This window comes from Bombina bombina, chromosome 1 (assembly GCF_027579735.1).
Source record: "Bombina bombina isolate aBomBom1 chromosome 1, aBomBom1.pri, whole genome shotgun sequence".
NCBI classification, from domain to species: Eukaryota; Metazoa; Chordata; class Amphibia; order Anura; family Bombinatoridae; genus Bombina; species Bombina bombina.
Window position 1 is genome coordinate 872,567,982 of NC_069499.1, and position 288,358 is coordinate 872,856,339.

At 39.2% G+C, this 288,358-nt stretch overlaps 1 protein-coding gene across 1 annotated transcript; it reads right to left on the reverse strand.

Annotated features, from left to right (window-relative positions):
- Positions 1–62,910: 62,910 nt before the first annotated feature.
- Positions 62,911–188,118, reverse strand: LOC128661450 (chymotrypsin A-like). Its single transcript, XM_053715704.1, has 5 exons — positions 188,114–188,118; positions 181,875–181,953; positions 180,947–181,127; positions 63,292–63,425; positions 62,911–63,075 (listed from the first exon to the last, which is right to left on the reverse strand). Exons 1-5 carry the CDS (start codon positions 188,116–188,118, stop codon positions 62,911–62,913), a joined length of 564 nt encoding a protein of 187 aa, XP_053571679.1.
- Between the last annotated feature and the right edge of the window lie 100,240 nt (positions 188,119–288,358).

Sequence of the window (288,358 nt, forward strand, 5' to 3'; positions counted from 1 at the left end):
CAATTCCTCTTCTCCATTGCTATCCCCTTGAACCCCCTTAGCATGTAAGCCTAAGAGCCCAATTGTTTGCAGATCACCTTCATAAGACCTGACTACAACAGTGCAACTCTCGGCAGGGCCCTCTATCCATTTGATCCCTATAAATGTTACCTTGTATTCCACCTATGTTTATAGTGCTGCGGAATCTGTTGGCGCTCTACAAATAACTGATAATAATAATAACTTCCCTGTCAAACACCTTGACATATACCTACTTGAGCAGTGTTAGCACTAAATAGCACTAACATTTTTGTGCTCCACTAGGACAATATCTCTATTTGTTAGATTTCAGTCTATTTGGTGGTGTTGCACCTGCAGGTAATGAATGTTACAGATTCTCTTCTTCAGGGGTCTAGTTTGCATTGCTGCTGCAAACTGTGTAAACTGGTTGTAAATATCTCCATTAATGACTATGGAGAGGTTTTATGTTACCACAAGTTTACAACAGCAACATGGAAATTAGGCCATAGTTAGCTAGGGTCAGTGAGGCAATAAATGTTTTTTTAACAGATCATAGCTTGCAATTTCTTTGTTAAAATGTTCCTTTAATTCTTCATAAAATGATAAAGTATGTATAGTGAAGCAACTTAATGGTGCACCTTCATTAGCAATTTTGTCTGATTTTCATATTATTTTAGTTTGTAGTTTTCTTTTACTGCAGAGACACTGCAGTGCATTGCATGGGATTCAGAATTCTGATATTACTCGTTCTACACAGTGATTGTTTGGTCAGTGCAGAAGCTCATTTATATATGTCCACAATTGGCTACAGCAAATAATTTAAAATAAACAACACTGATAAAGCTTTTCAATTATGTGTTTCTGGGCTTATAACTATAATATGTTAACAAAAAGACAATATGAAATGCTTCTCAAATATTTATTTTATAATTAGAACTTTTGGAACAATGTGATTTATTTTGCTAGCTATACAAATAACTTTAGCATTCCTTTAAATCTGTACATTTTGGGGCATATTTATCAAGCTCCAAGAAAAATTAAATATATTACAACGGATTATCATGGACTCTCACCAAAGCAGGGAGTCACATAGGGATTCCTAAGTAATCAAAAATAAAAATGAAAAGTATAAAGTATAAACAAGCCAAAAAGTGTAAATCAAAAATGAAATTCAAAATTAATAAAAAATTAATAAAAAATTACAAATAGAAAATATATGCTTAGAATCAAAAAAACAGGCCAAAACTTATAACTATAAAATATAGTGCAAAAATTAAAACAGAAAAATTGCATTGCTGATAATGGACTCATGGACTCTCATATATGTAACAGTGGGATATCATGGACTCTCATAGAAGCGCATTTGGTTTAAGAGCTAGAATTAGACTGAGGTCTGGGTCCCTAGTAATCAGGGGCTGATCTGAAACTTAGGTTGATGGCTATAGACTTGCAGCTGATCGCGTCCCTGGTAACAAGGGGCGGATCAGTAGCAAGAGGAATGACGAATTGGAATTTAGTACAAGTTGAGTTTCTGTAATCCAATGTTTGATTGGATGTTGAATAATAGACGATGTTATGATCTTTTGCATTTATTTACACTATTGATAATTACAAAGGATGTTTATTGTCACTAGAGGGCATGACTACTAGCATTAGGGTCCAAGGGGAATGTGTTTTTAATCCTTTTTTTTCAATAACGCTATAACAGTCACATGCACAAATTGGATTATGTTTTTTAATTGGTCACTTAATGGGTGTGTGTAATTATTCAGCCTGATTGGCTGATCCTGAGGGGAGTGTATTTGGGTGCCTATTTAAGGCAGCTTTTGTTCAGTGTTCACTTGTCAGAGGAAGGGACTGTTGTTGTCCCGAAACGTCACAAACTACATTAAATTTCTGGTCACTTTTTGATGAAAATCCAGTGAGTGCTTCTTTTTTTGCTTTTCTATATATATATATATATATATATATATATATATATATATATAGCACAAAACATGAAGCACTCCAGAGGTCTTTCATATGAGTCACCTTTAATTAGTGAACGTTTTCGGGCAATAAACTGCCCGTCCTCAAACTTACAAGGTTTGAGCTTGCAGTAGCAATTAGTGCTTATAAAAAGGCTCTTTTTCACTACCGCTGGTATTACGAGTCTTGAAGGTTTAGCTGCACCGCACACTTTTTGGCTGTAATGCAAATTAACTTACGCAATTTGCGTAAAGTCCTTTTTCAATGGGACTTCCATAGCGCCAGTATTACAAGTCTGCCTGGGAGGCCAAAGAGTGAGCGGTACAGCCTATACCGCCAAGATCCATACCGTAAACTGAAAATCAGTAGTTATGGGTTTTACGCTACAAATCTTTAACATAAAACTCATAACTAAAGTGCTAAAAGTACACTAACACCCATAATCTACCCATTAACCCCTAAACTGAGGCCCTCCTGCATCACAAACACTAAAATGAAATTATTAACCCCTAATCTGCCATTCGAACATCGCCGCCACTATAATAAACATATTAACCCCTAAACCACTGCACTCCCGCCTCCCAAACACTAGTTACATATTATTAATCCCTAATCTGCTGTCCCTAACATCGCCACCACCTACCTACACTTGTTAACGCCTAATCTGCCGCCCCCAACGTCTCCACCACTATACTAAATGTATTAATTATCCCCTAAACCTAAGTCTAACCCTAACCCTAACAGCCCCTAACAAATATAATTAAAATAAATCTAAATAAAACCTACTATTAATAACTAAATAATTCCTATTTAAAACTAAATACTTACCTATAAAATAAACCCTAAGCTAGCTACAATATAACTAATAGTTACATTGTATCTAGCTTAGGTTTTATTTTTATTTCACAGGCAAGTTTGTATTTATTTTAATTAGGTAGAAAAGTTACTAAATAGTTATTAACTATTTACTAACTACCTAGCTAAAATAAATTCAAATTTACCTGTAAAATAAAACCTAACCTGTCTTAGACTAACACCTAACCTTACACTACAATTAAATAAATTACATAAGGGGGCGGAGCCGGCCGTTGACCAACATGGCCGCTGAAACTTAGTGCTCCGTGGTTGCAAAGCTTAATGATTATAACCATGAGTGATTCTAGCATGATTCCAGCCCTTGGATAATACTAACCGACACCAGAAAGCCTAAGCTTTACACTGATGGACGTGGGTCCTAAGAAAACCATCATCTGACCAAGATATCCACAACAAAGATGCTAGAAAGCAACAACTCCACATGGCCGCCTTTCTCCTACTTAGCCGGAGTTACAACTTACTCATTAGGTTGCACATATGGCGGAGTGTAACAGTTAGCTCTCGCAAGAGATGACAGTTGTCTGAGATATTGACGGTGAGACCCTACACATAGTTGCTGTGATCTTGGGCCCTATATAATTGAGTTGCTATACACAGGACCTCCTGCCACACCATAAAATATGGAGGATTTTTACCTTCAACTACAGGTGTCACTGGATCGAATGGGAGAATCAATGCAGCGTAACTTTGAGGATCTAATGCTGACCTGCAGAACTGAAGTTAAAGGAGATACCATTTTGAAAGGGTTAGAGTCTGCTAACACGGAATCTACAGCGGCTACAGACACAGCCAACTTTGCGGCTACTACATGGGAGATTATTGAGGAATCCCTACTCCACGAGGAAGGAATGCTCCTAACAGATCGCCATGTGCTAACAATGGAGTCCACTGCTACGGACATTAGCTCAGCATCATTCTACCTTGGAGTGAGTAGACACCAGACACTGCTGAGAGATGCGGACCGATCCTGCAAGCTAACGGGGACTTCCACTTCTAATACCTTTGCAGGGAAACCTAGACTGAGCGTCTCCTTCAAAACCCTGGCTCATCTCTCCTCTAATGTTGCGGTAGTTCCGATCCGGGTGAAGCCGCGCTATCAGCGCCATTATCCTTTCCGTGGCCCCTGTTTTGCTGGCTGGAGGTTTATTGCCATCCGATCTGGAATTGGGTAATGTTTCTACTGTTGTTGACTGCACATGCACGCATACATATGAAGTCTGCATGTATATGGATCCCTTCTGGCAGACATATACTGATGAAGACCCCTGGGTTTGATGCAAGATCATATGTATATACAGTCTATTAACTGGTTTACAGCTCCAGGGACAGATATTTGCATGGAACAGCTCTCTCTATACATAACAAATTGTAGTCACGATTACTGTTGTAATATAGCGTGATATATATTAGACTTTGATGTTTTGGTTGAAATGTTATTGTGTTTATGACAGCTCCTTTTCAGTCTACCACATATTTAGGCCCTGACAGGATATAATACTAGCATTCATGTAGGAATTTCTGAAGCTGCTTTTTATGGGAGAGGGAGTTGGTTGGTTCATAGATCCCTATTATAATTAGACTGTTAGAGCGCAGAACTGACATCTATAAACTAGCAGATACTGTAGTTTTTAGTTCATGCAACCTGCTACCAGATGAGGGAGGAACATCACAAAGTTAATTTCTTTATCAGGCATGTCATCTCATTCACTGTGGTTACTTTTGTAGGTTATCTCTATTTAGACCTACTACTTGGTGTAATGCTATCCTGTTTTATGGTAATTTTATGTATCAGAGCACTGCATCGCTACTAGAATACTGTGTACAGTCAACTTCTTCCTCATACCTATATATGTGCTACTATTAGTTAGACCATAATGATGTGTTTTAGCTAGCTCATTATTATATACAATTTATGTACTTGATATTCTTGGTTCACATAACGGTTTATAGGGTCATGTTATACCTATGAGAAGTATATAACTTTATTGTGAGGTGGGTCTATTGGGGGTATCAATATTCGAGAAGCAGTTTCTAAATGTTAATTGGTTAGATGACAGAGCCTTATACTTTTATTATTATAGTTGTCTTACTCTCCCTAATAACCAGTGTATATGAGCCAGAATATAAATAGCTGCCCTAGAATAGTGAGACCTTAATATGCTATGTACCTCACAGTATACCTTAGTGTATTGTGGTATTACCTCCCACACGCAGCAACCATAGTAGTAGCAGAAGGCTTATTCTCCAAATGACTCCTACTTCCATACTAACTATAACGATACTAACCCTAACACTTCCCGAGCTCTTTCACCAAGGAATGACCACATTATATTTACAGTCAAGATATCTCTCCCTGTGCTGGTCCATAGGGGGTATTGATGTTACTTGTGAAGCAGGTTGGTATGATTGTCCTCCCTGAATACACCCATAGCGATTCTGCACCTCTTCTCTCAAAACAGTCAGCTCCAGATACGTGGGGCCTCATTTGGTATAACGCTTATTCACTGTTTCTATGCCCAAGAATAATAGTTATATGCTATTGGCCAATAGCTGCTTTTGACAGTAACATAATTTAGCCCTGCACGTAGTATAGAGCATCATGAATCTTCTCTGATTTTTACATTTGTATCCTGGCCCAGAATTCAACATAAACATAGCACAAATGGAGGCTGACTCCATTGGTAGTGTACTAGACGGCTCAGAAATTCCATTGTATTCATCAATTTGACATTTTAAACTGGCTCCGCCCTCCATTCCCCCCCCCCCCTATTATACTTTGAGCGGCTCTTGCCCGCTGCACCCCCCCCCCCATAAAACTTTAAGGCTAACTCCCCCCCGGCCCTAATTTTATCGGTATAGACTTCCCAATTTACTATGTATATGGCACAAAGGGGACCATTTAATTTATGCTATACTTATGACAGCCTATTATAAAACTTGAGAAAAGTTTGAATTGTCTTGCAACCATTTAGATTCATTTGTTTTGAGACCATTGATTTTGTACTGGTTATCACATCTATTAGCCCTGTATTGCCGAAGATGTTGCATGTGTTTGATGTTTCTGTTATTTGTGAAATTTCTCAAATAAAAAAAATATTTAAAAAAAAAATAAAATAAATTACATAAATTAAATACAATTACCTAAATTACAAAAACAAACAAACACTAAATTACACACATAAAAAAATCAGATATTTAAACTAATTACACCTAACCCAATAGCCCTATCAAAATAAAAAAAGCCCCCAAAATAAAAAAAAACCCTAACCTAAACTAAACTACCAATAGCCCTTAAAAGGGCCTTTGCGGGGCATTGCCCCAAAGAAATCAGCTCTTTTACCTGTAAAGAAAAATACAAACACCCCCCGAACAGTAAAACCTACCACCCACACAACAACCCCCCAAATAAAATCCTAACTAAAAAAAGCTAAGCTCCCCATTGCCCTGAAAGGGCATTTGGATGGGCATTGCCCTTAAAAGGGGATTTAGCTCTTTTTCAAGTGCCCAAACCCTAATCTAAAAATAAAATCTACCCAATAAACCCTTAAAAAAACCTAACACTAACCCCCGAAGATCCACTTACAGTTTTGAAGACCGGACATCCATTCTCAACGAAGCCGGGAGAAGTCTTCCTCCAAGCCGGCAGAAGTGGTCCTCCAGACGGGCAGAAGTCTTCATCCAGACGGCATCTTCTATCTTCATCCATTCGGCGCAGAGCGGCTCCATCTTCAAGACATCCGGCATGGAGCATCCTCTTCTGTTGAAGTCTTCTTGCAGAATGAAGGTTCCTTTAAATGACGTCATCCAAGATGGCATCCCTTGAATTCCGATTGGCTGATAGAATTCTAGCAGCCAATCGGAATTAAAGGTGAAAAAATCCTATTGGCTGATGCAATCAGCCAATAGGATTGAGATTGCATTCTATTGGCTGTTCCAATCAGCCAACAGAATGCAAGCTCAATCCTATCAATACCCTTTTCAGGGCAATAGGGAGCTTAGGTTTTTTTAGTTAGGATTTTATTTGGGGGGTTGGTTGTGTGGGTGGTGGGTTTTACTGTTGGGAGGGTGTTTGTATTTTTTTTTCAAGGTAAAAGAGCTGATTTCTTTGGGGCAATGCCCCACAAAAGGTCCTTTTAATGGCTATTGGTAGTTTAGTTAGCTAGGGTTTTTCTATTTTGGGGGGGCTTTTTTTTATTTTGATAGGGCTATTAGATTAGGTGTAATTAGTTTGAATATCTGATAAATTTTATTTTTTGTGTAATTTAGTGTTGTTTTTTTTGTAATTTAGGTATTTGTATTTAATTTATGTAATTTATTTAATTGTAGTGTAAGGTTAGGTGTTAGTGTAAGACAGGTTAGGTTTTAGTTTACAGGTAAATTTGTATTTATTTTAGCTAGGTAGTTAGTAAATAGTTTATAACTATTTAGTAACTATTCTACCTAGTTAAAATAAATACAAACTTGCCTGTGAAATAAAAATAAAACCTAAGCTAGCTACAATATAACTATTAGTTATATTGTAGCTATCTTAGGGTTTATTTTATAGGTAAGTATTTAGTTTTAAATAGGAATTATTTAGTTATTAATAGTAGGTTTTATTTAGATTTATTTTAATTATATTTAAGTTAGGGGGTGTTAGGGTTAGGGTTAAACTTAGGTTTAGGAGTTGATAACTTTAGTATAGTGGCGGCGACGTTGGCTGCGGCAAATTAGGGGTTAATAAATGTAGGTAGGTGGTGGCGATGTTAGGGGCGGCATATTAGGGGTTAATAATATTTAACTAAAGTTTGTGATTCGGGAGTGCGGTGGTTTAGGGGTTAATATGTTTATTATAGTGGTGGCGATGTCCGGAGCGGCAGATTAGGGGTTAATAACATTATGTAGGTGTCGGCGATGTTGGGGGCTGTAGAATAGGGGTTAATAACATTATGTCGGTGTCGGGGATGGCAGATTAGGGGTTAATAACTGTAATGTAGGTGTCGGCGATGTCGGGAGATTAGGGGTGTTTAGACTCGGGGTTCATGTTAGGGTGATAGGTGTAAACATAAATTTTGTTCCCCCATAGGAATCAATGGGGCTGCGTTACAGAGATTTACGTTGTTTTTTTGCAGGTGTTAGGCTTTTTTCAGCCATCTCTCCCCATTGATGTCTATGGGGAAATCGTGCACGAGCACGTAAAACCAGCTCACCGCTGCTTTAAGCAGCGCTAGTATTAGAGTGTGGTATGGATCTCAATTTTGCTCTATGCTCACTTCTTGCCTGTTAACGCCAGGTTTAGGAAAACCTGTAATACCAGCGCTGTAGGGAAGTGAGAGGTGACAATAACGTGCAAGTTAGTACCGCACCCCTCATAACGCAAAACTCGTAATCTAGCCGAAAGATAGCAGCATCTTTATGTTTTAATAAAATTACTACACTAGGCAGTATTTTGGGGCTAAACTTGATGGGAGTGGGGTGTTAGAAAAAAAAGGCACTGAAAAGTGCCTTTACATTGCAGTCAATGGGAACTGTGTGTTCCCGGTATAAGCTTATATACATACCTCCTTCGCTGCGTGATGTTCTCATGCAGTCTCGGACAGCATCAATGCTTCCCAGGAATGCGAACGCAAAAACTAGTAATACCAGCGCGCATTAGCGTGCGCTGGTATTACACAGTGAAGTGCTAATATTGCATTCATGAAAGAGATATCTAGCGCTCCACTTGTAATCTGGCCCTGAATATAGAGTAACAAGCATTCTCTTAAATTTGTGAAAATGGAATAAAATGTCTTTAAAATAATATTTTCAAAGTTTGAAATCGTGACGAGCTGCTGAATTGATAATACATTGATAATTGGTTCCTTTCAAAAAGCCTTAGGCCTAGATTTGGAGTTCGGCGGTAGCCGTCAAAACCAGCGTTAGAGGCTCCTAACGCTGGTTTTGGGCGCCCGCTGGTATTTGGAGTCAGTGATTAAAGGGTCTAACGCTCACTTTTCAGCCGCGACTTTTCCATACCGCAGATCCCCCTACGCCATTTGCGTAGCCTATCTTTTCAATGGGATCTTTCTAACGCTGGTATTTAGAGTCGTTTCTGAAGTGAGCGTTAGAGCTCTAACGACAAGATTCCAGCCGCCTGAAAATAGCAGGAGTTAAGAGCTTTCTGGCTAACGCCGGTTCATAAAGCTCTTAACTACTGTACCCTAAAGTACACTAACACCCATAAACTACCTATGTACCCCTAAACCGAGCTCCCCCCACATCGCCGCCACTCGATTAAAATTTTTAACCCCTAATCTGCCGACCGCCACCTACGTTATACTTATGTACCCCTAATCTGCTACCCCTAACACCGCCGACCCCTGTATTATATTTATTAACCCCTAACCTGCCCCCACAACATCGCCGCCAGCTACTTAAAATAATTAACCCCTAATCTTCCGACCGCAAAGCGCCGCCACCTACGTTATCCCTATGTACCCCTAATCTGCTACCCCTAACACCGCCGACCCCTATATTATATTTATTAACCCCTAATCTGCCCCCCACAACGTCGCCGACACCTGCCTACACTTATTAACTCCTAATCTGCCGAGCGGACCTGAGCGCTACTATAATAAAGTTATTAACCCCTAATCCGCCTCACTAACCCTATCATAAATAGTATTAACCCCTAATCTGCCCTCCCTAACATCGCCGACACCTACCTTCAATTATTAACCCCTAATCTTCCGATCGGAGCTCACCGCTATTCTAATAAATGTATTAACCCCTAAAGCTAAGTCTAACCCTAACACTAACACCCCCCTAAGTTAAATATAATTTACATCTAACGAAATTAATTAACTCTTATTAAATAACTTATTCCTATTTAAAGCTAAATACTTACCTGTAAAATAAACCCTAATATAGCTACAATATAAATTATAATTATATTATAGCTATTTTAGGATTAATATTTATTTTACAGGCAACTTTGTAATTATTTTAACCAGGTACAATAGCTATTAAATAGTTAAGAACTATTTAATAGTTACCTAGTTAAAATAATAACAAATTTACCTGTAAAATAAATCCTAACCTAAGATATAATTAAACCTAACACTACCCTATCAATAAAATAATTAAATAAACTACCTACAATTACCTACAATTAACCTAACACTACACTATCAATAAATTAATTAAACACAATTCCTACAAATAAATACAATTAAATAAACTAGCTAAAGTACAAAAAATAAAAAAGAACTAAGTTACAGAAAATAAAAAAATATTTACAAACATAAGAAAAATATTACAACAATTTTAAACTAATTACACCTACTCTAAGCCCCCTAATAAAATAACAAAGCCCCCCAAAATAAAAAATTCCCTACCCTATTCTAAATTAAAAAAGTTACAAGCTCTTTTACCTTACCAGCCCTGAACAGGGCCCTTTGCGGGGCATGCCCCAAGAATTTCAGCTCTTTTGCCTGTAAAAAAAAACATACAATACCCCCCCCCCAACATTACAACCCACCACCCACATACCCCTAATCTAACCCAAACCCCCCTTAAATAAACCTAACACTAATCCCCTGAAGATCTTCCTACCTTGTCTTCACCATCCAGGTATCACCGATCCGTCCTGGCTCCAAGATCTTCATCCAACCCAAGCGGGGGTTGGCGATCCATAATCCGGTGCTGAAGAGGTCCAGAAGAGGCTCCAAAGTCTTCCTCCTATCCGGCAAGAAGAGGACATCCGGACCGGCAAACATCTTCTCCAAGCGGCATCTTCGATCTTCTTCCATCCGGAGCGAAGTGGCAGGATCCTGAAGACCTCCAGCGCGGACCATCCATCCGGACCGACGACTGAACGACGAATGACGGTTCCTTTAAATGACGTCATCCAAGATGGCGTCCCTCGAATTCCGATTGGCTGATAGGATTCTATCAGCCAATCGGAATTAAGGTAGGAATTTTCTGATTGGCTGATGGAATCAGCCAATCAGAATCAAGTTCAATCCTATTGGCTGATCCAATCAGCCAATCAGATTGAGCTTGCATTCTATTGGCTGTTCCGATCAGCCAATAGAATGCGAGCTCAATCTGATTGGCTGATTGGATCGGCCAATCGGATTGAACTAGATTCTGATTGGCTGATTCCATCAGCCAATCAGAAAATTCCTACCTTAATTCCGATTGGCTGATAGAATCCTATCAGCCAATCGGAATTCGAGGGACGCCATCTTGGATGACGTCATTTAAAGGAACCGTCATTCGTCGTTCAGTCGTCGGTCCGGATGGATGTTCCGCGCTGGAGGTCTTCAGGATCCTGCCACTTCGCTCCGGATGGAAGAAGATCGAAGATGCCGCTTGGAGAAGATGTTTGCCGGTCCGGATGTCCTCTTCTTGCCGGATAGGAGGAAGACTTTGGAGCCTCTTCTGGACCTCTTCAGCACCGGATTATGGATCGCCAACCCCCGCTTGGGTTGGATGAAGATCTTGGAGCCAGGACGGATCGGTGATACCTGGATGGTGAAGACAAGGTAGGAAGATCTTCAGGGGATTAGTGTTAGGTTTATTTAAGGGGGGTTTGGGTTAGATTAGGGGTATGTGGGTGGTGGGTTGTAATGTTGGGGGGGGGGGTATTGTATGTTTTTTTTTACAGGCAAAAGAGCTGAAATTCTTGGGGCATGCCCCGCAAAGGGCCCTGTTCAGGGCTGGTAAGGTAAAAGAGCTTGTAACTTTTTTAATTTAGAATAGGGTAGGGAATTTTTTATTTTGGGGGGCTTTGTTATTTTATTAGGGGGCTTAGAGTAGGTGTAATTAGTTTAAAATTGTTGTAATATTTTTCTTATGTTTGTAAATATTTTTTTATTTTCTGTAACTTAGTTCTTTTTTATTTTTTGTACTTTAGCTAGTTTATTTAATTGTATTTATTTGTAGGAATTGTGTTTAATTAATTTATTGATAGTGTAGTGTTAGGTTAATTGTAGGTAATTGTAGGTAGTTTATTTAATTATTTTATTGATAGGGTAGTGTTAGGTTTAATTATATCTTAGGTTAGGATTTATTTTACAGGTAAATTTGTTATTATTTTAACTAGGTAACTATTAAATAGTTCTTAACTATTTAATAGCTATTGTACCTGGTTAAAATAATTACAAAGTTGCCTGTAAAATAAATATTAATCCTAAAATAGCTATAATATAATTATAATTTATATTGTAGCTATATTAGGGTTTATTTTACAGGTAAGTATTTAGCTTTAAATAGGAATAAGTTATTTAATAAGAGTTAATTAATTTCGTTAGATGTAAATTATATTTAACTTAGGGGGGTGTTAGTGTTAGGGTTAGACTTAGCTTTAGGGGTTAATACATTTATTAGAATAGCGGTGAGCTCCGATCAGAAGATTAGGGGTTAATAATTGAAGGTAGGTGTCGGCGATGTTAGGGAGGGCAGATTAGGGGTTAATACTATTTATGATAGGGTTAGTGAGGCGGATTAGGGGTTAATAACTTTATTATAGTAGCGCTCAGGTCCGCTTGGCAGATTAGGAGTTAATAAGTGTAGGCAGGTGTTGGCGACGTTGTGGGGGGCAGATTAGGGGTTAATAAATATAATATAGGGGTCGGCGGTGTTAGGGGTAGCAGATTAGGGGTACATAGGGATAATGTAGGTAGCGGCGGTTTACGGAGCGGCAGATTAGGGGTTAAAAAAATATGCAGGGGTCAGCGATAGCGGGGGCGGCAGATTAGGGGTTAATAAGTGTAAGGTTAGGGGTGTTTAGACTCGGGGTACATGTTAGAGTGTTAGGTGCAGACGTAGGAAGTGTTTCCCCATAGGAAACAATGGGGCTGCGTTAGGAGCTGAACGCTGCTTTTTTGCAGGTGTTAGGTTTTTTTTCAGCTCAAACAGCCCCATTGTTTCCTATGGGGGAATCGTGCACGAGCACGTTTTTGAGGCCGGCCGCGTCCGTAAGCAACTCTGGTATCGAGAGTTGCATTTGCGGTAAAAATGCTCTACGCTCCTTTTTTGGAGCCTAACGCAGCATTTGTTTGAACTCTCGATACCAGAGTTAAATTTATGGTGCGGCCAGAAAAAAGCCCGCGGAGCGTTAACAGCCCTTTTACCGCCGAACTCCAAATCTAGGCCATAGAGACTACAGCTTATTTAATGACCTGAACTGCAAAATGTACTCTATACCTTCCAAGCATATAATTCAACTGGAATGGATGAAAACTCTAATGCAGCTAATTTTTCTTTCCTTTTCCAAAGTCTTCTAGATATACGGCTAGATCACGAGTTTGGCGTTAGCCTTAAAAAGCAGCGTTGAGAAGTCCCAACGCTTCTTTTTAACGCTGCTGGTATTATGAGTTCTGCAGGTACAGGTGTACCGCTCACTTTTATTCCACGACTCGAGGATACCGCAAATCCCCTTATGTCAATTGCGTATCCTATCTTTTTAATGGGATTTGCCTAACACTGGTATTACGAGTCTTGGAAGAAGTGAGTGGTACAGCCTCTACCTCCAAGACTCCTACCGCATTTAAAAGTCAGTAAAGCTCTTAACTAAAGTTCTACAAAGTGCACTAACACCCATAAACTACCTATTAACCCCTAAACCGAGGCCCCCCCCCCACATCGCAAACACCATAATAAATTATTTTAACCCCTGGGGGGCGGAGCCAGCACTGAATGAGGATGGCCGCACATTAGGTGAGCTCCGGTGCATTAGCCCACAAAAGTGCTTTAAAGCCACCACAGACTTTATATCATGCCATGAAAACTCAGTCCGGATGTGATAACTAAGGGACCGAGTAAGGAAACTCTAGTGGCGTGCTACACATCTCACTGGACAAGCTAGCCTACTTAGTGCAGTCTAAACGGCACATCCAGACACAGGCAAATGGTCGATCTACACAAAGATTCAAATGATCCAGAATACATAAGGACTCTGAGTAAGTGCTAGTCTGGAGGGGAAGCAGATCGCTGTATAGGGAATACAGGCCATGACACTGATCGAGTCGCATACAGATTAGTTGCGGTCGCCATTTTGAGAAGACACACGCACTTGTTTTAAGGGGCCTCAATGAAGGAGAATTCTCACAGATGCGACTAGAAATGAGACCGGAACATGAAAGGAACAAGCTAAGTACATAATAAAACATAAAGGGGCAATCTTACATGAGTACAAGAAAACTGCTCATGGCCACACTCAGTTATTTAGCGGATTTTCAATGTGGCGTGTCAATCTGTCAGTAGAATTTTCAGTACCATCAAGCACAAATATAAAGTGGAAACAAATAACAAAACATGGGAAAGCAGGCATGCTGAAGGTTGACATACATCTATAGATGGACATTTACAAAGCTGGTGGATGCTCTGAGGCCTATCTAACTTTACTATACCTATGCAAACTAACGCCTAGATTTAGAGTTTGGTGTTAGCCGTCAAAACCAGCGTTAGGGGCTCCTAACGCTGGTTTTGGTCTACCGCTGGTATTTAGAGTCAGTCACGAAAGGGTCTAACGCTCACTTTGCAGCCGCGACTTTTCCATACCGCAGATCCCCCTACGCCAATTGCGTATCCTATCTTTCAATAGGATCTTCCTAACGCCGGTATTTAGAGTCTTGGCTGAAGTGAGCGTTAGAAATCTAACGACAAAACTCCAGCCGCAGCAAAAAGCCAGGAGTTAAGAGCTTTCTGGGCTTAAGCCGGTTCATAAAGCTCTTAACTACTGTGCTCTAAAGTACACTAACACCCATAAACTACCTATGTACCCCTAAACCGAGGTCCCCCCACACCGCCGCCACTCTAATAAAAAATTTTAACCCCTAATCTGCCGACCGCACACCGCCGCAACCTACATTATCCCTATGTACCCCTAATCTGCTGCCCCTAACACCGCCGACCCCTAAATTATATTTATTAACCCCTAATCTGCCCCCCCCACCGTCGCCGCTCCCTACCTACAATTATTAACCCCTAATCTGCCGACTGGACCTCACCGCTACTATAATAAAGTTATTAACCCCTAATCCGCCTCACTCCCGCCTCAATAACCCTATAATAAATAGTATTAACCCCTAATCTGCCCTCCCTAACATCACCAACACCTAACTTCAAGTATTAACCCCTAATCTGCCAACCGGACCTCACCGCTACTCTAATAAATTTATTAACCCCTAAAGCTAAGTCTAACCCTAACACTAACACCCCCTTAAATTAAATATAATTTAAATCTAACGAAATAAAATAAATCTTATTAAATAAATTATTCCTATTTAAAGCTAAATACTTACCTGTAAAATAAACCCTAATATAGCTACAATATAAATTATAATTATATTGTAGCTATTTTAGGATTAATATTTATTTTACAGGCAACTTTGTATTTATTTTAACCAGGTACAATAGCTATTAAATAGTTAAGAACTATTTAATAGCTACCTAGTTAAAATAATTACCAAATTACCTGTAAAATAAATCCTAACCTAAGTTACAATTAAACCTAACACTACACTATCAATAAATTAATTAAGTATTTAGCTTTAAATAGGAATAATTTATTTAATAAGAAATAATTTATTTCGTTAGATAAAAATTATATTTAATTTAGGGAGGTGTTAGGGTTAGGGTTAGACTTAGCTTTAGGGGTTAATACATTTATTAGAGTAGCTGTGAGGTCCGGTCGGCAGATTAGGGGTTAATAATTGTAGGTAGGTGGCGGCGACATCAGGGGCGGCAGATTAGGGGTTAATAAATATAATATAGGGGTTGGCGGTGTTAGGGGCAGCAGATTAGGGGTACATAGGGATAACGTAGGTGGCGGCGGTGTACGGAGCGGCAGATTAGGGGTTAAAAATAATATGCAGGGGTCATTGATAGCGGGGGCAGCAGATTAGGGGTTAATAAGTGTAAGGTTAGGGGTGTTTAGACTCTGGGTACATGTTAGGGTGTTAGGTGGAGACTTAGGAAGTGTTTCCCCATAGGAAACAATGGGGCTGCGTTAGGAGCTGAACACTGTTTTTTTGCAGGTGTTAGTTTTTTTCCAGCTCAAACGGCCCCATTGTTTCCTATGGGGAAACCGTGCACGAGCACATTTTTGAAGCTGGCCGCGTCCGTAAGCACAGCTGGTATTGAGAGTTGCAGTGGCGGTAAATTATGCTCTACGCTCCCTTTTTGGAGCCTAATGCAGCCCTTCTGTGAACTCTCAATACCAGCGGTATTTAAAAGGTGCGGGGGAAAAAAAGCCAGCGTTAGCTACGCGGGTCATTACCGACAAAACTCTAAATCTAGCCATAAGTGACTATTGTTAAACCACACTAATTAGGCCTATAACGCAATATTAAGCCTAAAGAGAGGATAATCTAGCCCTGGTTTTAAGTGGGCAAGCGATAATCACTGACACTTTAAGGTATAAATATCCAGATATCAGTATAGGCACAGTTCCTCATATAAAACCTGGAACACCATTTCCTTCTTTTTCTTTTTTTCTTTTTCCTTTTTCTTTGAAATAAAGGCAAGGCAGCCAGAAGTGAGCAGAATTTGTACACACAGAATATCACAGCTCAGAATCGCCTGCTGCATCTGAGAAATTACAGGCAAAATGTCCCCTAGAAAAAATACACTAAAAGGGAAACAGAGTAAAGGAAGTGGGCAGGCAAATCCTTCTATGGATAACTACTTTAAAGTGAATGTAAATTATATGCTTTCTAATGAACATTATTAATTCTCAATATACTTGCAATGTAAACCGCAATATTTACTTTGGAAAATAAGCATCTTGTGATATTATAATTTAATTTATAACTTATCTAAATCTTGAACGCCAACTCCTCCCATCCTTGACTTCCGGTATTGCTTATAGAGCAGTCCCTCCTGCTCTCTTACGTAGGCTTGAAGCGCGCTCCCGAGGAGACAACAATTTGCGCATGCGTTTTGAAACAGCTGACCCCGCCACCACCTAATAAAGTTATTAACCCCTAAACCGCCGCTCCCGGGCCCCGCCGCCATCTACCTTAGCTACCCCGCTGCAATCTACCTTAGCTACCCCGCCGCCATCTACCCCGCCGCCATCTACCCCATCTACCCCGCCGCCATCTATCTTAGCTACCCCGCCGCCATCTACCTTAGCTACCCCGCCGCCATCTACCCCGCCGCCATCTACCCCATCTACCCCGCCGCCATCTACCCCATCTACCCCGCCACCATCTACCTTAGCTACCCCGCCGCCATCTACCATAGCTACCCCGCCGCCATCTACTTTAGCTACCCCGCCGCCATCTACCCCATCTACCCCGCTGCCATCTACCTTAGCTACCCCGCCGCCATCTACCCCGCCGCCATCTACCTTAGCTACCCCGCCGCCATCTACCCCATCTACCCTGCCGCCATCTACCCCATCTACCCTGCCGCCATCTACCCCATCTACCCCGCCGCCATCTACCTTAGCTACCCCACCGCCATCTACCCCATCTACCCCGCTGCCATCTACCCCATCTACCCTGCCGCCATCTACCCCATCTACCCTGCCGCCATCTACCCCATCTACCCCGCCGCCATCTACCTTAGCTACCCCGCCGCCATCTACCTTAGCTACCCCGCCGCCATCTACCTTAGCTACCCCACCGCTATCTACCTTAGCTACCCCGCCGCCATCTACCCCATCTACCCCGCCGCCATCTACCCCATCTACCCCGCCACCATCTACCTTAGCTACCCCGCCGCCATCTACCATAGCTACCCCGCCGCCATCTACTTTAGCTACCCCGCCGCCATCTACCCCATCTACCCCGCTGCCATCTACCTTAGCTACCCCGCCGCCATCTACCATAGCTACCCCGCCGCCATCTACTTTAGCTACCCCGCCGCCATCTACCCCATCTACCCCGCTGCCATCTACCTTAGCTACCCCGCCGCCATCTACCCCGCCGCCATCTACCTTAGCTACCCCGCCGCCATCTACCCCATCTACCCTGCCGCCATCTACCCCATCTACCCTGCCGCCATCTACCCCATCTACCCCGCCGCCATCTACCTTAGCTACCCCGCCGCCATCTACTTTAGCTACCCCGCCGCCATCTACCTTAGCTACCCCACCGCCATCTACCCCATCTACCCCGCTGCCATCTACCCCATCTACCCTGCCGCCATCTACCCCATCTACCCTGCCGCCATCTACCCCATCTACCCCGCCGCCATCTACCTTAGCTACCCCGCCGCCATCTACCTTAGCTACCCCGCCGCTATCTACCTTAGCTACCCCACCGCTATCTACCTTAGCTACCCCGCCGCCATCTACCCCATCTACCCCGCCGCCATCTACCTTAGCTAACCCGCTGCCATCTACCCCATCTACCCCGCCGCCATCTACCTTAGCTACCCTGCCGCCATCTACCTTAGCTACCCCGCCGCCATCTACCTTAGCTACCCCGCCGCCATCTACCTTAGCTACCCCGCCGCCATCTACCCCATCTACCCCGCCGCCATGTACCCCATCTACCCCGCCGCCATCTACCCTGCCGCCATCTACCTTAGCTACCCCGCCGCCATCTACCCCATCTACCCCGCCGCCATCTACCTTAGCTACCCCGCCGCCATCTACCTTACCTACCCCGCCGTCATCTACCCCATCTACCCTGCCGCCATCTACCCCAGCTACCCCGCTGCCATCTACCTTAGCTACCCCGCTGCCATCTACCCCATCTACCCCGCAGCCATCTACCTTAGCTACCCCGCCGCCATCTACCCCATTTACCCCGCCGCCATCTACCCTATCTACCCGCCGCCATCTACCCCATCTACCCCGCCGCCATCTACCTTAGCTACCCCATCGCAATCTACCTTAGCTACCCCACCACCATCTACCCCATCTACCCCGCCGCCATCTACCCCATCTACCCTGCCGCCATCTACCTTAGCTACCCCGCTGCCATCTACCTTAGCTACCCCGCCGCCATCTACCTTAGCTACCCCGCCGCCATCTACCTTAGCTACCCCACCACCATCTACCCCATCTACCCCGCCGCCATCTACCCCATCTACCCTGCCGCCATCTACCTTAGCTACCCCGCTGCCATCTACCTTAGCTACCCCGCCGCCATCTACCTTAGCTACCCCGCCGCCATCTACCTTAGCTACCCCGCCGCCATCTACCCCATCTACCCCGCCGCCATCTACCTTAGCTACCCCGCCGCCATCTACCCCATCTACCCCGCAGCCATCTACCTTAGCTACCCCGCCGCCATCTACCCCATTTACCCCGCCGCCATCTACCCTATCTACCCGCCGCCATCTACCCCATCTACCCCGCCGCCATCTACCTTAGCTACCCCATCGCAATCTACCTTAGCTACCCCACCACCATCTACCCCATCTACCCCGCCACCATCTACCCCATCTACCCTGCCGCCATCTACCTTAGCTACCCCGCTGCCATCTACCTTAGCTACCCCGCCGCCATCTACCTTAGCTACCCCGCCGCCATCTACCTTAGCTACCCTGCCGCCATCTACCCCATCTACCCAGCCGCCATCTACCCCATCTACCACGCCGCCATCTACCTTACCTACCCCCTAAAGTGAGCTCCTACCCCGCCGCCATCTATTTTAAAAATATTAACCCCTAATCTAATCCCCCTACACCGCCGCCAGCTATATTAACTATATTAACCCTAATTATATTAGGGTTAATATAGTTAATATCGTTATTATATTATATATATATTTAGTATAATAACCCTATCTAACTCTAACATCCCTAACTAAATTCTTATTAAAATAAATCTAATTAATATTAATATTATTAATTAAAATATTCCTATTTAAATCTAAATACTTACCTATAAAATAAACCCCATCTACCCCGCCGCCATCTACCTTAGCTACCCCGCCGCCATCTACCCCATCTACCCCGCCGCCATGTACCCCATCTACCCCGCCGCCATCTACCCTGCCGCCATCTACCTTAGCTACCCCGCCGCCATCTACCCCATCTACCCCGCTGCCATCTACCTTAGCTACCCCGCCGCCATCTACCTTACCTACCCCGCCGTCATCTACCCCATCTACCCTGCCGCCATCTACCCCAGCTACCCCGCCGCCATCTACCTTAGCTACCCCGCTGCCATCTACCCCATCTACCCCGCAGCCATCTACCTTAGCTACCCCGCCGCCATCTACCCCATCTACCCCGCCGCCATCTACCTTAGCTACCCCGCCGCCATCTACCCCATCTACCCCGCCGCCATCTACCTTAGCTACCCCGCCGCAATCTACCCCATCTACCCCGTCGCCATCTACCCCATCTACCCCGCCGCCATCTACCTTAGCTACCCCACCGCCATCTACCCCATCTACCCCGCTGCCATCTACCCCATCTACCCTGCTGCCATCTACCCCATCTACCCCGCCGCCATCTACCTTAGCTACCCCGCCGCCATCTACCTTAGCTACCCCGCCGCCATCTACCTTAGCTACCCCGCCGCCATCTACCCCATTTACCCCGCCGCCATCTACCCTATCTACCCGCCGCCATCTACCCCATCTACCCCGCCGCCATCTACCTTAGCTACCCCATCGCAATCTACCTTAGCTACCCCACCACCATCTACCCCATCTACCCCGCCACCATCTACCCCATCTACCCTGCCGCCATCTACCTTAGCTACCCCGCTGCCATCTACCTTAGCTACCCCGCCGCCATCTACCTTAGCTACCCCGCCGCCATCTACCTTAGCTACCCTGCCGCCATCTACCCCATCTACCCTGCCGCCATCTACCTTACCTACCCCGCCGCCATCTACCTTAGCTACCACGCCGCCATCTACCTTACCTACCCCCTAAAGTGAGCTCCTACCCCGCCGCCATCTATTTTAAAAATATTAACCCCTAATCTAATCCCCCTACACCGCCGCCAGCTATATTAACTATATTAACCCTAATTATATTAGGGTTAATATAGTTAATATCGTTATTATATTATATATATATTTAGTATAATAACCCTATCTAACTCTAACATCCCTAACTAAATTCTTATTAAAATAAATCTAATTAATATTAATATTATTAATTAAAATATTCCTATTTAAATCTAAATACTTACCTATAAAATAAACCCTAAGATAGCTACAATGTAATTAATAATTACATTGTAGCGATTTTAGGGTTTATATTTATTTTACAGCCAACTTTGTATTTATTTTAACTAGGTACAATAGCTATTAAATAGTTAATAACTATTTAATAGCTACCTAGTTAAAATAATTACCAATTTACCTGTAAAATAAATCCTAACCTAAGTTACAAATACACCTACACTATCAATAAATTAAATAAACTACAAATTTCTAAACTAAAATACAATAAAATAATCTAAACTAAATTACAAAAAAAAAACCCACTTAATTACAAAAAATAAAAAAAAATTACAAAATTTTTAAGCTAATTACACCTATTCTAAGCCCCCTAATAAAATAATAAAGCCCCCCAAAATAAAAAAATTTCCCTGCCCTATTCTAAATTTAAAAAGTTTTGATTGGACATCGCCTGGATCGGATGAAGAGTTCTGCCCGGCTGGGTGAATACAAGGTAGGGAGATCTTCAGGGGGGTAGTGTTAGGTTTTTTTAAGGTGGGTTTGGGTGGGTTTAGAATAGGGGTATGTGGGTGGTGGGTTGTAATGTTGGGGGGTTGTATTGTGTTTATCTTTACAGGCAAAAGAGCAGTTTTCTTTGGGGCATGCCCCGCAAAAGGCCCTTTTAAGGGCTGGTAAGGTAAAAGAGCTTTGAACTTTTTTAATTTAGAATAGGGCAGGGAAATTTTTTTATTTTCGGGGGCTTTATTATTTTATTAGGGGGCTTAAAATAGGTGTAATTAGCTTAAAAATCTTGTAATATTTTTTTTATTTTTTGTAATTTAGTGTTTGTTTTTGTAATTTAGTTTAGTTTTTTTTATTGTATTTTAGTTTAGATATTTGTAGTTTATTTAATTTATTGATAGTGTAGGTGTATTTGTAACTTAGGTTAGGATTTATTTTACAGGTAAATTGGTAATTATTTTAACTAGGTAGATATTAAATAGTAAATAACTATTTAATAGCTATTGTACCTAGTTAAAATAAATACAAAGTTGCCTGTAAAATAAATATAAACCCTAAAATCGCTACAATGTAATTATTAATTACATTGTAGCTATCTTAGGGTTTATTTTATAGGTAAGTATTTAGATTTAAATAGGAATATTATAATTAATAATAATATTAATTAGATTTATTTTAATAAGAATTTAGTTAGGGATGTTAGAGTTAGATAGGGTTATTATACTTAATATATATATAATATAATAACTATATTAACTATATTAACCCTAATATAATTAGGGTTAATATAGTTAATATAGCTGGCGGCAGTGTAGGGGGATTAGATTAGGGGTTAATGTGTTTAATATAGGGGGCGGCGGTGTAGGGGGATTAAATTAGGGGTTAATATTTTTAAAATAGATGGCGGCGGGGTAGCTAAGGTAGATGGCGGCGGGGTAGCTAAGGTAGATGGCGGCGGGGTAGATGGGGTAGATGGCGGCGGGGTAGGTAAGGTAGATGGCGGCGGGGTATCTAAGGTAGATGGCAGCGGGGTAGCTAAGGTAGATGGCGGCGGGGTAGATGGGGTAGATGGCGGGGTAGGTAAGGTAGATGGCGGCGGGGTAGGTAAGGTAGATGGCGGCGGGGTAGCTAAGGTAGATGGCGGCGGGGTAGATGGGGTAGATGGCGGGGTAGCTAAGGTAGATGGCGGCGGGGTAGCTAAGGTAGATGGCGACGGGGTAGCTAAGGTAGATGGCGGCGGGGTAGATGGGGTAGATGGCGGCGGGGTAGCTAAGGTAGATGGCGGCGGGGTAGATGGGGTAGATGGCGGCGGGGTAGCTAAGGTAGATGGCAGCGGGGTAGATAGGGTAGATGGCTGTGGGGTAGATGGGGTAGATGGCGGCGGGGTAGCTAAGGTAGATGGCGGCGAGGTAGCTAAGGTAGATTGCGGCGGGGTAGCTAAGGTAGATGGCGGCGGGGTAGATGGCGGCGGGGTAGATGGGGTAGATGGCGGCGGAGTAGGTAAGGTAGATGGCGGCGGGGTAGATGGGGTAGATGGCGGCGGGGTAGATGGGGTAGATGGCAGAAGGGTAGCTAAGGTAGATGGCGGCGGGGTAGGGGCTCACAATAGTGGGTAGTTTAATGTAGATGGCGGCGGGTTAGGAGCTCACATTAGGGGGTATGTAATATAGCTGGCGACGGTGTAGGGGGATCACATTAGGGGGTTATACTTTTATTGTAGGTGGCGGCGGGGTCCGGGAGCGGCGGTTTAGGGGTTAAACACTTTATTAGGGATTGCGGCGGGGATTGCGGACCGCGGTTGACAGGTAGATAGACATTGCGCATGCGTTAGGTGTTAGGAATTGTTTGCGCATGCGCTACATCTGAACGAGCATGGATTGTCAATGACGATTTGTTAGGGAACGCATGCGCAGTTTGTTCGCGTTATGTGTGCAAAAAGGGGCTGGACGCCACGGGGTATGAGCTATAATTCGTTAAAGGCAATGTCAATCAAATTAGATACGAGGGACAAGATGGCGGGCGGAGGAAGAAAGTAAGCGAAGTAGGGTTATAAATCCTTCGATTATGGTTTTAGTCTTAAATTATAAAAAAATTATGACTTAAACTAACGTTTATTTTAGGTAATTAACAAGATGAGGAAGAGTGGTGAACGTGACTTGACATTCACTTTAAAGCATCCGCGCCACAGACACCAAAAGAAACTCTCACGTCTCCACATAGGTCACATATTTCATCTGACCCCTCAGATTCAGGATCTGAAGAAGAAGAAAATATGCTATCTGTGCCACAGTCTGTGCTGTCCTCTATACCCTCAAAGCAAGATTTTTCTTCATTGATCTCTCAAGTGAAACAATGTATAAAAGACGAAATTTCTGACTTGAAAAGAGATATTAAGGAGATCGGCAACAGAGTTAACACTTTAGAGGTTAATTTTCAAGAACATGACGCATGTTTAACAAAAGTACATAGCCAGATGGAACATCAAGACCAAACTATCAAGCAGCTAGAGGACAAAATTGAGGACCTAGAGAACAGGTCTAGAAGACAGAACATTAGGATACGCGGTATCCCAGAAGAAATAGATGCCTCAGTATTAATTGAATATCTACAAGCTTTATTTTCACAGCTCAGAGACCCGACCGACAACTCAATAATAGGTATAGACAGAGCACACCGGGCCCTCAGGCCTCCAGAACCTGCACCCCCCAGAGATGTGATCACAAGAATAACCAACTGCCAGCTGAAAGAACAGATCATGAAAGCGGAGAGAGAACAACGTCCTCTTCAGAAGGATGGTAATACCCTTCAGTTTTTTGCAGATTTATCGGCCAGAACTCTAGCCAGAACTCTCCATTGACAAAACATCTACAGGCTAGAAACATCAATTACAGATGGGGACACCCATTCCAGCTGATAATTATCTGGAAGAATAGAAAGGTGAGCTGCTCTTCAATTGAGGAGATTGAGGACTGCTGCAGAAAATTGGAGATCCCTCCACCGACAATGGACTCCGACACAAGACAAGGTAATGCCTCTGTAGGGGACTCTCAAGCTTCTCCCTTACCACAGCGTAAAGAGTGGCAAGCAGTCTGTAATAAAAGATTGAAAACCCCTTCATCATCATCAGATGCCAGGGCCCAAGTGGGCTGAGTATGAACATTATTCTGTATCCTTTACTTGTTCTAGGTTACCAAAAATGTATAATATAAATCAAAAAGTGGCAAAGTCATTGTAACTACATTTGTAAGTCAAAAGAAGTTATGGAAATGTTTTGCACTGTGTGGGCTGAATGATTTCAAGAAGGGATCGTTTAGTCATTTCCCTCTGTAGGTATAAGGAAAAAGTTTTTAAAATGTTTGTTGTTAATGTTTTTAGATTTTGCTTAGGACTTAACTTGCGGAGATGTTTCTTCAAGCAGTTGGATAGTGCTGTTCGTTGATACAGAAGATGAGCGATAAAGGTAATAAAATGACAGATACCAGTATTCCTTTTGCAACACAAAATGTGAAAGGTTTTAATGCTCCAACCAAAAGATCATTGGCTCTTAGAGACATAGTGCAGAAAGGGGGGGGGGGGGGTGGAGATAGTTGGCCTGCAAGAAACCCACTTCAAAAGAGGGTCCATTCCCATATATATCCATAATTGTTTCTCTCAACACTTTCATAGTGCACATAGCAAAAAAAAGATAAATGGTGTTAGCATTTTAATACGTAATTCAACCCCATTTAAATTAATTGCTCAGAATAAAGACACAGAGGGCAGATTTTTAGCTATCAGCGGCATGTTATACAATAAATTGGTAACCATAGTGAATATATATGCCCCAAACCATAAACAAGCATTATTTTTCAAGTCTATAGTACCTCTACTTCAGGATATCCAAAAAGGTCAATTAATAGTTTTGGGAGACTTCAATTTACCGCTTATCCCTAAACTGGATAGCTCAAATCCAAACATACAAATTGCAAAGCCTACACTTAAATCAGTAGGGAATTTTTTAAGAATTTTTGGCCTACACGACCCATGGAGAATTGCAAACCCAGAACAGAGAGACTATACATTCTTTTCTAATCCGAATAAAACATACTCAAGAATAGACTTTATTTATTAGACCACTTAACTTTAGCAAATGCAACATCATCAAACATTACTCACACAGCTTGGTCAGATCACTCCATGGTGAGATGTTCCATAGATTGGCCCTCAGCCCCATTAAGGGAGTTTACCTGGAGACTGGATGAAATGTTACTATTAGATCTGATAGTGTGTAAAACCTTAGAAAGGTAAATTGGGGATTACTTCACGCAAAACGCCGGGGGGGGAGGCACACAAGAGCTACATAAGGGGCACATTGATCAAACTTCGGGCCAACAAGATTAAACAGCAGAGAGAAGAGTACAAACACATAACATAAGAGATAGAGTACTTGGACTACCTACATAAACTACACCCACAAGATGTAAAAGTTTTACAACAATTAAAATTCTATAGATCCAAAATGAAATCCCATCTACATATAAAAGCACAGTCAACAGCATATAAACTCAAGCAGAGATTTTATTATGAAGTTAACAAACCGGGACGCCAACTAGCCCGATCGCTTAAATCTAGACAAGCAAAAACATATATTCATTCAATTAACACCCACAAAGGGGAGAGAGTGGAAGACACTAAACACATAGCAGAGACCTTAAAAATTATTATCACACATTATACAATCTTTTCCCTAACAGATCGGTTTTGGATCATAAAACCAAGTGTATGAAATATCTAGACAAATTTCGGGCCCCAGAAATCTCGGAGACAGACAGTGAAATGCTTCAAGCCCAGATAACCCACAAAGAGATCATAGAGGCTATTCGGTCATTAAAGCCTGAAAAGGCTCCGGGACTGGACGGATTTTCTGGCTCATACTACAAATTATTCTCACATCTATTGACTCCCCATATGCTAGAAACTTTCAACCAGATAGATAGTGTAGGTACACTGCTGGACACTATGTTGCAAGTATTCATTACAGTTCTCCCTAAACCGGGTAAGAAACCTGACACTCCAGCAAATTTCCGTCCCATATCATTATTGAATATAGATTTGAAGGCATTTGCCAAAGTACTAGCATCCAGACTTAACAGACTACTACCGAACTTGATTTCCCCGGACCAAGTGGGTTTTGTACCGCGGAGAGAGGCGAAGGACAATACGGTTAAATTATTAAATATTTTAGAGTATATAAACAACAACAAAATCCCCTCAATAATGCTTTCAACAGACACTGAGAAAGCGTTCGATAGGCTAGATTGGACCTTTCTCGAGACTACACTCAACAAATTTAAATTCCCTCTCCCATTTATAAACAGAATTATGGCCCTATATTCATTTCCCACTGCTCAAAGTAGAATAAATGGTACACTTTCAGAACAATTTGAAATACGTAACAGCACACGCCAGGGTTGCTGCTCTCCCCACTCTTGTTTATTCTATCCCTGGAAGTGTTGGCGTGTAAAATAAGATCACACAATAACATAAAGGGTATAAATATCAAACACAAAGAATACAAATTATCCATGTTCGCGGACGATGTCCTATTGTCTCTAGCAAGTCCTCTGGAGTCTCTCTCCGCGGTACAAACAGAATTACTAGAATATGGAGGGGTATCAAACTTCTCAGTAAACGCCAATAAATCAGAACTATTACCCTTACATTTACCTATCAATGTTATGAATCAAATCCAGAATCATTGCCCCTTTGCGATACAACAGAAATCCATAAAAATTGTGGAGCACAATAAATTGTTGAGCGCAATAACCAATCAGGCCTCATCATGGTTGGCTAAGAATATATCCTGGATAGGGAGAATAAATACAGTTAAGATGGTACTATTACCAAAGATCTTATACATCTTACAGACACTACCACTCCCAAACACTCAAATATACATTCAGAAATTCCGCAGCTAGGGGGGTTATGTTGGTTACCTAAATTATTGACCAAACCACAAACTAACTTCAGTACCACAATTATAAACACCATCGGGGACTGGAAGGTCATTCGAGATAGGTATAGAATCATCTCCAGTACCTACTCCCCGCTGACTCCAATATTGGAAAATCCCAAATTTAAGGAGGGACAGGGACATAGCCCAGGCCATGATATCAGCTTAAAAGGTTACGTTCCGGTCACATCAATGACCAAACTGGGGAAAATAATCCCAAGAGTTGAATTACTGGAAATAGGAAATGGGTATTTTAATAACTGGTTATGGTACCATCAAGTGAGCGATTACATATGCACGCACAGAGAAAGGACCAGCTTGCTGAGGAAAATTTCAACTTTTGAACAGATGTGCATTTCCAATATATTACAAAAAAAGACTATATCCATCACGTACAAACTATTACTTGAGGCCACAGCCCCTAAACCCCATAGATATCTAAAAGGATGGGAGGGAGAACTCCTGGGGCCACAAGAACCTAAAACCTGGAGTGAGATTTTTCGTAGCCTAGCACACTCTGCTCACACAACATATGCATTAGAAACCAATTATAAAATATTGTTTCGTTGGTACCTCACACCAAATAGACTGAAATATTTATTCCCCTCGGCGAACAAGAGGTGTTGGAGATGTAGACAGGCAGTAGGCAACATGGGCCACATCTGGTGGTCTTGTGAGATAATCAAACCCTATTGGATGAAAATAATTAAAGAAATAAATATAGTTCTATCCTGCAACATCCTACAAAACCCTTTAGTATGCTTATTCAATATGTTAAAAGATGTCAAATGCATCATTAAAAGAAATATGGGGCATATCATGCTGAATGTAGCCAAACAACTCTTAGCCTCCGCATGGAGATCAGACAAAATCCCCACAATAGGGAAATGGAAGGAGAAAGTAAAAGAGGCATTGATGCTAGAGAGATATACCTATTTTAAGACAAATAGGCTGACAATGTATAATGACATGTTATTCTATTGGGAATCATATGCTAGATTATAACTTAACTTAATTTAATTTAATTCAAGTATATATTAGAGGAGTGGAAAGCCATAAAGGTATCTGAAATCGCAGTAGACTGTATGATCTGAATACATAAGCGCAATCTCATATCATAAATATTATAAGGCTTGGGAAATCAATCTCTGCAAGATGTAATTTTTGTTAATGTTTAGTTAGTTTTATATGTTATGTGTTATCAAAAGCGAATGTTTATGTTATATCAAAAATTGCATTGTATGAAGTATCCATAGGAAAAGAACTACAAACCATTGTAATATGAAGCCAAAAAGAGATGGACTAGATCTGGAGTTACAATTTCATGTTGATTGTGAATGCATTTTAGCTAATGTTAAAGGAACAAGTCTAAATTGTTAATAACAGAACAATCAGTTGGAATCAATTGTATGTACTTCTTAAAAATGCAATAAAGAAATAAAATATATATATAAAAAAATATATATTTTAACCCCTAATCTGCCGACCAGACATCTCCGCCACCTACATTATACCTATGAACCCCTAATCTGCTGCCCCTAACATCGCCGACACCTACATTATATTTATTAACAGTAAGAGTGATGTGTACAGTGCCAAAGGCTAAGGGATAAGAGGTTAAAGTACAAAAACACTCGGGGGTTTAGAGTACTATAAGCTGAGTAGATGGACATTGTCAGCAGTAGATACAAGTGTTTAAAATTATCAACAGTAAATTTATTACAGAAATATACTAAAAATACAATTAACAAACAATATAAAAAGTACAAGAAGACAGAGGGGCGCCTCATGTGTGGTATAATCAGATAGTATGATACAAAACAAACAGAATGGAACCAAATGAGTACTCACATACTATTGAAGCACACCTATGTGCTGGTAGAGACAAGCTGCAATTTCAGATAGGTGTGACAGCTCACCCTCCAGGCAAAACTGTGTAGCTGGTGAGAGATTAAAAAACACAAAAAGAAAGCACTACATGTGCAGACCATTAAAGGTATAACCGACAATATCTCTTAGATGATACAGATGGGTACTCACATACTCCTGTAGCACACTTATGTGCTGGTAGAGGCTGGCTCTAACTTTAAGACAGGTGTAGCAGCTCACCCTAGATGTAGATTCTTGGTTGTGCAGGGGTGTAGGTCCCAGTAAGCAATCAGCAAAGGCAGAAGGTAGGAAAAGAACTCCACTCAAAGTGCATTTAAAATAAAATGTAGCTATTTATTAAAAACAAAGATAAAAAACAACACAGCAGTTGTTTATGATGAGTGGATAAAAGGGTTTACAGTGGCACCCCTCAAATGCAACGCGTTTCTCGGTTAGAACCGTTTCATCAGGCATATAATGAAACAGTTCTAACCGAGAAACGCGTTGCCTTTGAGGGGTGCCACTGTAAACCCTTTTATCCACTCATCATAAACAACTGCTGTGTTGTTTTTTTATCTTTGTTTTTAATAAATAGCTACATTTTATTTTAAATGCACTTTGAGTGGAGTTCTTTTCCTACCTTCTGCCTTTGCTGATTGCTTACTGGGACCTACACCCCTGCACAACCAAGAATCTACATCTAGGGTGAGCTGCTACACCTGTCTTAAAGTTACAGCCTGCCTCTACCAGCACATAAGTGTGCTACAGGAGTATGTGAGTACCCATCTGTATCATCTAAGAGATATTGCCGGTTATACCTTTAATGGTCTGCACATGTAGTGCTTTCTTTTTGTGTTTTTAATCTCTCACCAGCTACACAGTTTTACCTGGAGGGTGAGCTGTCACACCTATCTGAAATTGCAGCTTGTCTCTACCAGCACATAGGTGTCCTTCAATAGTATATGAGTACTCATTTGGCTCCATTCTGTTTGTTTTGTATCATACCATCTGATTATACCACACATGAGGCGCCCCTCTGTCTTCTTGTACTTTTTCATCTATACCCGGACCAGTCGGTGAGGAGGAGGCAGCCAACATATGAACATTATATATCCCATTTTCTCCGGTCATCCGGTCATACATTTCAAAGAAAGACTTTGATCTTTGTGTTATCCTTTTTTCAAGGATTCAAAGGTTTTTTATTTCACATCTATATTTTTTATTTTTATTTTGTTTGGTCCTTGTGATATTTGAATTGCTCTGTATTATCTACGCATAGTGATTTATTTTTGCACTGATTTACCCCTGCACCTTTAGCGCCCCCTCTATTTGGTTGTTATAACAAACAATATAAAAATTAGATTCATGGATCCATGATGTAACAAAGACTAAAATAGTTAAAATTGATTAAAAAAAATATCTGATAATACTTGATAGGTATGCAGTAATGTCAATGCTTGCAGGGACTGATTAAAATAATATTTGTCCAGAGGTGTACACAATAAGTTAATGAAATGATGAGTGAAAAAAAAATTTTGTGAGAAGAAATATAATGGATGTGATGGAAAAAACGTAAAAAAAACGTAATGAAAAACGTATTTAAGATATGCAGGTGGCACAAACAGTGCAAAAAATTAAAGAATGAAAAAATTAATAAAATTAAAAGACAAAAAATGATGATGGTGATAGGAGGTGACACAATCAATTTGAAATAAACCAAGATGAAAAAATAAAAGAATAAAAATTATTTGAAACGTTAGTGAAAAATAGTGATGTTCAGCAAATGTTAATGATGATCATAAAAAGAACAAAAAAATTTTTTGTAATCCAGATAAGTAAAGTCAATTGTAACAATGAAAACCTTTGATGTTGATGGTGATGATCCCTAGGTGAATCCCTGATCTGCGGTCAGCTGCTGATTTCAATGTCCTAAAGCGTCCCTGTAAAGAAAATTTAAACATAGTGTAGTATGTCCACAGAAAAGTAATATCTTTGGAGTAATCCTTACCAGTGGGTCAACGCGTTTCGGCCCTATGACACAGGCCTTTATCAAGACTGGTAAGCTGATCTTAATGCTGCCTTTAAATAACCTTATTTTAATGGGCGTATCTGTAATTTTAATCAAAACTGGAAGTATAATACCAGAGGTGGTGGCAATTGTGAACTTACTTACTGATGTCATAAATAGAAAATATCGTTTAATATCCATATTGTAACTTAGTTGGTATTATTTTTTATGCACTCCAACACCTTAGACTAGCGAATAGTAGTGTTCGATAAAGAATTTTCGTTAATGTAAGATTTTGTCATATGGCTTGCTCATCAGCCAATCAGGGGATAGTGATTATCTGCTTTCATGGTTTGTTTATACCATGTGACTGAGGCGACCAATGGACGGCTTACTTTTATGCTAATATCTTGCAAACATGAGTTGCTATACCAATCGTGGTTTGTTTGCTCCATATGCTTGTAGTTGCCAATGAATGGCTATCTCTGCTGGATTTCTTCTTATGACAGTAATTAGTGCATGTTCGAGTGCATACAAAATGCATATAATCATAAAAATGAACATATATAATGATAGAAAACTGAATCATATTTTCCTGAGTGACAGGAATCTCTTAAATACATAAATTACTTTTGTATATAAGGGAATTGCTGTAGAGGAGATATTGTTTAGATGGAGGTGTAAGGAAAGGCAAATGCTCAGTATATATATTGAATTCTAATTAGTACCCACATGTTAGTTAAAAATACTTGTAAACCCATATATATGTATATACACACAATAGAGGAGCAGTATAATATTATGTGGGTGGAGCAGTGGTAAAAATGATAGTGCAATTTCAAGTAGCTAGATTAATGGTGGCGACTTCAAATAAGAGTGGATTTGGTAATACCTAAAAGGAATAGGCATTGACAAGGAGGAGAATGGTGTAATGCAATCTAATGTGATAAGATGATAAGGTACCTCTGAAATGATACTTAAGCTATACTGATTAAAAATAGATATGGGATGTGGCTGCTGTGCTTCGTAACCTAATTTAGATGACTAAATGCATATTTCGATATAGAAAATTGTTTTGTTTGATAACAAGGATCCTACTCCAATAGGATAACTACAGTCTTAATGACTGACAAGAAGGATGGAGTGGCACAAGAGTGCCAGTGGATTTGTGGGGGTCCTACTGCAATAGGCTAAGGCTAACTTTAGTTAGAGTGGCCATGTGGATATACGCCTGGTAGGTTAGAGTAGGATCGAGGTTTACACACAACTATTTATACAATGTGTCTGACTGATTGCTGGGTATATTAGCCCAAAAAAGAAAAGAAGAGAGCATGAAGCTGGGTATATCTGGTACATATCTAAGAGTGGATATAATAACCCAAGCCATGGACATAAATGTAACCTATACGTGTATACGATAAACTGCTAGAGTAAGTTGCTTTTATAGAAGGTGCCTGGTAATAATGGTGTAGCTCACAGTGACATTAATCTAAGAATCTTGGTCTTTATAAGAGACCAATAGGTAACCAAAAAATCATAGAGGGAGTCAATAAAATGCAATTCAATACAATACAATAAAAGTCACGACTAATAGTCTGTCCTAGACCTCAGATGTAGACCCATCCAGGATGAATAAGGGGTGCTAAACTTAGTCTGATGGGGGACCAAGGGGTTAAAGATGTATCTCTTAGTAACACAATGGATTACAAAGACCTGGTTTGTATATAGATGATATGAGAATATAATAAGCCAAAAAATCCCTATATGTCATCAATGGGGACAATGTGGGGGTTAAACATAAGAGGGAGAGTGGGAGTATCTCAGGAGGTTAGATTGAGAATTTTGGAGGTAACCTGAATCTGTCAACAGAACTAGGGAAAAAATTCATAAATCTAGGAGGTGGGAAAGGTCCTCTTTGTTATTTAAACCTTTCGGATGCAAACAATCTAGTAAAAAAATCCATTTGGACTCTGTTTTAAGAAGTCTTTTTTCAAAATCACCACCTCTCCAGTTTTTTGTAACTTTTTGTATGCCAATGAATTTCATATCTTGTATATTGCCTTTATGTTTGGTGGTGAAATATTTATATAATATTGTGTCCATATTCAGCTTTTCAATCAACAGTATATGTTCTCTTAGCCTATCTTTGAGGCTTCTTGATGTTTGGCCAATATATTGAAGACCACATGAACATTCTATAAGGTAGATGATTCATTTATCTTGGCATCTTATTAGATCGTTAATGACAAATTCTTCCCCAGTCTGGTGTGATTGAAATTTCTTAGTCTTGATACCTCTTTTGCATGCTTTGAAGGTGGGACATGGATAGAAGCCCTTAATTAGTTTCCCATGTACATCATGTATTCCTTGTTTTTTCTTCCGTTGCAAACTTGGTGCCAATCTGTTTTTCAGATTTCCTGTTTTCCTGTAGACGAATTTAGGTTGGTTAGGGAGTTTATCTCCTATAATGTCATCGTCTTTCAACAGGGACCAATGTTTTTTGAAAAAATTTTCAATGATATGCCGATTACTGCTGTACTCCGTAATCATGGGAATATTTAGTGTTTCTTCTGTTTCTGGTTTCTTTCAATCTTTATATTTGGTTAGCTCTTTTCTCTCCACCTGTTGTACTTCCTCCATTTTGATATCCAGATGTTCCTCTTTATAGCCCCTTTCCACAAATTTTTCTTTTAGTCAATACTCACATAGTTGCGTATGGACGCATTTTCTAAGATTTTTGACAATACTGGGAGCAATGATATTGGGCGATAGTTAGTAACCAAGGTTAACTCACCACTTTTATGGATAGGCACTACTCTTGCAGTCTTCCAAAGTTTGGGTATGTAACCAGACACCAAGGATTAATTAATTAGGGTTGTGACAGGTTTAGCAATTGCCGGCGCACTGAGCTTCAACAGCATTGCTGGGATTTGATCAGGTCCAGACTGGTTTTTCATTTTTAGATTATTAAGGTGTTTCTTAATGACATTGATGGGTACAGGTCTAAAATTGAACTTCTCTATTTTGGGTCTTTGCAGATTTAGCGGGGCCAGATCCACATTTGTAGTTTCAGGATGCGTGTCATTTATTAGTTTGTCAATAAGGGTGGTGGAGCATCTGACAAAATAATTGTTAAAGGCATTTGCTACTTCTAAAGGAAGTTGCAGGGTTTGGTTATAGGGTTGGGAGTGGATTGGGAGAGTGTGTAAGTTATTTATGACTTTCCAAAACTTTCTAGGGTTTGATATGTTATTGTTCAGATTTTCACAGAAATATTGGGCCTTGGCCAATTATGTTTGTTTAGTGCATATATTTCGCCATTGTCTATATATACAGTGATCGTTCATAGAGCCAGTATGCTTGTACTTTGACCATAAAGAATCCCGAAACTGGTACATGTGAATGAGGTCAGCTGTGATCCAATTCATATGTGCTCCTTTTACTCTCACCTTACGCAGCGGGGCATGCAAATTCCAAACTTGTAGGAGTTCGGACTGAAAGAATTCAACTGCAGAGTCTAAATATGAAGGATTCAAACAAATAAAAATCCCCATAAAGCTTTGTTGAGGTGCATTGGTATTCCTTTTGTAGGTTACAAGTTTGTAACGTTAAATAACTGTAAATCCCAAGGTAACAAAGGTTAAATCCCCCTCATTGGAAGATGACTTGCCATTAGGAATACGTCGTAATAAATTCTCCAAGTTATCCATTTGATAGAAACTGGTTAATTGGTGTATGATTCATGATTAGATGAGTTATAGTTGTCCAGTTAGTGTGGTAATTCTTGCTTGGAGAAATACCCTCATAAAAATGTGTGTCGTAGGAGTACATTTATTACTTTCCTTAACAATGAGGAAAAAAACAAAAAACATGTGAAGTTTGCACATTCCTCATTCCTGATTCTGCTTTAATGCAGAGACGCTGATAACAATTTGCAATCCAAGGTCTATTTAAAGTTAAAAAGCTTGTAAAAAAATAAAAAATAAAAAGGTTGATAATAAATTGTAATCCACAGGTTTCTCTTCATGAAAATAAAGGATTATTAATGTTTCTAACCAATAAGTTTATACTGGTTACATTTAAAAAAAAATACATTCATAATAAAAATAATAAATCTTTACTTCTACAGATGTTATTAGCATATAAATTATAGCTTAGCAAGATATATAATATAGCATATATGAATTATAGCATAACATGATAATAAGCTTGCCGTTTCTTTTCTGGTATTACATTCAAAAGAAAACAGGTTGACAAATAACTGCTCATTTTCTTTACTTAGATTTCCTCCTAGGAAGAAAGGACAGAATTCTAAATAAAATGATAAACAATACTATGACTATTCATACAATAAGTACTGGTTTTATATATCCAAATATTCCCAGTATGTCTCCAAAGATCCCATTCCCCAATGTTGCTAAACCTTGTCCAATCTTTGAAATAACGTTACCCAATGTTGGCATTATTGGACTCAATGACTTACCTAAAGTTCTAATCCAGGTAGGAAAGTTCCCTTCATGCAAGTCAATTCTTAAGAGGTCTGCATGTACCCTTATAACCAAGTCCTCAATTGCTTCATGGGAGGAGCCTAGTCTCACTTGCATGTTATGTAAATTATCACAGAATGCTGACATGTATGGTATTTGCAATGTAATATGGGGTACCTGCATTGTTAAATGGGACCTAGCATGTATATTTTTTATCACAGGTGGTGTTAAAATTGTATTATAACACTCCACAGATTGATTTACTGTTACCATTGTTGTTTGCAACATAGGGATATTACAATCATTTTGACTAGTAATCACAACATATTATCCATTATGAATTGGTTCTCTGCAAGTGTATGGTGGTTTTACAGATGTAACTTTAACAGTACAATCAGAGTCTTGTTTATCAACACCACATGGTTTTTGTTTGTAGACATTTTCACATACTAAGTATCCTAGATCAATAGTTTTCTGTTTCAATATATTTCTAGCTATCACAATGCTGTGAAACATATTGATATGGTTGTTGAATCTGTAACAATGCCATATGATCAGGAGAATCAATTAAATGTCCAAAATGTACAACCTCCCAATTTGTTGTATATACATTTCCTGGTATTATTAATTTGTAGTAAATAAATATTTCACATTGGCAATCTTCAGGGTTTTTCGTTATTCTACGTTTCAATTATCTTATATTATAAATCATTGAAATATGCAGCATGATTTCTGTTTGTTTCACTGTTAGATCTAATTGTGTAGACATTTCTGTAACATTTAACAATGTTATATCTAAGTGTCCCTCTTGCAGAGTTATCCTCATAGCTGTTAAATAATTAAGTATTGTTACCGCTTTAATTTCTTCATTTACCATTGTAAAATCTGACATTGCTGCAGTCAGCATAGTTATCATATGATATTTTAAAATCATTAACCCTCTCTTTAATTCTTCATCATTGATATCTGATATTTCACTGACAATTAACACTTCATCACTTAACAAATGCCCTGTCGATATCTGAACTTCAGCATTAAACATGAACTGCCTTTGATTTGTTTTTACTTCTGTATTACAACAATCTGGAATTATATTTTCTATTGTAATATATGTTAAATTATCAAATGTATTATTTGTTCCCCAAACAGCTTCATCATAAGTCATATCTGCCACATTTTGTTTAAAACATTTAGCATATTTACATGGTATGTCATCAACTGATATATTTACTTCCATTTGTAGTTTCATACTTTCAATTACTACATTTATTGGATATCTTATACTATCTGAGACATTTCTGAAACAGGGAATATATTACATAATTTTTGTTAATAATGTGATGTTTTGTCATGCACCAAAACCCTGGCATGCCTGCATAATGTAGGAATCCCTTATCAATGGCTGTAGGTTGAAAACGAAAATATTTCCCTGAATTCTTAAGGTAGAAACAATAGGATGTACATCGATAGTCCGTTTCCAAGTTACAAATGCCTTCTTTAATTAGATCTTCAACTGTTATATTACAAAGATTGTTATTTTCTTTGTATGAGTAACTGTAATATGTTGTATTCAAGAAAGCTGCATATCTTGGCCTTGTACATGTATCCCATTCTTTTAGATTCAAAAACATTTCATCTTTTCTTTTATCATTCCATTCTGTAGGTAATGCTTGTTCTCGCATTCTTCCTGTCTGTTGATCCACTACTTTAAGCTGAAGCTTTTCAAATAGTTGCAGATATCCTTCACCTGTATGTAACTCTGGTGTCCACCAATTTGAATAAAGTGTGTTAGTACAAAACACTGCTCCATTATATGATTCTACTCCTCCAGGAATCCTGTATTCCTCTTCTTCCACATTTTCCCAGAATGCAATGCAAGGATGTGTGTGATTTTCAGGAAAGAAGCCTTTTTGAGGCTATTCTTTATATTTGACTTTGTCAATTGTAATCCCAGGACGTGGACATTGGTCTGCTTTTATTTCTTTTGCATGCCATCTCCTTTTTCCTTGAAAGTCCACATAATAGTAATGTCCAAATGTTGAAAAACACATTTTTTCTCTATATGTCTTTTGCTTCCAGTAGTCTTGTAAAGGCAAATCATATTCCATAGTTTTTGCTTGTATCATTTCCATTTGCCCATGTATGTGATCTTTTACCAATTTCCTTCCCTTATGAGTTGTGATCTTTGCTTTCTATGATATTACTGTTGAATCTATCAATACCACTTGAGATATTCCTAATACTCTTTGTCTTTATATTATAGGTTTTGGAAATGGTTTTCAATAAATTCCTAGCGGTAGCCCATTCATCTTTATTTCCACTGGTTGCAGATTGTAATGTTCAGCTCTTTTTAGTCTTGATATCGTTGGTACAGCATCCTCTCGAGCTCTAGTTTGATTCCATGCCAAAACAGCTCCAGGTCTCTTTGCAAGATTATTCCACTGTAGACGAAAAACTACCATGCATGTTAAAAACAAAATAAGAAGTATAAAAAGTATTAGTACTGTATATTCCAATATTTTAAGGTTTTTATAATTGAACACGTTCTTTAACATTTTAAGTCCTTGTTGTTGTATCAGTGTTCATGCTGATAACATACGGTTAGATTACGAGTTTTGCGGTGAGCTGAAAAAGCAGGGTTAACAGGTCCTTAAGCTGCTTTTTAACTAACGCTGGTATTACGAGTCTTGCAGGTTTAGGGGCACCGCACACTCTTTTGGTCTTACCGCAAACCGACTTACGTAAACTTTGTAAACCATTTTTTCTATGGGACTTCCATAGCGCTGGTATTATGAGTCTGTCCTGGGAGGCCAAAAAGTGAGCGGTACACCCTCTACCTCCAAGATTCCAAATGCATTCTAAAGTCAGTAGTTATGAGTTTTACACTTCAATGCCGTAGCATAAAACTCATAACTAAAGTGCTCAAAAGTACACTAACACCCATAAACTACCTATTAACCCCCAAACCGAGGCCCTCCCGCATCGAAAACACTATAATACAATTTTTAACCCCTAATCTGCCGCTCCGGACATTGCTATAATAAAAATATTATTCCCTAAACCGCCGCACTCCCGCCTCGCAAACACTAGTTAAATAATATTAACCCCTAATCTGCCGCCGCTAACATTGCCGCAACCTACATTATATTTATTAACCCCTAATCTGCCACCCCAACGTCGCTGTTACTATTCTAAATGTATTAACCCTTTAAACCTAAGTCTAACCCTAACCCTAACACCCCCTAACTTAAATATAATTTAAATAAATCTAAAAAAATATCACTATCATTAACTAAATTATTCCTATTTAAAACTAAATACTTACCTATAAAATAAACCCTAAGCTAGCTACAATATAACTAATAGTTACATTGTATCTAACTTAGGGTTTATTTTTATTTTACAGGCAAATTTGTATTTATTTTAACTAGTTAGAATAGTTACTAAATATTTATTAACTATTTAATAACTACCTAGCTAAAATAAATACAAATTTACCTGTAAAATAAAACCTAACCTAAGTTACCCTTAGGTAAATACAATTAAATAAATTAAATTAGCTAAATCACAAAAAAAACAAACACTAAATTACAGAAAATAAAAAACAAATTTCAGATCTTTAAACTAATTACACCTAATCTAATAGCCCTATTAAAATAAAAAAGCCCCCCAAACTAAAAAAAAACCTAAACTAAACTATCAATAGCCCTTAAAATGGCTTTTTGCAGGGCATATCCCCAAAGAAATCAGCTCTTTTACCTGTAACAAAAAATACAAACAGCGCCCCCAACAGTAAAACCCACCACCCACACAACCAACCCCTCAAATAAAATGCTAGCTAAAAATACCTAAGCTCCCCATTGCCCTGAAAAAGGCATTTGGATGGGCATTGCCCTTAAAAGGGCATTTAGCTCTATTGCAGGCCCAAAGCCCTAACCTAAAAAATAAACCCACCCAATACACCCTTAAAAAAATCCTAACACTAACCCCCGAAGATTCACTTACCGGGAGAAGTCTTCATCCAAGCGGCAAGATGTCCTCAATGAAGCCAGCAGAAGTGGTCCTCCAAACGGGCAGAAGTGGTCCTCCAGACGGGCATAAGTCTTCATCCAGACGGCATCTTCTATCTTCATCCTTCCGGCGCGGATCGGCTCCATCTTCAAGACATCTGACGCGGAGCATCCTCTTCTACCGACGGACTAACGACGAATGAAGGTACCTTTAAATGACGTCATCCAGAATGGCATCCCTTAGATTCCGATTGGCTGATAGAATTCTATTAGCCAATCAGAATTAAGGTAAAAAAATTCCTATCGGCTGATTGGATCAGCCAATAGGATTGAACTTCAATCCTATTGGCTGATCCAATCAGCTAATAGGATTGAGCTCGCATTCTATTTGTTGTTCCAATCAGCCAATGGAATGCAAGCTCAATCCTATTGGCTGATCCAGTGAACCAATAGGATTTTTTCTACCTTAATTCTGATTGGCTGATAGAATGCTATCAGCCAAACAGAATCTAAGGGATGCCATCTTGGATGACGTCATTTAAAGGTACCTTCATTTGTCGTTAGTCCGTCGGAAGAAGAGGATGCTCCGCGTCGGATGTCTTGAAGATGGACCCGCTAAAGATAGAAGATGCCGTCTGGATGAAGACTTCTGCCCATCTGGAGGACCACTTCTGACCGTCTAGAGGGCCACTTCTTCCAGCTTCGTTGAGGGCATCTTGCCGCTTGGATGAAGACTTCTCCCAGTAAGTGAATCTTCGGGGGTTAGTGTTAGGATTTTTTTAAGCGTGTTTTGGATGGGTTTATTTTTTAGGTTAGGGTTTTGGGCCTGCAATAGTGCTAAATGCCCTTTTAAGGGCAATGCCCATCCCAATGCCCTTTTCAGGGCAATTGGGAGCTTAGATTTTTTTAGATAGTATTTTATTTTTGGGTTGGTTGTGTGGGTGGTGGGTTTTACTGTTGGGGGGGTTGTTTGTATTTTTTTCAGGTAAAAGAGCTGATTTCTTTGGGGCAATGCCCTGCAAAAGGCCCTTTTAAGGGCTATTGATAGTTTAGTTTAGGCTAGGGTTTTTTTTTTATTTTGGGGGGGCTTTATTTTTTTTAAATAAAGTTTTTTATTGAGGTGATCAGAACATACATCAAGTGATCAGACTTTAACATTCTAGACATATTGCTTTCAGTACAAGCTAAGAAGTTACAACTCTATTAACATCTAAATTGATGACAAATATATCATATTGGTATACATGCAAAAAGAAGAATACAGATATCCATAAAGTACTGTGCAGATAATTATTTAACTTTAGATATGATGAAAAGTAGTCAAGGAAAATGTTAAGTCTGTATGATAAGGACCTAATTTTCTATATTATAAATTGGATTATGGTAACTACTGCTCAGGTGTTGTATGGACTAAATGGAAAACAACGTATGTAAATTAAAAGTAACTCAAAGCATTGATTTAAGACTAATCAATTATATAATTGCAAAAAATCAAGTGTATATATGGTGAGCATAGTTAGTGAGAAGATAAATGGGATAAGGGGATCCAGCGGGCAAGAGCCGCTCGAAAAAGGGTGGGGAGGTGTTTTAAGAGTATAATCCGGTCGGCCAAGAGTATATAAATGGGAGTAGGGGATGCAACTAGGAGTTGGTACTGGAGGAACATATTTGAATAAAAATGTACCAAGTAAAGATAGATGGGCTAAGGAGAGGCTGCTATAAGGGGCCCTTTGGGATCTGAGATGAAGGCTATATGGCGTAAAAAGATGTCTAATGAGGCCTATAATATTAGGTGAGCCGTGTAAGGGAGGGTAAGGGAGAGATGAATTGAAATATATGGCATAGGTAAAAGGAGAGTGCCTTAAAAAAGAGCATAGATTTCTTGAATCCTATGACAGCATTACAACAGAAACTATTGCTAGGATGAGATCAGTGTCAGGAGTTATGTCCTCTTCGGGGCATTCACCGTTATCTCTATTCTGGGGATCTTTATATACCCTTATGTAAATGCTGGTCTAGGTTTTTTTTGTTTTTTTTGTTTTAGGATCTTAGGAGGGAAGAGAATAAAACAACTATGTTGGGAAAGGGTCTGATCCGGTATATATTAAGTCAGGGGCTAACCATAGTGTTGCATAAAGAATCATCCTGCAGTGACTGTACTTAAAAGTGGGAACTATATTGTAAGACCAAATTTAGACAGTGAAGATAATATGAATGATAATGATTATGACCTAAGTTTAGAGTTCCATAGTAACAGTATCTCCAGAAGAATGAAGATGTATGTAAAGTAACATATATACAATAGGGTCTTATGTTTCAGGAAAAGACATTACTTTGAATAACATTGAGGTAACTAGAGATCTATCGCAATACAAGAGAGAGCAAAGACATCCTGATCTGCAACACAATACATATCTCAAATGGTCTGTTAAGTGGGTAGGCATTTATCCTAAATTACATAATACCGCAAAATCTCCTATTTATACAAGATTGTAGGTGCTAGAGTTACCACAAAGTTTAAAATATAACTTGACTATATATAGAACAGAGACCAACATTTTAAACCGTAAAGATTTCCAGATGTACATGCCTACCCTTCACATACCCCTGCCTGTGTGGTCAACAATAAGAGGAATATTACCCAATCCCAGTATGTTTGGTAAAGAATCCATAGCAAGCAGAGCAAAAAGAGTAGTTGCGACCATGGTATTGCTGTTGTGGCTTTGTCTACCACGAAGCTGCCGCATTACTAAGGGCATGAGCACCCGGCATCATACTTGATCTGAGCCTAGAAGTCTCTAAACCGGGTTTGGATGTGAGGGTGGCTCTTAGAATACAGGAACGGTCCGATCTATGACCTAAGCAGCCGGCCGCATCCGCCCGGGTCACAAACAGTCCCTCCTCTGTTGCTATTATGGTCTCAGTTGAAATGGCGGTATAGCAAAGGAACCCTGGTATCTGCATGTCTTTATCGGGTCCCTGAGGTTTCTTTTGCGTATCCCGAGTCAGCAGCGATCCATCTTTAACCGGCTTAGCCATGTGGGAAAAGGGCTGTGAGTAGCTGTGTGGGTTGACACTGTCTGCGTTAGCCACCATCTTGCGATCTGCAGAATCTCTCTCCTTCAGTTCCCTGTACTCCTCTTCAGTGAAATCCAGCGAACTTGCTATGTTTAGCGCTGGAACATGGGTCTTAACTTTTTCAAAGGGGTTAACCATCGCTGCCCTCAGAGTCCCGGACAGGGGAATAAACTGTTCCTCCATCTTGTGAGTGAGCTGTTTCAGAAGCATCGCTATCTCTGACGTCATATTTGCCCGAAATAGCTGGTTCTCAGATGTCAGAGTTGTCTATGAGAAAGGAGTGTGTTCAAAACTGTTTAGTGTGTTATACTCAGTCGACTGTAGAGCTCATATCGGTCTGACTTTTAACCGGGGGGGGGGGGGGGTAGAAATGTTAAAATATAGGCTGCCACCTGCAGTTTCAGTTGATTTGAAGCTTCTAGGATCTGTAGGCTCCGGAACTGCTATTCAATATATACCTCCAGTTATACTGTTAGATCAACTGTTTGCTTATGTTTAGCCTTCATTTAGATCAGAATACAGTCGGAGCTACTGGAAACCATGACTGATCATTGCGACGGCTTAGCCACGCCCCCAAGCTTTTTTTATTTTAATAGGGCTATTAGATTAGGTGTAATTAGTTTAAAGATCTGTAATTTGTTTTTTATTTTCTGTAATTTAGTGTTTTTTTGTGATTTAGTTAATTTAATTTATTTAATTGTATTTAATTTAGGGAATTTATTTAATTGTACTGTAAGGTTAGGTGTTATTGTAACTTAGGTTAGGTTTTATTTTACAGGTCAATTTGTATTTATTTTAGCTAGGTAGCTATTAAATAGTTAATAACTATTTAGTAACTATTCTACCTAGTTAAAATAAATACAAACTTGCCTTTAAAATAAAAATAATCCCTAAGCTAGATACAATGTAACTATTAGTTACATTGTAGCTACCTTAGGGTTTATTTTATAGGTAAGTATTTAGTTTTAAATAGGAATAATTTAGTTAATGATAGTAATATTTATTTAGATTTATTTAAATTATATTTATGTTAGGGGGTGTTAGGGTTAGACTTAGATTTAGGGGTTAATACATTTAATATAGTGGTGGTGACGTTGGGGGCGGCAGATTAGGGGTTAATAAATGTAGGTAGGTTGCGGCGACATTGGGGGAGGGAGATTAGGGAAATATAATGTAGGTGTTGGCGATGTTGGGGGCAGCAGATTAGGGATTCATAAGTATAATGTAGGTGGCGGCGATGTCGGGGTGGCAGATTAGGGGTTAATAAGTTTAAGATTAGGGGTGTTTAGACTCAGGGTTCATGTTAGGGCGTTAGGTGTAAACATAAAATGTGTTTCCTCATAGGAATCAATGGGGCTGCGTTACTGAGTTTTACGCTGCTTTTTGGCAGGTGTTAGTCTTTTTCTCAGCCAGCTCTCCCCATTGATGTCTATGGGGAAATCGTGCATGAGCACGTACGAACAGCTCACCGCTGACTTAAGCAGTGCTGGTATTGGAGTGTATTGTGGAGCAAAATTTTGCTCTACGCTCCCTTCTTGCCTTTTAACGCCGGGTTTGTAAAAACCTGTAATACCAGCGCTGCAGGTAAGTGAGCGGTGAGAAAAAACTGCTCATTAGCACCCCACAGCTCCTAACGCAAAACTCGTAAGCTACCCGATAGTACTTATGATAGGTAAAACAGGATTAGATCTTGTAACTGTTGTTGGTGTATCAAATGAATCTACTTCATTTATTTAATCACCTTCTTCAACATCATAATAAAATGGTGTTATAGTCTCTGGGTTTGAAGAAAATGGCATCATTTGAAATTGATTAGTAATTTGGTTTGCTTCATTCAGAGTCACCAACTGAGAGTAAGTCAGAGGGTTTGCCATCTTCTAACTCAAATTTAGAAGCAGGTTTTAAGTTATCAATGCTGACAATTCTGTATTTGCCTTGTTTGTCTTCTATAACCAAAGTCCTTGAGTTAATGACACTTTTTTACCTTTGTAGGAGGTTTCCACCTTGCCGTAAAGGTTTCGCTGATTGAACTCTTTCCTGTACAAACTGACCAACCTGTGGTGTCCAAGCTGTTAAAAGGTTAGGTGTAAAAGCAGGCCGTGCAAAACATCAAGTATTTCTTGTAAAATAGATAATTGCTCTAATCTCCCTGGTGCAGAAAGGTACTCAGTAATAAACATTGTATTCATAGGTATACCATATAACAATTCATAAGGTGTTTTCCCAGAAATAACAGAAGGTATATTGTTTAAACCTACTTGTACATAAGTTAACAAAGGATACCACTGTTTTGGGGCGGTTAGTTAGTAACTTGGTTAACAATCGTTTTACCTCAGCATTTTTCCTTTCTACAACCCCACTACTTTGGGGATGATAAGGTACACTGATTTCCCATTTTATATCAAAAGATTTAGCCCACTCTTGTGCTTGAGTAGATGTAAAAGCTGATCCAGCATTTGAGTTTAGGGCTTTAGATTTACCAATACTTACTAAGGAATTGAGACTATCAAGCGTGGTACTAGCCGTGGCACTTTTAACAGGGTATAACCATGTGAACCTTGTACAAGCATCAACACATACTAAAACATTTTTTTACCCAGGTGAAGGAGGTAAAGGCCCTATATGATCTAAATAAATCAGATCAAATGGCTTATTAGGAATTTCTTTAACAATGTATGGTTGTTTCTGGTGATTTGGATTATTAACAAGGAGACATGCTTTACAATTCCCTATAACTCTTATGACCGTTTTCTTCATATTAGGCCACCAATATTTTGACCTTAAGGTTAATAAGACTTTATCTCGCCCAAAACGAGGATGTTCAATACGATAATGTGCCATTTCTGTTATGTTCCATCTGTCTATGACAGGGGGAATAATCAATCCTTTGGCCTAGATTTAGAGTTTGGCGTTAGCCGTGAAAACCAGCGTTAGAGGCTCCTAACGCTGGTTTTAGGCTACCGCCGGTATTTGGAGTCACTCAAAATAGGGTCTAACGCTCACTTTCCAGCCGCGACTTTTCCATACCGCAGATCCCCTTACGTAAATTGCGTATCCTATCTTTTCAATGGGATTTTTCTAACTCCGGTATTTAGAGTCGTTTCTGAAGTGAGCGTTAGACATCTAACGACAAAACTCCAGCCGCAGGAAAAAAGTCAGTAGTTAAGAGCTTTCTGGGCTAACGCCGGTTTCTAAAGCTCTTAACTACTGTACTCTAAAGTACACTAACACCCATAAACTACCTATGTACCCCTAAACCGAGGTCCCCCCACATCGCCGACACTCTAAAAAAATTTTTTAACCCCTAATCTGCCGACCGCCACCTACGTTATCCTTATGTACCCCTAATCTGCTGCCCCTAACACTGCCGACCCCTGTATTATATTTATTAACCCCTAATCTGCCCCGCTCAACGTCGCCTCCACCTGCCTCCACTTATTAACCCCTAATCTGCCGACCGCAAAGCGCCGCCACCTACGTTATCCTTATGTACCCCTAATCTGCTGCCCCTAACACCGCCGACCCCTATATTATATTTATTAACCCCTAATCTGCCCCCACAACGTCGCCTCCACCTGCCTACACTTATTAACCCCTAATCTGCCGACCGGACCTGAGCGCTACTATAATAAAGTTATTAACCCCTAATCCGCCTCACTAACCCTATCATAAATAGTATTAACCCCTAATCTGCCCTCCCTAACATCGCCGACACCTAACTTCAATTATTAACCCCTAATCTGCCGACCGAATCTCGCCGCTATTCTAATAAATGTATTAACCCCTAAAGCTAAGTCTAACCCTAATACTAACACCCCCCTAAGTTAAATATAATTTAAATCTAACAAAATTAATTAACTCTTATTAAATAAATTATTCCAATTTAAAGCTAAATACTTACCTGTAAAATAAATCCTAATATAGCTACAATATAAATTATAATTATATTATAGCTATTTTAGGATTTATATTTATTTTACAGGTAACTTTGTATTTATTTTAACCAGGTACAATAGCTATTAAATAGTTAAGAACTATTTAATAGCTAAAATAGTTAAAATAATTACAAATTTACCTGTAAAAGAAATCCTAACCTAAGTTACAAATAAACCTAACACTACACTATCAATAAATTAATTAAATAAACTACCTACAATTACCTACAATTAACCTAACACTACACTATCAATAAATTAATTAAATACAATTGCTACAAAGAAATACAATTAAATAAACTAGCTAAAGTACAAAAAATAAAAAAGAACTAAGTTACAAAAAATAAAAAAATATTTACAAACATAAGAAAAATATTACAACAATTTTAAACTAATTACACCTACTCTAAGCCCCCTAATAAAATAACAAAGCCCCCCAAAATAAAAAAATGCCCTACCCTATTCTAAATTACTAAAGTTCAAAGCTCTTTTACCTTACCAGCCCTGAACAGGGCCCTTTGCGGGGCATGCCCCAAGAAATTCAGCTCTTTTGCCTGTAAAAAAAAACATACAATACCCCCCCCCAACATTACAACCCACCACCCACATACCCCTAATCTAACCCAAACCCCCCTTAAATAAACCTAACACTAAGCCCCTGAAGATCATCCTACCTTGTCTTCACCATACCAGGTTCACCGATCGGTCCAGAAGAGCTCCTCCGATGTCCTGATCCAAGCCCAAGCGGGGGGCTGAAGAGGTCCATGATCCGGCTGAAGTCTTCATCCAAGCGGGCCAGAAGAGGTCTTCCATCCGATTGAAGTCTTCATCCAAGCGGCATCCATCCGGAGCGAAGCGGCAGCATCCTGAAGACCTCCACCGCGGAACATCCATCCTGGCCGACGACTGAACGACGAATGACGGTTCCTTTAAATGACGTCATCCAAGATGGCGTCCCTCGAATTCCGATTGGCTGATAGGATTCTATCAGCCAATCGGAATTAAGGTAGGAATATTCTGATTGGCTGATGGAATCAGCCAATCAGAATCAAGTTCAATCCGATTGGCTGATCCGATCAGCCAATCAGATTGAGCTCGCATTCTATTGGCTGTTCCGATCAGCCAATAGAATGCAAGCTCAATCTGATTGGCTGATTGGATCAGCCAATCGGATTGAACTTGATTCTGATTGGCTGATTCCATCAGCCAATCAGAATATTCCTACCTTAATTCCGATTGGCTGATAGAATCCTATCAGCCAATCGGAATTCGAGGGACGCCATCTTGGATGACGTCATTTAAAGGAACCGTCATTCGTCGTTCAGTCGTCGGCCAGGATGGATGTTCCGCGGTGGAGGTCTTCAGGATGCTGCCGCTTCGCTCCGGATGGATGCCGCTTGGATGAAAACTTCAATCGGATGGAAGACCTCTTCTGGCCCGCTTGGATGAAGACTTCAGCCGGATCATGGACCTCTTCAGCCCCCCGCTTGGGCTTGGATCAGGACATCGGAGGAGCTCTTCTGGACCGATCGGTGAACCTGGTATGGTGAAGACAATGTAGGATGATCTTCAGGGGCTTAGTGTTAGGTTTATTTAAGGGGGGGGTTTGGGTTAGATTAGGGGTATGTGGGTGGTGGGTTGTAATGTTGGGGGGGTATTGTATGTTTTTTTTTTACAGGCAAAAGAGCTGAATTTCTTGGGGCATGCCCCGCAAAGGGCCCTGTTCAGGGCTGGTAAGGTAAAAGAGCTTTGAACTTTAGTAATTTAGAATAGGGTAGGGCATTTTTTTATTTTGGGGGGCTTTGTTATTTTATTAGGGGGCTTAGAGTAGGTGTAATTAGTTTAAAATTGTTGTAATATTTTTCTTATGTTTGTAAATATTTTTTTATTTTTTGTAACTTAGTTCTTTTTTATTTTTTGTACTTTAGCTAGTTTATTTAATTGTATTTCTTTGTAGCAATTGTATTTAATTAATTTATTGATAGTGTAGTGTTAGGTTAATTGTAGGTAATTGTAGGTAGTTTATTTAATTAATTTATTGATAGTGTAGTGTTAGGTTTATTTGTAACTTAGGTTAGGATTTCTTTTACAGGTAAATTTGTAATTATTTTAACTATTTTAGCTATTAAATAGTTCTTAACTATTTAATAGCTATTGTACCTGGTTAAAATAAATACAAAGTTACCTGTAAAATAAATATAAATCCTAAAATAGCTATAATATAATTATAATTTATATTGTAGCTATATTAGGATTTATTTTACAGGTAAGTATTTAGCTTTAAATTGGAATAATTTATTTAATAAGAGTTAATTAATTTCGTTAGATTTAAATTATATTTAATTTAGGGGGGTGTTAGTATTAGGGTTAGACTTAGCTTTAGGGGTTAATACATTTATTAGAATAGCGGCGAGATTCGGTCGGCAGATTAGGGGTTAATAATTGAAGTTAGGTGTCGGCGATGTTAGGGAGGGCAGATTAGGGGTTAATACTATTTATGATAGGGTTAGTGAGGCGGATTAGGGGTTAATAACTTTATTATAGTAGCGCTCAGGTCCGGTCGGCAGATTAGGGGTTAATAAGTGTAGGCAGGTGGAGGCGACGTTGTGGGGGCAGATTAGGGGTTAATAAATATAATATAGGGGTCGGCGGTGTTAGGGGCAGCAGATTAGGGGTACATAGGGATAATGTAAGTAGCGGCGGTTTACGGAGCGGAAGATTAGGGGTTAATAATAATATGCAGGGGTCAGCGATAGCGGGGGCGGCAGATTAGGGGTTAATAAGTGTAAGGTTAGGGGTGTTTAGACTCGGGGTACATGTTAGAGTGTTAAGTGCAGATGTAGGAAGGGTTACCGCATAGCAAACAATGGGGCTGCGTTAGGAGCTGAACGCGGCTTTTTTGCAGGTGTTTGGTTTTTTTTCAGCTCAAACAGCCCCCTTGTTTCCTATGGGGGAATCGTGCATGAGCACGTTTTTGAGGCTGGCCGCGTCCATAAGCAACTCTGGTATCGAGAGTTGAAGCTGCGTTAAAAATGCTCTACGCTCCTTTTTTGGAGCCTAACGCAGCCTTTATGTGGACTCTCGATACCAGAGTTATTTTTATGGTGCGGCCAGAAAAAAGCCGGCGTTAGTTTTTCGGGTCGTTACCGACAAAACTCCAAATCTAGGCCTAAGTCTCCAATCTTAACCATACAATGTTTGTCTTTAAATTTATAAATATATTTTTTAGGATAACCAGGTGGATTAGGTCTGGTTTTATCCAAGCAAGCATTTAACTTTGTGTCAAGATTACTGGTTGCTGTCATTCGAGTTTTTAGTTTATATTGTTGTTTATTGAATTTTCAAAGAAACAAGAAAAACAGACATATAATATTACAGGACATAGCAAAGAATGACAATAAAGCTGGACTGAACTCGCAGGTTCCACATCATAATTGGCACTTTTTCTTTCATGTATAAAGTTACTACAAAATGTCCAATTGGAAATTATAAAAAGTCTCTCAGTATCAAGAGTTTGTCTCCCCATCGGTCTTGCATGTATTATTCTTTGCTACCAGCGTAGAATGATTAAAATTAAAATTAACAGTCCTGCAGTAGAGGTATATATTATATAGAAAAGTAAAAAAGAAAAAAAACATAAAATACACACCAAGTCCTCGGTTATATTTGTATATACTGTTTTTCTTAAATCCCCACAAAACCAAATAAAACAAACAAACAAAAAAAACAATAAGGCAGATGGGGAGGGTTAGAGAGCTGTTTTGGGAGGGATCAGGGAGGTTGGGGGCTAAGGGGGGATGCTACACCACAGCATATGTAAATATGCTAAAAAAATATATTTTTTAAAAACCTTTTATTTTAGTACTGGCAGACTTTCTGCCAGTACTTAAGATGGCGGGGACAATTGTGGGGTGGGGGAGGGAAGGGAGCTGTTTGTGGTTAGGGATCAGGGGGTCTGATGTGTCAGGTGGGAGGCTGATCTCTACACTAAAGCTAAAATTAACCCTGCAAGCTCCCTACAAACTACCTAATTAACCCCTTCACTGCTAGCCATAATACACGTGTGATGCGCAGCAGCATTTAGCGGCCTTCTAATTACCAGAGAGCAACGCCAAAGTCATATATGTCTGCTATTTCTGAACAAAGGGGATCCCAGAGAAGCATTTACAACCATTTGTGCCATAATTGCACAAGCTGTTTGTAAATAATTTCAGTGAGAAATCTAAAATTGTGAAAAAATTTAAGTTTTTTAAAATTTGATCGCATTTGGCGGTGAAATGGTGGCATGAAATATACCAAAATGGGCCTAGATCAATACTTTGGGTTGTCTACTACACTACACTTAAGCTAAAATTAACTCTACAAGCTGCCTACATGCTCCCTAATTAACCCCTTCACTGCTGGGCATAAAACACGTGTGGTGCGCAGTGTCATTTAGCAGCCTTCTAATTACCAAAAAGCAATGCCAAAACCATACAAGTCTGCTATAATGGCATGTCTGGCACACAGTGTTGGGGCAAGGGTCCATCTGACCACTGATACCTGGTCTGCAAAGTATGATCAGGGCAGGTATATCACCTACACTGCGCACTGTGAAGCGAGTGTAACCCTTACACTACCTGATCGATACCTGATGTTTTAAAGCACGTTATTCCAAACAATTTAGGAATGTTAGGTGATTTATGCCCTTTATGGATGCATCAACTATGTAATTTTCTATGGGAGTTTTGCCATAGATCCTCCTCCGGCATGCCACAGTCCAGGTGTTAGTCCTCTTGAAACAACGTTTCCATCACTATTGTGGCCAGAAAGGGTCCCTGTGGGTTTTAAAATTCGCCTGCCTATTGAAGTCTATGGCGGTTCGCCCGGTTCGCCCGTTCGTGAACTTTTGCGGAAGTTCGCGTTCGCCGTTCGGAACCCAAATTTTTAGGTTTGCGACATCACTAACCATCTGGTTTGGGAACAAGGTAGACTGCTGAGTTCATTTGACTGTACTGTTCTTTTAGTACTCCTTGTTTAAGTAAATCATCAATGACTTTCTGTATATAGGGAATGGCTACACCATTGATTTTATACTGTGCCTGTTTCTTAGAAACTATTGTGCCTGTAGCAATATGATGACTGATTCCTTTACGATGTCCAACCTGATTTTCCCACTTCTGAAATATTTTATCATTTTTCTTTAAGCAAACATCTAAGTTTCTAACATCAGATACTGCAGTATTATCTAATTGCACTTTCATGAATGCTTCTACATCAACTCTAGAAGTTAAAGGAAGTTCATCTTCCTGCTGTAATGAAATACAATGTGCTACATCCTTATACGCTATAAGAGAATCAAGTTTAGGATGCTGAACTAATTCCAAGTGCACTCTTTTACCATTTATTTTTACTTGTGCATTATATGAGGGATACATACCTTCACCCTCTAAAGTCTGTATAGTTATATTGCCTAATACATCTTCTTTTAAGATATTTGATTGTACTAAAGATATTTCTGCTTGTGTATCTAAATACCCCTCATAAGTCTCTCCCCCATATTCTACTGTTAATTTTACTTCATTCATCTTTAGTCTCTTCTGGGATGTCTGGTAGTGATTTCTTTATTTTCCCTACTTTTTTAGTAGTTGCTGGGGTAACAGAAATTTCACCCCTTTCAACAGATCGAGTTTCACACTCCTGATATCTATCCTGGCCCCCCTGTACTTTTTCCTCTATATCTTACACTACCATTTACCATTTTATAAATGGTCTCAATGTCCTGCAAGGAAATTCCTCAGAAGGCAAATCTGACGATTTGCTTTGAATTGTTTTAAACCGATTCTCATTGGTGTAAGATGGAGGTGCTTGGGAGTAAGGTGGTGGAGGGTTAAATTTAGTTTGCTTTTGTGGATATTGTTCTCTTGCATTCTGTTTGACAAACTGAGCTCTGTTTTTCCTTTGCTGGAAAATCTTTTCTCCTTTCCTTTCCTTTTCTCTGTTTTTTTTGAAGCTCCTAGTGCATCTCTGGTCAGGTCCTTACCTACAAGTGTATAAGTATGTCTTAATATATCAGGCATTTGTTTAGGTCTCTCTGCTATAGGTACAGAGCTTATTTTTCTCTCTATATCTAAAATTAAGCCTTGTCCTTTAACATTTGGTTTTAAACAACCCCATACCATGTCATGATTATTCTTTGTAAATCTCAGCCCTAACAAATATGCTGCTACAATGCCACTATTTTATTCACCATTCCTAGAGTATCAGCGACTGAAGCTAAAGTAACCTTACCATGTGCCTTTTCATATAATGCACAAATAAATCACTGAATTCCAGTCCTTTGCCTCATATATAGAAACACATAATCCAGGGGGTAATATAGCATTAACCAATGCTCTTTTTTTGTGTAGGATAATGAGTTGGAAAAACTCCATCTAATGCATGAACTCTGTCTTTTAACCACATAGATATTCCTGCAGCATTAGCTAAAGAAGCCTGCTGTATTCCTGACACTTGAGACATTTCACTATTTAAAACCTGAGCTTAAATATGACTTAAAAATTGTATCACACTAAAAAGGGTTTTCCCTCTCAGCTTGCTAGTCTGCTACAACTAGTGGTAATTCATTTTCACTGGACTGTGAGATCTAGGAGTACCCCACATCTCAATTCTGGCTAAAGGGACATGTATTTGTATTCCTGTAGCAGGAGGTCTGCCTAAAATCTCTACTATACCATCATAAGAAGCATTTGTAATCCTATGTGTTGCAGGATCAAAATCTGCATCTATGGTGCAATATGTAGGTTGTTGCAAATCTACTCCAGCAGCATTAATAAAGTTTAAATGAATTAAACCATACCTGGCCCCTAGACCCCAAGGACCATTCTGTATCTCCAAAGCAATAGCCTCACCATTTCTAATGTCTCTACCATTCTGCATTTTAAACACATCATTGAGTTTTAAAAGATTCTGCAAATCCTGATTAGCCATGATATTTTAGTACCTTCTCTTATGTATAAGAGGACCTAGGTAAAATCATAATAAAACTTGTAAAACAAATATTATCTCTCAAAAACACCCAGGGATGCCAATTGTAGTGGTTCACACCTAATTCACTCATAGGCCTCTATTTATGAAAGGTCTTGCGAACCTGATCCGACAGTGCGGATCAGGTCCGCAAGACCTCGCTGAATGCGGAGAGCAATACGATCTCCATATTCAGCATTGCACCAATCATGGTCCTCAATCAGGGAGGTGTCAATTAACCCAATCGTACTCGATGGGGTTGATTTACGGCGATGTCTGTCCGCCTGCTCAGAGCAGGCAGACAGGGTTATGGAGCAGCGGTCTTTGTGACCGCTGCTTCATAACTGCTGTTTCTGGCGAGTCTGAAGACTCGCCAGAAACACGGGCCGTCAAGCTCCTTTCGGAGCTTGATAGATAGGCCCCATAAGGTCTTAAAGCACAGTTATATTGAAATATGATTTTCAAGCACTGACCCTTAATATTATACCAATGAAATAGGTCTCATTTCTTACAAAGAAAGTTTCTGAGTACAATATAATAAGAAATGGTATTGAGAGAGAAATATTGTTTTAAAATACATTTTTATTATGCAGGAAAATAAGCTTACAGAAGTAATAAAAATGTTAATTCATTTAAATCCATCTTGTCACCCTTTCTAGCATAAACATTTTGTACTTAGCCTTGAAAATTTGTTATACAAGTTTTAACATACACACTTAAATTATTGCAGTGAGCATCCATTTTAGACTCTACTAATTCAAGGTTGAATAAATCTCCATTTTATAATCATATAACATCTTTTGTTAGTTAGTTTGTTTGTTAATATTTTAATACCACTGAACAGTTATAAATCTTATATATTGCAGAAGAACTTTATTTAAACATATATTTGAATATTGCAGGGTAAGCATATGAAAATGTATATCCTTAAGGTTTAAACCATCTATTCCGTCCTTCTTACTGTCTAATACCTTATCTAGTAAATAAGACACGACACCACTTGTTTGGGAGAAAGAACCGGTCACGGTTCACGTTTATTATATAAACGCTTTAACTTGTGCCTAAGAGTCATTCAAATTACCCTTAGGCACTTGATCAACCTATCAACGAAACTTGGCAACAAGTTCGTAATCCTCAACGTTGGCGGCATCTCACCCTAACCTAGCCCCTACTAGCAGATGGTCAAGGCCCCTTTCGATACCTGCAGCGTGACACCCGGCTGTCACGCCCCATGGCACTCAGAGAGAGCTGTGATGTTCAGAGGTCTTCGGTCCAATTGCGAGGGAGAGGACCCCCAGGCCGGCGCCTGGCAGGCATAACCCCTCCCTTTTCCCAGGACCGTCACTCTTCTCTCCTTGTGCCCGCTCCCCAGGGCATTGACCACCCGCCTGCTGAGGCATATCCAACCAGCCCAGTAAGGCACCCCCTGCCAGCCGAATCGTACAACTCAACTTCAGGGGTGGCTAGCTACATTAAAGGCTCGGTCTTACTGAAGGCTAGCTCAATTAAACCCACCCCTGCCGAGCCAACTCACCCTAACAGCCGCATCGTAGCCGCCAATCTCCTCTTCCAGGGACGGGTGGGCGGGGAAACCTTCCCCTTGAAGTCTGGAAACCGAAAGAGGCTGATCTCACTGTTGCAGGACCCTATAAAGGTAAGAAAACAGACACCTCCTTCCCACTTGCAACATTGTAACAACACCATTTAGCATTACTCCAGACTTCAAGTTGGTAAACCCTTAATTTTGTTACAGGCCCACTAGAGGGCCCTCCACTACCATAAGGTTTAAACCATCTATTCCGTCCTTCTTACTGTCTAATACCTTATCTAGTAAATAAGACACGACACCACTTGTTTGGGAGAAAGAACCGGTCACGGTTCACGTTTATTAAATAAACGCTTTAACTTGTGCCTAAGAGTCATTCAAATTACCCTTAGGCACTTGATCAACCTATCAACGAAACTTGGCAACAAGTTCGTAATCCTCAACGTTGGCGGCATCTCACCCTAACCTAGCCCCTACTAGCAGATGGTCAAGGCCCCTTTCGATACCTGCAGCGTGACACCCGGCTGTCACGCCCCATGGCACTCAGAGAGAGCTGTGATGTTCAGAGGTCTTCGGTCCAATTGCGAGGGAGAGGACCCCCAGGCCGGCGCCTGGCAGGCATAACCCCTCCCTTTTCCCAGGACCGTCACTCTTCTCTCCTTGTGCCCGCTCCCCAGGGCATTGACCACCCGCCACAAGAGCCAGGCGAACTCTTGCCGCCAAACCAACCAACAGGAACCCAGTAATAAACCACAATTTAACTAGCATAACCATAACAACATAACGATTTCAACAGATTGCAGATACAACAATTTCAACCCATACCTTAATGAATAATCCCCAACAAGGCTCCCCTGATGTCCCTTAGGAACATATCCAACCCTACGTCCGTAAGGTGGACTCCATCAGGCCTAAATAGGTCCCTTTTGTCGGCCGTTATGCTTTCGTGCCTGACCACGAAACCCCCAATGCCCGTGACCGCTCTTCCCATCTCCCTATTCACCTTTTTGCGCACATTATATGCAGCCCTCTGTGTGACAATGTGCCGCCAGTGCAGTCGAGCAACTACATTTGACCACCCCAAAGTCACACCCTGCAACCAAGTGTGCATCCATTGCACATCCGCTGTCATTCTTCTGATCAAATCCAGCGCGGGCATTGCCCCCAAGTCATTTCCCCAAAGGTGCAGCACTAAAACATTAGGCCGCCCCCACCTTTTGTGTGCCTCCTGTAAAAGTGCAGGCAAATCAGCCCACGACAGTCCCCTGCGCCCTAACCACCGAAAGCTTGCCTTGGACGTTGGGAATCCAAGTTGCTGTCCTTCCGGCGATCGCAACGCCCTGAGATGAGCCCAGTGGATGTATGAATGGCCTACCATCCATACACGAACCGGAGGTGCTTTCACATTCACAACACCTGATAAAACAGAGGACACCACCATGAAAAAACCGCCCTTGCACAACCTGGGTCCCCCCAACAAAAAACCCCCCTTTTGGAAGTATGGAACCCCCACATGTCTGTGCTCTAGCAATGTCCTTTATCTGGTCTAATATAAGTCTTGTACTGGGAAGACTTCCATCTACCCAAGCGCTTAATCTCCGCCACCGTAACTCCCTTTTGCGCTGCGCTGGTCGCCGGGCCTATTCTAAACGAGTGCGGGGCGATCCTGCACGGATCCAACCCGGCCTCCTTTGCCGTCTTCGCCAATACCTGGCGGAATTGAAAAACCGAGAGGGCCAAACCGTCCTCATGTATCAGGAGCAGTTGCCCTCCCGCCGGCCTCACCTTAAGGTATTGCTCCACGCATGCCACCGGGCAGCAATCCTCAAACTCTTGACGTTCAAGGGGCAGCCATGCCCCCACCCCCTCCTGGTCCGTCTTGGACCTGGGTACGAACAACAGGAGCCCCTCGTCCGTCAAACGGACATGCTCCAACTGCACTCCTCCTCGACCTTTATCCTTTGCAGACGCCACAAGCTCCCCCACCCTGAGGGCTCCCGCAAACGCCAATGCAAATGCCGTTCGGAAAAGAAGCTGCTCGTATTTGGATGTGCAAACCTTTGCAACACCCTTCGCTAACGCCTTCAATCTCTCCCGTGTAATGGGCTCCCTCCGATCTTTCTGACGGGGGGCCAACCTGCCCCACCCCTTCAACACCTTCCTTACTAGGAAGGTTCCGGAATGGTCCTCAAAGCCAAGCGCCTTGTTAAAGAAGGCCAGTGCCGATAACCTACTACTCGCGCCGGCCTTACTGACCCCTTCTTTCCGCAGTAAAGCCAACCATTCCAACACCAGCACCCTAGTAGCCCTTTGTACCTGTACACCTCCACGTTGACAGAACGCCTCCCAGCAGTCCCAGTGACTCTTATATGCTGACCATGTCCTTGGCGCCAAGGATGCCTTCACCAAGGCTAGGATGCTCATCCAACCTTCACCAGCTGCCAAAGAGAAGATGGGCATGTTAACCCCTCCTCCGCCGCCATGGGTGCCGCTGCCCTAAACTGCTCCCATTTAAATCGAGAGAGAGCATCTGCAATAATGTTCTGCACTCCCGGGACGTGTTTGGCGGTAAAATGTATATTGAACTGCAGGCATCGCAACACCAGGTGACGCAAGCAACACACAACCGCTGGCGATGACGCGGACAGCCTGTTAATGGCGTACACCACACTCATGTTGTCCATCCAGAACACCACCGATTTATTAGCCAGTCTATCCCCCCAAATCTCCACAGCAACCACTATCGGGAATAGTTCCAACAGCGTCAAGTTTTTGGTGAAACCTGCATCTATCCAGCCCCTCGGCCATGGAGCCGCGCTCCATTCTCCGTCCAGGTACGCTCCGTACCCGAAACCCCCCGCTGCATCCGTGTACAAGTTTATTGCCTTGTTGGGTACTTTCCTACCCCTCCATAGGCACACACCGTTAAAATTCATTAGGAATTTTTCCCATATCTCCAGGTCCTCCCTCACATCCGCCGTAATGCTCGTCCATTTTGCTAGACCGGTAGGGCCCTTCAAAAGTCCCTCCAATCGACGGTTAAAAGCTCTTCCCATCGGGATGACCCTACCCGCAAAATTCAGAAGGCCCAGCAGCGACTGCACCTCTTTTATCGTAACCTTGCTCGCCCCTCTAATCCTTCGGACCGCCCCAAGCATCCGGACAACCTTGTCCATGGGCAGCCTACATTCCGCCTGTACTGTATCTATTTCGATACCTAGAAATGTGAGACATGTACACGGCCCCTGCGTTTTGTCGTCCGCGAGCGGCACTCCAAAACGCGACATCATATCCTGCATAACTTCCATGAGCTGTTCACACTCCGTGGAACCGGATCTCCCTACCAACAAGAAATCGTCCAAGTAGTGGGCCACCGCTCCCCCACTTGACGCCTTGTACACTACCCAATGCAGGAAAGAACTAAAACACTCAAACAGGGAACAGGACAATGAGCAGCCCATCGGCAAACACCTGTCCACATAATATTCCCCTTCGAACTTCATGCCCATTAGTCTGAATGCCGAAGGGTGCAGTGGCAGCAGGCGGAAAGCCGACTAAATGTCTAGCTTCGCCAACAATGCCCCCGGACCGCATGCCCTGACCACGTCCAGCGCACGATCGAACGATTGATAGTGCACCGAACTCAACTCTGGGTCAATAGCGTCGTTGACTGACGCCCCTTTTGGGAAAGAAAGGTGATGTATCAACCTGAACTTCCCTTCCTCTTTCTTGGGTACCACACCCAATGGGGAGATCACCAGATCCGCCATCGGGCAGGTGGAGAATGGCCCCGACACCCTGCCCAGCGCCACCTCCTTTGCCAACTTTTCCCTAACTACGTGCGGGAATTCATAGGCCGTTTTCAAGTTCCTGTGCACTGAAGAACCCGCAACCCGACCCATGACCGGTATCCGGAAACCCCATTCCAACCCCGACCTCAGCAGCTCAGCTGCCCCTGTGTCGGGGTAGTTCGCCAGCCATATCAGCATGGCCCGCAACCTAAGCGGAGTTGGTGCCCTTGACTGCAACTCCCGACTTAGGCGTAATTCTGGGCTGTCCCTGGTCCTTTCGTTTTCCACAATCGGCGCCTGGGTGAGGCCCTGCACAGAACTTGCAGATGTGACGAAAGGAGCAGCTGCTCCCCCTGTCACACTGCTTATCCTGGTATTTCCAGCACTCCCTCCCTTTCCTGCCCAGCCGTGCCCCTAGGCGCGGCGGGGCTTGACGTGACGCCACTGGGGAGGGAGAACTGCCCTCCAATCCTAATTTGGACCACAAGTGCATATCCTGTGTTCCAAAATGCAGCAGAGGGTTACCTACCATCTTTCTCCTAAAGGCCATGTCGTATTCACGCCATGCGCCTTCCTTGACTCTCGTACGGATATCCTCTATGGTATCCTGGTACTTAAACAGGTTATGCCCCTGCAACGGCCACCTGTCGACATAGCACGCAGCCAGTACACGGAAGCATTTAAGCCATTCCTCGTACGTCTCCGGCCTACGCACTTTCTTTGGGCCCGAGCCATCCACCGCCCTTTCTTTGGCTCTAAATGCATCCAGAGAGAGCTCGAATACATTAACGTATTTTCCCTCTTGAATCTTTTTAACGACCTTCGCTTTCAAATGGCCATATAGCGAGTGTACCAAACACGGGTAAGTGTCACCCTGTGCAGCCACTTTGCGTGGCACTGGTCCCACTGGCGTAACAGCGCCCCCTAAAGCTTGCGTTCCCTGCAGCTCAAGTGTCTGGGACGTAGCGCCCGCCTTGTCCTTAGCTCTAGCAGACGCCATCTTCTTTATCCACCTAAACATCCTGCGCTGACCCTTCCCCACTAAACCAAGATCCTCCCCGCTATCTGATCCTGACCCACTTGTGGAAGACCCCGTGTCAGTGTGTATGATGTCTGGTGCGTGGCACTCACCCTCGCCTGGTATCCCTGCTGCAGAAGGGGTCGCTGGACTCGCAGCACTCTGGATGCCACTAGTCCCTGCTACTGCCAGGGCGCTGCTCAAGCTCGCTGCCATCTCTGCTGTGCTTGACGGAACCTGTTGAGACAAAACAACTTGGGGGGTACTCCGGTCTGTGAGAGGGGCAACAGTTGAAACACCCTCTCTCCCCTGCCCCTGTCTCCCCCCAGCTGACATACCCAGAACATTAGCCACAGCATCCCTGATAATCACCTCCTGCGCCGCCCCCTCCCGGGCGTGACCACTAAACCCAGGCAGGGGCCTTGCAGCATCCCTCGCATGCAACGCTGCCTCAACAGCTCTCCTGATCATATCCTCATCCACACCACCATGAGACTGGCCCCCTCTATGCATCTGCGCCCTCTCATACTGCGTATCATTTGTCGCCTCACTCGGTCTCACAAATCCCCCAGCCCTAAACTGAGAAACTCCCTCATAGGCATGCGTTATCCCCGCATGTCCCCACCCCATGTGTGGTTCATATCTCCGTCCAGTCTCCAATCTACCATATGACCCCTCAGGCCCTTCGGCCTCTGATACTGCATCCGCACCTGCATACCTCAGGTTCATACCACCCCTCATGCAAGCTTGTCCCAATGTGGCCCCTCTACCTGTACTCCGTACCGTTGCACCCCTCTCATTCACCACAACCATGGGCCTCTGCCCGTCACTGCCTCTATCCGTAGCCACGGCCTGTTCACTCGTGCTAGGCCGCACTGTAGGCCTCCCAACTGAACACACCGCTCCGCCTGACACACCAGATGGGCCCCTCTGAGGACCGCGGTCAACCGCCATGCGCGCATGCGCGCCATCAACATGCATAACCACGTGGGACCCAGCTGCGCCACACGCTCTCCTACCAGCACCCGGACCCACAGCCATACCCGTGCCAGGTAAGTGGGCCCCGCTGCTCCCTGCCTGTCCTCCTGATACCCCGCTCGCTACCCGGAGTCCCCCCAAGTTACCTTCGGGGCTCCGGTCACGCGAGGCACTCCTCTCTCTGCCGCGTCCTCCCTCCAAATGGCGACCGCGATCCCCCTCCTCCTCAGAACTCTCGGAGGAGATCTCGCGGGAACCGCCACTCGGAGGGCCAGACTCCGCTGCGCACTCTGCCATGTGGCTGTGCTGTGGGCCTGCTCCCGCACCACCGCCAGCCCCAGCGACAGCCACGCCAAGGCCCTGGTCCCCATGGGGCAACCCCCCGACAAAGGACTGGGCCAAGGCCAAAACCGCCGCTAAGGCCGCCGGCGGCAAGGCCGCAAACTGCCCGGCCAGGCTGGCCCCAGCATCCGCTGGGGCAACCGGACCAGACAAGTTCCCCTGGCCACACTCTGTTCCCCCCATAACACCCCCCACCGCTGACACAACCCCGCTTGCCTGCGGGCCTTGATTGGGGGCTACCCTATTTACCCCACTGGTCTGGGCCTTCCCTCCGGCACCTGTAGACCGTGAGCTACCCCCTGCCTTGCCCTTTCCCTTATTAAAACTCCTAGCAGGTGGGGATTTTTGGGGGGTGGGGGGTACCACATCTTCTGACTCCGGCTCCTGTCTGTGCCTTGCAGGTCCTTTCTTTCTTGCAGCCATCTCCACCACCTCCCTGTAACGCTTGGGAGGCACAGATTTTCTCCTGGATCTCTCCATGTTTCACTTCAAGAACCTTCAGACAACTTCAGAAACCTTCTCCTTGAAGTCTGGAAACCGAAAGAGGCTGATCTCACTGTTGCAGGACCCTATAAAGGTAAGAAAACAGACACCTCCTTCCCACTTGCAACATTGTAACAACACCATTTAGCATTACTCCAGACTTCAAGTTGGTAAACCCTTAATTTTGTTACAGGCCCACTAGAGGGCCCTCCACTACCATTATCTACAGCATTTAACATATCCTTTATATATAGGAACTGTATATGAAAGATTTAAAAGATATCTTTCATTTATAGTAAATTATAAGTGTCTTTCTGAAAGAATTTCTTACTGTTTGTATAGTTTTTAATCAAACAATTGATAGCAATTCTAATATGCAAACTAGCACAGTCTAAAACATTTACATAGCAGTTTTTATGCAGACAAGCATACTATGAACAAACTTTATTGCAAAGTTATGCACAGTTTAGATAATGCAACAGACAATGCAAGTCCGTCTGCTGCAAAGTTACCGGACAAGTATATTAAATAAAGTATTTTTTTCCCAAAGTTGTGTTTAGCTTAATTTAGTTAACTCCACACCCATGAACACTGATCTCAGGGCATAGACAAGAAGAAGATTAGGGAAACACAGTACTAGGCCAGCCAACATAGCACAATAAAAGCCCTTAAAAGTTGCAAAGCTTACTGGGAAGAAATATGACTTCCTAGTAGGTAGAGGCACTGTGCTGGTGCTACATATTCCATGTTGTAAAGCAGGCTTTCTACCTTCCACACAGCATTTGCTACTTTATAGTTTGCTGAGAGATAAAGATCTTTCTCCAGGCCCAGCCCTGAAAGGAGACAAGTGAATAAAAAACAATATGCAGTGCTTAAAATACATTGAAGAAGCAGACTACACATAGTTGTAGATGATTCCTATTATTGATAACTTATAGGTACTGATATTGACAAAATTAATAATAATTATTCATAATTTGATCCAACAAGGATCTTAGAACTGAGACACGAGTGTAGACTGCTGGAGATGAGGGAGAGCAGGTAGAATTTCCCCAGGACACAATACCAACCAAGATCCAAGCTCCATTCCTCTGGCACACAAGAGGTCCACCAGTGTCACCCTAAAGGAGGTGCAAGAAAAAAGAGGTTTGTTAGAGTTCTATAGACTCAACCCCTGAAAGATAATGGTTTACCCCCTAAAAATATATATTTTGCACCAAATGAGAGGTTGCTAATTAGAGAACTGTCCTAACTTAGAGGTACTGATAAACAATTTACAAAAAATATATTTCCCTCAGTACAAAAGTGATTCTCACCAGAAAAATGTAAAATCCTACAATGCAGGGGGAGGCACCCGAGGCTCCGGCGCAAATCATGGTTCTAAGGATCTGGCTTCCCCAGTATCTCTTGCATTCAGCATTGGTAAGAAGAGGCAGAGACGCCTGCTGCAGTTTGCTTGAAGTAGTTCCTGCTAAAAGAAAATAATTACACTTTAACAGCTAGAATAGTCTGTGAATATATATATTTTATATATGGTACTTCATTTTGCTATATATATATGTATATTAGACGTGCGTTTCGGGCAAATTTTGTTTTCAGCCAAAATGCCGATTCGGAGATTCGAATGCATCCGAATTTCCGAATCGGAAAATCACAAAAAAATCCGAAAATGAATAAATCAGTTTTCCGAATTTTCCGATCCATTATTCATATTCAGAATTTTTCATTCTTCTAATCTAGACCGCAGTTCCCTGACATTGCCGAAACTAACTAAATCACTAAATAAAGCAATTAACCCCTAAACCGCAGTTCCCCGACATCGCCAAAGCTAACTAAACCTATTAACCCATAAACTGCAGTTCCCAAACATCCCTGACACAAACTAAACCTATTAACCCCTAAACCGCTGTTCCCAAACATCACCAACACGAACTAAACCTATTAACCGCTAAACCGCAGTTCCCCGACATCGCTGACACAAACTGAACCTATTAACCCCTAACCCGCAGTTCCCCAACATCGCCGACACTAACTAAACCTATTAACCCCTAAACTGCAGTTCCCAAACATCGCTGACACTAATTAAACCTATTAACCCCTAAACCGCAGTTCCCAAACATTGTTGACACTAACTAAACCTATTAACCCGAAACCACAGTTCCCCAACATCGCCGACACTAACTAAACCTATTAACCCCTAAACTGCAGTTCCCAAACATCGCCGACACTAACTAAAGCTATTAGCCCCTAAACCGCAGTTCCCAAACATCGCCAACACTAACTAAACCTATTTACCCCTAAATCGCAGTTCCCAAACATTGCTAACACTAACTAAACTTATTAACCCGAAACTGCAGTTCCCAAACATCGCCGACACTAACTAAACCTATTAACCCCTAAACCGCAGTTCCCAAACATTGCTGACACTAACTAAACTTATTAACCCGAAACCGCAGTTACCCAACATCGCCGACACTAACTAAACCTATTAACCCCTAAACTGCAGTTACCAAACATCGCCAACACTAACTAAAGCTATTAGCCCCTAAACCGCAGTTCCCAAACATCGCAGACACTAACTAAACCTATTTACCCCTAAACCGCAGTTCCCAAACACCGCCGACGCTAACTAAACCTATTAACCCCTAAACTGCCCTACACCCACATCGCCAACACTAACTAACACTATTAACCCCTAAACCGCAGCTCCCAAACATCTCCGACACTAACTAAACCTATTAACCCCTAAACCGCAGTCTCCAAACATCGCTGACACTAACTAAACCTATGAACCCCTAAACCGCCCTACATCCACATCGCAAACACTAACTAAAACTATTAACCCCTAAACCGCAGTTCCCAAATATCGCCGACACTAACTAAACCTATTAACCCCTAAACCGCAGTTCCCAAACATCGCTGACACTAACTAAACCTATTAACCCGAAACCGCTGTACACCCACATAGCCAACACTAACTAAACCTATTAACCACTAAAACGCCAGCCCCCACATTGCAACAACCTAAATTAAACTATATTAACCCCTAAACCTAACACCCCCTAACTTTAACATAATTAAAATAGACCTAAATTAAAGTTACAATTATTAACTAAATACCTATTTAAAAATAAATACAAACTTACCTGTGAAATAAAAATAAAACCTAAGCTTGCTACAATATAACTATTTACTAACTACCTAGGTAAAATAAATACAAACTTACCTGTGAAATAAAAATAAAACCTAACATTACAAAAATAAAAAACCTAACATTACAAAAAAAATTAAAACTACAATTGCAAAAAATAATAAACACTAAAATTTACAAAAATAAAAAAAACTATCATTACAAAAAATAACAAGCAAACACCGAGATTACCAGTTTTGCGTTAGAGTCTGTGCGGTGCTAACAAGCAGTTTTCACTCACCGCTCACTTACAGACAGCGCTGGTATTACGGGTTTTTACAACCCAGACAAGAAGTGAGCATTGAGCAAAATTTTGCTCCTTACCGCACTCCAATACCAGCGCTGCTTACGTTAGCGGTGAGCTGGTGTAACGTGCTCATGCACGATTTCCCCATAGAAATCAATGGGGAGAGCCGGCTGAAAAAAAGTCTAACACCTGCCAAAAAGCAGCGTAAAGCTCCTTAACGCAGCCCTATTGATTCCTATGGGGAAATACATTTTATGTCTACACCTAACACCCTAACATGAACCCTGAGTTTAAACACCCCTAATCTTACACTTATTAACCCCTAATCTGCCGCCCCTGACATCGCTGCAACCTACATTATATTATTAACCCCTAATCTGCCGCTCCGGACACCGCCGCCACCTACATTATACTTATGAACCCCTAATCTGCTGTCCCCAACATCGCCGACACCTACATGATATTTATTAACCCCTAATCTGCCGCCCCCAATATCTCCGCCACCTACCTACATTTATTAACTCCTAATCTGCTGCCCAAAACGTTGCCGCCACTATAATAAACATATTAACCCCTAAACAGCCGCACTCTCGCCTCACAAACATTAGTTAAATATTATTAACCCCTAATCTGCCTGCCCTAACATCGACGCCACCTACCTACATTTATTAAACCCTAATCTGCCGCCCCCTATGTCGCTGTCACTATAATAAACATATTAACCCCTAAACCTAAGTCTAACCCTAACCCTAACCCCCCTAACTTAAATATAATTTAAATAAATCTAAATAAAATTACTATAATTAACTAAATTATTCCTATTTAAAACTAAATACTTACCTATAAAATAAAACGGCTAGATTTAGAGTTTTGTCGGTAACGACCCAAAAATCTAATGCCGGCTTTTTTCTGGCCGCACCATAAAAATAACTCTGGTATTGAGAGTCCACATAAAGGCTATAGATAATGGTGTGTGTGAGGGTATGTGAATGAGTGTGTGTGTGTGAGTGAGGGGTGTGTGTGAGGGTGTGTGAATGAGTGTGTGTGTGTGAGTGAGGGGTGTGTGTGAGGGTGTGTGAATGAGGGGTGTGTGTGTGTGAATGAGGGGTGTGTGTGTGTGAGTAAGGGGTGTGTGAGTTAGGGGTGTGTGTGTGTGTGTGAGGGTGTGTGAATGAGGGGTATGTGTGTGTGTGTGTGTGAATGAGGGGTGTGTGTGTGTGAATGAGGGGTGTGTGTGTGTGAGTAAGGGGTGTGTGAGTTAGGGGTGTGTGTGTGTGTGAGGGTTGGGTAAGGGGTTTGTGTGTCTGTCCCTGACTGTCTGTGCGCCTGTCTATTTCTTCAGATGCAGCTTCCTGTAGCTGTTTGTGACTTGATCGCTATTCGCTACAGTGCAGTCATAGTTGTTGTTATACAGAACACACTGCGGCTGTCTCAGCTCTTAATATGGTGGTTTCATGCAGATTGTTTCTGTGAACACTATATGTGAGCACTAGATGGAAAATACTTATAACAGTATACTGCCCTGTTCGAGTCTGGATCGTGGGAGCCGGTTAGATTTACAGAGAGGCCTGTTCGATTCCAGTTCGTGGGAGCCGGTCAGAGCAACCGAGTGGCCTTGAGAGCACGGGGAAAGTTTACTGGGCGACTATAATAGCTCGTATGTTAGTAAGTATATTACTTTGGAGTGCAGGCTGGTATTGACTATACTGATTGTGCACTATGGTGGTGCCTTCTTTTTTTTCCTATTTCTTCAGATGTCTTTAAGCTGAGGCAGGAGGCTCTTTAGGTAAGAGAATGTTTTTTTTTAATCATTAATAGGTTTATAACTATATACAAACGGGTAGATTATGAATCTTGCGTTAGAGGCTATGCGTTGCTAACTTGCAGTTTTTTCTCACCGCTCACTTACCTGCAGCGCTGGTATTACAGGTTTTTACAAACCCGGTGTTAATAGGCAAGAAGTTAGTGTAGAGCAAAATTGTGCTCTATACCGCACTGTACATGCTCGTGCACAATTTCCCCATAGACATCAATGGGGAGAGCTGGCTGAGAAAAAGTCTAACACCTGCAAAAAAGCAGCGTAAAGCTCAGTAACGCAGCCCCATTGATTCCTATGGGGAAACTAAAATTATGTTTACACCCAACACCCTAACATGAACCCCGAGTCTAAACACCCCTAACCTTACACTTATTAACCCCTAATCTGCCGCCCCCAACATCGCCGATACCTGCATTATACTTATTAACCCCTAATCTCTTGCTCCGGACATCGCCGCCACCTACATTATACTTATTAACCCCTAATCTGCTGCCCCCAACATCGCCGACACCTACATTATATTTATTAACCCCTAATCTGCTGCCCACAACATCGCAGACACCAACATAATGGTATTAATCCCTAATCTCCCTCCCCCAATGTCTCCGCAACCTACCTACATTTATTAACCCCTAATCTGCCATCCCCAACGTCGCCTCCACTATTCTAAATTTATTAACCCCTAAACCTAAAACTAACACCCCCTAACTTTAATATAATTTAAATAGATCTAAATACAAATTACTATCATTACCTAAATTATTCCTATTTTAAACTAAATACTTACCTGTAAAATAAACCCTAAGATAGCTACAATATAACTAATAGTTACATTGTATCTAGCTTAGGGTTTATTTTTACTTTACAGGCAAGTTTGTATTTATTTTAACTAGGTAGAATAGTTACTAAATAGTTATTAACTATTTAATAACTACCTAGCTAAAATAAATACAAACTTACCTGTAACAAAAAACCTAACTTGAGTTACAATAACACCTTACACTACACTACAATTAAAGAATTCTATCAGCCAATTGAAATCTAAGGTACGCCATCTTGGATGACATCACTTAAAGGTACATTCATTCCGAAGATTGAAGAGGATGATTGAAGAGGATGCTCCCCGGCGGATGTCTTGAAGATGGAGCCGCTCCACGTCGGAAGGATGAAGATAGAAGATGCCGTCTGGATGAAGACTTCTGCCCGTCTGGAAGACCACTTCTGCCCTTCTGGAGGACCACAATCTTCGGGGTTAGTGTTAGTGTATTGGGTGGGTTTATTTTTTAGGTTAAGGCTTTGGGCAGCAATAGAGCTAAATGCCCTTTTAAGGGCAATGCCCATCCAAATGCCCTTTTCAGGGCAATGGGGAGCTTAGTTTTTTTTAGTTAGGCTTTTATTTGGGGGGTTGGTTGTGTGGGTGGTGGGTTTTACTGTTGGGGGGGTGTTTGTATTTTTTTTTACAGGTAAAAGAGCTGATTACTTTGGGGCAATGCCCCGCAAAAGGCCCTTTAAGGGCTATTGGTAATTAGTTTAGGCTAGGGTTTTTTTTTATTTTGGGTGGGCTTTTTTATTTTGATAGGGCTATTAGATTAGGTGTAATTAGTTTAAAGATCTTGTATTTTTTTTTTCTGTAATTTAGTGTTTGTTTTTTTTGTGGTAATTTAGCTAATTTTATTTAATTTATTTAATTGTATTTAATTTAGGTAATTTATTTAATTGTAGTGCAGTGTTAGGTGTTATTGTAACTTAGGTTAGGTTTTATTTTACAGGTCAATTTGTATTTATTTTAGCTAGGTAGTTAGTAAATAGTTAATAACTATTTAGTAACTATTCTACCAAGTTAAAATAAATACAAACTTGCCTGTAAAATAAAATTAAACCCTAAGCTAGCTACAATGTAACTATTAGTTATATTGTAGCTAGCTTAGGGTTTATTTTATATGTAAGTATTTAGTTTTAAATAGGAATAATTTAGGTAATGATAGTACTTTGTATTTTGATTTATTTAAATTATATTTAAGTTAGGGGGTGTTAGGGTTAGACTTAGGTTTAGGGGTTAATAAATTTAGAATAGTGGCGGCGACGTTGGGGACGGCAGATTAGGGGTTAATAAATATAGGTAGGTGGCGGCAATGTCCGAAGTGGCAGATTAGGGGTTAAAAATTGTATTATAGTGTTTATGTTGCGGGAGGGCCTCGGTTTAGGGGTTAATAGGTAGTTTATGGGTGTTAGTGTACTTTTTAGCACTTTAGTTATGAGTTTTATGCTACAGCGTTGTAGTGTAAAACTCATAACTACTGACTTTAAAATGCGTTAGGAATCTTGTCGGTAGAGGCTGTACCGCTCACTTTTTGGCCCCCCAGGACAAACTCGTAATATCAGCGCTATGGAAGTCCCATAGAAAAAAGACTTTATAAAATTTACGTAAGTAGTTTTGCGGTAAGGCCAAAAAAGTGTGCGGTACACCTATACCTGCAAGACTCGTAATAGCAGCGGGCGTAAAAAAGCAGCGTTAGGACCTGTTAACGCTGCTTTTTTACCTTAACGCACAACTCGTAATCTAGCCGAAAGTGTTTTATTCTTAAAACAAATGTGTAATAAGTCTAGAATACAAAAGATAGAGGGCGCCACATAGTGCAAATCAGACTAATAGAACACAAGGTAAAGGAACAGGTGAAATCTTACTCACGTATTGGAAAGCACAATTGTGCGGTGCAGGCAGGCCGGAACCAATGAGTCGCCTGGCAGACTCCTATGCACACCTGGAACCGAAGGTATCCTCGTCCCACCAAAGGGAGTCCAGAGATACTTATGGTTACCACAGGAAATATTAGGCCACAGTCAGTGGTAGAGATCAGCACTCATACAGACACAGTGGCAAGGAGGTTAAATCCAAAAGGAAGGTGCAGCAGCGAGATAGCAAATGATAAAAATTTATTAAAAGGTTAAAACAATAGCAACGCGTTTCTCAGTGTCACAGCACGGTTTAATCTGGCTATCAGATATCAAATATATTTACTGTTCACGCTTGGCGACTCTTATAGATACCGGCTAGGCATTTTTGTTTTGCCTGTTGTGTATCTTGTTATATCTTCAAATGTGTAATAAAAGTGTATAACTGCGTATTAGACGTCTTCGTATGACACAGTGAAAATTTGGAGTTGAAAAAGTGGAACCACTAAGAAATTTCATGGGACCACTAGCTCTTGGGCAAATTTTCAACCCCTGTACATATATATATAAACTCACTGGCCACTTTATTAGGTACACCTGTTTGCTTGGTAACACAAATTGCTAATCAGGAAATCACATGGCAGCAACACAATGCATTTAGGCATCTAGAAGTGGTGAAGATGACTTGCTGAATCTCAAACCGAGCATTAGGATGGGGATTTAAGTAACTATGAAAATGGCATGGTTGTTGCTGCCAGACAGGCTGGTCTGAGTATTTAAAAAACTGCTGATCTACTTGGATTTAAATGCACAACCATCTCTATGATTTACAGAGAATGGTCCGAAAAAGAGAAAATATCCAGTGAGTGGCAGTTGTGTGGATCAAAATGCCTTGTTGATGTCAGAGGTCAAAGGAGAATGGGCAGACTGGTTCAAGATTATAGAAAGGCCACAGTAACTCAAATAACCACTCGTTACAACTAAGGTATGCAGAATATCATCTCTGAATGCACAACACGTCGAACCTTGAAGCAGATGGACTACAGCAGCAGAAGACCACACCAAGTGCCACTCCTGTCAGCTAAGAACAGGAAACTGAGGCTACAATTCACACAGGCTCACCAAAATTGGACAATAGAAGATTGGAAAAATGTTGCCTGGTCTGATGAGTATCTATTTCAGCTGCGACTTTCAGATGGTAGGGTCAGAATTTGGCGTAAACAACATGAAAGCATGGATCCATTCTGCCTTGTATCAATGGTTCATGCTGGTGGTGGTGTTGTAATGGTATGGGTGATATTTTCTTGGCAACTTTGGGCCCCTTAGTACCAATTGAGCATTGTTTGAACGCCACAGCCTACCTAAATATTGTTGCTGACCGTGTATATCCCTTTATGACTACAGTGTACCATCTTCTGATGGCTACTTCCAGCAGGACAATGAACCATGTCACAAAGCTCAAATCATCTCAAACTGGTTTCTTGAACATGACAATGAGTTCACTGTACTCCATAGTCACCAGATCTCAATCCAATAGAGCACCTTTGGGATGTTGTGGAACGGGAGAGTCGCATTATTTAAAATTAAAATCTTCTATATTTTAATTGGGGGTTTTATAGCTTGAAAATTCCATAAAGTGAATTTACATGATTACCACAATATTTTTTTACCCCCCCTTGCTGGCGAGAAGATAAACATACACTGAATAGGATGATTTATTTAGGCAAGGTAGTCTGCTGCGCTAAAAATGATTGACTCACACAGCACACATATAATGAACTGTACAATACCTGTTATTACACATTTACTGCAACACATAGACAGAGAACTTTTGCAAGTAGCCAGTCTCTGTAGATATTAAAGAAGAGCAGGGGTGCCATCACATACTTGGCAACGTGCACAAAAACTATTGTCGACAATTTTTAGTCTACAGGTGAAACTCTAAAAATTAGAATATCATTCAAAAGTTCATTTATTTCACTAATGCAACCTAAAAGGTGAAACTAATATATGAGATAGACTCATTACACGCAAAGCAAGATAGTTCAAGCCGTGATTTGTCATAATTGGGATGATTATGGCTTACAGCTCATGAAAACCCCAAATCCACAATCTCAGAAAAATAGAATATTGTGAAAAGGTGCAATATTCTAGGCTCAGTGTCCCACTCTAATCAGCTAATTAAGCCATAACACCTTCAAAGGGTTGCTGAGCCTTTAAATGGTCTCTCAGTCTGGTTCAGTAGGAATCACAATCATGGGAAAGACTGCTGACCTGACAGTTGTGCAGAAAACCATCAGTGACACCCTCCATAAGGAGAGAAATCCTCAAAAGTTAATTGCAAAAGAAGTTAGATGTTACCAAAGTGCAGTATCAAAGCACATTAATAGAAAGTTATGTGGAAGGCAAACGTGTGGAAGAAAAAGGTGCACAAGCAGAAGGGATGATCGCAGCCTGGAGAGGATTTTCAGGAAAAGGCCATTCAAAAGTGTTGGGGACTTTCACAAGGAGTGGACTGAAGCTGGAGTCAGTGCATCAAGAGCCACCACACACAGATGGATCCTGGACATGGGCTTCAAATGTCCTATTCCTCTTGTCAAGCCACTCCTGAACAACAAACAACGTCATAATCGTCTTACCTGGGCTAAAGAAAAACAGACCTTGTCTGTTGCTCAGTGGTTCAAAGTCCTCTTTTCTGATGAGAGCAAATTTTGCATCTCATTTGGAAACCAAGGACCCAGAGTATGGAGGAAGAATGGAGAGGCACACACTGCAAGATGCTTGAAGTCCAGTGTGAAGTTTCCACAGTCTGTGTTAATTTGGGGAGCCATGTCATCTGCTGGTGTTGGTCCTCTGTGCTTCATTAAGTCCAGGGTCAACACAGGTGTCTACCAGGAGATTTTGGAGCACTTCATGCTTCCTTCCGCAGACGAGCTCTATTGGGATGCTGACTTCATTTTCCAGCAGGACTTGGCACCTGCCCACACTGCCAAAAGCACCAAAACCTGGTTCAATGACCGTGGGATTACTGTGCTTGATTGGCCAGCAAACTCGCCTGACCTGAACCCCATAGAGAATTTATGGGGCATTGCCAAGAGAAAGATGAGAAACATGAGACCGAACAATGCAGAAGAGCTGAAGGCTGCTATTGAAGCATCCTGGTCTTCCATAACACCTCAGCAGTGCCACAGGCTGATAGCTTCCATGCCACACCGCATTGAGGCAGTAATTGCTGCAAAAGGGGCCCAAACCATGTACTGAGTACATACAGTATGCATGCTTATACTTTTCAGAGGTCCGATATTGTTCTATGTACAATCCTTGTTTTATTGATTGCATGTAATATTCTAATTTTCTGAGATTGTGGATTTGGGGTTTTCATGCTGTAAGCCATAATCATTACAATTATGACAAATCACGGCTTGAACTATCTTGCTTTGCATGAAATGAGTCTATCTCATATATTAGTTTCACCTTTTAGGTTGCATTAGTGAAATAAATGAACTTTTGCACGATATTCTAATTTTTCGAGTTTCACCTGTAATCGATCGATCACATACCGAGCGCACCTGACACCTTACGCGCATGTATTTTTCATGCCGTGCACATTTTTTACTTCAACAAACTAACATAGAACTGACGTCGCCAGTTGGTATCACATATGCAGCACAAGGACTTACACATGCAGAATGGAGATATTTTATACCATTTTCATCTCGCCACACATAAGCAGGCGAAGCAACCCTTGCACATAGTAATAAAGCACTGTAACTCTCTGAAAGCCTTAACAAACACCTAATGCATGCGCAATATCAACCCCTAAACCTCCATCCCCCCACATTACAATTACTAATAAAAGTTATTAACCCCTAAACCGTCATCCCCCACAACGCAAAGTACCTAACAAAACTATTAACACCTAAACCGCCAACCCCCACAACACAAACAGCTAATAAAACTATTAACACCTAAACCGCCAATACCTCACAACACAAACACCTAATGAAACTAATAACACCTAAACCACCAAACCCCACACAACGCAAAGTATCTAATTAAACTATTAACCCCTAAAACAACATCCCCCCCACAATGCAAAGTATTAAACTAATAACTAAGCCCTTTAACCCAACACCCCCTAACTTAACCCCAATTAAAATACACTTAAAAAATTTAAAATATACTAACTACCTTAAAAATTTTTTTACAAAAATAAAAAAAACCTAAATTACAAAAAACCCTAACATTACATAAAATAAAAAAAACTAAGATTACTAAAAATAGAAATCCCTAACAGTACAGAAAATAAAAAAAATCTACCCTTACAAAAAAGGGCATTTTGTATGGACCCATTCAAAATAAAAAAAAGCCCTAATCTAAAAAAATAAATACATTTTTTTTTTTAAAAATCGGTACTTACCATTGATGAAGGGCGGCAAAGAATCAAAGTCAAATTAGCCAATCAGCCGGCTAGAGACCACATGAAGAGGACCTCTATGTCCCCTGGATGAATATAAGGATCGACCGCTTAGATGACCTCCACGCCTCCGCCACCAGGATGAAGATAGAAGATGGACCGTGATTGATTAGGATTTTTCTCTGCCTGGATGAAGATGTTTCGTTTTTTTTTAGATTAGAGTTTTGTTTTTTTAATGGGCTGAAAAAGAGCTGAATTCCATTTTAAGGACAATGTCCATACAAATGCCCATTTCGGGGCAATGGGTAGATTAGTTTTTTTTTTAGTTAGTTTCATTCTATTTTGGGGTGTGGGGTTTGTATTGTTAGGGGGTAAGTTGTTTATTTTTTTGGCAAAAGAGCTGTTAACCTTAGGGCAATGCTCTACAAAAGGCCATTTAAGGGCTATTAATAGTTCATTTATAGATTAGGGGGATTTTATTTTGGGGTGGGTTTTTGTGTATTTTTTAATTTTTTAAGGTAGTTAGTATATTTTTAATTTTATTTAAGTGTATTGTAATTGGGGTTAAGTTAGGTTAGGGGACTTAGTTATTGGTTTAATACTTTGTGTTGTGGGGGATGGCAGTTTAGGGGTTAATAGGTTTATTAGGTATTTTGCATTGTGGGGGATGGCGGTTTAGGGGATAATTAGTTTATTAGGTAGTTTGCATTGTGGGGGTGGTGGTTTAGGGGTTAATTGGTTTATTAGGTAGTTTGCGTTTTGAGGGGATGCAGATTAGGGGTTAATTAGTTTATTAGGTAGTTTGCGTTGTGGGGGGATGGTGGATTAGGGGTTAATTGGCTTATTAGGTAGTTTGCATTGTGGGGGATGGGGGATTAGAGGTTAATACATTTTATTAGTGATTGCATTTTGGGGGCATGGTGGTTTAAGGGTTAATAACTTTTATTAGTGATTTTTTTGCCAGTTTAGATTTTTATGTGTGAATTCTATATTTTATAAATGTTTTAGTTACACATGCAAAATGATATACCAGCGTAAGTTACTGGCGACGCCAGAAATGTGTAGTTGCGTACATTTCTGAATCTCGCCAGTCTCTCTGACTTACGGCAGTTTATAATATGGCAGCACATGTTATGTGATTCACCCAATGTGTGAGGTGAATTTACAGTGACGTGGGTTTCAGCAGTTACACTGAAAATAATGCCACATATGTAATATCGCCCCAGGTTCTAACTATGGTTTGTGCTGTTCGGTCACCTGTCCTGCTTTCAGAGCCGCTGCTTGCTGAGAGTAAAGTAATGTGCTCAGTACAGGGGAAGTCAGTACAGGCAGGGCCGGCCTTAGGGCAAGGTAAGTGAGGCGGCTTCCTTGGGCCCTGCGGTTAGGGGGGCCCTGTCGCGCCAGTTGAAACAAAATTGTTTTTTTATTACATTTTTTTTTTTTGCTTTTGCCATTATTTTTTTTTGCCGCCATTTTAAATTTTGTCGTAACTTTTACCCCAGGAAAATTTCAGGAGTGAGGAGTGGCCGAGTGGATGCACAGGTGACAGGCACAGCACTTACACATCATGATACAATATGAATAATTGGAGGATATACACTATTATTCTGTTCTCCAATCATTCAGCTCTTGCAAGGCTAAGAAGGTGGTGACTGGTGGTGAGAGGGGAGGAGGCGGAGCACCAGGAGGCGGGATCAGTGAGAGGACGGTTACTCAGTCCAGTCAGTGAGGTGCACAGAGAGATTGGGCAACTGTGGGAGTTGCAGCAGCATTCAGAGACAGAGAGAGTGGGAGTGTGTGGGACCGACCGAGGAGCAGACAGGAGTAGTCAGGGGCTGGCTGCCTGCCTGGGCCTGGGCGGTTTCTGTTGCAGACTGCAGACAGTTGATATATATTGGTAAGCACTAAGCAGAGGAGCGAGCTAAGGCAGAGTCAGATCAGATGATATATAAGATTAGAAGAACTACTACTCAGTCTCTCTCTATAAACTTTTCCCATTTCCCCTACTAAAGCACACGGCCTCGTCTGTACATAAAAATTACAATACCGGCTCTGACGTCTCTGACCTGCCAGATAATGATTGCCAATTAAAAGGTTTTGATTTTCAAATTGAAATGCAACCAATGAATGCATAATAAAAATTATAATGTATATATTACAAATCGATAGGTATTAAAAATAATGCTAGCTTAGTTAATCATGTACTGTCCATTTTTAATACCTAAAATATTTCTTACTTTTTTTTAAATTTATTTTCCTTTTTTTTTAATTTTACTTTTATTATTATTATTATTATTATTATTTTGGTGTTTATGGGGGTACTTTCAAATCAAATAAAACTCTGAGGAACCAAAATTTTAAACTACCTAGGCTGTTAACTCAAAATATAATTAATTCAAAATATTCAATATTTATAAAATATTTGTTTGTGGGGCGTGGTTAGGAATCGGCCATGATCGGTCGCAATTTCTGAAGCTTCCTGAGCAATCCTAACAATCTGCCAGCTACTTTGAAAAATATCTCTCATCCCATCTCATACTTTTGATATTTAGCTACTTTACATTTTATTGATCTGAGATATACAGAGATTACTTTATTTGAACTCCTGGGACCTGAACTAGTCTGTTGTGAACCTAGGCCGCGGCCTTCTTTTGAGCTCACAACACCCTGCTGGTCAACCGGATCAAGCTGCTGTTACTATCTCTCAACCTTTTTATCCAGTTCGCTTACATACTTCTGCGACATGGAGATCTGCGCAGACTTATTGATCAGCTGGAACGTAAGATGCACGATGGATATAACAGCCTACTAATAACATTGAAAGCACCATTTATGGAGGAAGATAATAATGAACCTACTGCAATAGAGGAGAAAGACCTACAAATGCACCACCCTAGTTCTCAGCTGAATCGGAGAGCCCACTCCACCAAGACTGTCCCTGTGTGCGGTACAGGAGATCTATGTGAGAAATGTCTACCCTTAGTATCTAGTCCAGTCGAGGAGGAAGCAGACGATCCTCTGGAGCAGAATACCAGAGAAACACTAAAGCTAGAGGTGACTACATTCTCAGTCAATACCCGGAGAGCGCACACAAAGATCAGGGAAGTGCGGAGCATAGAGCAGTAGATCGGGTGTTGTGTCAAAACTGGTGATCTATCAAAATCGGGAATCGGAAATTCCCGGAACTCCGCCCACACATCTCTTGTAAGCAAACACTAGCCTAACCTCCACCCAGCTACCTCCCACTGTTGGTACAAGCCCACATAACATTTACTATAATAGCATTTGTGACAGCTAGTCATGTACCGAGGCAGGGTATTTATTATCAGTGTATTTATTATTTACTCTATAAAGTGTAGGCATATGGCAGCGTTTATTAGTGAATATTTAAATTGCATATGGGTAATATGTCTACACTATATAGAGTAAATAATAAATGCACTGATAATAAATACCCTGCCTCGGTACATGACAAGCTGTCACAAATACTATGTTGTCAATAACACTGATAATAAATACCCTGCCTCGGTACATGACAAGCTGTCACAAATACTATGTTGTCAATAACATAGTAAATGTGACGGCTCATCAGTACCAACAGTGGGTGGTAGCTGGGTGGAATTTGAGAGAAGTGGGATTTATTCTGTGCGGAGGAGCTTAGGCGTAGTGTTTGCTTACTGGAGATGTGTGGGCGGAGTCCCGGGAATTGCCGATTCCCAATTTATATAGTCACCAGATTCGACACAACACTGGTCGAAGGTGGATTCCTATATCGGGACCTCGATTAATACGGAGCCCCGAATAGCTACTTCCCATCACAGATGCCTTCAGCCTACCAGAGATGGATACACAACTACAGCCCTCAGAACACTGTGGAGCGCAAGGCAGGTCCCAAACTATTACCTACTCAGACTGGTTAGAACCTCATGCAGAACAGGAATAGGCTAAAATGCCTGTTAACGGTCGGGCAGTTCTCGATCTCAGTGACATGTTGCAAGAAGGTTATATAGTACATGACTATGGGACAATGCCTGACAGTAGGTTATTTTCAGAAAATGTCCTGCAAAAACTTTACCGCAGAAATGTAACCGTTCATAAGGACTAGAATAACTGACAATGAAGATGTATGGCTGAGTGCCTTATTTTATTTTGTGCCAAGTTGATATATTTTTTCCTATATAGCTAATTTTCCCTTTTGGTTTGCGAGTCAGTAATCTGTAAATGTTAATATATGTGACCTACAATACCATACTTGCATTTAGGCTGAACATTCTAGTACACTGTATACATTGCAGAGGTCTGGGAGCATGTTGTTTGGTGCTCTTAAAGGTAAATTGAAATGTACATCTTCTCTCTGAGGTATACTATGGCTGATCACAAACTATATTGTTATCCTGCCTCCTAGCAATCATTTGATCTATAATTAGATTGTTTCTCATATACATGAACTAGTTCCCTGGCCTCTACTTATAACAAGCAATACTCTATAGCTAACATGTCAGATCCAATACACATATCTCTCCTCTGCTCACTACAGGTCATACTTAACAATGCTACCTTGTATACTTGAGGTGTATGTCTTTTCTAAGCAGTTATTACTGATATTTAGATTCTGAACTAAGCTGTTGTAATAGCCACTGTTTTATTTTGCAGACATATTTCCTCCTTCTCCTTCAGCCGGCGAGGGAGGGCGAGGACATTAAGTAGCAACCCTTGGCAACATTAATTAGCTCATTCACCTGATGTTATAATAGCTAACACTGAGAAGGTAGACATAAATCCCCTTAAAGGGACATGAAACCCAAACATTTTCTTTTATTATTTAGGTAGAACATACAATTTTAAACAACTTTCCAATGTACTTCTATTATTTAATTTGCTTCCTTTTCTTGTAATCCTTTGTTGAAAAGTTTATCTAGTATAAGCTCAGGAGCAGCAAAAAATATAGGTTGGTTCTAACTGCTGATTGGTGGCTGCATATATATACTGATTGTCATTGGCTCACCCATGTGTTCAGTTAGAAACCAGTAGTGCATTGCTGCTCCTTCAACAAATGATACCAAGACAATGAAGCAAATTTGATCATAGAAGTAAACTGGAAAGTTGTTTAAAATTGTATGTTCTACCTAAATCATGAAAGAATATTTTTGGGTTTCATGACCCTTTTAACTTTGTCTGTTCACAATGCCCTATAGAATTTGCCATATGTATGCTTAAAACCTCTAAAAAACGGGAATATCATTCTAAATCATATTACTGGTAAGTTGGAGGGTATAGTAGGCCCTGCGACAGTAAGAGACATTAATCACAGGTACATATACTAAAAGAGGCCATAATCCACCCATACTATAACTAAATATGTTAACATGCTTTCATAGTCTATATACTGTTATGACTATATTGTACTGTTATCCACAGATGTCTGCTATGCTTATAATAATGGGTATATTCTACCCTATAGAATTTAAGCATACATGCTACTTTGCTAACTGGCTTATTGTTTTCTTTTTTTATATATTTTTTTTCCTTTAACGTCCTGTAACCCCCCCATACTTTACATAGTATTATAGTTTGTGAGATGCTACACCTCTACAGCTCCATATTTCACACAGCCTATTCCACATTTGAAATATTCTTTGCTAACCCTTTGGACTGTTTATTGTGACCTGTCCGGCCACATATAACTTAATGTGTAAGAGCACCCATGATATTGCTCTTGAACCCCCAAAACACATAAGAAATAGCCCGACCCCCCTTCACATTATTGTAGCGGTGTTTACCCGCTGAATCACCTCCCTCATTGTTTGTCAGCATATTGACTCAAGTCGTCACTTAGCTAGCAGTAAATCTTGATACCTTGATGCTTTTTTCTTTTTTTTTCTTTTTTTAATAACCATGATATAGTCAGCATTTCCACAATACCTCATACTAGAAATGTTCTTATCAAGATAGCAGAATTATAAGGGTCATGCTTGTAGCTACAAAGCTTTGTATCATCCCTGTATCACTTGGTCCAGAAGTGGCCATTATAATAACTACCTTCACTTTCTAGAATATAAACTTAAAGATAGGTTTCCAAACTTATGTTAAACATCATGACTCATAATAACTCTGTACTATTTCTCATTATCTGGTTGTAACACTGTTTTGAATATTACTCTTGACTACTCATGTATGTTAAATGTATACTTATAGATTGATCTCAAACCTCAATAAAAAATTTGTTTGGATGTTTTATTATTTTTCTCTGTACATTGAAAATATAAAGTCAGAGTGCTCTAAAGGTGTATGTATCACATTTGCTGTCTATTTGGCTATTAAGGGGTTAATATTTTTTTCTTAATTTAATTGAAAGAAAAAAAAATCTACAGTTAGTTTTGCCAGCCAGTGGAGAAACGTTTGATCCAATGAATGAATTGTAATGTAATCTCTTGTTGAATATAACTCTTATTGAAAGGGAGCTGTTACCTGCTTGGTGACTTGATTAACAGAGTCTGAGATTAAAGGGACAGTACACTGTAAAACATTTTTTATATTAATGTATTTTCAATGACTTGTTACACCAGCTGCTGAGTATAAAATGTATGAGAAATTGCATTTTCAGTTTTATTTGTGTATATGAAGTAGCTGGTTTTCTTTTGTGCTTTTAAGCCACAGTCTATTACAATGGGTTGAGCTTGGAGGTAATATCAGATCTCATTATGTTATGATAATTATCACTTTGTGTACACACACTTGCTTCCTTATCTTATATTTGTCTGGAAAACTGAAGCTCAATACATAGAGAGAACAATGGAAAATTATAATTTTTTACTTAACTATCCTGCACCCCTGTAAGCTACCTCTGTACCTTTCACTACCTAGGTCCATCTACTGATATTTTCACATAAAGGTGTGTTCATTTCATTCACAACTTGCTTGTTTTTTGAAGTTAGTTCCTTTACCTAGCTGCATTATTGAGACAAGCCATAAGGATTGCCTTACTCTTACTAAGAGCTCCAGGATTCTCTACTTGTGTCCTGTGGAATACAACAACCTAATCTTTGTCTACTAAAACCTTCACTTCTCAGGAAAAGACTGTTTCTAAACTCAAACGCTGACTTTTAACAACGCAGCTATTCAGCTGCATTCAAGCCGCTCATTTAAAGTGTGCTTTTGGCACAACTGCCTCTGACACCAACAACCTCTTATTTGAACTGAACACAGGAAAGCGCAAGTATACATTTGTATCTCAAGACTAAGATATTGAAGCTTTGTTACTTAGCATAATTTGTTACCTTTATTTGCATAACATCAGAGACTGACCTCACCCTGCAGCTTTGCTCACGACTGCACAGCTACTTTGCATTGTCTCCGCCTACCTGTCAGCACTTCCATAGTCTGTGTCTCTGCTGTTCAATTTCCAAATCTTAAACTTCATATAACTTAACTCCTGTATATCATAGGACTCTACAACTTCAGTATTGCAAGATTCACCATATGTAAATTCTTATGTTATAACACACTTACCTTATTGTTTATCTGATGAAGTGTAACAACCATTTACACCAGTACATCATAGAAGTGTGTTTAATATTGCTACACATCTGAATAGCACTAATTTACTATTCCATATAAAACCTAGGAATCATATTATCTTGCTATATGAGTCCTGATTCACTCACTAATCTATGTGAGTTGAAGTACATAAATAGCTACATTCCACAACTTATATGATTATTCTGGAACTCTAGAGGAAAACCTAACAACCCCACTGTGATTTTTTTAATTTCTTCTGCTGGCTGTGTTTACTTAGGCTCAGTGGAGGCTCCTCCATAGAAACACATCTGCACGTTAACCCCAAAGAAAAAAGAAAAAAGGAAAGAAAATACATTTTTAGGCTGAATAAATATAATTTCTCCAATAGCCCCCTATTGGAAAAATTATATTTATTCAGCCAAAATTTTTTCCAGTCTAGACTGTCCAGTTTCATTAGAAAAAAATCATTTTATATACCTCTATACCTCTCTACCGCAAGTGCGGTAGAGAGGTATAGCCTGCCATAGCCCTTTGCATATTTTTTCTATGTGCCTGCTGCACTGCCCATAACAGAGCCTATACCTTTCTTAATCGCACAATTTTCAATGTCCGAGTTGGGCCATTTCTATGGGCGAGCAGCAGGGGGAGCACTTTTTTTAAAGTTTCCTTCTTTTCTTTGCTGGCTGCGATGATCGATTGCACAAGCCAGGTACAGGAAGTAAGTTACAGGAGTGCTGCAGGATTGTGGCTGTGTGGGAGAGACATGAAGAAGACACATAGAGCTGTAGGGTGTACCGTGTGACTGAGTATGGAGGACACTAAGCTGTGATGGTGAACTGCATGCAGCAGCAATGGTAAGGAGGAGTTGAATCCGTATTTGCAAGCATACACATGGTGATGAATATTAATTGGAGCTTCCGCAGAATAATGATCATGTATTGTGTGTGTCGCCATATACAAGCATGCACATTTTTTTTAATGGGAAATGCATTACAAAAAATGTATGTAGTCTATGTGTATGTGTGTGTAGTGTTTATGTACGTAGTCTGTGTGTATAGTGTGTATGTATAGTGTGTATGTATTTATGTTTGTGTAATGTGTATGTCAATGCAGTGTGTCTGTGTATGTCTAAAATGCGTATCTATCATATATACATAGTTTCACATTTAAGGGGTGGGTCTTTGTTTCAAGGGGCAGAGTCTAGTGCCCCACCATCATCAAAATTCACCAGCCACCACTGCTTAGGCTATTCAATAGCTGAGACTCCACTATCAAATTTTCAGTATAGGTTGGGATTAGTGATGTCGCAAACCTAAAATTTTGTGTTCGCGAACAGCGAACGCGAACTTCCACGAAAGTTTGTGAACAGGCGAACCAGGCGAACAGCCATTGACTTCAATAGGCAGGTGAATTTTAAAACCCACAGGGACTCTTTCTGGCCACAAAAGTGATGGAAAAGTTGTTTCAAGGGGACTAACACCTGGACTGTGGCATGCCGGAGGGGGATCCATGGCAAAACTCCCATGGAAAATTACATAGTTGATGCAGAGTCTGTGTTTAATCCATAAAGGGCATAAATCACCTAACATTCCTAAATTGTTTGGAATAACGTGCTTTAAAACATCAGGTATGATGTTGTATCATTTAGGTAGTGTAAGGGTTATGCCCGCTTCACAGTGACAGACCAAACTCCCCATTTAACGCACCGCAAACAACAGCAAACAGTCCATTTGCACAACCGCAAACTCCCCATTTGCACAAGGTTGGATACCAAGCTAGCCATGTCCCGTTCCTTGTCCTCACTGATGTCACTGCGCGTGCAATCACTTCCTGGGGTAACAGAAAATGCTTCACCCACAAGATGCTCCTATTATATTACTGCACTGAGGATGCTGCCTGTATTTGTGTGTCCTGCTCCCTGGCCGGAGAGCACAGGGGACACCAGGTCGAGCTGCTGAATGAAGCTTCTGAGAAGAAGAAAAAGAAACTGAGAAATGTTCTGCAGAAACTGACCACAAAGAGAGAGGAGACTGAGAAAAGAGTCCAGAGTCTGCAGAAGCACAGGAGAGGGGTGCAAGAGAAAGCAGCTGGTGTAACAGAGAGACTCACTGCCCTGATTAGGGACATCAGGAAACAGCTGGAAGACCTAGAGAAGCGAGTCCTGAGTGAGATCACCCGGCAGCAGGAGCAGGTTTTACTCACAATCTCTGATCTGATCCAGCAGCTGGGAAAAAGAGAACGACGAGCTAACCAGGAAGATTTGTCACATTGAGGAGCTGTGCAACATGACTGACCCATTAACTGTCCTACAAGAACAGGAATCACACAGAGATGAGATGCTTGGTCGGTCCTCCTACTTCCAAGTTCCAATTTGGGGCACTGCGCGTGCAATCTAATGTGCCACCAGATAGGAGTGGTGTGTTAACTAGTACTATTCTTATCAGTTTAATCCCTGTTACGTGCCCTATCAGGGGACGTGTATATGGCATCGATTTTAGGAACCCGGAGATGATTTTAGGAACCGGGAGATGGAAAAAGATGTTTGGTCAGTCCGGCCACGAGATAGATAGATACATAGATTAGATAAATAGATCAATAGATGCAATAGATACATTTGATGATAGATACGATAGATAGATTTGATAGATACATAGATAGATTTGATAGATAATTTCCCAGACAGAGAATTACAAGACGGGCAGTCTGCGACCCATGGTAAGGTTCCCAGAGGCAGTTGCGGCACCCGAGGCACCAGATATGAGTGGTGGCACTGAGCGAGTAGGCACAGTATATGCTGTGGGCCTGACACACAGGCTGGCAGTGGCAGGCAGGCAACTGCTATTAGATTACACTAGCAGACTGATGTAAAAGTTTTTTTTTTTAAAGTTACACTACTGTTACACCAGATATGACTGGTGGTGGCACTGAGCAAGTAGGCACAGTATATGCTGTGAGCCTGACACACAGGCTGGCAGTGGCAGGCTGGCCTGGCAACTGAAATTAGATTACACTAGCAGACTGATGTAAAAGTTTTTTTTAAAATTTACACTAATGTTACACCAGATATGAGTGGTGGCACTGAGCGAGTAGGCACAATATATGCTGTGAGCCTGACACACAGGCTGGCAGTGGCAGGCAGGCAACTGCTATTAGATTACACTAGCAGACTGATGTAAAAGTTTTTTTTAAAAAATTTACACTACTGTTACACCAGATATGACTGGTGGTGGCACTGAGCAAGTAGGCACAGTATATGCTGTGAGCCTGACACACAGGCTGGCAGTGGCAGGCTGGCCTGGCAACTGAAATTAGATTACACTAGCAGACTGATGTAAAAGTTTTTTTTTTTAAATTTACACTAATGTTACACCAGATATGAGTAGTGGCACTGAGCGAGTAGGCACAGTATATGCTGTGAGCCTGACACACAGGATGGCAGTGGCAGGCAGGCAACTGCTATTAGATTACACTAGCAGACTGATGTAAAAGTTTTTTTTTAAAATTTACACTACTGTTACACCAGATATGACTGGTGGTGGCACTGAGCAAGTAGGCACAGTATATGCTGTGAGCCTGACACACAGGCTGGCAGTGGCAGGCTGGCCTGGCAACTGAAATTAGATTACACTAGCAGACTGATGTAAAAGTTTTTTTTTTAAAATTTACACTAATGTTACACCAGATATGAGTAGTGGCACTGAGCGAGTAGGCACAGTATATGCTGTGAGCCTGACACACAGGATGGCAGTGGCAGGCAGGCAACTGCTATTAGATTACACTAGCAGACTGATGTAAAAATTTTTTTTTTTTTTTTAAATTTACACTACTGTTTTTGTCCACTAGCCAACTATACTTTTAGATATTGTCCATTAGAAAACTATACTTTAATTGTACGTCCAGTAGCCAAATATACTTTTATTGTTCACTAATAATTGGTTAGTAAGTAAGTGAACAGATACAAAGTGTCCTGTAAATTTGTTGACATGGAAATGCTTGAAATAACAAATCACCTTTATTTTTATTTAAAAATAGGAGTTGTCAACCATAACGCCGTATTTTCTAAACCTGGATTGGTTTGGCAGAGACAAGTTTTGTCGTGGTCCAGTGACAGACCATTTGAAAAGGAGTCACATCCGTTGGCAGTGCAATTGGTGAGTCAGAAATGTCATATAATTTTTTTATATAAATATATATATATATATATATATATATATATATATATATATATATATATATATATATATATATATATATATATATAATTTGTAGTAGAAAGTGAAGGGCACTTAAGAATCACATCAAAGACAGAGTCGACGTTTCGGCCCTATTAAGAGCCTTCCTCAAGACATAGAAAATCTGTAGAACAAGAAAAAAGGAAATATATGTACAAACACAAAATTATGCGATCAAGTGTGAAAACAAACACCCACCACCAGGATAAACAGGATACACTTTAACTCATGACTACCAAAAGGCCATGATACACAGTAATAACACAGTAATCCACTAAACACAATCTATTATCAAGAAACAACCTGCGGAGCAGCCATATAGGTATTGCATAGTCATGTCAAACTGCATACCTCACTTCATACAGCTAAGGGCAATAGAATAATATCCTACTAAAACCCTAGCATACTCACAATGCTAAAGCAAACCTGCTTAAAGTCTTTCTGGGGTACTATATAAATATAAATAACAATCAAAAATAGATATTAACCGGTAAGCAATATCTAACCATGCACACATATGTATGGTCCATCTCCAAACACAAACCATAAACAATATAAAGCATGGAATCATTAAGATTAGCTGTTACAAAACAGCCTCACTTTACACATAGTGCATACAAATCATCAAACCCACTAAAAAAATACTAATGTACTGAATGTACTTATGTACTATACAGTGCATCATCATAAAGTTAATAGCTCATGTGTTTAATGAATAGGCAAATAAGCTCTAGTAGGTTCACGGCCACAAAGGAAAATCCACTAGTGAAATATCGCTAGGAAACTGTGATGCCCAGAGATCTAATAAAAACTTACCACAGTGTTAAAAATATATAGAGCAAGCCGCTATTCAGGTGAAAAGATATGATGCGTTCAATACAAGTGTTACTCAAGACATAATGCATGTAGAAAAAATACAGCTACCGTGGAATCATATGTTACCAAAGCACTAATATGTAAACAAACCAAGGAGTAATCTCAGCACTAGTTATACCAACTAAGAACAAAAGAAAAAGGGGCCAGTCGGTAATGTATGTCAAGACACAAAACCATAATTGCATACGTCAAACTAAGCCCTCTAATACATAGAACAAACAATGAGGACGCTCCGTGTAACGGAAAGCTAACCGTAAATACAGATCATACTAACAACAGTGATGGAAGATAGAAAAACCGCCAACTTTACCTCATATCGGCACGTAGCCGTGCTCCACAATCATGATAATGTGTTAATACACCTGAAGCACCTGTACGGCTTATATTCATAAGAGGAGCAATTCAATTGGTCCAAACAAGGGGGCGTTTGGCTACGTAGCTAAATCAACTAATCGGTGAGTGTCATAGACCTGAAAGCAGCTGTTGTCTAAAACAACGATATATACACATAGACAAGACGGAGCAGAACTGTCAATAAACCCCACATGATGCCAAACAACAACCACCCGATACAAACTAATATACCTTAACGACAAACCAATGTTTCAAGCGTTTAGCAAAGCTACAATCTAACGTAACTGTAAACAAACCAGGAGGAGCAATACAATAGGTCCAAACCAGGGGGCGTGTGGTTGCGTAGCTAAATCAACTAATCCATCAGTGTCATAGACCCGAAAACAGCTGTTGCCTAAAACAGCGTTATATACACATGGACAGGGTGGAGAAGAACTGTCAATAAACCCCACATAATGCCAAACAACAACCACCTGATACAAACTACTATACCATAACAACAACCCAATGTTTCTAGAGTTTAGCAGGGCTACAATATAACGTAACTGTAAACACAAAAGGATTGAAACTCAAGCGTAGCCAGGTTTTCAAGTTAGTCAAGGAAGTGGCAGACAACCAAAGTACAACATATATCACAATTATTTAGATCAGACAACCGCTCCATACCCGAGGTACTCCAGATTACTAATCCACACTATAAAATTGGAAGGAACCTAAGGCAATATTTTAGGAACCAACAGTAGAATATAAGTGCAAGCCACCCACTTAGTATGACACAAACATATGCCCTCAATGTGTTCACGAAGGGACGATATTAAGAGAGCCCACAGTATTAAATCAACTATAAATAACACTCAGTGGCAAACATCACACTGAGAAGTATACAGGGGAAGCCCCACTCACAGACATTATTATAAACAAGCTAAGCCCAATAGTGTGTGGGTGCTACATAATGTTTAGTCAGCAAATACATGGAATATGCTACAGTAGTTAAATGCAAAATCATACAGATAAACATATAGCCAAACAAAGTATATAGGTATATCACATTATGCAGCTTCAATGGTAGATAGAATACTAGCTGGATATTAGTAAAATAATGCATAGTCCAAGTGGACATTAAGCCCATGGGGACTAAGTGTATTGAGCCTGTAGATCCATCTGCTTTCACAACACAAAAGTTCCTTATGCCTGTCACCACCCCTCCTTGGTGGGACCACCATGTCGATTAGCATAGCTCTTAGGTAGGATATGGGGTGATTAGACTCCAGGAAGTGGCGAGCAACAGGTTGATCAGACTGCCCTTCTTTAAAGGCAGCCCTAATTGCACTCTTATGATTTGCCAGTCTTTCTCGGAAACTAGTACTTGTTTTACCAATGTAGTTTCTTCCACACGGACAAGTGAGGAAGTATACTACAAACTAGGATGTGCATGTGAGTCTATGCCTGATCAAGTATGTTTTAGTGGAATGTGGATGATGAAACCTCTGTCCTGTCAGTAATGAATTACAGGTGACACAGCTGCCACATTTAAAGCAGCCCATTTTAGTCTTGGCCAGCCAGGACCTGGCACTGCGCCAGGGGTCTGTTTTCATCAGTAGTGTTTTAACGCTATGTCCACTCCTATGTACCACCCTTGGTGGGGGTATCTCTGTGAATGGTAACGTTGAATCTCCTTTTATGAGATGCCAGTTCTTTTTAACAATCTCCCCAATTTGTTTAGTTGCTGGACTATACCCAGTCACAAAATTAATGGTTGAATCAATCTCTTCATTTTCATATTTTTGTTTTCTTTGAATCAAAGTGGTCTGATCTAAGTGGATCACCTCATTCATTATTTCAGTCACCATTGTTTGGCTATAGCCCCTTTCCAGAAATCTTATCTTCATTTCATTAAGCTGTGTTAGTTTTTTGGATGGGTCTGAGTTGTTACAGATTACCCTCAAGAGCTGGGATTTGATAATGCCTTTCTTTAACTGCATAGGATGAAAACTGTTACTTTGAAGAAGGGTGTTCCGATCCGTCGGTTTTGAGTAGAGAGTGGTCTTCAAAATACACCCGACATCAGTTGCAGATTTAAATATGCATAGATCCAAAAAATGTATCTTTTACTCATCTCTTTCACTTTTTAGGGTAATTGATGGTTCTGCATTATTGAGATAGTGAATCCATTCCGTTAACTCATCATGGGTACCTCCCCACACCACAAACAAATCGTCAATATACCTACGGTAAAGTAGGACATTGGGGTTTCTGACCAAGAAGATGTACTATTTCTCATAGGTTGGCATAGGACGGGGCCATACTTGACCCCATGGCTGTTTGTGTCATACTAAGTGGGTGGCTTGCACTTATATTCTACTGTTGGTTCCTAAAATATTGCCTTGGGTTCCTTCCAATTTTATAGTGTGGATTAGTAATCTGGAGTACCTTTATTTTTATTTAAAAATAGGAGTTGTTAACCGTAACGCCGTATTTACTAAACCTGGATTGGTTTGGCAGAGACAAGTTTTGTCGTGGTCCAGTGACAGATCATTTGAAAAGGAGTCGCATCCGTTGGCAGTGCAATTGGTGAGTCAGAAATGTCATATCATTTTTTTTATATATAAATATATATATATATACAGTATATATATACAGGGAGTGCAGAATTATTAGGCAAATGAGTATTTTGACCACATCATCCTCTTTATGCATGTTGTCTTACTCCAAGCTGTATAGGCTCGAAAGCCTACTACCAATTAAGCATATTAGGTGATGTGCATCTCTGTAATGAGAAGGGGTGTGGTCTAATGACATCAACACCCTATATCAGGTGTGCATAATTATTAGGCAACTTCCTTTCCTTTGGCAAAATGGGTCAAAAGAAGGACTTGACAGGCTCAGAAAAGTAAAAAATAGTGAGATATCTTGCAGAGGGATGCAGCACTCTTAAAATTGCAAAGCTTCTGAAGCGTGATCATCGAACAATCAAGCGTTTTCATTCAAAATAGTCAACAGGGTCGCAAGAAGCGTGTGGAAAAACTAAGGCGCAAAATAAATGCCCATGAACTGAGAAAAGTCAAGCGTGCAGCTGCCAAGATGCCACTTGCCACCAGTTTGGCCATATTTCAGAGCTGCAACATCACTGGAGTGCCCAAAAGCACAAGGTGTGCAATACTCAGAGACATGGCCAAGGTAAGAAAGGCTGAAAGATGACCACCACTGAACAAGACACACAAGCTGAAACGTCAAGACTGGGCCAAGAAATATCTCAAGACTGATTTTTCTAAGGTTTTATGGACTGATGAAAAGAGAGTGAGTCTTGATGGGCCAGATGGATGGGCCCGTGGCTGGATTGGTAAAGGGCAGCATGATTTTCATGCAGGACAATGCTCCATCACACGCATCCAAGTACTCCACAGCGTGGCTGGCAAGAAAGGATATAAAAGAAGAAAATCTAATGACATGGCCTCCTTGTTCACCTGATCTGAACCCCATTGAGAACCTGTGGTCCATCATCAAATGTGAGATTTACAAGGAGGGAAAACAGTACACCTCTCTGAACAGTGTCTGGGAGGCTGTGGTTGCTGCTGCACGCAATGTTGATGGTGAACAGATCAAAACACTGACAGAATCCATGGATGGCAGGCTTTTGAGTGTCCTTGCAAAGAAAGGTGGCTATATTGGTCACTGATTTGTTTTTGTTTTGTTTTTGAATGTCAGAAATGTATATTTGTGAATGTTGAGATGTTATATTGGTTTCACTGGTAAAAATAAATAATTGAAATGGGTATATATTTGTTTTTTGTTAAGTTGCCTAATAATTATGCACAGTAATAGTCACCTGCACACACAGATATCCCCCTAAAATAGCTATAACTAAAAACAAACTAAAAACTACTTCCAAAACTATTCAGCTTTGATATTAATTAGTTTTTTGGGTTCATTGAGAACATGGTTGTTGTTCAATAATAAAATTAATCCTCAAAAATACAACTTGCCTAATAATTCTGCACTCCCTGTATATATATATATATATATATATATATATATATATATATATATATATATATATATATATATATATATATATATATATATATATATATATATATATAGTATATATTATGTATAGATTATATATATATATACATATATATATATATATATATATATATATATATATATATATATAAAATCAATCTAGTTCACAATGAAAAATATTTTACATGTCTGAGTATCACTATTCTGAAGCATTTTTCAGAACACCACAAAACATTAAATTAGATACACATGTAATGGCATTTTGATTATTTTACTTATTGTAATAAAAACGATGGGGTTTTTTTTCAAAATTTTAGGACTTTACTGATCTACAGCAATGCAACACTAAAAAATGGCTTGTAGTGACAAGTTTTTAATGCTTCCCTTTAAATGCGAACAATTTAAAGTTTGTCTGTATCTTGTATTAGGACACAGTTTATCTTTCATGAATCCCGCACTATCTCACACACTTTCTCTTATGTGTGTGCACAAACACATATATTTATATAAACTTTATACTATTTTTTTTGTACATATAAAAAAATATTTTATTCAATAAACTTTGAATTATCAATGGAGTTGAGTGTTTTTGGTTTGTTTTTGTTTTTCAATGTTTCAGGTTATATGTTTTCCGGATGTCCAAACAAGCTAGAGACCTTGCAAGAAAATACTAGAGAGAAAGTAAAAAAAGAAAAATCAGCAACCCCCCAAAAAAAGATGAGAAAAAATTGTTCGGTTTGATGAACAAGTATTTGTACAAACAAGAAGCCCAGGGACAGATTCATGACATGAGCAATGAAGAGTTTGTGGAAGCAATTGAAAATCCTAATGGATCATTAGAAGAAGGTTCTAACAAAGAAATAAATGAAATAGAGTCAAGTGAGAGCAGTACAGATGATCCAGTTATCCATCGAACAGAGTACTAATGGTCCAGTTATCCATCTTCCAGATGAAGAACAGAGTACAGATGGTCCAGTTATCCATATTCCAGAAGAAGAACAGATTACAGATCCCAAAACACATCCTCCAGATAAAAAGCAACTCAACACTTCAGATGATCCTGCATGCTGGCCAGAATACATATAAAAATATAAGAGATTATCTAGTACAAAAAGGTCCACAAAAAAGTACACAGGAGGACTTTCCAACAAATAAAAATGGACAACAATTTTCTAAAATTCTTTGTAAAAGAAAACTCTCAAATGGTGAGGTTATTTATCGTAATTGGCTTGTGTATTCAGTGAGTTCTTACCGAATATTTTGTTTTTACTATCGGCTATTTGGTGTTTTGTCTACTAGAGGGTTTAACAACTGAAAAAATGCTCATGTTAGATTATCTGATCATGAAAATTCTAATACACACTTAAATACAATGCTTCATTGTTCTATACTTCAAAAAAGGCTCTTATCAGAGGAAATAATAGATAAAATGCAAGTTCAGATTATTAATAAGGGAAAGCAATAATGGCATCAAGTATTTGACCAATTGTTTTCAATTGTACAGTATTTATCACAAAGAAATTTAGCTTTCAGAGGTTCTGTTGTCCAACTTGGAAGCCCACACAATGGGAATTGTTGGGTTTAGTAGAAATAATTGCTAAATTTTATCTTGTGATGCAAGAACACATTAGAAAGGTTTCAAATAACAAAATTCATGGTCACTATCTCTGTAAAACTATTCAAAATGAGTTACTTGGGGTTATGGGAAATGCAGTTAGAAGAAACATAATAAACCGTGTCAATGCTGCAAAATTTTAATCAACTGGCGTTTATGAGCATTTCATAAAATTTATAACAGTTGAATCCAGTACTGGTGAATATCTCTTTAATGCAGTCAAAAATGAAATTGAAAATTTAGGTCTTAACATATAAGGGGTCAAGGCTACGACAATGGCTCAAATATGAAGGGAAAAGAACATGGTGTTCAAGCTCGTTTGCTAAAAGAAATTCCACAGGCATTTTTCACACCTTGTGCCTGACATATTTATAATTTAGTTTTGTGTGACATGGCTTAAATATGTTCTGAGGCTGTGACCTTTTTTGGAATCCTTCAAAGGTGGGCAGTTTTACAGAAATGTGTGTCTAGGCTTACTGTGAAACTCCTTAGTGAAACAAGGTGGGAGTGTCGCATAGATAGCATTAAAGCTATTAGATTTCAAGCTGGGAAAATATTTTATGCTTTTGTAGAAATCCGATGATTCTGTATGTAGAAGTGAAGCCGAGTCATTGGCTAATCACCGGAAAGAGTACACATTTTTTGTTTCATTAGTTCTTTGGTATAATCTGTTGTACAAAGTCAACCTTATAAGTAAGGGATTGCAAAGGGAAACAATAGATATATCTAATGGCCTATCAAAATTTGAAAAACTCCTCAGTTGGTTAAAAGAATATAGAGACAAGAGTTTTAACCAGACACTCATAGATGCAAATGAGCTTGCTGATGCTCTAGAGATAGATACACAATTTACAAGAAAAAGATTAAAGAAAAGAAAATGCCATTTCAGTTATGAGTCTTCAGATGAGCCATTTGTTGATCCTAAGGAAGAATTTAGAGTTCAATGTTTTAATCAAATATGTGATAAGGCAAATCAATCTTTGCAGCCACGTTTTGCTCAAATTAAAAAAACATTTTGAGTTTTTTGGATTTTTATTTAAATTCCATGAATATTACAAAGAAGAAATAAAAGTGCATGCGGCATATCTAGAAGCTGCACTTACAAAAAAAAAAACCCTGCTACGGACTCAGTGGAAACATCTAAAATCACAGATATTGATGGTCTTATGCTTGTTGAAGAGATAGAGGCTATGAGGCCTATGATTCCATCAGATTTCATTTGTAAGCCTTTAAAAATAGCAAATATGTGCTTGGCTGTATATGGTAATAATTTATTTTGCTTTTGTTTTATAATTTTTTTTACCCAAAATACACAGTTTTTTTTAAATTATGCTCCATACCAGCGCTGCTGAAAGCCGCAGTGAGCTGGTTTTACGTGCTCGTGCACGATTTCCCCATAGACATCAATGGGGAGAGCCGGCTGACAAAAAGCCTAACACCTGCAATAAAGCAGCGTAAAGCTCTGTAACGCAGCCCCATTGATTCCTATGGGTAAAGAAAATTTATGTTTATACCTAACACCCTAACATGAACCCCAAGTCTAAACACCCCTAATCTTACACTTATTAACCCCTAATCTGCTGCCCCCGACATCGTCGACACCTACATTATACTTATGAACCCCTAATCTAGCGCTCCGGACATCGCCACCACAACATATTAACCCCTAAACCGCCGCACTCCTGCATCACAAACACTAGTTAAATATTATTAACCCCTAATCTGCCCTCCCTAACATCGCTGCCACCTACCTACATTTATTAACCCCTAATCTGCTGCCCCAACGTCGTCGCCACTATACTAAATTTATTAACCCCTGAACCTAAGTCTAACCCTAAGACCCATTAACTTAAATATAATTAAAATAAATCTAAATAAAACCTACTATCATTACCTAAATAATTCCTATTTAAAACTAAATACTTACCTATAAAATAAACCCTAAGCTAGCTACAATATAACTAATAGTTACATTGTAGCTAGCTTAGGGTTTATTTTTATTTTACAGGCAAGTTTGTATTTATTTTAACTAGGTAGAATAGTCACTAAATAGTTATTAACTATTTACTAACTACCTAGCTAAAATAAATACAAATTTACCTGTAAAATAAAACCTAACCTGTTTTACACTAACACCTAACATTACACTACAATTAAATCAATTACCTAAATTCAATACAATTATCCTAATCTAATAGCCCTATCAAAATTAAAAAAGCCCCCCCCCAAAAAAAAAACCCCTAGCCTAAACTAAACTACCAATAGCCCTTAAAAGGGCCTTTTACAGGGCATTGCACCAAAGAAATCAGTTCTTTTACCTGTAAAAAAAAATACAAACAACCCCCCAACAGTAAAACCCACCACCCACACAACCAACCCCCCAAATAAAATCCTAACTAAAAAAACCTAAGCTCCCCATTGCCCTGAAAATGGCATTTGAATGGGCATTTCCCTTAAAAGGGCATATAGTTCTTTTTCAAGTCCCCAAACCCCTAATCTAAAAATAAAACCCACCCAATAAACCCTTAAAAAAGCCTAACACTAACCCCCGAAAATCCACTTACAGTTTTTGAAGACCCGACATCCATCCTCAACGAAGCGGCAGAAGTCTTCATCCAAGCGGCCGAAGTCTTCATCCAAGCCCGCAGAAGTCTTCATCCAGACAGCATCTTCTATCTTCATCCATCCGGCGCGGAGCGGCTCTATCTTCAAGACATCCGGCGCGGAGCATCCTCTTCAATTGAAGTCTTCTTGCAGGATGAAGGTTCCTTTAAATGATGTCATCCAAGATGGCGTCCCTTGAATTCCGATTGGCTGATAGAATTCTATCAGCCAATCGGAATTAAAGGTGAAAAAATCCTATTGGCCGTTCCAATCAGCCAATAGAATGCGAGCTCAATCCTATCGGCTGATAGGATCAGCCAATAGGATGACGTCATTTAAAGGAACCTTCATTCTGCAAGAAGACTTCGATTGAAAAGGATGCTCTGTGCCGGATGTCTTGAAGATGTAGGATGAAGATAGAAGATGCCGTCTGGATGAAGACTTCTGCGGGATTGGATGAAGACTTCGGCCGCTTGGATGAAGACTTCTGCCGGCTTCGATAAGGACTTCTACCGCTTTGTTGAGGATGGATGTCAGGTCTTCAAAAACTGTAAGTGGTTCTTCAGGGGTTAGTGTTAAGCTTTTTTAAGGGTTTATTGGGTGGGTTTTATTTTTAGATTAGGGGTTTGGGCACTTGAAAAAGAGCTAAATGCCCTTTTAAGGGCAAGGCCCATCCAAATGCCCTTTTCAGGGCAATGGGGAGCTTAGGATTTTTTAGTTAGGTTTTATTTGGGGGGTTGGTTGTGTGGGTGGTGGGTTTTACTGTTGGGGGTTGTTTGTATTTTTTTTACAGGTAAAAGAGCTGAATTCTTTGGGGCAATGCCCCGCAAAAGGCCATTTTAAGGGCTATTGGTAGTTTAGTTTAGGCTAGGGTTTTTTTTTATTTTGGGGAGGCTTTTTTGTTTTGAAAGGGTTATTAGATTAGGTGTAATTAGTTTAAATATCTGATCATTTCTTTTTTTATTTTGTGTAATTTAGTGGGGTTTTTTTGTAATTTAGGTAATTGTATTTAATTTATGTAATTTATTTAATTGTATTGTAAGGTTAGGTGTTAGTGTAAGACAGGTTAGGTTTTATTTTACAGGTAAAATTTTATTTATTTTAGCTAGGTAGTTAGTAAATAGTTAATAACTATTTAGTAACTATTCTACCTAGTTAAAATACATACAAACTTGCCTGTGAAATAAAAATAAACCATAAGATAGCTATAATGTAACTATTAGTTATTTTGTAGCTAGCTTAGGGTTTATTTTACAGCTAAGTATTTAGTTTTAAATACAAATTATTTAGTTATTAATAGAATGGTTTTATTATATAGATTTATTTTAATTATATTTAAGTTAGGGGGTGTTAGGGTTAGGGTTAGACTTAGGTTTAGGGGTTAATAAATTTAGTATAGTGGCTGCTACGTTGGGGGCGGCAGATTAGGGGTTAATAAATGTAGGTAGGTGGCGGCGATGTTAGGGGCAGCAGATTAGAGGTTAATAATATTTAACTAGTGATTGCGATGCGGGAGTGCGGCGGTTTAGGGGTTAATATGTTTATTATAGTGGCAGCGATGTCCGGAGCGGCAGATTAGGGGTTAATAATTTTATTTTAGTGTTTCCGATGCGGGAGGGCCTCGGATTAGGGGTTAATAGGTAGTTTATGGGTGCTAGTGTACTTTTTAGCACTTTAGTTATGAGTTTTATGTTACCGCTTTGTAGCGCAAAACTCATAACTACTGACTTTCAGTTTACGTTATGGATCTTGGCGGTATTGGCTGTACCGCTCACTTTTTTGCCTCCCAGGCAGACTCGTAATACCGGCGCTATGGAAGTCCCATTGAAAAAGGACTTTTTGAAAGCTGTGGTAATTACGTTGCATTATGGCCAAAAAAGTGTGCGGTGCCCCTAAACCCGCAAGACTCGTAATACCAGCGGTAGTGAAAAAGCAGCGTTATGAGCCTTAACACTGCTTTTTCACCCATACCGCAAAACTCGTAATCTAGCCGTATGTTTTTCATATATTCATATTCCTGATAAGAATTTATTGTACATATTTCCAGTGAATTTTATTTTATTTTACATTTTATCTATAAGACCAGAAGTGCTTATTGCCACTAAGCAGTCAGAGTTGCAATGCATTGCACCCCCATGTTTCCTGGACAGATAAACTTATTGCAACAGGAATTACAGTAAATACCCATAAATATGAATGAAATGTTTTCTTATTGCAAAATACATTTCTTGACCATGTTGCACATTTTTAAACACAGAGTGACATCACCTTTTTTTTTCTCCTTGTTATTTTGATAAGTGACAACAGATTACCTAATTTATGGCAGATGACACTTCTAGCCCAACAAGGGCAACAGTATTGCTTAACCCCTTCAATGTCAGATATGTATATCAAAAGACTCTCACCCTAGAGCTAAGGGAAAGACCTTAAAAAAGCCTCCTCTTTATATCCCGTTATTCTCCCAACAAACGGTTATAAAAGAACAGTTAAAAAAGGTATTTTGCCTACAAGAGGCAAAAAATGTAAGAGGGGCGCTTATTTGCATAAGCTAAGGTCAATAATTTATAAAACAGCGCTTAGGGTTATATTCCCAAAATTTATTAGCAAAATTATATTAGCAAAATTTTTTAGCAAAAATTTTTTTATGAAACATAAACAAAATAATAAAATACAATATAAGAGGGTATGCGTGTACAAATGTGGCCACTATTTGATACACTAAACTGAATTGCAATTCATAAAACCTATACACTGTAGCAAAAAATAAAACCTATGCACTGATAGCAATAAATAAAACTGATAGCAAAAACTTATACACTGATAGCAATAAAAATAAAAGTAGATTCTCGATAGTAGCAGTTAATAGCTTAATTAATAATTCTGTCCATATGTCTTATTACCAGAACCGGCAAACTTTATACACTGTTGCAATGTTTATTCTTGGCTATATTGCAATCTACCATCAGAGATAGATATTTATATTCCTTATTGTCTTTATATTCCTTAATGTCAGTTGAAAAAACAAAGATTGTGATAAAGTTACCTTTGGTTCAGGCGTATCGATATTTTGTATCACCTCTTTCAGTAAAGGAACAAAGGAACAAAGGAACAAAGGAGAAACTCCAGTGGCGGAATTTAAACAAAAAAACTTTCAATCTCTTAGATATTCCTTGTCTTTAGAATTCACCTCTTTGTTGCTTAGTTGGTGGTCTTCCTATGGGCTTTTCAAATAAACATCCGTTCCGATCTTTTGCAAGAGCCTATCAGGAGAATTTGTTTCTGATCACCTGAATGCTGGGCTCGCGGGGGTATTTGAAAAAGGAAACCGCTAGTGATTTCGGAAACCAGCTGGTTTAGTTTTTGCGATCCTCACTGTAGCCTCTGGAGTGTTGATTTCTTTGCCGGTGTACACAAAACCGGTTTTAAGTCTCTAGAATCTATCACCAGGGATAGATGTATTAGTATCCTTATGTTTCTGGAGCCAAATCTACGCGTTTCGGCTCAGTGGTGAGCCTTTATCAAGATGACTCCTTTAGTGGATACCTGGTTATTTATATCCTATTCACTTTGTTATTCCGGTTCATTTAACCTCTTAGGGTATTATGTTACAAGCAGTTACTTAGTGATTCCGGTTGACATATGTAGCTAAGTTTCATTCATTTATATATTGCTATACTTATTAGAAAAATATGATCATAAAGTCAAATATATAAAGTCTAAGAGTTTAAAAAATGATAATAAATATATAATGTCTAACAGCTTAAAACATTCTATTGTTCATTTCAAATGTAATTATAAAGGGAGAAAAGGGAAGAAAACCCAAAACGCTACTTTTACATATATATAAACGTTATTTAAAACGTTATTTAAAAAATGGGATAAAAAATGGGATAAAAGGATTTTTGTAATAAAAGATTTGAAATAAGTTTAATTTAATAATACAATAACATTATAAAACTTCATTAAATTCCAAAAAGATTTTTGTAAAGCATGTTATTTATTTATTTATTTATTTATAAATGAAGGAATAAAAATATATATATTTGTAATTTATTAAAATATATATATGTGATTCTATTTAAAAAATATTCTATTTGGAAAATATTCTATTTAAAAAAGATTTCATAAATGTTTAAGATGATTTAAAGTTCATTATTAATTAAATGGATTTAGATCCAATTCTGCATTTAGCCCATATGGGGTTAGTGAGTTAAAATTGACTATTAATTCTGCTTCATTGTATAGAAGATTGGTAGTGGTATCACAGTTACTTTTTTGCACTTTTTTTATACCCCAATATAAAAAACCCTCTGTTTTCTGATCGTGATGTTCTTTAAAATGCTTGGACAATAAATGATCTTCATATCCCCATTCTATGTTTAAAAGATGTTGTCTACCCCTACGTGATAGAATTAGACAACATCTTTTAAACATAGAATGGGGATATGAAGATCATTTATTGTCCAAGCATTTTAAAGAACATCACGATCAGAAAACAGAGGGTTTTTTATATTGGGGTATAAAAAAAGTGCAAAAAAGCAACTGTGATACCACTACCAATCTTCTATACAATGAAGCAGAATTAATAGTCAATTTTAACTCACTAACCCCATATGGGCTAAATGCAGAATTGGATCTAAATCCATTTAATTAATAATGAACTTTAAATCATCTTAAACATTTATGAAATCTTTTTTAAATAGAATATTTTCCAAATAGAATATTTTTTAAATAGAATCACATATATATATTTTAATAAATTACAAATATATATATTTTTATTCCTTCATTTATAAATAAATAAATAAATAACATGCTTTACAAAAATCTTTTTGGAATTTAATGAAGTTTTATAATGTTATTGTATTATTAAATTAAACTTATTTCAAATCTTTTATTACAAAAATCCTTTTATCCCATTTTTTATCCCATTTTTTAAATAACGTTTTAAATAACGTTTATATATATGTAAAAGTAGCATTTTGGGTTTTCTTCCCTTTTCTCCCTTTATAATTACATTTGAAATGAACAATAGAATGTTTTAAGCTGTTAGACATTATATATTTATTATCATTTTTTAAACTCTTAGACTTTATATATTTGACTTTATGATCATATTTTTCTAATAAGAATAGCAATATATAAATGAATGAAACTTAGCTACATATGTCAACCGGAATCACTAAGTAACTGCTTCTAACATAATACCCTAAGAGGTTAAATGAACCGGAATAACAAAGTGAATAGGATATAAATAACCAGGTATCCACTAAAGGAGTCATCTTGATAAAGGCTCACCACTGAGCCGAAACGCGTAGATTTGGCTCCAGAAACATAAGGATACTAATACATCTATCCCTGGTGATCGATTCTAGAGACTTAAAACCGGTTTTGTGTACACCGGCAAAGAAATCAACACTCCAGAGGCTACAGTGAGGATCGCAAAAACTAAACCAGCTGGTTTCCGAAATCACTAGCGGTTTCCTTTTTCAAATACCCCCGCGAGCCCAGCATTCAGGTGATCAGAAACAAATTCTCCTGATAGGCTCTTGCAAAAGATCGGAACGGATGTTTATTTGAAAAGCCCATAGGAAGACCACCAACTAAGCAACAAAGAGGTGAATTCTAAAGACAAGGAATATCTAAGAGATTGAAAGTTTTTTTGTTTAAATTCCGCCACTGGAGTTTCTCCTTTGTTCCTTTGTTCCTTTGTTCCTTTACTGAAAGAGGTGATACAAAATATCGATACGCCTGAACCAAAGGTAACTTTATCACAATCTTTGTTTTTTCAACTGACATTAAGGAATATAAAGACAATAAGGAATATAAATATCTATCTCTGATGGTAGATTGCAATATAGCCAAGAATAAACATTGCAACAGTGTATAAAGTTTGCCGGTTCTGGTAATAAGACATATGGACAGAATTATTAATTAAGCTATTAACTGCTACTATCGAGAATCTACTTTTATTTTTATTGCTATCAGTGTATAAGTTTTTGCTATCAGTTTTATTTATTGCTATCAGTGCATAGGTTTTATTTTTTGCTACAGTGTATAGGTTTTATGAATTGCAATTCAGTTTAGTGTATCAAATAGTGGCCACATTTGTACACGCATACCCTCTTATATTGTATTTTATTATTTTGTTTATGTTTCATAAAAAAATTTTTGCTAAAAAATTTTGCTAATATAATTTTGCTAATAAATTTTGGGAATATAACCCTAAGCGCTGTTTTATAAATTATTGACCTTAGCTTATGCAAATAAGCGCCCCTCTTACATTTTTTGCCTCTTGTAGGCAAAATACCTTTTTTAACCCTTCAATGTCAGAGATGTCTGTGAGACACTTGAACACATGCTGCATTCCTTATTACCAGTCTGCTCAGTAATTTGTTATAAAAGCTTTTAGAGTTCTCGGGGTCAGGCTGTGCAGCAGTGGTCCCTAGATTATATCAGCACTGCTGTTCACAGCCTGACCGTGTGAGCTCTAAAAGATGTTATAAAACAGATTACTGATGGTTGACTGGAAATGAGGAAAGCAGCATGAGGAACAGAGCGCACACAAGTTCAGTCCCCTCTCCCCACACCACCGTTTAGAAAACTAGGCTCCAGCTCTGCATCTAACACAGGTACCATATTCTCCTTTACAGCTGACAGTTCTCTAGTCTGTCAGCTGTCAGGTCAGGCATCCGTGAGTTTCCAGATGTCAGCAAATGCTGCTACAGGAAAGTTCTCCAGCATTTAAATCTCTGCTTCTCTGCTCACAGCATTCCAAGCATTGCTAACACAATGAAAAGTGCCGTGAGCAGGAGAACTGAGAATTAAATGCAGGAAAGCTGAGGATTAAATGCAGCAGAAGTGCTGAGGAATGTGCAGAGGTCTCTGTCTGGGGCAAACAAAATATAAGGTAAATAACATAACTGATGCTTGCAGCCACAGAGTCTCTGAGCATGTCTTTCCTACAGGCACCGGAGCCTGATAAAAAAACACCCACATATCCTGGTCCAGCAACATTTTCCAGTTAACACACATTTTGAAGATGGAGCTGCGTAATCATTTACAAATTTCCAACATCCCTTTATCGAAGCAAATAACGGATCAAACTTTTCTCAGTTTTGTCTCTCAACTCTGCTCTCAGTCTCAGTCTTGCTCCTCTCCGCTCAACGACTATCTCCACAATGAGTTTTTCGTGCCATTGAGGGGGAGGAGCCTCATGGCCATGGTGCCATATGCTTGGTGCAGCATATCAGAGCACAGGCTGAAGTGAACACCACCCCCCTCGCACTGTTCAGCCTGTGTGATAAAACCTGTATAGGAATGGCTTTGAGGCTGGGAGCGACGCCTGCAGTGAATGCATAGATCACTGTGACAGGCAAGATAGGGCTCTACCGCATGTGCGGATTAAACAAAATACATACAATCATTTTTTTTTCTTTTTTAAACTTCTGGATTTGAATTTTTGGGGTTAAAAATAAAATATAAATTTCCCAATAGGGGGCAATTGGAAAAATTATATTTTATTCAGCAAAAAAAAAATTTTTCTTCTCTTCTTGTCTGGGGGTTCACATGCAGAAGTGCACAAATGGAGGAGCCTCCACAGCACAGTTCACAACTAAACTGTCACTGACATTGATTGACTATTTTTTTGTTTTTATATACAAACAAAATTCATATTTTAATTGAACTCTCATGGATGACTGATAGTAGTATACTTATTGTTGTCTTTATATTGTAGGAATAGCGATTCCACTATGAAAGGTTGTTTGTGGTTAATATATTAAATTAAGGGATGTTTTAATGTAAAACAGGTCAGGTAGTCTTCAAACATTTTTGTTTTCAACTGTACAGTATTTATCTGAATAAAATTTAATTTTTGAAGTTTCTGTTGAGCATCTTGGTTGCCCACACAACAGCTCAACTCTCAGTGATTTAAATTATGCTGGCATACTTCTTGTTCTCTTTATATTGGGGTAATTGCACTCTCAAAGGTTCTTAGTGGTTCAATATATATTCTAAGGTCCCTTTAAAAGGGAATTGTTTGAAATACTGGTTAGCTAGTCTTGAAACCATTATCCATTCGTAACCTGTAAAGTACATGTGCTTGCCTATCTTTATCTTATCTATTTTGTCTTCATTCCATCAATCAACAGCTCAACTCTCAGTGATTTAAATGATGCTGGCATACTTCTTAATCTCTTTATATTGGGGTAATTGCACTCTCAAAGGTTCTTAGTGGTTCAATATTTCTTTCTTTCATGTAATTGGCAAGAGTCCATGAGCTAGTGACGTATGGGATATACATTCCTACCAGGAGGGGCAAAGTTTCCCAAACCTCAAAATGCCTATAAATACACCCCCCACCACACCCACAATTCAGTTTTACAAACTTTGCCTCCTATGGAGGTGGTGAAGTAAGTTTGTGCTAGATTTCTACGTTGATATGCTCTTCGCAGCATGCTGAAGCCCGGTTTCCTCTCAGAGTGCAGTGAATGACAGAGGGATGTGAAGGGACTATTGCCTATTGAATGCAATGGTCATCATAACGGGGACCTATTTCATAGGTTCTCTGTTTTCGGTCGTAGAGATTCATCTCCTACCTCCCTTTTCAGATCGACGACATACTCTTATATACCATTACCTCTGCTGATTTTCGTTTCAGTACTGGTTTGGCTATCTGTCTTTTGGTAAGTATGTCTTATTTTATTTATGACACTCTCAGCTATGGTTTGGCACTTTATATGTAAAGTTCTAAATATATGTTTTATACTTATATTTGCCATGATTCAGGTTAATCAGTATATTTCCTTCTTACAGACTGTCAGTTTCATTTTGGGAAATGCATATGAATAAAAAAAAATTCTTACCTGAAAATTTTTCAGATTGACTTTTCTTTCTAAATTGCGGGCTGTTAGGCTCACGGGAGCAAAAAATGCTTTAATTTATTGCGTCATTTTTGGCGCAAGAATTACGTTTGTTGACGTTATGACGTCATTTCCAGCGTCTTAGTTGGTGCCGAGAGTTTTCACGTAGTTGCGTCATCTATGACGCTCGTGTTTGTTGCAGAAGTTTTTGGCGCCAAAAAATTTGTCAATTATGGGCGTCATACTTGGTGCCAGTTTTTTTGACATTATTTAAGTCTTTGTTTCTTTTTGCTTTTGGTTTCCAGAGGCTTATTCTGTTTACATTTTTTCCCATTCCTGAAACTGTCATTTAAGGAATATGATAATTTTGCTTTATATGTTGTTTTTTTCTATTACATATTGCAAGATGTCTCAATTTGACCCTGTATCAGAATCTATGTCTGGAATGCTGCTGCCTGATGTCGGTTCTACCAAAGCTAAGTGCATTTGTTGTAAACTTGTGGTAACTGTTCCTCCGGCTGTAGTTTGTGTTAGTTGTCATGATAAACTTTCAAAAGCAGACAATATTTCCATTAGTAGTAGTCCATTACCTGTTGTTGTTCCTTCAACTTCTAATGTTCAGGATATTCCTGTTAATGTGAGAGAATTTGTTTCTAATTCTATTCAGAAGGCTCTGTCTGTTATACCTCCTTCTAATAAACGTAAAAGGTCTTTTAAAACTTCTCATAAATTAGATGAATTTTTAAATGACCGCCAGCATTCTGATTTATCTATCTTTGATGAGGATCTATCTGGTTCAGAAGATTCTGCCTCAGATATTGACACTGACAAATCTTCATATTTATTTAAAATGGAGTTTATTCGTTCTTTATTAAAAGACTTGTTGATTGCATTAGATATGGAGGAGTCTAGTCCTCTTGATATTAAAACCAGTAAACGTTTAAATTCGTTTTTTAAACCTCATGTAGTTATTCCAGAGGTTTTTCCAGTTCCTGGTGCTATTTCAGATGTAATTTCTAGGGAATGGAATAGTTTGGGTACTTCATTTACTCCTTCTTTAAGGTTTAAGAGACTGTACCCTTTGCCATCTGATAGATTGGAGTTTTGGGGAAAAATCCCCAAAGTTGATGGGGCTATCTCTACTCTTGCTAAACGTACTACTATTCCTACGGCAGATAGTACTTCTTTTAAAGATCCTTTAGATAGGAAGCTTGAATCTTATCTAAGGAAGGCTTATTTATGTTCAGGTCATCTTCTTAGGCCTGCTATTTCTTTGGCTGATGTTTCTGCAGCTTCAACTTTTTGGTTGGAGGCTTTAGCGCAACAAGTACCATATCATAATGTGTATAGCATTGTTAAGCTAATTCAACATGCTAATAATTTCATTTGTGATGCCATTTTTGATATCATTAGAATTGATGTCAGGTATATGTCTTCAGCTATTTTAGCTAGAAGAGCTTTATGGCTTAAATCTTGGAATGCAGATACGACTTCTAAGTCAACGTTGCTATCTCTTTCTTTCCAAGGTAATAAATTGTTTGGTTCTAAGTTGGATTCTATAATTTCAACTGTCACTGGGGGGAAGGGAGCCTTTTTGCCTCAAGATAAAAAATCTAAGGGTAAATTTAGGGCTGCTAACCGTTTTCGTTCCTTTCATCAGAATAAAGAACAGAAGCCTGACCCTTCCCCTATAGGAACGGTTTCCAATTGGAAGCCTTCTCCAGTCTGGAATAAATCCAAGCCTTTTAGAAAATCAAAACCAGCCCCCAAGTCCGCATGAAGGTGAGTCCCTCATTCCAGCACAGCTGGTAGGGGACAGACTACGATTTTTCAAAGATGTTTGGATCTATTCAATTCAAAATCATTGGATTCAGAACATTGTTTCTCAAGGGTACAGAATAGGTTTCAAGGTAAGACTGCCTGTGAGAAGGTTCTTTCTCTCACGCATTCCAGTGAACCCAGTAAAGGCTCAGGCTTTCCTGAAGTGTGTTTCAGACCTGGAGTCATCTAGGGTAATTGTGCCAGTTTCATATCTGGAACTGGGTCTGGGGTTTTATTCAAATCTGTTCATTGTACCAAAGAAAGAGAATTCTTTCAGACCAGTTCTGGACCTAAAAATTTTGAATCGTTATGTAAGAATACCAACATTCAAAATGGTGACTATAAGGATTATTCTGCCTTTTGTTCAGCAAGGGCATTATATGTCCACAATAGACTTACAGGATGCTTATCTTCATATTCCAATTCATACAGATCACTATCAGTTCCTGAGATTCTCTTTTCTAGACAAGCATTACCAATTTGTTGCTCTTCCTTTTGGCCTAGCAACAGCTCCAAGGATCTTCTCAAAGGTTCTCGGTGCCCTTCTCTCTGTAATCAGAGAGCAGGGTATTGCAGTGTTTCCTTATTTGGATGATATCTTGGTACTTGCTCAGTCTTTACATTCTGCAGAATCTCACACGAATCAACTAGTGTTGTTTCTTCAAAGACATGGTTGGAGGATCAATTTACCAAAATGTTCCTTGATTCCTGACAAGGGTAACCTTTTTAGGATTCCAAATAGATTCAGTATCCATGACTTTGTCTAACAAAAGACGTCTGAAATTGGTTTCAGCTTGTTGGAACCTTCAGTCTCAGTCATTCCCTTCAGTAGCTATGTTCATGGAGGTTTTAGGTCTCATGACTGCAGCATCGGACGCGATCCCCTTTGCTCGTTTTCACATGAGACCTCTTCAGCTTTGTATGCTGAACCAATGGTGCAGGGATTATACAAAGATATCACAATTAATATCCTTAAATCCCAATACTCGACTATCTCTGACTTGGTGGTTAGATCTCCACCGTTTGGTTCAGGGGGCCCCTTTTCTTCGTCCAACCTGGACTGTGATTTCAACATATGCGAGTTTTTCAGGTTGGGGAGCTGTCTGGAGATCTCTGACAGCGCAGGGGGTTTGGAAATCTCAAGAGGCGAGATTACCAATCAATATTTTGGAACTCTGTACGATTCTCAGAGCTCTTCAGTTCTGGCCTCTTCTGAAGAGAGAACCGTTTATTTCTTTTCAGACAGACAATGTCACAACAGTGGCGTATGTCAATCATCAAGGTGGGACTCACAGTCCTCAAGCTATGAAAGAAGTATCTCGGATACTTGCATGGGCGGAATCCAGCTCCTGTCTAATCTCTGTGGTCCATAGACAATTGGAAAGCGGATTATCTAAGTCGTCAGACTTTATATCCAGGAGAATGGTCTCTTCACCCAGAGGTGTTTCTTCAGATTGTTCAAATATGGGGGCTTCCAGAAATAGATCTGATGGCTTCTCATTTAAACAGGAAACTTCCCAGGTATCTGTCCAGGTCCAGGGATCCTCAGGCGGAAGCAGTGGATGCGTTGTCACTTCCTTGGAATTATCATCCTGCTTATATCTTTCCGTCTCTAGTTCTTCTTCAAAGAGTGATTTCCAAAATCATAATGGAGCATTTGTTTGTACTGCTGGTAGCTCCAGCATGGCCACACAGGTTTTGGTATGCAGATCTTGTTTGGATGTCCAGTTTCCAGCCTTGGCCACTTCCGTTAAGGCCAGACCTTCTATCTCAAGGCCCATTTTTCCATCAGGATCTCAAATCATTAAATTTGAAGGTATGGAGAGTAGTGATGTTGTGAACCTAAAATTTTCGGTTCGCGAACGGCGGACTCGAACTTCCGGTATTGCTCGTGAACGCGCAAACCGCAATTGAATTCAATAGGCAGGCGAACTTTAAAACCTACAAGGACTCTTTCTGGCCATAATAGTGATGGAAAAGTTGTTTCAAGGGTACTAACACCTGGACTGTCGCATGCTAGAGGGGGATCCCTGGCAAAACTCCCATGGAAAATTACATAGTTTATGTCTGCTTTTAAGCCATAATGGGCCTAAATCAACTAACATTCCCAAAGTGGCTGTCTCAAAATATCCCAGACAGAAGATAGATTGATAGATAGGATATATAGATATACATAGATTGATAGTTAGATAGAATCGATAGAAGAGAAATAGATAGATTTGTTAGATATATAATTACCCTAATAAAGTCTAATAATTAAACATGCATTCTTGGACCCAACTAGCTTGTGTTAATTAGTACTTTTCTTAGCACTTTAATCCCTGTTTCCCCCCCCCCCCTATCGGGGGTGTTCTATATGGCCTGCCTGATTACCCTGAAAAAATATAATAATAAGACATGCGGTCTGGTACCTATTTTAACTAGGTTGTGTTTTAAGTACTACCATTCTTAGCACTTTAATCTCTGTAACTCCCCCTATTTGGTGAGGTCTATACGGCCTGGATGATTACCCATACAAAATATAATAATAAGACATCTGCTCTTGGTCTGCGACCCATGGTAACTATGTTGTGTTAATTAGTAATGTCCTTCGCATTTTAATAGCTGTTACTCATACTCACCCTATCGGTGGAGGTCTATATGGCCTGCACAATTACCCTTACAAAATATAATAACCAAACATATGCTCTGGGACCCATGGTAAGTAGGTTGTGTTAAGTAGTACTGTTCTTTGCAGTTTAATACCTGTTACAAAACCAAATGGTGGTAGGTCTATCTGGCCTTCATGATTAGCTGCACCCAAACCCAAAAAAAAGCTGAGTGGTCTTAGACTAACACCCATTGCTAACTCGGTTGTTTCAATTAGTACTATTCTTAGCACTTTCATCACTGTTACGGGTGGTCTACATGGCCATCATGATTAGCCGAACAAAATACTACAATCCAACCTTTGCTCAGTCTTCATAGGGCCTTCATTGTCTGTATTTTGATAGTACAGTTTTTATTATTTTTATAGCTGATACAACACCGAATGGTGGCAGCTCTATATGGCCTGCATGATTAGCCGCACCCAATACAAAAATAAATCCAAGTGGTCTTGTATTAACACCCATGGCTAACTCTGTTGTTTCAAGTAGTACTATTCTTAGCACTTTCATCTCATCATCCCTGTTACTTCCAGGACTCTCTGTGGTGGTCTACATGGCCATCATGATTAGCCTAACCAAATACTACAATCCAACCTTGGCTCAGTCTTCCTAAGGCCCTTCATTGGCTGTATTTTGGTAGTACTGTTCTTATTAGTTTAATAGCTGATACGATACCGAATGGTCGCAGCTCTATATGGCCAGCATGAATAGCCGCACCCAAAGCCAAAAAAAAGCCAAGCGGTTTTGCACTAACACCCATGGCTAACTCTGTTGTTTCAAGTTCTACTATTCTTAGCTCTTTCATCTCATCCCTGTTACTTCCAGGACTCTCATTGGTGGTGGTCTACATGGCCATCATGATTACCCTCACCAAAATATAACAACAATACGTGCGTGCAGGGAACCATGGTAAGCTTACTTCCTTTCACAAAATCGAGTATAACAGTTGCAGGCAGAGGTTCTGACCCTGCATTATGGCTGCACCTCTCCCTAAAAGAGGCATGCGTTACAGAGTCTGTGGGCATGTATGCAATGAGCTGGCCTGCCTAAAAAGAGGAGCAAGGCTGTACAGGTTGTTCTCCTTCAGCCGTTTTATACGCTGTCCCACGGCCACGACCCTCAACAACCACAACAGAATGAAACACCACATATGCCATCCTTTTGAACAACAGAGTACAGGTATGGCATTGATTTTAGTTACACAGCGATATTTATTATGAACCGTGAAGTTGAAAACAAAAACATGATTGGACACCAAGTACAGTACAGGTCGTTCTCCTTCGGCCTTTTTAGAATAGTGTTTCCGGACCCCCAACAAAAACAACAGCAGGGAAAGAGGACATATTGGCATCCTTTTGAACAATAGATGACAGGTAAGCATAGATTTTACAAAGCCATAGATAATTTTTTTGCAACTGTGAAATAAAAAAAACATTGATTGGACACCCAGCACACTTCTTTATCCTTAGGCCTTTTTATAAGAGGCTCCCGGAGCCTCAACTGAAACAACAGCATGAAAGAGGACATATGGCATCCTTGTGAACAATTGATTACAGTTAAGGCATTGATTTTAGAATCCCAGAGATCATTTATATGACCCGGGAAATAGAAAAAAACATTGATTGGACACCCAGTACACTTCTTTATCCTTAGGCCTTTTTATAAGAGGCTCCCGGAGCCTCAACAGAAAAAACATTATGAAAGAGGACATATGTCATCCTTTTGAATAATAGATTAAATGAAAGGCATTGATTTTAGAATCCCAGAGATCATTTATATGACCCGGGAAATAGAAAAAAACATTGATTAGACACCCAGTACACTTATTTATCCTCAGTGCCTTTTTAATAAGAGGGTCCCGGAGCCTCAACCGAAACAACAGCATGAAAGAGGAGATATGTCATCCTTTTGAATAATAGATTACAGGAAAGACATTGATTTTAGAATCCCAGAGATCATTTATATGACCCAGGAAATAGAAAAAATAATTGATTAGACACCCAGTACACTTATTTATTCTCAGGCCTTTTTAATAATAGGGTCCCGGAGCCTCAACCGAAACAACAGCATGAAAGAGGACATATGTCATCCTTTTGAATAATAGATTACAGGAAAGGCATTGATTTTAGAATCCCAGAGATCATTTATATGACCCGGGAAATAGAAAAAAACATTGATTAGACACCCAGTACACTTAGTTTATCCTCAGCGCCTTTTAATAAGAGGGTCCCAGAGCCTCAACCGAAACAACAGCATGAAAGAGGAGATATGTCATCCTTTTGAATAATAGATTACAGGAAAGGCATTGATTTTAGAATCCCAGAGCTCATTTATATGACCCGGGAAATAGAAAAAAACATTGATTAGACACCCAGTACACTTATTTATTCTTAGGCCTTTTTAATAAGAGGGCCCGGAGCCTCAACCGAAACAACAGCATGAAAGAGGACATATGTCATCCTTTTGAATAATAGATTACAGGAAAGGCATTGATTTTAGAATCCCAGGGATCATTTATATGACCCGGAAATAGAAAAAAACATTGATTAGACACCCAGTACACTTATTTATCCTCAGGCCTTTTTAATAAGAGGGTCCCGGAGCCTCAACCGAAACAACAGCATGAAAGAGGACATTATGTCATCCTTTTGAATAATAGATTACAGGAAAGGCATTGATTTTAGAATCCCAGAGATCATTTATAGACCCAGGAAATAGAAAAAAACATTGATTAGACACCCAGTACACTTATTTATTCTTAGGCCTTTTTAATAAGAGGGTCCCCGGAGCCTCAACCAAAACAACAGCATGAAAGAGGAAAGGCATTGATTTAGAATCCCAGAGATCATTTATATGACCCGGGGAAATAGAAAAAAACATTGATTAGACACCCAGTACACTTATTTATCCTCAGGCCTTTTTTAATAAGAGGGTCCCAGAGCCTCAAACCGAAACAACAGCATGAAAGAGGACATATGTCATCCTTTTGAATAATAGATTACAGGAAAGGCATTGATTTTAGAATCCCAGAGATCATTTATATGACCCGGGAAATAGAAAAAAACATTGATTAGACACCCAGTACACTTATTTTTCCTCAGGCTTTTTTAATAAGAGGGTCCCGGAGCCTCAACCGAAACAACAGCATGAAAGAGGAGATAGGTCATCCTTTTGAATAATAGATTACAGGAAAGGCATTGATTGTAGAATCCCAGAGATCATTTATATGACCCCGGCAAATAGAAAAAAACATTGATTAGACACCCAGTACACTTATTTTTCCTCAGGCCTTTTTAATAAGAGGGTCCCGGAGCCTCAACCGAAACAACAGCATGAAAGAGGAGATATGTCATCCTGTTGAATAATAGATTACAGGAAAGGCATTGATTTTAGATTCCCAGAGATCATTTATATGACCCGGCAAATAGAAAAAAACATTGATTAGACACCCAGTACACTTATTTTTCCTCAGGCCTTTTTAATAAGAGGGTCCCGGAGCCTCAACCGAAACAACAGCATGAAAGAGGAGATAGGTCATCCTTTTGAATAATAGATTACAGGAAAGGCATTGATTTTAGAATCCCAGAGATCATTTATATGACCCGGCAAATAGAAAAAAACATTGATTAGACACCCAGTACACTTATTTTTCCTCAGGCCTTTTTAATAAGAGGGTCCCGGAGCCTCAACAGAAACAACAGCATGAAAGAGGAGATAGGTCATCCTTTTGAATAATACATTACAGGAAAGGCATTGATTTTAGAATCCCAGAGATCATTTATATGACCCCGGCAAATAGAAAAAAACATTGATTAGACACCCAGTACACTTATTTTTCCTCAGGCCTTTTTTTATAAGAGGGTCCCGGAGCCTCAACCGAAACAACAGCATGAAAAGAGGAGATATGTTATCCTTTTGAATAATAGATTACAGGAAAGGCATTGATTTTAGAATCCCAGAGATCATTTATATGACCCGGGAAATAGAAAAAAACATTGATTAGACACCCAGTACACTTATTTTTCCTAAGGCCTTTTCAATAAGAGGGTCCCGGAGCCTCAACCGAAACAACAGCATGAAAGAGGAGATATGTCATCCTTTTTGAATAATAGATTACAGGAAAGGCATTGATTTTAGAATCCCAGAGATCATTTATATGACCCCGGGAAACAGAAAAAAACATTGAATTAGACACCCAGTACACTTATTTTTCCTCAGGCCTTTTTAATAAGAGGGTCCCCGGAGCCTCAAACCGAAACAACAGCATGAAAGAGGAGATATGTCATCCTTTGAATAATAGATTACAGGAAAGGCATGATATTGATTTTAGAATCCCAGAGATCATTTATATGACCCGGGAAATAGAAAAAAAACATTGATTAGACACCCAGTACACTTATTTTTCCTCAGGCCTTTTTAATAAGAGCGTCCCGGAGCCTCAACCGAAAACAACAGCATGAAAGAGGAGATATGTCATCCTTTTGAATAATAGATTACAGGAAAGGCATTGATTTTAGAATCCCAGAGATCATTTATATGACCCGGGAAATAGAAAAAAAACATTGATTAGACACCCAGTACACTTATTTTATCCTCAGGCCTTTTGAATAAGAGGGTCCCGGAGCCTCAAACAGAAACAACAGCATGAAAGAGGAGATAGGTCATCCTTTTGAATAATACATTACAGGAAAGGCATTGATTTTAGAATCCCAGAGATCATTTATATGACCCCAAATAGAAAAAAACATTGATTAGACACCCAGTACACTTATTTTTCCTCAGGCCTTTTTTATAAGAGGGCCCGGAGCTCAACCGAAACAACAGCATGAAAGAGGAGATATGTCATCCTTTTGAATAATAGATTACAGGAAAGGCATGATTTTAGAATCCCAGAGATCATTTATATGACCCGGGAAATAGAAAAAAACATTGATTAGACACCCAGTACACTTATTTTCATCAGGCCTTTTCAATAAGAGGGTCCTGGAGCCTCAACCGAAACAACAGCATGAAAGAGGAGATATGTCATCCTTTTGAATAATAGATTACAGGAAAGCATTGATTTTAGAATCCCAGAGATCATTTATATGACCCGGAAACAAGAAAAAAAACATTGATTAGACACCCATACACTTATTTTTCCTCAGCCTTTTTAATAAGAGGTCCCGGAGCCACAACCGAAACAACAGCAAGAAAGAGGAGATATGTCATCCTTTGAATCAGAGGATTACAGGAAAGGCATTGATTTTAGAATCCCAGAGATCATTTATATGACCCGGGAAATAGAAAAAAAACATTGATTATACACCCAGGTACACTTATTTTTCCTCAGGCCTTTTTAATAAGAGGGTCCCGAGCCTCAACCGAAACAACAGCATGAAAGAGGAGATATGTCATCCTTTTGAATAATAGATTACAGGAAAGGCATTGGATTTTAGAATCCCAGAGATCATTTATATGACCCGGGAAATAGAAAAAAACATTGATTAGACACCCAGTACACTGTATTTATCCTCAGGCCTTTTTAATAAGAGGGTCCACGGAGCCTCAACCGAAACAACAGCATGAAAGAGGAGAATTCATCCTTTTGAATAATAGATAACAGGAAAAGGCATTGATTTTAGAATCCCAGAGATCATTTATATGACCCGGGAAAATAGAAAAAAACATTAGATTAGACACCCAGTACACGTATTTTTCCTAAGGCCATTTCAATAAGAGGGTCCCGGAGCCTCACCGAAACAACAGCATGAAAAGAGGGACATATGTTCATCCTTTTGAATAATAGATTACAGAAAGGCATTGATTTTAGAAACCCACAGATCATTATTTGCAACCGTTGAAAATAGAAAAAACATTGATTAGACACCCAGTACACTTATTTTTTCCTCAGGCCTTATTTAATTAGAGGGTCCCGGAGCCTCAACCGAAACAACAGCATGAAAGAGGACATAGGTCATCCTTTTGAATAATAGATTACAGGAAAAGGCAATTGATTTTAGAAACCCACAGATTCATTATTTGCAACCGGGAAATAGAAAAAAAACATTGATTAGACACCCAGTACACTTATTTATCCACAGGGCACTTTTTTAATAAGAGGGTCCCGGAGCCTCAACCGAAACAACAGCATGAAAGAGGACATATGTCATCCTTTTTGAATAATAGATTACAGGAAAGGCAATGATTTTAGAATCCCAGAGATCATTATATATGACCCGGGGAAATAGAAAAAAAAACATTGATTAGACACCCAGTATACTTATTTATCCATAGGCCTTTTTAGCAGAGGCTCCAGGACCCTCAACAAAAACAAGAGCAGGGAGGTTGGGCATAGGAGTACAATGGAGTGTGACAATAATAATGTGAAGGGGAAGATTGTGGAGTTGTGTCATTTTAATTTTGTTATCGTGGGAAGTACTTGCAATGACCTTGCTCTGGTGAATCCATATTGCAAATGTGTTTTTTTAAGGCACTGTTTGTCTATTTTTTGAAAGTCAGCAGTTTGTAATTTAAGCTCAACTTAAGGCTGGTGAGAACCGTCCTTTCTTCTGGCTGTTTTGCAAATGTTGTGGCTATGGACAAACATGTGAATAAGGGGCCATCAGCCATATTCCTGCACGCAACCCCTTTGATGATTGACGATAAACATGTGTCACCTGCAATCAGAGGCCCATTACTTTCTGTCTAAATCATCTTCCTGGTATGGACAGGCCACTGTTTCCCACAGCAAAGTCCGAAGGCTTGAAACTACAAGATTGTCTTGAGTATGGTAGGAAACCAAAGTTTATTTAATTCTGTACTATCACACAAAAGCTGAACTTCTGAAGCAAGGAAAATGCAAGCAATTTCATGTGCTTATGGATGACAAGACGTCCTGTCCTGTGGTGCACAGAGATGAGAGGATTTAGGGGCCTCCCTGTACACTCCCAGATGTCTCCAACAACACCAGAAACACAAGACAGCGACTCTTGGAAGTTCCTGGAGTGTTCCGGTACCATCTTTTTGCGCCCCGAAAGGAATACTTTATCAGTGTTTTTGTATACGATCCGACAACAGTTTCGGAGACTGTGGTGACGCACATGTTATTTACTGTTTTTCCAGCTGTGCAATAACAATTGGGCAGTAAAAAGGTAAGATTTGGGGGGGGCGGAGCCTATAGCTGTTTGCGGTAGGTACGTGTGGTTTGAGGAGCTCCAGGTCTTACAAGTTACTTTTTAGTTAGTTTTCAACCGTAATTTAAGTTTCTTTTGGGATTCATAGTCACAGTTTCTGGGGCTATCCAAGAGGAGCCTGGTAAAAGCACTAGTCACCCCTTATATCAACGGGTACGGAGACCTGTTTTTTTCCTTTCCAATATGGCGCCGGATACCCCTGAATGAAAAAAAAAAGGTAAGATTTGGACTATGACGCACATTTTTAGGCACGCTGTGGGCAATTGCAAGTTGCATTAAAAAGAATCTGCTAACAACCACTAGCTATCGACCACACCTACGCCTGAAGTCATGCTTCAGTTTATTATCTCAGAGTTAAATTTTTTTTTTTTTATTAAGCTCAGCAGATTCAAAACATACCATTCTCTAGTCATATCACATGACATGTCAAAATGCTGCATGGAAAATGGCAATGTGCAAAGTCATAATCTTAGTGAACCTATAAGTGCATTACATTTTCTAAAATAAACAAAAATACAGAGAAAAAAAAAAAAAAAAGGAAAGAGGACATATGGCATCCTTTTGAACAATAGGATTACATTTAAGACATTGATTTGAGAAACCCAGAGATAATTTGTTGCAACCGGGAAATCTAAAAAAAACTGGATTAGACACCAAGTACACTTATTTATCCTTAGGCCTTATTAGCAGAGGCTCCAGGGCCCTCAACAAAACCAGCAGCAGGAAAGAGGACATATTGCATCCTTTATAAAAATAGATTTCTGGAAAGGCATTGATTTTAGAAACACAGAGATTATTAGTTGCAACCGTGAAATCTCAAAAAACATAGATTATACACCCAGTACACTTCTTAATCCTTAGGCCTTTTTAATAAGAGGCTCCCGGAGCCTCAACAGAAACAACAGCATGGAAAGAGGACATATGGCATCCTTGTGACTAATAGATTACAGGAAAGGCATTGATTTTAGAAACCCTGGGATAATTTGTTGCAACCGTGAAATCTAAAAAAAGATTGATTAGACACCCAGTACACTTATTTATCCTTAGGTCTTTTTTTAGCAGAGGCTCCAGGACCCTCCACAAAACCAGCAGCAGGAAAGAGGACATATGTCATCCTTTTGAAAATTAGATTACAGGAAAGGCATTGATTTTAGAAACCCAGAGATAATTTGTTGCAACCGGGAATTTGAATCAAACAAATGATTCGATGGACACCCAGTACACTTCTTTCTCCTTCGGCCTTTTTATAAGAGGGTCCAGGACCCTAAAAAAAAAGACCAGCAGGAAAGAGGACGTATGGCATCCTTTTGAACAATAGAGTACAGGTACAGCAAGCGATGCTGATTCGGCTGTTTGTGGGGGTGATGTACACCACAATTCTCCTGCTTCCTCTTCACGCTCATCTACTGCCTGATCCAACACTCTTCGCAGGGCACGCTCCAGGAAGAAAACAAATGGTTATGATGTCGCTGAATGGTGCCTACGGTGCGACTAGACAAGGTTTGTCACCTCCTCAAAAGGGACGCATGAGCCGACAAGGCATTGCGCATGAGCGTCCAGTAATTGGAAAAAATATCCCAGCTCCCCAGAGGCTGGCCTAGCACCCCCCGGTCATACAAATACTCATTAACAGCTTTTTCTTGTTGGAGCAGGGTGTTCAAACATTAGGAGTGTTGAATTCCACCATGTCCGGGCTGTCGCAAATTAAGCGCCTCACTGGCAGGTTGTTTCGACGCTGGTTATCGGACAAGTGCGCCATGGCCATTTAGGACGCCTGAAATGGGCCACAAACCTTCCTGGCCTGCTTCAGGACATCCTGTAAGCCTGGGGTACTATGGACAAATCGTTGTACAGATTAGATTACACACATGTGCCATGCACGGCACATGTGTCAACTTGCCCATTTCAATGCCGCCACCAAATTACTTCCATTGTCAGAAACAACCTTGCCAATCTCCAGTTGGTGCGGAGTCAGCCACTGATCCACCTGTGCGTTCAGGGTGGTCAGGAGTGCTGGTGCGGTCAACCCCAAGACGGCATGACACTGCCGTACCCGGGATGTAGCATAGTACCTGGGGAGCTGGGGGGGTGCCATAGATGTGGAGCAAGACGCAGAAGTTGAAGAGGACTCAGCCGAGGAAGAGGTTATGGAAGAGGATGGAGTAGGAGGAGTAGAGGAGGTAGCAGCAGGCCTGCCTGCAAGTCATAACGGTGTCACCAACTCTTCTGCAGAGCCACACATTCCATGCTTGTCAGAAGTTAGCAGGTTTACCCAATGCACAGTGTAGGTGATATACCTGCCCTGACCATGCTTTGCAGACCAGCTATCCTTGGTCATATGGACCCTTGCCCCAACGCTGTGTGCCAGACATGCCATAACTTCCTTTCAAACAACAGAGTACAGGTTTGGGATTGCCTTTTGTGAAAAGAAATTTCTGCCAGGTACCTTCCACTGCGGTGTCCCAATAGATACAAATTTTTTGAAAGCATCAGGACTCCACCAGCTTGTATGGTAAAAAGCTGGTGGGGCTAAGAGGGTTCAGACAAGCCAGCTGTCAGGACACAGGGCAAGGGGGTGGACTTTGAGGAAATTGGCTTCTTACGCTCAAACATGTCCTTGACAGACACCTGACTGTGGGCAGGATGACCCGGACTGCTACGTAAGAGAGACTGAGTGGAGGATGGTTGAGAGGGGGCAAGGAGGACAGCACTGGTTGACGTGCTGAAGATACTGGAGCAAGGAGGAGGAGGGCGGCTTTCACTTTGTGGTGTGCTGCTTCTACTCATGTGTTCTTCCATCGGCCGTTTGTGATGGGAGACCATGTGTCTTCGCAAAGCAGTTGTACCTAGGTGGCTGTTGGACTTCCCACGACTCAGTTTCTTTTGGGCACAGGTTGCAAATGGCATCGCTGTTGTCAGAGGCAGACACACAAAAAAATGCCACACTGCTGAGCTCTGCGATGACGGCATTCTGGTGGTGGCAACAGCATGCGTTGAGGGGCGTCGGCGGCTGTCTGGCTGACCCCTGGTGACGATGCATGCTGTCTGACTGTGGCCACTAGCTCCTTGAGATGACCTCCCCGTGCTTCCATATCGTCTCCTCCTCCCTCCTCCTCCTCCTCTCTGTCTCCCCATCTGAACTTTCCCCCTCTTCTCTTCTCATCTAGCAGGCACCCACGTGACATCCACCGACACATCATCATCAACCGCGTCACTTGTAGCTGAAACATCAAGAAAGGAAAGCAGCAGCGGGTACAACATCATCATCATCACACCGTACCTCCATGTCGGGAATGCTGCCTAACTGAGACTGATCACTATTATCTACATCCTCTGTCAATGATGGTTGTGCGCATCACTCATTCTTCAATAACTCCTGTGGACAGATCAAGTGAAGCGGCTGTGTGCTAGTGGTTGGTGGTGGCGACAGGTGGGGGGAGTGGCACTGGTCACTTGAGACCTGCCCAAAGCACAGCTGGACTTAGATGGTGCATCAATAGTAGGAGGACTAGCAGCGGAAGCTGAAGAAGATTGGGTGTCCTGTGTTAGCCATTCAACTAGGTCCTCCTCAGAAGTTTTTGCGTCCCCCCCTGGCACCCGGCATCTGAACAATGTGCATATTTGTAGGGTCTAAAGGAATCACAGCACCACGACCACGACCACGGAACCTGCGGGGTGGCCTGCCTCTGCCTGTCATTTTTTTTAAAATGGACACTAACAATACTATTACACCAATTGAGTGGTGGCACTGTGAAAGTGGGCACAGTATACGCTGTGAGACTGACAACAACAAAAAAGACAGATGTTTTAAAAATCACAAATTGTTAATTTTTTCAAATATTACAAGTACTGTGGCAACAAATATGATTGTTTGGCACTTGTTAGCAAATGGGCCTGTCTGGCACACATGCTGGGAGAAAGGAAACTGCAATTCAATGGCACTAGGAGACTGAAGAATCACAGTCAAAACCAGTTATGATTAACAAAAATTCCAATCCTGTTACAATAAATATGGATGGTGGCACTAATTGGCTAGTTGGACTCGGCACACAGGCAGGGCAGGCAGGAGAGGAAAATGCAATTCAAGGGCACTAGTAGACTGCAGATTGGACAGGTCAAAACAGTGATGATTGACAAATTTTGCAATACTGTGTAAAAGAAATATGATTGCTGGCACTAATTGGATAGTTTGGGGGCCGGGCACGACAGGCTGACAGGCAGTAGAAATGTTGCAATTCAATGGCACGAGCAAACTGAGGATTAAGATCAACAATCAATTTTTTTTAATTTTAATTAGTAACTATACTGTGACAAAACAGTATGATTGGTGTAAATAGTTGGCAAGACGGCCTGGGCACAAAAAGGCTGGCAGGCAGGAGTAGATGCAATTCAAGGACACTAGGAGACTGATTACTGACAGTCAAAACAGTGATGATTGGACAATTTTTGCAATACTGTTAAAAGAAATATGATTGCTGGCAATTATTGGCTAGGTGGGCCTAGCACACAGCAGGCTGCAAGGCAGGAGGAAAGTGCAATCAACGGCACCAGAAAACTGGAGGATTCACAACTAACTATTACCAAAAATTTTAATTTTTAATTATTAAGAATACTGTCACAACAAATTATGGATTGGTGTAAATATTTTTCAATTAGGCTGGCACACAGGCTTGGAAGGCAGTAGAAAAGTATAATTCTAGGGCACAAGCAAACTGAGGATTTAAATCAACAATCAGAGAATTTTTAATTTTAATTTGTAACTGTACTGTGACAACAATTATGATTGGTGTAAATAGTTGGCAAGATGGCCTGGCACAAAGGCTGGGCAGGCAGGAGGTAAATGCAATTCAAGGACACTAGGGCCTAGATTTAGTTTTGGCGGTAGCCGTGAAAACCAGCGTGAAGGCGTCCTAACGCTGGTTTTAGGCTACCGCCGGGTATTTGGGAGTCAGTCAGGGAAAGGGTCTAACGGCTCACTTTTCATGCCGCAACTTTTCCATACCGCAGATCCCCTTACGTCAATCTTTTCAAAGGGATCTTTCTAACTCCGGTATTTAGAGTCGTGTCTGAAGTGAGCGTTAGAAATCTAACGACAAAACTCCAGCCGCAGAAAAAAGTCAGTAGTTAAGAGCTTTCTGGGCTAACGCCGGTTTATAAAGCTCTTAACTACTGTGCTCTAAAGTACACTAACACCCATAAACTACCTATGTACCCCTAAACCGAGGTCCCCCCACATCGCCGCCACTCGATTAATTTTTTTTAACCCCTAATCTGCCGACCGCCACCTACGTTATACTTATGTACCCCTAATCTGCTGCCCCTAACACCTCCGACCCCTGTATTATATTTATTAACCCCTAACCTGCCCCCCACAACGTCGCCGCCAGCTACCTACAATAATTAACCCCTAATCTGCCGACCGCAAAGCGCCGCTTCTTACGTTATCCTTATGTACCCCTAATCTGCTGCCCCTAACACCGCCGACCCCTATATTATATTTATTAACCCCAAATCTGCCCCCCACAACGTCGCCTCCACCTGCCTACACTTATTAACCCCTAATCTGCCGAGCGGACCGCACCTCTATTATAATAAAGTTATTAACCCCTAATCCGCCTCACTATCCCTATAATAAATAGTATTAACCCCTAATCTGTCCTCCCTAACATCGCCGACACCTAACTTCAAACATTAACCCCTAATCTGCCGACTGGAGCTCACCGCTATTCTAATAAATGTATTAACCCCTAAAGCTATGTCTAACCCTAACACTAACACCCCCCTAAGTTAAATATAATTTAAATCTAACTAAATAAATTAACTCTTATTAAATAAATTATTCCTATTTAAAGCTAAATACTTACCTGTAAAATAAATCCTAATATAGCTACAATATAAATTATATTTATATTATAGCTATTTTAGGATTTATATTTATTTTACAGGTAACTTTGTATTTATTTTAACCAGGTACAATAGCTAAAATAGTTAAAATAATTACAAAATTACCTGTAAAATAAATCCTAACCTTAAGTTACAATTAAACCTAACACTACTCTATCAATAAATTAATTAAATAAAATACCTACAATTACCTACAATTAAACCTAACACTACACTATCATTACATTAATTAAATACAATATCTACAAATAAATACAATGAAATAAACTAACTAAAGTACAAAAAATAAAAAAGAACTAAGTTACAAAAAATAAAAAAATATTTACAAACATCAGAAAAATATTACAACAATTTAAACTAATTACACCTACTCTAAAGCCCCCTAATAAAAATAACAAAGAATCCCAAAATAAAAAAATGCCTACGCTATTCTAAATTACTAAAGTTCAAGCTCTTTTACCTTACCAGCCCTGAACAAGGGCCCTTTGCGGGGCATGCCCCAAAGAATTCAGCTCTTTGCCTGTAAAAAAAACACATACAATACCCCCCCCCCCCAACATTACAACCCACCACCCACATACCCCTAATCTAACCCAAACCCCCCTTAAATAAACCTAACACTAAGCCCCTGATGATCTTCCTACCTTATCTTCACCATACAGGTTCACCGTTCGATCCAGAAGAGCTCCTCCGATGGTCCTGATCCAAGCCCAAGCGGGGGCTGAAGATGTCCATGATCCGGCTGAAGTCATCATCCAAGCGGGAGCTGAAGAGGTCCATGATCCGGCTGAATGTCAGCATCCAAGCGGGAGCTGAAGAGGTCCATGATCCGGCTTAAAGTCTTCTTAGTCAACGGCAGTCTCGAATCTTCTTTCTTGCCGGGATCCATCTTGCTGACCTCCGACGCGGAAACATCCTGCTGGCCCGACGGACTACCGACGAATGAAGGCTCCTTTAAGGGACGTCATCCAAGATGGCATCCCTCAAATTCCGATTGGCTGATAGGGATTCTATCAGGCCAATCGGAATTAAGTATGAAAATTCTGATTGGCTGTTGGAATCAGCCATCAGAATCAAGTTCAATCCGATTGGTAGATCCAATCAACCAATAAGATTGAGCTCGCATTCTATTGCTGTTCCGATCAGCCAATAGAATGCGAAGCCTCAATCTGATTGGCTGATCGGATCGGTCAATCGGATTGAACTTGATTCTGAATTGGCTGATTCCATCAGCCAATCAGGAATTTTCCTACCTTAATCTCCGATTGGCTGATAGAATCCTATCAGCCAATTCGGAATTCGAGGGACGCCATCTTGAGATAATGTCCCTAAAGGGAGCCTTCATTCGTCGGAGTCCATCGGGCCAGCTGGATTTTCCGCGTCGGAGGGTCTGCAAGATGGATCCGGAAGGAAAATTACTTTAGTAATTTAGAATAGGGTTGGGCATTTTTTTATTTTGGGGGTCTTTGTTATTTTATTAGGGGGCTTAGAGTAGGGTGTAATTAGTTTAAAATTGTTGTAATATTTTTCTGATGTGTTGTAAATATTTTTTTATTTTTTGTAACTTAGTTCTTTTTTTATTTTGTGTACTTTAGTTTAGTTTATTTCATTGTATTTATTTGTAGATATTGTATTTAATGTATTGATAGTGTAGTGTTAGGTTTAATTGTAGGTAATTGTAGGTATTTTATTTAATTAATTTATTGATAGTGTAGTGTTAGGTTTAATTGTAACTTAGGTTAGGATTTATTTTACAGGTAATTTTGTAATTATTTTAACTATTTTAGCTATTGTACCTGGTTAAAATAAATACAAAGTTACCTGTAAAATAAATATAAATCCTAAAATAGCTATAATATAAATATAATTTATATTGTAGCTATATTAGGATTTATTTTACAGGTAAGTATTTAGCTTTAAATAGGAATAATTTATTTAATAAGAGTTAATTTATTTCATTAGATTTAAATTATATTTAACTTAGGGGGGTGTTAGTGTTAGGGTTAGACTTAGCTTTAGGGGTTAATAAATTTATTAGAATAGCGGTGAGCTCCAGTCAGAAGATTAGGGGTTAATGTTTGAAGTTAGGTGTCGGCGATGTTAGGGAGGGGCAGATTAGGGGTTTAATACTATTTATTATAGGGTTAGTGAGGCGGATTAGGGGTTAATAACTTTATTATAATAGCGGTGTGGTCCGCTCGGCAGATTAGGAGTTAATAAGTGTAGGCAGGTGGAGGCGACGTTGTGGGGGGCAGATTAGGGGTTAATAAATATTAATATAGGGGTCGGCGGTGTTAGGGGGCAGGCATATTAGGGGTACATAGGGGATAATGTAAGTAGCGGCGGTTTACGGAGCGGCAGATTATGGGTTAAAAATAATATGCAGGTGTCAGTGATAGCGGGGGTGGCAGAATAGGGGGTTAATAAGTGTAAGGTTTAGGGCGGGTGTTTAGACTCGGGGTACATGTTAGGAGGTGTTAGGTGCAGAGACGTAGAAGTGTTTCCCCATAGACAACAATGGGCGTGCGTTAGGAGCTGAACGCAGCTTTTTTGCAGGTGTTAGGTTTTTTTTCAGCTCAAACAAGCCCCATTGTTTTCTATGGGGGGAATCGTGCCGAGCACGTTTTTGAGGCTGGCCGCGTCCGTAAGCAACCTCTGGTATCGAGAGTTGCAGTGGCGTTAAATATGGCCTGTACGCTCCCTTTTTGGAGCCTAACGCAGCCATTCTGTGAACTCTCAATACCAGGAGTTATTTAAAAGGTGGCGACCAGAAAAAAGCCCAGCGTTAGCTACGCGGGTCGTTACCGACAAAACTCGAAATCTAGCCATAGGAGACTGATTACTGACAGGTCCAAACAGTGATGATTGGACAATTTTTGCAATACTGTTAAAAGAAATATGATTGCTGGCAATAATTGGCTAGTGTGGCCGGTGCACACAGCAGGCTGCAAGGCTGGAGGAAAGTGCTATTCAATGGCACCAGCAAACTGAGGATTCACAACAACTATTACCAAAAATTTTAATTTTTAATTACTAAGAATACTGTGATAACAAATATGATTGGTGTAAATATTTTTCAAGTAGGCCTGGCACACAGGCTTGGAAGGCTGTAGAAAAGTGCAATTCTAGGGCACGAGCAAACTGAGGATTAAGATCATCAACAATCAAGAATTTTTTAATTTTAATTAGTAACTATACTTGTGACAAAAAATTATGATTGGTGTGAAAATAGTTGGCAAGACGGCCTGGCACAAAAGGCTGGCAGGCAGGAGGGTAGATGCAATTCAAGGACACTAGGAGACCTGATTACTGACAGTCAAAACAGTGATGATTGACAATTTTTGCAATATTGTTAAAAGAAATATGATTGCTGGCAACAATTGGCTAGGTAGGCCTGCTCAAAGCAGGCTGCAAGGCAGGAGGAAAGTGCTATTCAATGGCACCAGCAAACTGAAGGATTCACAACAACTATTACCAAAATTTTTAATTTTAATTATTAAGAATACGTGTCACAACAAATATGATTGGTGTAAATATTTTTCAAGTAGGCCTGGCACACAGGCTTGGAAGGGCAGTAGAAAAGTGGCAATTCTAGGGCACGAGCAAACTGAGGATTAAGATCATCAACAATCAAGAATTTTTTAATTTTAATTAGTAACTATACTGAGACAAAAAATTATGATTGGTGTAAATAGTTGGCAAGACGGCATGGCACAAAAGGCTGGCAGGCAGAGGGTAGATGCAATTCAAGGACACTAGGAGACTGACTTACTGACAGTCAAAAACAGTGATTATTGACAATTTTTTGCAATACTGTTTAAAGAAATATGATTGCTGGCAACAGTTGGCTAGGTGGGCCTGGCTCACAGCAGGCTGCAAGGCAGCAGGAAAGTGCTAATTCAATGGCACCAGAAAACTGAGGATTCTCAACAACTATTAACAACAATTTTAATTTTTAATTATTAAGAATACTGTCACAACAATATTGATTGGTGTAAATATTTTCAAGTAGGCCTTGGCACACAGGCTTGGAAGGCAGGTAGAAAAGTGAAATTCTAGGGCACGAGCAAACTGAGGATTAAGATCAACAATCAATTTTTTTTTATTTTAATAGTAACTATACTGTCTGTGACAACAATTATGATTGGTGTAAATAGTTGGCTAGACGGCCTGGCACAAAAGGCTGGCAGTGGCAGGCAGGAGGTAAATGCAATTCAATGGCACTAGGAGACTGAATATTTGCAGTCCAAAAAATTATGATTTTTATTTTTTTATATACTGTTACAAGAATTGTGATTGGTGCCACTAATTGGCTACTTGGGCCTGGCACACAGGCTGGCAGATATGAGTCGTGGATGGTAGGTAGGGCAGCAATTTAACACAGTATGCTGTGTAAGTGACAAAAACACAGGCCTGATAGAAAATTAAGTTAGATTACACTAGCAAAATATTTTAAAATTTTAGATTTTAATATTAAAATTATGTTAAGAAGTACAATGCACATATGACTCTATGAGTGGTCGCACTGGCTGGCTGCTACGTAGGGCAGCAATTAACAACAGTATGCTGTGTAAGTCAGATAGACAGTTAGACACAGGCCTGATAGAAAATACAATTAGATTACACTAGCATAATGATTTAAAGACTTTTTTTGGCAATTTAAAAAAAAAGGTTAAGCACATACATATGAGTCGTGGCTGTCAGGCTGATAGCCTTGGAAGGGCAGCTATTAAAAACAGTAGGCTCTGTAAGTCAGATACACACACGCCTGATAGAAAATACTATTAGATTACACTAGAAAAATGATTTAAATTATTTTTTGGGGGGGGGAATTAAAAAAAGGTTAAACACATATGAGTCGTGGCTCATAGACTAGGGAGGGCAGCAAGTAAACACAGTAGGCTCTGTATGTCAGCAAAACACACAGGCCGGAAAGAAAATTATATTAGATTACACTAGCAAACAAATTTAAACTTTTTTTTTTTTTATATTAAAATTAAGGTGAAGAAGAATAGATATGAGTGCTGGGTGGCTGCCTGGCACAGACCAATTAATCAAAAGACTGAAAAAAAATGAGGTATATTAATGCTGAGTGAGCCTGACAGACACAGGCCTGATAGTAAATGTAATTAGATTACACTAGCAAAATTTTTTTTTTTTTTTTTTTTTTTAAATTTAAAATAATGTTATAAACGGATATTAACACTGGTGGCTGCTGGCTGGCACAGAGCAATGGACCAGAGTATATGTTGTGTGACACTGGCCTGATAGAAAATGAAAAAAAATTACACTAGAAAAATAATTAAATTTTGGGTTAGTTAAATTTAAACTAATGTTGTTAGGGAGATATCAGTGGTGGCAGTAGTCACAGCATATGCTGTGAGCCTTAAACACCCAGTCTGAAAGCCATGCAAATGCTAATAAAAAAAAAAAAGGAAAAAAAAAAAAAAACGGCACGAAATATAGCCCTAAAAAGGGCTTTTTGGGGTGCTGTGCTTGCAGCAGAGATGAGTGGAGTCCTACTGGACTGTAAATACACTAGCCTAGCTATGTTTTTACTATTAATGTCAGGAGCAAAAACACAAAACGTCCTCTCATTAAGAAAGCAAGGTCGTTATGAGTCTAAAATGGCGGATTCCGAGTAGCTGGGAGGGTCTGTGAGGGGGTGTCTGATGTTGATTGGCTCTAATGTGTCAGGCTGCTGTGACATAAAGGGTCAAAGTTTCCACAATGATGACACATAGGGGTGGATCGAACATCGCCATGTGTTCGCCCACAAATGCGAACGCGAACAAGCTATGTTCGCAGGGAACCGTTCACGGGCGAACAGTTCGGGACATCACTAATGGAGAGTGAACACTTAGTGCTTAGTCATAGAGGTATCTCTGACTCAGTGATTAATACTATGTTGCAGGCTCGTAAATCTGTGTCTAGAAAGATTTATTACCGAGTTTGGAAGACTTACATTTCATGGTGTTCTTCTCATAAGTTCTCTTGGCATTCTTTTAGAATTCCTAGAATTTTACAGTTTCTTCAGGATGGTTTGGATAAGGGTTTGTCTGCAAGTTCCTTGAAAGGACAAATCTCTGCTCTTTCTGTTCTGTTTCACAGAAAAATTGCTAATCTTCCTGACATTCGTTGTTTTGTACAGGCTTTGGTTCGTATCAAGCCTGTCATTAAGTCAATCTCTCCTCCTTGGAGTCTTAATTTAGTTTTGAGAGCTTTACAGGCTCCTCCGTTTGAGCCTATGCATTCTCTGGACATTAAATTACTTTCTTGGAAAGTATTGTTTCTTTTGGCTATCTCTTCTGCTAGAAGAGTTTCTGATTTATCTGCTCTTTCTTGTGAGTCTCTTTTTCTGATTTCTCATCAGGATAAGGCGGTTTTGCGGACTTCATTTAAATTTTTACCTAAGGTTGTGAATTCCAACATTAGTAGAGAAATTGTTGTCCCTTCGTTGTGTCCTAATCCTAAGAATTCTTTGGAACGATCTTTGCATTCTTTGGATGTGGTAAGAGCTTTGAAATATTATGTTGAAGCTACTAAAGATTTCAGAAAGACTTCTAGTCTATTAGTTATCTTTTCTGGTTCTAGGAAAGGTCAGAAAGCTTCTGTCATTTCTTTGGCTTCTTGGTTAAAGCTTTTAATTCATCATGCTTATTTGGAGTCGGGTAAATCCCCGCCTCAGAGGATTACGGCTCATTCTACTAGGTCAGTTTCTACTTCCTGGGCTTTTAAGAATGAAGCTTCTGTTGATCAGATTTGCAAAGTAGCAACTTGGTCTTCTTTGCATACTTTTACTAAATTCTACCATTTTGATGTTTTCTCTTCTTCAGAAGCAGTTTTTGGTAGAAAAGTTCTTCAGGCAGCTGTTTCAGTTTGATTCTTCTGCTTATAATTTCATTTTTTTTTCATTATAACGATTAAAACTTTTAGGCTTGTAAATCTGTGTCTAGAAAGATTTATTACCGAGTTTGGAAGACTTACATTTCATGGTGTTCTTCTCATAAGTTCTCTTGGCATTCTTTTAGAATTCCTAGAATTTTACAGTTTCTTCAGGATGGTTTGGATAAGGGTTTGTCTGCAAGTTCCTTGAAAGGACAAATCTCTGCTCTTTCTGTTCTGTTTCACAGAAAAATTGCTAATCTTCCTGACATTCGATGTTTTGTATAGGCTTTGGTTCATATCAAGCCTGTCATTAAGTCAATCTCTCCTCCTTGGAGTCTTAATTTGGTTTTGAGAGCTTTACAGGCTCCTCCGTTTGAGCCTATGCATTTTCTGGACATTAAATTACTTTCTTGGAAAGTATTGTTTCTTTTGGCTATCTCTTCTGCTAGAAGAGTTTCTGATTTATCTGCTCTTTCTTGTGAGTCTCCTTTTCTGATTTCTCATCAGGATAAGGCGGTTTTGCGGACTTCATTTAAATTTTTACCTAAGGTTGTGAATTCCAACATTAGTAGAGAAATTGTTGTCCCTTCGTTGTGTCCTAATCCTAAGAATTCTTTGGAACGATCTTTGCATTCTTTGGATGTGGTAAGAGCTTTGAAATATTATGTTGAAGCTACTAAAGATTTCAGAAAGACTTCTAGTCTATTAGTTATCTTTTCTGGTTCTAGGAAAGGTCAGAAAGCTTCTGTCATTTCTTTGGCTTCTTGGTTAAAGCTTTTAATTCATCATGCTTATTTGGAGTCGGGTAAATCCCCGCCTCAGAGGATTACGGCTCATTCTACTAGGTCAGTTTCTACTTCCTGGGCTTTTAAGAATGAAGCTTCTGTTGATCAGATTTGCAAAGTAGCAACTTGGTCTTCTTTGCATACTTTTACTAAATTCTACCATTTTGATGTTTTCTCTTCTTCAGAAGCAGTTTTTGGTAGAAAAGTTCTTCAGGCAGCTGTTTCAGTTTGATTCTTCTGCTTATAATTTCATTTTTTTTTCATTATAACGATTAAAACTTTTTGATTTGGGTTGTGGATTCTTTTTTCAGCGGAATTGGCTGTCTTTATTTTTATCCCTCCCTCTCTAGTGACTCTTGCGTGGAGTTCCACATCTTGGGTATTTGCTATCCCATACGTCACTAGCTCATGGACTCTTGCCAATTACATGAAAGAAAACATAATTTATGTAAGAACTTACCTGATAAATTCATTTCTTTCATATTGGCAAGAGTCCATGAGGCCCACCCTTTTTTGTGGTGGTTATGATTTTTTTGTATAAAGCACAATTATTCCAATTCCTTGTTGATGCTTTCGCTCCTTTCTTATCACCCCACTTCTTGGCTATTCGTTAAACTGAATTGTGGGTGTGGTGGGGGTGTATTTATAGGCATTTTGAGGTTTGGGAAACTTTGCCCCTCCTGGTAGGAATGTATATCCCATACGGCACTAGCTCATGGACTCTTGCCAATGCCAATATGAAAGAAATTAATTTATCAGGTAAGTTCTTACATAAATTATGTTTTTGAGGTCCCTTTTTAAGGGAATTTAAAAAAAACTGGTCAGGTAGGTCTGGATTTTTTATACAGCATGATATAGTCCCATTTTGTTTTTTCTTTTTTGCCAACTTAGCATTTTGCCAAGTACAAACTGGCTGGTCAGGTACAGTGACAGATCTTTGAGAAAAGAAGGCACATCCATTGCAGTACAGTGATCTTGCTGATGGTCAGGGTTGCTGCAATTAGTGAGTAAGAAAATGAACAGATGCAAAATGGTTTTGTGGTGTAAATTTGTGGGCATAAAAATGCTTAGATTAAGAAATCAATTTAACTTTTTTAAATAGAAGTTGGCAACCCTAATTTTGGAGTTTATTACGATGGATTTTCACAGTGATACAAGAACACATTAGAAAGACCATACATTACCAAATTCATCATGATCACTATCTATCTGGGTAAAACTGTTGCAATCTAGATAATGTATAAGCAGTTGTTTGAGCTTTGAAAAAAAATCTCTACCTGTAAAATCCACAACTAGGGGGGGTAGTTATCAACGTGTCAACTTTCCTGCCTTCGCCGGCCCAATACGCCCGCCTAAGCTCGCCTACCTTCGCCGCTGCGGACCTGAAAAAATACGCCTAAGTTATCAAATAAAGCTGTCAAAAAGCCGCGGGGTGATGAGCAGCGGACTGTGAGAGTTATCACTCATCCGATCTCGCTGCTCTTCGGCTGTTTGACAGCTTTCTTTCTAGCCTGTCACTAAGCACTCACACTAAACTACACTGTTTTACCCCCCATACCGGCGCCCCCGGAGCCCCCCGCAACTAAATAAAGTTACTAACCCCTAAACCGCCGCTCCTAGACCCTGCCGCAAGTCTTATAAATGTATTAACCCCTAAACCGCCGCTCCTAGACCCCGCCGCAAGTCTTATAAATGTATTAACCCCTAAACCGCCGCTCCTGGACACCGCTGCCACCTACATTATACCTAGTAACCCCTATCCTGCCCCCCCTATACCGTTGCCCTCTATAATAAAGTTATTAACCCCTATCCTGCTGATCCCGCACCTCGACGCAAATAAATACATAGTTTAACCCCTAAACCGCCACTCCCTGAACCCGCCGCAACCTATATTAAATTTATTAACCCCTATCCTGCCCCTCTACACCGTCGCCACCTATAATAAATTTATTAACCCCTATCCTGCCCCCCACTACACCGCCGCCACTGTAATAAAATTATTAACCCCTAAACCTAAGTCTAACACTAACCCTAACACCCCCCTAACTTAAATATTAATTAAATAAATCTAAATAATATTTCTATTATTAACTAAGTTAATCCTATTTAAAACTAAATACTTACCTATAAAATAAACCCTAATATAGCTACAATATAAATAATAATTATATTGTAGCTATCTTAGGATTTATTTTTATTTTACAGGTACCTTTCAATTTATTTTAACTAGGTACAATAGCTATTAAATAGTTATTAACTATTTAATAGCTTACCTAGCTAAAATAAAGAGAAATTTACCTGTAAAATAAAAACTAACCTAAGTTACAATTACACCTAACACTACACTATACTTTAATAAATTATTCCTATTTAAAACTAAATACTTACCTGTAAAATAAACCCTAAGATAGCTACAATGTAATTATTAATTATATTGTAGCTATCTTAGGATTTATATTTATTTTACAGGTAACTTTGTATTTATTTTAGCTAGTTAGAATAGTTATTAAATAGTTATTAACTATTTAATAACTACCTAGCTAAAAGAAATACAAAATTACCTGTAAAATAAATCCTAACCTAAGTTACAATTAAACCTAACACTACACTATCATTAAATAAATTAAATAAACTACCTACAAATAACTACAATTAAATACAATTACATAAACTAACTAAAGTACAAAAAATAAAAAAAGCTAAGTTACAAAAAATAAAAAAATAAGTTACAAACATTTCAAAAAATATTACAATTTTAAGCTACTTACACCTAATCTAAGCCCCCTAATAAAATAACAAACCCCCCAAAATAAAAAAATGCCCTACCCTATTCTACATTAAAAAAGTTCAAAGCTCTTTTACCTTACCAGCCCTTAAAAGGGCCTTTTGTGGGGGCATGCCCCAAAGAGTTCAGCTCTTTTGCCTGTAAAAGAAAAATACAACCCCCCCCAATATTAAAACCCACCACCCACATACCCCTAATCTAACCCAAACCCCCTTAAAATAACCTAACACTAATCCCCTGAAGATCATCCTACCTTTAGTCGTCTTCACTCAGCCGAGCCACCGATGGAACTGAAGAGGACATCCGGACCAGCAGAAGTGATCATCCAAGGGGCGCTGAAGAAATCTTCCATCCGATGAAGTGATCCTCCAAGCGGCGCTGAAGAAATCTTCCATCCGGGCGAGGTCATCTTCCAAGAGGCGCTGAAGAAGTCTTCTATCCGGGCGAGGTCATCTTCGAAGCCAGGTCTTGAATCTTCATCCCGCCGACGCGGAACATCCTTCTTTCCCAACGGACTACCGACGAATGAAGGCTCCTTTAAGGGACGTCATCCAAGATGGCGTCCCTTCAATTCCGATTGGCTGATAGGATTCTATCAGCCAATCGGAATTAAGGTAGGAAAATTCTGATTGGCTGATGGAATCAGCCAATCAGATTCAAGTTCAATCCGATTGGCTGATCCAATCAGCCAATCAGATTGAGTTTGCATTCTATTGGCTGTTCCGATAATCGGATTGAACTTGAATCTGATTGGCTGATTCCATCAGCCAATCAGATTTTTCCTACCTTAATTCCAATTGGCTGATAGAATCCTATCAGCCAATCGGAATTGAAGGGACGCCATCTTGGATGACGTCCCTTAAAGGAGCCTTCATTCGTCGGTAGTCCATCGGGAAAGAAGGATGTTCCACGTCGGCGGGATGAAGATTCAAGTCCCGGCTTCGAAGATGACCTCGCCCGGATAGAAGACTTCTTCAGCGCCTCTTGGAAGATGACCTCGCCCAGATGGAAGATTTCTTCAGCGCCGCTTGGAGGATCACTTCATCGGATGGAAGATTTCTTCAGCGCCCCTTGGATGATCACTTCTGCCGGTCCGGATGTCCTCTTCAGTTCCATCGGTGGCTCAGCTGAGTGAAGACAACTAAAGGTAGGATGATCTTCAGAGGATTAGTGTTAGGATATTTTAAGGGGGGTTTGGGTTAGATTAGGGGTATGTGGGTGGTGGGTTTTAATGTTGGGGGGGGTTGTATTTTTCTTTTACAGGCAAAAGAGCTGAACTCTTTGGGGACTGCCCCCACAAAAGGCCCTTTTAACTATTTAATAGCTATTGTACCTAGTTAAAATAAATTGAAAGGTGCCTGTAAAATAAAAATAAATCCTAAGATAGCTACAATATAATTATTATTTATATTGTAGCTATATTAGGGTTTATTTTATAGGTAAGTATTTAGTTTTAAAGAGGATTAACCTAGGCCTAGATTTAGAGTTCGGCGTTAGCCGTGAAAACCAGCGTTAGAGGCTCCTAACGCTGGTTTCTTACGCACTCCGGTATTTAGAGTTTATTTACCGCGACTCAAAATACACCTAACGCTCAACTTTCTACCGCCACCTCAGACCCAGTAGTAAACATATACCGACAAAAAAAACATCCACGAATCACAAAACAAATATTACACAAAGTACACTTACACTCATACAAACACTACACTATCTTTATTTTTCATATTTATTTTGTTTTCGTTAAAATACAAAGGATTAAAGTTGCGAGATCTCGGGTGTTTGAAATAAATCCACAAAAATCCATTTTCCCATTGACTTACATTGACACACGGGAAAAGACCCTCATATACCTACATCTAACTAATAACATTATCACAAACATACACTCATCGATGCATACAAACAATATACACCACATGACATACACAAATTTTTTATTTATTACAAAAAGAACACGATTTAGTTACTTTTTCACACAAGCTCATGACGTCACTCACTTTACGAGGAAAACCAGTCTTAGAAAAAAAATTTAGAAATCTTTAGAGCCTCCATTGACTTCTATTGGGAAGACGTGCTCGTGCACGCGAAACCCTCATTTCCCTAACGCACGCAAATAGCGTAGACTGAAAAACTCCAAATACCAGCGCTAGAAAAAACATGATTTCATGCGTTAGACCTAGCGATGATAAATAGGTCAAGAAATGACTATTTCCCTATGGTGGACTTATGGTTTTTAATTATTAAATATTCACAACACCATAAATTTGTTTCACACTTTTAGATTACATCAACTACAAATCCACATCACTAGTAACACATTATTATTTCAATAAAATTACATTTAAAATTAAAATAAAATTCTATACACATTTCTGGATTCACAAACACTACACAATGGGAAACACCTCTCATTTACCTTTATTATTGCATTTCAGTTATTCAACTCATATGCTTGCAGCAACTGCATATTTACATAGGCTTAACACATAATCACTCATGGATGCACATACATTACTTTTAACATTCACTCATACATGTGCATTCAAATGATGGGGGAAAAACACATTACATTCTCGAGAGGAATCACAAAACACAACATATGGATTTTACTGTACTTTTAACATCATGATTCCATCACCAGAAAACATTAGGAATTACGTACAACAAGAACATCATTACACCAGATTACAGATGTCACTTTATGGGAAGGAACAACAATGCCAGACCGCTATATAGAAGTCAGCATATGTGGGACACAATCACAATATATACATATATGTACATAACACGCATCACCCATCACGCAACCACAAAGCACACATTTATATTTTATTCAGCACACAATAACAATGTAGTACAATACAACAACACAATGAGGATTTCACAACTACATAGGCAGGTTAATAATATCATGACGTCATTACAAGATTCAACCATACACATCACAGATTCACCACTGTACCGCCCCTTTAGGAACTTTAACACTCAATACTACAATACTACATATACGTAAACAACTGTTTGGAACAGCATTATTAGGGAGATTTCAATGGGACAATTAAGAAATATTGTCAGATCGCAAATCACTTATATATATAATACTACAGATGACAGCCGGAAGTTATTCAGTATTAGTGCAATTTTTATGGCACGCATACAATATTGTCAGATCTAAAATCACTTATATATACAATACTACAGATGACAGCCGGAAGTTCTGATTTTTTATGGCGATTTGAATGGGACGCATACAATATTCACATCTCGGCAATCACTTATATATATAATACTACAGATGGCAGACGGGAAGTTCGGAATTATTATTGCGATTTTAAAGGGACGCATACAATATTGACATCTCGGCAATCACTTATATATACAATACTACAGATGACAGCCGGAAGTTATTCAGTATTAGTGCGATTTTAAAGGGACGCGTACAGTATTGACAGCTCGGCATTCACTTATATATACAATACTACAGATGACAGCCGGAAGTTATTCCGCATTAGTGCGATTTGAAAGGGACGCATACAGTATTGACAGCTCGGCAATCACTTATATATACAATACTACAGATGACAGCCGGAAGTTATTCAGTATTAGTGCGATTTTAAAGGGACGCATACAATATTGACTGCTCGGCAATCACTTATATATATATATACAATACTACAGATGGCAGACGGGAAGTTCGGAATTATTATTGCGATTTTAAAGGGACGCATACAATATTGACATCTCGGCAATCACTTATATATACAATACTACAGATGGCAGACGGGAAGTTCGGAATTATTATTGCGATTTTAAAGGGACGCATACAATATTGACAGCTCGGCAATCACTTATATATATAATACTACAGATGGCAGACGGGAAGTTCTGAATTATTATTGCGATTTTAAAGGGACGCATACAATATTGACAGCTCTGAAATCACTTATATATACAATACTACAGATGTTACTTTATCGTTTACAAACAATGTTGCAGCAACATTGATCGATCACATTCGATGCACATTATACACAACTATGCACTTTCATTCATGTTAGCCTGGACGTGTGCTTGTTACTATAAGATCACGTTTAAGAAATATTTATTACGCATATGAACAAACATTACAAACATGCACTGTAGTGTGATATGTGACACTTTCACATTGAGAATCATTGTTTTGAAACTAACATTTCAGCAAACAACAAATAAACGCCCACTGTGAAAGCATTCGCGCCGCTCACATACAAACAGGTGAATACAATCAGCAATCATTACAAACTCAATACCATTGGACTAATTGTACTATAAATCCCCCAAACAACATGGCCAAAGCATCACTTGTGATCCACATCAGATCAAGTGCTTACCTTGTTACGCTGTTTTGAAAGATGGATGACGATGACATGGTAGACACTGCTGGTGCTGCTATTGGCGAACTAGCTGTTGGTCGAATCAGGCAGCCTCGGCGGCTCAGACCGAGACGAAGGGGTCGTCTGGTTCGAGGTCCTCGTGTCTACAGGGTGAGACCCACCTTGGAAAACATGAGTGACTTTGAGGTTTTTGATAAGTATCGGCTCGATCGCGAACAGCTCATTGGCCTTTACGAGCTTCTTAAACCTCATTTGGAGCCACGTATACAAATAAGGACTGCTGTTCCCCCCATGAGTAAGATGCTAAGTTGTCTATACGTCCTGGCCTCCGGGAGTTTTCAATCCGAGAACTGTACATGCATGGCCTGGCTCAAGGTACATTCTCTGGGGTGTTTGATAACTTTCTGGACGCCATGGTACGTATCAGTAAGCAATACATAGGATTCCCACAGAATGATGTGATTGGAGGCGCCTGAAGGCGGGAATTCTTGATATTGCTCAATTGCCCCAATGTCTTGGGAGCCATAGGATTGTACCCACATTGCGCTGCGTTGCTCCAATTGATGACTTGCCCTTCAGAAATCGCAAACCTTTTCATAGCCCTCAACGTGCAGTATGTTTGTGACGCACGGATGAGGATTATGCATGTGTATGCGGAATTTTGAGGGGGCTTGTCCATGATGCCCGCATCCTCTCTCTGTCGTCCCTGTGGGAGCCATTTGAGGGAAAGACAAATGCCCCCTGGTTATCTCGTTGGTGAGTATTTGTGCTCATCATGGTTAATAATGTTGACAATTGGCCCTGTATTTTTTACTGGTTAGCGTCATGTTCAGCTATAGGATTAAATTTAACCATTTGTTATTTACCGACGCTAATGTCTATTTTTATTTAAATGCAGATATGTAGCATGTCTTACCTTAAGTGTTCAGGATAGAGAATGCAATGTAACCATGTATTTAGCATTTTACACAAAGGTTTGTTTTCAGAACAATACGCATATGTAGCATGTCTTAGCTGAAATGGGAAGCTATTATCTCATGCAATTTAACCCTGTCATTGTCCTCTTTCTGCTAATGTCTATATTTATTTAAATGCAGATATTTGCATGTCTATTACCTAAGTGTTCAGATAGAGGAATGCAATGTAACCATGTATTTAGCATTTTACACAAGGTTTGTTTTCAGAACAATACGCATTGTAGCATGTCTTAGCTGAAATGGGAAGCTATTATCTCATGCAATTTAACCCTGTCATTGTCTCCTTTCTGCTAATGTCTATTTTTATTTAAATGCAGATATGTAGCATGTCTTACCTAAGTGTTCAGATAGAGAATGCAAATGTAACCATGTATTTAGCATTTAACACAAGGTTTGTTTTCAGAACGATACGCATATGTAGCATGTCTTAGCTGAAATGGGAAGCTATTATCTCATGCAAATTTAACCCTGTCATTGTCTCTTTCTGCTAATGTCTATTTATTATGTAAATGCAGATATGTAGCATGTCTTACCTTAAGTGTTCAGATAGAGAATGCAATGTAACCATGTATTTAGCATTTTACACAAGGTATTGTTTTCAGAACAATACGCATATGTTAGCATGTTCTTAGCTGAAAAGGGAAGATACAGAAATAATATAGAAATTTTTTTGATTGTATGTTTCTGACAAGTTTTAATATGGATTATGGTTTTTTAAATAAAAAAAAATTATACAACAATATACTAGTTTAAGTATTCTGTTTGAATTATGTTCTGTTCAAAATTTATAGGTGATTCTGGGTATAGGAGCCGGCCTTGGCTCATTACCCCATCTCCCTTGCTAGCCCGACTGATGTGTCTGAGGGAGCGGCTACAATAGGGCTCATAAGAGAACCAGGCGGTGGTTGAAAAGGATGTTCGGGCTCCTGAAGATGAGATTCAGGTGCCTGGGACCGTTCTGGAGGAGCACTCCAGTACAACCAAAAGAAGGTGGGCGAAGATCGTTGTAGCCTGTAGCGTCCTGCAGAAATATTGCACAGCGAGCTGGGATGCTGCAGGCCGTCCCGGTGGACAGAGGACCTCCTCAGAGGATGAGGAGGATGATCCTGTTCTAGAGGGGGAATTCCAGGACGAGGGACTTGATGTCAGAGCAGACGTCATCAACCGCCACTTTAGACGGTAAAGAATAGAAGGTTAGACTGTGTAGTATTTTCAATAGATGTGAACTCTAGGGAAATGACAAGTAGAGAATTGTGCAAACATGTTGTATGATCAAATAGTTAGAATAATTTTTAATTTTCATAATATGGGTGATGCTTGCTGGGGCATTGGGTCCTATAGCGAGTCTTTGCCACCTGGTTTTTAAAGGAGGACATCAGATGGTAAGTAGAAATGTTTGGACTGTTGCTGGCATGATTTGTACACAAAAACATCATATGGCATACATTTAAGAAATAGATTTTTGTTTACACATTACTTAAAATGTACATAATCAGAAAAGGGATACTCTAGATATGACTATGGTTCAATGTCACACAGAGGTTTTTTATGCTCAATATGACTCATCTTCACACTTGCTAGAAAATAACACAGGTTCATACACAGGCTTAGTAAGCTAGTGACAGATGATTTATTATGAAATGGGGGGTGGGAGAGGGGGTACTGAACTGATTCACACACTGTGTATGATTTTTTTTTTAATTAAATTTATTACATTAGGGAGATGACTTAATCTAAAGACTGAAAGGGAACAATTTGAAGCCTGACAGTCAAGATTGCCCAGACTGACAGTGGGGAAAAAGCCAAGATTGAAATTGAAGTATACCAATGGGATCATGTCTGGCATTATCTTTCAATTCTGCTGACCTTGAAAACCATACAAAGACATGTTCACCATGTAAGTGCAAACTATTTGATAGAATAAGGCTGTGGAGACATCCTATTGGAGACACTTAGATGATTTTCTATTTTGTAGATGGTATTTCCCCAGTCCTCTATTTAATGAACTGATGAATAAGACACCTATTGAAGATCAACTGTTTACCCCTGATTGACTTTCAAAGACCATGGCATTATCCAGGTTGGTGCATGCTAGTTAAGAATCACATGAAGAATGTTGATTATTGTTAGCTTACATACATTAGTCATACTTATTTCATCATTAGATATTTAGGGATCACAATCAGAAAAAGGAATACATATTATAGTTGATATAGAGGTATTTGAATGGACCATGAAATATTAGATTTATGTTCAGCATACATATATTGTTGAAATGTGATATACATTATTATGTATAATTGAATTTTGGATATTTAAATTGAATTTTTAATCAACAATATAATGGTGTGTATGTATTTCATTAATTTTAAATCAATTTAATGATTATCTTTAAAAATGTTGATCAAAGTTAGAGCATAGACACCATATGATTTTAAATGTATTTTATGAATATTTGACAACGTGTGGTATTAACTTTGTTCCATTTTTATTATTTTTCTTTTCAGATTGGCATCTGATGACTTCCAGGAATATTTAATTTTTTTTTTGATTAATTAATAATTTTGACATGTTAATACTAAACATTTTTATTATTAAATACATTATTTTGAACAGATTCTACTAAATATCAATATAATCTGTAAAATAAATCAAACTGTGACTCCCATGACTGGAGTTGGCTATTTGACAAGCACATGCATAAGATAAAATAATGGCTTTAATATTAGGGAAAATAAAATGCTTCCGAGAATATAAATATATATTTTATAACATTAATTGGGGAGTCAGATTCTTCAATGCTTTTATATTGAAAATGTATATATTACAATTATTTAGGATATGTAGTAAAATATTTTTTTGTTTAACATATAATAAGGTGAAGTGGTTCCAATTACTTGAAAGTGACAGTGTTGTTGAATGTAAAAATAATGTATAAGATCATGTATCTTCCCTTAGGTATCTAAAAAAATTAATAGAAATTATTTAAATTATTACATTTATGAATGGTAGGTCAATTTAACTGATAATTTTTTAAAAATTAGTTATTGGAGTGGCCAGGTTTAATCTATGTAATTTTCTAGTGGAGTCATTTACTATACTTAGTAATATTATTGTATTTATTACAATCTTACCTCTTGGGTTCGAAATCTAATATCTATATAGAATGTAAATTCCCCTTTTGTTTTATTTTTAGTCAATGTTAAATAAAAATACCAATTTGATTGGGTCCTTAAAGGGACAATCACAAAGTATATTTGTATAGATTTTAAAAAATATCATACAAGAATTTAAACATATTTAGAAAGTACTATAGAATTTACATTCAGTCTTTAAATATACTTGTTTTCTAAAAAAAAAAATGCACATATCTTAGTCAATGATATAAGGCATCTATATGCAAACAACAATCAGCATCAAAATAGCCTATGTAGAGATGTATGTAATCCAAGAATATATATAATTACAATATAATGATTGAATAACAAAACATATTAAGTTGTTCAAATATAAGAATATTATACAAAATGCATACATAACATATAGCTTAATGTCCCTCTACACTGAAGGCTATAAAAGACATCATTTAATAAATATATTTCAGTCAGTGTGGTAAAACAATCTAGAAATTTAATCTTAATTTGCTTTACTCATATGTTAGACTCATTTAGGCAAAAGGGAGGTGCCTAGGTTTATAATATTTTAAGCATTATTGAGAAATGTTTATTAAAGGGACCTGAACTCAAAATATACTTAAAGGTAGACAGTTAAAAAATTAATGATTTAAACATTCTGATGGAGTATTCTATTGGAATCAACTTTAAAACTTGTCTCATATTATGAATGCTCATTGTGATGTTTGCTAGCATTACTTTAAAAATAAGGCAGTAAATAGCTAATTTATTTGCTTCAGGTACTCTGGACAGAACTTGAATTGGTTTGGAATAATTGATGCAACTATCGTCAAGGGACAACCCATGTTTTTATAAAACAATTGTCCGTAATATAAAATATCAATATTGATTTGCAAAGGAAACATAACAAGGATAACTGTTAAAATTTGGATAATCTGATTAAGAATAAAGTTGATTAACATTTCATGCTCAATCACCAATGCTAAATTTGTTTGGACAGTGTCCCTTTTAAGAGATTTAAAGAGTGTATTTACTTAGCTTGATATCTTCACATACTTTGCTTGGAAAAGCATATCGAGATCGGCTCAGTAGATGAAGATTGGTGGATGCACAGAGATGCCTTATGTGATTGGCTCAACCATGTGCATTTAAATTTCTTATGTTGAGGATATCTAAATACTAATGGAAAATTATCACATTTTAAAAGACTAAACAATCTTCTATCTCTACAGATCATGTTGATACAATTGTTTGTAATGTCTCTTTAAAACTAAAGACGCCATTGCACAATAACATATATGAGCACTTCAGACAAATACAAGCTCGAGGTTTATTTGCCAATAACAAAGCTGTAGTTTAATATTTATAAACAGATTATCAAGTACTACTGACATTCTAACCTGAATTTTAACATTAATAAATATTGCGTGGGAAACGCATCTTGAAACACCAGATTAGCATCTTTAAAACATTAGAGTCTAATGTCACGCAATAGCACACAATCAATGTGCATTATAAAGACATTTAATAGAGCAATGTCAATACCTCACAATAAATGTATTTAAAGAACAATAAAGACATACAATATGAAATGTGTATTTGTATTAAAGAAACAGACCGTTATTAAACCGAGAAATGTCGACAACATTAATAATGTGACAGTATTAGATTTTAAAGAGTATTTAATCATTAATATTTAACGTATCACGGATATTAAATCTGCGTCACACATATCCGCATGACAGGCCCATGAGTTACAAATAAGTATACATGAAAAAAGAAGTTACAGCACCACCATGAGGTATGTGTATGGAAGTTACTAAGATATGAAACATTAAGGAACGGCCCAATCAGAGTTCATCACACAAACACAACTTGAGTCAGGATGGTCTCACACACATTCTAACAATATTCAAACTTTTATCCAATCAGATGTACAGATAAATTGTCCCATGGTGCAATCTCATGTTTTACTTCACCATATAAAAGTCCATTACACGTTGCCATCTTTGTCAGTTCTCTAATGCCTGCTGGTGTATTTGTTTTTATATATTAAAGATATATTATATATACGCAACCGGCAGGCATGTCAGTTCCCAGGTTCACCAAGGAGGAGAGCGCTGCACTGGTCCACGCCGTCAAGGACTTTTATCCCCAGCTGTTTGGGAACAAGAGGAGGTTGACAGATGCGCACGTTAAGAAGGCCCTCTGGGAGTCTATCACCAATGCGGTAGAGTTGGGGTGTGTGACGTCCAGAGGACCCAGGATCAGATCATGAGGAGATTCGGAGATATGAGGTTGCGTTTATCGAAAAAAGTAAACCTCCATAAGGGACTGGGTACAAGCCCGTAAAAGAGGTGGCAAAAGAGAGGCCCCGCGGAAACTGTACCTACTCCCTTATGAGGTGACTTTATGGCGAGCTCCTCAATCTCCGGGTCCCCAAAAGATTTAGATCCTCGCCATCCTCGGCCTTCCTCTTCTTCCCTCCCAGCTGCGGGATCTGAAAGTCCTGACGCGGGGGACAGGGCAGATGCTTCTCCGTCCGGTGGCCTGGGAGGAGATGATAGAGAATCTGAACCAGGTAATTATCCAACTTCATATAATATTCTTATTTTTTTTATTATCCAAAAATGTGTATATAGTCAGATACTAAACCTATACAGATCTCACAACATACACTACATATGATGTTTAGATATCTGATTTTAGATTATTGACACATGAAATAGGAATGATGTTTCTTGCGCTCTACAGAATATGCGTCACAGAGCGGAAATGTAATTTCTCATCCTCGTTAACATGGGTTGTGCGGGAAAGTGGCATTGCTTTATACATATTGGTGAAATGACGGATGCATAATTCCGCTTGGAATCATTGCGCAATGATCGCGAAAATGGCATTTCTCATCCACGTTAACATGGGTTTGCGGGAAAGTGGCATTGCTTTATACATGTTGTTAAAATTAAATGGGAATTCTTAGATTAGTGAAGAATACAGTATTCTTATTTTCAATATTATAGCTAATAAAAAACCAATAATACAAAAACAATTATAACATATGGCCATCAATTGATGATTATGTAATAACAAGCAGATATTCTTAAAGATACAGTAAACAACACAACTGATTGAAAATAAGAGTCCAGGATATATTTTTAATTAATTTAATTGAGGAAACTATTAACTCATGGGACTACCAAAGGATTAATATTTTTCAATTGATTTGTTATTAATGTAAATTTTTTAAACATGGCATGATTGTATTAATGATATGCAATCCTCATTTAATATATTACAGATATGGATGTGGCTGCTGGATCCTCAAGCCAGGGCTTGTCACAGTATGGTATGTCTCTTTTTAATTGACATTTGTCTTAGAAACAGTGGAGACTGAACATTACATACTAAATACACATTGTTTCAATATTTAGATGTAATGTCTATTTAATAGATGAAAATTAAATAATTATTCGGATATCCTTAAATAACATATTACATTTTAATTGCATGCTCAATTACCATTCTGACATCAACATATGGAGTAGATAATTCATTAACAACAACATTGTGGAATCAATTTAATTTTACATTAAAGGGATACTGAGCTACAATTATTAATATTGTCATTCAGATACAGGTATGCAATATTAATAAACACAAAAATATAATACTATCATCATATGTGACATATTCTATTGCTAAATGTATTGTAAAATAAAGAAAGTACGTTTATGTGCATCTAAATTTTGGTTGACCAACCTGGGTTTTTATTGATGATTGGTGGATACCTTCAACAAACAATATTTATTGAATCCAATATTCCTTATCTGCCTTTAAGATTAATATCGAGCAACATTCTAATTATAATAGGAGTCAATGTTAAATCATTTTTTACAGTTTGAACATAGAAATCAATTATTTAAATTAATCATGTCAGTGTCCCTTTATAAATCACATTCTCTGTTGGAGTTACTTTATAGATATCTGCATACTCTAACAGCACCATGATTACATATTTGTAATAATCAATTTTGTTTTGTATTGTGATAAATATGTGTTGTGTCCTAAACAAGATTACTGTACATTGCAAAAATGGCTCGATGTGACACATGTGTTTGTTTAGATTTGTCAACAGATGCTACTCAATATGTGGTTTGTAGTGTATTCTTGTAACTTCTTAAGGACATATGACGGAATTATTCCGTCATAAAACAATTGAGCAAAGTGAAAGGCGTGTCCTTAAAGGGTTAAGAACATTGATCATTGGGTATATTTAGATATGCAATAGCAGCATCTGAGATGACTTTGATGTCTAATGTAGTCTGACATTAAACATATGTTCAATACAGATATTTTTACAGAATCCCCTTGATTCAATCAAGCATTTTCTGGTGTAATGACTGCTCTATTCTTCACATTTTAAAGTTGATTAATGTTAAAAATTCTAGACAGATGTGATTTAGTGATATCCCAAATGTGTTTAATAATATATATCTATATCATTCATAGAGAGAGTTGGTGTGGTGAGCCCACAGGAATCCAGCAGTGACATAGAGACGCCTTTGCGGTCTCCTGGTAAGTCCCATTGACTCATTTATATGTAATTGAAGTGTGTATTGCTAATCAATATTATGATCATGATTCTGATGAAGCATAACATTATAAAAAATTCAAAATATTTATCTTCTGATTATATATTAATTTATTTTCATATTGTACGATTAATAATTTCTACTTTATTAGTCTACACATTTGTTATTCATAAGATGTATAACATATGTTTGTTTCCATTAGATTTTTTGACAACAGTCATCAAGTGATACACACATGAGAAATCTTAAATGTTCTATGTACTATGCTTTTATGGAATTTAACATTAATACAAAACATTACATTAACATTAATATTCATTGACAATAACAAATCTATTGTCATTTGTATGCTCCATCAAAATGATGTAAATCATAACTTTGTGTGTGTATATCTTTAATGCAACATTGATGTGCGTATTTGAGCAACAGTAACATATGTTATAATATCTGATCTTAACGTGTACACAACATGTTATGTTTTACAGAGATTGCTGTCACATGTGGGACGGAGGAGGAAGAGGCTGCCTTGGAGTCTGATGGTATGTGAAATATATCTATCATGTTTCCAACATGTTTTTTTTTTGGAAACATTTTATTGAAGACATTAAAAGTCTACAGCTTTTGCCCTTTAAAAAGGAATATTATTTGTCTGTTCAAATACACTACTGCCCCCTTTCTATATCAGGCAAGCATGAAATTCTGCTTGTATATTTATTTTGAAATATTTCTAATTCATGCCATCATTATGTCACATGCATATTCCATGCCAAAAAAAACAATAATAAGGTTCAAATTGTACAGACAGTCATTGATATTCATCTGAGTGCCTATATACATACCATATCCTCATTTCAGAATTGTTTAAAAATTCAAACACACTTCGAAGTATATTGAAAACATAATCAATTTGAAATGCGTTGATTTGATGTCAGGATGTATGAGATGTTAATATATTTTCTTTACATTTTCAGATGGATCCACCACTTCTGGTCATCTGGTTTCCGCCCCTGCCCAGTCACACAGACCCCTCCCCAGGCACACACCCCTGACCATGGCCACACCCCTGCACAGACCCAGAACCCTGCCCATGACCAAACTCATGACCATGCCCAGACCACTGCCAGCCCTTTCACATATTTCATATCCTGTCCATCCCAAAAAACGCACATACACCCCCCTTCGCCGCTCTCCCCGTATTCTGGCCCGTACAGCTGCCCAGACCCAAACTCCCCACTCCCCAGCTGTACGGCCTACCCCGGAGCGGCAGCTCAGCCCTCCCCAAGCCATTCACATCCCTCCCCAGCCAATCCCATCCCTCCCCCCTGTCTCAACCTTCATTGTCCTGGGTGTCAGATTGTCCTTCCCAGGCACAGCTGTAAGTATCATTCTAAATACACTTTATAAGATACTTAAAGGTACAGTGAAGTTAAATTGTGATTCAAATCCAGCATGCAATGTTAATCAAATTTATAATTTCATACTCTTATTAATTATTCGTCATTCTCTTGATATATTTTTGTAAAAAAAGTAATTACTATAATTAGTTTAAACAATAAAATAAATCTGGCCATCATTTCTTTATTGTTGGATGAATGTATCCATCACCCAGCATGCACAAACAAAGTTGATAAACAAATATTTGCTTCCATAAAAAAGCAACATTCTTGCTTTCAAAATATAGCTTGAGAATTAAAACATATAATGAATATGTGTATTTATAAAGATTTGTCATGTCATGCTCTATCTGAATGAGTCCATTAAATATTTAGGTTCAGTGTCCCTTTAATTGGATATCACTACATATACCAATCACCACTACTTGGATCCAAAATTTTATGTACAAATGTGGATACATTATCTCTTGTCTAACCCAGTGGGAATGTAATTTCTTCTGGTTGCTATGTTTACACAGCTTGTCCTCAATGCAAATAATGTTTAAGGATAGGTGGTGCCTACCACAGTCTAAATTAAATTTTTAAATTTCTGATGTAAGTACAATGTAAATCCTTTAACAAGATTTGATACACTCAAGCTGTATAAGTGGATCATCTAAAACCAATTAAAGGGGACAACATGTTTGAGTAACATGTCCCTTTAATGATTTCTGTCTGTCTGAATAACCTAATTCATGTGTAAAGAATAAATGTAAACTAATTAATGTAAATAATTATTTGTCTTTATGATGACAATGTATGTATTAAAATTTTTAGTCTGTTGTGTGTAATTATCCTTAATATTTAATTTTTATTTATTTTAGGCTGTGACTCAGCATGGCTCATGCTAGAAGGGATAGCAAGAGTAGAGCAGGCCGTGTTGAGGAACGCAGCTGTCCTGAGAGGGAATGAACGACACCATGCAGGCCCAGCTCCGGTTCAGGACTTGACTCTGTGTGAAATTATGCAATTACGTTCAAGGCCTGAATCTGGAGCTGGACAATGCACAGGACAATGAAGAGGATGACCAGTAAGTGGAGGATCTGGATATGCTCCATCTGGCAGATAAGAATCCTCCGTCCACATGTTGAATTTTTATTGTTAGTGTTGCCATTTGGCCTTTTTTTCTGTTTATTGTTGTGCCTGTTGCACTCTTTTACCTTGTCATATGTCTCCAATGGGGCTATGCTGGCCCTTGGCAACTCTCTTCATGGACTGTGATGCACTGTGTTACCTTGTCATGTGTCTCCAATGGGGCTATGCTGGCCCTTGGCAACTCTCTTCATGGACTGTGATGCACTGTGTTACCTTGCCATGTGTCTCCAATGGGGCTATGCTGGCTCTTGCCAACTCTCTTCATGGACTGTGATGCACTGTGTTACCTTGCCATGTGTCTCCAATGGGGCTATGCTGGCTCTTGCCAACTCTCTTCATGGACTGTGATGCACTGTGTTACCTTGTCATATGTCTCCAATGGGGCTATGCTGGCCCTTGGCAACTCTCTTCATGGACTGTGATGCACTGTGTTACCTTGCCATGTGTCTCCAATGGGGCTATGCTGGCCCTTGGCAACTCTCTTCATGGACTGTGATGCACTGTGTTACCTTGTCATGTGTCTCCAATGGGGCTATGCTGGCCCTTGGCAACTCTCTTCATGGACTGTGATGCACTGTGTTACCTTGTCATGTGTCTCCAATAGGGCTATGCTGGCCCTTGGCAACTCTCTTCATGGACTGTGATGCACTGTGTTACCTTGCCATGTGTCTCCAATGGGGCTATGCTGGCTCTTGCCAACTCTCTTCATGGACTGTGATGCACTGTGTTACCTTGCCATGTGTCTCCAATGGGGCTATGCTGGCTCTTGCCAACTCTCTTCATGGACTGTGATGCACTGTGTTACCTTGTCATGTGTCTCCAATGGGGCTATGCTGGCCCTTGGCAACTCTCTTCATGGACTGTGATGCACTGTGTTACCTTGTCATGTGTCTCCAATGGGCTATGCTGGCCCTTGGCAACTCTCTTCATGGACTGTGTTGCACTGTGTTACCTTGCCATGTGTCTCCAATGGGGCTATGCTGGCTCTTGCCAACTCTCTTCATGGACTGTGATGCACTGTGTTACCTTGTCATATGTCTCCAATGGGGCTATGCTGGCCCTTGGCAACTCTCTTCATGGACTGTGATGCACTGTGTTACCTTGCCATGTGTCTCCAATGGGGCTATGCTGGCCCTTGGCAACTCTCTTCATGGACTGTGATGCACTGTGTTACCTTGTCATGTGTCTCCAATGGGGCTATGCTGGCCCTTGGCAACTCTCTTCATGGACTGTGATGCACTGTGTTACCTTGTCATATGGCTCATAGATTCCTTATTTTTACAAGATTATTTATAAACGTTGTGTATGTTTTCTTACATACTAATAAAATACATTTTATTTTCACAAATAATTGTCCTCATTCTTTCCTGTTATTTTTTGAAAGCTCTAGTTTATGTTGTTGATCCTTAAAGGGACCTACCAAATATATTTGTTATACTGAAATCATATATGTAAGACAATAGTAAAATGACTTTAAGATTAACATCTCCAATGTAATCTTATTATTTGTCTTTATATTATTTTCTCTTAGCTCTATCATTGCCTGATTATGATTAGCAGAGTAATTTCTTTATATATGTATATATAGATTGGTATTTGTGTATATATGTATATTTAAATGTTCAGATCCATGTGTGTATTTAGAAAGTCCTGCATGAATTGATGCACCTTTACCAAATGATCTGAGTATTGATAAAATGATATAATCCCTGTAAAGTCTTCATTTTTATTGAAATAGTATTGACTATGTGTATGCTCTTTTTAAAAACAAAATAATGTCCCTTTAAGTGATGTTGATCACAATTGTTAATGAATGTATTTCCATTTGTAAAGCGTTTTTGTCCTTTTTACAAGAACAAAGACATATAATTTTATTAATAAACAATCTTATTGTAATGTTGACAGCACCTGTATTTCATTTTCAAATCTATATTAGTGTAAAGGTGTAACCAAATAAATCTCTGTGTGTAATGCAAATAATTTAGATGATGAATATTAGTTAACTAATATGTTAACAAAATACATCTCCTCCCATATATGGCTATAGGGTAGGCTGACAATAATTAAACCTGAATAAATGACACGTTTAATCAATACATGTATAACTATTGTTATTCAACAACAATCCAAACATATCTTAAAACATCAATGGCATATGTATTTCTCATGTGTATCTTTTAAATGTTAAAGATATACACCATAGCTATAGTTCAAGGTACAGTCAAGTCCGAAAAGATGAATCAGGATTTGTTGTCATTCCTAGATAGCAATCTACACACATACTAGTTCCTAAAATATAAATACGTTTCTTAGTGATATGCCAAGCTGTCACTGAGTCCTTGTATTGTCAGCGGTTTTTCAGCGATCTCGGATGCGCCATGTTGCTTAAGACGTCACCTGCCAGGCTGTCCAATGATTCCTTGTATTGATTGACGTTCTTACGTGATCAGGAATATGCCTTTTATTGGATTGCGTTTTGACGCGATCAAGGATGCGCCTTTTATTTTGGGCGTTCTTACGTGATCAATAATGTGCCTTTCATTGGATGGCGTTCTTACGTGATCAAGGAAGCGCGATGTTAAGACGGCACATGTAAAGGTAAAAAAAACGTCTGATTGGATTACGTAGTCCCGCAATATTTGTGCACGTTAAAAACGTTTGTGACTGCATCCAATTTTAAAAAGCTTGCGAATATGTATTATTTGCATCATGTTACATTGTTGACCCGTAGCTGATAAAGACCACCACATTCTCTTTTGCTGTATGTCTGGTTGAATCAACGAACTAAAGAAAAATGTTTTCATGCATAGGATATTTCTAGGCAAGTGCAAATCTCTACAGTCCATGTTTAATATGTTTGTCAACAATATGTTCCTTTTTCTTAAAAAATTAATGTTGTGTTTAATGTTGAATATATCTAATTAATAAATAAGCGCTATTGTGTTTGAATAAAGTAATCAATATGCATTTATCTTTATCATATGCTAAATATATGATGCCGACTTCTTCTAAATGTAATTTTGTTGTATATTTTATTAAAGGTTCATTAGACACTCACATTATAAATCAAAAAGCTTGGATTTTGTCTCTAGTTAGATAGTCCATTGTTTAACCAATACGTTTATTTTTTCTTCTGTTCTAAGAAAATGTAAGTAATTTTCTTACTCCTCGCAAAGCCTCTGAGTTTCATGTGAGTACATTCTCCAGCTTTCTCCAGTTTGTGTAAAGGGTCTTTTCATATGTTAATGATGGTGTATTGTGTTGTTTTACGGTTGTAATGGGGGTTTCGTCTATATTTTCAATATAGCTAACCCTATTTTATTTTCAATTGTTTGAAGCTTTTAAGATTGATATCAGTATATGTTAATCTTGTTGTTTGTAGTAGTGTCTATTACATACAGTTATGTTAAAAATATAGGATACTGTCCCTTGAATGCAAATGTTGTTTTTTGTATCATGTATGAGATCCACATAGTTTAATCTTCAAATATATTATTGTTAGCATATTTTCTCCCCCCCCCCTCCTAAAAGGACTTTAAACCATATTCATTGTTAAATAAAAATGTCTTTACAATAAAATATTAACACAATAATGTCTCTTAAAGAAAATAGACTTTATTTAACACGGCAATATAAATGTGATTTCAATTTTTTTTTATTTGACAAAGTACATGTAGATATACCAACAAGTTTAAAATATGTGTTAGCATATCTAATGTTGTTAAAGGGACAGTTTAGAAAATATATAATGTTTGTCATTATTCTAAAAGTCAATTCTGTAATATCAAGGATATCAAATGTTTCTCAACAATTGAACATTTGTCTGGGTTTATTTAAATTTGCTATCTAAACTTATGAGGTTGGTGTGCTCATTTCTTCCATCTTGAAGAGTGCTTGTAATCATTATACAATTTGAGCACTAGAGGGCATTTTGATAGCATTTGTATATGTAAAACCTTGGGCTCATACAGCATATTATTGACCATGTATTGATCATTGATATCTAAAATGTTGTTATGTCAGAACAACAAATAAGTGGTAATTTTTCATAGTCATAGATACAAGGGTAAGCACATAAGTCACACATGTATTTCTCCATGTTTTGTTGTTTCAAACTTTATAATGCGTAATACAGTGTTTTCTTTGTAATCAATAATTTTCTGACTGTCCCTTTAAGCTGTGTTATTGGCATTCAAACAGTAATATGCCATCATGGAAAATTGTTATGGTAATTGAGTTAGTGATTGGGGAAACAGTTTGGGACATCACATCACAGAAACCAATCAATATCATGAACAAGGATAGGTATGTGATGATGTGGTTTTCACACACTTATAACCCACACTCTGCAAACAATCTGCCTCCATGGACCCGGCCCCATAGAAGTCGATTATATACAGAGTGTGGTCCACAAGTGTATGAAAACCACATCATCACATACCTATCCATTACACATTAAATTAAAAAAAGCAGTGAAGATGAAAAAAATACTTACTTCCTCTTCCTTCCCCTCTTCCCACGGGGCTGAGGCTCTGGGAGAGGCAACTGCCCGACTCCGAAGAGTCCTCCTTGGAGCTGTTGTGGGAGGAGTGGAAGGAAGAGTACTGGGACGACCAAGGTGAGGAGTAGATGGCTGGGGAGGAGAAGATGGATGAGGAGGAGAAGATGGCTGAGGAGGATGAGTAGATGGCTGAGGAGGAGGAGGAGGAGTAGATGGCTGAGGAGGAGGAGTAGATGGCTGAGGAGGATGAGATGGGCCGGCAGGAGGAGATGGCCCAGCAGCAAGAGGCCCAGCAACAAGAGGCACAGCAACAGGAGGTAGACCAGCATGCGCCTCCCGGAAAAAAGTGAACATTTGTTGATGAAGATTAAATATTCTTGTTTGGCCTTCTTCTATTCTATTCAGTATGTTTATGATTTCATTTTGGCCTTGAATAATCTGATTTTGGCCATCAAGTATTCTGTGTCGTCCTTCTATATTTTCTATCCGGGAGGTACGCATCTGGTCTATGTACTCCAGTAGAACCCGCACCTCCGCTATTTCCTCTTGTTGTGCATGTTGAACCCGTGCACGGCGGGGGTGCCCGTGCACGGCGGAGTGCGGGTCTTTGAGGGACCTCGGGTTCCGCGGGTTCCTCCTGTGCTTCCGGGGCCTCTTGATCATCTCCCGTGCGCTGTTCGTCACGGGGGGCCTCTTCCCTCCGAAGTGGAAATTCCTCACCACCACTCTCATCCCGGGGAGATGCAGGAGGCTGTGCTGCCTCGTCCCCAGACTCTGTATATAAAAAAAAAATGAAAAAAAAAATGTATATATTAGCATATTTGCAAATAAAGGTTTAAATGACTTAGCTTACGATACAATTACAAATGCAGAATCATTAATCCACTTTGAAATCTAACAAACAATCAATACGATTTCAGCTTTTTCATAAACCGTGTTTGTGATATCTGGTCAATGTGAATGTTTTTGCATTTTTTTTCAGTCTGTTTAAATGCACACCTAACCTATAGCCTAGATACTGATGTAACCGCAAAGTAATAGAATGCGTGTAAACAACGTTATAGCATTAATCTGATCCTTAACACATGAAACCCAATGTTTTATCTTTCATGATTTAGAAGCATACATTTTGTATCAACTTTCGAATGTACTTTTCTTATCTAATTCGCTTCATTCTCTGGATATTCTTTGCTGAAAAGCATATCTAAATATGCTTATAAGATGCTGATTGTTAGCTGAATATAGCTGCCTCCTGTGATTGTTTCACCGTGTGCATGGCTATTTCTTCATTAAAATATATCTCAAGAATGAATCAAATGAGGTAATATAAGTACATTTGAATGTTTTGTCAAATTGTATTCGCTACCTCAATCATGAAAGTAAATGTTTGCATATAGTTGTCCCTTGAAATACATTTGTATGTGAAATTATTGTTCAATAAGCTTACCGTCAGATGAGAGTGGCAGGTTCCCGGTATCGATTCCTCCGATACCGACTACTTCCACCTCGGAGATGCTGGGACGCAACATTTCCTCCCATCGGCAGTAGTCCATTCCAATGGCAGGGCCGCCACCCGGTCCCTGCGGCATGTCGGGCCTCCAGGCTTAACTTTTTTTTCAGTTCAAGTTTACAGTCCCGGCACCGATGTTTGATAGAATCCATATCGCGGTTCCGGCCACCCACTGCATTGACTGCATTCCTAATCTCGTTCCAGAGCCTCCTCCTGTCAGTCGGGGTGGTCTTTTGGTGCTGCAGCATCCTATGCCTGGCCATATAGGCCTCTACGAGGGCCTCCTTCTCCTCCATCGAAAACCTCGCCTCCCTGGTCGCCTTGGCCTTTCCCCTGTGATGATGCCCTCTGTTTCCCGGACTGTGAAGCCCTACTCTGACCGCCACTGGGCCCAGCCACTTGGTCATCTTGAACCAAGTGGCTGGGTCCACCCACCGCTTCCACCCCCGCTTCCTGCCCCCCTTCCTGCCCTGTTCCTCTCCCCCTCCCTCTACTCCCACCTCTACCTGTCCCCTGCCTGGCCTCCATCTCTTCCCTAAACTAAACCCCAAATAATCAAACAAAAAAGTGAGTGTGATGAAATTAAAGGGGGTCAAAATAAAGAACTAAAAAGACAAAAAAGGTGCTTAAAGTGTGAGAGGGATGTAAAAAACAAAGAGGGGTAAGGAGTCTTTAAATAAACGAAAAGAATAAGACTAAAAGGAGGATATGTAAACTAAAATGTAACTAGGGGATGGGTATGGGATGGGTATGGGGTTATGGGATAAGAGTAAATGGGATGAAAGGGAATGGGACTACAAGGAATGGGTATGGAGTGTAGTATGAGGGGGTAGGGGGTATGGAGTGTATGTAGTGTTATTGATAAGTGTATGTATGTATTGAATGTGTTTGCGTGTAAATGTGTTAAGTGTACAGAAAAATCACTCGCTCGCTAACTCACACTACTTCTAATTCTCACTAACAAACACTCCCACTAACGCTCACTAACTACCACTAACTGACGCTCACACTAACAACTCTCACTAATAACTCCCACTAACTCACTCACGCTCACCACTAACAGACTCTCCTCCACTCCCCACTAACTACCACTAACTCACTCACTCTCTCACGCCTAACACTACCAACTGACTCTCTCACGCTAACACTAACTCTCAAAAATTCGCAAACTCTCTATTCTTAAACCTCCAATCTCCAAAGACCCAACAGCACACAGTCAAAGAAGCCATGCTTGTGTGGTGCTTATATACCCTGTGTAAATATTTAATGATGTACCTATTTGCGTTGTTAAATAGTGTTCAGGTGTGCTTTATTAGCAATTAATATTATTGCAATGTGTATTAGTTGTGTGAATTTGCGCATGCTCATTTTGAGTTGGTAATTGTGGAATGTGTAGAATGCGATGATGTCATAGTGGTCGTTTTCTCTAACATTGTCCAATAGTATTCTTTTTAAATGTGAATTTGCGATGGTGTGTTCTTTGTGAAGTGTTGTATATGTATGTTTGTCCTAATATATAGTGATATTGAATACGATCTTTTTTCTAGTGTATGTATATCATTTTTAATCCTTGTTGTTATTTAGCGATTTTCCGCATCTTAAAGTATATGCGTATTCCCCGTATAAAATTTTTATTAAAACATCCCCCGCTTGTGAATGTGTAATGCTTGTGTGATTTTTTGATTGATTGTTGTTGTGACATTTGCGGCGTGTTATTGTTGTGCATGATGTGGTATGCGTCATATGACTGAGCTGTGCGTATTCTCGCGAGATCGAGTGTTAGGTGAAAAAAGCTATTTTTTTGCTTTCCCATTGATCTCTATGGGAGACTGTCTTACGCGGGCAGTATTACGCGTGTGACATACACGCGTTAGGAGCATCGTTAGATGGTCTTATTTTAACTCTAAATACCGGAGTCAAACAATGCCGTGCGTTAGACATAAACACGCGTGGCGTTAACAGCCCTTTTACCGCCGAACTCTAAATCTAGCCGTTAGTTAATAATAGAAATATTATTTAGATTTATTTAATTAATATTTAAGTTAGGGGGGTGTTAGGGTTAGTGTTAGACTTAGGTTTAGGGGTTAATAATTTTATTACAGTGGCGGCGGTGTAGTGAGGGGCAGGATAGGGGTTAATAAATTTATTATCTGTGGCGACGGTGTAGGGGGGGCAGGATAGGGGTTAATAAATTTAATATAGGTTGCGGCAGGGTCAGGGAGCGGCGGTTTAGGGGTTAATAGGTATAGAGTAGCTTGCGGTGGGCTCCGGGAGTGGCGGTTTTAGGGGTTAATACACTTATTATAGTTGTGGCAGGGTCAGGGAGCGGCGGTTTTAGGGGTAATAGGTATAGAGTAGCTTGCGGTGGGCTCCGGGAGCGGCGGTTTAGGGGGTAATAACTTTATTTAGTTGCGGAGGTGTAGGGGGGACAGATTAGTGGTGTTTTTTAGACTCGGGGTACATGTTAGGGTGTTAGGTGTAGACAGCTCCCATAGAAATCAATGGGATGTCTGGCAGCAGCGAACTTGTACTTTCGCTATGGTCAGACTCCCATTGATTCCTATGGGATCCGCCGCCTCCAGGGTGGCGGTTTGAAAACCATGTACGCTGGGGCCGTAAAAGTGCCGAGCGTACCTGCTAGTTTTTTGATAACTAGCAAAAGTAGTCAGATTGTGCCGTACTTGTGTGCGGAACATCTGGAGTGACGTAAGAATCGATCTTTGTCGGACTGAGTCCGGCGGATCGAAGTTTACGTCACAGAATTCTACTTTTGCCTGGTCCTCCTAGCCTTTGATAACTAAGGCGAATCAGCCTCACCACAAATACGCTGCGGAATTCCAGCGTATTTGAGGTTGACGGCTTGATAACTATTCCCCTAGATCTCTTTAATGCAGTCCAAAATAAAATTAATTTATTGTTCACACTTTGTGCCTGTGATCATAGTTATATCTTTTCTGTCATAATTTAAATGATATTAAAAAAATAATGTCATACTTCTTGTTCTCTTTATATTGTAGTAATTGCACTCTCAAAGGTTCTTAATGGTTCAATATATATTTTGAGGTCCCTTTTTAAGGGAATTAGTCAAAAAAAACTAGTCAGGCAATCTTTGAAACCATTTTCTTTATCTATCTATTTTATTGTCAAAAAGTAGACCATACACTTTTATTATAATAAGGTTATATTCAAATGTAATATCAAACTGAAGTTTTGTCATGTAACCTAAGTATTAAAAGACTTAAAAATGTTTTAATATTCTTGTATTTTTAAAAGCTTTATTTGTATGTATCTTTATACATCTTTTGATAAAAGAATTCTCATTACCTCTCTATCTATCATGCAGCTAGATTACGAGTTTTGAGCGCTATAGGGAAATTAATGAATGCAACAAAAGTTGCATTATTTAATACCCTATAGCGCTGCCATACAAGTTTTTGAAAACCCGGCTTGTGCGAGCGATATGGTGCCTTTTAAGCTCCATACCGCACCTAAAACAAGAGCTGTTTTGACGTGCTCGTGCACGCTTTCCCCCATAGACATCAATGGGGAGAGCAGGTCAGAGAAAAGTCTAACATCTGTGATTGCGGAAAGAAAAGCTCTGTAACGCCGCCCATTTTGATGTCTATGGGGAAAAAGAAAATAACGTTTAAACCTACATAAACCCTACATCTAAACACCCATAATCTGCTGCCCCCGACATCGCCGACGCCTGCCTACGGTTATTAACCCCTAATCTTCAGCTCCCGATATCTCCGCCACCTAAATAAAAGTATTAACCCCTAATCTGCCACTCCCGATAACGCCACCACTATACTATAGTATTAACCCCTACTATTCTGCCACACACCCAACATCGCCGCCACTATATTAAAGTTATTAACCCCTAAACCGCCAGCCCCCCACATCACAACAACCTAAATTAAACTATTAACCCCTTACACCTATCCCTAAACCTAAACCCTACCCCTAAATTTAACCCTAAACCTAACCCGAACACCCCCTAACTTTAACATAATTTAAAATAGATCTAAATAAAATTTACAATTATTAACTAAATAATACCTATTTAAAAGTAAATACATACCTGTGAGATAAAACCTAAGCTAGCTACAATATAACTAATAGTTATATTGTAGCTAGCTTAGTTTTTATTTTTATTTCACAGGTAAGTTTTTTTTTTTAACTAGGTAGACTAGTTAGTAATACGTTATTAACTATTTAATAACTACCTAGTTAAAATAAATACAAAATTACCTGTGAAATAAAACCTAAGCTACATTACACTAAAACCTAAAATTACAAAAATAAAAAACCTACCATTGCAAAAAAAAAAATTATCCAAAAAATAAAAATATTCCTATTCTAATACCCTTTAAAAAAAACAAAAAAAAAACATCCCAACATAAAAAAGACTAATCTAGAATAAACTACAAAGGATCCTTAAAAGTGCATTTTGTAGGGCATTGCCCTGAGTTAAACAGCTCTTTTGCTACAAAAACAAACACCCCCTAACAGTATACCCCCACCCCCCAAACTACCAAGGGCCCTTAAAAGGGTCTTTTGGGGGGCCCTTAAAAGTGCCTTTTATAGGGCATTGCCCTAAGTTAAACAGCTCTTTTGCTACAAAAACAAACACCCCCTAAAAAATACATTACCCAAAATAAAAAACAAAATATCAAAAATAATAAATATTCCTATCCTAATACCCATTAAAAAAAAACCTACCTCAAAATAAAAAACCTAATCTAGAATAAACTTCCAATGGCCCTTAAAAGTGCCTTTTGTAGGGCATTGCCCTAAAGATATCAGCTCTTTTTGTGAAAAAAAAATAAAAAATACAAATACCTACTAACATTACAACCCCCCCCCAACCCACAAAATAAAAAAAAAAACTATTTAAAAACCTAAGCTACCCATTGCCCTGAAAAGGGCATTTGTATGGGCATTTCCCTTAAAAGGGCATTTAGCTCTTTTGCTGCCCAAACCTTAATCTAAAAAAAAACCCCACTCAAAAAACCTTAAAAAAACCTAACACTAACCCCCGACGATCCACTTACAGTTTTTAAAGTCCCGCTTGAACGATCTTCATCCTGGCGGAGAAGTCCTCATCCAGGCAGCGAGAAGTCTTCATCCAGGCGGCCTCTTCAATCTTTATCCCGGTGGCGAAGTCCTCATCCAAGGGGCGAGAAGACTTCATCCAAACGGCCTCTTCAATCTTCATTTAGGTGGCATCTTCTTTCTTGATCCCGGTGGCACGAAGCGGGTCCATCCTTCTCTGCCGGGATGAAGATCGTTCAAGAGGGACTTCAAAAACTGTGTGTATCGTCGGGGGTTAGTGTTAGGTTTTTTTGGGTGTTTTTTTTTTAGATTAGGGTTTGGGCAGCAAAAGAGCTAAATGCCCTTTTCAGGGCAATGGGTAGCTTAGGTTTTTTTTTAGAATTAGGTTTTTTATTTTGAGGGGGATGGGTTTTACTGTTGCGGGGTCTTTGTATTTTTTTTTTACAGGTAAAAGAGCTAATATCTTTGAGGCAATGCCCCACCAAAGGCCCTTTTAAGGGCCATTGGTAGTTTATTGTAGGTTAGGGTTTTTTTTCATTTTGGGTGGGCTTTTTTATTTTGATAGGACTATTAGATTAGGTGTAATTCTTTTTTATTTTTGATAATTTCGTTTGTTATTTTCCGTAATTTAGTGTTTGTTATTTTTTGTAATTTTTTTTTTTTTGTAATTAGATACTTTGTAATTTTTAGAGTAGTGTTAGGATTTTTTTTAATTTGTAGTTTAGTTTATTTAATTGGTACTTAGTTTAATTTTAGTTTAATAATTATATTAGTTTAATTGTTAGTTTAAACTTAGTTTTTTTAATTTGACAGGTAAGTTTTAATTTAATTTAAGATTAATTTAAAATTGTAATTTTAATATAACCCCTTAACGACACATGTCGTACAGGGTACGTCGCACACAAACTGGTCTTAAAAGACCAGCGATGTACCCTGTACGACATTAGGGGTTTAAAGCGGCTGGAAGCGATCCTGCTCGCTTCCAGCCGCTTTCCGGTTATTGCAGGATGCCTCGATATCGAGGCATCCTGCAATTACACCCCTGGGCCATCCGATGCAGAGAGAGCCACTCTGTGGCCCTCTCTGCACCGTACATCGATGGCCGGTATCGTTGGTGGGTGGGAGCCGACTTGGGAGGCGGGTGGGCGGCCATCGATGGGCCGGGTAATGTAGAGGGGGGCCGGATCGGGGGCGTGGCCGATGGGGGCACGCACGGGCGCGCCACGCGCGTGCACGGGGGGCGGCGGGCGGGCGCGTGCACGGGGGCGGGAGCGGGTGGGAACCGCTACACTACAGAAAAGTTTTGTTTGTATAAGTGGGAGAAAGGGGTATTAAAATTTTTAATATTTTATAACAAGCAATCAAAGGTATCTAGGAGGAGGTGGGGGGTTGGTCTTTGGTGGGGGGGGGGGGAGCTACACTACAGAAAATGGGAACATTTAAAAAAAACAGTGTAATTTAGCGGCCTTCTAATTACCAAAAAGCAACGCCAAAGCCATATATGTCTGCTATTTCTGAACAAAGGGGATCCCAGAGAAAAATTTACAACCATTTCTGCCATAATTGCACAAGCTGTTTGTAAATAATTTCAGTGAGAAACCGAAAGTTTGTGAAAAAAATTGTGAAAAAGTGAACTATTTTTTGTATTTGATCCCATTTGGCGGTGAAATGGTGGCATGAAATATACCAAAATTGGCCTAGATCAATACTTTGGGATGTCTACTAAAAAAATATATATACATGTCAATGGATATTCAGGGATTCCTGAAAGATATTAGTGTTCTAATGTAACTAGCGCTAATTTTGAAAAAAAAATGGTTTGGAAATAGCAAAGTGCTACTTGTATTTATGGCCCTATAACTTGCAAAAAAAGCAAAGAACATGTAAATATTGGGTATTTCTAAATTCAGGACAAAATTTAGAAACTATTTAGCATGGTTGTTTTTTGGTGGTTGTAGATGTGTAACAGATTTTGGGGTCAAAGTCAGAAAAAGTGTGTTTTTTTCCATTTTTTCCTCATATTTTATAATTTTTTTAATAATAAATTATAAGATATGATGAAAATAATGGTATCTTTAGAAAGTCCATTTAGTGGCGAGAAAAACGGTATATAATATGTGTGGGTACAGTAAATGAGTAAGAGGAAAATTACAGCTAAACATAAACACCGCAGAAATGTAAAAATAGCCCTGGTCTTTAAGGGAAAGAAATTGAAAAAAGGCCTTGGTCCTTAAGGGGATAATGTTAGGGGGTGTTAGGTTTAGGGGTTACTAGTTTAAATTAGTTTAATGCGATGTGGGGGGCTTTTGTTTAGGGGTTAATAGTTTAATTTATTATATTTCAGGGGTTAATAGGTTTATTATAGTGGTGGCAGTGTAGGGCTTAATAACTTTAGTATAGTGGGGGCGATGTGGACTGATGGCAGATTAGGGGTTAATAATATTTAAATAGTGTTTGCGATGCAGGAGGGCGGCAGTTTAGGGGTTAATAACTTTAGTATAGTGGTGACGATGTCAGAGAGCGGCAGAATAGGGGTTAATACATTTTATTAGTGGTGGCGATGTCGGGAGCGTCAGATTAGGGGTTAATACATTTATTATAGTGTTTGCAATGTGGGAGGGCCTCGGTTTAGGGGTTATTAGGTAGTTTATGGGTGTTAGTGTACTTTTTAGCACATTAGTTATGAGTTTCATGTTACAGCTTAGCAGTGTAAAACTCATAACTACTGAATTTAAATGGCGGTACAGATCTTGTCGTTTTAGAGTTTAACACTCACTTTTTAGCCTCCCAGAAAAAAATCGTAATACCAGTTATATGGGAATTCCATTAAAAAATGTAATTTTTACTAGTGCGGTATTGACGTTGCGTTACAGGCTAAAAGGCTTGCGATACACCTATACCGACAAGACTTGTGATGGCTGCAGTGCTGTTTTATTTAAATTCTTTTATTTGATTAGAGTACTGTTTACGTTACATAACAATGAACATTGCAAGAGTCACAAATTTGCATGGTTTTACAGACTCTGGAATTTTACAGCCAAATTAAATCAGAACTAGGTAACATATACGTGAATAAAACAATCATTAAGATACAATGAATAAAAATAAGAAAATTAAGTTATGTCCAGTCTCGGATTGCAAGGTATAATAGAGAGGTGAGTTAATTTAGATTAATGTTATCAAAACAGGGTGATACCATCCTATATACTTAATGGGTGTTGAGGCTACTAGAGGGATTATTTGTGGTCCTAATATATTCGTCCCATATGGCATGAATCATAATAAAGCTGTCTGTACAACCTTTCTTATAGGCAGAATATTCTTCTAGTTCAAGCAACTCGGAGACCTTAGCTCTCCACATGTCTAATGTAGGAATGTCCTTCGTCTTCCACAGTCTGGCTATTAACATTTTAACACTATTTGTAAGAATCCGGAACAGAGGGAGGAGGGATTTACAAGGCAGTTGGGTAGATTTGTTTAACAGCCAGATCTGGGGGTCAGGGGGAATGGGGGTCTGTAATATGAGTTCAGCTTCGTGTATTACCTCGTACCAAAAGTGGTTTAGTCGGGAGCACCACCACCACATGTGTCCCATTCCGCTCCCCACATGGCCACATCTCCAACAATTATTACTGGTAGTAGGGAAGAGACAGTGGAGTTTTCGAGGGGTTAAGTACCAGCAATGTAGAATCTTGTAAGTGGTCTCTAGAATGGAGGCTGAAGTAGAGGATTTTTTAGTGTTCAGAAAGATATTGTTTGCCGTTTGGGGAAGAATTATTATTCCCAACTCTCTCTCCCACATCTCGATGGAATATGGCAGGTTACCAGGGAGGGGCTGAAGCAACATATTATAAATAATGGAAAGGGAGTGTTTTATTGGTGAGTTTGATAAGTAAAGTTTTTCCAAGTTTGTGGGCGGGCGGACTAAGTTGTTTTTATGTTTGTGAGTGGAAATATAGTTATGTAGTCGTCTGTAGGAGAACCAGTTGTGGGCCCAGTCGAAGCTTTTGTTCGTAAGTTGTTCCTGTGTGCACATAGATTCATTTATAGTTACACTGTGTACGGGTATGTCACCTATTAATGTGGGTGAGGGTGTCGAACTAGGTAATAGTGTCAAAGAAAATTCAGGATTATGCAGTAGTGATGTCAAAGGGCCCGGGTTGGATGACAGGCATGGGTTGTGTTTAGAGGTTAGGTCCCATTCTAGGGCAGTTTCTTTAGTGATAGGGTTAGAAATTAGTTTGACTTTCTTTGAAAAGTCCGGGCACCAGCACAGACTAGCGAGTGGGAAGTCGGGGGTCAGATGTTTTTCCAGCTGAACCCACCTTTTCTGAGGTGCACCAATTCTCCAGTCCAGAATCCTCTGTAGGAAGATGGAGTTTCTGTATTTTTCTAAATTAGGTAGGCTCAACCCACCATGGATTCTAGGGAGGAACATGGTGGTTTTGTTGATTCTTGGTGGTTTCCAATTCCAAACGAATTCGCTGATTAGGTTCTGGACCTGGGGGAGATATTTCGGGGGGAGAGGAATTGGGAAAGCTCCCATGATGTAAAGCTGTCTGGGAAAGATGTTCATTTTTATGGTGTTAATCCGACCCCACCAAGATAACCTTTTTGAGCCCCAGAACGATAAGTCCCTCATTATTATGGTTTTAATAGGGAGGAAGTTGGCCTGAAATAGCTTATTAAATGATCTAGGGAGGTGGATACCCAGGTATTTCAGAGCTCCTTCGCACCATCTGAGTGGGCAAATGTTTTTAATAAATTCTACAGAGCTCGCCGGGAGCCCAAAGTCTAAAATCTCGGATTTACTTTGGTTAACTAGAAAGTCAGTGAGGTTATGGAAAGAGGTGAGGTCAGACAAAAGCGCAGGAATCAATCTTTCCGGATTAGTAAGAGTAAATAAAATATCGTCGGCGAAAAGGGATAGTTTATATATATCCTGGCCTATAGTAATTCCGGAGATATCGGCGTTACTCCTAATCTTGGAAGCGAGGGTCTCAATAAGAAGCGCAAAAAGTAAAGGGGATAGGGGACAGCCCTGGCGCGTGCCATTCTTGATTTCTATTGGGGGGGACTTGTAACCGTTTATTAATATACTGGCGCTCGGGGAAGAGTATAACGCAAATATTCGTTGTAGTGTGGTAGAGCCAAGACCGAAAGCCACTAAGGATGCTCTCAAATATGACCAATTGACTCGGTCGAAGGCCTTTTCTGCGTCCGTTGAGATTAGTACGGAGGGGATTTTATTATTTGTAATATGCTCAATTAGGAGTATGTTACGGACAGTATTGTCCCTTGGGCCCGGGGCTTTGCCTGTTGGGAGGGAAGATATGACACCGAGAATCTCTTCCTCAGTGAATGGTAAGTCTAGTTCAGTCCTTTGTTCCACAGATAGTCTGGGGAGATTTAAGTCAGATAAGTAGTCATCTATGTCCTCGGGGGACGGAGCCGCCGAGTCACGTCTAATGTTATAAAGGTTGTCGTAGTATTCTTTAAAGGCTAAGGAGATGTCAGTAGTTGTAGACCTAGTGGTACCGTCTGAACCCTGGATTCCCATTATATACTGTTTGTTAGTTCTTTTTTTAAGTTGACAAGCTAGCATTCTACCTTGTTTGTTTGCCCCTTCGTAGTGTACCTTTCTCAAGAATAGAGCTTTGTTCTTAGCTTCAGTGCCCAAAAGTAGGCGAAGCTGGTTGCGTTTATGTGTGATACTATCTAGGAGAGAGGTGCTCAGAGGGAACGTTTTATGTAGTTCTTGTAATTTGGCTATATCTAATAATAAAGAGTTAAGGTAGCTATGCTGTTGCTTTGTCTTAGCGGCCTTAAGTGCAATCATCTCACCTCTAATGACGCACTTGTGTGCGTTCCAAATGCTGTGAATGTCCACGTCGGGGGTGTCGTTTCTCTGAAAATATTCGGTTAGTCCCTTTTGTATCTGGGTATAGATCAGGGGATCTCTGAGTAGAGAGTCGTCGAATCTCCACGTAAAGGAGGAAGGAAAAGAGGATGACCATTGGAACTGGCAGCTAATTATAGCGTGGTCGGACCAGGTTAGGGGGTGGATGTCCGTATTTGTGATGTATGATAGGTTGGTGACGTCTGTAAATATATAGTCAATCCTGGTGTACAGGCGGTGAGGCTTAGAATAAAACGTGTACTCTCTCTCGTTCGGGTGTTGGAGACGCCAGGTGTCGTGTAGTGCTAGTTGTGTGAGAAAATGTTTGACTTGTCTTAATGTTTTGTTAGGAACAGAGGATATGCCTGAGGAGCAGTCTAACGATGGATTAACTGCTAGATTAAAGTCGCCCCCCAGGACTATGCTGCCTTTGGCCACCTCTAATATTTTTTTACCAAGCAAATGGAAGAAAGGGATGGGGTTAATATTAGGGGCATAAATATTCACAAGTGTTATGGGCTTATGGAAAAGATAACCTACTAGGATAATATATCTCCCTTCTTTGTCTCTATGTGTGGAGGACACATGGAATGGCAACCTTCTACTCACCAGAATCGCCACACCATTGTGTTTAGTGGCGTGAGAAGAGAGAAAAATCTCACCAAATTTCTGAAAGCTGGCTTTGGGCTCAGAACCCCTTCTGAAATGGGTCTCTTGGATAAAGAGGATATCCCCTTTATTTCTCTTATAATCTCTTAGGGCCATCGATCTTTTTTGTGGGGAATTAAGACCTTTAGTGTTGTGGGAGATAAACTTAAATTTAGTCAGTGCACTACTCATTAGGTTGGGAGTAGGAGTGTTCGGCAGATGTAAGTGGTATCTACACCATATCTTTTAGATAGAGTAAATGCATTTTCCGAGACTGGACAAAAAATTAAACAAATAAACATTAGAAAGAAACCTTACAATAAATGTATACAAAAACATACAACACATATTATAAACCTTAACAACTGTAAGAAGTGTATAAGTCATACTGTCATACACCTTACTGAGGGGGGATGAAATATCACCCAACAAATTCTCAGGTTAGGATTATTTGTGATGGGACAGGAGTATTATATGAAGTAAGAGCTATGTACTCTTTAATAAAGAGATTGTTTACCAGGTTGAAAGGTAGGATAGATTAAGTGAGTATGTCAGCTATCCATCGTATAATTAAGTAGGTGCCCTGCATGGTTGGACTGAGAGTTATGATGCCGTCGGCTATCATCAGATGGTTGGATACAGATAAGGCAATAGGATTATGGCCCTGCTAGAAATGAGAATTTAAGGATAGGTTGGGCGTTAACCTTGGGGGAATTAGGCCAGGAGGGTTAGCTAGGGTGTAATAGCAATGTGCTATCCAAAAGGTGTAGGCCGATTTATACTAACAGGTAGAGCAATTACAAATGATTCAACATAGAAATAAACAAGATACTTATGGACCTAAGCTGTATGGGGAGTGGGCGGTAGTGCCATTTGGTAAGGACACAGATGTATGGTAGCAAGGAAGTATTCATGCTTCATTTACCTCTTTAAACGTAAATTAATGTAAAAATTTAAGAGTAACCTGGGACAGCTGGTTGGTAATAGTCACTATGTATGGATAATCTCCAGAATTACCCAGTCTCGCCAGAGACCGTTCACTAACTAAGATTGTGGGATCACTGAATGGAGGGGTTGCTTACCATTGTAGAGTAGTAAAGGAAATTAAATATTAAGATTTAGTTATTAACATAGCAGTCAGATTAACAGACAACAACAAAAAACACCAACAAAAAAGGGAAAAAAACCAACAAATGTCTGGTAAGCTAAACAAATGAACAGTGCAGTTCCATACGTTACCCAGGCTTGGGCTGCCCTCATTGATACTCTACTCTCTGGGCAGCAAGCATAACGGTAACAAAAGAGTGAGTCCAAAGGTACCATAAAGTTCGGCGAGTAATGCATGATCCACTAAAATTAAGAAACAGACCAGACGGGACTGAGCGGGCCATGTGGGTTGAGTTATTTCATGGCTAACTAGCTCCAGATCTTGAGGGAAAAGCATCTGACTTTCTCCTCTTTGGTTGAACTCTGTGCCATTGAGGTCTCTGTTCACCCGGGCGGGAGGGCCCAGGCTCCAAAGGTGTTGGTGGGGCGGTGATCATGGCATCGTTTGGTGAATTAAACTTGATGTTGAGAGACCTGGACAGATGGTCTAGATCATTGTAGTCCTTATAAATTAGTTGTGCCCCATTATGATTAACTATCAGGCTGAAGGGGAAGCTCCATCGGTATTTAATATGGTGTTCTTGTAGGGTGCTTGTGATGAATTTAATTTCCTTGCGCCGTTGTATGGTATATGGGCTGAGGTCTTGGTATATCTGTAGTGTATGCCCTTGGAAGGTTAGAGATTGCCGTGATCTTGCGGCTTGCCAGATGGAGTCTTTTGCAGTGAAGCGCAGGAATCTAATGATGACATCATGAGGTGGGAGAGGAGGTTTAGGTAAGGGGCGCAAAGCCCTATGTGCTCTATCAATATCTTCGTTGAGCAGTTGAGGGGAGTTGGGGAGCAAAAGGTGGAATAGCCCTTTAAGATAGTCTTTAAGCTGGTCTTGAAGAATATCTTCGGGAATACCGCGGATTCGCAGATTGTTCCTACGGCCCCGGTTGTCCAAGTCCTCTACCTTGTCCTGCAGGGACTGCACCATGGAGTCTTGGATTGAGATTTGTTGCGTGTTGGAACTGACCAGGTTATTTAGAGTGTCCTGACCCTCCTCTAGGTAGTCAATCCTGGCCCCCATCTCGTTCAGGTCTCTTTTCAATTCTCTCATCTCATCTTTGATGAAGGATTTCAGCGACTCCAGATCTGATTTGGAAGGTAAAGAGGCCAATTTAACCTGTATAGCCTGTAGCGAATCCTGCTGGCTGCTAGCTGTCTCAGAGGGGTTTAATGGCCCCGGCGTCTCAGGAGTTTCCGTAAGCATGTTAGATGGGGTGTCAGATGCATGGAAAAAGGATGAGATAGAGGGTATTTGCAATTGTGGCTTTGCAGGCCTATCAGATTTCTGCCCTTTTTTTGGGGTCATTATTAGACCGGTCGGCAAATGTGGCAGAAGGAGTAGATGGCCTGGTGTTTGAGTCAGTTTAGTGTTAGAATTTACTCAAGAGGGGGTACAGAAGGGAGGCTGTAATAACCCAGAGGCTTGTGGCTGATGTTAGCTGTTAGGGCTGGAGACTACAATAGGTGACTCAATGATTTCCAGTAATTTTCAGACCCTATGTACTACTGGGATACAGTGTTGTGTATATACCAGGAGACCCAGAGTTAAATCAGCAATAAAGTGCCCCTCTGATTGGTGTTAACTAGAATGCTAAGGGCTTAGGTGAGCTACTATGGCTGTAGGCTCCAAGAAATTTTGGGCAGATTTCACCCCTTATATAGTGATAGGGTGTATTAACTTCTGTGTGTTATGAGGCACAGTGTGTTATCTGCGACAATGAGCCCCTCCGGCCAGCAGTACTCCTCTTCAGACCGGGAATGACAAAGTCACGGCCTGGCCACATGGGATGCGTGTACTGCAAGCGGCGTTAGTGTTCACTAGGCAGAAGGAGTGGTTCACCTGCGTTCCAGACCCGGCGTCTCAGTGACTGGCAGCAGCCCCGTCCCCTGTGGGCTAAGTAAAGAGGTATGCGCTGCGGGTTTGAGAGAGGGGACGGGTATAGCTCACTCTGATGGCATGCAGTGATGGCGTCTGATGGGATCCCCCCTTAAAAAACCTAACACTAACCCCCTGAAGATCACCCTACCTTGAGCCGTGTTCACCCAGCCGGGCCGAATTCTTCATCCAATCCGGGCAATGTGGTCCTCCATCCGGCAGAAGTCTTCATCCAAGCGGGGCAGAAGAGGTCTTCCATCCGGCAGAAGTCTTCATTCATCCGCGGCTCCATCTTCAAGACCTCCAACGCGGAACATCCACCTCGGCCGATGGACTAACGACGAATGAAGGTTCCTTTAAATGACGTCATCCAAGATGGCGTCCATCGAATTCCAATTGGCTGATAGGATTCTATCAACCAATCGGAATTAAGGTAGGAAAAATCCAATTGGCTGATTTAATCAGCCAATCGGATTGAAGTTCAATCCGATTGGCTGATTGGATCAGCCAATAGAATGTGAGGTCAATTCTATTGGCTGATCCAATCAGCCAATCGGATTGAACTTCAATCCGATTGGCTGATTAAATCAGCCAATCGGATTTTTCCTTCCTTAATTCCGATTGGAATCCTATCAGCCAATCGGAATTCGAGGGACGCCATCTTGGATGACATCATTTAAAGGAACCTTCATTCGTCGTTAGTCTGTCGGCCAAGGAGGATGTTCCACGTCGGAGGTCTTGAAGATGGAGCCACGGATGGATGAAGACTTCTGCCGGATGGAGGACGTCTTCTGCCCCGCTTGGATGAAGACTTCGGCCCGGCTGGGTGAACACGGCTCAAGGTAGGGTGATCTTCAGGGGGTTAGTGTTAGGTTTTTTTTTAAGGGCGGATCGGGTGGGTTTTAGAGTAGGGGTGTGTGGGTGGTGGGTTTTAATGTTGAGGGGGGTCTTGTATTTTTTTACAGGTAAAAGAGCTGATTACTTTGGGGCAATGCCCAGCAAAAAGCCCTTTTAAGGGCCGGCAAAAGAGCTGATTATTTTTGTAATTTAGTATAGGGTATGGAATTTTATTATTTTGGGGGGCTTTTTTATTTTATTAGGGGGCTTAGATTAAGTGTAATTAGATTAAAATTCTTGTAATATTTTTTTTTTTTTTTTAATTTAGTGTTTGTTTTTTTTGTAATATAGTTTAGTTTATTTAATTGTATTTTAGTTTAGATAATTGTAGTTAATTTATTTAATTAATTTAATGATAGTGTAGTGTTAGGTGTAATTGTAACTTAGGTTAGGATTTATTTTACAGGTAATTTTGTAATTATTTTAACTAGGTAGCTATTAAATAGTTATTACCTAGTTAAAATAAATACAAAGTTGCCTGTAAAATAAAAATAAACCCTAAGATAGCTACAATGTAACTATTAGCTATATTGTAGCTATCTTATGGTTTATTTTATAGGTAAGTATTTAGTTTTAAATAGGATTAATTTATTTAATGATAGTAATTTTATTTTGTTTTATCTAAATTATATTTAATTTAGGGGGGTGTTAGGGTTAGGGTTAGACTTAGGTTTAGGGGTTAATAGCTTTATTATAGTAGCGGTGACGTTGGGGGTGGGAGATTAGGGGTTAATAATTGTAGGTAGGTGGCGGCGATGTTAGGGACAGCAGATTAGGGGTTAATCCAATTTATTATAGTGTTTACGAGGCGGGAGTGCGGCGGTTTAGGGGTTAATACATTTATTATAGTGGTGGCGATGTCCGGTCGGCAGATTAGTGGTTAATAAGTGTAGGTTGGTGGCGGCAACGTTGGGGGGGGCAGATTAGGGGTTAATAAATATAATATATTTGTCGGCGATGTTAGGGGCAGCAGATTAGGGGTTCATAAGTATAATGTAGGTGGCGGCGATGTCCAGAGCGGCAGATTAGGGGTTAATAGTATAATGCAGGTGGCGACGATTTTGGGGGCGGCAGATTAGAGGTTAATAAGTGTAATATTAGGGGTGTTTAGACTCGGGGTTCATGTTAGGGTGTTAGGTCTAGACTTAGAAAGTATTTCCCCGTAGGAAACAATGGGGCTGCGATAGGAGCTGAACGCTGCTTTTTTGCAGGTGTTAGGTTTTTTTTCAGCCAGCTCAGCCCCATTGCATCCTATGGGGAAATCGTGCATGAGCACGTCTTTGCCAGCTTACCGCTACCGTAAGCAACGCTGGTATTACAGGTAGAAGTGGAGCTAAATTTGCTCAACGCTCACTTTTCTGAGGCTAACGCAGCCATTCAGAAAACTTGTAATACCAGCGTTGTTTAAAGTAAGCACTGGAAAAAAATGGCTCGTTAGCCCCGCAAGTTTTTACCGACAAAACTTGTAATCTAGGCGTCTGTTTGTAATGTCCTTGTTATCATAAATAAAAAGAAATAAACATAAGGCCCAGACAGTTCAAGTTAACTGTTCAATTGTGCATAACTGCCATAATCAATTGTATACAGAAATATTATTTTTCCCTAGTAAAAATGGTATGCATTTGCAATATATACAATGTTATAGTGCTCCACATTTGTGGATTTGTATTTTGAATAACATTTTGTGCAATTACTTACTATCACCTAGATTACGAGTTTTGCGTTAGGAGGGGTGCGGTGCTAACGAGGACAGCGCTGGTATTACAGGTTTTTACAAACCCGGCGTTAACCGCAAAAAAGTGAGCGAAGAGCAAACTTTAGCTCCACATCTCACCTCAATACCAGCGCCGCTTACGTTAGCGGTGAGCAGGTAAAACGTGCTCGTACATGATTTCCCCATAGGAATCAATGGGGGAGAGCCGGCTGGAAAAAAACCTGCAAAAAAGCAGCGTTCAGCTCCTAACACAGCCCCATTGATTCCTATGGGGAAATACTTTTTATATCTACACCTAACTGCCTAACATAAACCCAGAATCTAAACACCCCTAATCTTACAATTATTAGCCCCTAATCTGCCACCCCCAACATCGCTGACACCTACATTATATTATTAACCCCTAATCTGCCACTCTGGACACCGCCGCCACCTACATTATAGTTCTGAACCCCTAATCTGCTGCCCCCAACATCGCCGAACCCTACATTATATTTATTAACCCCTAATCTGCCGCCCCCAATGTCGCCGCAACCTAACTACATTTATTAAACCCTAATCAGCTGCCCCCAATTTCGCCGCAACCTAACTACATTTATTAACCCCTAATCTGCCGCCCACAACGTCGTCACCACTATATTAAATGTATTAACCCCTAAACCTAAGCCTAACCCTAACCCTAACACCCCCTAACAAATATAATTACAATAAATCTAAATAAAATTACTACAATTACCTAAATAATTCCTATTTAAAACTAAATACTTACCTATAAAATAAACCATAAGCTAGCTACAATATAACTAATAGTTACATTGTAGCTAGCTTAGGGTTTATTTTTATTTTACAGGCAACTTTGTATTTATTTTAGCTAGGTACAATAGTTATTAAATAGTTATTAACTATTTAATAACTACCTAGTTAAAATAAAGACAAATGTACCTGTAAAATAAAACCTAACCTAAATTACAATTACACCTAACACTACACTATAATTAAATTAATTACCTAAATTAAATACAATTAATTACAATTAAATAAAATTATCTAAAGTATGAAAACCCCCCCCACTAAATTACAGAAAATAATAAAATAATTACAAGATTTTTAAACTAATTACACCTACTCTATTATTATTATTATTATTATTATTATTATACTTTACATATTCCGCAGCGCTTTCTATGGATACAATTCATTTAAATAAAACAATACAAGACTTGTAAGATACAGGACAAAATTTACAAACACATACAGGAGGGATTGATGGCCCTATTCCCGTGGGAACTTACAATCTAGAAGGGTAGAAGGTTGAGAAACAGGAGGTGAGGACTGCAAGATTGAGAAAGATGTTAATACAGAGTTAGATGAGGAAAATGTTAGGTAAGTGAAATTAATTTATTATTGAGTTGGGTGGTAGGCTTCCCTGAACAGAAAAGTCTTCAGGGAACATTTAAAGGAAGAAATATTAGGGCAATGCCTGACAGCACGAGGGAGAGTGTTTCAGAGGGTAGGTGCTGCACAACAGAAGTCATGCAGTCTAGCATGAGAGGAGGTGATAGTTGCGGATGCAAGGAGCAGGTCATTGTTGGATCTTAGTGGACGGGCTGGAGTATACTTGTGTATTAGAGAGCATAGGTAGAGGGGGGCGGCGTTGGTGAGAGTTTTGTATGTAAGGGTGATCATTTTGAATTTGATTCTGCTGTGAATGGGGAGCCAATGAAGGGACAGCACGAGGGAGAGTGTTTCAGAGGGTAGGTGCTGCACAACAGAAGTCCTGCAGTCTAGCATGAGAGGAGGTGATAGTTGCGGATTCAAGGAGCAGGTCACTGTTGGATCTTAGTGGACGGGCTGGAGTATACTTGTGTATTAGAGAGGATAGGTAGAGGGGAGCGGCGTTGGTGAGAGTTTTGTATGTAAGGGTGATCATTTTGAATTTGATTCTGCTGTGAATGGGAAGCCAATGAAGGGACTCACAGAGAGGTGCAGCAGATACAGATCGACGGGAAAGGTGGATCAGCCTGGCAGAGGCATTTAGGATGGATTGAAGGGGCGAGAGGCAGGAAAGAGGAAGGGCAGCGAGTAGGTTATTGCAGTAGTCAAGTCGGTAGATAACAAGGGAGTGGATTATTTGCTTTGTGGTGTCAGCGTTCAGAAAAGGGTGAATTTTGGAAATATTGCGCAGATGATTGCGGCAGGATGTAGAAAGAGATTGGATATGGGGGACAAAGGATAGGTTTGAGTCAAGTGTGACTCTGAGGAAGTGGACTTGGGGTGATGGGGAAATGGTGATACCGTCAAAAAGGAATAGAGAAGTCAGAAGTCGGCGTAGAGCTTGAGGGGGGGATAAGAAGGAGCTCAGTCTTGGATATGTTAATCTTTAGGTGGTGAGAGGCCATCCAGGAAGAAATACCAGATAAGCAGTTCTGACATGAGAGAGGACAGAGGGAGAGAGAGCAGGGGTGGAGAGGTAGATGTGGGTGTCATCAGCATAGAGGTGATATTTGAAGCCATAACTGTTGATAAGTTTACAAAGTGAAGAAGTATAGATGGAGAAGAGTAGAGGACCCAGAACAGATCCTTGAGGTACTCCAACAGACAGAGGCATAGGAGAGGAGGAGTCGCCGGCAAATGACACAGAAAAAGACCTGTGAGAAAGATAGGAGTGAATCCAGGAAAGAGCAGTGTCACAGAGGCCAAAAGAGCTAAGGGTCTGTAGGAGGAGGGGGTGGTCAACTGTGTCGAAGGCAGCTGAGAGGTTAAGTAAGATGAGTATAGAGTAGTGGTCAATATTTTTAGCAGAGAGAAGATCGTTTGTGACCTTGGTAAGGGCAGTTTCAGTTGAGTGTTTTGGGCGGAATGCGGATAGCAGTGGGTCAAGCAAGGAGTTGGCGGACAGGAAGTGGGTTAGGCAATTCTAAACTAGTTTTTCAAGGAGTTTTGATGTTAGTGGAAGCAGTGATATGGGGCGGTAGCTTTCAGGAGAATTAGGGTCGAGGGAAGGTTTTTTGAGTATGGGAGTGACTTTTGCGTGTTTGAAAGAAGATAGGAATGAGCCGGTAGAGAGAGATAGGTTGAAGATGTGGGTAAGAGCAGGAGTGAGGGTGGAAGATAGGGAGGGTATTAGATGGGAAGGGATAGGGTTGAGTGGGCAGGTAGTGAGGCGTGAGGAAGATAGTAAGGAAGAAACTTCATTCTCAGTGGCTGGATGGAAGATACAGAGGGTGGCAGAGGGAGTAATTGGGCCTGTTGTTGGAATATTGCAAGTTGGTGTTGGGATGTTGCTTCGGATGGTACGTGTTTTGTTTAAAAAGTAGTCTGCCAGGTCTTGAGAACTAAAGACAGGTGGGGGTGGTGGAGCAGGTGGGTAGAGGAGAGAGTTAAAGGTGGAGAAGAGTCGTTTAGGGTTTGAGGAAAGAGTAGATATGAGAGAAGAGAAGTAAGTTTGCTTGGCTAAGTGAAGGGCGGAAGTGTATGAACAAAGAATAAACTTATAGTGTATGTAATCAGGTTCAGAGTGTTTTCCTCCAGACATTCTCAGCAGTACGGGAGCATTTTTGCAAATAGCGTGTTTGCTGAGCATGCCAGGGCTGTAACTGATGGCGTGGTGTTTTGCACAGCTGGGGAGGGGCAAGTGTGTCTAATGCAGAGGATAGAGTTGTGTTATAGTGGGCTTTAGCGAGATCAGGGCAGGTTATAGTGGAGGTGTGAGGGAGGAGATTTTGAATGATTTTTGAAAATTGGAGCGGATCCACAGCATATGTATTTCTACAGGTGCGGGGGTGGGATGGAGAAGTGGGTTTAGCTGTTGCATTAATATTATAGGTTACCAGGTGATGGTCTGAAATGGGAAAAGGGCGACAGGTGGTGTCAGATATAGAGCAGAGGTAGGAAAATACCAGGTCGATGGAGTGTCCATCACGGTGAGTCGGGAATAGGGTGGATTGTGAGAGATCGAAGTAGGATATGAGTGAAAGAAGTTTAGAGGCAGCAGGGGCAGATGGGTTGTCAATGGGAATGTTGAAGTCCCCAAGAATTAGGGTTGGTATATTTGAAGAGAGAAAGTGAGGAAGCCAGGCAGCAAAGTTGTCAAAGAATTGGGAGGTTGGTCCAGGAGGGCGATAGATGACTGCCACTTTGAGGGAGAGGGGGGAGAACAGGCGAATACAGTGGACTTCAAAGGAAGAGAAGGAAAGAGATGGGATTGGAGGTAGGTATTGATAAGTGCAGGAGGGGGAGAGCAGGATGCCAACACCACTGCCACGTTTCTCACCTGGCCTAGGGCATGGCTAAAGTGAAGACCACCATGTGTGAGAGCAGCAATGGAAACAGTGTCAGAAGGAGATAGCCAAGTTTCTGTAATTGCTAAAAGGGTGAAAGCATTTGATATAAACAGGTCATGAATGGCTGTAAGTTTGTTGCAGACAGAGCGAGAGTTCCATAGTGCGCAGGTGAAAGGAGTGTATGCGTGTGGGATGCATTGGATGGAAATGAGGTTATGTGTGTTGCTTTTATGAAAGTTTCTATATGGAGTGCATGATTGGGTAATGGTGGGCCCAGGATTTGGAGAGATGTCACCTGATGCTAATAGCATCAAGATGGAAAGTAAGAGAAGGTGAGAATGAGATTTATAGCAGTGAAGACATTTCTGTGAGGTGGTGCAGTTTAGTGACATAGATTTTAAAATAGAAAGTAGTTAGTGAGATCTAAGGTATGGTGAAGAAAGGAGAGAGGGGCCTATATAAACTGCATGTGGAGAAGTGTAAGGTATGTGCATTTGAGCCTGCTTGTGGAATAGACATGAGACTGATAAAAGAAAAAGCAGTCCTGAAAACATAGCAGAATGTTAAGTGCCAAAGTTTTTTTGAATTAAAATATTTTGCTTGCCTCAAATCTTCTTCAAATCTTGTTCAATTCTTGTCTAATTCGCAGCGCTGTCACTTAAAGATGGTCACTTAGACAGATGGAATACTCTGCAAACGCTCAGGTCCCAGCAAACGCTCTCCCCTAACTGGTCCTAAATTTATAAGGCTACAGCAGACAGCTGAGTTTAATTGTTTGGAGACAGGGAAATAAGTTAAACCCAGGTGAGAAGACTAAGAATTGCTACAAGATCAGAGGAGTAGATTAAAGAAATAAAATTGGGTGGGGATTAATTAATTCATTAAGCAAAGTTTGATAAGGAGATGCACATGCTGGGGCAGGAAAGAGCAGATTAATGGAGTAGACAGTTGGTTCTATAGAGTTAAAAAACAATGTTTAAATCCAGCAAAGACACAGGGTTTTAAAGGGACATACCAGGAGTTAAAAAAAACCCAGTGTTTAAATCCAGCAAAGACACAGGGTTTTAAAGGGACATACCAGGAGTTAAAAAAAAACAGTGTTTAAATCCAGCAAAAACACAGGGTTTTAAAGGGACATACCAGGAGTTAAAAAAAAAAACAGTGTTTAAATCCAGCAAAGACACAGGGTTTTAAAGGGACATACCAGGAGTTAAATCCCCCTAACAAAATAAAAAAGCCCACCAAAATAAAAAAAAAAACCTACCCTACACTAAATTACAAATAGACCTTAAAAGGGCATTTTGAGGGGCATTGCCCCAAAGTAATCAGCTCTTTTAACTGTAAAAAAAAAGTACAAATACCCCCCCAACATTAAAACCCACCACCCACACAACCAACGCTACTCTAAAACCCACCCAATCCTCCCTTAAAAAAACCTAACACTAACCCCTTGAAGATCACCGTGAGACGTCTTCACCCAACCGAGCAGAAGTGGTCCTCCAGACGGCAGAAGTCTTCATCCAAGCTGGGCAGAAGAGGTCCTCCAGACGGGCAGAAGTCTTCATCCAGACGGCATCTTCTATCTTCATCCATCCGGCACGGGTCCATCTTCAAGACATCCGACGCGGAGCATTCTCTTCAAACGACGGCCGACGACTGAATGAAGGTTCCTTTAAATGACGTCATCCAAGATGGCGTCCCTTCAATTCCGATTGGCTGATAGAATTCTATCAGCCAATCGGAATTAAGGTAGAAAAATCGGAATTGGAACAGCCAATAGAATGCAAGCTCAATCCTATTGGCTGATTGCATCAGCCAATAGGATTTTTTCTACCTTAATTCCAATTGGCTGATAGAATTCTATCAGCCAATCGGAATTAAGGTAGAAAAATCGGAATTGGAACAGCCAATAGAATGCAAGCTCAATCCTATTGGCTGATTGCATCAGCCAATAGGATTTTTTCTACCTTTAATTCCGATTGGCTGATAGAATTCTATCAGCCAATCGGAATTGAAGGGACGCCATCTTGGATAACGTCATCCCGAGTACAGGTGAGGGCACGCTACTTCAAGAGAGCACAGGAGCACTTGTAATGTTAAAGGGACAGTCTACTCCAAAAATGTTATTTTTTAAAAAGATAGAACCATTCCCCAGTTTTGCATAACCAACACGGTTATATTAATATACTTTTTTACCTCTGTGATTACCTTGTAGCTAAGCCTCTGCAGACTGCCCCCTTATCAAATGGCTGTTTATTTATTATCTATTGACTTGCATTTTAGCCAATTAGAACAACTCCACAGGAGAGAGCACAATGTTATCTATATGGCCCACATTAATTAGCAGTATCTTGTTGTGAAAAGCTAATGTGATAAGATGCTGTCTGTAGTGGCTTAGAAACCGGCAGAAATTTAGATATTTAAATGTTATAAAGAATATTAATATAACAATGTTGGATGTGCAAAGCTGGGGAATGAGTAGTAAAGGCATTATCTATCTTTTTATACAATAAGAATTTTGGTGTAGACTGTCCCTTTAAACGTTTTATCAACCCTTTCACCAGCCATAGCATGTCCTGATCTGGAGCTAAAAAAGAAGGGCCATCATAGAAGAATCTATGATGGCCCCTAAGAAAACCACCCTTGTAGTTGGAACAAGGGAACTCTTTTCCAGATTCAATTTATTAAAACGTGTTTACATTTATTTATATGCTGTTGGAACAATTTTAAATTATGATTTTCTCACATTATGTTACCACTACTTTTTCTAATAGTGTCCCAAACAACAATTTTCAAATAACAAATAAAGTCATTGTAGAGGCTGTTGCCGTTTACTCCCCGTAACACTGCACTTCTCAGGTCAATATTCCCAAATGATATGGTGATAAATAACAGAAAACAAAGCTTCTATAATGTTACATGCAAAATGAATAGCCTTGGTTTTTATTTAGCAACCTTAGCTTGTACCATATCAATTACTGCACAGTGGAGATGGCAGAGGGTATCATATTTACTTATTCCTACTTTTCTTATTTATCATTCTCCTTGTTCTGCTGTAGCATAGAATTTGTAAAAAAAAAAAAAACCTTGTAAAGGTATGGCTGTTAGTGCCTTTAAGAAGTAGGGGTGCTACAGTAATACATTTTCCACCTCTATAGTAACTGCAAAACACTTGTGTGTAAGAGATTTTGTGTGTTAGCTAGTGAGAATATGAGAGAGTGAGAAATAGGATGTGTGTGTGAGAATAAATGTGAAAGAAACTGTGCGACTGAGTGTTTAAAAGTGTGTATGAGTATTATTTGTAAGAGTGTGTGAGAGTTAGTTTGTGTGAGTGTGTAAGAGAAAGCTTTTGTGAGAGTGTTTGTGTTTGTGTGTATCTGTGATTGTGTCTGTGTGTGTGCGTATGTATGTGTGCAATTATTCCTGCCTCAGCTTGTGAACAAGAACATTCTCTTTTTAGGTATGAGAATAAGTTTAAAATATTTATTAGTATATAGTTGTATACAAAGAGTGTTTTATTCATAATACAAATGTATATTAGAAGCGTATAACGGTGTAATACAAGTTTACGTATGACATAGTGAAAATTTGGAGTTGAAAAAGTGGGACCACTAAGAAATTTCATGGAACCACTAGCTATTGGACAACCTTTTCAACCCCTGTATATATATATATATATAATATATATATATATATATATATATATATATATATATACAGGTAGCCCTCAGTTTACACCGGGGTTAGGTTCCAGAAGGAATGGTTGTAAATCGAAACCGTTGTAAATTGAAACCCAGTTTATAATGTAGGTCAATGGGAAGTGAGGGAGTTAGGTTCCAGGCCCCTCTCAAAATTGTCATAAGTAACACCTAATACATTATTTTTAAAGCTTTGAAATGAAGACTTTAAATGCTAAACAGCATTATAAACTTAATTAAATAATCACACAACACAGAATATATAATTAAACTAAGCTAAATGAATAAAAACATTTGCTAAACAGCATTATAAACCTAATAAAATAATCACACAACACAGACTTTACTTGCATTTTTTTGCAAACAATTATTTTTTATGCATTCCAATCTGGACTGATTTATAGACAGGAAGATCTTGTTCCTATGAAAGTTGCTCGATAGCTCAGGTCTAGTTATACTGATTAATTTTAGCTTGCTTGGCTTGCATATCTTTGCGGCAACACAAGCGGACAGCTCCACCTACTGGCTATTTTAATCAATGCACTGCTTCTCAATGCTTTTCAATAGCAGTCACATGACTGAAAAAAAAGGTTGTTATTCTGAAACGGCGCAAATTGAACCATTGTAAACCGAGGGTCACCTGTATATTTATATATATACAGGTGGCCCTCGGTTTACGCCGGATCAATTTGCGCCGTTTCAGAATAACAACCTTTTTTTCAGTCATGTGACTGCTATTGAAAAGCTTTGGAAAGCAAAGTGCACTAATTAAAATTGCTAGTAGGTGGAGCTGTCCGCTTGTTTTTCAGCAAATTTATGCAACTTAGCAGCCTGAAATTGATCTGTGTACACAGAGCAGACATTAGCTATCGAGCAACAAGTTTTAGCAGTCACTTCCCTATTATCTTCCTGTCCAGCTGCTTGATATGAGGGTGCCTAACTGCTTATTAATCACTGCAGATTGGAATGCATATAATAGGTGCAGACCCAATATTATCTAACATGCTAACAATGCAGAGAACTGATTGCAGAAAAATGCAAGTAAAAAAAACGTTTTTGTTCATTAAACTTAGTTTGATGATGATGCAGTCTGTTGTGTGATTATTTAAATAGGTGCTGTTAGCAAATGTTTTTTTCATTAAACTTAGTTTGATGATGATACAATCTATATTTTAGGTTTATAATGCTGTTTAGCATTTAAAGTCTTCATTTCAAAGCTTTAAAAATAATGTATTAGGTGTTACTTATGATAATTTTGAGAGGGGCCTGGAACCTAACCCCCTCACTTCCCATTGACTTACATTATAAATTGGGTTTCAATTTACAATGGTTTCGATTTACAACCATTCCTCCTGGAACCTAACCCTGGCGTAAACTGAGGGCTACCTGTATATATATATATATATATATATATATATATATATATATATATATATATATATATATATATACTGTATATATATATATATATATATATATATATATATATATATATATATACATACATACATATACACACCATATACATATATATTTTGAAATATTAGCTTTGAATAATTACTATGTCTGATTGTTCATTAAATCATAACTGCAGTTTCTCTTTCTCTAAGCTATTTTGGGTTTATAACCTACAAGAAGCACTTGCAAACTGACTTGTTTGGTCACTAGCAATATCTGGATCTTACAGTCTGAAGTCTCACTTACAGAAGGCATCAGTGTAGCCCCATCCAGTGGTCACACATCTCTCTCCTGCATGAAACACGTCATAGGCTCTAGTGATACGGACAGGAAACACGCGGTTGTTGAGAGTGGCAGCAAGGGTGAGTTTTATCAGAGTGATGTCATTGGTGAGGGTAAATGGACTGTAGTCAGGGTGTATGAAAACCTTGAGTCAAAAAGACAACACTAAATCAAACCTGGCATTATAATTTGTTTATTAACAATATTAAAGATTATTAATTATAAGGAAAGTACATTTTCATAAATTGCCCAACGTTCTTGGCTTGATATTACATAGTAGAAAATACCTTTAAAATCTTGATCCTTTACTTAATATTGCATTAAATCATAATGTTTATAAACATATTATTAGATAGTGTAATGTCTACATAATGATTGTTATCAACACAATCAACTGCAGAATAGGGATGGGTAAATGTTTTATCATATTTGTTAATAATATTATTATTATTATCAGTTATTTGTAGAGCGCCAACAGATTCTGCGGTGCTAAATAATAAATATATTAATAATAAATTGATCACAAATGTTCTTTATGAATGCAGAATGTTTGCCAAATGTATTTCCCTTTATTCACTATATGGTTCCAAAATTCAAATATTAACATTTGGCAATTGATTCTCTTATATACTCAAATGTAAAATTCAAATATTGCATTTAAATATCCAAATATTATATTCAATATTCAAATGTTACATTGAATATTCCTTTTTTTAAATGTTATAATTATATGTTGACATTCACTCTATAGATATATATCAATCGTCAAACAAATGTAAACAGTAACATTAATTCTGCCATTTCATTGTCAAAATACAGGCGTTTGCCCTTTTCTACTCTAGCGATAACATGAAGCCCCTTAAGTAATATCTCATGATGTTTGTGACTTTACCCGGGATATGGTCTTGATTTGTATGGGCTCAGCAGAGGAAGAAAGATCATATTCCCCCAGCACGACACGGTGTGGGGTTCTACAAGAAATATAATATAAGGCTTAGTTAGAGTTATAAAGTACAGTATATTGCTACTTTCAACAAAGGGTTTTTGTTATCAACAAAGCTAATAAAACAAGAGAAATGAATGAGAACCCTTGTAGATAGTACCAAATATACCTTGAAAAATCACCCTTCCAAAAAAAAGACACTGTGGGCTAGATTACAAGTGGCGTGTTAAATATTTTTTTCACGATCACTAAAACATCACTAGCGTTAAGCTTTTTGTGCTTTTCAGGTTTGCGTGCTCGTGCATATATTCCCCCATAGAAATGAAATGGAGAAAAAAAGTGGAAAAAATCCCTACTCGGGCAAATTACATTGCATTTTCACATTCCCCATGGAAATCAATGGAGAAAAAAAAGTGAAATAAACATCCTACCATAAGTCCCTAGCCTAATAACTCCTAAACCACCATCCCCCACAACGCAAGGTAACTAAATAAATGATTAACCCCTAAACACCATCCCCCACATTCCACAACGAAAGGTACCTAAATAAACTATTAACCCCTAAACTGCCATCCACCTACAACACAAAGTTATAAACTAACATCTAAACCCCCTAACCTAACACCCCCCTAACTTAACCCAGAATAAAATATCCCTAAATTTACTAAAAAAAATCCTAACTACCTTAAAAAAAAACCTTACCTGTAAAATTAAATAAAAGCATAATCTTACCTTTAAAAATAAAACACTAACATTACACAAAATAACAAAAACCCTAACGTTACTCAAAATAAAAAACTAGCATTACAGAATATAAAAAGTTATTACCAAAAAATAAAAATAAAAAATGTAATCCTATTTTAATACCCCCCCAAACTGCCCCAAAATAAAAAAAGCCCTATTCTAAAACTAAACTAACCTAACAATAGCCCTTAAAAGGTCCTTTTTTAGGGCATTGACCTAAAGGGCATTTGGATGGGTATTGCCCTTAAAAGGGTATTCAGCTCTTTTGATGCCAAATAAAAAAAAATAACTAGCACTAACCCCATAAAGGTACTCACCGATGATGATGATGGCAGCGCTCCATATTCTTCATCCAGATGGAGGTCCATCTTCATCCAGGCGACAGTCCATCTTTGTCTAAGTGGCGGTATCTAAGAGCTGAATGCCCATCTAAAAAGGCAATGCCCATCCAAATGTCCTTTTCAGGGCAATGGGTAATTTAGCGTTTTTTATTTTGGGGGATTGTGGGTATAATGTTAGAGGGGTTAGTGAGTTTGTTTCCTAAATGAGATGATCACTTTAAATTCCCTGCAAAAGGCCCTTTTAAGGGCTATTGGTAGTTTAGTTTTAGAAATAGGCTTTTTTATTTTGGGGTGTTTTTTGGGGGGTATTATAATAGAATTATTATTTTTTTGGTAATTACTTTTTTGTAATGTTAGGTTTTTATTTGTAAAGGTAAGATTAGGTTTTTATTTTATTTTACAGGTAAGTTTTTTTTTTAAAGGTAGTTAGGATTTTTTTTAGTAAATTTAGGGGGATTTTAGTCTGGGTTAAGTAAGGGGTGTTAGGTTAGGGGTTTAGCTGTTATTTTATAACTTTGCATTGTGGGGGGATGGCGGTTAATGGGTTAATAGTTTAGGTACTTTGCAATGTGGGAGAATGGTGGTGTAGGGGTTAATAGTTATATTTAGTTATTGTGATGTGGAGGGATGGGATGGTGATTTAGGGGTTATTAGTTCTATTTAGTTATTGTGATGTGGGGAGAATGGCGGTGTAGGGGTTATTAGTTCCATTTAGTTAATGCAATGTGGGGGGTGGGGGTTTAGGGGTTAATAGTTTATTTATGAGTGTAAGTGAACTTTGTAATGTATTTTTGAAGTGTTTTGTGCAACTTTTTGGTTTTGGAAACCAGTTAACCACAGCTCTTAGATCACGGAAAGGATCGAAGTGTAAAAGCTGATTGCACTAGCACAATCACAATTTCACTGCAATTGTAATATCAGCAGAATGAAAATGTCTTGCAAAAACACAATTGCACTAGCGCAAAACTAATTGCGCCTCACTTGTAATCTAACCCTGTAAGTCTAAAACTGAGTTTTGAATAATTTCCATATTGTACAATATAGATTTTTTGTATTATCCCAAGTGTCAAGCACTCACACTCATAGAAAGACTCATACTTTTTGCAGACTTCTGATATATGATATAAGTTTAGTAGATAACCCGTCCAATTTATTTTATGGAGTTTATTTTCCTAATGAAGGAAAATATATTTTAGACAAATAAGCTGTGTCTTGTTTATGTTTCAATTATTTCATTAAAAAGGCTGACATAATAAAGTAAACAGTATAAACAATCATTATTATTATATTATTGTCATTTTTTTTTTCCAATATATCATTTTTATTGTGTTCAAATTGACAATATTTTCACATAGAATGTACATAACTTTATCAGATAGGAATTAACAACAAACACAAATAGAACAGGTATATCAACACAAGAAGTCTCAACATCTCCAGCCAACACACCCAGCAATAAGTTAATTAAATATGCAAACTTTTCTAAGTTCTACTAACATCATAAGTCATTGTTACAATTCAGTACGAATACTTGATTCAGTACGAATATGGTGAGCTCATACACCTTGCTCCCAGAGAAACATCACATCAGCAATAAAGTCTTGCTTACCTATGAATGTGTAATGTATTTTTTCTAGTTCAAGTACGTGGCTAACTTCCCTAATCCACATATCATATGAGGGTACTAAAGCTTTCTTCCAAAACCTAGGTATCAGGCACCTAGCACAATTAAGCATGACATGTAGTAGTTTCTTCCGATATAGGCATGTAATATTTGGAATATCACTTAATAGGACCAAGCTTGAGGTAAATTCAAGGGGCCCCTCTAAAATTGTGTCGACCTGTTTATTTACATTATTCCAATATGTTCTTAGAAGGGGACACAACCACCAGATATGGGAGAGGGTACCAATCTCTCAACAGCGTCTCCAACACAGGGAAGAGGAGTTAGGAAAAATACTGTGGAAACAATGAGGAGTTAAATACCATCTTGAAAGTAACTTAAAATTAATTTCTACTAGAATTAATGATAAGGACGATTTTTTGTTTTCTTTGAAAATGCGGCCCCATTGAGTTTCTGTTAACGTTATATCTAGCTCCTTTTCCCATTTAGTGAGGTATGCAGGCCTTTTAGCGGGAAAGGATCCTCTAAGTAGCTTGTAGATTATAGATATGTGTGAGTGAGTTGTTAAGGGGGTCGTGCACAAAATTTCAAAGGGAGTCAGGGGCCTGGTAAGATTCTTTTTATGTGGGCTAGTAAATATGGCTTGACTTGTAGGTATGGGAACCATAAGTGAAATGGAGGGCCTAGTAGTTGGCCTATCTCTGCTTGAGGTCGCATCTGTCCGTTTTGGATTAGTATATGTGTTGGTATATTGGAGGGGACACCTACTATCTGCGGTGGTTGAATGGTGTGGGATTTTAGCAAAAGGGGATTATTGAGCAGTGGGGAAAGAGGAGATATTTGAGTGGATATCAATCTATCTGCCACCAGCGATTTATCCCACGTGCGGAGTGTGGTTGCTATATAGTAGTTAGCCCAAACTTCAGGGGACCTCCACTTGTGTGGGATCCAGCACTGATCCCCTAAGTTCAGCCCACCCGCTAGAAAGATTTCCATCTGCACCCAGGGTTTCTCTGGTGAGGAGTGTTTCCAGGCAACTATGCGTGCCATGTGTGTAGATTTATAATAATTTACCAGGTTAGGGGATCCTAAGCCGCCATCTTCCCTATCAAAGAACAATGTATCTCTGGTTACTCTAGGTCTTTTGTGTGACCATATAAACTGGTCAAATCTTTTTTGTTGTTTCAGAAGAAATTGTGTAGGGAGATCTAAGGGGAGGACTTGGAAAAGGTAAAAGAATTTGGCAAGAATATTCATTTTAATCGCATTGATGCGCCCCATCCAGGAAAGATGGCCTTGTTTAAGCCAGAGCTCTAGGGATTTATCAGTTTCTACCTGAAGGGGAATGTAATTAAGATTAACTAATTCAGTATGTATTGGGGATATATCTATTCCTAAATATTTAATTTTCCCGGTTATCTGGAAAGAAGTGTGAGTTGTAAGGTATTGTGTTTCTTCAGTATTAATATGCACTGGTAGGATCATCGACTTTTCCATATTAACTGAGAAGTTAGAGACCAGCTTATACTCTTAAAGCTCTCCAAGGAGAGCAGGCAGTGATGTAAGGGGAGAGCGTAATGTAAATATGATATCGTCCACGTATAGCAGACACTTTTGATGGATCTCTCCGAAAGAGACGCCCTGTATAATGGGATTGCTCCGTATCCTAGCAGTCAGGGGTGTCCTCTTTCACCTGAACAGCAAAGGTGAAAGAGAACACCCCTGGTGAGTGCCATTATTTATAAGGATCCTCTGGGAAAGAGTATTATTAGCATTAACATGTGCTGTTGGGTTACTGTAAAGAACTTGTATATGAGAGATCAGTGCTTGTGAAAACCCAAACCTTGACAGAGCGGACCAAAGAAAATCCCAGTCCACCCTGTCAAAGGCCTTCTCGGCATCCGTGGAGAGTAGGACTAGGGGTGACTTAGAGGCTGAGGCAGAGAAAAGGGTATGCAATACTCAAATGGTGTTCTCCTTAATGGTGTTCTCCTTAGCCTCTCTGCCCGGAATAAAACCAACCTGGTCAGTATGTACAAGGGATGGAAGATGCTTGCTAATAATTTGGCGTATAATTTAATATCAATGTTTATTAGGGATATAGGGCGTAATTAGAAACCTTGTCTAGGGGTTTGCCTGGTTTAGGGATCACAGAGATAGTGGCTTCCAGGAGCGTTGATGGAAGTTGGGTACACTGATCAAAAGAATTGTACATTTCCAGTAGGTGAGGCCAAAGAAGGGATTTAAGCAAATGGTAAAATTTAGGGGTGAGGCCATCCGGGCCAGGGTCCTTTCCCTGAGGGAGGTCCCTAATGGCTATCAGGAACTCCTGTGCAGAATTTGTTTGTCTAATGCTTCAATATCAGTGTTAGATAATGTTCTAGATAAGAATTTATCCGGCTAAGCTTCTCTTCGGAGTTTGTGTATGGTAGATTATACAGAGAAGTGTAGTACTGTGCAAACTGGTTAACAATTTCAGTGTTATTAGAATGGATAACTCCATTGGAGCCTGTAATCTTAGCTATGTAGGTTTTATATCTCTTCTTCCTTAAACACCTAACCAACAAGCGTCCAGCTCTATTACTTTCAATAAAGAATTTCGACTTGTAGGTAAGTGCCCTCATGTGTGCGTTCTTAATTAGATATTGATTTAATGCTTCCCTAGCCTGTTGTGATCTCTGCAATAGCAGTTGCGATTGAGGGTTACTTTTTAAAGCGCTTTCGCAAATATTAAACTCAGATGATAATGAGACAAACTGAGCTGCCCGTTGTTTACGTTGCCTATGTGTGTTGCCCATAATCACCCCCCTTATGAAACACTTATATGCCTCCCAATTATTGACTGCAGAAGTTGCTGTGTGGTTATTAAAGGAGAAAAATTCAGTTGTTTTTTCGGCCAGATCAGTAGTTATTAAGGGGTCAATAAAAATGTGGTCATTTAATTTCCAGCGTTGTTGGAAGCATGGTTTGGAGGACCATAAGATCGCGGAACATACCATACTATGGTCTGACCAGGTGGTATGATAGAGCATAGAGTCTATGAGTGAGATGAGCAGATGTTGTTCACAGAATATATAATCAAGACGTGTGTAGGATCTTGCGGGTTTGAGAAAAATGAAAAGTCTCTGGTGGCTGGATGAGTGGTTCTCCATGTGTCAAAAAAGGGATAGTGCCAATTGCTTGCCAATTGGCCCTTATCTGAGAATTCCTAATATAAGATCTGCCTGATGAAGTGTCTAGCATGGGGTTGATTGGAAAGTTAAGGTCACCACTAAGGAGTATTGGACCCTTTGAGATATCTATAATCTGGTTCACCACCTTGCGAAAGAAGGAGGGTTTGGGGCAGTGGGAGCATAGATGTTAGCTAAAGTAATAGGCCTACCAAAGTATAGCCCCGTTAAGATTAAAAAGCGACCTTCCTTGTCCAGGTATTTGTTAAGTAGTTCAAATGAGGTTCCTTTTCTGAAGGATATACATACCCCATTATGCTTTGTCGGGCCTAAACTTAAAAAATGTTGGTCATAGTAAAGCTTTCAGTGGGAGGGTTCATTAGATTTTTTGAAATGGGTCTCTTGAATCATAATAATATCAATTTTCTTTTTATAAAAATCATGGAAGGCTATTGAGTGCTTTTGAGGGGAGAGAAAACCCTTAACATTTTGCGTGGCTAGTCTAAACTGGCTGGGTTGGATGTGTCCTGACATATTTTTGTAACTATTAATATTCTTATGAAAATTAACCAGTAAAATCTAGTCAAGTGTGTTGTATCCTGGGAAGGAAGGAGAAAGGGAAGGGGAAGAAGAGGGATATTAAGATGTTAAGAGCTGCTGGTAATGGAAAAAAATCAGCAGAGTAAATTTAAAAGAACAAAGGCAGAATAGATAAAGAAATAGGCAGAAGGAAAGAAAGGGGTGAAAATGTGGCTCAACGGGGCCCCCCCAACAGACCAAGAATTAATAAGCTGAGGCCCTAAACTTGAGCCAATATAAACAAAGTGTTAAAACATGTCCGGAGAATGTCTCATTCTTACAAGTTGAAAGTCTTACAGAAAGCCAGGTGAAAAGTTTTTAAGAGATTGAAATCCCTGGTCAGGTGACATGAACATTCATTAATACAGAGAGTCAGTATTATAGGGCATTAGGCATCGCCCTATGATATGAGTGTGAAACCATACACTGTTCCTGTAGGGTCTATTTTATTGGTAGGGTCGATACAAATCTTCTTAACATGCTGCTCATTGAGGACTTCAGACCAGAGTCTTCTTTGAGGCTTTGGTAAAGGTGTTGAGAATTTGGAAGACTGGGGGGGAGTGGTCTCAGGAGTTGGAATGTTCAAAAGTTGTCAAAAGTCATTTATATCCCCCGTAGAGGAGCATTCAAAGCACTTTCCATTTTTGATAATTTGTATGGATACCGGAAAACCCCACCTGTAAGGGATTTTAAGAGACCAAAGATGGGTAGTAAAGGAAGCAAATTATTTTCTTAGTAGAAGCGTTCTTGCAGATAGATCTTGATAGACTTGAATTTTCACGCCCAAATATGAAAAAGTGGGTTGTGCCCGTGCCATTTGGAATATTTTCTCCCTGTCCCTGTAGCTCAAAAAGCACACAATAATGTCCCTTGGGGGCTGGCTATTGCTGGGTTTGGGCCGTAGAGACCTATGTGCCCTTTCGAGGGGTATGGGATCAATCACTCTTTGATTGGAGATAGCGAGGGATTGAAATAAATTTTGTAGATGTTCTGGTATGTCTTCATTTTTCACAGATTCTGGAACTCCACGTATACGTAGATTGTTCCTCCTTGTCTTGTTTTCTATATCATCTATTTTGTTCTCCAGGTCAAAGATCTGAGATTGCTAATCCTCTATAGTATGTGACATGTCAGACATTTCTTTAGTAATTTCTTCCCGATTATCTTCTAGGGATTCAACTCTGTAACCTAGCTCATTAATATCTTTCTTCAGCGCGGCGCACTCAGTCTTAATACATAATTGAACCTGATTAATAAGAGCCTCCATCGCTTTAAGTGTAACTGGGCCATCCTCTGTATGCTGATGTAAGTTAGAGGGAGACACTGGCACATGTATGGCATCAGGATTATCTGATAGCTCTTCATCTTCACTAAAGATCTGAGGCTGTTTTCTTCTTTTTATTTTCAGAGCTTTAAAAAAGGCATTTACAGAGCCAGAGACCGTATTAGGTTTTAATGTCTTATCACCTTTATTATTTCTGCGCTGCGCCATAATGGCAAATTGAGGATAAGTCTATAAAATCAGAGTATTGTATCCCAATAGTGTACAAGTCTTTATTTAATTAATTAGATTTATTTAGAGAGAGATATTCCCTGTTTTATGATGATTATTCAGTGCACAGCCATATATGTCATATTGAGCACAGAATGCCCCTGATGTGAGTGAAATTGATGCTAGAGTAAAAGCTTGGGGCGGTATGGGCCTATTCCTTCCTTAATGCATATTGTGTCAAAACTTTAAGATGGTGGCTATTGTGAACGATTCACATGCGCAATAGTGGAAGGCTGCTTACCAGACCTTTGATAGATCGGTGCAAATATTCAGGGATCCTCCGGTTTTGTATAAGAGACCATTCTCATTCATCGGTCACTGCATCTCTGCATGTAACTTCCTCACTATCACCTAGATTTGGAGTTTGGCGTTAGCCGTGAAAACCAGCGTTAGAGGCTCCTAACGCTGGTTTTAGGCTACCGCCGGTATTTGGAGTCACTCAAAATAGGGTCTAACGCTCACTTTTCAGCCGTGACTTTTCCATACCGCAGATCCCCTTACGTAAATTGCGTATCCTATCTTTTCAATGGGATCTTTCTAACTCCGGTATTTAGAGTCGTTTCTGAAGTGAGCGTTAGACATCTAACGACAAAACTCCAGCCGCAGGAAAAAAGTCAGTAGTTAAGAGCTTTCTGGGCTAACGCCGGTTCATAAAGCTCTTAACTACTGTACTCTAAAGTACACTAACACCCATAAACTACCTATGTACCCCTAAACCGAGGTCCCCCCACATCGCCGACACTTGAATAATTTTTTTTAACCCCTAATCTGCCGACCGCCAACTACGTTATCCTTATGTACCCCTAATCTGCTGCCCCTAACACCGCCGACCCCTGTATTATATTTATTAACCCCTAACCTGCCCCCCCACAGCGTCGCCTCCACCTACCTACACTTATTAACCCCTAATCTGCCGACCGCAAAGCGCCGCCACCTACGTTATCCTTATGTACCCCTAATCTGCTGCCCCTAACACCGCCGACCCCTATATTATATTTATTAACCCCTAATCTGCCCCCCTCAACGTCGCCTCCACCTGCCTACACTTATTAACCCCTAATCTGCCGACCGGACCTGAGTGCTACTATAATAAAGTTATTAACCCCTAATCCGCCTCACTAACCGTATAATAAATAGTATTAACCCCTAATCTGCCCTCCCTAACATCGCTGACACCTAACTTCAATTATTAACCCCTAATCTGCCTACCGGAGCTCACCGCTATTCTAATAAATGTATTAACCCCTAAAGCTAAATCTAACCCTAACACTAACACCCCCCTAAGTTAAATATAATTTAAATCTAACGAAATTAATTAACTCTTATTAAATAAATTATTCCTATTTAAAGCTAAATACTTACCTGTAAAATAAATCCTAATATAGCTACAATATAAATTATAATTATATTATAGCTATTTTAGGATTAACATTTATTTTACAGGTAACTTTGTATTTATTTTAACCAGGTACAATAGCTATTAAATAGTTAAGAACTATTTAATAGCTAAAATAGTTAAAATAATTACAAATTTACCTGTAAAAGAAATCCTAACCTAAGTTACAATTAAACCTAACACTAGACTATCAATAAATTAATTAAATAAACTACCTACAATTACTTACAATTAACCTAACACTACACTATCAATAAATTAATTAAATACAATTGCTACAAAGAAATACAATTAAATAAACTAGCTAAAGTACAAAAAATGAAAAAGAACTAAGTTACAAAAAATAAAAAAATATTTACAAACATAAGAAAAATATTACAACAATTTTAAACTAATTACACCTACTCTAAGCCCCCTAATAAAATAACAAAGCCCCCCAAAATAAAAAAATGCCCTACCCTATTCTAAATTACTAAAGTTCAAAGCTCTTTTACCTTACCAGCCCTGAACAGGGCCCTTTGCGGGGCATGCCCCAAGAAATACAGCTCTTTTGCCTGTAAAAAAAAACATACAATACCCAAGCCCCCCAACATTACAACCCACCACCCACATACCCCTAATCTAACCCAAACCCCCCTTAAATAAACCTAACACTAAGCCCCTGAAGATCATCCTACCTTGTCTTCACCTCACCGGGTATCACACCGATCGGTCCAGAAGAGCTCCTCCGATGTCCTGATCCAAGCCCAAGCGGGGGGCTGAAGAGGTCCATGATCCGGCTGAAGTCTTAATCCAAGCGGCATCCATCCGGAGCGAAGCGGCAGCATCCTGAAGACCTCCACCGCGGAACATCCATCCTGGCCGACGACTGAACGACGAATGACGGTTCCTTTAAATGACGTCATCCAAGATGGCGTCCCTCGAATTCCGATTGGCTGATAGGATTCTATCAGCCAATCGGAATTAAGGTAGGAATATTCTGATTGGCTGATGGAATCAGCCAATCAGAATCAAGTTCAATCCGATTGGCTGATCCGATCAGCCAATCAGATTGAGCTTGCATTCTATTGGCTGATCGGAACAGCCAATAGAATGCGAGCTCAATCTGATTGGCTGATCGGATCAGCCAATCGGATTGAACTTGATTCTGATTGGCTGATTCCATCAGCCAATCATAATATTCCTACCTTAATTCCGATTGGCTGATAGAATCCTATCAGCCAATCGGAATTTGAGGGACGCCATCTTGGATGACGTCATTTAAAGGAACCGTCATTCGTCGTTCAGTCGTCTGCCAGGATGGATGTTCCTCGTTGGAGGTCTTCAGGATGCTGCCGCTTCGCTCCGGATGGATGCCGCTTGGATGAAGACTTCAATCGGATGGAAGACCTCTTCTGCCCCGCTTGGATGAAGACTTCAGCCGGATCATGGACCTCTTCAGCCCCCCGCTTGGGCTTGGATCAGGACATCGGAGGAGCTCTTCTGGACCGATCGGTGAACCTGGTATGGTGAAGACAAGGTAGGATGATCTTCAGGGGCTTAGTGTTAGGTTTATTTAAGGGGGGTTTGGGTTAGATTAGGGGTATGTGGGTGGTGGGTTGTAATGTTGGGGGGCTTGTGTATTGTATGGTTTTTTTTACAGGCAAAAGAGCTGTATTTCTTGGGGCATGCCCCGCAAAGGGCCCTGTTGAGGGCTGGTAAGGTAAAAGAGCTTTGAACTTTAGTAATTTAGAATAGGGTAGGGCATTTTTTTTATTTTGGGGGGCTTTGTTATTTTATTAGGGGGCTTAGAGTAGGTGTAATTAGTTTAAAATTGTTGTAATATTTTTCTTATGTTTGTAAATATTTTTTTATTTTTTGTAACTTAGTTCTTTTTTATTTTTTGTACTTTAGCTAGTTTATTTAATTGTATTTCTTTGTAGCAATTGTATTTAATTAATTTATTGATAGTGTAGTGTTAGGTTAATTGTAGGTAATTGTAGGTAGTTTATTTAATTAATTTATTGATAGTCTAGTGTTAGGTTTATTTGTAACTTAGGTTAGGATTTCTTTTACAGGTAAATTTGTAATTATTTTAACTATTTTAGCTATTAAATAGTTCTTAACTATTTAATAGCTATTGTACCTGGTTAAAATAAATACAAAGTTACCTGTAAAATAAATATAAATCCTAAAATAGCTATAATATAATTATAATTTATATTGTAGCTATATTAGGATTTATTTTACAGGTAAGTATTTAGCTTTAAATAGGAATAATTTATTTAATAAGAGTTAATTAATTTCGTTAGATTTAAATTATATTTAACTTAGGGGGGTGTTAGTGTTAGGGTTAGACTTAGCTTTAGGGGTTAATACATTTATTAGAATAGCGGTGAGCTCCAGTCGGCAGATTAGGGGTTAATGTTTGAAGTTAGGTGTCGGCGATGTTAGGGAGGGCAGATTAGGGGTTAATACTATTTATGATAGGGTTAGTGAGGCGGATTAGGGGTTAATAACTTTATTATAGTAGCGCTCAGGTCCGCTCGGCAGATTAGGGGTTAATAAGTGTAGGCAGGTGGAGGCGACGTTGTGGGGGGCAGATTAGGGGTTAATAAATATAATATAGGGGTCGGCGATGTTAGGGCAGCAGATTAGGGGTACATAGGGATAATGTAAGTAGCAGCGGTTTACGGAGCTGCAGATTAGGGGTTAATAATAATATGCAGGGGTCAGCGATAGGGGGCGGCAGATTAGGGGTTAATAAGTGTAAGGTTAGGGGTGTTTAGACTCGGGGTACATGTTAGAGTGTTGAGTGGAGACGTAGGAAGGGTTACCGCATAGCAAACAATGGGGCTGCGTTAGGAGCTGAACGCGGCTTTTTTGCAGGTGTTTGGGTTTTTTTCAGCTCAAACAGCCCCATTGTTTCCTATGGGGGAATCGTGCACGAGCACGTTTTTGAGGCTGGCCGCGTCCGTAAGCAACTCTGGTATCGAGAGTTGAAGCTGCGTTAAAAATGCTCTACGCTCCTTTTTTGGAGCCTAACGCAGCCTTTATGTGGACTCTCAATACCAGAGTTATTTTTATGGTGCGGCCAGAAAAAAGCCGGCGTTTTTCGGGTCGTTACCGACAAAACTCCAAATCTAGGCCTACCTAATTAACCCCTTCACTGCTAGCCATAATACACGTGTGATGCGCAGCAGCACTTAGCGGCCTTTTAATTACCAAAAAGCAACGCCAAAGTCATATATGTCTGCTATTTCTGAACAAAGGGGATCCCAGAGAAGCATTTACAACCATTTGTGCCATCATTGCACATGCTGTTTGTAAATAATTTCAGTGAGAAACCTAAAATTGTGAAAAATTTAGTGTTTTTTTTAATTTGATTGCATTTGGCGGTGAAATGGTGGCATGAAATATACCAAAATGGGCCTAGATCAATACTCGAGGTTGTCTACTACACTACACTGAAGCTAAAATTAACCCTAGAAGCTCCCTACATGCTCCCTAATTAACCCCTTCACTGCTGGGCATAATACACGTGTGGTGCGCAGTCGCATTTAGCAGCCTTCTAATTAGTAAAAAGCAAAACCAAAGCCATACATGTCTGCTATTTATGAACAAAGGGGATCCCAGAGAAGCATTTACAACCATGTATGCTATAATTGCATAAGTTTTTTGTAAATAATTTCAGTGAGAAAACTAAAGTTTGTGAAAAAAATTGTGAAAAAGTGAACAATTTTTTTTATTTGATCGCATTTGGCGGTGAAATGGTGGCATGAAATATACCAAAATTGGCCTAGATCAATACTTTGGGATGTCTTCTAAAAAAAAATATATACATGTCAATGGATATTCGGGGATTCCTGAAAGATATCAGTGTCCCAATGTAACTATCGCTAATTTTGAAAAAAAGTGGTTTGGAAATAGCTACTTGTATTTATGGCCCTATAACTTGCAAAAAAAGCAAAGAACATGTAAACATTGGGTATTTCTAAACTCAGGACAAAATTTAGAAACTATTTAGCATATGGGTTTTTTTGGTGGTTGTAGATGTGTAACAGATTTTGGGGGTCAAAGTTAGAAAAAGTGTGTTTTTTTCCATTTTTTTCTCATATTTTATAATTTTTTTTACAGTAAATTATAAGATATGATGAAAATAATGGTATATTTTGAAAGTCCATTTAACGGCGAGAAAAACGGTATATAATATGTGTGGGTACATTAAATGAGTAAGGGGAAAATTACAGCTAAACACAAACACCGCAGAAATGTAAAAATAGCCTTGGTCCCAAAAGGACAGAAAATGGAAAAGTGCTGTGGTCATTAAGGGGTTAAAGGGACATGCCACCCTCATTTTTTCTTCTCTGATTTAGAAAGAGAATGCAATTTTAAACATCTTTCAAATTTACTTATATTATCTAATTTGTTTTATTCTCTTGATATTCTTTGATGAAAAGCATATCTAGATATGCTCACTAGCTGCTGATTGGTTGCTGCACATTGAAGCCTCGTGTGATTGGCTCACCATGTGCATTGCTTTTTCTTCAACTAAGGATATTTTAAAAATGAAGCAAAATAAATAATGGAAGTAAATTGTAATGTTGTTTAAATTTCTATTCTCTATCTGAATCATGAAAGAAAGATTTTGAGTTTAGTTGCCCTTTAAGTGCAAATTAACACTCCATCATAAACAATAATTGAGCTGGAATTAATATTTTTGAATTTGTTGGGATTGCACCTCTATTATGAGTATAGAAGTAAACTGTTTTTGCTCTAGCTGTAACCCGACTAGCGCAAAAATTCAAAATTAGAATATCATGTATGCGTTCACATATTCCCCCATAGAAGTCAATGGAGATAAAAAGCGGGATAAAAACACCCCACTCTCGAGCAAACCCGATCACGTTTTCTGATGTGCTTTAACCCGACATGAAATATGAATATTTCACATTTCAATTTTCTTCACTTAGCAGAATATGTTCTATTTATTCATAAATACATTTTTCTACATATATCTGATGTTTTTTTTGTACAATATATAATTATAGCTATATATATATATATATATATATATATAGGCCAAGAAAAGGCACACTCCAAAGGCCTTCTATCAGCAATATGGTCACTTTAATATGTGAACGTTTTCGGGTCAAAAACGACCTGTCCTCAAACAGTGTACATTTGTACTTACCCACCACCGGACATATAATACATTGTGAACTCTGCAGGATGCCACATTTTCCCTAGTAGACACGTCCCCAGCGTGGGCTTCATCATCCAGGGCAGCGTGAGTCTGCGCATACATAACCTAATGTGAAAAATGCACATTAAAAACAATAAATAAGAATACAACATAATAGCATAATATTAACGGAGGAAATCATACAATCTATTTATTATTAATAGAATACAATAAACATAGGCAAACTGTCTCTAAGTCTAGTCTTGTGTGTCACATACGTTACAATGCGGTTACAATGCCATAGTAACTGACGCTCCAAAACTACTATAGAGCAAAAAAGTGATCATATGTATGTAATAAATAAGAACAACTCACAGGCATACCAAAAAACAAAAAAGGCAAAAAAGGGGCATCATTGAAAAAAATAGACCACTTGAAACTGCAACAGATGTATGTACATATCCGTGAAACCTCACGTAGAATAAAGAGCATATGAACATCTAATGTAGCTTGAGTTGATCCCATATTAAGAATCAGAGTCCATCTCCGTATACATTGCTGTGCTAGAAATGCACTAAAATTACGTAGACTATAGAAGCATACTATCTCACAGGGATGTTAATGGTATTCATAGCAACCAAAAAGAACACAAACTCAGAAAAAGTATCGATCAAACCAAGTGTGCAACATTATATAAGCTGTCATACCAGGGATATACCTAGGAAAGTACCATAAAAAGAAGAAACAGCAGTGTAAGACATAGAGTAGAATGTCCAAATCACAGAAAGGGATATATATATATATATATATATATATATATATATATACATACTAGGAGATATACAATGAGGGATATACTACTAATCCATATACTAAATATATGTATAGTGATAGAATTAATCATGGATCTCATACGAGCCCATAAGGCCATTACAAAAAGACCTGCCAGTCAAGGTGGGTATTAAGTCCCTTGGGCATCAATGTATCAAGATGAAAAGTCCATTTGGCCTCTCTCCTGCAGCAGTACTTTGTTTCGATCACCCCTCTATTCATTGGGGGGGCATGATCAATAATTGTATAGATGTGGCATGGCGCACTTCCAAGAATTCTAACATAAAGTGACAGATCTACTTTGTGTTGGAATTCTTGGAAGTGCGCCGTGCCACAGGTTGTTCCGATGTTCCCTTCTTCACAGCTGTTCGGATAGCCGAGTGATGATTTGCCATCCTGGTCCGTAGATCATCTGAGGTCTTGCCTATGTAATATAGACCACACGTACAGTGTAATAAGTACACAATGTAGGTTGTAGTGCATGTCAAATGGTACCAATGTTTATAGATCTTTCTCTTGTGGGGATGTGTAAAAGAGGGGCCTGTTATAAGGCCCCCACAAGTTGTGCAATCCAGACAGCGAAAGACCCCAGGCTTTGTAGTGTCCAGCCATGTTGCTTTTTTATAGCATTTGTACAGGGTCAGTTTTGACCAAAAGGTCCTGCAATGATCTAGCCCTTTTGTATCCAATGCGTGGAGGTGTCATCCGAAGTAGAGGTAATGATTTATCTGTGTTGACAATATCCTAGTGCTTACTGATAATATCAGCTACTTTTCTCTTGTCACTGGTATAAGTCGTGACAAATGTCATTCTGTTGGTCTTGTTGAGTGTTTTAATGCATTCATGATCTTCAAAGAGTTGTGTACATTGAGTTTCCAAACATTTTGTGGGATAGTTGCGTGTCTGAAAGCGCTGTATTATTTCCACAAGTTGTTCATCCCTATTCGTTTCCTCAGTATTAGTCCTTAATACCCTTAAGAGCTGTGACTTTGGTAAAGCTTTTTTAAGTGCCGGGGGATGGCAGCTGGTGAAATGTAGAAGGGCATTCCGGTTAGTTTCCTTGCGGAAAAGGGTAGATTGTATCTTGTCCCCATTTTTATAGAGCCGAACATCAAGGAAGTCGATCTGTACTTTGTCATACTACTGCATTTTAAATTTCAATGCAGGATTGATGGAATTTAATTGCAGAAACCATGTTTCCGATTTGTCCAGAGTCCCTGTCCACAGCAGAAAGAGATCATCTATGTACCTTTTAAAAAAAGTGATCTTATCTATCTTGAATAGATCTGTTTCAAATTCCTTGAAGAAGGACATAAATAAATTAGCGTAAGATCACTATCGATGTTAACTGTAGGAAGAATTGATGTTCAAATCTGAAATAGTTTGTCGTTAAACAAACTTCCAGAAGATACAATAAAACCTCATAGGGTGGTACCTTGCTAGTTGGAAAGCAATAGCCTGTAAACCCTCCTGGTGGGGAATCACTGTGTAAAGACTTGTCACGTCTAATGTGACCAAGAGAACATCCTCTCCTATTCCTTCCATTCCAGCTAACAGTCCGAGTAAAGTTGCCGAATCCCTCAAGTATGAGGGCATATGTTGAACAAGATGTTGAAGGAATGCATCCACATAAGTGGCTATAGGTAGTAAAGTCCCGAACTGTTCGCCCGCGAACGGTTCACAGCGAACATAGGTTGTTCGCGTTCGCGTTTGTGGGCGAACACATGGCGATGTTCGATCCGCCCCTATGTGTCATCATTGTGGAAACTTTGACCCTTTATGTCACAGCCGCCTGACACATTAGAGCCAATCAACATCAGACACTCCCTCACAGACACTCCCAGCTACTCGGAATCCGCCATTTTAGACTCATAACGACCTTGCTTTTTTAATGAGAGGACGTGTTGTGTTTTTGCTCCTGACATTAATAGGAAAAACATAGCTAGGCTAGTGTATTTACAGTCCAGAAGGACTCCATTCATCTCTGCTGCAAGCACAGCACCCCAAAAAGCCCTTTTTAGGGCTATATTTCGTGCCGTTTTTTTTTTTCCTTTTTTATTAGCATTTGCCTGGCTTTCAGCTGAGTGTTTAAGGCTCACAGCATATGCTGTGACTACTGCCACCAATGATATCTCCCTAACAACATTAGTTTAAATTTAACTAACCCAAAAATATAATTATTTTTCTAGTGTAATTTTTTTTCATTTTCTATCAAGCCAGTGTCACACAGCATACTCTGGTTCATTGCTCTGTGCCAGCCAGCAGCCACCAGTGTTAATATCCGTTTATAACATTATTTTAAATTAAAAAAAAAAAAAATATTTTGCTAGTGTAATCTAATTACATTTACTATCATGCCCGTGTCTGTCAGGCTCACTCAGCATTAATATACCTCTTTTTTTTCAGTCTTTTGGTTAATTGGTCTGTGCCAGGCAGCCACCCAGCACTCATATCTATTTTTCTTTCACCTTAATTTTAATATAAAAAAAAAAAAAGTTTAAATTTGTTTGCTAGTGTAATCAAATCTAATTTTCTATCCGGCCTGTGTGTTTTGCTGACATAGAGAGCCTACTGTGTTTACTTGCTGCCCTCCCTAGTCTATGAGCCACGACTCATATGTGTTTAACCTTTTTTTAATTTCCCCCCCAAAAAAATTATTTCAATCATTTTTCTAGTGTAATCTAATAGTATTTTCTATCAGGCGTGTGTGTATCCGACATACATAGCCTACTGTTTTTAATAGCTGCCCTTCCAAGGCTATCAGCCACGACTCATATGTATGTGCTTAACCTTTTTCTTAAAATTTCCAAAAAAAAGTCTTTAAATCATTATGCTAGTGTAATCTAATTGTATTTTCTATCAGGCCTGTGTCTAACTGTCTATCTGACTTACACAGCATACTGTTGTTATAATTGCTGCCCTACGTAGCAGCCAGCCAGTGCGACCACTCATAGAGTCATATGTGCATTGCACTTCTTAACATAATTTTAATATTAAAATCTAAAATTTTAAAATATTTTGCTAGTGTAATGTAACTTAATTTTCTATCAGTCCTGTGTTTTTGTCACTTACACAGCATACTGTGTTAAATTACTGCCCTACCTACCATCCACGACTCATATCTGCCAGCCTGTCTGCCAGGCCCAAGTAGCCAATTAGTGGCACCAATCACAATTGTTGTAACAGTAATAAAAAAAAAAAAAAACATAATTTTTTGGACTGCAAATATTCAGTCTCCTAGGGCCATTGAATTTCATTTACCTCCTGCCTGCCACTGCCAGCCTTTTGTGCCAGGCCGTCTAGCCAACTATTTACACCAATCATAATTGTTGTCACAGTCAGACAGTATAGTTATTAATTTAAATAAAACAATTTTTTAGTGTTGATCTTAACCCTCAGTTTGCTCGTGCCTTTGAATTGCACTTTTCTACAGCCTTCCAAGCTTGTGTGCCAGGCCTACTTAAAAAATATTTACACCAATCATATTTGTTGTGACAGTATTCTAATAATTAAAAATTAAAATTTTTGGTAATAGTTGCTGTGATTTGAATCGTCAGTTTGCTGGTGCCATTGAAACGCACTTTCCTCCTGCCTTGCAGCCTGCTGTGAGCCAGGCCCCCACCTAGCCAATTGTTGTCAGCAATCATATTTCTGTTAACAGTATTGCAAAAATTGTCAATCATCACTGTTTAGACTGTCAGTAATCAGTCTCCTAGTGTCCTTGAATTGCATCTCCCTCCTGCCTGCCATCCTTTTGTGCCAGGCCGTCTTGCCAACTATTTACACCAATCCTAATTTTTTGTCACAGTATAGTTACTAATTATAATTAAAAAAATCTTTATTGTTGATGATCTTAACCCTCAGTTTGCTCGTGCCTTTGAATTCAGTTTTCTACAGCCTTCCAAGCCTGTGTGCCAGGCCTACTTAAAAAATATTTACACCAATCATATTTGTTGTGACAGTATTCTAATAATTAAAAATTAAAATTTTTGGTAATAGTTGCTGTGATTTGAATCGTCAGTTTGCTGGTGCCATTGAAACGCACTTTCCTCCTGCCTTGCAGCCTGCTGTGAGCCAGGCCCCCACCTAGCCAATTGTTGTCAGCAATCATATTTCTGTTAAAAGTATTGCAAAAATTGTCAATCATCACTGTTTAGACTGTCAGTAATCAGTCTCCTAGTGTCCTTGAATTGCATCTCCCTCCTGCCTGCCATCCTTTTGTGCCAGGCCGTCTTGCCAACTATTTACACCAATCCTAATTTTTTGTCACAGTATAGTTACTAATTAAAATTAAAAAAATCTTTATTGTTGATGATCTTAACCCTCAGTTTGCTCGTGCCTTTGAATTGCACTTTTCTACAGCCTTCCAAGCCTGTGTGCTAGGCCTACTTAAAAAATATTTACACCAATCATATTTGTTGTGACAGTATTCTAATAATTAAAAATTAAATTTTTTGTTAATAGTTGCTGTGATTTGAATCGTCAGTTTGCTGGTGCCAATGAAACGCACTTTCCTCCTGCCTTGCAGCCTGCTGTGAGCCAGGCCCCCACCTAGCCAATTGTTGCCAGCAATCATATTTCTGTTAACAGTATTGCAAAAATTGTCAATCATCACTGTTTAGACTGTCAGTAATCAGTCTCCTAGTGTCCTTGAATTGCATCTCCCTCCTGCCTGCCATCCTTTTGTGCCAGGCCGTCTTGCCAACTATTTACACCAATCCTAATTTTTTGTCACAGTATAGTTACTAATTATAATTAAAAAAATCTTTATTGTTGATGATCTTAACCCTCAGTTTGCTCGTGCCTTTGAATTGCACTTTTCTACAGCCTTCCAAGCCTGTGTGCCAGGCCTACTTAAAAAATATTTACACCAATCATATTTGTTGTGACAGTATTCTAATAATTAAAAATTAAAATTTTTGGTAATAGTTGCTGTGATTTGAATCGTCAGTTTGCTGGTGCCATTGAAACGCACTTTCCTCCTGCCTTGCAGCCTGCTGTGAGCCAGGCCCCCAACTAGCCAATTGTTGTCAGCAATCATATTTCTGTTAACAGTATTGCAAAAATTGTCAATCATCACTGTTTAGACTGTCAGTAATCAGTCTCCTAGTGTCCTTGAATTGCATCTCCCTCCTGCCTGCCATCCTTTTGTGCCAGGCCGTCTTGCCAACTATTTACACCAATCCTAATTTTTTGTCACAGTATAGTTACTAATTATAATTAAAAAAATCTTTATTGTTGATGATCTTAACCCTCAGTTTGCTCGTGCCTTTGAATTCAGTTTTCTACAGCCTTCCAAGCCTGTGTGCCAGGCCTACTTAAAAAATATTTACACCAATCATATTTGTTGTGACAGTATTCTAATAATTAAAAATTAAAATTTTTGGTAATAGTTGCTGTGATTTGAATTGTCAGTTTGCTGGTGCCATTGAAACGCACTTTCCTCCTGCCTTGCAGCCTGCTGTGAGCCAGGCCCCCACCTAGCCAATTGTTGTCAGCAATCATATTTCTGTTAACAGTATTGCAAAAATTGTCAATCATCACTGTTTAGACTGTCAGTAATCAGTCTCCTAGTGTCCTTGAATTGCATCTCCCTCCTGCCTGCCATCCTTTTGTGCCAGGCCGTCTTGCCAACTATTTACACCAATCCTAATTTTTTGTCACAGTATAGTTACTAATTAAAATTAAAAAAATCTTTATTGTTGATGATCTTAACCCTCAGTTTGCTCGTGCCTTTGAATTGCACTTTTCTACAGCCTTCCAAGCCTGTGTGCCAGGCCTACTTAAAAAATATTTACACCAATCATATTTGTTGTGACAGTATTCTAATAATTAAAAATTAAATTTTTTGTTAATAGTTGCTATGGTTTGAATCGTCAGTTTGCTGGTGCCAATGAAACACACTTTCCTCCTGCCTTGCAGCCTGCTGTGAGCCAGGCCCCCACCTAGCCAATTGTTGCCAGCAATCATATTTCTGTTAACAGTATTGCAAAAATTGTCAATCATCACTGTTTAGACTGTCAGTAATCAGTCTCCTAGTGTCCTTGAATTGCATCTCCCTCCTGCCTGCCATCCTTTTGTGCCAGGCCGTCTTGCCAACTATTTACACCAATCCTAATTTTTTGTCACAGTATAGTTACTAATTATAATTAAAAAAATCTTTATTGTTGATGATCTTAACCCTCAGTTTGCTTGTGCCTTTGAATTCAGTTTTCTACAGCCTTCCAAGCCTGTGTGCCAGGCCTACTTAAAAAATATTTACACCAATCATATTTGTTGTGACAGTATTGTAATAATTAAAAATTAAAATTTTTGGTAATAGTTGCTGTGATTTGAATCGTCAGTTTGCTGGTGCCATTGAAACGCACTTTCCTCCTGCCTTGCAGCCTGCTATGAGCCAGGCCCCCACCTAGCCAATTGTTGTCAGCAATCATATTTCTGTTAACAGTATTGCAAAAATTGTCAATCATCACTGTTTAGACTGTCAGTAATCAGTCTCCTAGTGTCCTTGAATTGCATCTCCCTCCTGCCTGCCATCCTTTTGTGCCAGGCCGTCTTGCCAACTATTTACACCAATCCTAATTTTTTGTCACAGTATAGTTACTAATTAAAATTAAAAAAATCTTTATTGTTGATGATCTTAACCCTCAGTTTGCTCGTGCCTTTGAATTGCACTTTTCTACAGCCTTCCAAGCCTGTGTGCCAGGCCTACTTAAAAAATATTTACACCAATCATATTTGTTGTGACAGTATTCTAATAATTAAAAATTAAAATTTTTGTTAATAGTTGCTGTGATTTGAATCGTCAGTTTGCTGGTGCCAATGAAACGCACTTTCCTCCTGCCTTGCAGCCTGCTGTGAGCCAGGCCCCCACCTAGCCAATTGTTGCCAGCAATCATATTTCTGTTAACAGTATTGCAAAAATTGTCAATCATCACTGTTTAGACTGTCAGTAATCAGTCTCCTAGTGTCCTTGAATTGCATCTCCCTCCTGCCTGCCATCCTTTTGTGCCAGGCCGTCTTGCCAACTATTTACACCAATCCTAATTTTTTGTCACAGTATAGTTACTAATTATAATTAAAAAAATCTTTATTGTTGATGATCTTAACCCTCAGTTTGCTTGTGCCTTTGAATTCAGTTTTCTACAGCCTTCCAAGCCTGTGTGCCAGGCCTACTTAAAAAATATTTACACCAATCATATTTGTTGTGACAGTATTCTAATAATTAAAAATTAAAATTTTTGGTAATAGTTGCTGTGATTTGAATCGTCAGTTTGCTGGTGCCATTGAAACGCACTTTCCTCCTGCCTTGCAGCCTGCTATGAGCCAGGCCCCCACCTAGCCAATTGTTGTCAGCAATCATATTTCTGTTAACAGTATTGCAAAAATTGTCAATCATCACTGTTTAGACTGTCAGTAATCAGTCTCCTAGTGTCCTTGAATTGCATCTCCCTCCTGCCTGCCATCCTTTTGTGCCAGGCCGTCTTGCCAACTATTTACACCAATCCTAATTTTTTGTCACAGTATAGTTACTAATTAAAATTAAAAAAATCTTTATTGTTGATGATCTTAACCCTCAGTTTGCTCGTGCCTTTGAATTGCACTTTTCTACAGCCTTCCAAGCCTGTGTGCCAGGCCTACTTAAAAAATATTTACACCAATCATATTTGTTGTGACAGTATTCTAATAATTAAAAATTAAAATTTTTGGTAATAGTTGCTGTGATTTGAATTGTCAGTTTGCTGGTGCCATTGAAACACACTTTCCTCCTGCCTTGCAGCCTGCTGTGAGCCAGGCCCCCACCTAGCCAATTGTTGTCAGCAATCATATTTCTGTTAACAGTATTGCAAAAATTGTCAATCATCACTGTTTAGACTGTCAGTAATTAGTCTCCTAGTGTCCTTGAATTGCATCTCCCTCCTGCCTGCCATCCTTTTGTGCCAGGCCGTCTTGCCAACTATTTACACCAATCCTAATTTTTTGTCACAGTATAGTTACTAATTAAAATTAAAAAAATCTTTATTGTTGATGATCTTAACCCTCAGTTTGCTCGTGCCTTTGAATTGCACTTTTCTACAGCCTTCCAAGCCTGTGTGCCAGGCCTACTTAAAAAATATTTACACCAATCATATTTGTTGTGACAGTATTCTAATAATTAAAAATTAAAATTTTTGGTAATAGTTGCTGTGATTTGAAACCTCAGTTTGCTGGTGCCATTGAATAGCACTTTCCTCCTGCCTTGCAGCCTGCTGTGAGCCAGGCCCACCTAGCCAATTGTTGTCAGCAATCAAATTTCTTTTAACAGTATTGCAAAAATTGTCAATCATCACTGTTTTGACTGTCATTAATCAGTCTCCTAGTGTCCTTGAATTGCATCTCCCTACTGCCTGCCATCCTTTTGTGCCAGGCCGTCTTGCCAACTATTTACACCAATCCTAATTGTTGTCACAGTATAGTTACTAATTTAAATAAAAAAAATCTTGATGGTTGATCTTAATCCTTATTTTGCTTGTGCCATTGAATTTCACTTTTCTACTGCCTGCCAGCCTGTGTGCCATGCCCAACTATCCAATTAGTGCTAGCAATCATATTTCTTTTAACAGTATTGCAAAATTTGTCAATCAACACTGTTTTGACTGTCAATCTGCAGTCTACTAGTGCCCTTGAATTGCATTTTCCTCCTGCCTGCCTGCCTGTGTGCCAGTCCCAACTAGCCAATTAGTGCCACCACTCATATTTATTGTAACAGGATTGGAATTTTTGTTAATCATAACTGTTTTGACTGTGATTCTTCAGTCTCCTAGTGCCATTGAATTGCAGTTTCCTTTCTCCAGCGTGTGTGCCAGACAGGCTCATTTGCCAAATAGTGCCAAACAATCATATTTGTTGCCACACTACTAGTAATATTTAAAAAAATTAACAATTTAAGATTTTTAAAACATCTGTCTTTTTTGTTGTTGTCAGTCTCACAGCGTATACTGTGCCCTCTTTTACAGTGCCACCACTCAATTGGTGTAATAGTATTGTTAGTGTCCATTTAAAAAAAAATGACAGGCAGAGGCAGGCCACCCGCAGGTTCCGTGGTCGTGGTCGTGGTGCTGTGATTCCTTTAGACCCTACAAATATGCACATTTTTCAGATGCCGGGTGCCAGGGGGAATGCAAAAACTTCTGAGGAGGACCTAGTTGAATGGCTAACACAGGAAACCCAATCTTCTTCAGCTTCCGCTGCTAGTCCTCCTAACCTTGACGCACCATCTAAGTCCAGCTGTGCTTTGGGCAGGTCTCAAGTGACCAGTGACACTCCGCCGCCTGTCGCCACCACCAACACTAGCACCACAGCCGCTTCACTTGATCTGTCACAGGAGTTATTGACACATCATTTTGAAGAAATGAGTGATGCGCAACTATCATTGACAGAGGATGTAGATAATAGTGATCAGTCTCAGTCAGGCAGCATTACCGACATGGAGGTAAGGTGTGATGATGATGGTGATGTTGTACCCGCTGCTGCTTCCTTTCTTGATGTTTCAGATACAAGTTAAGCGGTTGATGATGATGTGTCGGTGGATGTCACATGGGTGCCTGCTAGAAGAGAAGAAGAAGAGGGGGAAAGTTCAGATGGGGAGACAGAGAGGAGGAGGAGGAGGAGACGATTTGGAAGCACGGGGAGGTCGTCTCAAGGAGCTAGTGGCACAGTCAGACAGCATGCATCGTCACCAGGGGTCAGCCAGACAGCCCGCCGACGCCCATCAACGCATGCTGTTGCCACCACCAGAATGCCGTCATCGCAGAGCTCAGCAGTGTGGCATTTTTTTTGTGTGTCTGCCTCTGACAACAGCGATGCCATTTGCAACCTGTGCCAAAAGAAACTGAGTCGTGGAAAGTCCAACAGCCACCTAGGTACAACTGCTTTGCGAAGGCACATGGTCTCCCATCACAAAGGCTGATGGGAAGAACACATGAGTAGAAGCAGCACACAAAGTGAAAGCCGCCCTCCTCCTCCTGCTCCAGCATCTTCAGCCACGTCAACCAGTGCTGTCCTCCTTGCCCCCTCTCAACCATCCTCCACTCAGTCTCTCTTACGTAGCAGTTCCTGGTCATCTGCCCACAGTCAGGTGTCTGTCAAGGACATGTTTGAGAGTAAGAAGCCAATTTCTCAAAGTCACCCCCTTGCCCGGCGTCTGACAGCTGGCTTGTCTGAACTCTTAGCCCGCCAGCTTTTACCATACAAGCTGGTGGAGTCTGATGCTTTCAAAAAATTTGTATCTATTGGGACACCGCAGTGGAAGGTACCTGGCAGAAATGTCTTTTCACAAAAGGCAATCCCAAACCTGTACTCTGTTGTGAGAAAGGAAGTTATGGCATGTCTGGCACACAGCGTTGGGGCAAGGGTCCATATGACCACGGATAGCTGGTCTGCAAAGCATGGTCAGGGCAGGTATATCACCTACACTGCGCATTGGGTAAACCTGCTGACTTCTGACAAGCATGGAATGCGTGGCTATGCAGAAGAGTTGGTGACACCGCCACGACTTGCAGGCAGGCCTGCTGCTACCTCCTCTACTCCTCCTACTCCATCCTCTTCCATAACCTCGGCTGAGTCCTCTTCAACTTCTGCGTCTTGCTCCACATCTATGGCACCCCCCCAGCTCCCCAGGTACTATGCTACATCCCGGGTACGGCAGTGTCACGCCGTCTTGGGGTTGACTTGCCTGAAAGCGGAGAGTCACACCGCACCAGCACTCCTGACCGCCCTGAACGCACAGGTGGATCAGTGGCTGACTCCGCACCAACTGGAGATTGGCAAGGTTGTTTCTGACAATGGAAGTAGTTTGGTGGCTGCATTGAATTTGGGCAAGTTGACACATGTGCCGTGCATGGCACATGTGTGTAATCTGATTGTACAACGATTTGTCCATAAGTACCCAGGCTTACAGGATGTCCTGAAGCAGGCCAGGAAGGTGTGTGGCCATTTCAGGCGTTCCTACACGGCCATGGCGCACTTGTCTGATATCCAGCGTCGAAACAACCTGCCAGTGAGGCGCTTGATTTGCGACAGCCTGACACGGTGGAATTCAACACTCCTAATGTTTGACCACCTGCTCCAACAAGAAAAAGCTGTTAATGAGTATTTGTATGACCGGGGTGCTAGGACAGCCTCTGGGGAGCTGGGGATATTTTTGCCAAATTACTGGACGCTCATGCGCAATGCCTGTAGGCTCATGCGTCCTTTTGAGGAGGTGACAAACCTTGTCAGTCGCACCGAAGGCACCATCAGCGATATCATACCATTTGTTTTCTTCCTGGAGCGTGCCCTGCGAAGAGTGCTGGATCAGGCAGTAGATGAGCGTGAAGAGGAAGAGGAAGAGTTGTGGTGTCCATCACCCCCACAAACAGCCGAATCAGCACTGCTTGCTGGACCTGCGGCAACGCAGGAAGAGGATTGTGAGGAAGAGGAGTCAGAGGAGGAATGTGGCTTTGGGGAGGATGAGGAGGAGGAAGACCAAGCACAACAGTCATCCCAGGGTGCTAGTTGTTGTCACCTCTCTGGTACCCGTGGTGTTGTACGTGGCTGGGGGGAAGAAGATACCATCAGTGAGATCAGTGAGGAGGAGGAACGCGACATGATTAGCTCAGAATCCAACCTTGTTCAAATGGGTTCTTTCATGCTGTCGTGCCTGTTGAGGGACCCTCGTATAAAAAAGCTGAAGGAGAACGACCTGTACTGGGTGTCCACGCTCCTCGACCCCCGGTATAAGCATAAAGTGCCTGAAATGTTACCAAATTCCCGCAAGTCGGAAAGGATGGAGCATTTTCATAATAAATTAAAAACTATGCTTTATACAGCGTATAAGGGTGATGTCACAGCACCATGGGAATGTAACAGGGGAAGAGATGAAATTAATCCTCCTCCTCCCACGACCACGGCGGCAAGGACCGGGCGCTTTCCTGACGTCTTGTTGATGGAGGACATGCGTACCTTTTTAACTCCCATGCACCATCAGAGCCTTTCGGGATCCAGCCTTAGAGAAAGACTCAACCGACAGGTAGCAGACTACCTAGCTTTAACTGCGGATCTCAACACTCTCAGGAGCGATGGACCCCTTGACTACTGGGTGTGCAGGCTGGACTTGTGGCCTGAGCAATGGAACTTCTGGCCTGCCCTGCTTCAAGTGTCCTGTCCGAAAGGACTTTTAGTGCAGCAGGAGGTTTTGTCACTGAGAAGAGAAGTCGCCTAGGTCAAAAAAGCCTTGACTATCTCACTTTTATAAAAATGAATGAGGGCTGGATCCCGAAAGGACTGACATTGGGCGATACATTTGAATAAAAAACTACTGATGATGATATGAGCTGCCTTGGGCTACAACTGGTACACAGGCTGGCCTTTTTTTTTTGGTTATAAAGACGGAGGACTTGCTTGACTTATCCGCCAACAACTAGTGTTCAAGCCACAAGCTTTTAGGGCACTTTATAAATGTTTTACAAACATCGATTTTTCTGGCCGCTGCTACAGCAGTTGCTCCAACAATACCCCAATGTTTCAGTCATTTGTACATTCCTAATTTTTCTAGCCTCTGCTGCATCTCTGTGGGTACAAAACTCAAATAAAAAAAATAAGGCACATAACACTAGTGATTAAACTGTTACGAATTGTATAACTTTACACACCACTCATATCCGGTGGACCATTCAATTGAACGCAAAATGCAACAAATTTGAAAGAGTAGGACCGACCAAGCATCTTTATCCGTCTCTTGGTTGATCTAAATTATCTCTGTGTTCCATCTATGACATACCTGTACTCTATTGTGCAAAAGGGTGGCATATGTTTTGTTTCATGCTGTTGTGCCTGTTGCGGGTCGTGGCCCATGATATAAAAAGGCTGAAGGAGAACAACCTGTAGTAATGGTTGCCCCATCCAGTTTTTATAAAAATGTTCCTGGTTCCTCTCAATTATCTTTGGGTTTCTAAAATGGATGCCATACCTGTACTCGCTTGTGCAAAAGGATGGCATATGTGGTGGTGTTTCCTGCAGTTGTTTCTGTTGAGGGTGCTGGACCCTCTTATAAAAAAGCTGAAGGTGAACGACCTGGAGTGGGAGTCCAAGCATGGTTTTTGGTGCTATTTCACTTTTCCAAACAATTATCTGTGGGTTTCGCAAATCAATGCCGTACCAGTACTCTATTGTTCCAAAGTATGCCATATGTTCTCTTTCCTGCTGGTATTTTGTTTGAGGGTCCTGGACACTCTTATAAAAAGGCCTAAGGTGAAAGAGGTGTACTGGGTGTCCACTCATTTTTATTTTCTATTTCTCATTTGACCTAAATTATCTCTGGTTTTGTAAAATCAATGCCGTACCTGTACTCTATTGTTCAAAAGGATGCCATACGTCCTCTTTCCTGCTGGTGTTTTTTTTGAGGGTCCAGGACCATCTTATAAAAAGGCCTAAGGAGAAAGAGGTGTACTGGTTGGCCACTCATTTTTATTTTTCTATTTAACAATTGACCAAAATGATCTCTGGGTTTGTAAAATCAATGCTGTACCTGTACTCTATTGTTCAAAAGGATGCCATACGTCCTCTTTCCTGCTGGTATTTTTTTTGAGGGTCCAGGACCCTCTTATAAAAAGGCCTAAGGAGAAAGAGGTGTACTGGCTATCCATCGAATCATTTTTTTTATTCAAATTTACATTTTAAAATTTTTTTTTATGGGTTTCTAAAATCTATGCCTTTCCTGTACTCTATTGTTCAAAAGTATGCCATATGTCCTCTTTCCTGCTGGTTTTTTGTTTGAGGGTCCTGGACCCTCTTATAAAAAGGCATTATGGATAAAGAATTGTACCTGGTGTCCATCCAATCTTTTTTTTTAATTCAAATTCACGGTTGCAACAAATTATCCCCGGTTTCTAAAATCAATGCCTTTCCTATAATCTTTTTTTCACAAAGGATGCCATATGTCCTCTTTCCTACTGCTGGTTTTGTTGAGTGTCCTGGAGCCTCTGCTAAAAAGGCCGAAGGATAAAGAAGTGTACTGGGTGTCTATTCAATGTTTTTTTAGATTTAACAGTTGTAACTTATTTTTTCTGTCTTTCAAAAATCAATGTCTTTCCTGTAATCTATTTTTCAAAAGGATGCCATATGTCCTCTTTCATGCTGTTCTTTCTGTTGAGGCTCCGGGACACTCTTTTAAAAAGGCCTAAGGATAAAGAAGTGTACTGGGTGTCCAATCAATGTTTTTTTTTCTATTTCCCGGGTCATATAACTGATCTAAGGATAAATAAGTGTACTTGGTGTATTTCACGGTTGCAACTAATGATCTCTGTGTTTCTAAAATCAATGCCTTTCCTGTAATCTAATTTTCTAAAGGATGCCATATGTCCTCTTTCATGCTGCTGGTTTTGTGGAGGGTCCTGGAGCCTCTGCTAAAAAGGCCTAAGGATAAATAAGTGTACTTGGTGTATAATCGAAGTTTTTTGTGATTTCACGGTTGCAACTAATGATCTCTGTGTTTCTAAAATCAATGCCTTTCCTGTAATCTAATTTTCAAAAGGATGCCATATGTCCTCTTTCATGCTGCTGGTTTTTTGGAGGGTCCTGGAGCCTCTGCTAAAAAGGCCTAAGGATAAATAAGTGTACTTGGTGTATAATCGAAGTTTTTTGTGATTTCACGGTAGCAACTAATGATCTCTGTGTTTCTAAAATCAATGCCTTTCCTATAATAATTTTTTTCAAAAGGATGCCATATGTCCTCTTTCCTGCTGCTGGTTTTGTCGAGGGTCCTGGAGCCTCTGCTGCGCATAATAAAGAAAAAAAAAATTCATTTAACTTGACTTAATAACTGAAGCATGACTTCAGGAGTCAGGTGTGGTCGTAGGTAGTGGTTGTTGTTAGCAGATTATTTTTATTGCAAATTGCAATTGCCACAGCGTGCATAAAATGTGCGTCACTAGTCCAAATTTTAATTTTTTTTTTTCATTCAGGATTAGTTTGGGGTACTGCGCAATATTGGAAACGCAAAAAACAGGTCTCCGTACCCGTTGATATAAGGGGTGACTACTACTGCTTTTACCAGGCTCCTCTTGGATAGCCCCAGAAAGTGTGACTATGAATCCCAAAAAGAAAATTAAATTAAGGTTGAAAACTAACTCCAAAGTAACTTGTAAGACCTGGAGCTCCTCAAACACACGTCCTACCTTAACAGCTATAGGCTCCCCAACCCACAAATCTTAACTTTTTCATGCCAATTGATATTGCCACAGCTGGAACAACAGTAAATAACATGTGCGTCACCACAGTCTCCGAAGCTGTTGTCGGATGTATACAAAAACACTGATAAAGTATTCCTTTAGGAGCGCAAAGAGATGGCTACCGGAACACCAGGAACTTCACAAGAGTGGCTGTATTGTGTTTCTGGTGATGTTTGAGACATCTGGGTAGTGTACAGGGAGGGCAAAAATCGTCTCCATCTCTGTGCACCAAAGGACATGACGTCCTTGTCATCCATAAGCACATGAAATTGCTGGCATTTTTGTTGCTTCAAGAAGTTCATTTTTTGTGGTGATAGATAGTACTGAATTAAATAAACTTTGTTTTCCTACCATACTCAAGACAATCTTGTATTTCAAAATTCGTACTTGCTGTGGGAAACAGTGGCCTGTCCATACCAGGAAGATGATTTAGACAGAAGTAACGAGCTCTGCTTGCAGGTGACACATGTTTATCGTCAATCATCAAAGGGGTTGCGTGCAGAATATGGCTGATGGCCCCTTATTCACATGTTTGTCCAGAGCCACAACATTTGCAAACAGCCAGAAGAAAGGTCGTTTCTCACCAGCCTAAGTTGAGCTTCATTTAACAAATGCTGATATTCAAAAAAATAGACAAACAGTGCCTTAAATAACACATTTGCAATATGGATTCACCAGAGCAAGGTCATTGCAAGTACTAAGTTCCCACAATAACAAAATTAAAATGCCACAACTATGCAATCTTCACTTTCAGATTATTATTGTCACACTCCATTGTACTCCTATGCCCAGCTCCCTGCTCTTGTTTTTGTTGAGTGTCCTGGAGCCTCTGCTGAAAAGGCCTATGGATAATAAAGTGTACTGGGTGTCTGTTCAATTTTTTTTTTTGATTTCCCGGTTGCAAGTAATTATCTCAGTGTTTCTAAAATCAATGCCTTTCCTGTAATCTATAATTCAAAAAGATTGACATATGTCCTCTTTCATGCTGTTGTTTCAGTTGTGGCTCCGGGACCCTCGTATTAACAAGGCCTGAGGATAAATAAGTGTAACCGGTGTCTAATGAATGTTTTTTTCTATTACACGGGTCATATAAATGATCTGTGGGTTTCTAAAATCAATGCCTTTCCTGTAATCTTTTATTCAAAAGTATGACATATCTCCTCTTTCATGCTGTTGTTTCGGTTGAGGCTCCGGGACCATCGTATTAAAAAGGCCTGAGCATAAATAAGTGTCACGGGTGTGTAATCAATTTTTTTTTTCTAATTTCACGGTTGCAAATAATGATCTGTGGGTTTCTAAAATCAATGCCTTTCCTGTAATCTTTTATTCAAAAGTATGATATATCTCCTCTTTCATGCTGTTGTTTCGGTTGAGCCTCCGTATTAAAAAGGCCTGAGCATAAATAAGTGTCACGGCTGTCTAATCAATGTTTTTGTGTAATTTCATGGTTGCAAATAATGATCTGTGGCTTTCTAAAATCAATGCCTTTCCTGTAATCTTTTATTCAAAAGTATGACATATCTCCTCTTTCATGCTGTTGTTTCGGTCGAGGCTCCGGGACCCTCGTATTAAAAAGGCCTGAGCATAAATAAGTGTGACGGCTGTGTAATCAATTTTTTTTTCTAAATTCACGGTTGCAAATAATGATCTGTGGCTTTCTAAAATCAATGCCTTTCCTGTAATCTTTTATTCAAAAAGATGACATATCTCCTCTTTCATGCTGTTGTTTCGGTTGAGGCTCCGGGACCCTCGTATTAAAAAGACCTGAGCATAAATAAGTGTGACGGGTGTGTAATCAATTTTTTTTTCTAAATTCACGGTTGCAAATAATGATCTGTGGGTTTCTAAAATCAATGTAGAAAAACAGAGCAGAAAGAGAAGGGCGCCTCCTAGTGTAGCCAATTTTTTATGAGAGAAATGATGCAAATGCAAACATACTCACAGTGTGGAAAGGCAGAGATAATGCCTAGGTGAACGATCTGGGAACTTCACAGTGTCCCAGCAGACTGTGCACTGGACTGAGGGCTGCTCCTCCCAAACGCAGAAGATGTATCTGTAATCTGTAAATTGTAAGAGAAAACAAGAGGGCGACCCCTAGTGCAGATCAATTGTGGACATGTGATGAATATCTGCTTATGCTGACGAAGGGATACTCATAGATGGTATTGCACACTGTAGTGCAAATGTAGCGTACTAGGAATATTATAGTGTCCTAGTGCACATAACAACCCAAGCAGTACTGATCTCCAACTGCAGCAGTACTGCTTGGGTTGTTATGTGCACTAGGACACTATAATATTCCTAGTACGCTACATTTGCACTACAGTGTGCAATACCATCTGTGAGTATCCCTTCGTCAGCATAAGCAGATATTCATCACATGTCCACAATTGATCTGCACTAGGGGTCGCCCTCTTGTTTTCTCTTTCCTGCTGGTGTTTTTTTTGAGGGTCCAGGACCCTCTTATAAAAAGGCCTAAGGAGAAAGTGGTGTACTGGGTGTCCATCGAATCATTTTTTTGATTCAAATTTACATTTGCAAAAAATTATCTATGGGTTTCTAAAATCATTGCCTTTCCTGTACTCTTACTGTATTGTTCAAAAGTATGCCATATGTCCTCTTTCCTGCTGGTTTTTTGTTTGAGGGTCCTGGACCCTCTTATAAAAAGGCATTATGGATAAAGAATTGTACCTGGTGTCCATCCAATCTTTTTTTTTAATTCAAATTCACGGTTGCAACAAATTATCCCCGGGTTTCTAAAATCAATGCCTTTCCTATAATCTTTTTTTCACAAAGGATGCCATATGTCCTCTTTCCTACTGCTGGTTTTGTTGATTGTCCTGGAGCCTCTGCTCAAAAGGCCGAAGGATAAAGAAGTGTACTGGGTGTCTATTCAATGTTTTTTTAGATTTCCCGTTTGTAACAATTTTTTTCTGTCTTTCTAAAATCAATGCCTTTCCTGTAATCTATTATTCAAAAGGATGCCATATGTCCTCTTTCATGCTGTTCTTTCTGTTGAGGCTCCCGGACACTCTTCTAAAAAGGCCTAAGGATAAATAAGTGTACTGGGTGTATAATCTATGTTTTTTTAGATTTCACGGTTGCAACTAATGATCTCTGTGTTTCTAAAATCAATGCCTTTCCTGTAATCTAATTTTCTAAAGTATGCCATATGTCCTCTTTCATGCTGCTGGTTTTGTGGATGGTCCTGGAGCCTCTGCTAAAAAGGCCTAAGGATAAATAAGTGTACTTGGTGTATAATCGAAGTTTTTTGTGATTTCACGGTTGCAACTAATGATCTCTGTGTTTGTAAAATCAATGCCTTTCCTGTAATCTAATTTTCTAAAGGATGCCATATGTCCTCTTTCATGATGCTGGTTTTGTGGAGGGTCCTGGAGCCTCTGCTAAAAAGGCCTAAGGATAAATAAGTGTACTTGGTGTATAATCGAAGTTTTTTGTGATTTCACGGTTGCAACTAATGATCTCTGTGTTTCTAAAATCAATGCCTTTCCTGTAATCTAATTTTCAAAAGGATGCCATATGTCCTCTTTCATGCTGCTGGTTTTTTGGAGGGTCCTGGAGCCTCTGCTAAAAAGGCCTAAGGATAAATAAGTGTACTTGGTGTATAATCGAAGTTTTTTGTGTACTGGGTGTCCAATCAATGTTTTTTTTTCTATTTCCCGGGTCATATAACTGATCTCTGTGTTTCTAACATCAATGCCTTTCCTGTAATCTAATTTTCAAAAGTATGCCATATGTCCTCTTTCCTGCTGGTGTTTTTTTTGAGGGTCCAGGACACTCTTATAAAAAGGCCTAAGGAGAAAGTGGTGTACTGGGTGTCCATCGAATCATTTTTTTGATTCAAATTTACATTTGCAAAAAATTATCTATGGGTTTCTAAAATCAATGCCTTTCCTGTACTCTTACTGTATTGTTCAAAAGTATGCCATATGTCCTCTTTCCTGCTGGTTTTTTGTTTGAGGGTCCTGGACCCTCTTATAAAATGCATTATGGATAAAGAATTGTACCTGGTGTCCATCCAATCTTTTTTTTTAATTCAAATTCACGGTTGCAACAAATTATCCCCGGGTTTCTAAAATCAATGCCTTTCCTATAATCTTTTTTTTCACAAAGGATGCCATATGTCCTCTTTCCTACTGCTGGTTTTGTTGATTGTCCTGGAGCCTCTGCTCAAAAGGCCGAAGGATAAAGAAGTGTACTGGGTGTCTATTCAATGTTTTTTTAGATTTCCCGTTTGTAACAATTTTTTTCTGTCTTTCTAAAATCAATGCCTTTCCTGTAATCTATTATTCAAAAGGATGCCATATGTCCTCTTTCATGCTGTTCTTTCTGTTGAGGCTTCGGGACACTCTTCTAAAAAGGCCTAAGGATAAATAAGTGTACTGGGTGTATAATCTATGTTTTTTTAGATTTCACGGTTGCAACTAATGATCTCTGTGTTTCTAAAATCAATGCCTTTCCTGTAATCTAATTTTCTAAAGTATGCCATATGTCCGCTTTCATGCTGCTGGTTTTGTGGATGGTCCTGGAGCCTCTGCTAAAAAGGCCTAAGGATAAATAAGTGTACTTGGTGTATAATCGAAGTTTTTTGTGATTTCACGGTTGCAACTAATGATCTCTGTGTTTCTAAAATCAATGCCTTTCCTGTAATCTAATTTTCTAAAGGATGCCATATGTCCTCTTTCATGCTGCTGGTTTTGTGGAGGGTCCTGGAGCCTCTGCTAAAAAGGCCTAAGGATAAATAAGTGTACTTGGTGTATAATCAAAGTTTTTTGTGATTTCACGGTTGCAACTAATGATCTCTGTGTTTCTAAAATCAATGCCTTTCCTGTAATCTAATTTTCAAAAGGATGCCATATGTCCTCTTTCATGCTGCTGGTTTTTTGGAGGGTCCTGGAGCCTCTGCTAAAAAGGCCTAAGGATAAATAAGTGTACTTGGTGTATAATCGAAGTTTTTTGTGATTTCACGGTAGCAACTAATGATCTCTGTGTTTCTAAAATCAATGCCTTTCCTATAATCATTTTTTTCAAAAGGATGCCATATGTCCTCTTTCCTGCTGCTGGTTTTGTCGAGGGTCCTGGAGCCTCTGCTGCGCATAATAAAGAAAGAAAAAAATTCATTTAACTTGACTTAATAACTGAAGCATGACTTCAGGAGTCAGGTGTGGTCGTAGGTAGTGGTTGTTGTTAGCAGATTATTTTTATTGCAAATTGCAATTGCCACAGCGTGCATAAAATGTGCGTCACTAGTCCAAATTTTAATTTTTTTTTTTTCATTCAGGATTAGTTTGGGGTACGGCGCAATATTGGAAACGAAAAAAACAGGTCTCCGTACCCGTTGATATAAGGGGTGACTACTACTGCTTTTACCAGGCTCCTCTTGGATAGCCCCAGAAAGTGTGACTATGAATCCCAAAAAGAAAATTAAATTAAGGTTGAAAACTAACTCCAAAGTAACTTGTAAGACCTGGAGCTCCTCAAACACACGTCCTACCTTAACAGCTATAGGCTCCCCAACCCACAAATCTTAACTTTTTCATGCCAATTGATATTGCCACAGCTGGAACAACAGTAAATAACATGTGCGTCACCACAGTCTCCGAAGCTGTTGTCGGATGTATACAAAAACACTGATAAAGTATTCCTTTAGGAGCGCAAAGAGATGGCTACCGGAACACCAGGAACTTCACAAGAGTGGCTGTATTGTGTTTCTGGTGATGTTTGAGACATCTGGGTAGTGTACAGGGAGGGCAAAAATCGTCTCCATCTCTGTGCACCAAAGGACATGACGTCCTTGTCATCCATAAGCACATGAAATTGCTGGCATTTTTGTTGCTTCAAGAAGTTCATTTTTTGTGGTGATAGATAGTACTGAATTAAATAAACTTTGTTTTCCTACCATACTCAAGACAATCTTGTATTTCAAAATTCGTACTTGCTGTGGGAAACAGTGGCCTGTCCATACCAGGAAGATGATTTAGACAGAAGTAACGAGCTCTGCTTGCAGGTGACACATGTTTATCGTCAATCATCAAAGGGGTTGCGTGCAGAATATGGCTGATGGCCCCTTATTCACATGTTTGTCCAGAGCCACAACATTTGCAAACAGCCAGAAGAAAGGTCGTTTCTCACCAGCCTAAGTTGAGCTTCATTTAACAAATGCTGATATTCAAAAAAATAGACAAACAGTGCCTTAAATAACACATTTGCAATATGGATTCACCAGAGCAAGGTCATTGCAAGTACTAAGTTCCCACAATAACAAAATTAAAATGCCACAACTATGCAATCTTCACTTTCAGATTATTATTGTCACACTCCATTGTACTCCTATGCCCAGCTCCCTGCTCTTGTTTTTGTTGAGGGTCCTGGAGCCTCTGCTGAAAAGGCCTATGGATAATAAAGTGTACTGGGTGTCTGTTCAATTTTTTTTTTTATTTCCCGGTTGCAAGTAATTATCTCAGTGTTTCTAAAATCAATGCCTTTCCTGTAATCTATAATTCAAAAAGATTGACATATGTCCTCTTTCATGCTGTTGTTTCAGTTGTGGCTCCGGGACCCTCGTATTAACAAGGCCTGAGGATAAATAAGTGTAACCGGTGTCTAATGAATGTTTTTTTCTATTACACGGGTCATATAAATGATCTGTGGGTTTCTAAAATCAATGCCTTTCCTGTAATCTTTTATTCAAAAGTATGACATATCTCCTCTTTCATTCTGTTGTTTCGGTTGAGGCTCCGGGACCATCGTATTAAAAAGGCCTGAGCATAAATAAGTGTCACGGGTGTGTAATCAATTTTTTTTTCTAATTTCACGGTTGCAAATAATGATCTGTGGGTTTCTAAAATCAATGCCTTTCCTGTAATCTTTTATTCAAAAGTATGACATATCTCCTCTTTCATGCTGTTGTTTCGGTTGAGCCTCCGGGACCCTCGTATTAAAAAGGCCTGAGCATAAATAAGTGTCACGGCTGTCTAATCAATGTTTTTGTGTAATTTCATGGTTGCAAATAATGATCTGTGGCTTTCTAAAATCAATGCCTTTCCTGTAATCTTTTATTCAAAAGTATGACATATCTCCTCTTTCATGCTGTTGTTTCGGTCGAGGCTCCGGGACCCTCGTATTAAAAAGGCCTGAGCATAAATAAGTGTGACGGCTGTGTAATCAATTTTTTTTTCTAAATTCACGGTTGCAAATAATGATCTGTGGCTTTCTAAAATCAATGCCTTTCCTGTAATCTTTTATTCAAAAAGATGACATATCTCCTCTTTCATGCTGTTGTTTCGGTTGAGGCTCCGGGACCCTCGTATTAAAAAGACCTGAGCATAAATAAGTGTGACGGGTGTGTAATCAATTTTTTTTTCTAAATTCACGGTTGCAAATAATGATCTGTGGGTTTCTAAAATCAATGTAGAAAAACAGAGCAGAAAGAGAAGGGCGCCTCCTAGTGTAGCCAATTTTTTATGAGAGAAATGATGCAAATGCAAACATACTCACAGTGTGGAAAGGCAGAGATAATGCCTAGGTGAACGATCTGGGAACTTCACAGTGTCCCAGCAGACTGTGCACTGGACTGAGGGCTGCTCCTCCCAAACGCAGAAGATGTATCTGTAATCTGTAAATTGTAAGAGAAAACAAGAGGGCGACCCCTAGTGCAGATCAATTGTGGACATGTGATGAATATCTGCTTATGCTGACGAAGGGATACTCATAGATGGTATTGCACACTGTAGTGCAAATGTAGCGTACTAGGAATATTATAGTGTCCTAGTGCACATAACAACCCAAGCAGTACTGATCTCCAACTGCAGCAGTACTGCTTGGGTTGTTATGTGCACTAGGACACTATAATATTCCTAGTACGCTACATTTGCACTACAGTGTGCAATACCATCTGTGAGTATCCCTTCGTCAGCATAAGCAGATATTCATCACATGTCCACAATTGATCTGCACTAGGGGTCGCCCTCTTGTTTTCTCTTACAATTTCTGTAATCTTTTATTCAAAAGGATGACATATCTCCTCTTTCATGCTGTTGTTTCGGTTGAGGCTCCGGGACCCTCGTATTAAAAATGCCTGAGCATAAATAAGTGTCACGGCTGTGTAATCAATTTTTTTTTCTAAATTCACGGTTGCAAATAATGATCTGTGGGTTTCTAAAATCAATGCCTTTCCTGTAATCTTTTATTCAAAAGGATGACATATCTCCTCTTTCATGCTGTTGTTTCGGTTGAGGCTCCAGGACCCTCGTATTAAAAAGGCCTGAGCATAAATAAGTGTGACGGGTGTGTAATCAATTTTTTTTCTAAATTCACGGTTGCAAATAATGATCTGTGGGTTTCTAAAATCAATGCCTTTCCTGTAATCTTTTATTCAAAAGGATGACATATCTCCTCTTTCATGCTGTTGTTTCGGTTGAGGCTCCGGGACCCTCGTATTAAAAAGGCCTGAGCATAAATAAGTGTCACGGCTGTGTAATCAATTTTTTTTTCTAAATTCACGGTTGCAAATAATGATCTGTGGGTTTCTAAAATCAATGCCTTTACTGTAATCTTTTATTCAAAAGGATGACAGTACTACCAAAATACAGCCAATGAAGGGCCTTAGGAAGACTGAGCCAAGGTTGGATTGTAGTATTTGGTTAGGCTAATCATGATGGCCATGTAGACCACCACCACAGAGAGTCCTGGAAGTAACAGGGATGATGAGATGAAAGAGCTAAGAATAGTAGAACTTGAAACAACAGAGTTAGCCATGGGTGTTAGTGCAAAACTGCTTGGCTTTTTTTTGGCTTTGGGTGCGGCTATTCCTGCAGGCCATATAGAGCTGACAACATTTGGTGTTGTATCAGCTATTAAACTAATAAGAACAGTACTACCAAAATACAGCCAATGAAGGGCCTTAGGAAGACTGGGCCAAGGTTGGATTGTAGTATTTGGTTAGGCTAATCATGATGGCCATGTAGACCACCACCACCGAGAGTCCGGGAAGTAACAGGGATGATGAGATGAAAGAGCTAAGAATAGTAGAACTTTAAACAACAGAGTTAGCCATGGGTGTTAGTGCAAAACCGCTTGGCTTTTTTTTGGCTTTGGGTGCGGCTACCAAAATACAGCCAATGAAGGGCCTTAGGAAGACTGAGCCAAGGTTGGATTGTAGTATTTGGTTAGCCTAATCATGATGGCCATGTAGACCACCATAGTAATAAGAACAGTACTAGCAAAATACAGCCAATGAAGGGCCTTAGGAAGACTGAGCCAAGGTTGGATTGTAGATTGTAGTATTTGGTTAGGCTAATCATGATGGCCATGTAGACCACCACCACCGAGAGTCCTGGAAGTAACAGGGATGATGAGATGAAAGTGCTAAGAATAGTACTACTTGAAACAACAGAGTTAGCCATGGGTGTTAATCCAAGACCGCTTGGATTTATTTTTGTATTGGGTGCAGCTATTCCTGCAGGCCATATAGAGCTGACAACATTCGGTGTTGTATCAGCTATAAAAATAATAAGAACTGTACTATCAAAATACAGACAATGAAGGGCCTATGAAGACTGAGCAAAGGTTGGATTGTAGTATTTTGTTCGGCTAATCATGATGGCCATGTAGACCGCCCGTAACAGGGATGAAAGTGCTAAGAATAGTACTAATTGAAACAACAGAGTTAGCCATGGGTGTTAGTCTTAAGACAGTGCACTCTGCTTTTTTTTGGGTTTGGGTGCAGCTAATCATGAAGGACAGATAGACCTGCCACCATTTGGTGTTGTAACAGGTATGAAAATACAAAGAACAGTACTACATAACACAACCTACTTACCATGGGTCACAGAACATATGTTTGGTTGTTATATTTTGTAAGGGTAATCATGCAGGCCATATAGACCTCCACCGATAGGGTGAGTATGAGTAACAGCTATTAAAATGCGAAGGACATTACTAATTAACACAACATAGTTACCATGGGTCGCAGACCAAGAGCAGATGTCTTATTATATTTTGTATGGGTAATCATCCAGGCCGTATAGACCTCACCAAATAGGGGGAGTTACAGAGATTAAAGTGCTAAGAATGGTAGTACTTAAAACACAACCTCGTTAAAATAGGTAGCAGACCACATGTCCTATTATTATAATTTTTCAGGGTAATCTGGCAGGCCATATAGAACTCCCACGATAGGGGGGGGGGAACAGGGATTAAAGTGCTAAGAAAAGTACTAATTGACACAAGCTAGTTGGGTCCAAGAACGCATATTTGATTATTAGAATTTATTAGGGTAATTATATATCTAACAAATATATCTATTTCTCTTCTATCGATTCTATCTAACTATCAATCTGTCCGGGATGTTTTGAGACAGCCACTTTGGGAATGTTAGTTGATTTAGACCCATTATGGCTTAAAAGCAGACTCTGCATCAACTATGTAATTTTCCATGGGAGTTTTGCCAGGGATCCCCCTCCAGCATGCAACAGTCCAGGTGTTAGGACCCTTGAAACAACTTTTCCATCACTATTGTGGCCAGAAAGAGTCCTTGTAGGTTTTAAAGTTCGCCTGCCTATTGAATTCAATGGCGGTTCGCGCGGTTCGCGCGTTCGCGGACAATACCGGAAGTTCGAGTCTGCGGTTCGCGAACCGAAAATTTTAGGTTCGCGACATCACTAGCTATAGGGTGTTGCAGGGACCCAATAGCCAAAACTATGGGTCTGCCTGGAGGATGTATAAGCTGTTTGTGTATTTTCGGTAATGTATAGAATACTGGAATCCGGGGATACATAACTGTCAGAAAGGCCAGATGTGGCGTCCTGCAGAGTTCACAATGTATTATATGTCCGGTGGTGGGTAAGTGCAAATGTACACTGTTTGTCTGAGGATGGGTCGTTTTTTTTTTTTTTGTTTTTTTTTTTTTAAATATTTTTTATTGAGGTAAAATTTGGCATGTAAACAAGTTGTGTAAAACATTTCACAAGTGCCATCACAATAACACAGTATAGGATTCATCATACAGTTGAAAGACTATAAGCGTCACCAGTAATATCCACTGACAAAACAACAGGGTAACTAATGTTGAAAAAGTGTTTCAGAGGCACAATATAATCATGCCCATAATGGTATAAGCCTCCTCTTTTGTTGAAAAGGGCCACTCTTGGACCCCTGGCTAAATGGGAGATTTACCAACATGGGAGGCTACCTGTTAAATAGGAGATCACTCATGGATCTTGTTCTGTTTACCTCAGATTTTTTTAAAGATTATTATTCTATATTAATACACTGTTAGGGATTATATCAAAAGAAAAACATGCAAATAAAACCAGGATTAATCCCTTCTAACTGTCATTGAAGACAATATGTCTATGGGAAGATAAGTACTGTAATAATGTTTTAAGAGATATATTCATAAAGAAGGTAGTGAAGATGCGGTACAAGTAAAAGAAAGACCGCGTAGTTAGCTCTCCTAAACAAGGAGATATATTATGTGGGGGGGGGGGGGGGGGAGGTGGTAACCTGGGTATGGCGAGTCTGGTAAATTAGGCTGCGTTCTTATAATATAGAGTAAACATGCCTCAGGATGGCTCAACATCCAAGTTATATGAAAAGAAGCATATATGGGTTGACAATAAATGCTTAACAAAGAACCAGTGCATAATGGGACAATGACAGGTCTAAAAAATCAGGGGAAAAAGGTCTAGCTGTATGGGTCTGACACATCTTATAAATCTTAGCTCTGGGACTATGATGAGGGAAACTGTATATACTGCAGGACCAGCCTGCGTGAATACTATGTTAGGAACATAGTTACCCATAGTGATATATGACTTTGCTAATGAGCAATAATCTAGGACTATCATGGAAGGGCATATGTGAGCATATATTACTATGAATAGATATGTCATTGAGATCCCCTGAATTTGCTGTGGTTGTACATATAAATTAGCTATACTGTTAATTTAGGGGAGGAGACTTAAAGAAGTTAGGGTTATATATGCACAGTAAGATTTCTCTAAGCTTTGACTGAGATAAACAGAATGAGAAATTAAACTGTTGCAGCAACCTTCGCCAAGGATACATAGGGATATAGAGAACATCCAAACTAGCAAATAGCTAAACCTTCAAAATTAGCTTATATAAGACAGTATTAAATTATGGGAACACGCACCTGGGCATGGGCCCTATGCCCACGAGCAGGTAAAACACCTAAATTAAGAGTTAGGTACATCCAGCTAGTAAGCTGTTCCATATCTCTAGTATGGCTATTAAAATGGTTTTATGTTGGGGTTATCTATGTGTGTAAGATAGGGTGCGTAGCTGTTAACTTGGAAGAGCTATATAGTGAGACAGGAGAGGGCTAATCAGTAACATATTGTGAACCCATTAGGAGTTACATAGATAAATACGTGGGATCATCGAGCAATTTCAATATATATCAAAGCTGTTAGTCTGCTATCTGATGGGGAGGTTCCTATGATGCAAGTGACAAATTGTGTATATTTAGATCAGCTATCCAACAAAACCTGGTGCAACATATGAACTCCCGATTTTATAAAAGTATACAGAAAGCCTGGTGTCCTGATTTCATGCAAACTACAGGATAAAAATAGAAGAAAAAATACAGAAATAACGTGCTAGTATGAACAAGCTTGTATAAACGCTTTGCATAGTCCTCTTGCAAATTGAGGGTAGAGTTAGGGAGCTTTAGAGAATGGTGAGGGGTCCGGTAGAATAAAGAGCTCAGCAAACATGCGCTCATATATAATTATGAATCTTAATAAAAAGACAATAAGACCGGACTTATCTTAACAAATATGTCTTTGCACTAAAAGGAACAACTTCTACATGTTTAAAAAGTTATATCTAACATGAAAAGCAGTTAACAGTTAGTTATGAAGCAAAGGGATAAAGTAGTAATAGCTATGATACTGCAGTATAGTTATCCTTGCTATGGCAAAGCTCATTTGTCAGTAATGTTACACACACAATATCTGCTCAAACGATATTGCTCAAGACCAAAAGTACATCATTTGCACATATGCTCACAACCAACCCTACATTACTGTATAACATTTAGCTAGATTAGTATATATCTATAGTGTAAACATTTCTTAAACATAGTATAGGACTGCGAATAATAAACATTCATAAATATGGTCTGTGTTGAGCGCCCAAAAACAGGCACAATGAACAATACTGTAATCAAAAATAAGAGATGTCCTCACAAAGCCTGAGGGCGTGCAGTATAATAAGCAAAAAGGATAACAAGGTCCAAAACATAGTTCACTATTCAATCGGTTGACAATATGGCCAGATTAAACACTGTGCAGAAAAAAAAAAAAAAAAAAGGCAAGGGCTCAACCTATGCCCACTCTCACATCCGCATCATGGAGGGCCGCTGCTTGAGCAAAACCTTGAGCCCTGACAATGGAGCTAAGCTGGATAGGGCAGTCATAGTGAGGGAAGAGCTCTGCTTCTATACGGTAGGGTCCGCTTTGAACTGCCTTCTCGCCGATCCGATCTGCTTGTCCCCTGCCAAGCAAACCACTTCGAGCCAGAGTGGGAAATATTCGGTAACCTGCCAGGAGGTTACGATCCGCCATGACTGATGCTGCGTGGGCAGTATTCATAGTGCCCAAGGGTATTGGGTGTTCAGTTTTAGCTGGATCGCCTCCCCCCTCAAGTCCATATGAGCGGATTGCCACAATGTTCTCCACTCCCCATATGCGTCGCTGGTGCCAAGTGAGTGAGGACCGCTGGGGCCCCAAAGTATCAGGATGGGTCGTTTTTGACCCGAAAATGTTCACATATTAAAGTAACCATATTGCTGATAGAAGACCTTTGGAGTGCACTTTTTCATGGCCTCTGTAATTATATTTTGCAGCACCCAAGGCCGCTGGATTTTTATTCTGGATTGTACATTGTCTGGTACATATATATATATATATATATATATATATATATACACAAAATGATGTAAAACCACCGCCGCTGCCACCAACGCCACCACTAAACAAAGCTATTAACCCCTAAAGTGCCATCCCCCCACATCGCCAACACTACCTAAGCCTATTAACCCCTAAACCACAGCCCCCCCACATCGCCAACACTAACTAAATGACTAAATAAAGTTATTAACCCCTAAAGTGCCGTTCCCTGACATCTCCAACACTACCTAAACCTATTAACCCCTAAACCATCTTTCCCAAACATCGTTAACACTAACTAAATCACTAAATAAAGTATTAACCCCTAAACCGCCATTCCCCGCCATCGCCAGCACTAACTAATCCTATTAACCCCTAAACTGCACCCCACATTGCCAACACTACCTAAACCTATTAACCCCTAAACTGCCGTTCCCAAACATCGCCAACACTAACTAAATAACTAAATAAAGTATTAACCCCTTAACCGCCGTTCCCCGACATCGCCAAACTAACTAAACCTATTAACCCCTAAACTGCACCCCCCCACATCGCATCAACCTAAATTAAACTTTATTAACCCCCGAACTTTAACATAATTAAAATTAAAGTTACAATTATTAACTAATTTAAAACTAAATACAAACTTACCTATGAAATAAAACAAACCTAAGCTTGCTACAATCTAACAGGTGTTCATATTTATTTTAACTAGGTAGACTAGTTAGTAAATAGTTACTAACTATTTACTAACTACCTAGTTAAAATAAATACAAACTTAACTGTGAAATAAAAGTAAATCCTAAGCTGCCTTACACTAAAACCTAACATTACAACAACAAAAAAACTAACATTACAAAAATAAAAAAAACTGCCATTACAAAAAATAAAAAAAACTGCCATTACAAAAAATAAAAAACTCTTAACTTACAAAAAATAAAAAAACTACCATTACAAAAAATAACAAACGAAATTATCCAAAACAATAAAATTATTCCTATTGTAATACCCCATTAAAAAAAAAACACAAAATAATAAAAAAAAAACTAATCTATAATAAACTACCAAGGGCCCTTAACAGGGCCCTTTGTAGGGCATTGCCCTAAAGGTAACAGCTCTTTTGCTAAAACAAGAAAATCAAACACCCCCTAACAGTATACAAACCCCCACTCCCCAAACCCACAAAATAAGAATAAAGTTGTTAAACCTAATCTACCCATTGCCCTGAAAAGGGCATTTGTATGGGCATTGCCCTTAAAGGGACAGTCTACACCAGAATTGTTATTGTTTTAAAAGATAGATAATCCCTTGTTTACCCATTCCCTAGTTTTGCATAACCAACACAGTTATATTTATATATTTTTTACCTCTGTGATTATCTTTAAGCCTCTGCAGACTGCCCCTTTATTTGTTCTTTTGACAGACTTGCAGTTTAGCCAATCAGTGATGGCTCCCAGGTAACTTCACGTGCACGAGCACAGTGTTATCTATATGAAAAACATGAACTAACACCCTCTAGTGGTGAAAAACCTGTTAAAATGCATTCTTAAGAGGCGGCCTTCAAGGTCAAAGAAATTAGCATATGAACCTCCTAAGTTAAGCTTTCAACTAAGAATACCAAGAGAACAAAGAAAAATTGGTGATAAAAGTAAATTGGAAAATTGTTTAAAATTACATGCCCTATCTGAATCATGAAAGTTTTTTTGTACTAGACTGTCCCTTTAAAGGGGCATTCAGCTCTTTTACTGCCCATTAAAAATAAAAAATGGCTATTCTAAAAAATTAAAAAACACCCCTAAAAGAAAAAAAAAATACACAAAATAACAAACGAATTATTAAAAATAATAAAAATGATTCCTATTCTAAACCGTTTGAAAAAAAAAAAATAATAAAAAAAAATTAACCCTAATCTATAATAAACTACCAATAGCCCTTAAAAGGGCCTTTTGTAGGGCATTACCCTAAAGTTAACAGCTCTTTTGCTACAAAATCAAATCAAACACCCCCTAACATTACAAACCCCAACCCACCCCAACCCACCCCAAACCCACAAAATAAGAAAACCTACTTAAAAAACCTAATCTACCCATTGCCCTGAAAAGGGCATTTTTATGGGCATCGGCATTCAGCTCTTTTACTGCTCTTAAAATGGCATTCAGCTCTTCTAAGATTGCCCATTAGGCCTAATCTAAAAAAAAAAAAAACACCCCAAAAAAACCTTAAAAAACCTAACACTATCACTAACCCCTTTTTAGGTATTCACAGTTGCTGAAGTCCGGCTTGAACGATCTTCATCCCAGTGGCTCCATCTTCATCCAGGTGGCTCCATCTTCATCCACCGATGGACCGGCATCTTTTTCATCCCTGCGGAGGCGGAGCAGTCGATGCACGGAGGCGGAGGTCCATCTTCATCCAGGCAGCTCCATCTTCATGGAACCGGCATCTTCTTCATCCCTGCAGAGACGGAGGTCCATCGATCCGACGTGGAGGTCCCCTTCATTTTATCGTCCGCCGCACACTGAGGGTTCAAATGCAAGGTATCCCTTTAATACTGGAGGTACAATTGCATTCCTATTGGCTGAAAAACTTAAAGGGACACTCAATCAAAATTAAACTTTCATTATTCAGATAGAGCATGCAATTTTAAACAACTTTCCAATTTACTTCCATTAACAAAATGTGCACAGTCTTTTTATATTTAAACTTTTTGAGTCACCAGCTCCTACTGAGCATGTGCAAGAATAAGCGTGTATACATTTGTGAATGATTGATTGCTGTCACATGGTACGTGTATGCATTTGTGATTGGCTGATGGCTGTCACATGGTACAGTGGGAGTGGAAAAAGACATAACTTTTAAAATTGTCAGAAAAAGTTCAGACTAAGGGGTCTATTTATTAAAGGTCTTGCAGACCTCATCCGACAGTGTGGATCAGGTCCGCAAGACCTCGCTGAATACGGAGAGCAATACGCCCTCCGTATAATAAACTACCAATAGCCCTTAAAAGGGCCTTTTGTAGGGCATTACCCTAAAGTTAACAGCTCTTTTGCTACAAAATCAAATCAAACACCCCCTAACATTACAAACCCCAACCCACCCCAACCCACCCCAAACCCACAAAATAAGAAAACCTACTTAAAAAACCTAATCTACCCATTGCCCTGAAAAGGGCATTTTTATGGGCATCGGCATTCAGCTCTTTTACTGCTCTTAAAATGGCATTCAGCTCTTCTAAGATTGCCCATTAGGCCTAATCTAAAAAAAAAAAAAACACCCCAAAAAAACCTTAAAAAACCTAACACTATCACTAACCCCTTTTTAGGTATTCACAGTTGCTGAAGTCCGGCTTGAACGATCTTCATCCCAGCGGCTCCATCTTCATCCAGGTGGCTCCATCTTCATCCACCGATGGACCGGCATCTTTTTCATCCCTGCGGAGGCGGAGCAGTCGATGCACAGAGGCGGAGGTCCATCTTCATCCAGGCAGCTCCATCTTCATGGAACCGGCATCTTCTTCATCCCTGCAGAGACGGAGGTCCATCGATCCGACGTGGAGGTCCCCTTCATTTTATCGTCCGCCGCACACTGAGGGTTCAAATGCAAGGTATCCCTTTAATACTGGAGGTACAATTGCATTCCTATTGGCTGAAAAACTTAAAGGGACACTCAATCAAAATTAAACTTTCATTATTCAGATAGAGCATGCAATTTTAAACAACTTTCCAATTTACTTCCATTAACAAAATGTGCACAGTCTTTTTATATTTAAACTTTTTGAGTCACCAGCTCCTACTGAGCATGTGTAAGAATAAGCGTGTATACATTTGTGAATGATTGATTGCTGTCACATGGTACGTGTATGCATTTGTGATTGGCTGATGGCTGTCACATGGTACAGTGGGAGTGGAAAAAGACATAACTTTTAAAATTGTCAGAAAAAGTTCAGACTAAGGGGTCTATTTATTAAAGGTCTTGCAGACCTCATCCGACAGTGTGGATCAGGTCCGCAAGACCTCGCTGAATACGGAGAGCAATACGCCCTCCGTATTCAGCATTGCACCAGCAGCTCACAAGAGCTGCTGGTGCAACGCTGTCCCTGCAATGGGCCGCCAGCAAGGGGTGTCAATCAACCCGATTGTACACGATCGGGTTGATTTCCGGCGATTCCTGTCCGACTCATCAGAGCAGGCGGACAGGGTTATGGAGCAGTAGTCTTTAGACCGCTGCTCCATAACTTGTGTTTCTGGCAAGTCTGAAGACTCGCCAGAAACACGAGCCCTCAAGCTCCATACGGAGCTTGATAAATGGGCCCCTTTGTGCTATTGCATTGTCTTATCTTGCATTTGTTGATTATTCAAATCTACTGTGTTGACTGGTCCTTTAAATCAGCCAATAGGAAATAGAGCTGCTTAAATCCTATTGGCTGTTCAAATCAGCCAATAGGATTTAAGCAGCTCTCATTCCTATTGGCTGATTCAAATGCCCATACATATGCCCTTTTTTAGGGCAATCGGTAGATTAGGTTTTTTTAGTTAGGTTTTTTTATTTTGTGGGTTTGGGGTGGGTGGGGGTTTGTAATGTTAGGGGGTATTTGTTTTTATTTTGTAGCAAAAGAGCTGTTAACTTTAGGGCAATGCCATACAAAAGGCCCTTTTAAGGGCTATTGGTAGTTTATTATAGATTAGGGTTCTTTTATTTTGGGGTGTTTTTTTTTTTTAAACGGTTTAGAATAGGAATACTTTTTATTATTTTGAATAATTCGTTTGTTATTTTGTGTCCTTTTTGTTTTCTTTTTGTTTTTTTGTTTTTTAAGAATAGCCATTTTTTATTTTTAATGGGCAGTAAAAGAGGTGAATGCCCTTTTAAGGGCAATGCCCATACAAATGCCCTTTTCAGGGCAATGGGTATATTAGGTTTAACAACTTTATTTTTATTTTGTGGGTTTGAGGGTTGGGAGTTTGTATACTGTTAGGGGGTGTTTGATTTTCTTTTTTAGCAAAAGAGCTGTCAACTTTAGGGCAATGCCCTACAAAAGGTCCCTACAAAGGCCCTTTTAAGGGCCCTTGGTAGTTTATTATAGATTAGGTTTTTTTTATTTTGGGGTGTTTTTTTTTAAATGGGGTATTAGAATAGGAATAATTTTTATTGTTTTAGATAATTTACGCCTAGATTACGAGTTTTTATCGGTAATGGTGTGCGGGGCTAATGAGCATTTTTTTCTCACCGCTCACTTAAGACAACGCTGGTATTACAGGTTTTTACAAACCCGGCGTTAGCCTCAGAAAAGTGAGCGGAGAGCAAAATCTTGCTCCACATCTCACTGTAATACCAGCGGTGCTTACGGTAGCGGTGAGCTGGCTAAACGTGCTCGTGCACGATTTCTCCGTAGGAATCAATGGGGAGCCGGCTGAAAAAAAGTCTAACACCTGCAAAAAAACAGTGTTCAGCTTCTAATGCAGCCCCATTGATTCCTATGGGGAAATACATTTTATGTCTACACCTAACACCCTAACATGAACCCCGAGTCTAAACACCCCTAATATTACACTTATTAACCCCTAATCTGCCACCTCCGACATCGCCACCACCTGATTTATATTATTAACCCCTAATCTGCGGCTCCGGACACTACCACCACCTACATTATAGTTATGAACCCCTAATCTGCTGCCCCCAACATCGCCGAAACTTACATTATATTTATTAACCCCTACTCTGCCGCCCCCAATGTTGCCGCAACCTACCTACACTTATTAACCCCTAATCTGCCGCCCCCAATGTCGCCGCCACTATAATAAATATACAGGGAGTGCAGAATTATTAGGCAAGTTGTATTTTTGAGGATTAATTTTATTATTGAACAACAACCATGTTGTCAATGAACCCAAAAAACTCATTAATATCAAAGCTGAATATTTTTGGAAGTAGTTTTTAGTTTGTTTTTAGTTTTAGCTATTTTAGGGGGATATCTGTGTGTGCAGGTGACTATTACTGTGCATAATTATTAGGCAACTTAACAAAAAACAAATATATACCCATTTCAATTATTTATTTTTACCAGTGAAACCAATATAACATCTCAACATTCACAAATATACATTTCTGACATTCAAAAACAAAACAAAAACAAATCAGTGACCAATATAGCCACCTTTCTTTGCAAGGACACTCAAAGGCCTGCCATCCATGGATTCTGTCAGTGTTTTGATCTGTTCACCATCAACATTGCGTGCAGCAGCAACCACAGCCTCCCAGACACTGTTCAGAGAGGTGTACTGTTTTCCCTCCTTGTAAATCTCACATTTGATGATGGACCACAGGTTCTCAATGGGGTTCAGATCAGGTGAACAAGGAGGCCATGTCATTAGATTTTCTTCTTTTATACCCTTTCTTGCCAGCCACGCTGTGGAGTACTTGGACGCGTGTGATGGAGCATTGTCCTGCATGAAAATCATGTTTTTCTTGAAGGATGCAGACTTCTTCCTGTACCACTGCTTGAAGAAGGTGTCTTCCAGAAACTTGCAGTAGGACTGGGAGTTGAGCTTGACTCCATCCTCAACCCGAAAAGGCCCCACAAGCTCATCTTTGATGATACCAGCCCAAACCAGTACTCCACCTCCACCTTGCTGGCGTCTGAGTTGGACTGGAGCTCTCTGCCCTTTACCAATCCAGCCACGGGCCCATCCATCTGGCCCATCAAGACTCACTCTCATTTCATCAGTCCATAAAACCTTAGAAAAATCAGTCTTGAGATATTTCTTGGCCCAGTCTTGACGTTTCAGCTTGTGTGTCTTGTTCAGTGGTGGTCGTCTTTCAGCCTTTCTTACCTTGGCCATGTCTCTGAGTATTGCACACCTTGTGCTTTTGGGCACTCCAGTGATGTTGCAGCTCTGAAATATGGCCAAACTGGTGGCAAGTAGCATCTTGGCAGCTGCACGCTTGACTTTTCTCAGTTCATGGGCAGTTATTTTGCGCCTTGGTTTTTCCACACGCTTCTTGCGACCCTGTTGACTATTTTGAATGAAACGCTTGATTGTTCGATGATCATGCTTCAGAAGCTTTGCAATTTTAAGAGTGCTGCATCCCTCTGCAAGATATCTCACTATTTTTGACTTTTCTGAGCCTGTCAAGTCCTTCTTTTGACCCATTTTGCCAAAGGAAAGGAAGTTGCCTAATAATTATGCACACCTGATATAGGGTGTTGATGTCATTAGACCACACCCCTTCTCATTACAGAGATGCACATCACCTAATATGCTTAATTGGTAGTAGGCTTTCGAGCCTATACAGCTTGGAGTAAGACAACATGCATAAAGAGGATGATGTGGTCAAAATACTCATTTGCCTAATAATTCTGCACTCCCTGTATTAACCCCTAAATCTAAGTCTAACCCTAACCCTAACACCCCCCTAAATTAAATATTATTTAAATAAATCTAAATAAAATTACTATTATTAACTAAATTATTCCTATTTAAAACTAAATACTTACCTATAAAATAAACCCTAAGCTAGCTACAATATAACTAATAATTACATTGTAGATATCTCAGGGTTTATTTTTATTTTACAGGCAACTTTGTGTTTATTTTAACTAGGTACAATAGTTACTAAATAGTTATTAACTATTTAATAACTTCCTAGATAAAATAAAGACAAATATACCTGTAAAACAAATCCTAACCTAAGTTACAATTACACCTAACACTACTCTATCATTAAATAAATTACCTAAACTAACTACAATTAATTACAATTAAGTTAAATAAACTAAAGTACGGAAAAAAAACTAAATTACAGAAAATAATAAAATAATTACAAGAATTTTAAACTAATTACACCTAATCTAATCCCCCTAATAAAATAAAAAAGACCCCCAAAATAATAAAAATCCCTACCCTACACTAAATTACAAATATCCCTTAAAAGGGCTTTTTGAGGGGCATTGCCCCAAAGTAATCACCTCTTTTACCTGTAAAAAAAACTACAACCCCCCCAACATTAAAACCCACCACCCACACAACCAACCCTACTCTAAAACCCACCCAATCCCCCCTTAATAAAACCTAACACTAACCCCTTGAAGATCACCCTACCTTGAGACGTCTTCACCCAACCGAGCAGAAGTGGTCCTCCAGATGGGCAGAAGTCTTCATCCAAGCGGCATCTTCTATCTTCATCCATCCGGAGCGGAGCAGGTCCATCTTCAAGCCATCCAATGCGGAGCATCCTCTTCCATCTGATGACTAACACTAAATGACGGTACCTTTAAGTGACGTCATCCAAGATGGCGTCCCTTCAATTCCGATTGGCTGATAGAAATCTATCAGCCAATCGGAATTAAGGTAGAAAAAATCCTATTGGCTGATCCAATCAGCCAATAGGATTGAGCTTGCATTCTATTGGCTGTTCCAATCAGCCAATAGAATGCAAGTTCAATCCTATTGGCTGATTGCATCAGCCAATAGGATTTTTTCTACCTTAATTTTGATTGGCTCATAGAATTCTATCAGCCATTTGGAATTGAAGGGACGCCATCTTGGATGACGTCACTTAAAGGTACCGTCATTTAGTGTTAGTCATCAGATGGAAGAGGATGCTCCGCGTTGGATGGCTTGAAGATGGACCCGCTCCGCTCCGGATGGATGAAGATAGAAGATGCCGTCTGGATGAAGACTTCTGGCCGTCTGGAGGTCCTCTTCTGCCCAGATCGGATGAAGACTTCTGCCCGTCTGGAGGACCACTTCGGCCCGGTTGGGTGAAGACGTCTCAAGGTAGGGTGATCTTCAAGGGGGTAGTGTTAGGTTTTATTAAGGGGGGATTGGGTGGGTTTTAGAGTAGGGTTGGGTGTGTGGGTGGTGGGTTTTAATATTGGGGGGTATTGTATTTTTTTTTGCAGGTAAAAGAGCTGATTACTTTGGGGTAATGCCCCGCAAAAAACCCTTTAAAGGGCTACTTGTAATTTAGAATTTATTTTCTGTAATTTAGTGGGGGGGGGTTCATACTTTAGTTTATTTTATTTTATTGTAATTAATTGTAGTTAGTTTAGGTAATTAATTTAATTATAGTGTAGTGTTTGGTGTAATTGTAACTTAGGTAAGGGTTTATTTTACAGGTAAATTTGTACTTATTTTAACTAGGAAGTTATTAAATAGTTAATAACTATTTAATAACTATTTTACCTAGTTAAAATAAATACAAAGTTGCCTGTAAAATAAAAATAAACCCTGAGATAGCTACAATGTAACTATTAGTTATATTGTAGCTAGCTTAGGTTTATTTTATAGGTAAGTATTTAGTTAATTGTAGTAATTTTTTTAGATTATTTTAAATTATATTTAAGTTAGGGGGGGTTAGGGTTAGACTTAGGTTTAGGGGTTAATACATTTAGTATAGTGGTGGCGACGTTGGGGTCGGCAGATTATGGGTTAATAAATGTAGGTAGGTGTCAGCGATGTTAGGGATGGCAGATTATGGGTTAATAAAATTAAACTAGTGTTTGCGATGCGGGAGTGCGGCGGTTTAGAGGTTAATATATTTATTACAGTGGCGTTGATGTCCGGTCGGCATATTAGGGGTTAAAATTTTTATTTAACTGTTTGCGATGTGCGGGGGGCCTCGGTTTAGGGGTTAATAGGTAGTTTATAGGTGTTAGTGTACTTTTTAGCACTTTAGTTAAGAGTTTTATGTTACGGCGTTAGCCCATAAAACTCTTAACTACTGACTTTTAAATGCTGTAGGAGTCTTGACAGGAGAGGGTCTGCTGCTCACTTTTTCCAAGACTTTTTCCAAGACTCGTAATACCGGCGTTAGGCAAATCCCATGGAAATGATTGGATACGCAATTGACGCAAGGGGATTTGCGGTATGCTCGAGTCACAGAAAAAATGTGAGTGGTACACCTGTACCTGCAAGACTCGTAATACCAGAGGGCGTTAAAAAGCAGCGTTGGGACCTCTCAACGCAAGACTCATAATCTAGCCACAAGTTTGTTATTTTTTGTAATGGTTGTTTTTTTATTTTTTGTAATGTTAGTGTTTTTTATTTTTTGTAATGTTAGTTTTTTTTGTAATGTTAGGTTTTAGTGTAAGGCAGCTTAGGTTTTACTTTTTTCCACAGGTAAGTTTGCATTTATTTTAACTAGGTAGTTAGTAAATAGTATCCTATCTTTTCAAGGGGATCTTTCTAACGCCGGTATTTAGAGTCTTGGCTGAAGTGAGCGTTAGAACTCTAACGACAAAACTCCAGCCGCAGAGAAAAGCCAGGAGTTAAGAGCTTTCTGGGCTAACGCCGGTTTATAAAGCTCATAACTACTGTGCTCTAAAGTACACTAACACCCATAAACTACCTATGTACCCCTAAACCGAGGCCCCCCACACCGCTGCCACTCTATTAAATTTTTTTAACCCCTAATCTGCCGACCGCACACCGCCGCAACCTACATTATCCCTATGTACCCCTAATCTGCTGCCCCTAACATCGCTGACCCCTATATTATATTTATTAACCCCTAATCTGCCCCCCCAACGTCGCTGCCACCTACCTACAATTATTAACCCCTAATCTGCCGACCGGACCTCACCGCTACTATAATAAAGTTATTAACCCCTAATCCGCCTCACTCCCGCCTCAATAACCCTATAATAAATAGTATTAACCCCTAATCTGCCCTCCCTAACACCGCTGACACCTAACTTCAAGTATTAATCCCTAATCTGCCAACCGGACCTCACCGCTACTCTAATAAATTTATTAACCCCTAAAGTTAAGTCTAACCCTAACACTAACACCCCCCTAAATTAAATATAATTTTTATCTAACAAAATAAATTAACTCTTATTAAATAAATTATTCCTATTTAAAGCTAAATACTTACCTGTAAAATAAACCCTACTATAGCTACAATATAAATTATAATTATATTGTAGCTATTTTAGGATTAATATTTATTTTACAGGTAACTTTGTATTTATTTTAACCAGGTACAATAGCTATTAAATAGTTAATAACTATTTAATAGCTACCTTGTTAAAATAATTACAAAATTACCTGTAAAATAAATCCTAACCTAAGTTACAATTAAACCTAACACTACACTATCAATAAATTAATGAAATAAAATACCTACAATTATCTACAATTAAACCTAACACTACACTATCACTACACTATGGGGTCAGCAGATTATGGGTTAATAAATGTAGGTAGGTGTCAGCGATGTTAGGGACGGCAGATTAGGGGTTAATAAAATTAAACTAGTGTTTGCGATGCGGGAGTGCGGCGGTTTAGAGGTTAATATATTTATTACAGTGGCGTCGATGTCCGGTCGGCATATTAGGGGTTAAAATTTTTATTTAACTGTTTGCGATGTGCGGGGGGCCTCGGTTTAGGGGTTAATAGGTAGTTTATGGGTGTTAGTGTACTTTTTAGCACTTTAGTTAAGAGTTTTATGTTACGGCGTTAGCTCATAAAACTCTTAACTACTGACTTTTAAATGCTGTAGGAGTCTTGACAGGAGAGGGTCTGCCACTCACTTTTTCCAAGAGTTTTTTCCAAGACTCGTAATACTGGCGTTAGGCAAATCCCATGGAAATGATAGGATACGCAATTGACGCAAGGGGATTTGCGGTATGCTCGAGTCACAGAAAAAATGTGAGTGGTACACCTGTACCTGCAAGACTCGTAATACCAGCGGGCGTTAAAAAGCAGCGTTGGGACCTCTCAATGCAAGACTCGTAATCTAGCCGCAAGTTTGTTATTTTTTGTAATGGTTGTTTTTTTATTTTTTGTAATGTTAGTGTTTTTTATTTTTTGTAATGTTAGGTTTTAGTGTAAGGCAGCTTAGGTTTTACTTTTTTTTCACAGGTAAGTTTGCATTTATTTTAACTAGGTAGTTAGTAAATAGCTAATAACTATTTACTAACTAGTCTACCTAGTTAAAAGAAATACAAACTTACCTGTGAAATAAAAGTAAAACCTAAGCTAGCTACAATATAACTATTAGTTATATTGTAGCTAACTTACCGCTAGATTTAGAGTTCTGCGTTAGCCGTCAAAACCAGCGTTAGGGGCTCCTAACGCTGGTTTTGGCCGCCAGCTGGTATTTAGAGTCAGTCATGAAAGGGTCTAACGCTCACTTTGCAGCCGCGACTTTTCAAAACCGAAGATCCCCCTACGCCATTTGCGTATCCTATCTTTTCAATGGGATCTTTCTAACGCCGGTATTTAGAGTCTTGGCTGAAGTGAGCGTTAGAACTCTAACGACAAAACTCCAGCCGCAGAGAAAAGCCAGGAGTTAAGAGCTTTCTGGGCTAACGCCGGTTTATAAAGCTCTTAACTACTGTGCTCTAAAGTACACTAACACCCATAAACTACCTATGTACCCCTAAACTGAGGCCCCCCCACACCGCTGCCACTCTATTAAAAAATTTTAACCCCTAATCTGCCGACCGCACACCGCCGCAACCTACGTTATCCCTATGTACCCCTAATCTGCTGCCCCTAACATCGCCGACCCCTATATTATATTTATTAACCCCTAATCTGCCCCCCCCAACGTCGCTGCCACCTACCTACAATTATTAACCCCTAATCTGCCGACCGGACCTCACCGCTACTATAATAAAGTTATTAACCCCTAATCCGCCTCACTCCCGCCTCAATAACCCTATAATAAATAGTATTAACCCCTAATCTGCCCTCCCTAACACCGCTGACACCTAACTTCAAGTATTAACCCCTAATCTGCTGACCGGACCTCACCGCTACTCTAATAAATTTATTAACCCCTAAAGCTAAGTCTAACCCTAACACTAACACCCCCCTAAGTTAAATATAATTTTTATCTAACTAAATAAATTAACTCTTATTAAATAAATTATTCCTATTTAAAGCTAAATACTTACCTGTAAAATAAACCCTAATATAGCTACAATATAAATTATAATTATATTGTAGCTATTTTAGGATTAATATTTATTTTACAGGTAACTTTGTATTTATTTTAACCAGGTGCAATAGCTATTAAATAGTTAATAACTATTTAATAGCTACCTAGTTAAAATAATTACAAAATTACCTGTAAAATAAATCCTAACCTAAGTTACAATTAAACCTAACACTACACTATCAATAAATTAATGAAATAAAATACCTACAATTATCTACAATTAAACCTAACACTACACTATCAATAAATTAATTACATAACATACCTACAAATAAATACAATTAAATAAACTAACTAAAGTACAAAAAATAAAAAAAGAACTAAGTTACAAAAAATAAAAAAATAATTTACAAACATTTGAAAAAGATTACAACAATTTTAAGCTAATTACACCTACTCTAAGCCCCCTAATAAAATAACAAAGCCCCCCAAAATAAAAAAAAATGCCCTACCCTATTCTAAAATACAAATAGAAAAGCTCTTTTACCTTACCAGCCCTTAAAAGGGCATTTTGCATGGCATGCCCCAAAGAATTCAGCTCTTTTGCCTTTAAAACAAACATACAATACCCCCCCAACATTACAACCCACCACCCACATACCCCTAATCTAACCCAAACCCCCCTTAAATAAACCTAACACTAAGCCCCTGAAGATCTCCCTACCTTATCTTCACCACGCCGGGTATCACCGATCCGTCCAGAGGAGCCTCCGAAGTCTTCATCCAAGCCCAAGCGGGGGCTGAAGAAGTCCATCATCGGGCTGAAGAGGTCCATCATCGGGCTGAAGAGGTCCATCATCGGGCTGAAGTCTTGATCCAAGCGGGCGCTGAAGAGGTCCATCATCGGGCTGTAGTGTTGATCCAAGTGGGCGCTGAAGAGATCCATCATCGGGCTGAAGTCTTCTATCAAGCGGCATCTTCAATCTTCTTTCTTCCAGATCCATCTTCATCCCGCCGACGCGGAACATCCTTCCTGGCCGACGACTTCCCGACGAATGACGGTTCCTTTAAGGCACGTCATCCAAGATGGCGTCCCTCGAATTCCGATTGGCTGATAGGATTCTATCAGCCAATCGGAATTAAGGTAGGTAGGTTCCTTTAAGGCACGTCCAAGATGGCGTCCCTCGAATTCCGATTGGCTGATAGGATTCTATCAGCCAATCAGATTCAAGTTCAATCCGATTGGCTGATCCAATCAGCCAATCAGATTGAGCTTGCATTCTATTGGCTGATCGGAACAGATAGAATAGAATCCTATCAGCCAATCGGAATTCGAGGGACGCCATCTTGGATGACGTCCCTTAAAGGAACCGTCATTCGTCGGGAAGTCGTTGGCCAGGAAGGATGTTCCGTGTCGGCGGGATGAAGATGGATCCGGAACAAAGAAGATTGAAGATGCCGCTTGATAGAAGACTTCAGCCCGATGATGGACCTCTTCAGCGCCTGCTTGGATCAAGACTTCAGCCCGATGATGGACCTCTTCAGCGCCCGCTTGGATCAAGACTTCAGCCCGATGATGGACCTCTTCAGCCTGATGATGGACCTCTTCAGCCCGATGATGGACCTCTTCAGCCCGATGATGGACTTCTTCAGCCCCCACTTGGGCTTGGATGAAGACTTCGGAGGCTCCTCTGGACGGATCGGTGATACCCGGCGTGGTGAAGATAAGGTAGGGAGATCTTCAGGGGCTTAGTGTTAGGTTTATTTAAGGGGGGTTTGGGTTAGATTAGGGGTATGTGGGTGGTGGGTTGTAATGTTGGGGGGGGGTAATGTATGTTTTTTTTTACAGGCAAAAGAGCTGAATTCTTTGGGGCATGCCCCGCAAAAGGCCCTTTTAAGGGCTGGTAAGGTAAAAGAACTTTTCTATTTGTATTTTAGAATAGGGTAGGGCATTTTTTAATTTTGGGGGGATTTGTTATTTTATTAGGGGGCTTAGAGTAGGTGTAATTAGCTTAAAATTGTTGTAATCTTTTTCTAATGTTTGTAAATTATTTTTTTATTTTTTGTAACTTAGTTCTTTTTTATTTTTTGTACTTTAGTTAGTTTATTTAATTGTATTTATTTGTAGGTATTTTATGTAATTAATTTATTGATAGTGTAGTGTTAGGTTTAATTGTAGATAATTGTAGGTATTTTATGTAATTAATTTATTGATAGTGTAGTGTTAGGTTTAATTGTAACTTAGGTTAGGATTTATTTTACAGGTAATTTTGTAATTATTTTAACTAGGTAGCTATTAAATAGTTATTAACTATTTAATAGCTATTGTACCTGGTTAAAATAAATACAAAGTTACCTGTAAAATAAATATTAATCCTAAAATAGCTACAATATAATTATAATTTATATTGTAGCTATATTAGGGTTTATTTTACAGGTAAGTATTTAGCTTTAAATAGGAATAATTTCTTTAATAAGAGTTCATTTATTTTGTTAGATAAAAATTATATTTAACTTAGGGGGGTGTTAGTGTTAGGGTTAGACTTATCTTTAGGGGTTAATAAATTTATTAGAGTAGCGGTGAGGTCCAGTCGACAGATTAGGGGTTAATAATTGTAGGTAGGTGGCGGCGACGTTGGGGTCGGCAGATTAGGGGTTAATACTATTTTTTATAGGGTTATTGAGGCGGGAGTGAGCCGGATTAGGGATTAATAACTTTATTATAGTAGCGGTGAGGTCCGGTCGGCAGATTAGGGGTTAATAATTGTAGGTAGGTGGCGGCGACGTTGGGGTCGGCAGATTAGGGGTTAATAAATATAATATAGGGGTCGGCGGTGTTAGGGGCAGCAGATTAGGGGTACATACGGATAATGTAGGTAGCGGCGGTGTACGGAGCGGCAGATTAGGGGTTAATAATAATATGCAGGGGTAAGCAATAGCGGGGCGGCAGATTAGGGATTAATAAGTGTAAGGCTAGGGGTGTTTAGACTCGGGGTACATGTTAGGTGAAGACTTAGGAAGTGTTTCCCCAAAGGAAACAATGGGGCTGCGTTAGGAGCTGAATGGTGCTTTTTTGCAGGTGTTAGGTTTTTTTTCAGCTCAAACTGCCCCATTGTTTTCTATGGGGGAATCGTGCACGAGCACGTTTTTGAAGCTGGCCGTGTCCGTAAGCACCGCTGGTATTGAGAGTTGCAGTGGTGGTAAATTATGCTCTACGCTCCCTTTTTGGAGCCTAACGCAGCCCTTCTGTGAACTCTAAATTCCAGCGGTATTTAAAAGGTGCGGGGGAAAAAAAAGCATGCGTAGCTAACGCACCCCTTTGGCCGCAGAACTCTAAATCTAGCGGTTAGTTTTGTTTTATTTCACAGGTAAGTTTGTATTTAGTTTTAAATATTATTTAGTTAATAATTGTAACTTTAATTTAGCTCTATTTTAATTATGTTAAAGTTAGGGGGTGTTAGGTTTAGGGATAAGGTTAGGTTTAGGGTTATGGTTAGGGTTAGGGGTTAATATAGTTTAATTTAGGTTGTTGCAATGTGGGGGCGGTGGTTTAGGGGGTTAATAGGTTTAGTACATTTTGGGGATGTTTGGGAATGGCGGTTTATGGGTTAATAGTTTTAGTTAGTGTCGGCGATGTTGTAGAGCTGTGGTTTAGTTGTTAACATGTTTAGTTAGTGTTGGCGATGTGGGGGGGGTGCGGTTTAGGGGTTAATAGGATTAGGTAGTGTCGGCGATGTTTGGCAACGGCGGTTTAAGGGTTAATATGTTTAGTTCGTGTCGGCGATGTTTCGGAACTGCGGTTTAGGGGTTAATAGGTTTAGTTAGTGTAGGCGATGTGGTGGAATGGTGGTTTAGGAGTTAATAGCTTTATTTATTGATCGGCGAGGTCGGGGAAGTGTGGTTTAGGGGTTAATAGAATAAGTTAGTGTTGGCGATGGGGGGTTCAATTTAAGGGTTAATAGGTTTAGTTAGTGTCAGCGATGACGGGGAAAGGCGTTTTAGGGGTGAATAGATTTTTTTTAATTATTTAGAGTTAGTGTCAACGATGTGCAGTTTACAACATTAGGAACAATGAAAAATTCCAAACATAAATAATGGATCAGAAAATTCGGAAACTAATTTATTAATTTTCAAAAATTTTCAGGATGTGCTGATTTGGAAATTCGGATGCATCCGACTCTGAATTTGGCAAAATTCGGCCAAAAAACGAATTTGACCGAAAAAGAAACGCACATGTCTAATATACAGTAATTAGCCGGTAGCCCAGCATTCCAACCTCCAGGGTGTACTTACTACCTGGGTGCTATCCTCTATAGTGTATATCAGGGGTGTCCAAACTTTTTTGGAAGAGTGCCAGATTTCATGAAGTGAACATGTGCGAGGGCCAACCATTTTGCCTGACATTCTTTGAACCATTTTAAAATAAATGCAAATTAACAATTGTATGCAAAGTTTATTGAAATGGCATAATTTTACATTTTGTGACTTGGATGACAAATCTAAACAGGTGTTAAATCAGAATTTCAATATGCACCCTATGTAGCATCCATCTTCCTATCTATTCATAACCCACAGCATATGACTAAAACAGGCTATTTCTTGTGCAGTTTCAGCCTTTCCCTTAGTTTTCTTTCAATGCTACGGGCAATAGAACAAAATAATGAACTGGACAGCAGGTAAATTAAATTTTCTTTAAAAGTATGTATTTAAGACAGTTAATTAGCCTATGTGAGAATTTCAATATGCACCCTATGTAGCATCCATCTTCCTATCTATGCATAACCCACAGCATATGACTAAAACAGGCCGCTATTTCTTGTGTATTGTATGCCAAAACTGAGCAAGTTCTTTAGATTTTAAAACATTTGATTAACTTACTACACAGGAAGCCAAAAAAAACTCTGTAGAGATCAGCAAGATGGTGGAGGAGTACTACTGTGGCTCAGTACGGCTGAGCTTCCTGTGGCGTGTGACGTCAGAGGACGGATAACGGCCGATTGCCGTGCACAGAACTAAAACTAGTTACTAGTCAATGCAGTTTGGTACTGGGTGTGAGCGGCGGTCGGGGGACTCACTGGGGGGCCGTATAATGTATATTTTGAAAATTATCTGTGGGGCCATATCAGTCCGGTACTTGTGCCGCAATTGGCCCGCGGGCCGGACTTTGGACATGCCTGGTGTATATAGAAACTTTCTCATTTTGGAAGGGCACTTGGGTGCCCTCCCAAAATGAGAAAGTATATATATATATATATATATATATATACCTGTATATATATCTATATATATATCTATATATATATATATATATATATATATATATATATATATATATATATATATATATATATATATAGGTATATACAGATACATACAGGAAATATGATATTTCTGCAAACTTAAAGGATCACTGAACCCAAATTTTTTCTTTTATGATTCAGATAGAGCATGAAATTTTAAGCAACTTTCTAATTTACTCCTACTATCACATTTTCTTTATTCTCTTGGTATCTTTATTTGAAATGCAAGAATGTAAGTTTAGATGCCGGCCCATTTTTGATGAACAACCTGGGTTGTCCTTGCTGATTGGTGGATACATTCATCCACCAATCAAAAAGTGCTGTCCAGAATACTGAACCAAAAAACCCGCTTAGATGCCTTCTTTTTCAAATAAAGATAGCAAGAGAACGAAGAAAAATTGTTAATAGGAGTAAATTAGAAAGTTGCTTAAAATTGCATGCTCTATCTGAATCACGAAAGAAAAAATGTGGGTTCAGTGTCCCTTTAAGTTATTTTTTTTTTTAAAGGTCTGCTTAAAACAACAATATATAATTTATGTGGGTACCTCACAGAAAAAAAAGTGTGATGTACATGTAAATGCAGCACTTGCCAAACAGTTAAAGCTCTAGCACAGGCATGTAAAATGTCTCAGCACTCCAACGGTTAATTTCCGTTTAAGAATTTATAATTATTTGTAATCCATTTGAATGAGAGGAGCACTGATGTTAATAATTGCATAAGTATTTTAAGTTATTAGTTTACAACAAAAAAAAACAGTACAGATTTGCATTTATTTCAGGGGCTGACATTTAACAACCCCAAGATACAAGGATAATTAGTCTCTGAGTAACTAACCAGCTAAATTATTTAAAGGGACACTCAGGTCAAATAAAATTTTCATGATTCAGATACAGCATGTAATTTTAAACAACTTTGCAATTTACTTCCATTAAAAAAATGTGCACAGTCTATTATATTTACACTTTTTGAGTCACCAGTTCCTTCTGAGCATGTGTAAGAACTCACAGACTATACGTATATGCATTTGTGATTGGTGGATTGCTATCACATGGTACAGGGGGAGTGGAAATATACTTAACTGAAATTTGTTAGAAAAACATCTACTACTTATTTGAAATTCAGAGTAAATGCTATTGTTTTGTCTTGTTATCTTGCATTTGTTGATTATGCAAATCTACTGTGTTTACTGGTCCTTTAATCACCCAACATACACTCTTATTTAATCAATGTTCAGCTTCCAGGTGCACATGGAGTTGTCTGCATTGTAACTGCACTAAAAACAACTGGAGCACAGTGTATAGTATAAGAACATTCTACTTTTGTTAAAGGGGCCCTAAACATTAGACATGCACAGGCAGAAAAAAAAAAATCCAAAATGTTCGGTTCAGGTTTTTCGATCGATTTGGCTTGTTGGATATTGCCAGCATGTTTGGTTTGGTTAAATATTCAGATTAGAAAATTCATTTGAGACTTAATGTGCTACATGCCATTCCTTTGACCGCTCACAAAATTACACGTTGATAAACGTGTGAGATATATTTTATAAAAATTGCATTTTTTTAGATTTAAATCATTACTGTTTTGCTTGACTTGACTATCCCTTTAAACAAGAACATATGCTAACATATACTAATCCTTAGTGATTGTAGATATATCTACACGTACTTGTTCAAACAAGAAAATATTTGAATAGGATACTAAGCCTGTATGCCATATTTCTATTGACGTGTTAAATAAAGTCTATTTTCTTAAAGATACATTATAGTGTTTGAATTATTTAAGAAAGACATTTCATTTAGAAGGAATATGGTTTCATGTACTTTTAAGAGTTACATTAGAAATATATGCTCACAGTAATATATTTGGAGATTGACAATGTGGAAGTCATACATGACACAATACTGAGCATTTACATTAAAGGGACAGTATACACTCATTTTCATAGAACTGCATGTAATAGACACTACTATAAAGAACAAGATGCACAGATACTTATATAAAAATCCAGGATAAAACGGTTTAAAGACTTACTTAGAAACTCTCAGTTTAGCTATGTTGAAAAGTTAGCTGGAAAGCCCATTGCAAGTGGGAAATAAGACACTCCCCCTCCCCCTTCTTTTGCATATGAAAAGACCCTTTACAAAAATAGGAGCAATCTGGAGAAGGTAGCTGATGGTATTCACATCAAACTTTGGGGCTTGGTTAGAAGTCAGAAAATCACAGCAACGGTATTTAAAAATAAGCAAAACTATACATTTTAAAAACATTATGGCCTATATAGATAGATCATCTACAAAACATATATGCTACGAAAAAATGAGTGTATAATGTCCCTTTAAGAAAAAAGACCAGGACATAACATTTAGAATAAGTAGGCATCGCATATATTTAGCATATGATAAAGGTCAATGCATATTGATTACTTGATTCAAATACAATAGCGCATCTTTAGGAATTAGATATGTAGAAAATTCAGCACAACACAGTAATTATTTATAAAAAGGAAAATATTGTTGACAAACATATTAAAAAAGATGGGAGTATATTCATGGATTTGCACTTGCCTCAAAATATATTATGCATGAAAAACATATTGCTTTCATTCGTTTCTTCAACGAGACAGCCAACAAAAGAGATTTTTGTGTTCTTTATCAGCTATTGTTCAACAATGTAAATTATTGACACAATCCATACTCGTCATGGTTTTAAACTTGTCTTCTCATTCACAAACGTGGGTTATGTATATTTTGCGGGACAACGTAATCCAATCAGACGGATTTATCACCTTGGCATGTGACATCTTAAGCAACATGGCGCATCCGAGATTGCGTAAAAACGTCATCCAATCAATGACGCATCCGAGATCATGTAAAAGACGGCATCCAATCCAATAACTTATTTTACAGCTTGGCATGTGACGTCTTAAAGGGACAGTCAACACCAGAATTTTTGTTGTTTAAAAAGAAAGATAATCCCTTTATTACCCATTCCCCAGTTTTGCATAACCAACACAGTTATATTAATATACTTTTTACCTCTGTGATTACCTTGTATTTAAGCTTCTGCTGACTGCCCCCTTATTTCAGTTCTTTTGACAGACATGCAGTTTAGCCAATCAGTGCTCAGTCCTAGGTCACTTTACATGCATGAGCTCAATGTTATCTATATGAAACAAGTGAACTAATGCCCTCTAGTGGTCATGTATTCAGATTAGAGGCAGTCTTCAAGGTCTAAGAAATTAGCATATGAACCTCCTAGCTTTAGCTTTCAACTAAGAATACCAAGAGAACAAAGCAAAATTGGTGATAAAAGTAAAATGGGAAGTTGTTTAAAATTGCATGCCCTATTTAAAACATGAAAGTTTTTTTTGGACTTGACTGTCCCTTTAAGCAACATGGCGCATCTGAGATCTCTTTAAAAAAGTCATCCAATCAAAGGCGCATCCGAGATCGCGTAAAAATGGCATCCAATCCAATAACTCATTTTACAGCTTGGCATGTGACGTCTTAAGCAACATGGCGCATCCGAGATTGCGTAAAAACGTTAGCCAATCAAAGGCGCATCTGAGATCGCATAAAAACGGCATCCAATCCAATAACTAATTTTACAGCTTGGCATGTGACGTCTTAAGCAACATGGCGCATCCGAGATTGCGTAAAAACGTCAGCCAATCAAAGGCGCATCCGAGATCGCGTAAAAATGTCAGCCAATACAAGGACTCATTTTACAGCGTGGTATGTGACGTCTTAAGCAACATGGCACATCCGAGATTGCGTAACAACGTCAGCCAATCAAAGGTGCATCCGAGATCGTGTGAAAACGGCATCCAATCCAAGGACTAATTGTACATCTTTGCATGTCAATAAGAAATGTATTTATATTTTAAAAACTAATATGTGCTATATCGTTATCTATGAATGTCACGCTAGATAATGTAATACTGTGATATATGAAATAGAATCCATTGTTGGTAATAAGGATGTATTTCATTAGAATTGGAGGATTATTAACTATTTAACAAGCATTTTATGTTACACGATTATGTACGACATTGCAATTTGAACTTCATTTTCAAATTTAATTTTAATCTTTTATAAAATGTGTTTTAGAGGTAATCTCAAGAGCAGAAAAATACGATGTGGTAACTGCTGATTGGTGGCTACATATATATATACCGATTGTCATTGGTTCACCTATGTGTTAATTTAGAAACCAGTACTGCCCTGCTGCTCCTTAAACAAATGATTCAAAGAGACTGAAGCAAATTCTAGAATTTATAGAAAGAAAATTAATTAAAAATTGTATGTTAGGAGGCGGAGCTTGGCCACGCTGGAAGATGGCCGCACATTAGGAGAGCTCCAGCCACCTATGCTGACAATATAGCTCCTAACAGCAACTGAGCACTCAAAACTAACCTAAAACCCTTCTATCACTGGCACTGATGGCCCCTAGGTAACTGGACATTGAGGCAAATACTCAAATGAAGTCATCCTGCGGACCGCTCCTGCCCCTAAAGACGCTAAAATATAAGGCTCTGGACCCACTCGCAAATACCGACACAGAACTGGCGAGTAGCTTATTTCAACACCTACATACCCACAAGCACCGGCATTATAGGCCTCTCCCGCTGTAACCTCCTTTGACGCAGCAGAGTCGGGTAAGTCCCGACGGATGACTCCATACCTTGGCCTACTGCCAGTCCTCCCAGCAAGCGGTAGATTGCCGACCCTGTGATTCACTTCAACAGCTCCACATCGGACCACAGATATCCTAGGAGGAGGACAAGAAATCACTCTGCGCATCACTAGATCTGAGCCGGAACCAGCCCCTATATAGGAGATGAAAAAAGACACCACTGGCGGTTCCCGGCTTCATTATTTTATGTGCTGCGCCATAGACTCCAAACCGGAGAAGGCCCTCTGCATACTCCTAAACCAGGTATCAAAGCCACAGTAACACTCAGTATATAAATAAACCTTACTACACGGTTTACACATATAAGGGGAAAATCCTTGCAAGACAAAACTGGGTCTCACATTAAAGGGTCGTTACCCTTTCCTATAAGGCAAAAAGAGACACAACGTTCTCAGACTGTGCACTCTAATTCTAACTAAAAGCACATAGAGATATATCTTACAACCTGTTGCCTCACAGAGAACTTCTGCAAAGTAGTAATAAATCACTAATTCACAGCCTGGGTGTCCTTTACTTTATCATATCCCTTCTTATATACACATCAAAATATCGCTAATAACTTATAGTATAATCACATTGAAGTCACAATACCAATTATCTGACTTTGTATTTTATTACACTCCAACGGGCATGCCTGGCAAACGCACGAACAAATCTGACAAGATAAGCACAACTAAATCTATGAGTCATTATCTCAGACCTATAGACACAGTTAGTGACCTCAGTGGGAGCGAAATAGAACCATCTCAGGATAACAGCAGCGTATCTACCCCACATAATAACACCAACCATTCCCAGTGTATTACTAAAAATTACATACATAATTTATCGTCTAAAGACGACATTCAAGGTGTTTTAAAGGAGATGAGAAGTTTATTTGGAGACTTAAGAAAATATTTTTCGGCTCTAGAAGCTAGAGTTATCAAAACTGAAAAAACCTCTCATGATAATATGACTTTGATTCGTCAAAATGCCTCTGACATACAAAATCACACGGATAACTTGCAGTTTCTCAATGACAAAATTGAAGATATGGACAATAGGGGGCGCAGGAACAACTTACGCTTCCGTGGAGTAACTGAAGCTGTCTCCCCCCAAAACATAGAGGGATATTTACAAGCTTTATTCCGTATCATTAAAGATACACCTACATCCCCTGAGATTCCTATTGAAAGAGCACATAGGGCTCTCAGGCCCAAACCACCCAACAAGGCCCCTCCGAGGGATATAATTGTCAGATTCTTAAACTACAAAGATAAAGAAGAAATTCTACAAGGCGCCAGAAGGAAACACCCAATCACCCACGGCGGAGAGGAGATACAGGTTTTCTCGGATCTTTCTCCCATGACCTTGCAGAAATGGAGGGACTTAGGCCACATCACATCAGCCCTCAGAAGTCGTGGGGTCCCCTATAGATGGGGCTTCCCGGTTTCAATAATAGCCACCAATAACAACAAAACCTCAATTTTCAGGCCAGGAATGGATCACAGAGACTTTCTTGACAGCTTGGTGATCCCAATCGCCCCCACAGAAGCTACTGTAAGAAATGATTCACGTCCACCAGCACGATCAACACAGGAACACCATGCCGGGGTTGCTGAGGGGTAAAGTATGTTGCGCCTCTAGGCTCAGAACTGTAACTTTCTTTTGAGACTTTCACACCTCTTAACATTTTTAATTAAGCTCTTCCCATGCCTTGCATTACCAACTTTGGCTTTTGTATTACATCTTATGTACCTGAAGGGCCTATTATTTATCTTCCTAAGAGAGGCACCTGGGTTTAAGCAATGGCTCAATAGAGACACGAGCTAGGTGTGTTGCATTATCTAGAGAAGACCTTGGGGCAATAAAAATATAATTTAACTATAAGGAGCATTGTGTACCCTTTGCAGTTGCATGATATAATCAGGAGATGCCCCCTACATCTCATATATTCTGCCCCATGGCGTTTAGTGTCATAAGCCCTGGACCTAGTATCTCCCCCTGAGCATACACAGCCTACAGAAGTGGCACAAATATGCCCTTATGTTGTTTGCTAGGTACAAGTGTGAATTATAGATCCCACATAAAGTGAACGTGTGACCACAAGACATTCCCCTTAAAGAGGTAATTTTGTTCACTGAATTACTAGTGGTCTAATATTCAACACTCAACACTTCTCATGCTCTAGGACTATTACTGCTGCAAGGGTCAATCACTTTGTATTTATAGGCATAAACTGCTCCTCTCTGGGATGTTTAGTATGTACCTAGTTGAAAATATAAAAAAGCAGCAGGGAGACACCTCTCATTCATATATGCATGTGCGACTGGGATAGCATTAATATGGTCGCGCTTGGTGTACCCACCTTTCACACCTAGCGTTCCACACGGTCTTTTTCCATCACTTGTTGGCCAACTCGCACATGCATTGAGTCATGGAGGAGAGTAATAACACGACACCTGCAGGCTGGTATTACATTGTTTTGTTTGTTATTATGAAGTTTGGTTAATAATAATGTTTATATATGTTATTCAAAGAATGTTGCTTTATTCCTATAAGTTACATATAACTTACGTCAGTTAAGGGGCTTTTCCCCTATTTTTGTACTTTTTGTTTTGTTATAAGGTCTGCCTGAGGTAACTTTGGGATCTTGTGACTATCACCACTAATTTAACCTTGTAACAGTTTATTGGATCTCACCCTTGCATCAGGTATTCTCTTACACTCCCTATTCCCCCAATTTCCTACCTTTCCACCCCAAACTCCCTCACTCTTTCCTTTTTCTTTTTTCTTTTTTTTTCTCTTACAAAGCGATCAACATGCCACAACAATACAAGTCTAAGAAATTTGGCGACCATTCCATAAATATTACAACTATTAATGCAAAAGGCCTGAATGACCCGGGCAAACGTTCTATAGCTTTCAGGGAATTACAAAAATCTCAGAGCCAAATAATTCTATTACAGGAAACGCATTTTAAGAAAGGTAAATAACCCAAATGGAATAACCCCCGATATCCTCTAGCATACTTTGCATCAGGCCAAACTAAAAGAGGGGGAGTAGGTATAGTCTTTCACAAGTCAGTCCCCTTTCTTCTAACACATATAGAAAAAGATCCTAATGGACGCTTTCTGATCCTGGTGGGGACCCTTTTTGGACACTACATTACGTTAGTTTCTATATATTCACCCAATCAAGGACAGGAGACATTTCTGAAGCATATCTTAGTTATTTATTTAGTTATGGATTTAGTTATGGAACACTCAAAGGGGATCACATACATGGCAGGCGACATTAACCTAGTTGCCGACCCTCTAGTTGACACCTCAAGAGGAACCTCGTGCACTCCCAACTCGACAATCAATCAGGTGAATGAGATAATAGCTAACTTAAAACTCCACGACGTCTGGCGCACACTATACCCGACGGCCAGGGATTTTTCATTCTACTCTATCCCTCATAATAGCTACTCCAGACTGGACTACATATACACTGACTCTTGCGGTTTGTCACTTACCCATGGTTGCCTAATTGACCACATAACCTGGTTTGACCACGCTCCTGTCTCTTGCTCTATCCTTTGGCCTGATATCCCCATCACACATAACACATGGAAGTTAGATGACTCGATCCTGGACGACCCCCTTATTTTTAATGATATTATTAAAACGCTTAAAGAATACTTTGAGCTTAATACCTACCTGGACTCTACACAGGAGATTATATGGGAAGCCCACAAAAGCGTGATCAGAGGATCTCTGATCAGGCATAAAGCTTTTTTAAACAAACAATTTAGAACCAAATATACTAGCATTCAGGCACAGATCGCGATGCTAGAAGCAAAACACAAAGCCAACCCATCTTGCTTGACCACACTAAATGACCTAAAGAAAGCTAGAACTGATTTTCAAAGACACTTAACACAGTCACACCAAAAGAAAGCTTTACAGCTGAGACAGTATTATTATGAAGGGGGTGATAAACCTGGTAGAATTCTAGCGAGAACTCTTAAAAAACGACAACTTTGCTTACACATCCACTCCCTTAAATCATCGGAGGGTAGGGAATTGCGCAGCAGTGAACAGATTACAAACGAGTTCTATAAATACTACCACTCTCTATACAACATACACGACCCACCAGGTGGGACAGGTCAAACAGCTAATGATCTACAGCATGAAGCCAATGTTAACTCTTATCTTAGTAATATAGACCTCCCTTCCCTATCAAGAGAAGAATCTGATCTTCTAGATTCTCCCATTACAATGGAAGAATTGGTTGAAGCCATTAAAAAATCACCAGGAGGAAAAAGCCCAGGGCCTGATGGTTTTACCATGGCCTATTATAAGAAATTTAAGGAGATTTTGGCCGGCCCGATCCTCCAGTTATTTAATAGTCTGCAAGAACACCCTTCTCTATCACGAGTCCTTTTGGAAGCACACATCACTGTCATTCTGAAGCCAGGCAAGTCAGCTGATACCCCTGGTCATTTTCGCCCCATATCTCTGATTAACTCAGATATGAAGCTACTAGCGAAGATTCTGGCATCTAGACTTAACAAATATCTACCACAGCTGGTCTGTAACGATCAGGTGGGATTTGTCCCTGGGCGAGAAGCCAGGGATAACACTATCAAGGTGACTCAGCTGATCAATCATGCTAGGGTCTCGGGGACTCCTATGGTGCTCTTCTCCACCGACGCAGAGAAGGCCTTTGATAGGGTAAACTGGGTCTTTCTGCGTCGGGTACTGGAAAAGATGGGATTTGGTCAGGTGTTCTTAAATTATGTTTTGGCCCTATATTCCAACCCTAATGCCAGGATCAGAGTCAACAACACCCTGTCGGACCCACTTGATATAAAGAACGGCACTAGGCAGGGCTGCCCTCTCTCCCCACTCCTGTTTGCCCTGACCATTGAGGTTCTCGCCCATAAAGTGAGAACAAATCAGTGTATAAACGGAATAAGAGTGGGGGACACAGAACATAAATTGGCGCTCTACGCCGACGATGTTTTGTATACTCTGACTAAACATACTCGTTCCCCAACTTACTAGCGGAATTGAAGGAATATGGTAGGGTCTCTGACTTTTCTCTTAATTTGAGCAAGTCGGAGCTCCTTAACATTAACTCATGCCCGAAAGCAGTACAGAACTTACAACATGAGCATCAAATTTCCATAGCTGCTAAGAAATTAAAATACGTAGGCATTTCTTAACTCCTGACCCAGCAGATCTTTTTAAATACAACTATGTTCCTCTTAAAAACGAGATTGCAGCTGACCTGTCCTCCTGGAGGAGTAAATATATCTCTTGGCTAGGTAGAGCGGGAGTAGTCAAAATGAACGTCCTGCCCCGATTGTTGTATCTGCTCCAGACACTTCCCATAACATTACCAAAGGGCTATATTGCCCAAATACAGAAACTCATCGAGCAATACACATGGGGCAACACCAAACCCAGGGTACCCAAACGCACTATGTACTTACCAAGAGATAGAGGAGGTTTGGGCCTACCTGATATCTCTAAATATAAAAAAGCTATAGGCCTGCAGAGGATAGTTGAATGGGCTCATAATCCTAAACATAAAGCATGGGTGGGATTGGACAGTCAAATTCTCAAGGTTAACAATGTTGGCACCTTGGCATGGCTCCCCCCAGCGCAGCGCTCCAAGATAATTAACAGATATCATTTATTTGAAGAGGTGTTTAGTAACTGGGACTCCACTATCATGACTTCCACCGATATCTCCACACACCTCTCTCCTTTAACACCAATTATCGAAAATCCGGAGATTCCGTATCACAGATTAGGATTCCACAGAATCATACCCTACAGAATTAGAGAGGGTTCAGTTCTCTGAGTGGTAGACTCAGGACAGATTAAATCACAAGATTCCCTAAGGGAATTTCAACCCAATATCTTTTCCTCATGGATGCATTACAACCAGTTAATACACTTTATCACTAATCACAAGAGGAAGCGAGAACTAGGCAGATCTCTTACTACTTTTGAGAACCTATGTATTAGAGAATCTCTCCCGGGACACTTAATCTCCCTCATATACAAGATAGTGACCTTGCAGGGTCCAGACACACTCCCGACTTACACCAATCGATGGACTGAGGACCTAGGATTAGACATTAACACAGAACAATGGCTAAAAGCGTTTAAACTCATAAAAAAATCTTCTGTTTCATCGACCATACAAGAATCCCATATTAAACTCTTTAGCAGATGGTACCTGACGCCCGTCAGATTGCATAGAATCTTCCCAACAGCTAGCCCAATGTGCTGGAGGGGTTGTGGTGAACATGGCTCCCTGCTGCACATTTGGTGGTCATGCCCTGCTTTGATGCCTTTCTTTAATGAGTTCATCCATGAAATGTCTAGGATCCTACACACCCACATACCGACAAGCCCTGAGACCCTGCTTTTTCTAAGACTGCCCAAAACGGCTAGCCAAATATACCTGGCGCTGCTGCTAATAATGCTTACCGGCGCCAAAAAGCTGATCCCAAGAAAATGGAAGACTTGCTCAATTCCTACCCTAAGAGAGTGGAGCCTTCAGGTAGAGGAGTTATTGCTCCTAGAGAGATACCACTATCTCAAAAACCACACACTAGATAAATTCGAACTTTTGCTAGCAATCTGGCGTGGCACAATATAAAGCCCTTATCGCTGTCTGAGAAACCACTTTATGACAGGTATCATTTTTTTTTTTTCCTCTTTTCGATACTCCCCCCCCCCACTCCCTCCTCCTCTCGACCTACCCCCAATTATCCCCTCCCCCTACACAAGTTGTTTAATACATTGTTTATTGTCTCAAAAATGTTTAAAAACAATATGTTTGTAAACTCACGTGTCCAGCTTAGTCCTGGGGACGGGGGTACATATCAAAATGTTGTGTATGGCCTCTTTAGCCACAAACAAGATCTGATTTCCTTTTGCATTTTCTGAAGTATTGTATGGCTTTATCATGTTTGTATATTTGTTATTCAATAAAGCTCTTTTAAAAAAAAAAAAAAAATTGTATGTTAGACATAAATGACAAAATAGATTGTGTTTCATGTCCCTTTAAGGATTAACCACCTAAAATATAGATTTTAATAAATGACATGAATAAAGAGGACAAATAATATATTAATGACATTTATTTTATTATTATGTCATAAAACATAAAGAAATAACATAACTTTACAAAAGTCATATTGATAAATCAGCCCCATTGGAGCCATCTGACAAGGTGAAAGAGAGCATCACAGTCCTTGGAGGGAGTTGACAAGGGCCAACAAAGCCCCATTGGAGCCATTTGACAAGGTGCCATAGTGTATCACAGTCCTTGGAGGGAGTTGACAAGGGCCAACACAGCCCCATTGGAGCCATCTGACAAGGTGCCATATTGTATCACAGTCCTTGGAGGGAGTTGACAAGGGCCAACACAGCCCCATTGGAGCCATCTGACAAGGTGCCATAGTGTATCACAGTCCTTGGAGGGAGTTGACAAGGGCCAACACAGACCCATTGGATCAATCTGACAAGGTGCCATAGTGTATCACAGTCCTTGGATGGAGTTGACAAGGGCCAACACAGCCCCATTGGAGCCATCTGACAAGGTTCCATAGTGTATCACAGTCCTTGGAGGGAGTTGACAAGGGCCAACACAGCCCGGTTAGAGCCATCTGACAAGGTGCCATAGTGTATCACAGTCCTTGGAGGGAGTTGACAAGGGCCAACACAGCCCCATTGGAGCCATATGACAAGGTGCCATAGTGTATCACAGTCCTTGGAGGGAGTTGACAAGGGCCAACACAGCCCCATTGGAGCCATCTGACAAGGTGCCATAGTGTATCACAGTCCTTGAAGGGAGTTGACAAGGACCAACACAGCCCCATTGGAGCCATCTGACAATGTGCCATAGTGTATCACAGTCCTTGGAGGGAGTTGACAAGGGCCAACACAGACCCATTGGAGCCATTTGACAAGGTGAAATAGTGAAACAGGCACAACTAAAAAACCAAAAAGGCCAAATGGCAACAATAAAACCAAACAAACAAAGTAACATGTGGACGGAAAATTCGTATCTGCCCCCTCGGAGCATCTCCGGATCCTCCACTTATTGGGCATCAGCATCACCCTCATCGTCCTGTGCATTACCAGCTGCGGATTCATGCATTGACTCTAGAAGCAGAACATGCTCTAGAGTCAAGCGCTGTTCCTCAGCATGGTCTACTCTATATGTGCTAGAGCCTCTAGCTTTAACAATGCTGAGTCACAACCTAAACAAAAATAAAGTATGAAAATTATTGTTCATTCAAGCACATAATAAAAAGAGAGCAAAGAGACATTGTAATAATAAAAAGACAAATCATTATAATAATTAAATATTCTATATATAATATTTAAACTATTAGAGGGACAGTTTACTCAAAAATGTTCTCCCCTTTAATTGTTTCACAATGATCCACTTTACCTGCTGGAGTGTATTAAATTCTTTATAAGTATTTCCATTGTCCTTACATTGGCATCTGAAATAGTTTATTTAGCCTGTGGTATCCACACCTATCCTTAAATACACTCCCAGTGGGTTATAGAAGAGATAAGGTAAGAAAAAGTTAATTTTCAATTGTTCTATCCAAGTATTGGTGATTGGTATATGGAGTGATATGAGATAAAGAAGCATGTATATTTTCTAAATGGGAGAAATTAATGAGAACTGATAATACCTAGAAGTTCAAACCATTTTATTAGGTTGTGGCTTCAAAACACAAAATCAGCTAATTCATATACACAAAAAAGCCTTAACAAGCAAATTGCATACATTTTATACTCTGCAACTGGTACAAAAACTAATTGTAAACACATTAAGGGAAAAACTATTTTATAGTATACTGTCCCTTTAAGATCTTAACACAAATCAAAACCCTCTCAATCTTTAAAAATATATTTCTTTGGTTTATGACACACTGTGAAAAGGGCAGTGATGACAAATTCAAAATATTGTCATATATACAGAATGGATATGCAACATCTAAGCAATATCATTTCTATATTCAAAAATGTGGATGTTGATTTCACAAAACTGAAGATCGGAAACATTTAGATTAATCAAATAAAGAAAAGGCTTTTCCAAACTTTTTTGATTTAAAATATCAATTTATGTCTAATTATATCACTATAATGTCCCTTTAAGAAAGTATGTTATAATGTGGATTTGTAATGATACTTACATCTGTGGCTGGCAAGGACAATCCGACACCCAGGACAATGAAGGTGGGGACTGGGGTAAAAGTCTGGAGTGGGAGGGGAGGGGGGAGGGATGGGATTGGGCTGCCACTCTGGGATAGCCCGTACAGCTGGGGAGTCAGGGGCCTGGTGAGTTGGGGGCTGGGCAGGTGGGGGAGCTGTATGGGCAACAATACGGGGAAAGCAGCGAGGGGGGCAAAGGGGCATTTTTTGGGAGGGACAGGAGGAATGGGAAGGGCCGGGAGTTGTTTGGGGCTGGGGAGGGGCTTCTAACTGGGGAGGGGCTTCTGACTGCAGGAGGCTGATGACCAGAAGTGGAAGGTCCATCTGAAATATATAAAAAATAGACAGATATGATATCAATAAATATTATTATCATGAAAGAAAGAAAGATTCTACATTAGTTAAAGTCTGGATTCTTGTTCTCATAAAATATTGATACAAAGTCACAATAATGACTATGTTTTAAGTTATTGATTGATTGATTGAAATCAAATATAATTACTTAGAAGATTTAATAGATCCTTTAAACTCAGAATGTTCACTGTTATTTTTCATGTAACATTTCATAAATAGATTACAAATCATATTTATCAAAGGCAACATTATGTGCTAATATTTATGAATTGAAAATATATTTATCTATTTTGAATTTTTCGGTATGCATTTATGCATTTGAGATTTAAATTTAATAGAGTTCTTTTAGACACATGCCCGTGGATTGATCTCAGAATATTCAATAATTGAATAATATGGGAATGTGTAATATTATGAAATTGAAATGGCCACTCCACCTAGCATTTTAAACCATGTAAACACTGATTTACATATATATTTTGGTGATTGCCTTTATAATATTTAATGGTCTCATGTTAAGCTTGATGCTTCAATCAATTACTCTTCAGAATATATACACAGTAGATAGTACCATTCATATTATCGATTAATAATATAATCTTCTCTATCTCATTCAAATTTCAGATTAATATTGTGAATCTCTTTTTTACATTAGGATTAAATGTATGTCATCCCAATATTAATAGACACATTCATCAATGCATGCTTTAATTTTGTGGAATATTAATGTTTGTTGGATTGAAATGGACAGTCTACACATAAATATATTTTAAATATATTTACATCTCATACATCATGTAATTAAAACAAGGATTTTAAACATGATTATGTTTTATGTATACTTAGAAGTGGTTTACAATTTATAAACAATGATGACATAAGGATATGGTCTGCATCTAGGCACTCAGATGTATGGCAATGACTGTCTGGACAATCAGAAGATGATTATTGTGGTTTTGCATGGAATATGCATGTGACATCATGATGTCATTAATGACAAATCATACATAAATTTAAGAAAAATACAAACATATGTTCATGCTGCATGATATAGAAAGGGGGGCAGTAGTCTATTTGAAAAATAATGGAATAATATATTTTAAAGTGCCAAAGCTGTAGACTTTCTTTTTCTTCAAGAGAATGATTTTAAACAATAATACATGTTCAATACATGTTAGATATATTTGACATACCATCAGACTCCAAGGGAGCCACTTCCTCCTCAATCTCACATGTTAGATCAATCTCTGTAAAACATAACATGTTGTGTACACGTTAAAATATGATATTCTAACATGTGTTACTGTTGCTCAAGGACACACATCACTGTTACATTAAAGAGATACAGGTATACCCCGCTCATACAGCGGGTTAGGGACCAGAACCCCGCTGTAAAGTGAAAACCGCCTTAAAGTGAAACAAGACAGTTTTAGCTTTCTTTTCACTTGCCAGTGTGTTTAAAAACTTGAAAACCTGTTTGATCTAACATATATTAGGGGTGCAATAGTGCTAAGTTTAGTTTAACACTAGCACAGCACAGTATTCAATAAATACTGTACCTGTAAAATAGTGACAATTACTGTAGTAAAATTTGCCAGACTATAGCACTGAGACACAGATTGCACTGTAATGCTGTAAACAGAGTAAACTTAGCATAACAAAATGGTGCCAGACACTTTTCTCGCAATCTCACGATGATTACAGCACTGTTTTAAAATCACTGGAGGATGAACTTCAGCTCCACAAAGTGCTGTATTAGCGAAACGCTGTAAAGTGAAGCGCTGTAAAGTGAGGTATACTGTACTCATCCAAAGTTAGGAATTATATCATTTTGATGGAGCATACAAATGAAATTTGATTTGTAATTATCAATGAGTAATAATTACATTTTAGTGTCTGTATTTTTAAACTATTCTTAAAAGCTGAGTGCATGGAACATTTAAGAGTCCTCATCTGTGTATCACTTGATGATTGTTGTCTAAATTTATACTAAAAATAAACATATGCTAGCCATGTTCTGAAGCACAAAGCGGTAGACTAAGAAGCTTTGAGATCTTAATCTTAACAAATAAAATATATATATATATATAATCAGAGGAGTAAATTATATGTTTTATGCAAATGGAATGCTTCATCAGAATCATGATCATAATATTTATTAAAAATACACCTTCAATGACATATGAATGAGTCAATGGACTTACCATTATCCTGCAAAGGCAGGTCACCATTGCTGCTGGATCCCTCTATGCTCGCCAAAACAACTACATCTATTAATGCAGTTTGGACATCACTAAATAACATTGGTCGAGAATCTAACAAATAATATACTTAGAAATGTGAAGAATAGAGCACTAATATGAACCATAAATTTATGAGTTAATCAAGGTGATTGTAAAGAAAATGATGTCTTTCACATATGTTTGATTTCTTACTATATTAGACAGCCAAATCTTCACATATGATTCTATGGCATATATAAATATAAGTATTGATCCATGTTTTTAAAATAATACACACACACAACACTTGGAATAACAACTGGTGACAAATCGAATCTAAGCCATGTGGCACATAGATCCATTTGTGCAATGTACAGTAATCTGTTTTAGGACACAACACATATTTATCACAATGCAAAACAGAAGATATTTGTAAAAATATGTCATCATGGTGCTGTTAGAGTATGCTTATATATATAAAGGAAGTCCAAGAGTGAATATGTGATATAGATATCAATATTGTTTCATCCAAACAGTGTAAGGATTAATGAAGATATTTATTATTAAAGGGACACTGAACCCAAATCTTTAATTTTGTGATTCAGATAGAGCATGCATTTTTAAGCATATTTCTAATTTACTCCTATTATCAATTTGTCCGCGTTCTCTTGCTTTCTTTCTTTGAAAAATAAGGCAACTAATCAATATTTTGTTTCAGAACCATGAAAAGCACTTGTTTAATGGTCGGTGAATGTATCCACCAATCAGCAAGAACAACCCAGGTTGTTCCCCAAAAATGGGCCGGCATCTAAACTTACATTCTGGCATTTCAAATAAAGATACCAAGAGAATGAATAAAATTTGATTATAGGAGTAAATGAGAAAGTTTATTAATATTGAATGCTCTATCTGAATCACAAAAGAGAAATGTAGTGTTCAGTGTCCCTTTAATATTAAATATTAAAATATCTTTATTTGACAATGTCGCTGTTAATAAATTGTCTAGTCCATATGTTGATGTAATGAATGGGATGGAGCATGCAATCAAATATGTAATTTAAGGATATCATCAGGATTCTTTAATTATCCTTTGCTCTTAAAGGGACATGAAACTCTGTGGGCCCGATCCGATATAAATCATCGCCCGCAAAAGCCGGCAACGCCAAAATTTGCGCTGGTTTGGTATCACATATACGGTGTAACATAGAAGTTACGCTCGAAAATACCTGCCTTCGGCCGTAGTTTTTTGGCCCATAGACAGTTATACCAAACCAGCGCAGTTTGGTATCCAATATACAGCGTAAGGACTTACGTGGCGAAAATGGAGAAATCCTACTCCATTTTCACCTCGCCACAAATTGCAGGCATAGTAAGCCTTACGCTGTCTATTGGAGCCCCGTAACTCCCTAAACTAGCTGCAAAATAAAACCTAACACCTAACGTATGCGCAATGTCTATCTACCTGTCAACCGTGAACTGCTAAATAAAACCTAACACCTAACGCATGTGCAATGTCTATCTACCTGTCAACCGCGATCCCCCGCCGCAATTCCTAATAAAGTGTTTAACCCCTAACCCGCCGCTCCCGGACCCCACCGCCACCCACATTAAATGTATAACCCCCTAATGTGAGCCCCTACACCGCCACCATCTGCATTACCTACCCCCTAATGTGAGCCCCTACACTGCCGCCATCTACATTACCTACCCCCTAATGTGAGCCCCTACACCGCCGCCATGTACATTACCTACCCCCTAATGTGAGCTCCTACCCCGCCGCCAGCTATATTAAAATTATTAACCCCTAATCTAATCCCGCTATACTGCCGCCACCTATATTAAATGATTAACCCCTAATCTAATCCCCCTATACCGCCGCCACCTATAATAAATTATTAACCCCTAATCTAATCCCCCTATACCGCCACCACCTATATTAAATTATTAACCCCTAATTTAATCCCCCTATACCGCCGCCACCTATATTAAATTAATTAACCTTAAAATACTAAACTATCCCTACCACTAAACCTAAGTCTAACCCTACAAATAGCCCTGAAAAGGGCTTTTTGCGTGGCATTACCCCAAAGTAAACAGCTCTATTGCCAGCCCTTAAAAGGACTTTTTGCGGGCCATTGCCCTAAAGTAACCAGCTCTTTTACCAGCCCTTAAAAGGGCTTTTTGCGGGGCATTGTCACAAAGTAAACAGCTCTTTTGCCTCTAATCTAAATCCCCCTACACCGCCGCCACGTATAATAAATGTATTAACCCCTAATCCAATCCCCCTACACCACCGCCACTTATATTAAATACATTAACTTCTTATCTAATCCCCCTTCCCCCGCCGCCACCTATATTAACTATATTAACCCTAATTATATTAGGGTTAATATAGTTAATATAGTTATTATATTATATATATTAACCCTAATTATATTAAGGTTAATATAGTTAATATAGTTATTATATTATATATATATATATATATATTTTAACTATATTAACCCTATCTAACTCTAACATGCCTAACTAAATTCTTATTAAAATAAATCTAATTAATATTATTAATTTAAATATTCCTATTTAAATCTAAATACTTACCTATAAAATAAACCCTAACGCCTAGATTTAGAGTTCTGCGTTAGCCGTCAAAACCAGCGTTAGGGGCTCCTAACGCTGGTTTTGGCCGCCCGCTGGTATTTAGAGTCAGTCAGGAAAGGGTCTAACGCTCACTTTGCAGCCGCAACTTTTCCATACCGCAGATCCCCCTACGCCATTTGCGTATCCTATCTTTTCAATGGGATCTTTCTAACGCTGGTATTTAGAGTCTTGGCTGAAGTGAGCAGTAGACCCTCTACTGACAAGACTCCAGCCGCAGAAAAAAGTCAGGAGTTAACAGCTTTATGGGCTAACGCCGGTATATAAAGCTCTTAACTACTGTGCTCTAAAGTACACTAACACCCATAAACTACCTATGTACCCCTAAACCAAGGCCCCCCCACATCGCAACCACTATATTAAAATTTTTTAACCCCTAATCTGCCGATCGCACACCGCCGCAACCTACGTTATCCCTATGTACCCCTAATCTGCTGCCCCTAACACCGACCCCTATAGCCGACCCCTATATTATATTTATTAACCCCTAATCTGCCTCCCCCAACGTCGCCGCCACCTACCTACAATTATTAACCCCTAATCTGCCGACCGGACTTCACCGCTACTATAATAAAGTTATTAACCCCTAATCCGCATCACTCCCACCTCAATAACCCTATAATAAATTGTATTAACCCCTAATCTGCCCTCCCTAACATCACCGACACCTAACTTCAAGTATTAACCTCTAATCTGCCGACCGGACCTCACCGCTACTCTAATAAATTTATTAACCCCTAAAGCTAAGTCTAACCCTAACACTAACACCCCCTAAGTTAAATATAATTTTTATCTAACAAAATAAATTATTTCTTATTAAATAAATTATTCCTATTTAAAGCTAAATACTTACCTGTAAAATAAACCCTAATATAGCTACAATATAAATTATAATTATATTGTAGCTATTTTAGGATTTATATTTATTTTACAGGCAACTTTGTATTTATTTTAACCAGGTACAATAGCTATTAAATAGTTAAGAACTATTTAATAGTTATGAAATAAAAAACTATTCATGGATCCATGTTACAATAATGAAAAATACACATAAAAACACATAAAAACAAATGCTGAATGAAGAGAGAGTGGCCTGCAGTGCCGCCCCTATGCGGTGAATGGGTGGTAGTAAGCTCAAAGTGCACAGTTAGTGTTCCTGATGTTACACAGTGAGTGTTCCTAATATTACTAATAGTTCTTGTATGTCCAAATAAGTGAAAAAATGTTGAAAAAAGTTGAGATAATCCAAAAAATGGGTAGTGAAAAAACAGTGTCCTATCCTGTGTCCAAAGATGGTAAAAGATGTGATATGATGGTGACAAAAAAGGGTATGTGGTAATACAAAAATTCCAATAAGGTGGTGAACTGTTCCAAAAAGCTTAAAAACTTAAAAAATCAAAAAACTTTAGAAAACATATTTGATTGTTGAGTGTCTATCAATCCAAAAAGTGATTAAGTGCAATAAAAAAGTGGTTGATTGTAAAAAATACAAAAAACATATAAAAACCTGAAAAAAAGAACAAACAATACTATAACATATACAAATTTTAAAGTGCATATATCAGTATTTAGCTTACTCAAATCAGTCGACGCGTTTCGGCCTTCTACTCCTGGCCTTTATCAAGACTCTTGATAAAGGCCAGGAGTAGAAGGCCGAAACGCGTCGACTGATTTGAGTAAGCTAAATACTGATATATGCACTTTAAAATTTGTATATGTTATAGTATTGTTTGTTCTTTTTTTCAGGTTCTCTTCTTCTTCTCTTCTTCTCTTCTTCTCTTCTTCTTTTCTTCTTTTCTTCTTTTTTTCAGGTTCTTTTTTTCAGGTTTTTATATGTTTTTTGTATTTTTTACAATCACTTTGAGCTTACTACCACCCATTCACCGCATAGGGGCGGCACTGCAGGCCACTCTCTCTTCATTCAGCATTTGTTTTTATGTGTTTTTATGTGTATTTTTCATTATTGTAACATGGATCCATGAATAGTTTTTTATTTATTGTTTTGTGAGGACATTATTTATATATTTTAACATATTGTGGATTAAAATTTTAGGTTTTTAGTACTTCTACATATTTTATTGTACCTATTGTGTAATTTACAGTCCCCTTCCTCAGCCTTATTTGGCGCTCCCCTCCACCCCCCTTCATAAGTGTCTTACTTGCTGGGTCCACTAGGGTACCCGCTGAGGAGAGCCAGAGGAATATCCCCTGTCCCCTTCCCTCTCTGTTTTTTGCGCAGGATATACACATTTCTATTCAACTATTTAATAGTTACCTAGTTAAAATAATTACAAAATTACCTTCAAAATAAATCCTAACCTAAGTTACAATTAAACCTTACATTACACTATCAATAAATTAATTAAATAAAATACCTACTATTATCTACAATTAAACCTAACACTACACTATCATTAAATTAATTAAATAAATTACCTACAAATACCTACAAATAAATACAATTAAATAAACTAACTAAAGTAGAAAAAATAAAAAAAGCTAAGTTACAAAAAATAAAAAAAATAATTTACAAACATTATAAAAATATTACAACAATTTTAAGCTAATTACACCTACTCTAAGCCCCCTAATAAAATAACAAAGCCCCCCAAAATAAAAAAATGCCCTACCCTATTCTAAAATAAAAATTGAAAAGCTCTTTTACCTTACCAGCCCTTTAAAGGGCCTTTTGCGGGGCATGCCCCAAAGAATTCTCCTCTTTTGCCTGTAAAAAAAAACATACAATACCCCCCCAACATTACAACCCATCACCCACATACCCCTAATCTAACCCAAACCCCCTTAAATAAAACTAACACTAAGCCCCTGAAGATCTTCCTACCTTATGTTCACCACGCCGGGTATCACCGATCCATCCAGAAGAGGCTCCGAAGTCTTCATCCAAGCCCAAGCGGGGGTTGAAGAGGTCCATCATCGGGCTGAAGAGGTCCATCATCCGGCTGAAGTCTTGATCCAAGCGGGGGCTGAAGAGGTCCATCATCGGGCTGAAGAGGTCCATCATCCGGCTGAAGTCTTGATCCAAGCGGGGGCTGAAGAGATCCATCATCCGGCTGAAGTCTTCTATCAAGTGGCATCTTCAATCTTCTTTCTTCCGGATCCATCTTCATCCCGCCGACGCGGAACATCCATCCTGGCCGACGACTTCCCGATGAATGACGGTTCCTTTAAATTACGTCATCCAAGATGGGGTCCCTCGAATTCCGATTGGCTGAATTAAGCCAATCGGAATTAAGGTAGGAAAATTCTGATTGGCTGGTGGAATCAGCCAATCAGATTGAGCTTGCATTCTATTGGCTGTTCCGATCAGCCAATAGAATGCGAGCTCAATCTGATTTTCTGATTGGATCAGCCAATCGGATTGAACTTGAATCTGATTGGCTGATTCCATCAGCCAATCAGAATTTTCCTACCTTAATTCCGATTGGCTGATAGAATCCTATCAGCCAATCGGAATTCGAGGGATGCCATCTTGGATGATGTCATTGAAAGGAACCGTCATTCGTCGGGAAGTCGTCGGCCAGGATGGATGTTCCGCGTCGGCGGGATGAAGATGGATCCAGAAGAAAGAAGATTGAAGATGCCGCTTGATAGAATACTGATGATGGATCTCTTCAGCCCCCGCTTGGATCAAGACTTCAGCTGGATGATGGACCTCTTCAGCCCGATGATGGACATCTTCAGCCCCCGCTTGGATCAAGACTTCAGCCTAATGATGAACCTCTTCAGCCGGATGATGGACCTCTTCAGCCCCCGCTTGGGCTTGGATGAAGACTTCGGAGCCTCTTCTGGATGGATTGGTGATACCCGGCGTGGTGAAGATAAGGTAGGAAGATCTTCAGGGGCTTAGTGTTAGGTTTATTTAAGGGGGGTTTGGGTTAGATTAGGGGTATGTGGGTGGTGGGTTGTAATGTTGGGGGGGGTATTGTATGTTTTTTTTTTACAGGCAAAAGAGCAGAATTCTTTGGGGTATGCCCCGCAAAAGGCCCTTTTAAGGGCTGGTAAGGAAAAAGAGCTTTTCAATTTTTATTTTAGAATTGGGTAGGGCATTTTTTTATTTTGGGGGGCTTTGTTATTTTATTATGGGGCTTAGAGTAGGTGTAATTAGCTTAAAATTGTTGTAATATTTTTATAATGTTTGTAAATTATTTTTTTTATTTTTTGTAGCTTAGCTTTTTTATTTTTTGTACTTTAGTTAGTTTATTTAATTATATTTATTTGTAGGTATTTGTAGGTAATTTATTTAATTAATTTAATGATAGTGTAGTGTTAGGTTTAATTGTAGATAATTGTAGGTATTTTATTTCATTAATTTATTGATAGTGTAGTGTTAGGTTTAATTGTAACTTAGGTTAGGATTTATTTTACAGGTAATTTTGTAATTATTTTGACTAGGTAACTATTAAATAGTTCTTAACTATTTAATAGCTATTGTACCTGGTTAAAATAAATACAAAGTTGCCTGTAAAATAAATATAAATCCTAAAATAGCTACAATATAATTATAATTTATATTGTAGCTACATTAGGGTTTATTTTACAGGTAAGTATTTAGCTTTAAATAGGAATAATTTATTTAATAAGAAATAATTTATTTCGTTAGATAAAAATTATATTTAACTTAGGGGGGTGTTATGGTTAGACTTAGCTTTAGGGGTTAATAAATTTATTAGAGTAGTGGTGAGGTCCGGTCGGCAGATTAGGGGTTAATACTTGAAGTTAGGTGTCGGTGATGTTAGGGAGGGCAGATTAGGGGTTAATACAATTTATTATAGGGTTATGGAGGCGGGAGTGAGGCGGATTAGGGGTTAATAACTTTATTATAGAAGCGGTGAGGTCCGGTCGGCAGATTAGGGGTTAATAATTGTAGGTAGGTGGCGGCAACGTTGGGAGGGGGGCAGATTAGGGGTTAATAAATATAATATAGGGGTCGGTGGTGTTAGGGGCAGCAGATTAGGGGTACATAGGGATAATGTAGGTTGCGGCGGTGTACGGAGCGGCAGATTAGGGGTTAATAGTATAATGCAGGTGTCAGCGATAGCGGGGCGGCAGATTAGGGGTTAATAAGTGTAAGGTTAGGGGTGTTTAGACTCGGGGTACATGTTAGGGTGTTAGGTGCAGACTTAGGAAGTGTTTCCCCATAGGAAAGAATGGGGCTGCGTTAGGAGCTGAACGCTGCTTTTTTGCAGGTGTTTTTTTTCAGCTCAAACAGCCCCATTGTTTCCTATGGGGGAATTGTGCACGAGCACGTTTTTGAAGCTGACCGCGTCCGTAAGCACCGCTGGTATTTAGAGTTGCAGTGGCGATAAATATGCCTCTACGCTCCCTTTTTGGAGCCTAACGCAGCCCTTCTGTGAACTCTAAATACCAGCGGTATTTAAAAGGTGCAGGGGAAAAAAAGCACACGTAGCTAACGCACCACTTTGGCTGCAGAACTCTAAATCTAGTGGTAAGATAGCTACAATATAATTAATAATTACATTGTAGCTATTTTAGGGTTTATATTTATTTTACAGGTAACTTGGTATTTATTTTAACTAGGTACAATATCTATTAAATAGTTAATAACTATTTAATAGCTACCTTGTTAAAATAATTACCAATTTACCTGTAAAATAAATCCTAACCTAAGTTACAAATACACCTACACTATCAATAAATTAAATAAACTACAAATATCTAAACTAAAATACAATTAAATACACTAAACTAAATTACAAAAAAAACAAACACTAAATTCCAAAAAATAAAAAAAGATTACAATAATTTTAAGCTAATTACACCTATTCTAAGCCCCCTAATAAAATAATAAAGCCCCCAAAATAAAAAAATGCCCTACCCTATTCTAAATTAAAAATTAACCAGCTCTTTTACTAGCCCTTAAAAGGGCTTTTTGCGGGGCATGCCCCAAAGTAATCAGCTCTTTTGCCTGTAAAAAAAAACACAATACCACCCCCAACATTAAAACCCATCACCCACATACCCCTACTCTAAACCCACCCAAACCCCCCTTAAAAACCTAACACTAAGCCCCAGAAGATCTCCCTACCTTGAGTCGTCTTCACCCAGCCCGGCCGAACTCTTCATCCAATCCGGGCGATGTCTTCATCCAAGCGGCAAAGAAGAAGTCTTCCATCCGGCGATGTCTTCATCCAAGCGGCAAAGAAGAAGTCTTCCATTCGGCGATGTCTTCATCCAAGTGGCAAAGAAGAAGTCTTCCATCTCGGCGATGTCTTCATCCAAGCGGCAAAGAAGAGGTCCTCCATCGGGGCGAAGTCTTCCTCCAAACGGCATCTTCAATCTTCTTTCTTCCGACCTCCAACGCGGAACATCCAGCTGGCCCGACGACTGAACGACGAATGAAGTATCCTTTAAATGACGTCATCCAAGATGGTGTCCCTCGAATTCTGATTGGCTGATATCAGATTGGCATATCAGATTTTCTTACCTTAATTCCGATTGGATGAAGACATCGCCAGATGGAAGACTTCTTCTTTGCTGCTTGGATGAAGACATCGCCGGATGGAAGACTTTTTCTTTGCCGCTTGGATGAAGACATCGCCCGGATTGGATGAAGAGTTCGGCCCGGCTGGGTGAAGACGACTCAAGGTAGGGATATCTTCTGGGGCTTAGTGTTAGGTTTTTTAAGGGGGGTTTGGGTGGGTTTAGAGTAGAGGTATGTGGGTGGTGGGTTTTAATGTTGGGGAGTGGTATTGTGTTTTTTTTTACAGGCAAAAGAGCTGATTACTTTGGGGCATGCCCCGCAAAAAGCCCTTTTAAGGGCTGGTAAAAGAGCTGGTTAATTTTTAATTTAGAATAGGGTAGGGCATTTTTTTATTTTGGGGGGTTTTATCATTTTATTAGGGGGCTTAGAATAGGTGTAATTTGCTTAAAATTCTTGTAATTTTTTTTTATTTTTTGTAATTTAGTGGGTTTTTTTTTTGTAATTTAGTTTAGTGTATTTAATTGTATTTTAGTTTAGATATTTGTAGTTTATTTAATTTATTGATAGTGTAGGTGTATTTGTAACTTAGGTTAGGATTTATTTTACAGGTAAATTGGTAATTATTTTAACAACTTGTGTTGTGTATACAGTGCGTTCATTCAGAAAGGACGCTTTGACAGATTATATGCGCTAGTCTTGCCCTAGCGTCATTGATGACTCATAACCAATAAGATTGCTCCTTTGAGAGGCGCTCCTTACCGGGGCTATTTAAAAAGACTTCAGTGACGTAACTCCATAGATCCTCTTGAAAAAGTCAGGTCGTAGCCTGAGGAAACGCGTTGAGGCGGCACTAGCAACTCCTCCCAGCTTTTCAACCACCGGTGCTGCTCGGAGTATCCCTTTACACTGGCTAAATTCGTCCACGGCGTTCCGGAAGCCGACTTGGGAATTTAACCTACGAGGTGACAGACAACACACCCTTGACATCCGGTGATATAAACTGGGACTTGTTGAATTGGTCATTTTATTCTTGTTACACTGTACATGCGATTTACACGTTTTTAATTGTTGGATTCAATAAATGATTTTACACTTAGAGTGGGTTGCGCTCTGTGTTCCATTCTGTCTTTCAGCCACTTCCTACGACCAGGACCGCAGCCCTGTGTCAATACTTGGAGCAGCACCCACTCTTCACATCAACTTTGGGAAGTATTGTTATTCCTGATATTATTGTATTTATTTGCATATTCATTTGTAACATAATCCTATGTATCCTAATCTGTAAATATTGCTACGCATAGGTTGCTCAGTTACTTCTCATATAGGACAATCGTTTTTTATATATATGGAGCATTGACATTTTTGTTATTCAGTGGCGAATAGGAGCATTATATTTTATTTTCTCTATCCAATACCAAGATAGTTTATTTCTTCTCCTGCTTCTTATATTGTATCCAGTTTTATATACCACATTACAGTATATTGGATTGTTCTAAACAGGGCATTTCCCACTAAGTGGGTTTAGAAATTTCTATATATCTATCAACTGACTTTAGTGGAGAAGCGCAGCTTTTGGGTTTACCATTTCTTTTTTTGCAATCTCATAAATTGGCAGGTATAGTTTCCGTGGGGGTGGAACTTTCTTTCCATCCCTCCGATGGGCTTTTACTTAGACGCAACCTCATATCCCCGAACCTCCGCATGATTTGATCTGTGGTCCTCTGGATGCCACACACCAAATTAACATCATTGGTGATAGACCCCCAGAGGGCCTTCTTAATGCTCTGCTTCATTGACTTCTTCTTGTTCCCAAACAGCTGCGAATAGAAGTCCTCAACGGTGTTGACCAGTGCTGCACTCTCCGGCTTGGTGAACCTGGGAGACGTCATGCCAGCTAGTTTTTATAATAAATATATATATACTGTATATACGTATACTAACAGGCATTAGAGAACTGACAAAAATGGCAACGTGTAATGGACTTTTATATGGTGAAGTAAACATGAGATGCACCATAGGACATGGTATTTGTACATCTGATTGGATAAAATATTGAAATTTTGTTATCATGTCTGTGAGACCATACTGACTCAAGTTATGTTTGTGTGATGAACTCTGATTGGCCGTTCCTTAATGTTTCATATCTTAGTAACTTCCATACCCATACCTCCAGGGGGTTCTGTTACTACATTTTTCATGTAGACTTATTTGTAATTCATTGGACTGTTATGTGGATATGTGTGACGCATATTTAATATACGTGATCCGTTAAATATTAATTTTACATTTGATCTCTATTTGATTTTAATTAAATATAATCCAGTCACATTAGTAAATGTTTTACACATTTCGATGTTTAATATTGATCAGGTTATTTAATACAAATATTTTTTATTAATAAAAAGTAAACATTGTATGTATTTATTGTTTATTAAATAAATTTTGTGACTTATTGTGAAGTATTGACATTGCTCTATTAAATGTATTTATAATGCACCTCAATTGTGTGCTAGTGCGTGGCATTAGACTAGAATTTTTAAAGATGCAAATCTAGTGTTGCAAGATATGTTTCCCACGCTATATTTCAGAAATGCGTAATTTCTAGTTATAATGGACGGAACTTGGATAATATGTTTAGAAATTTAAAAATACACGTTTGTTTATTATTAGTAAATAAACCTTGAGCTTGTATTTGTCTGAACTGCTCACATATGTTATTGTGCAATGGCGTCTTTATTTTTAAAGGGACATTACACCCAAATATTTTCTTAAAATGATCCGGAGAGAGAATACATTTTTATAATTTAAAATGTAACTCGATCGATTTAGATTATTCTTTAGATATCCTTTACAGAAGAAATATCAATGCACATGGTTGAGCCAATCACACAAGCCATCTCTGTGCATCCACCAATCTTCAGCTACTGAGCATATCTAGATATGGTTGTAAAGGAAATAATATCAAAAGAATGAATTAAAATTGATTATATAATTACATTTTAATGTTTAAAATTATATTTTATTTAGGAATCCTGAAAGAAACACTTTTGAATTACTGTCCCTTTAATGAGCTAATATGCAATCTTGAACTTGATCTAAATACATCTGTCTAAACATTGTAAATATGCATTGTTGGCCACCCACAAATAAGTAGATATTTCCCAGTAATGCTTTGCTGATCATAAACCTATGCATCTCCATTTCTCAAAATTAGGATAACATGAGAATAAAGCATATTTGTATTACCTTCTGTATTGTTTGCCCCACTGTGAATGAAATATCTTCCAATGGCTGTATTTATACAGCTTTACCTTAAAGGGACATTTAGCTATATGTTCTTTCCTAATTTAGATGGATAATACAATGTTAAAAGAACGTCAAATGTAGTTCGATTATCTCATTAGCCTTTATAGCTTGATATTCTTTCCTGAAAATCATATCTAGATAGACTCTGTTGCTGCTGAATGGTGGCTGCACATAGATGTGTTGTGTCATTGTCTAACCCATGTGCATTGCTATTTCTTTAACAAAGGATATCTAAAGATTGAATCAGATAATAGAAATAAATTAAAATCTTGTTTTAAAAGATTTGTATTATCTCTCTGAATCATTAAATTACATTTTTGTTTGAATGCCCCTTTAAGGACAACACCATTAGGAATATGTGGAGTTAACATTGTAGAAATAAACTAAACTAAAGGGGAATGGAAATACCTATAGATATGTGATATCTATCCAACAGGTAAAGAATATAATTGCTAGAAATTATCTTTTGATATATCTATAGTTAACTGAGCCTTCAAATAACTCCAATAGAGCTGAAAAGTAATCAATATGGCATACAATAACTAGCTTGGTATAAATGTGAAATTAACTTATGTTTTATTTAAAGATAATTTCTAACATATTACCTTAAAAATAATTAAAGCCGAATAACCTATATTTAGTGTAAGAATGTTTTTGGATACCTAAGAAAGATTATAGAGATTAGAATGTAAATCTAACATTCAACTACACTGTCATTTTAATGTAAGTTAAACACTTTCATTTCTTAAAAGTGAAATTAACAAAATTATTCTGTATAATTTAGACTACATATCCTCGTCATAAACATTTTATGATTTTAACATCTATGAATCACACAATCACCTAGAGTTTTGCGGCCAAAGGGGTGCGTTAGCTACGAGTGTTTTTTTTCCCCCGCACCTTTTAAATAATGCTGGTATTGAGAGTTCTCTGAAGGGCTGCGTTAGGCTCCAAAAAGGGAGCATACAGGCATATTTACCGCCACTTCAACTCTCAATACCAGCGTTGCTTACGGTAGCGGCTAGCTTGAAAAACGTGCTCGTGCACAATTCCCCCATAGGAAACAAAGGGGCAGTTTGGGCTGAAAAAAAACCGAACACCTGCAAAAAAGCAGCGCTAAGCTCCTAACGCAACCCCATTGTTTCCTATGGGGAAACAGTTTCTAAGTCTGCACCTAACACTCTAACATGTACCCTGAGTCTAAACACCCCTAACCTTACACTTATTAACCCCTAATCTGCACCCCCCCCCAACGTTGCCGCTACCTTACCTACACTTATTAACCCCTAATCTGCCGACTGGACCTCGCCGCCACTATAATAAATGTATTAACCCCTAAACCGCCTCTTTCCCGCCTCGCAAACCCTATAATAAATTTTATTAACCCCTAATCTGCCCTCCCTAACATCTGCGACACCTAACTTCAAGTATTAACCCCTAATCTGCCGACCGGACCTCGCCACTACTCTAATAAATGTATTAACCCCTAAAGCTAAGTCTAACCCTAACCCTAACACCCCCTTAAGTTAAATATAATTTTATTCTAACGAAATAAATTAAATACTATTAAAAAAATTAATCCTATTTAAAGCTAAATACTTACCCGTAAAATAAACCCTAATATAGCTACAATATAACTAATAATTACATTGTAGCTATTTTAGGATTTATATTTATTTTACAGGCAACTTTGTATTTATTTTAACTAGGTACAATAGCTATTAAATAGTTATTTACTATTTAATAGCTACCTAGTTAAAATAATTACAAAATTACCTGTAAAATAAATCCTAACCTAAGTTACAATTAAACCTAACACTACACTATCAATAAATTAATTAAATAAACTACCTACAATTACCTACAATTAAATCAACTAAACTAAAGTACAAAAAAAAAAACTAAATTACAAAAAATAAAAAAAGATTACAAGAATTTTAAACTATTTACACCTACTCTAAGCCCCCTAAAAAATAACAAAGCCCCCCCAAAATAAAAAAATGCTCTACCCTAATCTAAAATAAAAAGTTAACAGCTCTATTACCTTACCAGCCCTTAAAAGGGCTTTTTGCGGGGCATGCCCCAAAGAAATCAGCTCTTTTGCCTGTAAAAAAAACATACAATACCCCCCAACATTACAACCCACCACCCACATACCCCTGTCTAACCCACCCAAACCCCCCTTAAAAAACATAACACTAAGCCCCTGAAGATCTTCCTACCTTGTCTTCACCCAGCCGGGTACCATCCGATCCGTCCAGAAGAGGGTCAGAAGTCTTCATCCTATCCGGCCAAAAGAGGTCCTCCAGAGGGTCGGAAGTCTTCATCCAGGCGGCATCTTCTATCTTCTTCCATCCGGAGCGGAGCGTTAGAATAAAATTATATTTAACTTAGGGGGATGTTAGGGTTAGACTTAGCTTTAGGGGTTAATACATTTATTAGAGTAGCGGCGAGGTCCGTTCGGCAGATTAGGGGTTAATACTTGAAGTTAGGTGTTGCAGATGTTAGGGAGGGCAGATTAGGGGTTAATAAAATTTATTATAGGGTTTGCGAGGCGGGAGTGAGGCGGTTTAGGGGTTAATACATTTATTATACTGGCGGCGAGGTCTGGTCAGCAGATTAGGGGTTAATAAGTGTAGGTAGATAGCGGCGACGTTGGGGGGGGGGCAGATTAGGGGTTAATAAATATTATGTAGGTGTCGGCAATGTTAGGGGCAGCAGATTAGGGGTACATAGGGATAATGTAGGTGGCGGCGGTGTCCGGTCGGCAGATTAGGGGTTAAAAAAATGTATTATAGTGGCTGCGATGTGGGGGGACCTTGGTTTAGGGGTACATAGGTAGTTTATGGGTGTAAGTGTACTTTAGAGCACAGTAGTTAAGAGCTTTATAAACCGGCGCTAGTCCATAAAGCTGTTAACTCCTGACTTTTTTCTGCGGCTGGAGTCTTGTTGGTAGAGGGTCTACTGCTCACTTCAGCCAAGACGCTAAATACCAGCGTTAGGAAGATCCCATTGAAAAGATAGGATACGCAATTGGCGTAAGGGGATCTGCGGTATGGAAAAGTCGCGGCTGGAAAGTTAGCGTTAGACCCTTTCCTGGCTGACTCTAAATACCAGCAGGCGGTAAAAAGCAGCGTTAGGACCTCTTAACGCTGGTTTTGACGGCTAACGCAGAACTCTAAATCTAGGCGAATAAAAGCATAGATAGATCTATTTAACTCCAACTTAAATTTTGTAAGATACTTGACTTTAACATTATCTGAATAAGCTGTGTTGAAATTTTACATTCAATACATTAAACATAATTAGTATATTTGATATCAGGCATGTGCTTATAAAATAGATGACTTTAACAGTCATGGGACTAATATTTGGGTTACATGTCAGAATATTAGATGGATATATTTCTTCTTATCTTACTGTGATAGAGATATGTCTCAAAGAATATGTATTTAAAAAAATTAACTAGAAAAATATATAGTATGAAAACAAATTTATTGACAAAAAAAAAAAGGAAATTCATCACAGATGAAAATCTGAAAAAGAAAGAAAAGAAATATTAAAAACATTAGTCATTTAGGTTATTTAATGAACACATGTCTTAACATATTCATGAAATCTAATAATTGTTAAATCATCTTGTGTCTATGCTCAAACATGTATTTTTGTCTTGATATTAAAAACAGGTTCATACTTTAAATCTATATCTATCCATAATTTGAAATAATCCCATTATATTGTCTAATCAATAGTTGAATTACACATTAGCATTTAAAATTAGACAAAATAATGCATATCAATTTTTAAAAATATTTTTATATTGTATTGTATGAGGAACATAATTGAATGTAATGTTTCATGTCCCTTCAAATAATATACCTCTATATCAGCTATAAAATGTATCCCTTTGTCTGATTGGTCAGAATCTGAGTCCTCTCTACCACAAAGTAGGGGTAAAGTATCTAAAATAAACATATTCTAATATAGGACATGTATATATTCCTAATTCTTTAAACATTCTTCCTCCTATGATTCTTAAATAGTATGCATTGTGCAAACTAACCAGGATGTATGGTCTTTAAAAAGCCAATCATCTTCAAAATCACAGTTTATCTTCATTAGGTGTCTTATTCATCATTTTCAAAATAGAGGATTGTGAAATATCATCTAAAAAAAAAATCTAAGTGTCTCCAATAGGATGCATCCACAGTCTTGTTCCATAGAATTGTTGCCACTTACCACGTGAACGTGTCTTTGTATGGTATTCAAGGTCAGCACATTTGAAAGACAATGCCACAGACATGATCACATTGGTATTCTTCACTTTCAGTCTGGGATTCTTCACTTTCAGTCTTGATTTCTTCACTTTCAGTCTTGAATTCTTCACTTTCAGTCTTTAGATGAAGGCATCTCCCTAATGGCAGAAAAAGTGAAAATCAAATAATTAATAGAAGTGTGTGACTTAGTTCTGCAGTCCCCCCCCCATTTCTGAAACTATTTATATCACTAGTTTACTAAGCATGTGTAGCATCTTTTGCTATGTTCTATCAATCAAGTGGGAAGATGAGTCATAAATTGTGCAGACCTAACCTCTGATGTTATGGCTTTGAATATGACTTGGAAGCATATAGTATTGCTAGAGGATCCCTTTCTGACTATCCAAAAATCTAGTAATGTGTAAACTAAATACTACATTTTAAAATGTATGCCATATGATGGCTGATTGTGCAAAATCCCCCCCCCACCCACAGTCCATACATTGTTTATACTTACCATTTGATGTTGTCTTTGAAAACCAGGTGGCAAAGTCATTACAGGACCCAATGCCAGAATCATCTGATGTATAAATTACCTATAATAATAATAATAATAAAAATAATAATAACAATAATAATAATTAAATTATCTTTTTTTTTAAATCATTTGATGAACAATCATAACATGTTTGCACAATTCTCTACTTCTCATTTCCCTAAAATTCACACATATTCGCAATGCTCCTATCTAACTTCTAGTATTTACCGTCTGAAGTGGCGGTTGATGATGTTTGCTCTGACATTGAGCCCCTCGTCCTGGAATGGCCCCTCTAGAATAGGGTCATCCTCCTCATCTTGGAGGAGGTCTCGGGGTGCCCATCCCAGCCCGCTGAGCAATGTTATGCAGGACGCTGCAGGCTATAACGATTTTCGCCACCTTACTAGGGCTGTATTGGAGGGCTCCTCCAGACCTGTCCAGGCATCTTAGTCTCATTTTGAGGAACCTAAACATCCTCTCCACTACAGCCCTAGTCTGCTTGTGCACCCGATTGTATCGCTCCTGGGCCTCGTCCATGGGGTTACGTAACAACGTAATGAGCCAAGGCCGGCTCATGTAACCTGAATCTCCTATAAATAATGAACATAACAAAATGACAAATATTAAAAATATCGTTAAAATTATTATATTAAAATACAATTCATTTGAGTACACGAAAATCCCCTAAAATAAACATTTTCAGAAAAACAATTATATGGTTAAATCACATTCTCTATCTGCCCATTTAAGCTAGGACATGCTACATATGCGTATTTTGCATAAACCAGACATTTGCTAAAAGAGAAAGAAATGATTAAATTGCATCCTAGAGCTGCCCATTTAAGCTAAGACATGCTACATATCTGTTTGGAGCAAAAACTAGACATTTGCGGAAAGAGACAATTACATGGTTAAAGTGCATTGTCTATCTGCCCATTTAAGCTAAGACATGCTGCATATGCATAAACCAGACATTTGCTAAAAGAGAAAGAAATGGTTAAATTGCATCATAGAGCTGCCCATTTAAGCTAAGACATGCTACATATCTGTTTGGAGCTAAAACTAGATATTTGTGAAAAGAGACAACTACATGGTTAAAGTGCATTCTCTATCTGCCCATTTAAGCTAAGACATGCTACATATGCGTATTTCGCATAAACCAGACATTTGCTTAAAGAGTAAGAAATGGTTAAATTGCATCCTACAGCTGCCCATTTAAGCTAAGACATGCCACATAGCTGTTTGGAGCTAAAACTAGACATTTGCGGAAAGAGACAATTACATGGTTAAAGCGCATTCTCTATATGTAAACTTAAGCTAAGACATGCTACATATGCGTATTTCGCATAAACCAGACATTTGCAAAAAGAGAATTAACTGGTTAAATTGCATCCTAAAGCTGCCCATTTAAGATAAGACATGCTACATATCTGTTTGGAGCAAAAACTAGACATTTGTGGAAAGAGACAACTACATGGTTAAAGCGCATTCTCTATCTGCCCATTTAAGCTAAGACATGCTATATATGCATATTTCGCATAAACCAGACATTTGCTAAAAGAGAAAGAAATGGTTGAATTGCATCCTAGAGCTGCCCATTTAAGCTAAGACATGCTACATATCTGTTTGGAGCTAAAACTAGACATTTGCGGAAAGAGACAATTACATGGTTAAAGCGCATTCTCTATCTGCCCATTTAAGCTAAGACATGCTACATATGCGTATTTCGCATAAAGCAGACATTTGCTAAAAGAGAAAGAAATGGTTAAATTGCATCCTAGAGCTGCCCATTTAAGCTAAGACATGCTACATATCTTTTTTGAGCTTAAACTAGATATTTGCGGAAAGAGACAATTAAATGGTTAAAGCGCATTCTCTAAATGCCCATTTAAGCTAGGACATGCTACATATTTCGTATAAACCAGACATTTGCTAAAAGAAAAATAAATGGTTAAATTGCATCCTAGATCTGCCCATTTAAGCTAAGACATGCTACATATCTGTTTGGAGCTAAAACTAGACATTTGCGGAAAGAGACAATTGCATGGATAAATTGCATTCTCTAAATGCCCATTTAAGCTAAGACATGCTACATATGCATATTTCGCATAAACCAAACATTTGCTAAAAGAGAATTAAATGGTTAAATTGCATCCTAAAGCTGTCCATTTAAGCTAAGACATGCTACATATCTGTTTGGAGCAAAAACTAGACATTTGCGGAAAGAGACAATGACATGGTTAAATCCCATTCTCTAAATGCCCATTTAAGCTAAGACATGCTACATATGCGCATTTCGCATAAACCAGACATTTGCTAAAAGAGAATTAAATGGTTAAATTGCATCCTAGAGCTGCCCATTAAAGCTAAGATGTTCTACATATCTGTTTGAAGCTAAAACTAGACATTTGCGGAAAGAGACAATTATATGGTTAAAGCGCATTCTCTATCTGCCCATTTAAGCTAGGACATGCTACATATGCGTATTTCGCATAAACCAGACATTAAAAAGAAAAGAAAAGAAAAAGAAATGGTTAAATTGCATCCTAGAGCTGCACATTACACAAACACAACTGGTTTTGAACATTGCAGTGGCTATTGTCTAACTTGTTAACCATGTTGTGCACAAGTACTCACCAACGAGCTACCCAGGGGGAAACTGTCTGCCCTCAAACTGCTGCCACAGGGACGACTGTCTGAGGATGCGGCCAGCATGACAAGCCCCGCCGAAATTTGCACACAGGTACATAATCCGCATCCGTGCGTCGCAAACAAACTGCACGTTCAGACTATGGAAGTGTTTGCGATTTTGGAAGGACAAGTCATCTTCTGGAGCACACAGTGCAATGTGGGTGCAATCTATTGCTTCCAAGACATTGGGCATTCAAGCTATTGCAAAGAATTCCCTCTTCAGATGCCTCCAATCACCATCATTTTGAAGGAATCCTATGTAATGCTTACTGACTCGTACCATGGCGTCCAGAAAGTTCTCAAAAACCACAGAGAAGGTACCTTGAGACAGCCCATGCATGTACCCCTCTCCGGATTGAAAACTTTGTATGCAACTTAGCATATTGATGATGCCAGGGACTGCAGTCTGCATACGTCTACGTTGCTCCATATGAGGTTTAAGAACATTGTAAAGGCTAATGAGCTGTTCGCGATTGAGCCTATACTTGTCATAAACCTCGAAGTCGCTCATGTTATCCAAGGTGGGCCTCATCCTGTGAACAGGAGGACCTCTAACCAGATGAGCCCTTTGTCTCTCTTGGAGATGCCGACCCCGTCTGATTCTATTGTACACCACTCGTGCAACAGCACCAGCAGCAACTAACTGCGGCTCATCCATATTTGCCAAGCTAAGCAGCACAAAGCCAAACAGCAGAGCAAACACACAAGGATTAACAAGGTATGCAAGAACACAAAAGCGATTTGATACAATGTTGATCATAAGGGACGCTTTGGCCATGTTGTTTGGGGAATGTATAGTGCAATATGTCCATGGTAGCGTGTTCGTAATGATTGCTGATTGTATCCACTTGATTGTATGTGAGCAGCGTGAATGCTTTCAAAGTGGGCGTTTTTTTAGGTGTTTGCTGAAATTTTGTTTTCCCCCAATGAATCGTAATGTGAAAGTGTAAAATATAACATATACAGTGCATCTTCGTAATGTAATACATACTTATTAAACGCGATCTTATAGTAAAAAGCACACGTCCAGGCTAACATGAATGAAAGCTCATACTTGTGTATAATGTGTGCACAGACATGGCATAGAATCTGATCGATCAATGCTGCTGCAATATTGTTTAAAAATGATAAAGTAACAGCTGACATCTGTAATATTGTATATATAAGTGATTTGCGATATGTCAATATTGTACACGTCCCATTGTAATCGCAATAACAATGAAGATCTTCCGGCTGATATCTATAATATTGTATATATAAGTGGTTTGAGAGATGTCAATATTGTACACGTCCCATGAAAATCGCAATAATAATGAATATCTTCCAAACTCTCGTTTACGTATATGTAATATTGTAGTATTGAGTGAGAAACCTCTGAAAGGGGCGGTACAGTCCTAATGCTGTAATCTGTATGGTTGAAGATTATAATGACGTCATCATATTAGCAACCTGCCTGTCTAGTTAGCAAATCTTCATTGTGTTGTATTTTAAAACATTCTTCTTGTGTGCTGATTAAAAATATAAATGTGTGCTTTGCTGTTGTGTGATGCGTGTTATGTACATCTATGTATGTATGGTGATTCTCTCCCACATATGCTGACTTATATAAAGCAGTATAGCATTGTTGTTCCTTCCCAAAAAAGTGACAGCTGTAATATTTTCTAATGATCGGTTCTTATTATACGTCATTCCTAATGGCATATTATGAGTGAATTGTGATGTTAAAGGGACAGTAAAGCCATATTTTATTTTTCATGATTCATAGAGAGAATCTAATGTTATGCAACCTTCCAATGTAGTTGTATGATGTAAATGTGTTCATTGTTTATATGTGTTTTTCCCCCAGAATATCAATGCACATGTATGAGTCAATGACAAAAGTCATGTATGTGCATCCATTAATGATCATTTGTTGAGCCTATGTAGATATGCTGTTCATGCAAGCATATGAATTGAATACATGAAATGTTATAATAGAGGTAAATGAGACATATTTCCAATTATCTACTGTTGGTGAATAATGTAATGTAAAAATTATTTTTCTGTCCGTTTAAATCTGATGTAATTTTTAAAACCGATTTCGTATTGGTGATGGTTATTTGTAGTTGATGTAAGGTCAATTTATATATCAATTTGATGTTGTAGTGAATTTCACACAAGTAAAAGCCATAAGTCCATAGGGAAATAGTAATTTCTTGATCTATTTGTCATAGCGGGACTAACGCAAGAAAGAATGAGTTCGTTTCACAATTGTAACGCTGGTATTACAAGTTTTCTTGTCTACGCATTTTACGTGCGTTAGGTAAATCTGCCTGTCATGTGCATAAGCACGTCTTCCCCATAGAAGTCAATGGAGGAGAAAAATTTGTTGAGAAATAAAATCCAACACTTGTTTTGAGCGTAAAGTGAGTGACGTCATGTTCTTGTGTGAAAAAGTAGCTAAATCGTGTTTATTTCCTAATAAAAATCTGTTTTGTGTAGGTTATGTGCTGTATATTGTTTGTATGTATCTCATTGTGTATGTATGTGATAATATTTGTAGTTAGATGTAGCTATATGAGTGTATTCCCGTCTGTCTATGTAAGTCAATGGAAAATGGATTTGTGTGTTTTTTTTTCAAACACCAGAGATCTCGTAACTTTGATCCATTCTATTTTGACATGAAAATTTAAAATCTGAAAAATAAATATTGTGTAGTGTTTGTATGAGTGTAAGTGTACTTTGTGTAATGTTTTTGAAGTGATTTGTGGATGTTTTTGTTAGCGGTATATGATTAACTGGGTCTGGGTTTACGTTAATGAATTGAGCGTAGATGAATCTTTTTGTGGCGTTATGGAAACTCGTAATACCAGCGGTAGGGAAAAAGCAGCGTTAGGAGGCTTTATCACGCATAACGCACAACTCGTAATCTAGCTGAAAGAAAATAAAAATCCACATTAAAAAAATCCTAACACTACTATAAAAATTACAAAGTAACTAATTACAAAAAATAAAAAATACTAAAATACAAAAAATAACAAACACTAAATTACGAAAAATAACAAACGAAATTATCAAAAATAAAAAAGAATTACACCTAATCTAATAGCCCTATAAAATTTAAAAAAAAAACACCCAAAATAAAAAAAACCTAACCTACAATAAACTACCAATAGCCCTTAAAGGGCCTTTTGTAGGGCATTGCCCTAATTTAAACAGCTCTTTTACCTGTACAAAAGTACAAAGACCCCCAACAGTAAAACCCACCACCCAACCAACCTCCCAAAATAAAAAAACCTAACTCTAACAAAAACCTAAGCTACCCATTGCCCTGAAAAGGGCATTTGTAAGGGCATTGCCCATAAAAAGGCATTTAGCTCTTTTGCATTGCCCTGAAAAGGGCATTTAGCTCTTTTAAGAAAAGCCCAAGCTTTTGGTCCACTTACAGTTCCTGACGTCCGGACATCCAGACGGTGAGAGTTCTTCATCCAGGCCACTCCATCTTCATCTATCACGGGACTGGCATCTTCTTCATCCCTGCGGAGGCAGAGCGGTCGATACGCGGAGGCGGAGGTCCTGGCGAAGGTCCAAGGTGAAGCTTCAGGCGAAGGTCCAAGGCGGAGGTCCAGGTGGAAGTCCAAGGAGGAGGTCCAGACGGAGGTCCATCGATCCAACGTGGAGGTCCTCTTCATGCAATTGTCTGCTGCACACTGAGGATTCAAATGTAGGGTACCCCTTTTATACTGTGGGTACCATTGCATTCCTATTGGCTGAAAAATTTGAATTAGCCAATAGGAATTAGGGCTGCTAAAATCCTATTGGCTGTTAAAATCAGCCAATAGGATTTAAACAGCTCTCATTCTATTGGTTGATTCTATTGGCTGTAGCTATTTAAGGAGTCATCTGCAGCTTCTCTGCGCCCTTGTATAGCATACTGTGTAAACTATTTTATACTGATATTCTCTGTTGCTGACATTCAAGCTAGTTTTTGGTATCTCTGCTGCGTGAAAACTTCTGACCTCTGGCATTTTACAACTACTCTCCAGAACTCTGATTTGGCTTGTCTCCTGTTGGCCCTTACCTCAATTTATCAAGCTACATAAAGACTGCTGCTCCATAACCTGTCCGCCTGCTCTGAGGCCATGGACAGAAATCAACCTGATCTGATAAGATTGGGTTGATTGACACCCCCAGCTAGCGGTCGATTGGCTGCGAATCTGCAGGGGGCAGTATTGCACCAGCAGTTCACAAGAACTGCTGGTGCAATGATAAATGCCGACAGCATTTTCTGACGGCATTTATCGATGTGCAGCGGACATGATACGATACCTTGCATCATGTCCGCTCGCACATTAGTAAATTGACCACATAGTCTTGATTTTGTACTTACACTCCTGTCTTATGAATTTGGCTAATACCTTTCTGCCTGTTGCTTAACCTGCATTGCCTGACTTTCTTTGCCTTGGCCATATGTTTGGTCATATCATGGGTCATATACTTTGTGCTGGGACTGTGTTTTCTTGTCAGCCACTTTCCAAACTAAGTGTCCTTTTCTGGATGGACAATATACTACTGGACATAATAGCTTGTCCTCTTAAAGTAGCTCAACATAAGATAAAATATTTAGGAATATCCCTTATGCCAAACATATGTGAATTAGTTGATCACAATTATAAATGTCTGAAAAAATAAATTTTTCAAGATCTTTCATCCTGGAAAAACAAGTATATCTCTTGGCTGGGCCGTATTGAGGTAGTAAAGATGAATGTTCTATCTAGAGTTTTATATATCTTTCCTCCACTGCCCTCATCTCAGTACCTTACACAAATCCAAAGCTAAATCTGGCAGGGCATAAAGTTTAGAATAAAAAACATAAACTCTGTCTTCCAAGAGATAAAGGTGGCTTAGGCGTTCCTAACTTTTCTTTATATAGACAAGCCATCTTACTGCAAAGATTGACTGAATGGGGCCAAAAATCCACCAATAAAGCTTGTATCCAGCTAGACAATGAGATCTTCCATAAAGGGAACATTAGTTATTTTGCTTGTTCACCTCATGAATCACATTACAAACTGATTATACCATACTCTTTGGCAAAGAAAGTATTTAGTGAAGACTAGTTCCCCATATCCATTGGTCCGAGATGCGCTCTTTAATGTTCTGTCTCAGGGTAAATTATCTCAAACAGAACGAAGTGAATGGATTGTGACCCTTTTAGCTTCATGGTTCCATTATACCCAGATACCTCATTGTTTTTCAAGTCACAAACACAAAGCAACATTGCTTAAGCGTCTTACACTGTATGAAAAACTATGCACTTTACAACAGCCCAAGAGACACATGATCTCTTTGATATAAAAATGACTCCTGGTTGCAGATGAGGACACTCTACCATCTTACACATATAATTAGAACAAAGATTTAAACAGAACAATAGAATATAAAGAACAGCTTCATTTGTTCTCACTGGCAAAGAAGACCTGTATTTCTGCAAAAGTGCAAGAAACCCATTTCAAATTCCTAAGCAGATGGTATTTGACGTCTAGTACACTAACGGCTAGATTTAGAGTTTTGTCGGTAACGACCCGCGTAGCTAACGCTGGCTTTTTTTTGGCCGCACCTTTTAAATACCGCTGGTATTTAGAGTTCACAGAATGGCTGGGTTTTCAGTGCGTTAGGCTCCAAAAAGGGAGCGTAGAGCATAATTTACCGCCACTGCAACTCTCGATACCAGCGGTGCTTACGGACACGGCCAGCTTCAAAAACGTGCTCATGCACGATATCCCCATAGGAAACAATGGGGCAGTTTGAGCTGAAAAAAAACCTAACACCTGCAAAAAAGCAGCGTTCAGCTCCTAACGCAGCCCCATTGTTTCCTATGGGGAAACACTTCCTAAGTCTGCACCTAACACCCTAACATGTACCCCGAGTCTAAACACCCCTAACCTTACACTTATTAACCCCTAATCTGCCGCCTGACACCTGCATATTTTTTTAACCACTAATCTGCCGCTCTGTACACCGCCGCAACCTACATTATACCTATGTACCCCTAATCTGCTGCTCCTAACACTGCCGACCCCTATATTATATTTATTAACCCATAATCTGCCGCCCCCAATGTCGCCTCCACCTACCTACAATTATTAACCCCTAATCTGCCGACCGGACCACACCGCTACTATAATAAATGTATTAACCCCTAAAGCTAAGTCTAACCCTAACACTAACACCCCCCTAACTTCAATATAATTTAAATCTAGCGAAATAAATTAACTCTTATTAAATAAATTATTCCTATTTAAAGCTAAATACTTACCTGTAAAATAAACCCTAATATAGCTACAATATAAATTATAATTATATTGTAGCTATTTTAGGATTAATATTTATTTTACAGGCAACTTTGTAATTATTTTAACCAGGTACAATAGCTATTAAATAGTTAATAACTATTTAATAGTTACCTAGTTAAAATAATTACAAAATTACCTGTAAAATAAATCCTAACCTAAGTTACAATTAAACCTAACACTACACTATCAATAAATTAATTAAATAAAATACCTACAATTACCGACAATTAAACCTAACACTACACTATCAATAAATTAATTAAATACAATACCTACAAATAAATACAACGAAATAAACTAACTAAAGTACAAAAAATAAAAAAGAACTAAGTTACAAAAAATAAAAAAATATTTACAAACATTAGAAAAATATTACAACAATTTTAAACTAATTACACCTACTCTAAGCCCCCTAATAAAATAACAAAGACCCCCAAAATAAAAAAAATGCCCTACCCTATTCTAAAATGAAAATAGAAAAGCTCTTTTACCTTACCAGCCCTGAAAAGGGCCCTTTGCGGGGCATGCCCCAAAGAATTCAGCTCTTTTGCCTGTAAAAAGAAAACATACAATACCCCCCCAACATTACAACCCACCACCCACGTACCCCTAATCTAACCCAAACCCCCCTTAAATAAACCTAACACTAAGCCCCTGAAGATATCCCTACCTTGTCTTCACCACGCCGGGTTCACCGATCGATCCAGAAGAGCCTCCGATGTCTTGATCCAAGCCCAAGCGGTGGGCTGAAGATGTCCATGATCCGACTGAAGTCTTCATCCAAGCGGGAGCTGAATAGGTCCATGATCGGGCTGAAGTCTTCTATCAAGCGGCACCTTCAGTCTTCTTTCTTCCGGATCCATGGTCATCCCGCCGACGCGGAACATCCATCTTCACCGACGACTTCCCGACG

Coding starts and splice junctions, on each gene's coding strand:
- LOC128661450 (XM_053715704.1), bottom strand. Junction 181,128..181,874: donor AAATCAAGACCATATCCCGG/GTAAAGTCACAA, acceptor TTTTGACTCAAG/GTTTTCATACACCCTGACTA. Junction 63,426..180,946: donor GGGCTACACTGATGCCTTCT/GTAAGTGAGACT, acceptor ATTTTCTTTTAG/CAGGAACTACTTCAAGCAAA.